The 208,603-nt window shown below is 55.8% G+C and overlaps 2 protein-coding genes across 14 annotated transcripts; one reads left to right on the forward strand and one right to left on the reverse strand.

Annotated features, from left to right (window-relative positions):
• Positions 1-942: 942 nt before the first annotated feature.
• SREBF1 (sterol regulatory element binding transcription factor 1) lies at positions 943-23,994 on the forward strand. Of its 4 annotated transcripts, XM_025428140.3 has the most exons (20): positions 945-1,172; positions 14,420-14,518; positions 15,963-16,394; positions 16,788-16,975; positions 17,061-17,198; positions 17,279-17,500; positions 18,143-18,257; positions 18,476-18,696; positions 18,929-19,130; positions 19,238-19,416; positions 19,678-19,939; positions 20,022-20,188; positions 20,397-20,565; positions 21,024-21,132; positions 21,419-21,528; positions 21,652-21,784; positions 21,940-22,105; positions 22,560-22,760; positions 22,867-22,975; positions 23,261-23,994. In XM_025428140.3, exons 1-20 carry the CDS (start codon positions 1,082-1,084, stop codon positions 23,488-23,490), a joined length of 3,543 nt encoding a protein of 1,180 aa, XP_025283925.1. In that variant the 5' UTR covers positions 945-1,081; the 3' UTR covers positions 23,491-23,994. The 4 variants fall into 4 exon arrangements, with proteins under 4 accessions (XP_048966249.1, XP_025283925.1, XP_025283923.1 ...); XM_025428138.3 differs by lacking the exon at positions 14,420-14,518 and having other exon boundaries at positions 947-1,172; XM_025428139.3 differs by lacking the exon at positions 945-1,172 and having other exon boundaries at positions 14,367-14,518.
• Positions 23,995-24,665: 671 nt separating this feature from the next.
• Positions 24,666-146,006, reverse strand: RAI1 (retinoic acid induced 1). Of its 10 annotated transcripts, none has more exons than XR_007410797.1 (7): positions 145,613-146,006; positions 105,260-105,397; positions 35,258-40,805; positions 30,922-31,015; positions 27,107-27,187; positions 26,614-26,663; positions 24,666-26,165 (listed from the first exon to the last, which is right to left on the reverse strand). XR_007410797.1 is itself a non-coding variant. In XM_035716910.2 (6 exons), exons 3-6 carry the CDS (start codon positions 40,787-40,789, stop codon positions 26,151-26,153), a joined length of 5,691 nt encoding a protein of 1,896 aa, XP_035572803.2. In that variant the 5' UTR covers positions 40,790-40,805; positions 105,260-105,397; positions 145,613-146,006; the 3' UTR covers positions 24,666-26,150. The 10 variants fall into 10 exon arrangements, 8 of the variants coding, with proteins under 8 accessions (XP_035572803.2, XP_048966241.1, XP_048966245.1 ...); XR_007410798.1 differs by lacking the exon at positions 24,666-26,165 and adding an exon at positions 26,455-26,469; XM_035716910.2 differs by lacking the exon at positions 27,107-27,187.
• Positions 146,007-208,603: the final 62,597 nt, after the last annotated feature.

The raw sequence follows: 208,603 nt of genomic DNA on the forward strand, positions 1-208,603 counted from the left end.
CGTAAAGCACAGCCCACCTCTTCCTTGTGTCCCCCATCTAGGCTGATCCCAGGGATAAGCGCTGAGTTGGAAGTCAGCCCTGGGGCCCAAGCCTGTGGCTGTCCCTGAGTAGCTGTGTGCAATTAGAACTCTCTAGATCTTCCTGTCTTCTTGGGTACTGAGGCCAGCCTACTTCCGGGGACTGGACTGGGTCCACTGGCTTCCAAACCCCCCCTTGTTACCACAGCTGGATCTGGAAGGAAACGAGATTAAATCAGGAAGGGAGATTCGCCTCTTCCAGGCTCCCTTTGGGCTACCCCCTTATCTAGAGCCCAATCTGATCTTAGGAAACTGGGGCGGGGCGGCTGGCTGATCTCACAGGCCCAGCCCCCCCCCCCCCCCCCCCCCCCCCCCCGCAATCACTAATCTCCCAAGCAGCCTATGGAGAAGCATCACCAAGCTCCAGGTAGAGCTGATGCAATTGAGGACAAGAGTTGGCCCGACAGCCCACAGCAGGTCATCAGAGCTATCACTCCAACAGATCTGTCTTGTTCTAAAGAGCCAAATCTAGGAAGTGAGGTTTGTCCAGGCCCCAGCCCCCTCCAGCTCCTGGACAGGCCCTGTCCCGGAGCTTCACCCAGCCCCCTTGCTTGGTGTTGGGAGAAACTGAGGCCGAGAGAAGGCTCAAGGCCTGCCCGCACGCCCCCGCTGCAGTGGGCCAGACGCGGCTGTGCCAGGGGTCGGATAAAAGGAACGACTGGAGGGCGCACTGGCGGAGGGGCGGGCTGGGGGTAGGTCTGCGAGCCCGACCCCGGAGCCGGGTCCCAGCTCTCTCCAGGTGGGGTGGGGCCCCGTCTACCCCGGGGGCGGGGCCTCTCGGCAGGGCCCCGCCCCCGCCCCGCCCTCCCTGCAGAGCCACAGCGGGGGAACCCAGTTTCCGAGGAACTTTTCGCGGGCGCCGGGCCGCCACCGGGGCCGGGCGGGGACGCGGACGCGCGCAGCGGCGGCAGCGGGCCGGGGCCGGCGGACGCGGCGCTCCCTGCGAAAGTCCGTACGCGGCGGCGGCGGGCCCGGCGGGCGGCCCGGAGGAGGCGACTGCGCCATGGACGAGCCGCCCTTCAGCGACGCGGCCCTGGAGCAGGCGCTGGCCGAGCCGTGCGAGCTGGACGCGGCGCTGCTGACCGACATCGAAGGTACGTCAAGGGCCGGCTGGGCTCCGCGCGAGCGTGGCGCGCCGGCGGCGTGGGGCTTTGTCTCCCGGGGCGCGGGGTCGGGCACCGGTCCCGGCTCTGTGCTGTGTGCGCGGGGCTTCCCCGCGCGCTCCCCCGCGCCTCTGGGCTGCGCGCCGTGGGCCCCGTTGTGCAGACCGCGCCGATCCTCCCCTGCGCCACCCCCCCGGCCTCTCGGGCCGCGCCTCGCCGGGTCTCTTGGAGGCTCCGGGCCGGGCACGTGCGCCTCTGGGCGTCCGGGGCCCCGCGCGGCGCGGCAAGGGAGTCCTCGGTCCAGGGGCGGCCGCCGCGAGCCCGGGAGACCTGGGCGGTTCCGAGGCCCCGCCCCCGCCCCGGCCCTGACGTCAGCGCGGGGTTACTCACGGTCATTCCCTCCGGCCGAGAGTTCAGCTCGGCGCGGAGCTCACGCGCATGCGCGCAGCGCTTCTCCTGGCCCCTCCTCCCGCTCCCTCCCGCTCCCTCCCGCCCCCGGCGAGTGCTCCCAGTCCCGGATGGGCCTCGCTGGCGCAAACGTTTAGTGAGCATCTACTGAATACCAGGCCGTGTACTAGGCATCGGGGGTTCACAGATCGACCTGGGCTCCTCCTTTTCTTGGGAGCACGGAAATTCTCAAGAAAACCCGCAAAAGGATATTTAGTTGCCCGGTGGTGGTGCAGGGGTGGGGGAGACCTCTTTTTTTTTTTTTTTTTAAGATTATATTTATTTATTCATGAGAGACACAGAGAGAGAGAGAGAGAGGCAGACACAGGCAGAGGGAGAGGCAGGCTCCATGGAGGGAGCCTGATGCGGAACTCGATCCCAGGACTCTAGGATCATGCCCTGGGCTGAAGGCAGGCATTAAACCCCTGAGCCACCCAGGGATCCCTGGGGGAGACCTCTTTGAGCAGAGCAGACGTTTGAGCTGAGACTTGAAGGTCGGCGTCAGGACCCACTGGGAAGGATGTTTCCCCAGCCTGCCGAGGGCTCAGCACGGGCCAAGGCCCCGAGTTTGAGGAGTTAAGAGGAAGGCACAGGAGGGGAGGTTGGGACAGTTGGCAAAAAACAGGATCCTCTGCGCCAGAGGGCAGAGCTGTGGTGGAGCTGCTGAGCAGAGCCGGTGCACTCACCCCTTCAAAAGTATCTTGTTTGCTAGACAGAGAAGGGGTTTGAGAATGGTGTGGCAGGTCCCAGTTGGGAGGCTGTTGCCCCATTGTGTAGAGAGGACAAACCACAGCCCCCAGCAAATGGCCCTCCATGGTTGCTCTGCAGTTTCGGCATCACTGGCCAAGTGTCACTTGGTCAATGGGGAACTTGAAGCCAAGAGCACAGGACACAGACCTCCAACTACCTGGACAGTTGTGTCCATGGAGCTTGTGGCCACCTGAGGTTAACAAACAGACACTTCTAACTCACTCACTCCTGCCCTACGGCGGTGCATATGAGCCCAGCTGGCTGCCAGCCTGGGGCCTTATCAGCTTGCCTTCCCCGTGGACCAGGCAAGGGGAGGGTCTGGGAGGAGAGACTTAAATTGTGGGGCTTTCCCAAATCAGCCTTCCTCTTGGCCCTGCCCTGGAGTGATGAACCCCAAACCCCAGGCCCCGGAGAAATCCAAGCCTGACTCAACCAACAGTTCCAAAAGCCCTGGACCCAGTGGGTACAGCCTGAAAGGCACATGACCAGGTGGTGAGTTCCTGGGCTTTGGGGTCGGGACTTGAATCTGGACACTACTCACTTACTTTGCCATCCTGCCCAAGCTCTCTGAATCTCTGAGCCTGTTTCCCACTCGGGATATGAATGCTTCCCTTCCTAGAGGAGTTGGGGCAGTAGAATCAGGGCAGGTGTATCAGGGCCACAGGTCTGGCATAGACTTTTTTCACGGACTCATTTGCAGAAGCATTATGTCCTGAGGCCCAAGGACCAGGCTCCTGCATCTGTTTGGGGTTGGGGGCAATTAAGCACCAGCTCTGAAGAATTTTTTTTTTTTTTTTAATTCATTCATGAGAGACACAGAGTGAGAAGCAGAGACCTAGGCAGAGGGAGAGGCAGAGGCAGGCTCCTTGCAGGGAGCCTGATGTGGAACTCCATCCCAGGATCCTGGAATCACGACCTGAACTGAAGGCAGACGCTCAACCACTGAGCCACCCAGGTGCCCCTAGGCACCAGCTCTAATCTGGGAGAGACGGCAGACAACTGCAGCCTCTTGCTGGGGTGGCCATGAAGTTTGCCTACCACGGCAGGATGTTTCTTGGTTTTTATCCAGACTTTCTTTTTTCCTCCCAATTACACAACAAATCTCTTTGCATTGTAAAAAAGTTAGAAAGTTCAAGTGAGCAAAAAGAGAAAATAAAATCTTCCTTAAACCGGTCATGCAGAGATAAGCTCTGTTAATTATGTGGGGGATTGGATTGTTTCCTGGTGTGTGTGTGTGTGTGTGTGTGTGTGTGTAATGACTATACACTCATGATCTACTTTTTAAAAACAACACCTTCGAGGTATCATTTACCTGCTATAAGATTGATCCAAAAAAAAAAAAAAAAGATTGATCCAGTTTAAGTGTACAGTAAGTTTTTACGTTGACTAAGTTGTGTGACCATCACCAGTTAGTTCTAGAGCATTTTCATCACCACAGTAAGATCCCTCTTGCCTGTTCACAACCACTCTCTGGTCCACACCCAGTCCCAGGCAACCGCTAATCTATACTTTTATAATTTAGAATAGGGTCCATTGGCTCACAACAGATTGTAACCTGCTTTGTTCCATGTCAACAGCCAGACAACAATCAAGTTCCCTGGTTTGCTCACAGATGGACATCCATGTTGTTTTGTTCTTATAAACTGCACTGCAGTAGACACCCCAGGCCAGTCTTTGCTTGGATGGATCCTCTATTAGTTTCATAGGTGGAAGCTCTGGGAGGGGAATTTGATGCTCAGAGGACAGGCCTAATTTTGAGACTTTTACCTTGCCTTTGGAGTGAGGCTGATTCAAGGTCTAGAGAGAAGTGAGTTGGGGGTGGGACGGGCAGGGCCCGAAGGTCTCCAGGTCCCTAAGAGGAAAGACGGTTGTGAGGTGGGCCAGGCAGGCCTCAAACTACTGGAGGGGTAGATGGACTGGGTCCAGAGGCAGTGGGGAGTTTTGAGGGCATGGGGGCAGGGCAGTGCTATGCTTGGTTTATATGTTGGAAGCTCCCCCTGGCAGCTGAGGTAGAGGGTCACAACAGAGGATCACAACTGTATCCTAGGCTTCTAGCTGACCAGTGAGCCCTCCCGACAACCTTAAGTGGGTAGACTTAAGATCTTCATCTTACAGATGAGTTCCTTGAGGCACACAGAGAGGTCAAGTGACTTGCCTGAGGTCACACAGCCAGAACATGGCAGGGCCAAGATTCATACTTAGGCGGTGGACTCCAGAGCCCATGCTCTTATCTGCTCAGCTCCTAAGAGTGGGGTAGGGGTAGAAAGCGATAGAACAGGGAACCCCGGGTATCTGGGTGGCCCAGTCGGCTGAGTGTCTCTTGATTTTGGCTTAGGGTCGTGATCTCAGAGTTGTGAGATGCATTGGGCTCTGTGCTCGCATTGGGCTCTATGCTCAGCAGAGAGTTGGCTTTTCTCCCTCTGCCCCTCCCCTCACTCGGGTGCGCATGTGTGTGTACACTCTCTCTCTCAAGTAAATTTTAAAGTCTTAAAAAAAAAAAAAAAAAAGAACAGAGAACCCAGGAGGCAGCTCCACGTGGGGCTATGCTGGGGGCCTGGGAGTAGGTCACAGAGGTCAGAGGCCAAGCGGCCGCTTCACCCTCCCAGTCCAGAGTGGCCTTTGAGTCATGAGACTGAGACTGTCACCAGGGAGCAGGCTAAGGGCCTTGAGCCCCACCCAACCCTGCTGCCTGCCTTTGCCAAACCCTCTGTCATGTGAACGGGTATTGGGGTGGAGCTGCCAGCACAGCCCTTAGCTCTGTGGGTGAAGGCACTGACCTAGCTCCAGCCCCATGACCTCTGGTATGCCCTGTGCTTTGGGGTCCCTGTGGCTGTGGGTGGAGGGGACCTGAGCGCAGCCCTGTGCCATGTTTGTGATTATTGTTAAGCCCGAGGCAGGCATCCCCTCTTCGCTGATTAATATATCAGATGTCGCACCTGCTTTAAGTGCAGAAGAGGCGAACGGAGATGGGGTTCTGACTGGGCCCTCCCCACCTATGGGGTTGCGGGGGGATGCTGGCCTGGCTGAGGAGTCGCCCTGGGGACTGTGGTTTATCTGAAGCGTTTGGTAGGACGGTCCATCTGTCCTCTGCCTGGATGCCCCCACCTTCACTGTTTGTGTAGCCAGGGTAGCCTTGCCGGGTCTCACTCCTCCCCACCGCAGCTCGGCCCAGGCAGTGCTTTCTGGGGCTCTGCAGCCCTGTGGTCCCTCCCAGGCGCCTAGATAAACCACAGGAGGGCCTGCTCCCAGGGCCCGGCGCGTCTGGCACTTTTCTGGGTCCAGGCCAGTCCTGGTGGAGAGAACCCACTGGGGGCCATTCAGCCAGCCCCTGCCTCTCCCCATGGCATCTCACACCCAGTCCTTTCCCCAGTGGGAAAAGCTTGGGCTCTTCTTAGAAAACACGGCTCAAGGGGCGCCTGATGGCTCAGTCAGTTAAGATTCTGACTCTTGGTTTCAGCTCAGGCCATGATCTCAGGATTGTGAGATCGAGCCCTGACATGGGCTCCATGCTGGGTGTGGAACCTGCTTAAGATTCTCTCTCTCTCCCGCTGCCCGTGCGCCACCCTCCCCCTCCTGCATGCATGCACACTGCCACACACTCTCTAAAAAAAAAAGAAAAGAAAAAGGAAACACAGTTTGTGCTTACTGCTCAGCTCCCAGCTCTGGGCATAGAACTCCTCAGTTCCCAAATGACCGTGGCTCCCCAGTGCCCCCAAGATAATGTTCCCATGTCTCAGCATTGCATTCCAGACCTGCAGGGTTTGCCGGACCTGTCTCTTTGGGGGATGGAGAGAAGCATGCTGGGAGTGGGTTGAGATGTCTGGGAGTTACCTCCTGTCCGATGGTCACCTCTCTGGACACAAACATCCTGAGTGACCTGGTCAGCCCAGGTAGGGTCACCATTAGACAGAAGCCTGGCATCTGGACTTTGCCCTGTCAACAGGTGCAGCTCAGGTGGGAATGGCAGTGCTGGCCAGAGGAAGTATCTCTGGCTTTGTCTCTTGCCAGCACAGGCCCTGTGGATGTGACCTTTGAACCCCAGTCAGGTCTGGGATGGCATACTTCTGAGACCTAAGTCCCATGTGGCTACACGAAGAGGGTTGTGTGAGGGCAGGGGAGAGAGCCTCAGAAATGGGTTTGGGGCTCCTGGAAGGGGGGTTGAGGCTGGGTCCAGTTGTGTGTGGTTCCCCAACTGGGTCTAGGACTTGGAGGGAGGTGGGGCAGGCATGGGGGTCCATCCCACCTGGAAGAGTTGGTGGCCTAGAAAGGCCCATCCTGACCTGGAACACTGCTCAAGCTCACCCTTTCCTCCTAAATGACCCTCCAGTTATCTCCCAGCAAGGCCGCCCCCTCCTAGGGCTCTGGGGTTCCCGTTGGAGCCCAGGGTCTTCAGATTCAACCCCTGTTGCGTGACCATGAACAAGTGGCTTAACCTCTCTGGCCTTCAGGTACTAGGAATAATAGTAGAATCATCTTCTTGGAGTTTTGGGCATCAGATGAGCTCATTTAGGTCAAGGGCTTAAGCAGCACACGGCCAATAGTAGCCCTCAACCAATTTAGATCACTTAACTAGGACCTGGCACCTAATATGTTCAGCTTAACAAATGTTAGCAGACTATCCAAGGAGCCTATGTTGGAAGTCTCTATGGGCTATGGTTTCAAGTCCTGAGTGGCCACCATTTGATTCTGGGTCTCTGCTTGGGAGAGAAGGTGGGGCTGGTCAGGGCTAGTTGGGCGCCCCTCCCCTCTCCCCCTGCCTGACCCCTAGGGAAGCAAGCACCCTGTCCTTAGCTACTGTTAAAGATAAAGAGAGTAGAGCTGGAAGGACACTTCTTCTTCTTTTAAAAGATTTTATTTATTCATTCATGAGAGACATAGGCAGAGAGAGAAGCAGGCTCCATGCAGGGAGCCTGATGTGGGATTCAATCCTGGGACTCCAGGATCATACCCTGGGCTGAAGGCAGATGCTTAACCACTGAGCCACCCAGGCGTCCCTGGAAGGAGACTTCGAGATACCTTGTCACCTCCTCACCCAGCAGTACAAATGAGAAAGAGGTTTTTGTTGTTATTGTTGTTTTTTTATACTTTATTTATTTATTAGAGAGAGAGCACAAGCAGTGGGGAGAGGGAGAGGGAGAGGGAGAAGCAGACTCCCCATTGAGCAGGGAGCCCCACACTGGACTTGATCCCAAGGCCCTGGGAATATGACCTGAGCCGAAGGCAGATGCTCAACCACTGAGCCACCCAGGCATCCTGGATCAGAGATCTTGAAACACCTGACTCACCATAGTTCCCTAGCTGCCCAACCTGTGGCTCAAGCCAGGTGGTAACTTAGGGGTATGAAGGAGTTAGAGACCTGTAGAAGCAGCAGGAAGGCCAGACCCAGCAAGGATTGCTTCCCAGGCAGAAGAATCTGCTGAAGAAGCTTTGTTTCTAGCTGGCAGAGGAGGGTGGGGGCACAGCGGGTGTTTGTGAGCCTCTGGTCATGTGATAGTTTGTTGCACAAAACATCTCAAGGCAGCCTTGGAAATACAAATTAAAGCACCTTTGAGGTTCCAGTCACACAGTTCTCAGGACTAAACAAAGCAACCAAAATTAAGTAAAAATTATAACACCCAGTGCTGGTGATGCAATGAGGAAACACATTGCAGGGGAGGTTCTAAAGGGTGTCTCTCTTTGCCAGGGAGCAGCCCATACTAAGCCCACTTCAGGTTTAAAATGGGCTGCAAGGGAAAAACTCAAAAAGGGGAAATAGATATAATTTATATAAAGAAATGTGCAGCACTACTATTTAGACCGGGAACAGTTGCTCAGCAATAGGACACAACTCCCAGATTGCCACTGTTCAGTCCCATGGGTTGGTTTTCAGCTGCCTGAATGATAAGTATGTGACCTGAGCCCACACCTATGACAAGATGTCCGAATTGGTGCTGACCAGCATCTTGCTCAATGGCCATCTTACAGGTCATGTGCAGGGTCATTTGGTCTGGGTGAAGGGGAGCTAGTGTGTGGGGTGACACAGATGAGGGGAGACTCTGAGAAGGCAACGTCAGAGCAAGTTTTGAAAGAAGAGCAGGAATTTGCTAGGTAGACAAAGGATAATGGGAAGGACATTTCTGGCAGAGGGAGCAGCCTGGGCGAACGCATGGTGGCACTGAATTGCATGATCACAGTGATGGTGAGTCACAGCGAGGGCCTGTGGCTGGAGACCAGCGGGGGGGTGGTGGTGGCTATGTGGACCCCTGACTCTGGTCCCCTCTGTGCTCTGCCTTGTGCTGAGTGCTGCTGGTGTCATGAGCTGGTCGAGCCCCAGCCCTGCCTTGAGGGGTTCCCAGCCAAGGCCTGGCCGCTAACGGTGGTCAGGAAGGCCCAGGAAGGGGCAGTGTCAGAGCTGAGCCTCCACGCACACCTTGTGGCCTGAGATGCACACTGCCAGAAGGCTGGGGCAGAGCCAGGCTGGGGCTGGGGCTGTCTCCTGTCCTGGGCGGGCTGGGGCTGTCTCCTGTCCTGGGCAGGCTGGAGCTGATGAGTGTGGGCTCGGGTCGGTTGACCCGGGTTTGAGTCCTAGATTCTCTACTTGGCAGTGGTGGGCCCTTGGACACGTGGCCTCTCTCTGAGCCTGTTTCCTTGTTCATCTAGAGGGCTCATGCCCAGGTACACCTGGGGCTCCAGCCATGGGCCCATCCCATTCCAGGAAGAGGCACTTGCCCCCCCCAGGAGGCCCTGAGTGCACAAAGGCAGTCTGTCTCTGTTGCATACATGACTAGCTGAGGACATGCAAACCTGCTGACCTGAGTCCTCAGGAGGATCGAGGAGGCATGGGTAGGAGCAGCAGGGATGAGTGGCAGGCAGGGCATAGCCCTGGCTTCCCAGGATGCTGGGTGAACGCCCACCCCTGCTCTGAGCCCATCCCGAAGTGGGCAGAGGCAACGCTCCAGGGGTCCCATAAGCCCTGCCCATGCCCTCTCCTGCGCTGGTGCTGCTTTTATACCGTTCCCTGTTCTTCACACTTGTGCCACCCTTTGTGATTTGCATTGCGCTGGGCAGTTTGCACACCCCTTTCCTGCCCATTTCCTGGAGTATTGGTGTCCTTGGCTCAGGAGACAGACAAACTCCTGTTGGAATCCCAGCTCCTTGGCTGCCTCCCTGACTTCTGTCTCCACCTTTGTTCCTTCTGCTCCAGCCACCCTGGGCTCCTTGCTGTCTCATCAGCCTCATGCCAAGCTTGCTCCCACCTCAGGGCCTTTGCACTTGCTGTCCCTTCTGCCCGAAGCCTTCCTTCCTCCTGGCCCCCTCCCTTGTTTCATTCAGGCATCTACTCAGATGTTGCCTCTTCAGGGAGTCTGGCTGCTGATCTCATCGGTAGTGGCCCCTCACCCTCTCTTCATACTGCCTCAGTTTCTCTGTGGTGCCCATCAGCATCTGCACCCACATTCTTCCAGGTATTTGCTGACTGTTGGTCACTGGAATGTAAGCTTCATGAGGCAAGGTCTCCGTGCAGTGTCCATGTAGCCCCAGTGCCTGGCACAGGCCTAATACACAGTAGACACTTAAGGCAGTAGTGGGGCACCTGGGTGGCCCAGTCAGTTGAGTGTCCATCTCTTGATTTCAGTGCAGGTCATGATCTCAGGGTCGTGAGATGGAGCCCTGGCTCCAGCTCTGTGCTCAGCACAGAGTCTGCTTAGGACTCTCTCTCCCTCTCCCCCTCTCCATCAGCTTTCTCTCTGTGTCTTTCAAATAAATAAATCTTAAAAAAAAAGAAAAAAAGAAGAAGAAAAAGAAAAGACAGTGGATATTGTCAAGAGAGACAAATCTAGGCATCATTGACCAGGCCATGAGAGGGAGGTGGTGAGCTCCCTATCCTGAGAGGCGTGCAAACAGAGCCTGTTTGAGGTTCAAGGCCCATACAGGCTGGATGGGAGGGAGGCTCCTGTGATGATCAGAGCCGGGGTCCTGCCAGTTTGTGGTGCTGGGTCCTCCCAAGATTTGCATCCTGGCCTCACAAAATAAACAGGCCAGAGAATAAAAGCCTGTCCCATATCTGCCTTCCAAAGGTGGTTTGAAGATAGAGCCAAGGAAGAAAGGGGGTCAGGTTTCCTGTTGGGCCCTGATAGAATCAGGGCAGGACTGGAAAGGAGAGCATAAAGGAGGAATCCAGGCTTGGGGAGGAGGTGCGGAAGGTGAGCGATTGGAGGGCTGTGAGGTGGGCCCACTGAGGCTCAGAGTCTATGCCTCTTCTTCCCTGTTCTCTGGGGAGTGCATGCAGGAGCCACACTGAGTCCCTCTCTGCTGGAAGGCCAGGGCTCAGCTCACTGGAGAATCATCCATGAGATGGGAGCCATGGAGCCTTGGGGGCCCTGTCTTGGCTTCCAGGGCTGGCAGGGGTACCTCTCCTGCCTCACTCCAGTCCCAGCCTGATTTTCTCTCCATAAAACAAGCTCCAGGGATCCCTGGGTGGCTCAGCGGTTTGGCGCCTGCCTTTGGCCCAGGGCGCGATCCTGGAGACCCGGGATTGAATCCCACGTCAGGCTCCCGGTGCATGGAGCCTGCTTCTCCCTCTGCCTATGTCTCTGCCTCTCTCTCTCTCTCTATGTGACTATCATAAATAAATAAAATAAAATAAATTAAAAAAAAAAAACAAGCTCCATTGTCTATGGAGTTCCGACTTGAACATTGCAAGTGTTGGGCCACTCACTACCTGCCTTAACATTTCTAGACCATTCCATTTGTTGTACAGGGACTAATCCCCCCCCCCTTTTTCCCCCTTTTAAAAATATTTTATTTATTTATTTGTGAGAGACACATGCAGAGAGAGAGAGGCAGAGACACAGGCAGAGGGAGAACCAGGCTCCCTACGGGGAGCCCAATGTGGCACTCTATCCCAGGATTAGGACCTGAGCCAAAGGCAGATGCTCAACCACTGAGCCACCCAGGCATCCCAAGGGACTGATCTTTATTGAGATCTTGCTGAATGCTGGGTGCTTCATACACTTGCTCTTCTTGGGGGGCAGAGGAGGAAGAGAGTGAGAGTAAGAGCATGAGCTGGGGACAGGGGCAGGAGCAGAGGGCAGAGAGAGAGAGAGAATCTTCAGCAGGTTCCACATCCAGCATGAAGCCCAGTGCTGGGCTTGATCTGACGGCCCTAAGGTCATGACCGAAGCCAAAATCAAGAGTTGGACACTTAACCCACCGAGCCACCCAGGTGCCCTGATATATTTGTTCTTTTTTTTTTTTTTTTAAGATTTTATTTATTTATTCATGAGGGACACAGAGAGGGACAGGCAGAGGGAGAAGCAGGCTCCATGCAGGGAGCCCGATGTGGGACTTGATCCCAGGTCTCCAGGATCATCCCCTGAGCTGAAGGCAGGCGCTTAACTGCTGAGCCACCCAGGCATCCCTACATTTGCTTTTATTATTTTATTTTACTTTCATTTTTTAAAGTTAACATGCAGTGTTATGAGTTTTAGGGGTACAGTATAGTGTTTCAGCAACTCTATACATTACCCAGCACTCACCATGCTAAGGGTACTCTTGATCCCCATCACCTACCTCACCCATCCCCCACCCACTTCCCCTCTGCTCACCACCAGTTTGTTCTCTAGAGTTAAAAGTCTGTTTTTTGGCTTGTCTCTTTTTCCTTTGTTTATTTTTTTTAAAATTCCACATATGCATGAAATCATACGGTATTTGTCTTTCTCTGACTTATTTCACTTAGTATTACACCTTGTAGCCCTGTAGATCTATCCATGGTGTCGCAAATGTCAAGACTTCATTCTTTTTTATGGTTGAGTAATACTCCAGAGTGAGAGTGTGTGTGTGTGTGTGTGTGTGTGTGAGTGTGTGTGTGTCTACACTGTATCTTCTTCATCCGTTCATTGTTGATGGACAACCTAGGCTGCTTGCATAATTTGGCTGTCATAAATAATGCTGCAGTAGACACACTTGTCCTTCTAGAACCTCACCGGTGTCACCTCTGGAGACATGGGGTGGAGGCTCAGAGAAAGGGAGTGATTTGCCTGAGATGACATGGCAAGTGAGGCACAGGGGGCAGGTCTGCCCCCTGGATGGATGGGGGAAGGGGGCTGTGGGGTTTGCTCTCATATTTCCAACCCCAGTCTTAGATCTGGCACCCAGCTTCTGCTGGCAGATTAAGCTCCAGAGGAGAGAGATGGGGGGCTGCTCAGGCCAAGTTCAGGGAAAGGCTGGCCCCTTATATGCCACCAGGTGCCTCATGGCACCCAGGCCCTCTTTCTTGCTGCATCTCAGAAGCCTTCCCTGACTCGGGCTACCCTCAGGGGGACATAGACCAACCATTCTCCCTCCTACCTCAGGATGAAATTGGGGCAAAGCATAAAGATGTGAGGAATGGAAAACAGGCAAGAAAATGTGGTGAAGGGAAGAGAAGGATGAGACAGGAAGGGGGTGGCCCAGGCTTATACCCTCAGGGCTGTCTCTGGCCCTGGTCCACTTGCAGGTCCTGCCACAGTATGGGCTGCACAAGTGGGGACCATGGTAAGAAAAAAACAGAGCTGTGAGGGTCTGCTTTTGAAACTGGTGCCTGGAATTCAGGCCTTGGTGTCTAACCTGTTTTCTGTTACTCTGGTGAGGTCAGAGCCTTTTCAACAGCAGTGCTTTGTTTTTTTTGTGGGGGGGAGTTGAGGGAAAGTGTGAGCACCCACAAGCTGAGGAGAGAGGGAGGTAGAAGTGCTGGAGGAGAAGTTCTTTATCCTTGGCACCCCCTACAAAGGCATGGAAAGTTCTAGAAAGATTGGGAACTGGATGTGTGTGAGGGAGATGAGGCAGTTTCCTTGTTTAGGCTGGTGGACAGGGAGAGAAATTGGGGCTGGAGTCCCTCTTGGCCCATGCTGCTCAGTTGGCATACCTGCCTGCCCAGGCTTCATCCTCCCTCCGAGGCCACAGGAGCCTGGGAGCCAGAGGCTGGGGCAGGACTTGCTAGTGGTCTGTTTGGCCACAAGAGCTCAAGGTGACAACCTGGGCAGCTGGCCATACTTTGTTCATCTGTATGTGTCGAACTTTGACCTTAATCAGAGGTCCTGCCTAGGGGAGGCACTCCTAGGTACCTTCTCAAAAGACCTCCAGAGCCTGTCACCCTAGGGCTGCACCCCTGCCTTCCTTACCCTCCGTCCCAGGGATTAGGCTGTCTCCTGGCCTCCCAGGACCCTACAGGCAATAAGTGAGCCAGGTTTGGCCCTCAGGGACTGCTGGGAGCAAGCTGTGAGACCTCAGGGGCCAGAGCTGACTTTGCAGACCCCCTCCCCCCATCCCAGACCCAGGTCTCTCGGCAAAAGAATATCTGCACAGAGAGACAGGAATCAGGTGCAAGGATTATGGGAATGTGTACTTTGGGAGGAGGGGATCCCTCACGCTGGGCCTCAGTTTCCTGGCAGTGACCTGTTCTTAGGCGTCCATGTGGTGGGGGGGTGCCCCAGGAAGAGGAGGTCCCCACACCCACCACCAGCAGCCCTTGGCGGTAATTCAGCGCTTCGTGGTCCTGAGCGCTGCACCCATGTTCTTTTTCACTTCTCCCATTCGAGGCCAGAGAGATGCGATGATCCCATTGTCTAGAGAAGTAAACTGAGGCCTAGCGGTGGAGACCTGCTCAGAGCGCCAGCGGTCTGTAAAGAGTGTTGGGGCATCCGTGCCGGGGCCTCCCGGCCCCGCGTCCACTCCGCAGCCCTCCTCTGAAGTGCTAACGGAGGTGGTTGGAGCTGGGGGCGTGGCGGGGGCTGTGACCGCCAGTAACCCCGGCGGCTGTCGGCGCCGAGCGGGTTAAGGGCCCTCGCCCGCGAGTAACCCCGGCCCCATTCAGCGCCGCGGGGTGAAACCCGAGCTCGAGCCGCCGTCGGGGGTGGGGCGGGGGCAGGGGCGGGGCCCTAGTGAGGCAGCGGCGCGGCCGCTGATTGGCCGCGCGCGCTCACCCCATGCCCGGCCCGCGGCCCCGAGGGGCGGGGCCTGCGGGGGCGGGGCCTGCGGGGGGCGGGGCGCTCCGCGGGCTTTATAGCGCGGCGGAGCCCTGACAGGTGAAGTCGGCGCCGCGCGGAGACCGGCAGGCCAGCCGCCGGGGCGCCCCGAAGGGGCGGCGGGCGCGGGCCACGGAGCCATGGATTGCACATTCGAAGGTATTTTTTTGGAGGACTCCCCACCCCTTTATCACAGAGCCTCCACCTCCGCGGCGGGGTCACCATCCCCGGTTTCCTTCAGAGGGGGGCGTGTGTGTGCAGGGGCCGTGGACTCCCCGCGGAAAGAGCTGGTTCCCGAGGGGGCGGGGGCGGCTGCCAGCTGCCGGCGCCCACTGGAGTTGGCGGGCCGCCCCCACCCTCAGTAGTTACCCCCACCCCGGCGTCTGGAGTGAGAGAGCGGCTTTCCAACGACTTCGGCCCCGCTCTGAGGCAGCGGGGGCAGAAGCAGGGAGGAGGCCACTTGTCCCCTGTCCCCCCGAACCAAATCTGGGACCCCAGTCCTGGATTGAGTCAGCTTTGCTTTCAGGGCCTCAGTTTCCCCATCTTGTCAGAGGGGCTCATGAGGGTGGGGGTGAGGGATCAGGGCCCCGCCAATGAAAGTGCTATAAGCCTTTAGGCTGGGCTTGGACTCCAAGGGCCCACAAGGTGTTTGCCCTGGAGGGCCCAGGAGGACCGAGCCTGGCACCCCCATCACGGGCTCTGGGAGGCCGGAGGAAGGTCCCCTCCTGCAGAAACTGCCCTGCGTGGCCACCTGTCAGTAGGCAGGAGGCAGGCAACCGTGAGGCCCGCTGCGGGCCAGCTTCCTGCTCTGCCAAGCCTCGCAGCAGCCCTGCCATGAAGGGCTTCATCTTGTTTTGTTGTACAGATGAGGAAACTGAGGCTCAGTGAGAGGAGGCAGTTGGCCCAGGCCAACTGGGGATCTTGTGGAGCACTTTAACCCAGTGGGTGGCTGTCCCTAGTGGGTTAGAGGGCCTCAGGCCAACAGCCAGGCAGCTAGTCGTCACCCGCCAGCTAGGGGAGAGGCTGAAGCAGTCACTGGGAGTGTGTCCCAGTCTGTACGAGGAGGAAGGAGTCGGGACGGCCAGCATTCTGTTTTATAGGGGGGGAAACTGAAGCCTTGAATGGCTTGGTCCCGAGGCTGCTTGGCCACAGACGTGGTCTGGGCTCGTGCCCAGAACATGCAGGGACACACTGGTTGGCACACACGTGGCCGGCAGCTGGGTCAGCCCCAAGCCTCGTTCTGTTCCACGGAGGAATGGGTTGGTGTTGGCAGCTCTCAAGTCAGCCGTCTAGCACCCAGACCCCAATTCTGCCTCAGCATAGGTGTGGGGCAAGGTAATGGGCCTCATGGGGTGCTGACCTCGTCCGGCTGTTGTACGGGCTGTTTGATACATGCGAAGCACCAGGCATTGCTCCAGATGTCACAGGTGCCCAAGAAAGGGCTGCATGTCTGGGAGCATGGGCTCATGTGGGTGGCTTTCTATTTCTGCATCATTGCCCCACATATCCAGCTGTGTGGACAAGAGGCATGCAGTGTGTGATGCCCTATACTGGGGCCAGCCCCCTGCCCCACTGTCACTCACTCAGCCTCTTCTTTCTCCAGACATGCTTCAGCTCATCAACAACCAAGACAGCGACTTCCCGGGCCTGTTCGACCCACCGTATGCCGGGGGTGGGGCAGGGGGCACAGACCCTGCCAGTCCTGATGCCAGCTCCCCAGGCAGCTTGTCCCCATCTCCTGCCACAATGAGCTCTCCACTGGATGGATTCCTTGGGGGACCCAAGGCGACACCTCCACCCTCGTCCCCTCCCCAGCCTGCCCCCACCTCACTGAAGATGTACCCACCTGGGCCTGCTTTCTCCCCTGGGCCTGGCATCAAGGAGGAGCCACTGCCGCTGACTATCCTGCAGCCCCCAACCCCGCAGCCCCTGCCAGGGTCCCTCCTGCCCCAGAGCTTCCCAGCTCCAGCCCCACCACAGTTCAGCTCTGCCCCTGCATTGGGCTATCCCGGCCCCACTGGAGGCTTCTCCACAGGTAAGGGTGTGTGTGAGGGGACAACAGGAGTACAGAGAGGAGGTCTACTGTGGCCTCCATAGAGGAATTTGCAGGTTTTAGAGATCGGGCCTTTGCTCTACTGCCTCAGACGCCCCTGTTACTAGCGGTGCTTGTGTTCTTGCTATTGTTGGGTGAAGCGCTGCCTCCCACTCTGCCGGGGTGTCCACATCAGTGCTGCCCTTCCAGAGACAAGTGCATGGCTGGAATGCTAGCACATTTGCATCAGAGCTCTAGGCAGGGGTTGTCCCCACAGGAAACTGAAGCGTGAGGGGTGATGACTCATCACAGGTCATAGGGTGATAGGGTCCTGAGGGGTGGGTTGAAAGGGGTTAGGGCAGCCTGTGTCCGCAGCCCCAGCCTTTATCTCTGCAGGGACCCCTCCAGGGAGCACCCCGCAGCCGCTGCCTGGCCTGCCACTGGCTTCCCTGCCAGGGGTCCCGCCCGTCTCCTTGCACACCCAGGTCCAGAATGCGGCCCCCCAGCCTCTGTTGACAGCCACAGCCAACCCCACAGCAGCCCCCGGAACAACCACTGTGACCTCGCAGATCCAGCAGGTCCCGGTGAGGAGGTCTGGCCAGGTGTCGGGGAGGTGGCAGCCCCTGGTGCAGACTCACAGCTCTTGGCTAAGACCTCTCCCACTCCCAGGTCCTGCTGCAGCCCCACTTCATCAAGGCTGACTCTTTGCTTCTGACAACCATGAAAACAGACATGGCAACCACTGTGAAGGCAGCGGGTATCAGCTCCCTGGCCCCTGGCACGACTGTACAAACGGGGCCCTTGCAGGTGGGTAACATGGGGAGGGCAGGAAGTCAGGGCTCTGCGCATGAGCATGCCCAGCTGTTAACCTGTGCCTGGCCCTTCAGACCCTGGTGAGCGGAGGAACTATCCTGGCGACGGTACCTCTGGTAGTGGACACTGAGAAGCTGCCCATCAATCGGCTAGCAGCTGGTGGCAAGGCCCTGGGCTCGGCTCAGAACCGTGGTGAGAAGCGCACAGCCCACAACGCCATTGAGAAGCGCTACCGTTCCTCCATCAACGACAAAATCGTGGAGCTCAAGGACCTGGTGGTGGGCACTGAAGCAAAGGTGTGGGCCGAGGCGTTCAGAGACACTCTGGGCTGACCCCGGGGAAGGAGGGGACCGGAAGAACCAGGACTGAGCCTGGGCCATGGGCTTAAGTAACTCTTTGGGCCTGGCCAGTGCCATTGATTCGGCTGAACCTTATGGAGGGTACCCTGTGTCCCAGGGGCTAATCTGGATCCTGGGGATACAGCAGTGAACAGACAGACAAAAATCCTGCTGTTTGGAGACTGATGTTCTAGGGGGGATGTGACAGGGGGGCGGTGGTGTGTGATGATCAACAGGATAAATAAGTAAGCGTTAGAGCTGCTAGATGGGGATAAGTGCTGTGGAGGAAAACAAAGCAGGAAGAGGGGCGGTGAGAGCTGCACATCTGAAGCACCTCAGAAAGGTGATGTTACATAAGCAAAGACCTGGAGGAGGTGAGGGAGTGAGCCAGATGCTGTTGGATGCCTTTGATATATTAATTCTTATGCCTATCCAGGGAGATAGGTTCTACTAGGGGAAGAATATTCCATGTAGAGGGAATAGCAAGTGCAAGCGTCCTGAGGTAGCAGTATTGTGAGGCAGCCCCACCCCCCCTTGCCTCGGTGCCCACTTGCCAGGCCTGACTGGCCCCCTGTTCTCTCTCCCTCCCACCCCCTGCAGCTGAATAAGTCTGCTGTCTTGCGCAAGGCCATCGATTACATCCGCTTCCTACAACAGAGCAACCAGAAGCTCAAGCAGGAGAACCTGAGTCTCCGCGCTGCTGCCCACAAAAGCAGTGAGTCCTGGCGTCACCCTGCCCCTGGCTCTGCACTGCCCCACCCCAACTCTCATGCCTGCCCCTTCAGCTCTGACCCTTTAAGGGCCCCGATGTGGGCCCCAGCTTGGCCCTCAAGAGCTAGACCGACTCCCAGTTCGCCCTCTCCAGGGCCCTAAGCTGTTTCGGGGTGGGGTATCTAGCCTTCACCCCCGGCCCTGTTCCTTTTGGGCCTGCAGAGTCACTGAAGGACCTGGTATCAGTCTGTGGCGGAGGAGGAAATACAGACGTGCCCATGGAGAGCGGGAAGCCTGAGGTGGTGGACACACTTAGCCCGCCACCCTCGGACGCTGGCTCGCCGTCTCAGAGCAGCCCCTTGTCCCTGGGAGGCAAGAGCGGTGGCAGTGCCGGCAGTGGCAGTGACTCGGAGCCTGACAGCCCAGTCTTTGAGGATAGCCAGGTTGGGCCCTGCTGTGTCCCCCCATCTGTCTCCCCCTCAATCTCTGAGCCCCAGGACGGGCGTAGGAAGCAGCCCCTAATGTATCCCACCTCCCATGTGACAGAAAAACCGGCCTGTAGCCACGTGGGGGGCTCCCACTGTGAGGCTTGGTAGGGTGCCCATCCCTCCCTCCTGTTGCATCCTCTCTGGGCGCCTTGTGCCCTGCCCTGGCGAACCTGCCCAACCCTTCCAGGTGAAGCCGGAACAGCTGCTGTCCCCCCACAGCCGGGGTATGCTGGACCGCTCCCGCCTGGCCCTGTGCACCCTTGTCTTCCTCTGCCTCTCCTGCAACCCCCTGGCCTCCTTGCTGGGCAGCTGGGGTTCCCCCAGCCCCTCGGATGCCGGCAGCACCTACCATGGTCCTGGCCGCAATGTGCTGGGCACCGAGGGCAGAGGTAGGATAGGCCCAGTCCAGGTTATCCCTGGGGTAGGGGGAAGGGGTACTCAGGTATCTATCCAAAGCCTATGGAGCCGGGTCCCCAGCCCTTCTGTCTGCCCCTAGATGGCCCTGGCTGGACCCCGTGGCTGCTGCCCCCGCTGATCTGGCTAACCAATGGGCTGCTGGTGCTCGCCTCCTTGGCGCTTCTCTTCATTTATGGAGAGCCGGTCACACGGCCCCACTCTGGCCCTGCTGTGCACTTCTGGAGGCATCGCAAACAGGCTGACCTGGACCTGGCCCGGGTAAGGGGCTGGATCCAGGGACTGGGGGTTGGGAGATTGGGTGGGACCGGGACCTGGGGTGGCACTTGGGCAGGGGCTGGGTGGCATTCCTCTTCCCTGCCCCATACTCCCTGCTCTTGTCTACCCTGCAGACTCCTGCTGACTGGGGGACACCAGGGTCATGGTGGGGAGCCCAAGGTGGGAGGATCTTCAGAGCAGGAGGGGTATGGTGTGCTCAGATGCTCTGACCCTCCATTGCTCACCTGGAAAACCCCATCCCAGGGAGACTTTCCTCAAGCTGCACAGCAGCTGTGGCTGGCCCTGCGGGCCCTGGGCCGGCCACTCCCCACCTCCCACCTGGACCTGGCCTGTAGCCTACTCTGGAACCTCATCCGCCACCTGCTGCAGCGTCTCTGGGTGGGCCGATGGCTGGCAGGCCGGGCAGGAGGCCTGCACAGGGACTGTGCCCTGCAGGCGGACGCTCGCACCAGCGCCCGGGACGCGGCACTCGTCTACCACAAGCTGCACCAGCTGCATACCATGGGTATGAAGGGTGGGGGCTGGGTTGGAGGGGCTCCCGCTGCCCTGACACCATGCCCCTGCCTTATGGCCTGCCCATCTTTCAGGGAAGTACACAGGTGGGCACCTCACTGCCGCCAATCTGGCACTGAGTGCCCTCAACCTGGCGGAATGCGCAGGGGATGCCGTGTCCGTGGCCACGCTGGCTGAGATCTATGTGGCCGCTGCACTGAGGGTCAAGACCAGTCTCCCGAGGGCCTTGCATTTTCTGACAGTGAGTGGGTGGTGGGCTGGTGGGGGCAGGGCTGGGGACTTGTCTTTGCAGCTCTTTCCAGTGGCTCCCTGGGCAAGGGGCTGCCCGAGAGGAGGCAGTGGGTTCCAGATGGTCTCCAGGCCCAGCTGGGCTCTCAGCCCTCGGTCTGGTCTGGGTTTGGAGTCCCTGTCTGGGTCCCTTGTGACAGCCCAGCTCCCTTCCCTCACAGCGCTTCTTCCTGAGTAGTGCCCGCCAGGCCTGCCTGGCACAGAGCGGCTCGGTGCCTCTTGCCATGCAGTGGCTATGCCACCCTGTGGGCCACCGTTTCTTCGTGGATGGGGACTGGGCCGTGTGCAGTGCCCCAAGGGAGAGCCTGTACAGCTTGGCCGGCAACCCAGGTGCTCTCCCATCCCCATGCCCATCCCCTGACCCCCTCCCTCCTTTGTGCCCCTTTCCCCTTCCTCATCCTCATTCCTGTCCTGTCCCTTATCCCTGCGTCTCTGATGTCCCCTTCCCATCTGTTGTTACTGTGGAGGCTTCAGGAGCAGGAAGGCTGGGTCTGTCTCAGTTGGGGCTCTTCAGAAGCAAAGAGGGAGACAGGAATTTGGAGGCAGGTGGTTGATTGGAGAGGTGATCCCAGGCAAGACCATTGTATAGTAAAGAGATCAGATGGAAAGAACAGAGCTGCTAAAGGCGTTTTATTAAGTAGATTATACTGTCCAGGGTTGGTTATCCTATCCAAGGGCAGGCCGGGAGGATTTATCTGTCCCACCCACGTGCCCAGGAAAGAGCCCTTGGTGTGGAGAGGAGGGGTAGGGCCCTTCCTGCCAGCCTGCTCACCCACTCCTTCCCACAGTGGACCCCTTGGCCCAGGTGACCCAGCTGTTCCGCGAACATCTCTTGGAGAGGGCATTGAATTGTGTGGCTCAGCCCAGTCCCAGCCCTGGATCAGCTGACGGGGACAGGTGAGTGTCCCTGTGCTCCCCTACCAGGCAAGCGCCCTCCACGGGAGAGTCTGAGAGTGGCTATGTACCGGGCCGCGTGTGGGTGGTGGGAGCTGGGCTATTGTCCACACGCTGTGTGGCCTCAGGCGCATCTCACTCCCCCCTGGGGTCTGTTTTCCCACCAGCTTGCCAAGAAGAGACACAGAGCTGGGAGGTCAGGCTGTGCTCTGGTGGGGGGTGAGGAGGGCTGAGGCTTTCCCAGGAAAGGCTTACCTGTCCTGATAGCCAGGCCTCTCTTCTGACACAGGGAGTTCTCTGACGCCCTTGGGTACCTACAGCTGCTGAACAGCTGTTCTGATGCTGCCGGGGCTCCTGCTTGCAGCTTCTCCATCAGCTCCAGCATGGCCACCACCACTGGTGAGCCCCCAGACCCCTGCCCTGGGGACCCCCGGCTCGGCCCCAGCTCTACACCAGTTCAGCCTGGTGCAGGGTGGCTGAGTTCCTGGGAGCCTCCCCACCTACACCCCTTGCTCCCTGCAGGCACAGACCCCATGGCCAAGTGGTGGGCCTCACTGACCACCATGGTGATCCACTGGCTGCGGCGCGATGAGGAGGCGGCCGAGCGGCTATACCCGCTGGTGGAGCACCTGCCCCGTGCCCTGCAGGAGTCTGAGTGAGTACAGGCCAGATTCTCTCGGACTCTCCAGCCTTCTGTGCAGTCAGGGTCACCACCCTTTCTTCCCCATGAAGCCAGAACCAGGGCAGTGGGGAGTGTAGTGAGGGCCTGGGCCATGTCTGACCATCAGTCCTCTGCCCTGGCCCCAACAGGAGACCCCTGCCCCGGGCGGCTCTGCACTCCTTCAAGGCTGCCCGGGCCCTGCTGGGCCGCGGGAAGGCAGAGTCTGGCCCAGCCAGCCTGGCCATCTGTGAGAAGGCTAGTGGGTACCTGCAGGACAGCCTGGCGACCACACCAGCTGGGAGCTCCATTGACAAGGTGAGGGGTGGTGCCGGGGGCCTGGCAGGTCTGGGGTGGGGGTCCCCACCTTGCCATCCCCTGGATGTTCTCCCTTGGGCTGCAGAAGATGCTGGGGTCAGCCTGACAGTAGGGGTTGGGGCCCTGGCCAGCCTTGTCTCTCTGGCTAAGGCTTGGGTCCCGGTGGAAGAGCGGCTGCCCCCCTCGGGTCCCAGTCTCCCCCCACAGGAGGACGGGTGGGGTGAGGGGTCTGGCAGAGGCCTCTTCCGAGGCCACTTCTGAGCGGGCGCAGGCGTGGGGGCCTGAAGAGGCGGGCGGCCCCGCGGTGCATTGCTGTTGCATTGCACGTGAGTGACGCGGGTGCAGTGCCTCGGCAGTGCAGCCCGGAGCCGGCCCCTGGCACCGCGGGCCCCCACTCGTCCCCTCCTACAGCCGGAGCCCACCCCCGTGACCCCTTCCCTGCCCCCCACCCCAGGCCATGCAGCTGCTCCTGTGTGACTTGCTCCTGGTGGCACGAACTAGCCTGTGGCGGCGGCAGCAGCCACCCGCACCCACCCAGGCCTCACAGGGCCCGGGCGCCGGGGCCCAGGCTTCTGCCCTCGAACTGCGTGGCTTCCAGCGGGACCTGAGCGGCCTGAGGCGTCTGGCACAGAGCTTCCGGCCCGCCATGCGGAGGGTGAGTGCCCATGGGGCCCCTCGGCTCCCAGTGGGGATGTGAGGCAGCAGGGGAGGGAGGGATGGCCCGGCGCGAACCCCAACTCTCCTGGCCCCCTCCTACCCAGGTGTTCCTGCACGAGGCCACGGCCCGGCTGATGGCAGGGGCCAGCCCCACGCGGACGCACCAGCTCCTGGACCGCAGCCTGCGGAGGAGGGCCGGCCCCTGCGGCAAAGGTGCGCGGGGCCAGGGTGGCGCTGCTCCGGGGCTGGGGGTGGGGAAAGCCCGAACAAAGTGTGATGGATGCCCAGCGCTACTGTGTCTGCGGCAGAGACCCAGGGACTTGGTGGTGGTTGCCTGATGGCGATATCCTACCCGAGAAAGTCCACGGGGTCCACCGTCACCCGTGGGATGGGCGACTATGCGCGAGTCCCGTGGACGCGACAGGCCCCGCCTGTGCGCCGGAGGTGGGCGGAGCCAGGCCCCCTGGCCCCGCCCCTGACATCCTGCGGTTTGCGCAGGCGCAGTGGCCGAGCTGGAGCCACGGCCCACGCGGCGGGAGCACGCCGAGGCCCTGCTGCTGGCCTCCTGCTACTTGCCTCCCGGCTTCCTGTCGGCGCCCGGGCAGCGCGTGGGCATGCTGGCCGAGGCGGCGCGCACGCTCGAGAAGCTTGGCGATCGCCGCCTGCTGCACGACTGCCAGCAAATGCTCATGCGCCTGGGCGGCGGGACCACCGTCACCTCCAGCTAGATCCCCGTCCGCGGCCCCGCCGGGCCGGAGCCTCGACGGCCAGAGGCAGCGCTGGAGACCCCGAGTGTCCACGGTGCAGCTACGTACCGCACTGTCTGCGGGGGGGGGGGGGGTGGGAGGCACATAGGGGCTTTTGCTGCCTCTTGACCTGGTTGGCCGGAGGGGGCGCGACCCCAGCCCCCCCACTGCACCCCAACGCGACGAGCGGCGGCCAGCGTGGTGCTGACCTCTGGTGGCCGATCGGGGGATTGCAGGGGCTCCTTGCCCTGCAGGCACCGAGTGGCTTTTCCCTCTCCCGCGTCAGGGAGGGGTACATCTCACTGAGCTGAGGGGGGCCTACTCCAAGGCGCCTCTCTCCCTTCTGGAGAGACTTGTACATAGTGTAGATCAGGGTGCACCAGCCTCCTGACCTCTAAGGCTCAAGTGTTACGTTGCCTTTTGCAAACTTTATTTTCATAGGTTGAGAAGTTTTGTACAGAGAATAAAAAATGAAATTATTTATAATCTGGGTTTTGTTTCTTGGGGGAGGAGGGTGTGTGTTTTAGCTGATAGACCAGGGGACCAGAGGGTCCTTTGGGCCTCCCCCTCCTGGCTCCCCCCCAGCACCAAGACAGAGGTTTCCACTGCCATCAGTCCTAATGGCCAGAAACTTCCCCTTCCATGTGGGAGTCCTGTCCCTTTAGGACCTCCAGGTGACCGGGATTCCGCCCATTTCTGGGCCACAGGGTTGGGCTGTATCAACCCTTAATCCTTAAGGGCTATTGTGGTCTCAGCTGCCCCTTCCCACCTCCCTGCTTGTACTCCCATCAGTGCCCAGGCTGGCAGGCGGGGATGACATGGTGGCCTTAGGGATCTATTGTGATAGGAGCTATAGTCTGGTATCCCCGTGTCTGGGTCATTTGCCTCACCTCCTCCATCCCACCCGTCCTGGGTTCTTGGGGAAGTCTTCCCCGCCCCCATCACAACCTGAGACCCTGAGGCCACAGGGAGTGTGGTGGATCGGTGTCCACACAGCAGGGGCTTGTCTTCTGTACCTGCAGTGACAACCAGAATCCATGACTGCCCACGTGTGCCCTGATGAACCTTCCTCTCCAGCCCCCCAGCCCCCACCCCCCCCACCTAAGGCCTGGCCCCTTCTCCCAGCGGAATCTGGTTAGAATCCACGGGCTGCAAACTTCCAAAACAATCGTTGTATCTTTATTGACTTTTTTTTTTTCTGAATGCAATGACTGTTTTTTACTCTTAAGGAAAATAAACATCTTTTAGAAACAGCTCGATACACACAATCTTCAGTGTGAAGCAATATACTAATAAGAACACTAGTCGTCTTAACATTTACAGTCTTCATATATATTATATATATGTATATGTATACATATATATACACTATATAACGAGGCCAGATATAATACACACGTTTACCATTTTACAGTCATATGTACAGGAAGTTGCTAGGGCAGCCCCGGTCTGGGGGCTGCGTCAGGCCTATCGAAGCGTGGACAGAGCTGAGGACACGGACGGACAGGCGGACGGACTGGCGGGGGCTGGCTTGGGCCCGCGGTGGCTGCATGGGGAAGGCGGGCATCGCCGCGGCCCCCTTCCCGGCAAGGGCCCCGTGCTGAGGGACGCACGACGCGTGGCGGCGGCGACACACGGGAGAAGCGAGCATGTTCCCAACATATATACATTCTATGTAACATATATATAGAGGGGTACACAGGTTTGTACACGAATCTAGCGCTGTCTCTGCTCCCGTGCCGAGTGGGCGCTGCGGTCCCCGGAGGCGGGTGGTCCTGCAGAGGGATGGCCACGCGTCCACCGGAGGCGCGCTCTGCTCGCCACTCCTTTCCTTCGTGTTCCCGGGGGCGCTCCAGGGGTGGCGCGGAGGACTGGAAAGGGGACGACACAAGCCAAGGGGGTGCCCCAGCCCCGCCCACCCCCGGGGAGCCCGCACCCCCTGAGCATGGGTCCGGGACTTCCCCGGCTCTGCCCAAACCGCGCGAAGTGGTGGCCGAGGCTGGGCGGGTGGGAAAGGGCGCTGGCACGCGATTGGAAAGGCTCCTTCCCAAGCCCCCGGCCTCCTACCCTACGCGGCCGGCCTAGTCCTCTCCAGAAAGGCTGGGGCTCCTTCCCCACCCCCACCCCTCGCCTCGGAGCCTGGAGCCGCCCTCCGCCACTTCCGGGGCCCTTCGGACCCCCACCCCCACCCCCAGGCGCTCAGCTGCAGGCCACTCCGGCTGCGGCGGCGGCAGCACCCACGTGGAATGTGTGCCACGTCGTCTTGGAACCGCCAGGGGAGAAGCGTGTCCCCAGGCTAAAGGCGTCTCCAATCCCCGCCGGAGCCTGGGTGCCCCAAGGAGTCTGGCCGCTCCGCGGGCTCCCCCTCTCCAAGCCTGGCCCGGGGTGTGGGCGGGAACGCCCTGTGTCGTCCTGTTCCGGGAGCAGGCGGCTCCGGAACGTGTTTTCTAACCAACCCGGGACCGCAAGTTTCAGCCCTAGGCGGCCAGATCCAAGATCCGGAATCCGGATCAAGGATCGGCTCTGGACCCGCGCTGGGAGCAGCTCAAAGGCCCGGGGGCTGCGCAGGCGGCTCCTCTCCTCGGCGGCGGCGGGCGGGCGGGCAGGCGGGCTTCGGCGGCTTCTCCGGCCGTTGGGGTCGATTACAACGGCAGCCTCTGCGGGAGGAGAGACGCCCGAGCGCGGGTTATCCCGGGCGGCGGACACGTGCTCGGGGCTAATTCCTCCCAGCCCCGCCCCCGGCGTGGCTCTGGCCCCGGGCGCGAGTCTCCCTGGGAGGCCCCAGGCCTCTGGTCAAGCCCAATGTTTCTCTACCCCACCCTGCCTCCGTCGCCTCCGTGCCCATCGTCCCGTGCCCCTGCCTGCCCCTCCTGTCCCTCACCCGGGGTGGCTCCCTCCTTCAGGACCTGTTTCGTTATAAGGCGGTCTTTATGATCAGCGTGTGCCAACCTGCCCCAAAGGCTGCAGATAAACCGCGAATAATAAGGTTTTGGGGTGGACAGGTAGGGGCTGGGTCCTGCTGCGGGTCCGCAGGGCAGGGTGGGGAGAGGGGAGGGGCTCCCCTCCAGCCAGGACCCCCTCCAGGGAAGGCTTGAGGTCACCTACCTTATGTTTGGGACACTTCAAAGAAAAGTTCTCTTCCATGAATATGCAACCTGCCACCGAAAAGAAGTTTGGGTGGTTAGGGCTGCTGCTGGTGTCTGGTCAGGGGGCCAGGCGGGGAGGGGACCCAGTGCCCATGATACCCTGGGCTATAGAGCTTCTTTGCAAAAAGTAAAGCAGACTGGCTTGAACTTCTCCAAGGTCTAAACTCCCATCACGGCTAAACTGGCCTCCACCTGCCTCCTGCCCCACCGGCCGGTGGGTGCTTGCTCTCCTCTCACTGGAAGGTCACTTGGGAGGACAGCCCTGACTCCCTGGCTACAGAAGACCCCCCCACACCCATCTCTCTCCCGCCCCTGCCCCACCATCCTCGCTTGGCTGCACTTGTCACTTCCTCCTAGAGGTCTCTGGCCCACAGGAAGGCAAGCTTCGTGCCTTTGTGCCAGCTCTGCCTTTTGCCCCGGATGCATGCCCAGCGCCTAGAAGGCCTTGATACCCAGTGGGTTGATGGACGGGGCGGAGCAGTCACCGGTCTGGATTCAAGTGTCAGCTACTTCTTTGAGCTTGGTCTCCACATCTGTAAAATGAGCCCGATGCCACCTGTGTCTCTAGCATGGGGACTGAGGAGGGCAACGTATATAAGCCACCTGTACGTGTGTGACTCAGGGTGTGCACTCAGGTCGTGGGTTTGTCCCTGGCAGGGAGGGGGCGAGAAGGGGAGGCAGACCTGAGTCTGGGGCAGGGGGAAGACTGGGGACTTGGGTCTGAGTGAATCCCAGCTGGCCCTGGTCAGCCCAGGGGAACAGAGGATGGCTGAGCATGGCCAGTTCCTGCCGCCCACTTTGGCCCAGGGGTGTGCTGTTATCCCAGCAAGTCCCCACTCCACTGCTTGCTGCCATCTCGGGAGGCCCTGGCTTCTGCCCCAGGAGGCCCCGTCTGCCAGTTGCCTTCTGGGCTCACCCCCCTCCTTCCCATGCCCTGCTGGCTGGCCATTGTTCTGAACAAACCCCAAACCCATAAATAGCCAGAGGCCTGAGCTGGCCAAGCAGGTCCTCCCCTTCCAGCACATTCCTCCTGCTCAGGCTGTGGCTCTGTGCCGGGCATCAGGACAGCCTGGTGGCTGGTGAGCAGGGCGGGGAGGCAAGGGCAGATTCACGGGCCGAGGGCAGGGCTGGGAAGGCTCCAGGCCTGCGGCTGTCTCCCCTTTTTTCCAACCAACCCCTGCCAGAAGCTGGGGAGCCTCAGACTGGAAACTGCCTGTGAGTTTCTGCACTTTAGGGCGAGCGGCTGGAGGTAGATCATGAGTTTTTCCTCTTCCCTGTGCTCGGGCAAACCCAAAGCGGTTGTGAACTCACAGCCGCCGCAGAGCACTGAGCTATAAAACCCGGCCTGCTGCACACGTGGTGTCCCTGCCCCCCACCCCACTGCAGGCCCTACCTCAAGGGCTGGGGTATCCGCAAGGGGAGGGCAGGAGGTCACCGCTTCCAAAGCCGGCCTGCTGGGCAACCCCCAACACCCACCCTGGACATGCTGAGGGGAGCCGGAGGGAAGGGCCAGGTCATCCATTCCTGGTGCCTGTCCTGGTGTCTGCACCTGGGGAGCCTGGGGCCCTGCTGCCCAAGTGGCCCCAGGCCCCGAGTGTGGAAAGGCTGAGACAGGCCGCGTGGCATGTGGGCTTCTGCCCACGGTTCTGAGTCACTGAGCCCCAGAGAGGTGCTCCTCAATGGGGTTGAATGGACTGGGTTTGCGGGGGGTGGGGGGGTGGGCAGGGGAGGGTAGAGGGGGGCAGCCCCGGTGCCCTGAGGTCTAAGAGCCTGACACCTGGAGAGCCCCACAGACCTCTGCTTGGCAGATCTGGGGCTTGGGTAGGTGCACGGGTCTGATGAAGGCCTGGGGCTCCCGCCTGCCAGACGCTGGATGGCTTGCCCAGGCCCTCAGATCCTCTGCTCTCCCGCCCCTCCTGCTCGGCCATGGGCGCCCTGGCCAGCCTTCCCTGCCACCCTGGAGCACCCGGTCACCTCGCCTTCCGGCTGCCTGGCTCACTTTCTCCCAGCTTGTCTGGCTGGTGCCCCCGCCCTGAATCCCTGGCCTCTGCAAAGCGGCTCGGGAGCTCCTCTGGGGCAGAGTGGAGTCTCCAGGGCATCTGGGCAGGGCGCTGAGTTGTGTGGTGTGCAGCCTAGCCCACGGGGCATGAGTGCCCACAGGGAGCTGGAGGGGCAGAGCGCACAGCCCAGTGTGCCAGGGACCGCCGTGTCACCAGGGACGGGCCCTTAGGCTGGCCAGCGGGGCCGGAGCCCAGGAGCTCATATAGCCTCAGCACAGCCCGGTCCTGCCTCATAGCCGCCCCCCAGCATGCAGAGGTCAGGCGTCTGGCCCCACACCTCCCTCTGTCTCCCCCAGCCTCAGGCCAGAGCATTCAGTGCCCCTGAAGTCTCCACAGCAGTGAGCCTCTTCCCCACCGGGGTGGCTGCTGTATGCCATCAGCTGTGATCGATCGAGTCAGTGTCTCACGTGGCCAGCTTCCAGGCCCCCTTCCTGAACCAACCCCTGGGGCTCTATGGACATCCCTATTATATGGGGGGATCCTTCGAAGATGTCATTTCAAACAGCCTGGTATGTACGTTCCACCACTAACCAGCTGCTGTGTACCTCCTCTGACCTGGCCGGGCCTGGCACCAATGTCACCTCCTCCTCCAAGAAGCCCTCCTAGATTCCCTCCCAGCTCAGACAGGATGTCTCTCTCCCATGGCACATGCACACTCCACCCTGTCTGGTCTCCAGAACTGTGGGCAAGGATCATGAGTTTCCTGTCCTTCCCAATCACACGTGAGACCCCAAGGGGCTGGACAGTATTGGGCTGAGAGAGAGGGCACGGCCTGGTCTGTCCGTGCTGCTCAGTGCGGCCACGGGTAATGCGGCCTGTCTGTAAAGAGGCAACAGGGATCGTGCAGGGGCCTGGCACGGACTGGGGGCTACATTAATCATGGCAGAGGGAGGGATGCGACTTGCGGGAGCTGTCACTGGGGTAAGGGCACGTGTCTGGGGAGGTGGCCGAGTCCAGTTAAGATCTGGTCCATCTGGTCCATGCTGCTCAGAGCGGCAGGGCAGCCAATGAGGAGCCCCACATCCTGCTCTAGCCAGCCCCTCACCGCTCGGAGCTAGCAGCTCACCCCGGCCAAAGAACTGTCACCGCTTGGTCCTGATGTGCTCCTGTGGATGGCTTAGTTGGGGCCACTGCTGGCCCCGGACCAAGCGGGCAGGTGGGGTGGCACAGGGAGGGGTTCCTTTGGCCCGGGGCACAGCCAGCAGGCACTCAGGTGCGGAGGAGGGGTCCCCAGGCTGTGGGAGGGCCTGCTGGAAGCGGTCTCTGCTCTGCCATCCATGAGGCGGGGGCAGGGGGGCAGGGGGAGGCGGCCAGAGTTGGGGGGGGGCTGGCCCCAACAAGACTGGGGCTGCACAGCCTGGGCGGTGTTGGCTGTACTGCTCCCTGCTCCCAAGAGCCCCAGCAAGAAGAGATGAACGAGCTGGGGAGCCGAGTGCACAGGCATCATGAACCCACCCAAACCCACGGTAAGAATGGCCTGGGCCTTGAATCCCGGCCAGAGCGGCCTCGCACGCCACCCAAGACAGGCCCTCGTCAGGACCACGATTCTGCAGATGTAGTCTGTTTTTTGAATGAAGTAAGGACTGTGTGTGAGCTTGGGTTTTCCTGTGTGGCCGATGAGGCTTGGGGCTCCCGGATCTCTCTGGCCCGTGCAATCTGCTATTCCGTGCGCCTGGTGATAGCAGGTGCTCGGTGAAGGCTGTGCTACAGGTGAGAGTGAGTGGGAGGAGAGGACGAGGGGGAGAGGGTGTGGGGAGGCCTGGTCCGGCCTCCAGACCCCATGGCCGGGTCAACCCCTGCAACTAATATTGCCTGTAGCCAACCGGACTGAACCTCCTCTCCTCCTACCTCATTTGGTTTTTGTTGAAGTCTATTTTTACCCAGTGAACTATTCAGTCTTCAAAGGCCCAGCCCCAGTACCCCTTCCTCTCTGAGGCCTGAGAGCCTCCCCAGCCCCTGGCACTCCTAAGCACTCCTAAGCTCCTGGCTCTTGGGCTACCCTCCAGCCTGCACTGGGTGCCTTTGGGTGTTCCTAGAGCGGGTGGCTTGAGACTGATGAATCTCCTGCAGTATAGGTCGCAGTCGAGAGAGGTCCCAAAGAATTGGGGCAGGAGAGGAGGGAAGCCGAGGGGGTCAGATGGAGAGTTCAGGGGGCAGTGCCCAGGGTCCCCTCTAGGGCCTTCCTGGCCCCGGGGGCCGGCTCTTACCCGCATCGCTGGCACACGGGTAATGGTAGGTGTGGGTGCATCCTTTGTGGCAGCACCCGATGGTGGCCCCGGCTTCTTGGCAGCTGGAACAGGTCTGGGGAGGAGAGAGGGAAGATGGGGTGAGTCTGTGGCTGAGGAGACTGTCAGGCCCCTCATGGACCCCCACCTCCTTTCCCTGAGAGGGTCCCTGGGGATCCATACCAGGCACAAGTGCCCCGGGGGCTGATTCTGTGGCAGCCCCAGGCTAGCACCTTGGATGAGGGGACCCTGTTGGTGCGGGGAATGTCAAACCTCGCCAATAAACGTCTAACCTCATGGGTTCAAAACCCAGCTCTGCCATTCTGCGTTGCGTGACCTCAGCCGGTCAGTCAAACTCTCCATCCCACCTGTGCAGGGGGACCCGCCTCCCCCGGCAGGACATCGCGAAGAGCAAGAGGCAGACGCCACGTGCCCAGCAGATGAGGCGAAGCTGGCTGTGGCTACAGCGGGCGCTGAGGGGGGTTCTGTGTGCAGGGCACCGGCGTGTCCCTCCCACCGGCTCCGCCCCGCAGCCCTCGAGGTGGTAGGAGTCAGGAACCGCACTCTAGACAGTGAAACTGAGGCTTCCACTCCAGGCGAGCGTGGACGCAATCATCATCATCTTCTACCCTTTCTGGCACCACATGAGCACTGAGCCCAGAATGGAGCTGTCCCACCTGCCGAGAGGCCACCCCCTCCCCAGGTCCATGGAGGAGAGGACACAGTCTCCCGAGAGGCCGAGCTGACGTGCCCCAGGCCCAGCCCAGCTGTCTGAGAGGGACGCAGCCGGGACAGCTGGGCAAGGCCAAGGTGGGCCCCTGAAGAGTGAGACAAAATCTGTGGCCTGGAGAGGGACAGGCAGGGCCCCAAATCACACAGACTCCAGAACTGCAGCCTCGCTGTACGGGCTGGGGAGTAGATACAGCGGGGAGCAGGGCAGTGGCAGGCCCAGGCCCTGGAGCTAAGCCACTGGGACAGGTAGTTCAGGATGTGCCCCGCGTGCCTGGAAGCAGCCTCCTCATAACCAGATGATGTTGATACTATCATAATTCCACCCAGGTTACCAATGAGAGCTCAGAGAGGCTGAGCAACCTGCCTGAGGGCACACAGCTCACGTAAGTGGCTGAGCTGGGCTTTGAGCTGGCAACCACCACCTCGTACTGCTCCAGGAGGGGGTGGGCTCCATCGCTGGGGGAGTGGGGAGGTGCAGGGAGTTGGGGGGGTTGGTATATTCTGGAACATCAGATTTTCATACAATGCCTTTAGATGGGCTGCTTCCTTCTGGTCAAGGCTGAGACCTCCTGGGGCAATTATTCCCTCAATTTCTGGCCCACAAAGGGGCAATAAAGCAGGAGTGGGGGCCCAGACCAGGGCCAAGCCCTCAGGTGGTTTGTTGGGGAACAGCCAGAGGAGCAGCTTTATGCCACCTCACTTGCACTGAGGCCCTCCCACAACCCATGAGCGGCATTCCAGACACAAAGAAATCGAGGTACAGAGGCAGAGGTCTTGCACCCTTCCGACCCCAGCACCCGGGCTCTGAGCCCCTGCTCCCCCTCAGGGCTTGTGGACCTGCCGTAGATCCCAGGCTGGTGGAGGGGTGTTGCTACCCACTTCCTAATAACACCCAGTGAGAGGTATATGCCTGCATCGCTGGCATCCATGGGCAGGCCTCACCCGGAGAGGAGATGGGGTGCACAGTAGTTCTGGGTGAGGGGCAGGAGGTTTGTGGGGGTTCTCAGGAGTGGATAGAGAAGAAAGAGGGCTGTCCCCGCAGAGAGCAAAAGTGAGGCCAAGGTACTAACAAGCATGCCAGGACTGGGCCCCTCCTGTGCACTGGGGAGTGGCCCTGCGGCCTTTCTGATGGGGTGTGGCCATCCAAGGCCCCCAGAGTGCAGTGACTTGCTGGAGTCACAGAACACACCCTCAGCAGAGCTGAGATTTGAACCCAGGTCTGTGTGTCTCCAAGGGAGCATGCAGCCACTGAGCTGTCAAGGCAGGGAGCAGCCATGAGGAGGCCGAGGCTGCAGGAGGGGAGGGCACAGAGTCGTGACCCTCAGGAATCCCAGAGCCAGCCCACCTCTCCAGGGTGTTCTGGGGCCATGGTCTGCTCCTCTGGGTGGGGAGACGCTGCTTTAATGTGCCCCTCTGAGGCTTACACCCTGGCCCCAGCCCTAGCCCAGGACCATCTCTGGAGGGCAGCCTGTTAGATTCCATTTGAGCTGCCTCGGGCGAGGTAGGAAGATGCAGGGGGTGAGCTGGGAGGCCTGCTGGGGTGTGTCTTCCCTCTACCCCCCCACCACCGACCTTCCCGGGGGATGCCCCCAGGGGCGGGAGGCCACTAGGCCACTTCTGACATAGGACGCAGCAGGCAGAGGTGGGCCACCTGGGCGGAGTTCCAGCTCCAGCAAGCAACGGCTGTGTGACACCTGGAAAGCACGGTGCCACTCTGACCCTTGGCTCTCTCATCAGTCCAGCAGAATGTGAGTGCAGGTCGCTGAGGTGAGACCAGAGCACCCAGAACAGGCTGGGGCAGGTGAGCAGCTTATTAGCCCATCACGATGGGTACAGGTGACTTGGAAAAGACTGGATGGAGCCCCGGCTCAGAGAAGCATAGAAAAGCAACTCAGCCTGGCCCAGAGCCCTGGAGGCAGGGAAGGTCCTGGATGTGGGGCCTGGTGGGGCACCTGTCGGAGGAGGGAACTGGTGATCTGAGGGTATCACTTTTTAATGATGGAGGAGACTTGAGCCTATTTCAGGATGGCTGGGAAGGAGCCAAGAGTCAGTGACAGAGAGGGAGAGAGACAGAGAGACAGAGAGAGAGAGAAACAGGGGTGGGGGGAGGAGAAGCATGAAAGTAGCAAGTGTCCGTTGGAACTGGGGTTTCTTCTGTCAGGCTAGGGGCCGCTGGGCAGGACATCTGGGCAGGGAGAAGTCAGTGGAAGGTCGGTGCAGGAAACCAGGGGAGGCCGAGGCCCTCAGGTACAGGAGCTGGTCCCAAGGGGAGGGGGATGCATGAAGTGGGATGGGCGGAGTGGGTGGGGGCAGGGGCCCCCAGAGATGAGATGGCAGAAGAGGCGCTGCAGAGCCAGGGAACGTCACATCACAGGAGTGGCCGTCACATCACAGGAGTGGCCGTCAGTGTGTGTGTGTGTGTGGGGCAAGAGCACAGGCCCAGGGAGAGGATGCTGAGCCCCCATCCGGTCCCAGCTGCCTGTGCCCTCCGGCCATCTGCACCCCTAAGGGAGTGTAAGGAGCAAGGTGGTGCCCCGGCATCTGGAATGGCTAGCGTGCCGCAGCTTGGCCACTGTTACGGGTTCTAGCAGGGGACTGTTGCTGAGCGCTCAGGCAGGCCAGCTTCCCAAGGGCAGGACCTCACTGAGCCCCGACAGCCCCTATGCACCGGGAGGCACCGTGCCCACCAGAGATGAGGATGTGCAGGTTCAGAGTGGTGAGCCCGCGCCCAGAGGCGCACGGTGGGTGATGGGCAGTGCGGGGATCTGAGCCAGAGGCTGCCTGAGGTCTTGCTCATGGACCTCCATGACTGGAGGGCCTTCCTGAGCATTCTGTGACTGTTGGTGAGAGGTCCCCAGACCACCCTGCCCAAGGGGCCGCAATCTGACCACGTGCTGTGAGGCTCTCTCTCTAAGCCCAAGCTCCACCTCAGTGGCCAAGCAGACAGGTGAGCACTGGAAATGGGGTGCCCGGGCAGCCTGGGTGGCTCAGCGGTTTAGCGCCGCCTTCAGCCCAGGGTGAGTTCCTGGAGACCCAGGATCGAGTCCCAGGTCAGGCTCCCAGTATGGAGCCTGCTTCTCCTTCTGCCTGTGTCTCTGCCTCTCTCTCTCTCTCTCTCTCTCTCTCTCTCTGTGTCCCTCATGAATGAATAAATAAAATCTTAAAAAAAAAAAAGAAATGGGGTGTCCTACCATTTAAGGCCCTCCTGACGTTCGATTTTGGGAGGCCGCCTGTTCTTTGGGGCCTTGGCATGTCAGCTGGTGGCACAGGGCAGAGTCAGGTGGGCGGTGGGTGGGGGGCACTGGAGCAGGAAGATGCAGGGTGTGTGTGTGTGCTGGGTGCCAGGCCAGGCAGGCCAAGGGGCTGAAGAGGGAAGTTGGGCCCAGGGGTGGGCAGGCCTCAGGTGTCCTGCCTCAGCCTCAACTCCACCCCAAAACTCCCCAGACAGGAATGTGTGATCGTAGGTGTGTCTGGCCCAGACCATGGCTCTGGAAAGATGAGGGGGCTTCCCAATGGTCCACCTGCCTGCCCGCCTGCCCGTCACGTGGACCCCGAGCTCCCCACCCCAGCTGGGCTGGACTCTTACCATGTCCACGGCCACCTTCATGGCCTCCTGCAGCCCAAAGAGCTTCCCAGCTACCAGGTAGACCCCGCCCGTCCACACGGCGCAGGCCTCGTGCACCCAGTGCTCCTGGGTGTCCCCGCCGGGCTCAGCCGGTGGCTCCTTGCTGCATTCGTGCTTGCGGCTCTTGTCGGCCGGGGCTGCCTCCTCGCCACCGTCCCCCCGAGCGTCACAGCAGTAGCAGCTCTGCAGCCGCCGCGACAGGCCCCGGGCGCTGGTGCGCAGCGAGCCCTGCTTGGCGGGGTCGGCCGGGCCCTCGGGCCTCGGGGGTTTGCCAGCGGCAGTGGCGCCGGTGGCGGCCACACACTCGAGGTCTTTGAGTGTTCTCTCGAGGGGCGGCGAGGCCTCCTCGCAGGTGCCCTCTGGCCGCACCTTCTCCTTGAGTTTTGGCTTCTTTTTGGGGAGGCAGTGTTCGGGGTAGTAGGGCCCACAGAGGTCCCCGAGGTCCTTGAAGTTGGCCGGGTTTTGGCAGAGGCAGCAAACAAGGCAAGAGGTACTCAAGGCCTTGGAGACCACGGGCCCCAGATGCATGGTGGAAGAGAGGGGCAGGGAGGGCCGTGGCTGCAGGACGGAGCCTCCAGGGAGCGTGGCCAAGGAGGCCCCGGTTGCATCCAAGGAGAACGAGCATGAGGATGAGGAAGAGGAGGCGGAGGAGGAAGGCTTCCTGTGGGGCTTGGGCTCCTCCCCTGGGGAATTGACAACAGTGCATATGGTGGTGAATGCGTCTCGCTTCTCCACCCGCACAAAGGGTGAGAAGGCTGGGGTGCGGCTGTCCGCTCGAAGCCGCTTGCAGGAGGAAATGTACTTGAGGCGGATTTCAGGCTCTGCGGGATCCAGGGGCAGCACCTGCTGCTGCCGCCGCCGCTTGGCACGGCCCTTACAGGGTGAGGAGGTGGTGTTCTTAGCCCGGCCCCGGGTGAGTCGCTTTCGCTTGGAATAGCTGCTGTAGTTGGCATGGCCTGGCTGCTTCTGTGCCCTTGTCTGGGGCTGACAGGGCCGGCCCTCAGGGGACTGGGAGGCCAGGCCCAGCTCCTCCGTCTTTGGCTTCTTGCCTCCTCCACCAGAGCTGTCCTCCCCACCCCCCTGAGCGCCATTGGCCCTGTCTCGGGGGGTCAGGAGCAGAGCCGGGCCTAGATGGGGCCGCTTCTCCAGGGGACCTTTGGGGAGTCCAAGGGCTCCAGCCCTGCCTTTCCGGCTTCTCTTCTTAGGCGCCAGGGCAGTCCCCCCGGGCAACAGGGCCTCCGGGGACGTGAAGGCCTCAGTTTTGAAACAGTCAGTCGAGGACAGTTTCTTACTGTTTAGGAGTTTGCCTTTTAAGGATCTGTTGGTTGGATTTCTGCATAACGGGTCGGCCCCAGGGGCTGCTGGGAGCTTCTGCCCAGCGCCCACATTTAAGAGACCTTCTCCTGCCCCAACTGGGCTGCCCCCGGCACTCTTGAGCCCACGGTCCTTCTCAGGGAGAGCTGGGCTCACAGGGTTACCGGGAGGGGCCCCCGGCGCTTTGCACGCAAACTTCTTCAGGCTGGGCGAGGTGATCTTCTGCACGATGGCCTCCAGCTTCAGGCCGCGGCCCTTCCGGGGCGGAAGCACCTTGGTCTTCATCGCCCCCTGGAAGGCCGCCCTTGAGGCCAGCTTCAGGCAGGCGTCGGGGGCCTCTGGGGGTGGGGGCTTCACGGCGGGCTCACTGTTACCCTTGGGGGGCTTAGTCTTCTTGGGAGAAGACATCCTCTTGAAGAGGCTGGAGGGGTCCTCGGCCCCCTCCTCCTTCACGTCCCCCCCACTGCCGCTCCGTAAGACCAGGTTCCGCTTCTTGGTGGGGACAGGCGCCAGGAAGGACGACTTCCTTTTGAGCGCATGGAGGGGCCGATCGGAGAGCTTGCTGCCCGTGCCTGGCTTGGGGACCCTTGCCCGCTGGCCGGCCCTGCCCTCCTTCTGGGGGCTGCCCGAGACCTTGAACGTGGCCGGCAGGTGGTTGTTGGCCAGGAGCTTCTTGGTGGCTCGGCAGTTGGGGAGCCGGCTCTCTGAGGGCCGCCGCCTCTTGGAGTGGAACACCTCCTGGGTTTTGGTGCGGGACCGCAGGATCATAGAGCGCTGGTCCTTGCCCGGGGTGCCGGGAGAGTCTGTCTCCTTGGTCTTGGAGCCCATGGGGCTGCTATCCGAGGCCACCGGCAGGGCGGCCGGGTTACTGGGGCTGGACGCCGCCTTGGGTGACGGCTTGCCCACCCGCTTGCCAGACTTGAAGGCGGCTCGCTGCTTGCCTCCCAGTTTGTCCGGGGGGGCGGGTGTGGTGGTCAGGCCTGGGGGCCCGGGTGTGCGGGGCTCGCTCAGGGCGGTGAAGGAGCGCGTGCACATCCTGGGGAGCCCTTCTGAGGCCCCCCGTCCTGGGGCTCCTGCTCCCTCCATCTGCCCCTGCGGGGGCCCTGTGCAGGATTCAGGGAGCAAGAGGTCTTTGGGCAGCACTGGAGCCCTGCATGGGGAGTCCTCGGCCTCGGGCAGACCCCGATGTACCCGCCGGCTCCGTAAGCTTTTGCCGCGTGGCACAGGCTCTTTCTTAGCAATGGGTGCCTCGGGCACAGCGGGCTTGTTCGGCTTCTGGGCCAGGGAGGCATCCGGGGCCAGGGTGGCTGAGTCCCCCGGAGCTAGCACACTGTCAGGGCCTTCTTCGCCCGGCTTCATGTGGGACAGGGAGGACTCAAACCAGCTCTGGACCTTTGACTCGGCACCCACAGTCGGGCCCAGCAAGATGACAGAGTCCCCAGAGAGGTGGCACGGGGGGCCCCAGCCGGTCTTGCTGTCCAGCACCTCCTCTGCTTCCTCCTTGGTGCACATCAGTGGGGCCTTGGGCGACAGCGGGTCCTGCAGGCCAGGCCTCTGCTCAGGGCTGCCCAGGAGCTCACACAGGGAGGAGTACTCCTCCTCCGCCTCCAGGTCCTCTTTCTGACCGGTGGGAGGCAGTAGGGGCAGGTCCCCAAAATCGGTGGCAGAGCAGCAGTGGCGGCTGTCGTCCAGCCACCGGTCAGCCTTGGCCACCTCAGGGCACTGCAGCAGCCCACCCACCTCCTCCTTCACCCCGCCCGCCTCCTCCTGCTCCGAGTCCCGAGGTACAGTGGCCTTCTCCCCCGGGGGCTCCTCCTCCTGGAAGCCTGGGCAGGCCGAAGCCTCATGGGCACTCTCCTTGCCCACGCCATCCGTGGCCTTCCCACCCTGCTCTAGGCCCTTGGTGAGCTCACTGGGGTGCAGGCCCCACCGGGGACACGCGTCCCCCAGGTTCTCCTCGGGCCAGGCAAAGGGGTTGGCGCTGTCCGCCGAGCTGGCGGTGGTCGTGTCCGGGAAGCAGTCAAAAGCGGCTGCGGCGGGGTCTGCCGTGGCTGCCCCGAGGGTGGACTTGGTGCCGAAAGAGAGGGCCCCAGTTGTCTTCTTGGGGTCAGGGGCGGCGAAGCCCACAGAAGGGTCTTCAAACAGCCCTGGGCTGAAGTCCTTGGCGCTGCCACCCTTGTCTAGCTGCAAGGACTCAGGCAGGGCCTCTGGCTCCCCTGGCCGCGGCCACGCATTCTTGGCCACTGAGTCCAGGCAGGCGCTGTGGTTCTCCAGCGAGAAGGGAGGCTTGCTGGCGTCCTTGGCCAGGCTGGGCGCCTCGGCCCAGGCCTTATCAGCCTTCTCGCCAATGGCCTCCTGCAGCCCGAGGATCTCAGAGGCCAGGTCCTCCTGGGCCAGGGCGCTGAGCAGCAGCCGCGGGCAGTCCCGCTCACCTGCCACAAACTTGGAAAAGCTGTCGAGCGGCAGGGTGCTGTGCAGGCTCTGGAAGGAGTCATCGGATTTGGTGGACATGTCGTCAGGTGAGGTCACGGAGCAGGTGGACACTGACTCGGGCTTGGCCTTGGAGTTACTGTTGACCCTGGCGGGGCTGCTACGGGCCTGGTTGCAGTAGAGGAAGCTGCGCTCCAGCGGGTCCTCAGAGCCGCTCAGGTAGTCGGTCTCGGGCGGCTCGGCATGGGTGGACTGCGGCGTGCTGCTCAGCGGTTCGGACAGTGGCGTGCCGGCTGGCTCGGCCGAGTAGCCGCTGCCCTCAGGGCTGCAGTGCTGGCTTTTGTGCTGTTCCGGGGTCCTGGACACCAGGTTCTTGACGCTCTTTTTCTGTGGCGCCGCGGCCTTGGAGAGCAGCAGCTGCTGGACGGTGTTGGATATGTTCTCCACCTGGGATGTCAGAGCTGTGAGGCTCTGCAGGCTGAGGTCCGAGAGCAGGTTCTCGGGGAGCTTGTCCTTCTGCAGCGGCTTGCAGTTGCCAGCCTGGGTGTCCACCGAGCTAGCAGCGTCGGTCGGGGACGGGTTGAGCAGGGGCATGAAGTGGCTGTGGTCCGTGATGCCCGCGGGGAAGGCCCCAGTGCTGAGCGGCTGCTGGTTGTAGGGAAAGTTCTCCAGGTTGGGCATCAGCGGTGACGGGGTGGAGCTGTAGGAGGGCGAGCGGCCCACAGAGCGTGCGGGTGAGTGGCTGGAGCTGGGGCTGAAGGTCTGGTAGTACTGCTCTGGAGTCCTGACGGCCGCGTCCGGCTGACAGTAACCCGGGCCCTGCTGCCCGTAGTGTTGGTACTTGGCGAGGTTTTGGTAATGGAGGGTTTCCTGGGCATGGTGCCGGCTCTGGAGGGCCTGCTGCTGCTGCTGCTGCTGCTGTTGCTTCTGCTGATCGTAGCTCAGGCGGCCAGACTGGTAGGCGTGAAGGTTCTGGACCCGCTGCCCAGGGGCCAGGCTGGCGTTGGGGGCCAGTGGCCTGTCGTGGGGCTGAGTGGACGGTGCGGTGCAGCTCTTGTAGGAGTGGGCGCCCTGCCCGCTGCCCTGGCCCCCCTGGCCACTGGATGAGTAGGTGGAGGAAGCAGGGAAAGACTGTGAGTGCTGGGGGAAGTGGCCACCCTGGGGGAAGGGCAGAGGCGAGGCCATGTCGTTCTGCAGTTTTTGCCTCTGGAGTTTGGGGTACGCCAGGGGCTGCTGGGGCTGCGGCAGCTGCTGCTGGACATGCAGGGAGTGAGTCCGAAAGGGCAGCTGGGTGCCCTGCTCTGGGTACTGCCTGCCAGGGGGCACTGCGGCCTTTTTCATCAAGTTGTCATCATATTTGCCCACGCCCCCTGGCAGGGGCTGTGGCTGGGGGGGCGGCGGCTGGGGGGCCCCCCAGGCCTGCAGGCTCTCCTCGCCCGAGTAGCGGCCAGGGTACGGGCTGCTGTCCTGCACGCTGTAGCCAGAGAAGGCCGGCCTGCCCTGCAGGGACTGCTGGGACGGCAGGCCCTTGCTGCCCCGCGCGGGGCCGGCGGGTGTGCCGGCGCCGCCCTCGAAGCCGGGGTACGGCTGCGGGTTATAATAGTCCTTGGCCAGCAGCCGCTGCCGATCGCAGCTCAGCCCGGCCTGGCTCGGCTGTCTGTAATTCTCCAGGCGAGATGTCTCCTGTGAGGTCTGCTGGTAGTTCTGTTGTTTGCCATGGAAACCACACCTTTCTCGAAAAGACTGCATGACTCGGGCTGGTTATCTGTGAAAAGAGAAAGGGAGAGAGGGAGGGGGAGGGGAGGGGGAGGGGGCGGGGGCGGGGAGGAGGAGGGAGAGGGGGAGCGATTCAGACGGGCCATTTCCCTTCCGCTCGGAGAGCTTGCCTCCCACCCCTCTCCCCGCAGCTCTAAACGGTCTCCCCTTTGCTGAGCCTCCCCACCAGCTGTGCACATATTGACAACTTCTGTGTCAGGGAGGTGTGCGCTGTAATTCCCGCTCCGACATCGCCCCGCTGCCAGCTGAGCCCGGCCAAGGGTGGCCGCGGGAGGCGCCCAAACCCACTGCCCCGTGCCCGGTCGCCCCCCGGGAGCTGCCACCCCACCCTGCTCCAGGCCAGCTCCTCCCCTGCACCCCACCCACCACTCCCAGCGCTTCCCTGCCAGCAGAAGCATTTAGCTGAGCGATTCCTGCTCCCCTGTCCCCTGGGGCCAGCTGGGTCCTGCAATGGAGTCCCAGTGCGGCGGTGTTCAAGCGTGACCCCGCCAAGCCAGGACCGAGGAAGGTTCGTCCCTGCCCCGAGAAGCCACTCACCAAAGCCTGTGGAGAGTGCGCGTACGTACACACACACACACACACACACACACACACAGGCACACGCACAAGCACACACAGGCATACAAGCAAGCCTGCGCACAGGCGCGTGCCCTTGTGCGCGCGCGCGCACACACACACACACACACACACACACACACACCTCCTCTATCACTGCCATGCCATCTGGAATCTGTCTGTTCCTTCTAGCAGACGTCGATTAGGGGCTGTGGAGCCATTGTAGGCATAAAACGTCCCCTTCTCTGACTCCCAGTAACGCAGGACAGCGGCACCTGCCTCCTGTTTTGATATCATAGGTGCGTAAACAGATTACGTGGCCCAGAGTGAGGGAGTGCATGCTAATGGGGGACCAAGCCGCAGTCCCTTGGCCACAGAGGAGAGCTCCACAGTTGGGTGGGAAGCAGCCCTAGCCCTCCTGGGCAGCCCCTCCCGTCTCCATCTCCACGGGGTCAGGACCAGGGCACACCAGGCCAAGAGCCCATCTGTTTATGATTTTAGGGGCTCGGGGCCCCTGGCGAGGTCTAACCAGCCCCAAAGCAGGATCTTGGATCAGGAAATGACCCCGGCGAAGGGGAGGGCCCTTTGGGGCAGAGCAACTGGATTCACAAAACAGGCTGGCCTACAGTGTCCAGGCTAAGAGGTTCCCCTAACTGACTGACTGGCCAAGTCACCCTAGAAGGCCCTCAAAGGAGGTGGGGGGGGGGGACAAGGAACGTTTCAGGCTCATGAGAAATCACATCGAAGAGTTTGGCAGTCAGCCAGAGAGGCCCAGGGAGATCAGGATTTACCCACAATCATGCTGCTGGTGGGTGAGCCAAGGGGCAGAAAGCAAGGCCCAGGCCCCCAGGTGGGTACCTGGGACTTTCCAGTTCCCAGCTGTTCCCAACACCAAAAGGGGAAGGGGTGGCCTGCCTCCCACAACATTCTGGGGCTATAGGAGGGACAAGAAAGGAATGAAGAGAAACAGAAGAGAGACATACACAGATATGAGAAAGAGGAGAGAAGTGGGGTGGGGGTGGGGGTGGGGGGCTCCCCCAAGAGGTCCAGCTCACTCTTCTTTCCTTTCTCAGCATTGGGGCTGACCAGGGAGGGACAGGGGAGGGGTTCCATCTAGCTGAGCGGGGCAAGTCCAGGGCTGCCAGAAGCCCCCAGGAGCCCTGTTAGCACAGCCCGGGCCCACCTTCCCTGACCTCGGCAGTCAGCTGACCCGGACTCAGGCACAGAAACACCGGGGTTGCTGCAAGAGGGGACCGGGGACCCACAAGGCCAGCCCCTGCCCACCAAGCTCGTCAAAGCCAGCAGGCCCCACGACAAGCACAGCCTGGCGGCCTTCCCGCCCGCCTCTCCCGGGTTTTATCACAGGCATCCCCAACAAGGAGAAATGTGCCCGCCCTTCTGACCCACTTCAGTCCCATCCCTGGCGGCTTGGATCAAACATTACAGGAGGCGCCTGCTGCGACACGCCAGCCCAGAGGAGCTGGAGGCGGCGCTGGGCTCTGGCCTGGTGGCTCCCAGCCAGGTAGGCAGCCCCGTGCCTCCCAACCTCCGACCTCTGCAGAGGAGGGTGCAGGCCAGACTGCCCCGGGCCGCTCGGGAGGGTGGGCGGCCCCCTTCCACCCTGGGGCAGAGGAAATGAGCAGGCGTACAACCTGGCTGGCAGTGGAAGTCACTTTTATTAGGGTGTCACTGGCTGGCGGGCAGGGTCAGCAGCAGCCCCTGGCAGGGAGGGCCTGCTCCAGAGGACGCAGCGTCGCGCTCCGCCTCCCGGCCCGTGTTTATGAGCCCAGAATGCGCAAACCCAGGCCCGCTCTGGAGGCGCAGCCTCGTATATCTGCACAAATTACATTTCGGCTTTTATGAGTCCCAGGTCGCTCCCATTTCCTGCTGAGTGTCCTGTGGATATCATTAACATTTCTACAGCTTTTTCTTTTATTTTTTATTTTTCTTCACATTCTCCAAAATGCATTACCAAAAACATCACTTAAAAAGAGAGAGTGCTATGACCAGTGTCCTCTCCCCGCCCCCCTTAATCAGTCCAGCTGCTGCGTCTTTCAATTTAGCGGAGCTGTATTAAAGGCGGGTTTCCCAATACACACGAGCAGCTGGATGCGGTGAAAGCATCTATCTCTAAGAAAAGACAGTTCAATTAAAATACGAAGAGCCCAGTGCCTGATGGAGAACGCAGGCAAAAATGCTCACCCCAACATCACCCTCCAACCCCAGGCGGCGGGAGGGGGGTTAGGGAGGGTTGTAGGAACAAAGGCATGGCATCAAAGCCAGGCTCTCCGCCCAGCTCTGGCTCTGGGAGCCAACAGGGTCCGACAGCTCTGCCAGGAGAAAATGGGGCTCTGCCTCTTTAAGAGCTGCCTCAGGCCTGCCACAGGCTCTGTTGTTATTAATTATTATGATTATGATTACTTTTCAAGAGCACTAGGACAGGATAAAGAGTGGGGAGATAGGCAGGCAGCAGGCAGGGGTGGGCAGCAGCAGGAGAGGGGCCCCTAAGAGGCCCCTTTAGCAGAGATGGTGACCTTTGAACCTGGGGAGGAGGCAGAGGGGACAGACTGGGAGTTTGGCCTCAGTGGGTTCAGCTGGAGGGAGACGTTAGGGGCACCCCCAAACGCACCCTCACGGGGCTCCTTCTGGTCCAGTCTAGCCTCCCCATCCTTGCTTACCCCACCTGCCCTTGTGGACACTTGGGCAAGGGCTGAGCCCCCGAGTTCTTGAGGGGAGGGGGGGTAAGTCAGCCTGGAGTGTCCCCTAGATAGCAGGTGAAATGCTTAGGACAGAAGTCCCTTAGGACAACTCCTGGAAGATAAGTCTTGCCAGGCACCCAGCTCGGAGGGAGCAGAGCAGGCTCAGACAGACAGGCTCTCAGGGCCGCACACAGCAAAGAGCAGGTTCAGGGCCCCAGGACTTCCTTCAGCACCGCAACGGGGCTCACTGCTGCTCCCCCTCCATCTCATCAGCCAGGAAATGGGGGTGGGGAGCCAGGGTGATGAGCCTAGCCCTCTGCCCTCCCGTCAAAGGCACTGGGGCGGGGGCACCCTTGGCTGGGAGTGCTTACTGGGTACAGCTTTGCTCAGTTTAGCACTTTGACTATTCTGGCCTTCTGGAGGAAAAGGTGAGGTTTGGAGGGCAAGAGACCTACCTTCAAGGCCACCCACAGAGCAGTTCCTCTCTCTAGGTGACCAGACCCAGAGAGTGTACCTCCCCTCCCCTGGACCCCACACCAAGAACTCCCACCCAGAGGAAGGCACTGGAGGAAGACAGCAAGAAGGTGCTCGAAGGGGAGGGCAGAGGTCTCTGCAGCCTCTGAGGCCCTGAAGGCCAGGCCACCCCCTTTTATTTGGGACCAGGGAGGACCCAGTCAGGGAGGTCCACTCATGAGCAGCAGTGGTCACTGGCCACTTACTGTCACCCCTTAACTGCTGTCCCTGGGCCCACAGTCCCTCCAGTGCCCCGGGTCAGGGAAATGGGAGTGGGGGCCGGGGGCAGAGCTGCCGCAGCTCCCACAGGTCACCGGTGGAGCCCAGCTAGGGCTGGAGGTTTTCCTGAGAGAGGGGCAGGGTAGGAGACAAAGAAGAAGATAGAAGGAGGAAGGAAAAGAGTGGACTGGGAGAAGGAAGGTTTCTGTCCCCCAGCAGTGGCTGTGAGGCCACTGGTTCCATCCCTTCCACTTACCCAAGGTTGTTTTATGACCCAGTTTCCTGATTTGTAGCTGTAGGGGAAAATGTAAAAACCCAACCCACTCCAGGCCTGCAAACTACAGGGAAAGAGAAAGTTGCCTGGGTCAGGAGGCTAGGGATGGGGCCCGGGGGTGTCCAGGGAGGAGTGAAGGAGGCAGGATCACCCGGAGCCTCCCCTATCAGTGTGAGTGATGAATACCAAGTAGGAAACCTCGAATAAAATAATAAATCACTAGCCAGCTTTCCTGCTGTCCTGTGGGGTCTCCATTGAATCCTAAGGGCCTGGCTCGAAGATGGGAAGGGATGAGCTTCCAGAGTCCACAAAACAGACAGCCAGGCCCTGCAGGTCCCAGGGACAGGTTAGGGTCTTTGGCCCTAGGGGCTGATGGGGAGGTGAGCCAGTGGGAAGAGCCCTGCTTGGGGCAGAGGGGGACCATCCTGGAGCATAAAGACTCCCAGAGAGCAAGACAGTCCCCATCTCAAAGGAAGGCCTCTCAGGACCACCGCATACAGGCAACAGCCCCAACACACTCAACATGCAGCCCTCCTCACTTGTGGGCCCCCATGCGTGCCCCACGGGAGAACTCCATGGGAGTCCAGCAAGGCCATGTAGTCCACCTCTACAGGGCCTTGGAGAGGGACCTGGGGGCTGGAGGTCCTGAACACTCAGGGGCAGGCTAAGGGGTGAGAAGTGCAAGAAGCCAGAAGATGGCCTCAGCACTCTCTCCAGATGTGGGGCAGGCCCCAGGCCAGGCTCTGGGGCTGAGGCTAGGAACCCCAGGTGAGGCAGGATCTCAGAGCTCTTTAGAGGAAGTCTGAATGAGGAGCAGAGGCTTCTGGGCTCTCCAGATGTTTGGAAAGCCTTCCTTGGAAGCCTACCAACGCTATCTCCTCCAAGGTTCCAACTGCAAAGGCCTCAGAGACCCTCCTAAGGTTGGTGAAGGTCCTGTTCTCAGGGTTCTAACCCACCAGGAGGATGCCTCACCCCTGGGGCATCCACAGGGTGTACGAGCACGAGTGCGCTGGTTTCTGGAAGTGCCAGGCCCAGTTCGGAAGCCACAACACCATTTCCAGGAGTAACCTGCGGGAGTCCCACAGCCCAAAGACTGGGCAACAGCACCCACATCTCAACTTGGGTACCTGCCTTCTAAAGTTGAGCCCATTCTGCAGCCACACCCCACTGCCGAGCTGTGTGGGTTCTGGGATGTGGTGGTCAATGGGCCCCCAGACCTGGGCCTTCGGAGCCAGAGGGGCCCCGCGGTCCAGGTGGCCAGCCAGGCATCCCCCTGTTGGGAGTTGTGGGGTAGCAAGAGGGAACTCAGCAGCAGCCACACTGTTGCAATTCCAGAGCCCCCCTGGGGGCCGGGGAGACTCACCTATTATCCCCTCCATACTCACCAATCTCTTACAGACAGTAATTGGTTTTAGATAATTTTATTCACCATTCCAGAAATAAGCAATCACCTCTCCCCATTGCTGTCAAAATGCAGACAAGGCGGTGGGGACAAGGCGGTCCTGAGTGCTGAGAAGTCATAAGCTAGGAGGCCTGCGGTTTGATGGCCTACATATTTGGGACCCCAGGTCAGCAAACCAACAGGCTGGCTCAGAGGCTGCCATGGGCATCTGAGGGGATCCACCAGGGGCCTCCCGAGATGTTCCTGGCCTTGTAGGCAGCTGCACAATGAGGATAGGACAAGATCTGTGTGTCCGCTGCCTGAGGGGAGGCAAAGGTGAGAGAGCCCAACCTCTCACCCCAGCTGTCCCTGTGTGCTACCCCATGGGCCCCGAGGGACCATGACTGCTCTGCCAAAATGGCTTCATAAGCTAGTGGCCTGTCTGGCTGCCTCCTCTGCTGGGAACAGTATTCTGGTATTTCCACAGCTTGCTTCTTCAGCTCGAAGGCTTTGCTCATGTCACCTCCTCAGGTACCCCTCCCCAGCCACAGTGTTTGGAAGAGCACCCCCTGTACTGCTCCTCCCCTATTTCTATCAAGTGCTCACTTCCCTGTAATAAGCCATGTGGCTGGCTGGCTTTATGACTGGCCTCTCCTCTTTAGAACTACAGTGCCATGGGAGCAGGCATTTTGGCCGGTTTTGTTCACAGCTATATCCCCATATCCCAGAACAATAAATATTTATTGAATGAATAATGCGTAAATGTCATATTAACCCTATGAAAATATCCAGAACAAGCTGTCGATGGCAGTAAAGAGAACGGGTGGGTGGGCATGGGGGCTTATTGCCACAACTCCTCACCCATTTGACAAAACCATCTCCTTTGGGCCTGGCTGGTGAGGCACCCAAGTGAAGCGAGCAGGTGGGGATGGAGGCAAAGCGAGGGCCCCAGGTCCCAAGTGAAGTGAGGGGGAGCCCCACGGAACTCCAGCAGGCTGCCGCCTCATGGGAATGCGAGTGCCAGAGCCTCTGAGGGCATTTTGTTTTTTGATTTTTTCTTAAAAAAAAAAAAAAATAAGTCTCTCATCTTAATGCTACTGACCAAATAAAAAGTTTAACACCCTAGGGTTGAAGAGAACCCGTCTGTGGGCTGCAGCTCATCACAAGCTCCCAGGTGTCAAACGCTGATGTAACTGGTGCACAGCGATCTTTGCAAGGGCAGAGCCAGGGCCTTGTCAGGAGAATCTGAGCACCTAGCAGGTTGTCAGTGACCCAGAACCTTCCCTGAGCCCTGGAAGGAGTCCCGAGACCAGCAGGAACCAGTGAAGCCATGGAATGGAGCAGCACGGTGAACGCCTGTGGCCCTGGGGGAAGGTAAAGCTCAGAGGTGCCCAGAGGTGGAGGAGCCACAAGGCAGGGAGGCAGGAGACCGGAGGGCCCCAGGGGTGGTAAGAACCTTGGGAATATTCCACCCCAGGCACCAGATGAGGGCCTGCCCTCACCTCCCCACCCCCACCCCTGGGCACTTTGCTGGGTCCCTGCAGGGCTCCTTGGTGCCACTTATCACAGTGGTAATTACATAATTAATGGTATAATGAGCTGTTTTAAAAGTGCCTCCCTCACCAGAATGTAGCCTGATGAGGGCAGGGACTTCTTCATCTGTTTGGTCCTAAGCTCCAAGTGCAGAAACTGTCTCGAGTAGGGGCCAGTTAAACGTTGCCTGGACATCTGGGCAGATGGGATGGGTGAGGGGCTCAGCTCTGGTCTGGGTGCACTGTTTAACCTCACCACAGCTCCAAGGGCAGCCGCTCAAAGAGAAGTGTGATGATGACAGTCCTGAAGGCCAGCCAGGACACGTACAGTAGCCAATCAGGAAGAAAAGTCCAAGCTTCTGCTGTCCTCCACACCCCCTGGGTCACAATTCCTCCCTCCCTCCCTCGTCAAGCCCATTTCTGTTCAGCTTACAGTTGGGTGGGGTGGGGTGGGGTGCTGAGGATCTAGAGGAAAAAATGGCACAGCCCCTGCCCTCCCGGAGCAGGCAGGCAGACAGAAGCCTAAGAGGCTGCGGGGTGAGAGTGGAGGTGGTCCAGGGAGGCTGGCAGGAGGGGGCATAATGATCTGAGGAAGGGTGAGGGCCCACCAGGTGGAAGGAACAGCCTGAAGCTGGACGCAGGACACAGCAAGTGGGGGCACCTGCACTTATCTTCAGTCCACCACCTCAGGTGACCCGGATGCCAATGGTCAGATGCCCTCTACTCTCATGGCACCAACCCCCGGGCAATCCTGCAAAGTCACCTCGATTTGTTAGCTGCCTGTATGGCTGCTGGGGAGCCGGTACTCTCCCATGTGCCTCTGGGGCCCACCCCATCTGCGGCCCAAGCTGGAGAGGGGTCTCTGACCTGGTGCTGCCCACATCTCCCTCTGCCTCTCGCCCACGAGTCCAGCTGCTTAGCAGCAGTGAGCCACCAGAAAGCACTTTCTATAGAGCATATTCTAGGTCAGACTGCCCCCTCGTTTTGCAGAGGGATTCACAGAAGCCCAGAGAGGGTCAGTGACTTGTCCAGGAGGTCCAGCAGGGCTGAGGTCCCTCTACAGCTCTGCACCCCTTGGTCAACCAGAAAATGAACTCAAGAGCTGGAAGCCAAAAGGCAGAGGGGTCAAGGTCCTCCTGTTGGACACCCCAGATCTCCGGAGGAGCCAGGCAGTGCTCCCCCCTTCCCTAGCCTGGGTGGGAACAACCCCTCCCTTCCCGGCTTTTCGACACCCCCGACACCCCTTTGCGCAGCACCCTGACAGTTGGGGAGGCGCAGCCCGCCAGCCCCTCCCGGCCCGTTCCACCTGGGGGAGCCAGGGAATTGGCGCCCCCTCCCCCCAGCCCCCAGGGGAGGAAGCCGCCTGTCAGGCCGCCACGGCGTGTCAAATCCTCTTGCTGCCTAATTGTGAGACGGCGGCGTTTAAAGAAACGCTTTTCTGGCCGCCTGCCACACCGCAAACTGCTTGGTATAATTTTATTATTAAGGAGAGAGAAAAAGAGGGAGGGGGGTTGGGAGAGAGAGAGGGAGGGAGAGAGAGAGAGAGAAAGGGAGAGAGGAGGAAATTGCTTAGTCCAAGTCAGCTGGTGGAGTATTCTGCTCAATGTGAAGCGGGGACGGCTTTCCAGTTGGCAAGCTGACTTCGTTAATTGCGCATTCAGTCTCTACTTAGGGTAATTGAAACGAAGCGGGGCCCAGGTCTGACAATTAGGGTCTGCGACTAGGCCATTAACCCTTTCCGCCGCCGCCTCCGCCGCCCCCCGCCCCCGGTGGGCTGCACGCAGCCCTGCGAGCGCGGGGAGGGCTGCCGGGCACCCCCGAGACGCGGGGCCGGGGCGGGGGCCGGGGCGGGGGCCGGGGCGGGGCGGGACCCCGCGCGGGGGTGCGCACTGCGGCAGGGGCTGCGGGCGGGCGCCCAGCGCGGGCAGGGTTAACGCGGTGCCGCCGCGTCCGGGAGCCCGGCGGGGGCCGAGCTGGGGCTGGGGGCGCCGCGCGGGGTGTGTGGGGGTTGTTTGCGGCCTCGCCGCCCCTCTGCAACAGATGTTTCAGCCGTGTAAGACAAAGGCAGAGCGCCTGCTGCTGCCGGGAGAAAATCCGCAGGACTCCCTCAGGGGCAGGTAAAATTTCACCTTCTATTTGTGTTCCCCCCTCACACCCCCGCCCGCCCCCGCCCGCTCCCCGGGTCTCTGCGCCAATCCGGAAAGCGCCACCAAAGACGCCGCGCCGCCTCCTCCGCAGCCCAGCCCGCTGACCCCAGCAAGGTCACGGCGACCTCGGGCTCCGCCGGCAGCGCGCCCGCCGGTCCTCCGCTGGCGAGGGGTGCCTCTCCGCGCCCGGCCCCCTCCCGGGGCGCCCCCCGTCCGAGACGCGCGACGATCGGAGGCGCAGGGAGAGGCAGGAAGGGGGCGCTGCGCTCGCCACGAGGCGGAGGCGGCGCCGGACGCCGCGCGCCTCCCTCCTGCCTGCGCCGGGACCCCGGGGGGCTCTGCCCCCCCAGCCCCCATCATTCATCTCCCTGATTCCCGCTGTATCCGCCCTCGGAAGTCAGCCGAGTGAAGCAGCTGTTCCTTGCACACTCCACTTGACCAGAGATGATGATAAATGAGGCCCGGGCTGCGTCGGGGACGCGGCGGCGGCCGCGAGGGGCGCGCAGGGCGGGGCGTGCGGCCCGCAGCCCCCTCCCCGCGCCCCGGAGAGGCCGAGGACGCGGAGGACAGAGGCCGAGGGGCACGACCCGAGGGCCGCACTTCCCTCGCGGCGCCCGGCGCGGCCCCCGCACCCCGCTGCCAGCGGCGGAGGGGCGCGCGGCACGCGGGGGCCGACGCGGGGCCCTGTCCTCCCCGCCGCCCGCGCCGCAGCCCCGCCCCGCCCTGCCCCCGCCCTCCCCCACCCCTTCCCCGAAGGCCGCGGTCCCCACGGCGCCCTCGCCCCCTCCACCCCGTGCCTCAAACCTATTAACGCTCGTAAATAATGAATAATGGAGCGCTTCCCTCCAGCCGCGCGGGGCTGCGGGCGGGGGCCGCTGCCAGCTGCGCCCGGACCTGGGGAGGGGGCGCCCCCCGGCCGGGTGCAGGGGGCCCGGGCGCGCGGCCCCGCACACGTGCAGCCGCGGCGCGCAGGCGGGCACCCCGCCCCGCGGAGGAGGGGGAATCCCGCGCTGCCCTCCCCAACGCCACCTCCCCTGGAGTCCTCTGGCACCGAGCGAGGCGAGAGAGCGCGCGCGAGCTTCCCAGCCGGAGAGGGTTATTTTTAACCTGCCCCCCTTTCTATATCTGCCTCTCGGGTTTGCGCGCCCGCCCGCCCGCTCCACCAGCCGAGGACGCGGGCTCCTCACCTCGCGCGGCGGCTCCGGCCTCTGAGCGCCTCCCCCGGCCCGCGGCCCCCGCCCCTGCGCGGGCATCGCGCGGCTAAATCTCAGCCTGGAAAGGACCGATTAGGAGCCGCGTGCCTTTCTGCGAAATATTGGAACCGGGTGGGGTGGGGGCGGGGAGCCCGGCGCTCTCGTCCCCTCGCTCCCTCCCCGCTCGCCGTGACTGCGAGAGGCGGCTCCGGCGCTCCCTCCGCAAAACAGGGGGCGGCCAGGCCGGGGCGCCGAGCCCCCCTCTGCTGTTCGCCCTTCACTCCTCAACGCCCACCCTTCAGTCATCGACAAAGCTGGAGCTTCTAACGCACCGACCCTCCGGCGGCGGCGGCGCCAAGTGGGGCGCTGCCTCCCCCATCTCGGCCTCCTCCCCGAGCCACTCCAAACAAACACACCATTTAAACGGCAGCGGGCTTGCACACCAACTTCAAGGCGGACCCCGCCCGCGCCCGTGCCCAAGGCACACCGGGGGGCCCCCTTCCCCGGCCTGCTCTCCCTCCCCTCGGCCTTGGCCTCCTTAGGGGCCCCCCTCGCCCCTCCCTCCCATCCCCTTCGCGCCCAGCAGCCCAGACCCCCGCCCCACCCCTCTTCCTCAGGGGAGCGAGGCGGCAGGAAGTTCATGTCCATTCCCATTACCTTGCTCTCCGAAAGGCCACCCACCCAAACCCCAGCCTGTCCTTACCCCCAAAGGAGGGGGCAGCAGAGGAGCTGGCTGGGCTCAGAAACCCCCTCCAGGCTTTGACTGGATCAGTCACTTGACATTTTCCAGACTCTGCTCACGCCCAATCCTGGAGACCCACAGGCACAGGGCCCCCTTAGGAACCCCCCCTCCTGAATGAGGTGGGGTGAAAGACATAGGCTGCAAAATACAGGGGAAAACTGTGGAGGGAGTGGTGGGCTGAGGAGGAAGGGCGTTCCAGCGGCAAGGAGCTGCCTGGCTTAGTGGCAGGAAAGAACACAGAGTATTTGGGAATCTGAGCCGGATTTCTCTCCCCAGCTTAGCTGGAGGGTGGGGGAGGGCCCGGCCCCCACCCCAAGGGAGCCACCCCTGGCGGGGATTATGGTAAGAAGCCTGGCAGGCTGGGAGGGAGGGGATGGGGAGGAGGGTGTGAAGATGCCTGTGGATTACAGATGTGAGGATAGCAGGTGCCACCGGGTTTATCTGATGACACCTTTGGGCCAGTGGCTGAAGCTGGGGGGCCCAGCCTGCCCTGGAGGTGAGGCAGGTCCAGGGGGCAGGAGAGAGAGGGCCCCTTAGCACATGCAGGCTCTGGCAGGGCAGAGTGGGGGTTCTCAAGGAGCTTCACCCCTCCCATCCTAGCCAGCCTAGATACTGAGCCTGGGGCCATCCTCAGATCTAGAAAGTTCTTGGTAACCTCAGACTATCTGATTGGGTATAATAGCAGCTGCAGCAGACAGCATGCTGTCTGGCCCCCTCCTATGGCCAAGGTGCCTTGATAGATTTTACTTCTAACCCTCAAATTGCCTTTCTAGGGGATGACGTCACCTCTCATTTCACAGCCCTGGAAACTGAGCTCTAGAGCGTGGAAGGGGCCATCCTGGGGGCCTTTCCCAGTCCCCCTGTGGGCAGGGCCTTGACCTGGTTTGCTCTGCTTCCCGGCAGCTGGGCATCAAGGAGGTGCCTAGGGGCTTTAGGGTGCAAGATCATGAGGTCCTGGTTTGCCCCCTGGGAAATTTCAGGAAACTGGTTTTCTTGGGAGAAAGAAAGGACAGGGAGTTGGTGTGGTGGGGAGCTGGAGAGAGGAGTCACAGTGCCCACCACCACCAACTCCCACCCCGCCAACTCCTCGGGGCAGATCTGGTTACCCAAGGCGCCAGGCTCCCTGGTGAGGGTCCCCAGGTGGGGGTTTGGCTCCTGGGGCTGCAGGGTTATTGTCAGTGAGGCCTGGAGTCCGCATGGCGTCGTGTATTCATCTGTAGCCCAAACACAAATCTCACACGCTGTACCACTGCTCTTCCAATGAGTACAGCTGTTGTGATGGATAGGTCGCAAATTCACTGAGGGCCTAGCAGCTCTGGGTGGTTATACCCCCCTGACCCCATCAATACACTAACAGCTCCTATTTTGATAGGACAGGCATCTCCAGCCCGCCACTGGGTGCAGAGTAGGGGACCTCTACGGATGAACAGCTGGAATGACGGGGCCACCCCATCCTCCTGGCTACCACTAACCTCCCCTCCACTGCCCTGGCCGCCCCCATTGCCAGGAAGGGAGCTTCTACTTCTGGAAGTAGAAGTAGAAGTTTGGATGGATGGCCTGCTGCCCCCTCCCCCCCACCGCAGGGGGGCGGGGAGACCTGGCCGGCCCCTCAGACATGTAGCCTGGTGACCAGAAGCACTGACCTTTGGGGAAAGTGAACCACCAGTCACTGCCCCAGAGGCTGGGCTGGCGGCAGCCTGGGCCTGCTTGCCTCAGGATGGAAAGTATTTGCCTTTGGTTTTCAGCCGCCGCCTCCCTCTGCCTGATTTCTCTCTATTCCACACAATCATGAAATGTGAAGGTACTTAAGGGTAAAAATGAAGAGGGGCAGCTGTCGGAGGCCAGTGGCCGGCCGTTTTGAGCAGCACTATTTTTCTCCCAAGGTGGACCGAAGACTCTCTGCCGCCAGCCTGGGCGCCGAGCTCCTGCACCGGGAGTCCCCGGCGTTGGCCCAGCCCCCTGGGGCCTCCCCTCCAGCCGCACCAGGCCCTGCCGGAACTGCCCCCCCTGCTGGCCCCCAGTCCCTCGGCATCTGGGGGAGAGAGCTGCTTCCAGCTGTACACCAACTCTGCCTGACCCCAGCGCTGTCTTGTTCTGGAAAGTTGCAGGAGAATCCTCCCCGGCTTGTTCTGTGGTAGTGGTGACCGCGTGGGGAGCGGCAGGCCTCTCTTGCTCCCCAGGGATGTCAGATTCTCAAGGGCCAGGCCAGCCAACTGTGGGTGCTCACAGGCAGCTGGCCGTGTGGCTCTGGGATGCAGGGAGGCACATCTTCCCTCAGCTCCACCCCGACTGTAAATGCCTCTGCCCTGATGCCACACAGCTCTGGGTTCAAATCCCACTTCTGCACGAGATCTGCTGGCTGGCCCTGGGCGATTCACTTAACTGCTCTGCGTGTTCCTCAGCTGAAACCTTACTAACACCACACTTACAGGGTTAACACGAAGACAGGACCATATGCTGTGCTTGGCACCTGGTAGCTGCCCAAGGACGGGCAGTAACTTGCAGCACCTCTGGCACCGTCCATGGGGGCAAGGGCCAAGTGTACTCTGTCTCCCGGGGAGCTGTGTGTGTCTGAGACAGAGCAGGTCTTCTGGCAGGTAGGGCTTTATGGGGAATAATGATTACCGCTCCCCTCAAGCTGGGAGGCTTCTGGGAATTGATAATTAAGGTTTGTCCCCAGACTGTGTCATGTCCCCCATGGTGGGTTATCTTCCCAGCTGGAGTTCCGGTGTTTCTCATATACTATAGCACACATCTCCACACATCTTACTAAGAGGCAGATTTTATTGCAGTGGGCCAGGGGTGGGGCTGGGGTCCTGCAATCAAACAGGGTCCTGGGCCACTCTAGCTAGAATGAGATCCCAGTCCTCGGACGCTCTTGGTCCCACTGAGTCCTGGAGGCTGGACTCTGTGAGGGCTATAGGTCCTGTCCTGTCCTCCTGAGGACCCAGGACCAGGTTCTGGTTCCGCAGCTCTGAGCCCCACGTCTCAGAGCTGAGTCCCTGCAGGGGCGAGAGCAGCCCCCAGGACTCTGCATTTGGCATCACTTCCCAGCAGCAATGCACTGATAAAAGGCAGCTTCATGTTGCTAAGCTCAAGACCGCTTCGAGGCCAGGCTTCCTGGGCCCCAGAGTTCCCATCGGCGCGGTGGGAAGCACAGATAAAGTGATTCTACACTTCCCATCGATGGTTCCCCATGCCCTCTTCAGTTCCCTGACCCCTTCCAAAGGTACAAGTCTCAACCCTAGCACCAACCCCAGGGGCAGACCCTAGGGTTGGCAGTCCTGGGGATACAGAGGTCACCCAGCCTGACGATGAACAGCACCCAGTTCTTGCTGGCTGCCCTTTTGTGCCAGGCACTATCCCAATATGCACTTTGCATCTACACATCTCATCCTCATGACAGCCTGGTGGGGGCTGAAGGGGAAGTACCATTATCACCCTTGTTTTATGGATGACACTGGGGCTCAGATTGCTGAAACCCACCTCATGAGGTCCCACCACTGGTCAGGGGTTCAGGGCCTGCAATGACTGGACTCCCATCCTTTCCAGCCTGCCCCTGCCACCCTCCAAACATACATAGCCTTTGAGGATTTCCTTATGGGGAAGAGCAAATTAGATTTTCTAGGCCTGGAGCAGGTGTGGATGGGGTACACTGCATCTACCCGGCCAGTTTGGGTGTGGGGAACAAGGCAGTACAGTCTCTCCGGAGAGTTTTGTTAGCAATACAGACCCAAATGAAAACTGCATGTGCTCTCTGCCTTGCAGTCTTGCTTGCAGCCTGGCCCAGAGAGTTCTGCACAGGGCGGCAGTGAAAGCCTGGAGATCCCCTAAAGTGTCCATATGAGGAGGATGAGGGACGTGCACTTGGGGAATTCCACACGGTGCAGTCTAGAGAGTAAGGAAGGGCTCCGTGTGCTGATGGGGCGCAGTCTGCAAGTTGGGGAGAAAAGCCCAGGATTGAAAGTTGTGAGATGCTACACTGTATAAAAGGGAGGAGTGTATTTGACTTTGCTTCCCATGAGCATGTCATCCTCACAAAATGATTTTAACACTTTTATGGATAAATCTCCACCCCCTGGGCTCTGCGAGGTGGCTGAAGGAGCCTGGTTTGGGGCTCTGGTCTGGCATGGCTCTGTGCCAGCTGTTGGGTGCTCGTCCAGAGGGTCATGTGACCTCCACTTCCTCATCAGGAGGATGGCATGAGGCCCAGCTGCCAAGAGGAGTCAGCACCCCATGTCTTGCACTGGGCACTGGGCACGATGGGGATCATTCCCCCACTTCACAGGTGGGGTACCTGAGGCTCCAAGTGGTGGGGTACCTGAGGCTCCAAGTGGTGGGGGAACAAACCTAAATCCCCTGTAGTTGGTGTTATTTCTGGGTGTGTGGCCTTGGGGGGCACACAGGCCAGGACTGGCTCTGGCCTGAGCCATGACAGTGGCCGCTGCCACCAGGGCTGCTGATCAACCCCCAGCACACTACCACTCCTGGTGCTACGTGTCCCTGAATGTTCCAGTCCATTTCCACCCACAGCGTGCAACCTTTAATCGCCAGAACGAAGGCAACACACATAAAACTTAGAAGCAAAGGCCAATCTTTCACGGCCCGAAGACTCGGCCACAAGGGCCTGGCCGAGAGGGGAGCAGCCTGGGAGAGTGTGGGGCTGAATTCTGGCCTAGATACCATTGAGCTGTGGGCCCCGGCAGGCGACTCTAACACTGTGCCTCAGTTTCCTCAGGAGGAAGCAGGAGGAAAAGTAAGTGCCCCAAAGGGTGGGTAAGAATTAAATGAGAAAGTCGACAGTTGTTCAAGCCATGCCTGGCAAAGGAGGGCCCAACAAGTGAGCTGTTATTTCTAAAGAGTAAATATTTATATAATTTTTTATAACAGAGGGAAAGTTCAGGAAAATCCCTGACTGGTCCTAGTTGGCTTGCAGGTGGGGCCAGAGGGGGGCAGGAGCTCCTGGGAGTGACCAGAACCTAGCTCTGGCGCCCCGGCCCCAGGAGCAGCTGGTCCCTGCGCGGGCGGGCGGACACAGTGTCCTAGCACAGGCAGGCAGTGGCCAGAGCGGGGCCAGCCGTCTGTGTTCCCTCGCTGGCAGGTCGGGTGGAACAGACTTGGCCAGAGGCCCCTACAGCCCCGGGCCCGTGGAGCGAGGGCTCAGAAAGGGCCCTGTGTTCCACCCTGCTCTGGGGCTGGCTTTTTCCAGACCAGAGCCTCATGAGTCTCTGGGAAGAACATCCAGTCCTGGGGGCCCTGCACTGACTTTTCTGTGTGACCCCAGGTGAGTCACCGCACCTCTCTGGGCCTTTGTTTCTTTACTGGTTAAATGTGGATAGTGATAGCACCCTCCTCATGGGGCCCAAGAGGAAAATGGACATGAAAGTGCTCTGTCATCACCATCCTCACGATTAATCTGCACAGGGTGCTTATGTGTGCAGGGCCCTGTTTTAAGAAGCAGTCTATGGGGGCAGCCCGAGTGGCTCAGCGGTTTAGCGCCGCCTTCGGCCCAGGGCGTGATCCTGGAGACCTGGGATCGGGTCCCACATCGGGCTCCCTGCATGGAGCCTGCTTCTCCCTCTGCCTGTCTCTCTGTGTTCTCGTGAATAAATGAATGAAATCTTTAAAAAAAAAAAAAAAGAGGCAGTCTATGGGGGCGCCTGGGTGGCTCAGCCTGTTAAGCCCCTGCCTTTAGGTCAGGTCATGATCCTAGGGTCCTGGGATAGAGCCCTGCATTGGGCTCCCTGCTCAGCATGGAGCCTGCTTCTCACTCTCCCTCTGCCCGCCACTCTGCTACTCTACTTGTGCTCTCTTCCTATCAAATAAATAAAATCCTTAAAAAAAGTTTTTATAAAGAAGCAGTCTACATATTTTAACTCGTCTTACAGATGAGACAACAGAAGCACAGAGAGGTTAGATTACTTGTCCAAAGTCACACAGCTTATAAGGAGCCAGAAGTACTACAGTAGGTCAATAAGGGGAAGTCAAACACTATTATTATAATCCATGGCTGTGAGGGTCTAGGATCTGGAAGCTTTGAGCTCAGTGTCTGGAGGCAGCTTTGGCCAGGGAAGGAGGGCCCAGGAAGGAGCCCTGTGTTGTGGTTGGCTGTGATGTTCATGCCAGGCACTGGGGCAGAAGGTGCTGTCCCAGGCAATGGGATTTTAATTCTCATATTTCCTGGGTGCCCTCCATAAGCTGGGCATTGACAGAAGTGCCCTGCCTGCCACATCATTTTAATTCCAAGAGTAATTGCAAGCAACACGTGGGCACCCCCATTTTGCTGACTGGCACAATTAAGGCCTGGAAGCAAAGGGAATTTCTTGGTGAGCAGCAACATTTGGACTTAAACTCAGCTCATCTGCATCTAAGCCTGCTATGCAGGGCAAGGATCCTGGTCAAAAGCAAGAGCAGTGGGCACCAGACACTCCCCTGAAGAAGGGAGACTTTTGGAACCTGCAGGGGCTCCCACAAAACTTGTTCCATCCCACGCACTGACCTTGGAGCATCTGATCTGCTGCGCCTGGGCCGATGCCTTCACTTCTGCTCACCCTGAGCCTCCTGACTAGCCACAGGTACTGTAGAGTGACCTACAGGGTCCACAGGGTGGACCCTTTTACAAGCAGGGAAACTGAGGCCCACTGAGGGGTGAGGATTTGCTCCATGGCTCAGAACTACTTTCTGGTACCTATGGGCTCCCCTCACGGACCACAAGATCCCTTCATTCACCCTCACGCCCATCCATCCAAGTAGTCACTGAGAGCCCCCAGCATGCCACAGAAGTGCTAGGGGCAGAGACAGCTGTGGGTTTCAGAAGCAGTAAGTGCCAAAGCCCAGGAAGGGCCTCTAGATCATACCAGAGTGGGAATAGGGGATTAGAAAAGACTTCACAAAGGAAGAGAGGGATGGTGAAGGTAATAAAAATGTGACCATGGCTTTTGTAAGTTGAACGTAGGTGAGGGGTGAGGGATGAGAAACGGGCAGGGTCCATGTGCCATAGCCCTTGTGGGCCATCTGAAGATCTCGGGCCTTGTGCCCAGGACAATGGGGAGCCATGGGGGGCTAGCAAAGGAGTGAGTGACACAATCGGACACATGCGCTGTAAGTTCCCAGCACTACAGTGATGGATGATGGACTGGTGAAGGTGGGGAGACGGGGACAGGAGGCTAGGGGAGGGGAGCCAGCCAGAGCAGCAGGTATTCCAAATGCTGCTGGGGGAGAAGAGGTGACAACCCTGGGGTTTGTCCAGAGCCCATTCTCCCACTAAGCAATGGTGGCCTCCTGCACCAGGAGGCACGGCCTTTCCCGCTCACCCGGCCGGCCCCACAGAAGCTCTGCGGTGCGCACGGCCAGCCCGAGCCTGGCGCACGGCGACTGGCGAGTCAGAGCTGGTCAGACCTGAGGGGGCAGAGCATGTGGCTGAGTCCCAACAACGGCAAGGCGGCCAGGCAGCGCAGCGGCTCCAGGCCCACGTGGCCAGCCTCTTCCCTGCACTCTCATCAGGGACAGCGCAGCATCCGAGGCTGCCCTGGCGCTGCTGTCTGGTGCCGCGGGCCCAGCTCATGGCATGGTGCTGGAAGGCCAGTGCTGGCGACTTGGGAGGGATTGTGGTTCCCGTGGGACAGGGGTGGCTCTGGGCCCTAGCCCCCTACAGGCCAGCTTTCCTGGCAGGTAAGTGCCAGCCAGCTCCTCGGGCACCTGCCCCTCATTGGGAAACAGGCAGCGGGCAGTGGCCGTGTGCTAACACGAGCAGGGAAGGCCCCAAGCAGCCTTCCTTGCCCTTCTTCTGCGCAGGCACTATCTTTACTCCTGTCCTTCCTTTTCAGGCCAACACGCTCCTCTCCAGGGTTGGATGGGCCATGAGATCCATGCAACATGCCCCCATCCCCTGAGCTCCTTTGTCACTTTCCCAGCCACCCTCAGAGCCACCGCTGGAAAGATTTCATCTTCTCGAACAAACTGAGTTTACAGATCACCCACTTGTTCTCTCTTATGGGGCTCCAACAGCTAATTGGGGCCTTTGATGGATGTGAGCAAGCCAGGGATTCACGGGCCGCAGGTCTGTTGAATGAACAAGGGAGTGGGTGGATGGATGGATGGGTGGGTGGGTGGGTGTTGGTTTGGTGGGTGGATGGATGGGTGGGTGGGTGTTGATTGGTGGGTGGATGGATGAGTCGGTGGGTGGGTGGGAGGTGGGTGGAATGGAATGCCAGCCCCTACGTAAAGCCATTGCTATTTTTGTTAGCTTGAGCAAAATACGATTTCACTAAGGCTTGTGCTACCTTTCATGATCCCTGGGGCTGGGAAACAGAGAGGGGAGCAGCCCTGCCAGGCCACACAGGGAGGGGCCGCTGGACGCCCTGGCTCCTTCCTCCCCACGTTGTGTTATCCCACCTCCTCCAAAGTCCCATTTTCTTGCGCCCTGCCCGCCTTGAGGTTCCCACAGACCCCTGGGAATTCCCCTGACCTGTACATGTCCCCAGGCCCGGGGTCCCAGGGGGCCCCTCCTTGGGGACCAGAAGGGCGGGTGAGGAAGGAGGGGAAGCTGCCTGCCACAGCCCGCCCAGCAGCTTTGCAGAGCCGGGGAGAGCAGGGCGTTTGTCATCTGCTGAGGACGGTGGGGATGGTTTAAGGTGAAATTTAAGCCCATTAGTGCTTGGCTAATGACATCAGCAGAAAGGCGAAAATGAAGGCAGGGTGTGTGAGCGCCCATAAATTGTCAGAGCTGGCGCCGCCTCCGTCCTTGGGCCTGGCTCCCCGGCCCCTCCGCCCGCCTGGGCCGAGTCCCCACACCCCCCACCCCAGCCGGTCCCTGTGTCCCCGGCGGGCCCTGCCCCGGCCAGGCCAGGCCAGGCCATGCAGGCCGGTGCCCCGGGGTCAACGTGCGGCTGGGGCCTCTGCCGGGGCGTGAGAAAGGAATCGGCCAGGGAGCCCAAGCGTGGAGGCAGCATCTTCTTAATCTCCCTCCTTTTATAACTTCTGTCTTTTTTATGCACACGCAAGGATCCCGGCTCAGCCTCTGGCATCTCTTCCCCAGGCTAATCCCTGACAGCTCTGTTTATGTCTCCCATAATTCTCCAGTTTTATGGGTTTTTTTCGGGGCCATTAAGCTCCCAGCCACAAGCTCCTTCCCCTGCCCCCGCCTGTCTTTGTCCTTGAGGCCTGGCAGCCCCACCGCCCTTTGGGAGACAGGCTGTCCTCCCCCAGCAGGTAGACAAGGACCTCGGCCAGAGGCCTCGCTCAGGATGGCCCTGGAGATGCAGACTTCTGGTCCACAGGCCCTCCTGACACTGACTCCCCTGTCCCTCCCATCACAATCTTGTCCCTTCTGACCACACCAGGGTCCCAGAGGGTCAAGCAAAGGGCTCTGGCCCTGGGCCACACCCACCTCCCCAGGGTCACTGTTCCTCAATCCCATCCCTTGCTTTCTGCCCCATGTCCTTCTGTGGGCTGTCTCTGAGGCTTCAGAGTCCTCAGAGCAGGGGTGGGGGTTGGGGTTGGGTGTACCCTGCCCCAGGGTTCCTCATCAGATCCCCCCTTCCCATCCTCATAGCCATAGCCTAGAATCTGGCCTCATCACCTCCTGCAAGGAAGTCCGTGACCATCTCCAAGCTGGGTTACCAGGTTCCCAGCCTCAGCCCCGTGTGGTCTGTCACAAGCTCTGCTCAGGGCACTCCCCTATGATACAGCCTTCAGTGGCTCCTCAGTACTTTCACCTGCCTGAGTTCCCATTCTCAGTGTGGTGCTCAGGCCTCTCCATCCCCAGCGCCCTGCAGACAGTCAGCTCCTGCTGCCCTGCACTGCAGTCTGAGATCAGACCTCAGCTGTCCCCAATAGTCACTGTCCCAGCATCAAGCCAGTTCACGCCTCCTGGCTGCCCTTTCCAACCCTGCAGGTCCATATGCAAGGCAGCAGAGGTCCCTGAGAGCCTTCCTTGCCCCTGGATCCACACAGCCCCTTTCTATAACTCCTACATCTTGTGGGTGCCTTGTACCCTCAGATTGGACACCTGGCTTCCTGCGTCAGCGTCACCCCACAAAGGCCGACAGGAGATGTTTAAAGGCAGAGCCTTTCCTCGACTCCCTCTGATTGCTGGGTACACCTCCTGCCGATCTCACTTTGGGGCCAGCACCCTCAGCAGGGAGACTGCAGGCACTCTGATACCCTGGCTCATTCCCCTCATGAAGGCACAGGAAGTACTCCCTCCCTCTCTGTTCTTCCTCTGCTCCCTCTTTTCCCTTCTGCTGAGCTGCCTTTACAGCCAGAGGCCCCTGGCCCTACTGTTGCACCTGTGGTGTCCCAGATGTCCCTTCCCTGTGCAGGCAGGTGGCCCAAGTCCCACCTGTGCTGGGGCTGCTGCCCTGCCCCTACCCCGAGCCCCTGGCCTCCTGCACAGCACATGGCCTGGACCCCCCTCTTCTCCTCTCTCCCTGCACGGATGGGTGCTGTGGAGGACCCATGGGGGGAGACCCTCTCCTGCTCACATGTGCTCGGGTGGCCCGAGTGCTTGGCTCACTTTCAATCGATTCCAACCTGAGTCGTCTTGTGTCTCCCCAGTGTGTCTGGCCGCAGCTCGGCAGGCCCCCTGCTCTGCCCCTGCCTGCCCTGGCTGGCGTTCCACCCAGACGACTTCCTGTCCTTGGCAGCCTTTCACGCTGCACTAGCAGCCCCCGGTTTGACAGTCGGGGCCCTCCTCGGCGCCTGGCTCCGTGTGTGCCCCGGGCACAGCCCCAGACCTCACAGGGCGGCGTGCTCCTCTGAACAGGGGTCGGGAGGGGGCGTCCTGGCCCTGACTGTACCTCACAAAGAGGCCTGAGCACAGACAAACCGTGGGGTGCCAAGCCAGGCAAGCCCATGGGCTAGTGTGAAGAAGCCCATGAAGAACAGGGCACGCTTACGAGCAAGGCATCTGCTCCAAAAGAGCGCATCTCAAGACAGTGACTGCAGAGCATCAGAGTGAGCCTGGGGCATTTCTGAGTGCAGGCCCACGAAGCCAGGCCTGGTGAGCAGACTGTCACTGCACCAGCAACCACCCCCTGGCCACGTCCCCCAGGCCCCAACACTGCAGGAAAGTTATGATTTAATCCACAAGTCACACCCAAGAGGTCACAGATACCCTGACTCATAATAGTAACAACAGTTCCCGTTTACTGAGCACTTACTATGTGCTAAGTGCTTGGCGCTATTAAGCCAACAAACTGTCACAGCTACCCCGTTCTATAGCTTGTGAGATCTTTGCCCAAGATCATGCAGTGGGAAAGGCTGGAAGCAGCAGTGAGCCCAAGCTGCCTCGACTCCAGGGGCCGGCTCCCAACAGCACTGCACGCCAGGCAGGAGCACCAGTCCCGTGCCCACTCTGCCACAAACATCACTGGGCTCTCCTGGGGCACGAGCCCGGAGCAGACAGGCTACCGTGGCAGGTAAAACACCTACACTCCTGATATGGGCTCTGAGTGCAGCCCAACCCACTGCCCTCAATCGCTCCTTGTGGAGATGCAGAAGCAGGCTCAGGCAGGGTGACCCACTCTCGAAAGGTCATGTGGCACAGCAGCACCCCCAAGTCCCAGCCCCCAGCAGCCCTGCTTCCAAAGACCCTTCTCCACCCCTCAGGCAAATGCTCACGATCTGATGCATAATGAAAAAGGCAGGATGCAAAAGCGGATGTTCAACATGATCCTAATTTTGTTCAACAAACTGGGTGGAAATGCATAAAAATGCTTCACACCAGCGTCTCCTCCTCAGAGGGGCTGGAGGGGACTTCTGTTTCCTTCTCATTCGCTCTGTGGTATTTTCTGTATTTTCTCCAGTGAGATAAGATTTTTTTTTTTTTTTTTTTTTTTTAAAGACCAACAGCTCTGAGTTTTTTAGAATGAACAGGGAATAGGAGTCTGTGGAACCAAGTTCTGGTTAATAGAGAGTTGCCATAGATACCAAGCAGGGATTTACATACTCCCCAAGAACCAGAGCACAGCAGGCTAGTTTTGGGGCCCGAGCTGGTCTGGGTGTCTCTTTGCTTCACTGTGGAAGGCTCAGAAGGTTCTGCAGGCCTGGGAGGCCTGGGATTATTCCTGGGCTGTCCCTGCCTGGTTCCCCAGGGAAGCCTGAGTGTTCTGGGTGGTGTGGGCTCCAGGAGCTGGGAGTCTTGTTGGCTATGATGCGTGTCCCAGTGTGTACCTGGTCTGCAACTCTGGCCCTCACTATCCCCACCTCATTCTGTCCTCCTATCCTGGAGGCCTCCCTCAACCTCGAATCCCACCCACATCACAGTCTATCAGACCCCCATGACCCCGAGATCCACAAGACCAGCCTCCTGCTCACTCCCCAACAGCTGACCCTCCTTGCTACCCTTTCCGGCCTCAAGCCAATGCCCCTAGTGTTGTCTGGGCCTCAGAGATCACGGCTCCTTCCCTGTCTCCACAGCTTTGCACCTTCCCTGTCTGAACACCTTCCCTCGAACCTGCTCGGCCCAGAGCAGGTGGCCGTGTCAATCCTTCTAGGTCCCCAGCCCCCCGGGGCCTAGTGCAGTGCTCCAAGAATCCATCAACAGTCCCCTGTGCCCTTCGGAGGTGGGGCCCCCAGCAACCCTCTGCTGACGCTGGGCCTTCTGCAGACAGCTCCGAGCCACCTCCTGCCCAGAGAGCCCCCTGGGTCTCCGGCCTGAGAAGAGCTGACAGCTCCTTAATAAAAGCGGGCCACAGACGCGCCTGAGTGACATCGCGCCAGGCCGAGAGGCGGCGGCTTGCATCAAAGCCTCATTTTTCTCCTTCCTGTTAGGCACTGAAACAATTTACATAAAGAGCCCCACATGTGTCGGTGACAAAGATTCATTTCTTCTCATGACTGGCCAATGTCCCCCTCTCCGTCCACTGCTTCCCCAGGCACCCCCCTTGGGCGCCTGGCCCACTTCCCCAGGAATGGGGGGTGTCCAGGACCACCTCTGGGTCACCCAGACGCCAGGCCAGGGGAGGCCACCCAAGAGAGTGACCGTGCCATATCTTTATTAGAACAGACACCCACCAACCCTTCAGGGCTTAGGGGTGGGGCCGTCTGGCCAACCAGACGGGTCTCAGGATCTCAGCAGTGCCTTGTTCTGATCTCAGAGGAATAACGGTTCTGGCAGGACGAGGGTTGGCCACACACAGCAGCTTCACATGCACCTGTGTACGTTCATGTGTGACACAGCCCCAACGAGCAAGTCACCCACCCAGCATTGCACACCAGGTCTAGAACCAGGTCTTCCCAGCACTGAGGCCTGAGCTCTCAGCCTCCAGCTGTAGGTCCCCACCTCTGCTCAGCTCTTGTGAATGAGGGCTGGCCAGGCAGAGAGACCTGGGTGGGTGGACTCCAGACCTGGGTGGGTAAGCTCCCAAACGGTCCTGTCTCCCAGTGGCTGAAGCCTAAAACCCCCCTTCTCCTGGCTTCATTTTGGGCAAAGAATTGCCCTCTCTTGACTTCTCTGTTAAGAAGTGCAACCCCAAGAAGTAACACGGCAGGTCTCAGCATCCTGTGAGCCTGTGACCCCGGACCCTTGGTCCTGTGCAGCCAGGAGCAGGGAGCAGGGGGAGGCTCAATGAGCTGGGCTCCCCTGGGAGTTCCCTCTGCTGACTCACTGGATGGCCTCAGGCTTCTTGCATGTCAGGTGGGCGAGGAGGCATCAGGTGGGCAAGGAGAAACAACTGGATGACTGGGGGGCGGGGGTGCTCCTCACACATGCGCCTGGCAGATGTGAGTGCCATGCGCTAAAATATGATACGATTATTCTTGCCTGCATACTAGAACGTGCTATGTCACTGCATGACTCACATGGCTAAGGCCTGCAGGCTATCGTCTGGGGCTGAGCACGTGGCCCCATGGCATGGGGGAGGCCTTTTTTTTACGGGATTTTAGGGGGTACCAACAATACAGGATTTTCACCTTACATTCACAATATAGACGGCCCAGTCCGGCAGACGATGAGGCTGCACTGGGGACGTTTCCGGATTCTGAGGTTCAGGGGGCTGAGGGCCTGGCCCACCCTTTGTACCTCTATTCATTCCTGGCCTGGCTCACTCTCTTGGGGTCCCCCTGCTGCCCACAGGAGCCACCATGAATACGAGACCACTACAATTCCATTTCCAGGCAAACGGCTGGTGTGAATGCTATGCAGGGGCACATCCCCCCTCCCCCCCCGCCACACAGAATGTTCTAGAATGTTCATGGCAGGTTTACTCATAAGATCTTTAAACTGTAAACTACCCAAATGGTCCCCAAAGGTGAAGGCATGAACACCCTGGCACTTGTGCACAACGGGATACTATACAGCAATGGCAAAGACGAGGGCTGTACGCAACATGGGCAAGACCGCTTGCCGAGTGGAAGAACATGGGCAGATGAGATTGCCTAGGGATGAAATCTGCAAGCTGACGAACGGATCCTGGGCAGGCCATGTCTGGTGGGGGTTCTGGGGGCTTTTCGGGAGCTGGTACTGCTCTTTCTCTTGCCGTGAGTGCCGGTGATATACAAGCTGTGTTCAGGTTGTAGCATTTCGTTGCCTGTTCATTTGTGCCCTTCTCTAAGCCAGTCAATAAAAAGTTCAACATTAAAACAGAGGAGACCTCAGCCTCCTTTCCTCAGTGCCTCCTGAGGCTCCTCACGTGGCGTGGGGTGAAGCACGGGATCCGTTTTGGCCTGTGTGGTCAATGTCCGCACACCAGCAAATATCTATCTCCTGGTCCTCTGGGCCACGGGTGACATGTGCACCTGCCCCCCATAAGTCAGGGTGGGTGCAGCCCGCTCTGGTCAGTGGAATTCAAGTGACAGGGACAAGTGCTGCTCTAGGGAAGAGCTGCCCAAGTCCATATGGCTCTGTCTCTCCCTCAGTGACGTGCCAGTGTTCCAGAAGGCTGCTGCTCCGTCTGCTTGGATCCCTCGGTGACAGCAGTGAGTAGTCCCTCTGCTGCCTGGTCACAGACAATGCGCTCGTGAGGAATAAGCCCCATTTTAAGGTGCTAATCTTTCGGGGGATGTTCGTTATGCGGCACAACTAGCCCATCCTGCCTGGTATACCAGGCGTTCAAGGCTCTTTGTAGCCTGTCCCAACAACCTCTCTGGCTTTGTGGTTTAGAAACATTCTGGCTGTGAGCATGCTGGGACATCATTGTACAAATGCACCCTGTTTTTTCATGTCCTATGCCCTTGGCACTCCATGGCATCCCTCCCCTGTCCTGCCTCCCGGGCTGACTGCCACTTGTGGCAGCTCCCCCTTCTGGATCCCGCGGCCCCAGCTGAATCACCCCCTCTTGCTGCTGTCAGCGGCTCCTTGAAGGCAGGTGTCGAGTCAGTGAGCAATCATTATTTCCCACAAAAACAAGCAAGGAGGGGAGTAAAGACACACAGGCTTGACCTCCAGCTCCTCAGGAGGACGCGAAAGGCGGCTCCCTCGTGAGGGATCACAAAGCCAGGTGCAGCCGGGAGGGAGCCGGAGCCGGGTGCATCTCTAGGCCCCCTCCAGCAGTGTCCAAGCTCCTCCGCCAACTCCTGCCGCTTGGGGCGGCTTGTCTTACACCCCTCCCCGCTACTCACCTTTCTACAGGCCTCCTCCACCCCTGCCTGCCTGAGGGCCTCCTGCTGGTTGGGGGAAGTTTGGGGTACAAGGAAGGAAACAGTGCTGCTGATTAACCTATTTTACATGATACAGATTGGAACCCCAGGGAAAGAACATCCCCCCCCAGGCCTCCATTTGAGGCCACGTGACAAGCGATCCCAGCTCAGCGACAAGCGATCCCAGCTCAGCACCGCCTCGGATTCCCAGCTACAAATGCTGCCAGGGAACCTCCCAGAGCAGCAGGGTTTCGGAGTGGCCAATCACTGGGTAGCCCTAGGGGAACCTCAGCTGTATCTTGCTCCAGCCGGTGACAGCAGAGGGCTGAACGGGAGCCACACAGGGCAGGAGTCTGGGGGTGCATCAGGGAGCCAGTCGGCCACAGAAGCAAGGGCCTCCTGGACCCTGTGTCCCTAGGGCTCTGGATCCACTGAGTTGTCTCCACCTGCTCTCCTCCCCACAGTCCCAAACGCCCAGCCAGTCACAGCAGGGAGGGCTCCAAGCAGGCACCTGTCTTTCTTTGTGTTACCACAGGGGAGCTTGGAAGCCCAGAGAGGGTGGGCCACTTGCTCTAAATCACACAGGAAAGCTACTACAGTGGGCTGGCTCTCCCGCCTTGGCAGAGGGCTCCCTGGCTTCCGGGGGCGTAGAACTTGCCCTCAGACCAGACTGAACCCCATGGCTTAGCCTGCGGTGTTCTGGGAAGCCACCCCTCTCCAGCTTCATCTCCCACTCTGTCCCACGTGTTCTCAGCCACTGGCTCCCATTGGCTCCTCGTGCACATCAGGCCCCTATCTCCAGGCCTTTGCATACACCCTTCCCTCTGCCCAGGTCCCTAAATCTTTCTCTGCTCAAAAGCTGCCTCTTCCCGGAAGCCCTCCTTGAGCCCGCCTGAGGGAGCCCTCTACCCCCATAGTTCTTACCACTCTCTGAAATCACCTCCCTTGGGTATTTGTTGGCCCTCACTTTTTTTAAAGATTTTATTTATTTATTCATAGAGACACACACACACACACACACAGAGAGAGAGAGAGAGAGAGAGAGAGAGAGAGAGAGAGAGAGAGGCAGAGGGAGAAGCAGGCTCCATGTAGGGAGCTGGATGTGGGACTCGATCCTGGGTCTCCAGGATCACACGCTGGGCTGCAGGCGGCGCCAAACCGCTGCACCAGCCACCCGGGCTGCCCTCCCTTGGGTATTTGTTGAATCACTTTTTGTCTGTCTGCCCCAAGGATGGTAAGCTCCACGAGGCAGGGTCCTCGATACCGTGAGGAGCTACCTGCACCTACGGGCTCTTTCATGCCCCCCAACCCTCGAACATAGTGGCTGCGATCCTGGGGTGTGCCTCCCTGCTCTTGGCTGCCCGGCAAAATGCTAGCAGGCCTCCTCACCTCAGCTCAAGATCAGCGGCTTTCAACTCTCGCTGTGACTTTGCAACAGACACCTTCCTGGCTTCCCTCCCAGCCCCCTGCCACTGCCCACCGTCGCGCTGGTCACTCGCCTGTCAGGATCTGCAGCTGTCTGCCTCCAGCGAGCTGCAGCTTCCAGTTCCCTCACTATGCCCCAGTGCTCGGCGCACAGTAGGTGCTCAGAGAAAGCCAAGGACGTGGGCGGGTGGCTGGACTGGTGCCATGTGATTCCAAGGGCCGATGCTGGTAGCTGGACATGTGCCAGGGACCTATGGGACAGCTTTTGCGAGCTTGCTAGGCACCAGGCACTGTGCTCAGGCTGTTCACATATGGATCCCCTCTCTCAACACTCAAGACAACACGGGTGTTGTCACCACCCTCAATGCAGAGATAAGGACGCTGAGCACGGAGAGGACGAGGCATCAGCCCAAGGTTACACAGCCAGGAAGTGGGGAAGCCCTAACTTGAACCCAGGTCTGTTTGACTCCAAAACATGTGCTCTAGAATGCCGTGGGCCACTGCCATCCAAGCACGTAGTTCTAGGACACTCCAGGGGCTCTGGGCACAGGACTCCTCCTGAACTCCTATTGCCATCTGCCTACAGACATACCTTGTTGCTAAACCGCTCCTCCCAGAAGTCAATCCCCAAATTCTGGGAGGTGAGGGCTTCTTCCTGGAGCCTTTCTCAGTATGGCCCTGGGCAGCTGCCACACAGGGTGGGCAGAGCCATCATTTGGCACCTTAGGAAACCAAGGCTCAGAGAGGTTAAGGGATCTGCCTCTGGACACACAGCTGGATCCCAACTCTGGCTCTGAGAAGTCATATGGCTTCTGGGTGGGGGTGGGGGCTCTGGAAGTGGGCACTGGGCTGCATGGGCCCCTCTCCAGTGACAGAGCTGCCGTCAACCCTCAGCATCTAGAAGCTCCCAAAAGGCCAAGGGGTACTGGACTGAGCCAAACTTTTGGGTATAGTCTGAGTGGTTTTGGCCTTGATGCCAAGCCTCCTCTGGGTCTCTGGTTTCTAGAGCCTTTCTCAGGTTTGCTGGGCTGTCACTGTCTACCCTTTCTTTCTTTCTCTTTCTTTCTTTTTCTTTTTCTCTCTTTCTCTCTTTTTCTTTCTTTCTTTTCTTTCTTTCTTTCTTTCTTTCTTTCTTTCTTTCTTTCTTTCTTTCTCTTTCTTTCTTTCTTTCTTTCTTTCTTTCTTTCTTTCTTTCTTCTTTCTCTTTCTTTTTTTTTTGTAAGATTTTACTTATTTATTCATGAGAGACAGAGAGAGAGAGAGAGAGAGAAGCAGAGACATAGGCAGAGGGAAAAGCAGGCTCCATACAGGGAGCCCGATGTGGGACTGGATCCCAGGTCTCCAGGATCACACCCTGGGCTGAAGGCGGCGCTAAATCGCTGAGCCACCCAGGCTGCCCACCTACCTTTTGATCATTGTAGTGTTGAACACATACCCACATGTCCTGAGCACTTGTCCGTGTCTCCCCCAAGCATGGCAGCACTGTGGGGCAGAACCCTATCAAGATCTCCAGGGCTGCCTACACAGGGTTCTGACCAGGTGGGATCCCTTAGCAAATGTCTGTTAGATAAGTGAACGGACCGTTATGCATTTACTTCCCTTCTGTAATGTTGCACAGGCTGCCTCCTCCAGGAAGCCCTCCTTATTTTTTAAAAAAGATTTTATTTATTTATTCATGAGAGACAGAGAGAGAGAGAGAGAGAGAGAGAGAGAGAGAGGCGCAGAGACATAGAGGGAGAAGCAGGCTCCATGCAGGGAGTCCAATGTGGGACTCAATCCCAGGACTCCAGGATCATGCCCTGGGCCGAAGGCAGACTCAGCTAAACTGCTGAGCCACCCAGGCATTCCTTAGGAAGCCCTCCTTGAACACCCTACCCCCTCCACCCTAACCAGTGGGAGCCCTTAGTAAGCACAGATCTCACCTCAAGTCTCAATTTAACCCCAGAGAGCTAAATCACAGCATCCCTGTGGGCTCCACCCAACTTCGGCTCACTCACCTTTGGGGATGGAGTACTCACTTCTTTCTCTAATTCTTCATTCAGCGCCTACTGGGTGCTAGCCTCTGTGCGGGGTGCTGGGTGCAGCAGCAGGACAGCCATGGCTTTTGCCCCAGAACAAGCACCAACATTCTAGGTCAGCTGGGTCCCCTCCGGGTGGCTCAGCTCTTGGCAAACTTCACCCCTGGATATGTGAGGACACGGGGAACTATTCCCAATGCATTAAGTGAGAAAAGCAGGTCACCACAGGGATGCAGAAGGAATATGGTGCCACTTCTGTCTTAAAAAATGTATAACTGCCTGGTTCTGGAGCAACTAGGCCCAAAATGTGACCCGGCCATTGGTAGGTGGTAAGATCCCAGGGGAGCCTTATTTTCTTGCAACTCTTGTCTATCTGCTGAATTTTCCACAATGAACGTATATTATTCGTCACTAGGGGGGACTTCTGCCAATCGACGCCTCCTCTTGGCTGGGCTGAAGTCTGCGTCCCGGTTTGTGTCCTGCTTTCTGGAGCAGCACAGAGTAAGTGAGAGAACTTGTAGGAAGGGGTCTGCAGGCTCCCTGCCTGGGGGTCTGTCCTTCACCCGACCCTCACCGGGGCCCTCACCGGCCCCAAGAGCAGAGGCCTCACATCCTGCCAGTGCTTTGCTTCCCACGTGGAGCCTGTACTCATCTGGCCCCCCACTGTGACCACAAGTTCCCCAGGGCAGAGACCACAGGCCCAACATGGGGCTGGGCATACAGTAAGTGCGTAATAACAGCTTGCACAGAGTGGCCTCTGCTTCATGACTGGTGAGTGGTCTCACCTCTCCGGGACAATGAGTGTGCTAACGACAGCATCTGCAAACGGTAGCGATTTGCCCACCCCAACATCCCTAAACTGGAACCAGAGAGATGACATCTATGGCTCTTCTGCAAGCCCAAATCTGTCTTTGTTCCTCCCCAGTCTAAATCTCCCATAGCTCCCCAATGTCCTGAAATAAACCCCCCTGCCCCAAATTTGCAACTAAAGTCTTATACCCTCTGGCTCCTGGTCCCTCCCTGGGTCCTCTCCTCCACCAAAACAGGTCAGCCTATAATGCACCTGCCAAAGGGTCTGCTTCATGCCCCTGGGCCTTTGCATATGCTAGTCTCTCTATCCGGAAGAACCAGACCCACCCCTACTCATCCTTCAAAACCCTGCTCAGGTGGCGGCTCCTGTGAAGAGTCCTTCCTGATCCCTTACCCTGCCCCAGATCTGGTGAATCGCCCCTCCTGCTCCTGCTCTTCAAACACACATTGATTATCGCACTCAATGCAATTAGGGGTTGACAAGTCTGTCTCCTACCAAACCGGACGCGACGGGGACTGGGCCTTTTTGTCTTTGTTTTAAATCCCCGGTGCCCAGATACCGCCTGCAGACAAATAGGCACTCAGGAGTGTCTCACTGACAGGTGGGTGAGTCGGTAAACAACATCTGCACGGCCCTTTGCAGTTTACGAAGCCTTTTCCCGTCCTCCCATCTCACTGGGCTCCTCTCGCCAGGGCGGTGGGGAGGGAGGCTCCTGCTGCATTAAAGGGCCTTGGGGGCCCCTCTCATGGCCAGGGCAGAAGTTGAGGTTTGCCGGGCACCTCCCGCAGGGCTCACCGAGAGCGGCCCGGACCCCCTTTCAGCAGGAAGCTGTTTCCCCAGTGGGGGGGAGGGGGCTGCCACCCACCCCCAGGGAGCCGCCGGCAGGTGCCCAGGTGGGGCCAGGTCAGGGAGAGGCTGGGGTGAGGCCGCCAGCCTGCCCGGAGCTGTGGGATGCGGAGGGCTGGAGCAGCTCCACCAGTGAGTCTTGGTAACAGTTGCTATGTAAAACGCTCGGAGGGGGAATTTACTGTCAGCGTTAATAATAGATGAAGGTTTCAGAATTTTTGATGCCTTACGTTCTAAGCCGTTTGATTTATAATGTCTCTGGAAAGGGAGAGCTGAGGGTGGGGGCGACGGAGGAGGCCCAGAGGCGTGAGCCGGGAGCTCATGTCCCCGCCACCTTCGCCAGGCCGGGAGGGAAGCCGAGGCCCACGGGGAGGAGCCCCGGGATCCAGATGCCCGACGCTGCCCCGGTCCACGGGAGGAGAAACTAAGTCTCAGCCCCTCCCGCCCTGCGCCTGGGGTTGTTTTGGTGGATTACTGCTTCTCCTTTTAGCGCGAGCAGGTGTATCTCAAGTAGTCTCCGGAAGCGGCACTGATGGGCGCCTGTGGCGGGGGCTGTGTGGGGCTGATTACAGGCGCTAGGAAGGCAAAATGCAAGTCCCAACTTCCCTTCTGCTTAGCTGCAAGTGGCGGCTGTTGTTGAGTCGGGGGAAAAATATCCTCCCTCAGAGAGCAGGCGGCACGGCTGGGCAGGAAGCAGGGCCCGTTTGCTGGGCTCCTCAGAGCCTGGCGGGGGGGTGGAGAGGGGAGCCAGGAGGGGGGCAAGGGCATGCGGGGCTGTTCCTGATGCACGAGGCCAGGCCCCTCTGTGGCCACTGGGTCTGCCATTCAGTCCCCCAGACATACACCCGCACACGCACTTGAGCGTGGGCTCAGGCCACCCCCACCTGTGGCGAGGCCGCTCCCCTGCTGGGGTGACCCTAAACTGAACTGGTTTTAGAGAGGGTGCCTTCCCCTTGGGCTTTCCCACCAAGCCTTTGCCCACGCTGGTCTTTTCATCTAGACTTCTCTCATGCCTGTCCTAACCCTCTTTGACCTCTCACCCTAGGCTAGGAAATCTTTCCTGATTCGGCAGCCAGATGGGCTCTCTCCTCCCTGGATCTCCAAGCCCCCGATCTGAGGGCCAGAGAAACTGAGCCTGGGCACCCCAACACCCTCTCACCTTGACAGCTCTGCCCTCAAAAGTCATGTCATCTTCCACCTAGAAATATAGGTGTGTCTGGGCTCATTCCTCAGGCCCTGAACACTTCCGGGAGCCCACCCTGACCACCATTGCAAGCAGGTGGGAGAAGCCTGCCCCTCTCTGGCCTCTGTTTCCCCTTGCAGGGGTCTGGTGCCCTGTGTTCACCACAGGCCTGGTGCGGACCCACAGGCAGCCATGGGGCCGGTAGCAGAGTGACACCCTCTCCCCCACAGACATCCTCTTGGGGCAACACGTGAGGACCCAAAACCTCTGAGGAGCTGTGGGCATGCTGTTAAGAATCATAACTGTGACCAGAAAACCATCCTTACTGGCTAAGCCCCTCACCCCACAGAGAGAGGCCTGCTCCAACCACATCAACAGCAGCCCCCATCCTGCCTCCCTGCTTCATCACTGATTGGCTCACCTGCTTTTGTCAGTGCCTCTCATTCAAACATGAGCTTCACAAACAAGGGTTTTTGTCTGTATTGGCCACCACTGTGCCCTCAACACCTGGGATAGCCTGGCATACAGCAGGTGCTCACCAGGCGCTGAGCTGAATGCATAAAGAAAGGAAGAAAGGAATGAACACTGCCTGAGCCCTCACATAAACCAGGGCCGGCCTGAGGGCATGGGGCTCAGCAGCAGGGTGCAAGGGCCTGGGTACATGGGCTTGCCCCTTACCCCCAGCACTTTTTCATCCTGCATGCATGCACCCACGCTGCACCCAGGCGTCCCTGGACACCCCCTACGCCAGTGCCTGCACTGGGCTCTCAAGTGTCCCAGGCTCCAGAGTGCCCTCAAGTGGGGACACTGGAACTGCCATCCCAAGGGGAGCCAGGGCACACAGATCCACCCACAGGCTCTGAAATAATCACCTCTGCTGCAAATGGAGGCCGCCCTGGCCCTCCTGACCCTCCAGAGCTGCTGGGACTCCTGCAAGGACTGGGGGCATGGAGGTCTCCCCAGGTTGGCAGCGCTGCTGGGCACCGTGCCTGGGGGCAGAGGCTTCTCCTGGGAGGTAGGTCTCCTGCCTGCCTGGGAGAGAAGCTCTGTCTGGCTGGACCCCGCCCTACCCCCATGTCACATTCCTCCAGGAAGTCAGCCCCTGCAGAAACTATGGGTATCACTCACTCACCAAATACTGTAAGGCCCTCCTCTGAGCCAGGCCCTGTGGGAACCAGACACAGCCTCCAGCTGGAGGGCACCCCAAGAGACACACTGGTTATCTGTGTGAGAGGGTGTGGGGCAGGTCTGCGGTATGCCAGGTGCAGGGTAGGAGCTGGGCTTTGTTTGGAGAACCACAAGGTGACTCAGTCATATCTGCAGGTGAAGGGCTTGGGGGACAGCATGGCTAGGCTCAGGCTAAAAGGGATGAGCAGAAAAGGAGATGGGAGAGGGGATGATGCCCCTTTCCTGGCTCAGGAAAGCACCCCCTGAGAGTGCTGCTTGGGGAGGGGGCTTTAAGCGATCAGGGACCCCAGACATCTTCAGGGTCCTTTGTCCTCAGAGGGCAGGGGTCCCTGAGGAGGCTGTGTGTGGCCCATTAGGTGGGGAGGGTCTGAGGGTCTCCAGGAGAGGGGACCCCGGTGTGGAGAGCTCTGTTTCAGTGTCTGGCAGCCTCTGACCTCCCAGAGCTTCATGGTCTGGGCTCTGTGGCCCTTTGGCAGGCTGAGCTGGGATGGCAGGTCACCGAGGGTGGCCGCAGGGACCTTGGCAAACAGGAAATGCCAACTCACCCTTCGAGTCGGCTCCAGGGGCCGATGCTCCCCTTGGCCTGTCTGTCTAACCCCAGGCCTACGCCTCTCCTTCCTGCTCCAGCTCCTCCCACCCCCAGGCCTCCCAGTCTTGCTGCTCTCACCCACCCCACTCCTATGGTGGTCTAGAAGTAGAGCCGCTAGGAGCCTAGAGCCCACTTCATCAGCCACTCATCACGTGTCCCTTCATTCAACAAAGCTGCATTTTACGCTGCCAGGCGCTGCATCTAGGGCTCTCAGTTCAGCACTGGGGTGCTGCCAGGCTGTTGGGGAGACAGTGCATCCTCAGGCCTGCCAGACTAGGGTGGCAGCACTGTGACAGGAAAGCCCAGGCTCTGTGAGCCGAGAGGAGGCCTCTAACCAGTCCAAAGGTCAGGGAAGGCTTCCAGGAGGCCAGCTGCACGGTGTGAGGTAGTGTCGGGTATGGCTTGAGCGATTGCGTCTCACCCTCCTTGGCCTCCTTTCTGTCCCAATCGAGCTTCTGTTCATCAAGTCGGCCTGATAGGTAGATCTCGACTCCCAGTACCAGCTGCCTCAGAGCCTCTGTTTTCCCGGCATATAGAATGGACCCAATGAGTCACTCAGGTCAACTGGGTAAATATTTACATAGTAGGTGCTCCCCTACCTACTATTCTTCTCCCCTACTCTGTGCTGAGACACAGGCCCAGGTGCCTTGACCACTTTCCTATCCCAACTGAAGCCTGTAGGCAACCCCCAACACCTGGTAAAAGCCCAGGATTCTAGAAGGACCAAAAGCCAAGCCTCAGTGGGTGAGGGCTGCTGGGTCATTCGTTGTGGCTTTAACTAATGAGGTTTATGGAAGGTTTTCTAGTCAGCAATAACGTGCATAATTTTTGTGACTTCATTAGTGCTACTAACTTGAGTTGTCATGGGAGGCAGGAGGGCAAGTGAAGATGGGGGTTAGTGTGTGCCACATGATGCTTTTGTACAAAATAGGAAAAGACATCCCAGGTACCAGGCTGCACAGCTTAGCTAGTGGAGTATAGGCTGGATTTCTGCCAGGAACCCTTGTGCAATGTACAACCCATACAATTGTGCCCTTTGGCCCTAGGTTCAGGTGTCAACATGGAGGCTTTTCCCCAAACAGGTCTGTCCTGCTTTTCAGACCACTCAAACCAGGTGTGAGAAATCAGAGCTTCCTGAAATCAGATGCAAAGTTTGTGTGTATGTGGGTGCACAAGCACATTTTTTTCTGAAGACGATGCAGAACTGTTTCCTAATTCTCAAAGGGTTCAGAGTCCCTAGAGTCTCCACTCCTAGACTTGAATCTGGGTCCAGGATCTGGGATACAGAGTCATAGAGGAGTCTTGCTAGAGCCTGGGAAGGAATTTGAATGTGTTCAGGGAGACAAATGTTTGTCATTCTGTTTCTCAAAAACTGACTTAAGGTTTTTTTAAGGATTTCATCTTTTTTTTTTTTTTTTTTTTAAGGAGTGGAGGGGCAGAGGGAGAAGGAGAGAGAGAATCTTTTTTTTTCTTTTTTAAGATTTTATTTATTTATTCATAGAGACAGAGAGACAGGCAGAGACACAGGCAGAGGGAGAAGCAGGCATCATATAGAGAGCCTGACGTGGGACTCGATCCAGGGTCTCCAGGATCACGCCCTGGGCTGTGGCGGCGCTAAACTGCTGCGCCACCGGGGCTGCCCGAGAGAGAGAATCATAAGCAGGTTCCATGCCGCTCTGCCCAGAGTCCAACCCTGGAGATCATGACCTGAGAGGAAATCAAGAGTCAGATGCTGGACAGCCCCGGTGCAGCCCCATGCAGAGTCCTGCTTCTAACCTCTGCCTCTCTGTGTGTGTCTCTCACGAATAAATAAATAAAATCTTAAAAAAAAAAAAAGTCAGATGCTTAACTGACTGAGCCACCCTGGACTTAAGAAAGATTCTGAGCATCAAAACCACAGTCTTGGAAAAGGGATGATTCCTGGGCCCCACCCCTTAAGATATGTGATTTGGGGTGGCCCGACCCCAGGAATTTGCCCCTGATGCGAACTCCAAAGCTGCTGAGGCTCTGATTTAATACCAGCTTGTTGGCTCTGCTGTAAGTTGTTATTTTTTCTTCTGGTATTGGTAGGGAACAACATATACACCCTGAAGTCCATTAAAACCCCACAAAGGATATCCACGGATAACTGTAACTCAATCCGTGACTTCAACTCCCTCTTCATTGCCGGAGTGGGGTAGAAGCTTCGGAGGTTTTGTCACTCCCACCCCCTCAAGCCAGGGAAGGGCATGGTGAGAGTTCCACAAAGGAGAAGTCAGATGGCTGGGCCTCCCAGGAGTTTCTGGCCCCAAGGAGTGCTGCACAGCCCTCACCAGCTCATGTCTGTTTCATGCCTGCCTCCCAGGGCCAGCCCCAGGGCTCCCCATCTGGCCAACACAGTGGGCCATTCACCAGGGGCACACACCAACCCAGGCTCCTCCGGCCTGGGGTCCAGGCCAGACACTCACCCCATGGCCTGGCCTTGGACACAAGCTCTTCTGTGTCTGGGAGTGAAGGAGCATCTGTCTCCCTGTCTCCCAAGTCCCAGCATCCAGCACTGGGCCTGCCAAGGAGGCCTTTGGGCCGGGCCGATGAATGAATTCATTCAACAATACAAATTGAGCACCTACTGTGTGCCAGGCCGCAGGCAGCCCCCGCGCCCCCCCACCCCACGCCCTGTGTCCCGTGTGGGAGGAGGAGGTGCAGACAGAGGTACAAGTGCGAGGGAGAGGAGAGGAGAGGAGCTGTTAAACACGGCTGGGCTGGGCGAGTGGTGTACCTGGGAAGCTCCCTGCGGAGGGAGGAATGAGCCGGGGAAAGGGAAGTAGGGAGTCGAGGGGCAGAGAACGGGGTGCGGGCCGGCGTTAAGGACGGTGGTCAGCCCCTGGGCCCGGGCAGGTCTGCAGGCCTGGACCACCACGTGCAGGCCCCGTCGGGCCGCTCACGCTCAGCCCCGGGGGGACCACAGGGAACTACAGCCGCAGGCACGAGGCGCCCTTTGTCGGGGGCCGCCATCATGGCGCACTCACCCCCAAACCCAGCTCCCGGGGCTGCGGTTCCGGAAGCCCCGCCCTTCTCCAGCCGCGCGCGCCCGCGCCCGCGCCGGCCTGTTAATCACGGGCCGCGCGCGCCCGAGGAGCGACACGCCTCGCCCGGGCGCCCCGCCCACGCGAGTTGGCCCCGCCCACTTCCGGAGCCGGGCGGGGCTCCCGGCGGCCCCGCCCCTCCGCAGCGTGACGGCTAATCAGGGACGGCGGCCCGGGTTGGGGGCTGGGGCTCGTGCGAACACAAAAGGCAGGAAATACAAGGCGTCTCTGGCGCTGTAACCATGACTACCTGCGCCCTCGCGCCGCCCCGCGCCCCGTCGTGGGACCGGCCCTCCGACAGTGAGTGCAGGGTGCTAGAGATTGGCACAGAGCCTCCCGCACTCCGCTGGGCCGCCCCCCACCACGTGGCCGCGGGACCCGGGGCCTCCGGGTCACAGTCTGCCCAGGGCTGAATTCACTCAACACTTACTGAGTACCAACTGTATGGATCTAGAGATCCACCAGAGATCCCTACACAGGACAGCTTAAGACAAAAAGTCTGGGGCACCTGGCTGGCTCCGCTGGTAGATCTCGTGACTCTTGATCTTGGGGTGGGATTATACTGTGGGAGGGGCGGGAGGGAAGGAGGCAGCCAATAAGCAAAAATATATATAGGTAAAGTGTACAGGACATTAGGAGGTGACTAAGTGCTTTGGTGGAAACAGATTGGAGTAAGAAGAGTGGGAATGTGACGGAGACGGTTTGTAGTTTTAAAAAGGGTGATCTGGTAAGTCTTATCGAGGTGACACTTGAGGGTAGGCTAAAGGGGAGAGCGAATCAGCTGCACGACTACCTGCCGTGAGAGCACTGGAATCAGAGCCAGAGCAAACAGCCAGTACGAAGGCCCTGAGGCATCAGTGTGTATGATGGAGAACAAGGAGGCTACGGTGTCCACAGCTGAGTGAACAACGGGAAAGGAGGAGACGAGGCCTGAGGTGACAGCAAAAAGATCCAGGCCCCTTCAGGGCCTCAGCAGGTGCTAAGACTAGTCAATATTTGCTCCTTTTCCCTTCTCACCTTCTTCCTTTTATGTCCTTTCCTCCTCCTTCCTCTTCTTCTCTTCCCATGCCTCCTCTCCTCTTCCACAGACTAGGAGACATTCCCTCTTCAGCATAGGTTGGAAGGACCTGGGTCACTGGTCTGGGCAACAAACCTGGCTCTAGGGGCAAAGGCAGAGACAGGAGCAAAGAAGCCAGACTTCCTCAGCCTTTCACAAGCTGTTACCCCTGCCTGGAATGCCCTTCCCATCTCTCAATCTGAAAAACTAGCACCTTAGCCTTCTAGGGACAATCAAATGTCACCTCCGGGAAGCCTGGGCTACCTGGCTTGGGAAGATGCCACTCCCCAGAGCTATCCTCCATACAGACTAGATCGCAGGACTGACCAACATCCCCCTGCAACTTTCCCATTAGGGGCATTTGTCCTCTCTCCGCATGATGTGAGAAGCAGGGGGCTGCTAAGTGGCAGAAAGGCCAGCAGGAGAGCACCTGCCAATTGTAAGGGGTTGAGAGACAAAACCAGAGTGGACAGCCAATAGTTGGTAGCCACGTGTGTGTCTTCCCAGTGTGTGGGAGGGCCAGTCCTGCCTTACCCCAGTAGCCATAGATGGGGCCTGGCAGAGGTCCAGAGCTGGGAAGGGGGTGAGGAACAGAAGCCCTCCAAAAAATGGACAGCTAAAGTGATGGAAGAGTGCTGAGCCCTCAGAGGGATGGACCCCTCCACCTCCCCGGGCAAGGGCAAAACCTTCACAGACCAGGACAAAGGGAAGCCAGCAACTGCTACTCAGCTTGCAGGCAGTTTATTTCTTCTGGACACTGGCCTGCTCACTTAAATACCTGTGCAGAGGCTTCGGAGTGAGACACCGGTGGTGTGTTTCTAGGACCTACTTCGGACAGTACTTCGGACTTCCTTGAGTCCGCTCTAGCCCTTTACGGGTCATCTGAGACCCAGCCCCCTCATTTGTGAACAGGAACAATGATAATACTCGCCTGGCATGGTTGTTATGCAAACTAAATGTGCCAGTGTGAGACCACCGTAACGACTCAGTAAAGGCTGGCTCTGGTGGTTAGAGACCAATATAGTAACCCGAACGTCAAGCTTTGGAGTCATCAAAACCGGGATCCACAGTTGGACTACATTTCCCAGCCTCCCTTGCAACTGGGCATTGTCACGTGACTTCAGTTCTAGCCAATGGAATGTGAGCAGGAGTGACGCACCTATTCCAGGCTTGAGAACCACGGTGAGGTCACAGGGGAAGGCTAAGACCTGTCACCCCAGGGGCTAACCGTCCACCAACCAGAAACTCTCGCTACCCTCACGCATGGCGAATAAACTTCTAGAAATGTTAAGGTTTGTCTGTTACTGCAACCAGCCTTATTCTAAGTAGGACAGGGGTTCACTTACCCATTTACTCATTTAATAAGTATTTTTGAAGGCCTGTATGTCACATATTAGGTGCTAGGGATGCAGGGGGTGGTGAGTCCTGCCGTTGTGGAGCTTACTTAGTGTGCAGAGGAAGGCTGTCCTCAGTAAATACTAAGGGCAGGGATACTGGGACAGGGAGGCTTTCCTTAGATGAGATCTAAAAGAGAGAAGAGAGGGGAGGGTAGAGCTCAAGGTAGAGAAAGTAGCAGTGGTGAAGGTCCTGCGGGTGTAAGGGAACACAGGCCACTTCCTGGAACAGAGAGGAGGAAAGATCGACTCCCTTCTGAGTCTCAGTATTCTCATCTTTAAAATGGAAGCCACACTAGTAACAGTCTCTCACAGGGCATCTCTGGATCTCAGAGGAGAAAGCACCACAGGCAAGGTTCTGCTGGGTGCTTGTTCATTCTGGATATTACTGACAGTGGGCAGAAAGGCCTCTGCCTGATATCTGGGGGCGGGAGGGAGGCTGAGCAGGGCTGTCTCTGGGGCTCAGGAGGCAGAAGCAGGGAGGGAGAGTTGCTGATATTAAAGCTCCTGCTACTCGGGCTAAATATCAAGGATGTCTCCAGCCGGGAGAGCCATTAGGCAGCAGTGAAAGTGCTGGCTCTCTGGGGAGGCGGGCAGGATTGTCCCGGGAGGGAGGCAGCTCAGTGAGCTGGTGCTAAGAGCGGGAACTCTGTTGACGGGCAGATGCTGGCTGCCATTCAACCTCTTTATGGACAGGGACACTGAGATGTGCATTGCAGGATTTGTGGAGAGGTCCAGGAGGCCCCCGGGGCCTGATGTGTTGGGCATTTCCCCGATGCTTGATGCCGGCCTGACTGCTGTCTCCCAGGGTCAGGAGCAAGAAAACACATACCAGATCTTGGAAATATGCCTGTTGCCAGGTACCTAGAGACAAGCAGTTGGGGGTGGAAGGTGAGGGGAGTGTGGGCAGGGGAGCTGAGCCCCCAGTGAGACCACTGGAGCCCCTTGCAGTGGGACATCAGCCCACCTCACATACCTGCTGTGGCTCCCTAGCTTTCTGCTGCCAGCATTCAAGGCTCTCCATGACTCAGGCCCACCTCTGCTTACCCTAGCATTACAGACCTTCATGCCCCAGCTGCTCCCACTGCCATGCTTTTGCATTTGCTGTTTCTGCCAGGCATGCCAGACTCGCCTCCCATCCTCTAACATCTTTTCTGTCATCTTTTAAGAACCACTTGGAGTTCTAATCCTGGCTGAGTGAGTTGGCCAAGCAGCCTCCCCTCTGATACTTAGCTTACTCATCGAGAACATGCGGAAGCTATTTCCTACCTCACAGAGTTGTTGGTGCAAATTAAACACGACAACGTATGTGAAAAGCACCTAATGGCATGTGGCACAAAGCAGTTATTTAAAAAGCAGATAAAAAAAAAATTTAACCAGTGGCACTTAGCAATAGCACCTCTTTCAGGAAGGCTTCCCTGACCACACACCCTGGTTTGGGTTAGGTGCCTTCTTGTTGGTCCCTACCTTCCCGGGCAACCCGTGGCTTGACACCACACAGTACAGCAGCGACTTATTTGGGCATCTGCCTGTGTCCCAGATGCCCAAATAGACTGCAAACACCTTCAGATCAGGGGCATCCCTGGTGGATGCCAGGCCACAAGGTCAGTGTTGGATGAGTGGGTAAAGAAGGGGTAGATGGCACTGGCCCAACCTCAGGCTCCTCATGTATCCCAAGAACTAAAAACAAGCCTAGATTGCCCCTGGGAGGTGAGAGGATAAGCATCTCAAATGCCCCGGAACCCCAAGATTGCCAGCATCTGTGCCTAGGACCAGCTTGCCAGGACATTGCTCTGTCAAGCTGCCCTCCAGCTCTGCCCAGAGCAGTTCTGACCTCACCCCAGGCTCCCATCTCCCACCCGGGTTGCCACTAATGGCAGCTTCCAGGGATGGGGACAAGCCTACTCCTTCTCCCTCATCCTCTGCCAAGCCGCCGGTCAGCCAGTGGCCAAGTGCCAAGCAGCCAGCCTGAGCTCAGGGCTGGCTGGAGAGGGGGTGATAAAACATCCCAGGTGGCCCCAGGGGCTTGGAGAGGCGATATGTGTGGGGTCCATGAGCTGTCTCTATTTCTTCTAGAAACCTCAGGGGTACTGTGCATTTACCCAAATGAGGCCACAGTGACACAAATCTAGCAGCGCCCCTGCTCTGGGCCAGAAGGCTGTCAGCTCGAGGCCCTGCTGGCTATCTTCCCCACCCAAAGCTCGGATAGGCAGTTATGGATGTCTTTGATTAATAAGAAATGGGGGCAATGAATTAATCATTATATAATAAATGCAGTTTGTTTGGCAGCGGTATCTTTCAAAAACATGGCTTGTGTGTATAAGAAATAATGAAGGGGTCCCTCGATAAACACATATGTCACTCTGGGGGAGGCTACAGTTTTTGCCCTTAGGAGCCCGAGTACTTGAGGGGGGGGGGGCGGTGACAGCCACAGGCATCTAGGGGGTGACCAGAAGTCCATAGAGAGACAGAGGCAGGCCGGCCGGCCAGGCGGCAGCAGGTGGGTGGGCATCGGGCAGAGAACGGTGGTGTAGGACAGGGGTCCTGGGCTCAGCCACGTGCTCCACCCTCTTGCCCAGCGCCAGGGACAAAACCAGCGGCTTCCCTCGTCCTGGGTCGGCCGCCTGCCTCTCTCTGAAAGGAGAGGCATGAACAGATGTTTCCTTGAATCAGGAAAATAACGTTGGCTCCCAGATGGGCCGCGTCGCGGAAGCGCGTCCTCTCCCTCCCTCCCTTTGTGACAAAGTCTTTCTTTCTGGGGAGCAGCTGAGCGTCAGAGGGTGGTGGGTGGCGGCAGTGGCACCAGCGGGGCATCTGCCGGCTCGGTCATCACCCGCGTCCCCGGAGGAGGACTTGGAAAGCACAAAGGCCTCCGCTCGCTGCCGTGTGCAGCGCCGGTCGCCAGGCGCTGGCGGAGGGCGCGCTGCCCGGAGAGGGGGAACGCGGGCCTGCGGCGCCGGCGCTCGGCGAGCCGAGAGCCCGCGGGGCCGGGAGGCTAGAGGCGCGGGCCCCGCCCCCCCGCGCGGCCGCCCACGTCAGGAGCCGCGCACGGTCCATCCCGGGGGCGCGCCCCGGGCCCCGCCCTCCCCGCCCGCGTCCAATCGCCGCCGGCGCAGCCGCCCCCGCCCCCGCCCCCGCCGCCGGGCCCGCCCTCCCCTCCGGCCACGTCCCGGCCCCCGGCGCCCCGCGGCGCCCCGACCTCCGCGCGAGTCTCCGGGGGCGGGGGGAGGCTGTGGGGGCTCCCTGCCCCCTCCCGCTCCCCCTGCTGCAAGGTCTCCTGGGCGGCGGCCGCGGCCAACCACCCACACCGGGCCGGGTCACTTCTAGGCCTCAAGCCCGCGGTGGCTCCCATTACAGAAGCAAGTAGACTCCGGCCCAGGCGTCCAGCCCCCCCGCCCCCCGCCCCCCGCGCACACACGCTGCGCGCCGCCGCCCAGCTCTCACGGGTGGCTTCGATCTCGCAGTCCTGCCGGGATCCCCAAGCGCCTGTTGTTCCCCAACGACCCCCCCTCCTCGAGTGCATTTCCTGCTCCCCTTCTTTTCTCTCCCTAACACTTACAAGCGTTCGTACAGGCCCAGTTCAAACCCCACGGCCCTGTCGAGCCCCTCCTGACTCCCGACCCTGGCAATTAACTCACTCCTTTGTGCACCCCCTCTCACCTCATCAAAGGGTAATTTATCAGGTTCCCAGCAGAACCCAGAGCGCCCCCTAAAGGCAGAGCCGAGGCCTGAGTCGTCTCTAAATGCTAGGAGTTCTGCACACAGTAGGTGCTCTATGAAGATTTACGAGTTTGTGTGTGTGTGCGCACAAATGCTCCGGCACGAGCACACAGAATTCAAAGGCCCACGTTACACGAGGAAAAGTATTGGCCTCCAAGGAAACCTCAGTGCAGACGGACTCTGACCTATTCGTGTACCTCCCACATTTCTTCCTTTTCTATTTACAACCATCATGTCTCTCCTTTTGTCATCAATTTTAAGATTTTTATTTATTTATTCATGAGAGACACATAGAGAGAGGTAGAGACACAGGCAGAGGGAAAAGCAGGTTCCCTGTGGGGAACCCCATGCACGACTCAATACCAGGACTCACACCCTGAGTCCAAGGCAGATGCTCAACCACTGAGCTACCCAGGTGTCCCTCTCCAAAATGATCTGGAATGAGAACCACACCAAGCCCACTCTGGGGACATGAGCTGGTATGGACCTGTTCTCTGTAGGGGCTTGCCTTCCTGGCTGCTAACACGCCTGGCCACCCTGGGTGTGCCAAGATGATCTGGCCCAGGTTACAGGGCAGCCAACAGAGGCTCAGGGCAGGGAAGGTCATCCAGGGCAGAGGAGCTGGCATTTGAACCATGGGGAACCTAAAACCCATGATACCCCAGACTGCAGCTGGGTCTACCCCAGACAAGTTGGCTGTCAATGAGAAAGTGGGGCTGATCCTGGCAGGCCCACAGGGACCCCAAAGTCAGCACGGGCACAAGTGCCACCATCCATAAAGTCATTCATGTCTCAAAGGTGACCTATCTCACTGCTCAATCGAGAATCTTAGTAACCAACCTCTCCTGCTGATCCCCTCACCCGTTCCCACTCCCTTACCCACCCCAAGCCCATCAGCTCTCCGACTGCGCAGCTGCAGAAAGGACCAGCCCCCCAGCCAGCCTAAAGAACGTCCCTGATATTGCTAAGCCTGGTAATGGTTCCCAGTCCTGGATGGCATACAGTGGTACCCGAGGGGCTTGTTATAGTTCCAAATCCTGACCACCCCCAGGGACTGTGTGATTCAGGCAGGCCCAAGGGCGATATGCTGGGCATTTCTGTGTGTCTCTTCCCAAGTGCCCAACTGGATGAGCCCCAAGCTGCTCCCACATCTGCTGGCTGAAGTGCAGAGGCACAGTGCCTGGGAGTTGGACATGGGGCAGGGGCGGGAGGGGTGGGGAGCTGCCTCCATGCCTCCACACTGGGGTCAGCCCCAGAAAGCATGCTGTGTGTGAGATCTGCTATCCTACATGCCCTGACATTTCCAGTGGCATAAATCAGTCTGACAGTGCCCAGGTGCCAGCAGTGACAAATTGCTGGGGGGCAGGGCAGCTGTGCCCCTGCATGTATTTGCTTGGGGGCCTCCTCACCCCCGAGCAACACTGGAACTGTGGGGGTCCCTGGCACACAGAAGGGGAACAAGGGATGTTTGGGGGCATGGAACCAAGTATAGAGTCCTTCCAAATCATAAAGGCTACCATTTATCACATGCCCACCTATGGTGAGTATTCTGCCTACATGAGCTTGCTTAAAAACTGGGACTGGAGAGAAGGTATTTGTAACAGCAAAAAATGCTGTGCCCATGTCCACCCTACAGAGACAGGGCACTTATGTAAGGCCCTACTGCGTGCTTCCGTGGCCCAGGTAGGACAGCAGGCAGGGGGGATGACTCAGGAGCCCCACAGTGCTATAGGGCAGTGTGTGTGGAAGGGTCCCCCCTGGACTAAAGCCCGAAGTGGACCTATGGCACAAAATTCCCAGTGACAAGAGGAAGGGCTAAAGAATGCCCCCTCCCCCGCCCCCCTGACTCTGGGGACTCAGGCGTGGAGCTGTGGGGACAGAAACTCCCAATTTTACACACTTCTGTTCTGTCTTGCTTTAAAAAACAACAACAAACACATATTTTAAAAAGAGATGGATTCAAAAAAAAAAAAAAAAAAAAAAAAGAGATGGATTCTTGGCCAAGCTTCCAGTGAAACCAGTGCCAGGGGTGGTTGGTGGTGGTGGGGGGACAGGGAGCAGGACGGGGTTTGTAAATCCTTCCAGATAGGTGACTTCAGACTCTGGAGAGCATGGATTCATGCATGCAGTCATGCGTTCATTCAGTCGACAAAGATCCAACCCTCTGAGCATGCTGCCAGCTACCCCAGGCCTGAGCACTAAGAATTCATGCTTTCATTCATGCCACAAATATTTATTAAGTGTCTGCTATGAGTCTTGGGGCCTCAGTAGTGAGCCTGGAACCACCCCCAGCCCAGGGCAGGGTGGGCAGGGCAGGCAGGGCAAAGCCACGTGGCACTGCCTGCGGTCTGCCCCAAAGTCCCTGCCCAGCAGCATCACCTGTGGCCACAGGAGCCCCTCCCCCCCCATTCCCAAGCCGGCAGGCACCCAAGATGGGAATTATGGTCTCTACAAGAGACACTGACACGAAGCTGGTTACTGCCTTTTCAGCAAACGTAATTCCTTTTTATTAGAAAATTAAAGGGTAGGACCAGCTTGCCAAAAGCCAAAAGAGCTGAAATGTGCTTTCCTAAGATATGCAGCGTCTGATAAAACGGATTTGCTTGTCTCTCTCCTTTTCCACCGTCATCTCCCCTTGGCCAGCCTCGCCTCCATTCACTCCTCTTCTACTGGCACCGAAGCAATGGCAGTGAGCTTGGGGGAGGCCAGGAGGTCCAGCACCCGGGGGAAGGGATGTGGGGAGCGTGCCTTTGTTTCCCAGGCACAGGACAGGAACCAGGTGCTCTGTGCTGAGCCCCACTACCTGGGATTAAGCCTTTCTAGAATCACCTTGGGGATTCTTGAGCTTTCCTGAGATGCAAAGGCTGCCTGTGGCCTCTTCTAAGCTCACGGTGTCAGGAGAGAAAGGCAGGAACAATAAAGGACAAGGCTCCTGAGAAACAAGCTCATCCATCTGGAGACCTGGGAGCAGGCGGCTCCAGACGGAGCAGCGGAGGGAGGCGGGCAGGGCAGGGCGCGGTGGAGAGGACCCGTCCCTCCCTGCCACACAAAAAGCAACTATTCAAAACCACCCAGGGAGTTCTCTCTTATTGAAAAGTCCTTGATTCTTCCTTTTCTGCTGCAGAACTCAGGAACAAGGGGCCCCGTCTTATTAATGGGGTGATGGAGGGGCCCAGGAGGGAGGGTCCTCTTGCGCAGGAAAGTGGCCGAACCCGCCCCACGAGTCATTAGAGCTGGTAACTAAGGTAACTCCAGAATCGGATTTTCTTCCCCCTAATCTCTTTTTCTCCTTTTCCCTTTCTTCTCCTTTATTCCTCTGCTTCCTGGCTTGGAGGGGACCTCAGAGGGTGGTGGGGAAGATGCAAGTGCGCGAGTGCGTCTGAGTGTGTGTATGTGTGTGTGTACGTGTCTGTGCGCCTGCACGCGCCGAATACTAAAATGACCACCACTGTCTTGGCTCTTGATGCTCTCGGGGTAGGGACCTCAAGGTCTCATCTCAGGTGCGGCTGCTCCTGCCCTATCTTTGAGCACATGCCCCCCACCCTCAGCCCCACCCCCCAGCCCATTCCGCTTCCTCTCTTGGCTGTGGCCAAGGGCAGATCCATCCTCTGCGCTCCCACCTTGAGTAACAAAAGGCCGACATGGAGTTCCCTTTCACCTGATCTGAGTGAAGTCTTTGCTTTGGCCTGTCTAGTAGTGGCCACTTTGTTCTGGGGAAAACCCAGAGAGGGTCTGCCTTGAGGCTTGTCAAAGTGGGCAAAGGGGTAGGAGGTCAGAAATAATTGCAAAAAAATAGCATTGTCTCAGAGGTCTGTGCTGCCTGGACCTCTCTGCCTGGGAGCTGTTGTCTGAGGGGGCCAGTCCGCATCCCAGCCTGGCCACTGATGGCCATGTGCCTAGTGCAAATTCTTTTACTCTCTGGCCAGGCTTTCCTGCTTTACGTGCAGAGAGGTAGGAAGCCCCTGACGCAGTATCAGGTCTCTCCCCAGGCTGGCCATCTCCAGGGCTGAGAGGGGACATTCCACTTTTCCAACAGAGTGGATGTGAAGCATGGTGTGTGTGTGGGGGGGACCATGACCCCAATTCTCCAGGGGCAGTCATGATAGGGCTCAGAGCCTCTGGAAGGTGTTTCAGAGGAAGAGAGCTCAGCACTGGCCCCCGGGACCCAGGGTTTCTCCAGGATGAGGAGGAGCTGGGAGCCCCTGGCCCCAGGACTGCAAAAGTCTGCATGTTTCTGTACACCCCCTTTCCTCCTAAACACAGAGGTCCCAAAGGGTCTCCCAAGGCTGTAGGTGGACACCAGGGCAGCACGGGGTCTGACCCACGTAGGTGAGCAATGCCCAGTGGCTGAGGGCTGCAGCACCAGGAGGTTTCCTGTTTCCCCCCAGTGGCGAAAGGGAGTTGTCTGCACAGTAAGGTGAGTCATGTCAGCTTTGCTGGCTCTGTGCATGTGGGGGTGGGGCTGCCCTCCCTCTGGACCCGAGGTGACAAGGTCAGCTCAGCAGCCGACTGACAGGGGCTGGACTGGCGCCTGGGACCCACTCAGGTGGCCTCTGGGGTGCCCTCGCTGCTGCTCCAGGCCCCTCCAACCCCCACTGCCCAGAGAACCAAGCCCAGCAACTGGCAGGTGGTGGCCAAAGGCCTCAAAATCCCCAAGCAGTGGGGCAAGGAGGGCCATTGTGGCAGCGAGAGGTCAGGGGAAGGGGCAGGTATTGGAGTATGTCTGGAGCTGAGCCAGAACAGAGCTCCCTAAGTGTTGTAGGCGGAGGGGGCCTCGGCCCAGGCAAGCGGCTGACATTCTCAATGGGGTCAAGCTCAGGCCCCAAGGCCCCCCAATTCTGGCTGCGAGATCATCTCTGGCATCCTCATCCCTCCCCGTGTCTGTCCTCCTCCCCTCCCTCCAGTCACAGGACTACAAATGCACTGGTGCCTTCCTCTCTTCCCCAGCTCCTGGAGCTGACCTGTCCCTTCCATGAATCTATCTCTGTCCCTCTTCTCCTTGGAGGGCACCCGCAGCCCACCCTTCCCTCCAAAGATGGGCATGAGCTTCGAGATCCAGGGGTCTGGCGAGCTGCAGTGACATGGCCTCGTTGAGCATGGCTCTCACCTCAATGGGTTTTCCAGAGAGCTCTTAATGGATGTGTGATGCTCAGTGTGTGTGCGTGGGAGCCGCATGTGTGGAGGAGGCAGCCACCTCTGGATCCCTCTCCCCACCCTGTGTTTACTCCAGAAGGCCTTAGTCTACCTTGTCACAAAACCTGGCCACCCAGGGGTGGAGAAGGCCCCAGGCAGGGAGCTCCCCTGACAGACAGTTCTGGATGCTGGGAAAGCACCGTCTCAGTCACAACACTGACATCACTGCCATTCCCTGAGCTCCTACTGCGTGCAGGGTGCTGGCCTGGGCCTGCTCAGGTTTCAGCACACTTATTCATAACCACAGCGACAGGGACAGCCTGGGCCTGCAGCCTTGAGCACCTGGCAGCTTATTTCAGCCCTGAAAACTCCCATCAAGCTGACCACAAATCCCATTTCTCATTTGGGGAAGACTGAGACCCTGAGGGCAAGCACCAGGGCCTGGGAGCAGCAGGGGTGGGGGTGAAGGGACAGAATGAACACAGTTGCTCCTGTGTGATGGGACCTGAGTTGGCCTGAGTCTGGACGGAAGCCTGTACATTTAGTCCGAGCACCTCAGAGCTGCCACTCAGAAGCTCACGGAGGGCTGGACCCTTGGCCTGTCTGGAGCCCATGGCTTTTCCCAGCTTCCTACTGGCCCCTGGAGTCTTCTGCTTCCACCAGCAGACAGGCCTCAGGCCCTGTGGGGTGGCAGGGACCACCCAGGTGTAGAGAGAGAGAGAGAGAGAGAGAGAGACAGAGGGAGAAGAAGGGGGGAGAGGTAGTGTGTGTGTGTTGTGTGTGTGTGTGTGTGTGTGTGTGTGTGGTGACCCAGCGCCCAGCCCGGATGCTCCGCCCAGCCTGACCGCAGCTGGGAAAACAGCCTCCTCAGCTGCCCCCACCAGCCACAGCCCACCCCACCCCACCAGGCCAGCTGCCTCACCCAGCCCTGAACCAGGAACTGGGCCTGCCGCCATTGTGGCCTGCTCTGCCTGAGTCACGGCCCCCCAGGCCACCTCCTCGGATCCCCGCCAGATGTGGGAGGAGGCAGTGGCTCCCCTGGCTGCCCACTCCCTCATGCTACCCTGGCTCACAATCCCCCAGCACAGGCTGCCCCCAATGGTACACCTGCCTCGAGCCATCTTCTTCCTCTCCACCTCCTCTCAGACCGTCAGGTGAAAGGTTCAGCTTTTTAACTGCAGTTTGCCAGAACTGACCCAAACCACAGCCCACCCTTGCCCCTCATCTCTTTGAGAGGCGGCCCTCCACCCTGTGCCCACCACCAGAGTTTGGTGCCTGTAGGCTGGCACTGCCTCCGGCCTTCTAGGGGCCAGGGAGGGGGCTCCCCTCCCTCTCCCACCCTACCAGGCTCCCTCCCCCACCTCACACTTCTAAGGCAGGATCACTGAGGCTGAAATTTCAATTAAGGAAGAGAAATAATTACTCTGGGGCTCCAGGCCGGCTCAAGTGGCGACAGGCCTCTATAGCCGCTTCCTTGGAGTTGGGGGGAGGTGCCCTGGCACCCCCCACCACCCCCGAGGTCAGCTGGGGCCTGAGCAGGGACCTGGGCCTTCACCACGTGCAGCCTTGGAACCCCCTTCCCTTCTGTTAAAGCAAGGCCAACCTCAGGGCTGCTCCAAGGTGGGAGGTGGTGGTGGGGGCAGATACTGGCTTGAGAGAGGGTGGAGGAGGCTCCTGGCAGAGGGGGCTGGGGAGCAAGCCTCAGATGGCTCCAAAGAAATTGAATTAAATTAAATTTAACCATTCAGTCACTGCCTGTTCCTGCAGTGAGCCTGGAGGCTGCCAGGCCCCCACACGGATGGGGGCAGGGACCCCAAGAACAGGACTCACAGGCCCTGTCCTCCCCTGGGGAGGATTCCGAAAGAGGCCCAGAAGGGGTGGCTCTGGAAGGTCCCCAGAAGGCCTGCTCTGCCCCTTACAGGAGGAGTGGGCCTGGGCAGGAGAGTCCCCTCTGGACCTCAGACCCATCTCCTATAAGACAAGGGTCACAGGTAGGGGGGTGTTCCTGGCCCACCATGAGACCCTCCCCCACCTACTACTCAAGAGGCTAACAGCCAGCTTTATTTAGCAATGGCAACCTCATCTCCCAGAAAACACCATCTCCAGAAATATCCCATCTTCAATCCTTTCCTGAGAATGACACGTTTCTCTCCAGAAATGCTTGGTTTGAATCCAGAAATTCTCAGCTCCAGAACGTTCCATCTCCAGAAATGTCCCATCTTATCTACAGAAATCCTCTCTCATCTTCAAATACAATCCATCTCCACAAATGCCAGTGCTCTCTATAAAGGCTCCATCTTAGTTCCAAGAATGTTCCACTTCCAGAAATATCACATCCCATCTCTAGAGATGTTCCATTTCAGCTCCAAAAATACCTCAAATCCAGAAATGCCCTATTTTATTCCCAGAAATACTCCTGCATCATCTTAAAAAACACTACACTTCCAGAGGTACTACAGTTTACCTCTAGAAATAGCCTATTTCCAGAAATGTTTCATCTCTAGCAATGTTTGGAATCCAGAAAGGCCTCATCGTTACTCCAGAAAATGCCCTCCCCCCCTCCAGAAATGTTCATACTTCATCTCCCAAAATGCCATTTCATCTTCAAAACTGTTCCTCCTCCAGAAATGCTTTCCATCTCCTCTCTAGAAATGTCCTAATCCTGTCCCCAGCCGTGCTGTGTTTCATGTTCTAAAGACATTCCATCTCTAGAAATGTCCCTGCTTGTATCTGGAAATGCCCGTGGCAGCTCCAGAAAGGTCTCCCTGTCTGGCCTAGATGCTGTAGAAACTTAGAAACCCACTTCGTGCAGGATGTTCTGGGGAGGGGCTGTGCAGTGACCAGGAGGCCTCCTCTTGCTCTCCCTCCTCTATCCCTATGGTCCCCTGGGGATCTCTCAGCCACATGCTGGGCCTGCTTTTGTGCCGGGAGCAAGGATGAGGTCAAGACCTGGACTGGTAGGGGTCAAGTTCCTGTAAGTGGGGGTGTTGGTGGTCAGGGTTTGGGGCAACTGGGAGCCCCTGAGGTCTGGCCTGGGGCAAAGGTGGTGATGGGGGTCTGGGGTGGGGAGAAATAGACCAGGAAGGAGTTGGTGGGGGTCTTGGCACAGCCCCCCAACAGATATACCCTGGCCAGAAACACATTCACCAACCCAAGTGCACTCATTCACATTTGTTTTTTTGTTTGGTTTTTATTTTTAAGATTTTATTTATTTATTCATGAGACACACACAGAGAGAGGCAGAGACACAGGCAGAGGGAGAAGCAGGCTCTATGCCGGGAGCCTGATGTGAGATTCGATCTCAGGACCCTGGGATCATGCCCTGAGCCAGAGGCAGATGCTCAACCACTGAGCCACTCAGACATCCCACTCATGCACATTTGATGGCCAATCCCCACACAGTGCACACACGCATACTCCCAGCCTGCCTCCTGCCACTCTGAGCCACACATATTACACACTCTCAACATGCATACCACGCTCAGCACTTGCAGCCCTGCCCATACAAGAACACAGAACATCTACAAGTGCATACACACAATGCAGACACACAGATGAGTCCACCATCACACCACATACACTGTGACACACTACCATCCTCATCCCCACTCCCTGGGGCTCTCTGAATGATGTTCCGGGGACACCAAGGTGCAGAAGCCCGCTGTCAGTCCCTCTGGCCTGTCTAGATTGGCAAGATGGAGAAGCCTCAGTGATTGCTGCATGTCAACTGGGGTGTGTGTGTGTGTGTGTGTGTGTGTGTGTGTGTGACTCCCAGGGCTAAGACTTGGGCTTAGAAGGAACTGCAAAAGATAGGAAAGTACACATTTGGCCTCTACTAAAAAGCTGTTAAGATGGGACACTCCTTGCCCCTTGGAACAGCTACTCTAAATGACAGAAGTTCCTCTTTGGATAGGACCAAAATCTTGCACTGTCACCTCTGTCCCCACAGCATTGTGTTCTGGAGTCACAAAGTCCATGCCCTGCTGACGCCACCTGGGAGACTCTTCTTTCTGCCCCTTGACAGGCAGGGAGGTAAGGGGACCTGGAGATGGCTGAGTGGAGGGTGACTCAGTACCAGCATGCGTGTACACACACACACACACACACACACACACACACACACACACTACACCTCCATGCCCTGAACGCACACACAGGAAGGGAGGAGGTGGCCCCTGGTCCCTACCAGGTCTGTCCCTGACACCTCTGTGGGTGGAAGTTCTCAGAGCCTCTAGGTATGTGGGAGGGAAAAGGGGCCCTGAATCCATGATCTGTGTTCCCAGCAGCGTTGGTAGCTCTGGTCTGCTCCCACAGGACAGTAATTACCATTTATTAAGCCTCCCGATTTAGAATCAGCCTCAATTAACTGAAGCCTCCCGAGCCCCCTTTTGGGATCCTTTGGGCCCAAGGGCAAATGCTGAATAGAGCTTGAAGGTGCCCTTCGATGTGCCCTCAGCACGGGTCCCTTTGTCTACCATCTCGTCAACTGGCCAGCTCTTGCCTACCAATGGGGCTCCCATGTCTGTCCCATCCTGCTTGCAGTCCCTCTAGGTCCTGGACACTGTTCCTCTCTCTCCCTAGACCTCCTCCTCTAGGAACTGAGATTTTCACTCAAAAACGTGAGGGAATAAAAAAAGCCAAATAGTCCAGCATGATCCAAATGAACACTTGGTCCCAGGGCCCAGGATGGGAAAGAGCTTGCAGGCCTGGCCTCAGCATGGTGAGGTGAGGCGAGCCCCCCCTCCCCCGCCCTGCCCCTGCCAGGTATCCCAGCTCCCAGGAGCAGCGGGCCTTCTGGAGAGGTCTGCATTGGTATTCTCCGTCCCTCACAGCCCAAATTACACCAGCTCTCCTGGGACCCTTTTATAGCACGTTGTCGCTTCAGCAAAAGGTTATGTACGAGAACATCGAAATCCCTCCCGCATATTAACTAAAAGAGCATTTTTTTAAAAATGCACAGGAAAAGGCAGCTCACCTAAGAGCCATTTTTTATGGTATTTTAGATCAGAATGTGCACTGGACCTGTGGTCAAGAATCGGATCCTTGTCAGAATCCCGGCCTTGCTGGGACCCAGGGCATGTCACCTCACCTCTCTGCCCTCCGCTTTTCTCCGTCCACTAGCGTGAGAAGAAAAGCCCCCACAATGGTGCTCTAGTCAGGGATGCTCTGAGGGGCATATGAACGATTGGAATGAAGGAATCTTGTTATGGAACCAGCAGAGTCCAACTGGTGTCATCGCTCAGGCTTCAGCCTGCTCATAGGTAGCAGGCAAGGAGACCTCCGTATTTCTCAAGTACTCTGTGTCCTCCTTGCACCTCCCTGTTTTTCCCCAGGCAGTTCCTACACCTGGGGCACCCTTTCCTTTTTTTTTTTTTTTTTTTCCTGCCTAGAGAATTTCTGGAAAACATCTTCAAAACACAGTTTGGAATCAGTTCCCTGGTTCTGATATTTCACAGATGAAGTCCAAACCTGTAATGTGCCCAAGATTGGTGGGCAGGGGTGCCAGGATGAGAACCGAGGGCTATGCAGGGGGCGGGGCAGACTTGATGGCATGGGGACTGCACAGAAATGGGCAGAAGGTGGCAGCCCATCTCAGCTCTGCCTGCAGCCCCCTGTGGGCATGTGGATTTCTAGTTTGAGAGATGCGAAGAGTAGGATTTTTATGTGAAATCTCAAGTTATATTTAAAACCCTGGGGCGCCTGGGTGGCGCAGCTGGTTGAGCATCTGACTCTTGGTTTCGGCTCAGGTCATGATCTCAGGGTCATGGGATCAAGCCCCGCATGGGGCTCAGGGCAGAGTCGGCCTGGGATTCTCTCTCCCTCTCCTTCTCCCCTACCCCGCATGCGCGCTCTCTCTCTCATAAATAAATAAATATTTAAAACCATGTGCTGGTCAAACTGTGCCCATTTGAGGGAGGCATCAGCCAACAGTCTCTGGTTTGGGGTCTCAAGCCCTGGTCTCTCCACCTCTTCCTGGAGGAAGGGAGGTGAGCATATGGAAGAGGTAGTGAAATGGGGAGTAGAGGAGTTAGGGCAGGGGTGAATGCTGGGCAGTGACCTCTTTGGGCCTCTGTGTGCTCTTGTGTCACACAAAGATGATACCAGAGCCCTTCCTCTAGCATGTGAAAGCTGAAGCCCCCCCAACATGACAAAGTGCTCACAAGGTACTTCTAGGATGAATGAGGGAGGGCGAGGGAATTCTCAAGGGTTACTTACCTCCACTGTCAGGATTTGTCCTACTGCCCAACCCGACTGTTGGGGCTACAAGGAACCCTAACATAATCTGAGCCCTTTACAGATGAGGAGATGCCCTGAGAAGAGCAGCTCTTGACTGGCATCACCAACCAGGTAAGTGAACGACAGCGTCAGTCTGGGATGACCAGACTTCCACTCCCCAAGGCAGTGGGATCCACTATCTTCCTGCTCCTCCCACAAACAGAAGACCCCAAACATGAGGAATGTCAAGAGGGGTGCAGGAAGGTCTGCCCTGCTGGGCCTTCCACCACAAACATCCAGCAAGGAGGGCTATACTCAAACACAGCCCTGGGTTCATCCCCGCCCACCTTTTTAGAGCCCAGAGGGCCTGGAGCCAGAGGTAATTGACTTCTTCAAGCCTTGATTTCTTCATCTTGAAATGGGAGATGGCGGGATCTTCCCCCAGCAGGAAAGGGTTGAAGATTGGAAATAATAAAGTGCTCAGGGCCCAGCATGGGGGTGGGGGTCAGGCCTCACTGAAAGTTCGCTTTGAATACCAGGATTCCAGATGTTATTCATGTCACCCCGGACTCCAGGCTGCCCTTGTCCCCAGTGGTCCTCTTCCTGTCTTCTGTGGGGCTCTGGGTACCACTCCTCCCTCTGTGCTGAGCCTTCTTTCAGGGAATTACAATCTGTTGGGCTTTAATTACTGGTCCCCAAGGAATTCCACCTCTTCCCCCATCGAGAGGTAATAATCCCTCCCAGGGTTCAGACACTGCAGGCCTGGGGAGCTGCAGCCCAGGCAGGAGTTGGGGAGCAGGACCAGGCCCCAGCTTCCCGGGAGCAGGTCCCACAACGGCTCTGAGCAAGGAGGGAGGATGCTCTTGTCCTGTCTGGGCCCCAGCATTTAGAATCAGAGGCCCCAGTTCTGAGAGAGGACACTGGGCCTTTGAGATGCTCACCGAAGGCCAAAGGTCATGCAGCCCCACCTGGGGTCTTTTCTGATTCTCTCCAGCTTTTCCCCTCATTGGCTCATTTTCCACCTCCAGCCTGGGCTCCAGCTGTGTCCCCTGCCTTCAGGATAAAACGTTTCCCACTTCTCCCTTCCTGGCAGTCAAGGCTTCAGACTCCTTTTCAGCCTCCACTCCTGCCTCTGCCTCCCCAGTTTCTAACCTCTGACTTTCTAGAGCTCTCCTGGCTCTCTCATGCCTCCAGGCCTCCTGGCATGCTGTGTAGCACTGCAGTCCTTCCTGGGGTCAAATGCTTCCCCTTCCAGAGCCAGGGCCCATGTTCTCTCCATCAGGAGGCCCACCCTGACTCTCCCTGGGCCTGGCCTCAATGTGCCTCCCCTGGGCTGTCAGCGAACATCTGCTGAGTGCTGCATGAAGGACTGAAGTAATGAAACTCGACTTATAAACCAGGTGCCCGTCAGATGCCCGCTGCTCCCCCTCCCCACAGAGCCCCAGCAACAGCAGCAGCTGTGGGAATTCAGCCATGCGTGTAGAAGACGGGTCAGGCCACGGTGAGCCACACAGCCAGGGTCAGGCTGACCTGTTCCAGTCGAGTCCCCGCACCCCTGTGCGTGAGTCCTCTGCTCTCATACTCTCACTTCTAAGACCACTAGCCAGGGCCAGGGTGAGGCTGGCACCGCGCACAGTTCTCAGGGCCCTGCAGGCTGAGGTTCAAGGACAGGTGTAGTGGCTCCTGGGTAACAGCTATTCAGCTGAGAGGCTCCAAACTAATGGCTGGAGTGTGTGTGTGTGTGTGTGAATTTGGCCACAGGTGGGTCACTAGATTCGGCGACAAGAGGAACAAACCAGGAAATGTGATGTAAACATCTGAATCCTGGGCACCCTGGGCTGCATCTCCATCTGCCGCCCTGGTGGAGCTGAGCTGCTGTACCCCACGAAGGCCAGCCAGGCCCCCACACCCTCATTAGTTTTGCCCACTGGCCCCCGCGGGACTGAGAGGTTGCCGGGCCCCTGCATTATGCAAACATGAGTACAGCTTCTGATCACTACTGCGAGGTAATAGGCTTGCATTTTAAGCAAGGCTTTCAGTGCTTTGACCCTTGGCTGTGACCAAAGAAGTCATTTCAGGCCTTGGGAAAGGATTTTTGGGAAAGCAGATATCCTATGGGTCAAGGTGCCCCTGGGAGGTGGCACCTTGCAGGGATGACCTGGGGTCTCTGTCTGTTTCAGCTCAAGGGGCTTTTTGTGGGATGAGCAACATCTGCCTGCCTCTCTTCAGATTCTGACCTTGGGAACAGATGGATGCTGACTTTTTGGGTCCCACCTGCCTCTCTAATTCCTCATGACATCATTTCTGGTCCCAGAACCTTCCGCTTGGTCAAGGTCCCCCTAAGAATGTGGAACTTGCTCCAGGAGGAACATCCCCTCCCTCTTCCCAGACACTCTACCTTTGATCATGCTTCAGGGGGTTGTCCTATGAAATTCTTAGCTCCTTGGAGGTTTCTACTGAAATGACAGTCACCTCAACCCCAGAATGTCTCCCAGAAAGCATGGGAAGAGTACAGCATGTCTCCCTCCCTAGAAGCCAGCAAACCCCAGGCCCCTGCCGTGTCAACACACAGGTGCCTTAAACAGACAGGGCGCACGGATGAACACTTAATGAGCCCCTCTGTGTGTCCCGAAGCTGCTAGACACTTGAACAAACTTGACCTGGTTTTCCTTACTCCTCTGACAGTCCTGTTAGGAAAGAACCACGATCCCCATTACCCAAAGGGGATCTTTTCAGGCAATGAAGACAAAGACAAAGACCTTGCTTGTGGCCAGCATTCTTGTGTGCTTTTGGGTGTGGCTAACCTGAAGTGGGGTCTCCTCTCTGAGAAGCCTGGCCTGGGAAACAGCAGTGTCGAACAGGAAGGGAGAGGGCAGTGAGCCATGCTTTTGGACAGCTGAGTCCCCACACATGCTGAGCTAAGCCAGTTCACCCACGCACCTATCACTTATGAACCATGACAACACTTGATTCTGGGCTGTAAGTTGAGGGCCACCTGGTTTATTATTTTTATGGCTATGTTCTACTACTGCAGTCTTTGCGAGGCTGACTGGGGGCGAGATAACCAGAGAAGGCAGAGTGTGACCAGGCCCAGATTCTTTTTCCAGAAAGTTCTTGGTGGCATATACCCAGGAGTATGAGTACACAGTGGCCAGCAGGGACTAAGGGGCACCTGTGGCTGGTCTGCTATGGAACTGCCTGCCACTTCATGGGGGACAGTGGGACGGAGAGGGAGGAGGCCCTGCCTAGGATGGCAAAGGTGACAAGCATCAGACCAGAGCTGCCCAGGGGCAGCGAGTCATCCAGTTCCCCACACACATGGACACCACGGCCTTATGCCCTGTGTGGCTTGGACCTCAAAAAGGAATAATCTCAGGGGTGCCATGGAGGATGAGAAGACCTGTCCTGAGCTGACATCTCAGCTCCCCAGGGGCCTGCAGAGGGAGGACCCCTCATCATGGGAGTCAGGGGCAGCTGGGAGCTAGGGAGGGGGGCTCTCAGGCTTAGAGTCAGAGATGGGTCCAGCCTGGGGTGCCTAACTTCTGGCTCCATGATCTCATGCAGGTCACTCGTCTTTTTGTTTTTTTTTTTTTTATTTTTTTTAAAATTTTATTTATGATAGTCACAGAGAGAGAGAGAGAGGCAGAGACATAGGCAGAAGGAGAAGCAGGCTCCATGCACCGGGAGCCTGATGTGGGATTCGATCCCGGGTCTCCAGGATCGTGCCCTGGGCCAAAGGCAGGCGCCAAACCGCTGCGCCACCCAGGGATCCCAGGTCACTCGTCTTTAACACCAGAACCACAAACGCTGACTTTCAGGACCTGGTAAACAACAGGACCAGTGCCTAGCACGCAAGTAGGTATCCATGGAACCTGGTGGCTGCCAACCAGCTCCCAGGACCTCACAGAGCACCACCTGGGGGCTGGGGGAGGCAGGGTGGTAGTAGTGGCAGCCTTTAAAATTCAAAGAAGCAACTCAAATCTGCCTTGGGCATATACCCCCAACACCTGGTCCCTCAGCACCCCTCCCTCCCCAGGTGCGCTCCCCTCCAGGGGCTGTGCCCTGCAGCCAGACCCTGTCCCATTCTCCATCCTCTGGTCTCAGTCTCAGCCTTCCCAGCCGGGGGATGTGAGCAGGAATGGCTCAATCAGGATATAATCGTTTTTAATTAACGTGCGGATCATTTCACAGGCTGATCTCCTTGGAGACCAGAGGGAAGACGGTCTTTTAAGATTTTCTTTTGCCTCCCCCCCACCCCGCTTCCCAGTAGAAGGCCGCCCCCCCTCTTCACCCACCCAGCCGCAACCTTGAAAGCAGCACAAAAGCCTGCTGCCTGGATACCTCTTGGGGCCATTAGGAGGAAAGTGTGTGCTCACACACAGACAAACATCCACGTGCCCAAGCTCCAGGGCACGCTCTCCCCCCACCGGAAATGCACAAATGGGAGCAGAGACTCACAGACATATGCACACACCCACAGACATAGCACATGCAGGGATACACACAGATTCACGCGTGCACACACAAACACATGCATGCATGCATGCATGCACACGTGCCCAGGCTGGAAGACACACAGACCCTTTAAGGAATATATAAACAGGGTCCAAGGCATACAGACATGGGCACACACACACACCCGGGCTGGCAGCAAACTGACCCCCACACAAACAGGATCAGACACACAGACATAGGCACACACAGGCACACATGGATGTGTACACATGCACAGCGATGCATCCAAGCACAGACACACACGGACATACACCACAGAAATGCCCAGACAACCCATGCTCATGGGAGGTCTGTGCTTAACTACGACAGCCAGCCAGTGTGCCAGCAGTGGGGAAGAGGTCCCTCTCCTTGGATGGAAAGTCTTACCTCCCTGCCACCCACCTGGTCTGGATCCTTCTGATCCCAGAGCCCCTCAAACAGCTGCTTCACTCAGCCCTCAGAGCTCACCCAGGACATCCAGCCTTTCCTGGCCACCCAGCACAGGCTAGCTTGACAGGTGCACTGGTAGGGCTGTCCCCCCACCCTCTGGGGCACCTCTGGGTACTGAGTGAGGCTGGGGGGGGAGGGTACTTGCTCTCTTCTTTCTTCATTTTTGCATTTTCTTCCCTTCTGACCTCCCCTCCCACTTTTCTAATCCCCCCCATCTCCCCTTCTGTTCCTCTCTCTCTACCCTTTCCCTGTCTCCCCTTCCTCCCCAGGGGCCTTCCTGAGGTCAATCTAAGATCAGAAAAAGTTTAAGAAGACACAGGTCCTTCCCCACTCCTCCATGGTAGCTGTCTGTGCCAACACCTGCTCCTCGCTCCTGAACAGACCCTGAACTAGGAAAAGTAAACTGAGGCACAGGCATAAGGGGACAACCACTGGGATCTGCAGTCCCATCCCTCTTACTGCACCTACTTTGGATCCTCTATTCTCCTTCTGGAGAATGGGATGGCAAAGAGGAAGGAGTTGTTTTGAGGAGGTACAACAGGAAGCCCACGGCTGGCCAACCATAGTCTAGTGATTTTGGTGGCCCCAGAATCCATGGACAGGGCCAGTGTGCATGACACAAAGTATGAGACAGGCTTAGGAGCCTATCTGGTGCTGTACTTGGTGATGCCATGGGCAGGCTGGGTGCTTCTCCTCTCTTGGGGTCCTTTCATCTGTGTAATAGATCAGGTCAGCCTAAAAGATCCCTAGGAGCTCTTCCCACAAGTAGAAATCAAAATGGCAGATTAGTAGCTGGCTCTTGGCTGCTGCAAGGCCCAGCAACTGCTGTGTGACCTTGGGACTCACTTCCCCTCTCTGGGCCCTGGTTTCCTCCTCTGTCAAAGGAGGAGGCTCACACAGGTGATTCATTGCCAAAGCTCTTTTTCAGTTCTGACAGAAGGTTCTAGATTGGGAGGGAGGAAGGAGAATAGTTTCCCACTTCTGGAAAAATGAGAAGCCCATTTCTTCCACTGCAGGCATGCCGGAGTCTTCAGGATCAGCAACGTCATTTTGAGGAAATCATCTTAAACATCAGAAAAAAAAGTGCTCTGTGCAAAATATAATCGCTACCTCGTTCATCAGGAGAATCCAGAATGTTGAACAAAAGGGGAATATTGAGTAAATGATGGCACATCCCCCCCAGTTGGAAAAGCCTGAAGATATTAACCAGAGTGTTTATGAAGAGTTGGTTACAAAACAGGAAAAGGCTCCTGTTAGCGCCAAGGAAGAAAGCAGGATATACATCTGAATACAGAGAATGGCTACAATGTCTTTAAAAAACAAACCAACCAGGGACTGTGAACAACATCAAAATATTAACATTGTCATAGCCTGCTGTCAAGTAACCTTGTTTCTCTTTCTCTCTGTTTCAGATTTTCTCTGAACCTCATTTTAAAATGTGTATGTCGGAGAGGTTTCTTTCTTTTTTTTTAATGGCTAAATGCCTCCAATTGAGAAACTTTCCCCTTTTTTCATTCATTCATTTATTCATTCATTCATCACTGATTCATTCACTCCTGCGTTTGTCCTGCCAAAGCTGAGTGCCCGGGCATGTGCCAGGCCCCAGAGCTCTCGGATCTGCAGGGAACGCTTCTCACCTGCAGGAAACAAATGAGTGTGTGGTGGGGGTTGGAGGGAGGGAGGCAGCCCCACAAATAACTAGACACCAAGGCACTTGTCCGGTCATGGGGCCCTCTGAGGGGACACAAATCAATTCTGCCGGTTTCAGCCCTGCCTCCTCCCTGGCCTCGGTCAGACCTGCCCTCAACTGCTAGGGTCTCAGAGTCTAGGCTGTGGGTTAGAAACGCACCCTTAACGCCGACCCTCCAGCTGTGGGTGGGAAGAGTTGAGGTGGGGAGCCGGGCAAAGTGTGAACCACCCTCCCCAGACCCCAGGGTGATTCCACTTCAAGTTCCCTAACCCTGGGCCCTAACTCCTTTCCCCTCAGGGCCACAGGGCGGCTACCTGGCTGTTGTACCCTCCCTGGCTCTGATTTCTCCTTCCCCCGAGGCCCCTGACCGAGGCACCACCCAGCCAGGTCCTGTCCCGCTGCCTGCGGCTGCTGAGAAGGGAAGCACAGAGTATGGAATCTGCTAGCTCCTGTCAGCCAGTGTCACGCTGTTAGCACGTCAAAGGGTCCGACAGTGTGTCCCTGCTGTGTGGGGGCTGACAGATTTCTGGGGAGGGTTAACTCTTTATATTCCTGGACCGAGCCACAGAACAGCCTGTAAGCAGCCCGCCACCGCCCCCCTCCCCAAGGTGCATCCCCTCTCCACCAGGAATCCCCTTTTTAAGTCGGGAGAAGGATTTCCTTCTCCTGCCTGGGTTGCCAGCTTGGGGTCCCTGGAAGAGAAAGAGGAGGAGCCCCCTTTGGCTCCCTCCGATGCTCGCCTGGGAATCCAATTAAGGCAGATTTCCATCGACTCTTCTCGGTCCCCACTCCTGTTCCAACCAGCCCCTTCACCCGCTCCACAACCCCCCTCCCACGAAAGGAGCAAAAGGATCTAGGCGCTTTGAGTGCCGAGAAGCTTCTGACCCGGCGACCCCTACTTTGCGTTGTGCGCCCCCCCCTCCAGGACTGCGGTCCCCAGAAAATCTCTGGGCTAGCATTCCCCTCCCAGGGCCCCAGTGGGAAAAGAAGTTCCCACCACTCCCCTCCCCCTTTCTTTCCCTCCCCGCCCCCACCGCGGAGGGAGGGGGCGAGGCGTCCGGATCTCCGGGTCACCGGAGCAGCGTCTGCTGTGGATCGCAGGAGACAAACACTCCGTCACACACACACACATCACCCTCGGGATCACCTCTGAAGCCCGCATTGTACAGAAGGGGAGGAGGCCGAGTTGCGGGGAGGAGGCTGAGGTTAGGGGGGGCCCTCCGACGTGCCTCAAGTCACCAGCCAATCAGCAAGCCCAAGAGGGGCTAGAATCCACGACCCCCGGCCCAGAACCCCACCTTGCCCCCGCCCCCTCCCCCGCACAGCGCCATCCGACGTCAACGTCTCTAACCCAAACAAGCCCCTCCCCCAAGAAGTCTTCCCTCCCCCTCCCCTCCCCCCGCCCTGGGTCAGCAGCCCCCAGAGAGACCCAGCTACGACCCCCACCCCCGACAGCAAGGCGCGAGATTTCATTGTCAGCCTGGCCACTCAGGCGCGCGTGAGGCGGGGGTGCAGGGCAGGGGGGCTGTGTGGCAGGCTACGGCGCGGGGAGTGGGGAGGGGTCTCCAGGGGAAGTGTTTGAAGCTGCTCCTCCAGTTCTGTCCAGATCCGGAAGCCGCCGGGGGAGGGAGGAAGGCGGGGGTGGGGAGAGCGCGACCTTAAGCGCTCGCAGGCGGCAAGGAGGGGCCGCGGCGGCCGGAGGAAGCGCCGGGAGGCGTCGGGGGCGCCAAGTCCCCGGGGAGGCAGCGCTCGCGGGAAGTTTCCCACCGGTTGCCTGGAGCAGGACAGGGTGCGCAGACGGCCCTCCCCGGCCTGACCGGCTCCAGCGCGCAGATTGCGAACTTGAGCAAAACTCCTTCCGTCTCCGGCGTCCCTCACCTTCCCATCGGCGGCCACCAGCCCCGCCATCTCAGCCCCCTGCCTTCCACCATGCCACAGTCGCCAAGACACCTCTCACCAGTGTATTGTGGAGGCAAGGGGAGGGGGAAGTCCCCAACACAACCAAACTGCGGCCACCAAAAAAAAAAAAAAAAAGAGAGAGGGAGAGGGAAAAAAAGAGAAAAGAAACAAAAAAAAAAAAAAGGGAAGAAAGAAATTCCTTCTCTCGAGACCGATTCCTTCAACTGGCGTGGAAAACCCCCAAATAGGCAAATCTGCAACTCCAGCCAGGATCGCGGCGCGGCGGGAGGGGTGCCCGCGGCCGGCGGCCACCACCGCGGGCGGCCCCGGGTTCGGGGCAGGTTCGAGCGCGGCGGCAGCCCGGGGGCTCCGGGAGCCCTCGCGCCCCGGCACGGCCCCCAGAAGACACAAAGCTCTGCCGCCAACAATACCTGCGGGCTCCTCCTGGATCTCCCGGGCGCCGGCGCTGCGCGTCTCGCCGTCTCCCTTTCCCCGCGCCGTCTCTCTCTCCTCCTCTCGCGCGCGCTCTCCCCCTCGCCTCTTCCAGAACGCGGCGGCCAGATGAGATCCTTGGGAGAAAAAAATGTGAGCGCTCGCACGATTCCTTTCTCTCCGCCCGCCGCTCGCGGCGGCACCGGGCTCGCTCCTTTCTCCCTCGCGCTCCCGCGCGCGCCGCGCCTCTCGCGCCCCGCGTTTCCTTCTCAGCAGCCCCTGCGAGCGCCCTCAGTAGCCATTATTCACGGGCCACCGGGGGACAGGAGGTAATTAGAGACCGCCCCGTGGCCGCATCCACTCGGCAAGCGCGATGCGGGCGCGGGGTGCGCGCGGGGAGGGGCGCGCGACGAGGGGGCTTGGCTGCGCGCAGCCCGCGCCCCAGACGCGGGGGAGGGGAGGAGGAGGAGGGGACAGGGAGGGAGGAGGCGAGGGGAGGAGTGGTGAGCTCGGGTAGGGAGCGGGAGGAGGGGGCGCCGGGGAGACGCTCCCGCGGCTCTCACCGCGGGGGCTCGGGGTCACCGGCTAGGAGGCTCCAAGGCGCTTTGGGGGTGGGGGTGAGTGTCCCCGTGTGTGTGTGTCTGTGTATACGCGAGCGCGCGTGCGCGTGTCAGAGACAGAAGAAGAGGGAGGGAAACGCTTTAATATTTTTCCAGTGACTTACGAGCCCGTGGGTGAGCTCTTGGCTGCGCGATTAGGTCCGTGCGTGCATCGGTGTGGCTGTGTATATCTAGTCTGCCCTACGTGTGAATGTCATGGGGTTTGGGGGCCTGGCTACGAGCTTGTGAGTGTGTTGCTGGGTCTCGGAGGAACTGAGTGATGCGGTGCCTGCGTGGAGTTGTGTTTGTGCGCGATCGTTTTATGGGGGATTGTGTGACTGCGTGGGTGGCACTGCGTCCATGTAGGGTGCGTGTGTCCGAGGGGCTGTGTGCCTGTGTAAGGTGCTGTGTACAGGATTGTGTCTCGAGGCTATTGTGGATCTGTGTGCGCTTGTTTGTGAGTGGGATTGCGGTTGTTGGGGTTGTGGAGCTGGCGTGTAGGGGGCAGTACGCCTGTGCAGGGCTGTGGGTCGCCGGGAGGCTGTGGTGTGTGTCTGTCTGCAGGCGGTCTGGTGTGTGGCTGCGTAGGGCTGTGTTCTGCGTGCCGGTATGAGGCCTGGCGGGCGCGGGGGGCGGGAGAGGGGCTCCGCGTGGTGTCGGGGATGGCACCGCCGCAGAAGAGCCGCTTAAGGCGCGAACGGGCTGCGCTGGGGTCGGGGCGCAGCGCGACGAGTAGTGGCGGAGGAGGGGCGGGGAGAGAAGGCGGAGACCGGGGGGCCTTCATCCCGCGCCCCCCCCCGCCCGGCCCCCGCCCCCGCCCCGCACCGGAGACGCAGCTTGGAGATCCTGGTACTTGCCGGCTTCGCGGTCCTAGAGGCGCTGGGTTTAGGGGACCCTGCTGGGCGGGGGAGACGCCTAGGGCCTGGGGGCAGTGGAACGGAGACTCGGAGATCCGGAGCAGCCCAGAAGTGCGCGGCGAGGGCCGCCTGAAGAGGCGGGGAGCGGTCTGGAGACAGCAGAGGACTGGGCCAAGACAAAGAGCGGGGCCGGGGCCTCGAGGCGGGACCGCACCTCCAGGCTCCCCCCGCGGCGGAGGGACAGCCCAGCCTGAGCGCTAACGGCCGTGGCGCGGAGCCCCGCGTTGGTGGCACAGCCCTTCTGCGCCCTAGTCCGGGAGCCGCCACAGGGAGCAGCTCCAGAGCCCCCGGGGCATGGAATTACGCGCCCCGGGAGGGGCCGCGGTCGGCGGAGGGTGGGGGGTGTGGGAGGTGTTCAGAGCGTAGCAGGCGGGCGCCGCGCCCCCGGGCTGTGATTGAGCGCTCCACTGGCCCGCCCCTCGCCAGGCGGCTCACCGCCCACGCAGCCATTCATTCATTCATCTCTGCGTCTCTCCATCTACCCACCCTTCTATCCATACACGTGTCCGACCTATCGTCCGCTCACCCAATTATCGCGCCAGGGATCACAGAGACGTGTCAGCCCTGGCTCCCTCCACTTTCTCCTGCTTGCCAGTCTTGTTTGTCTCACTCTCCTTGTCCCCCCCCCCCATGCTCCCCACTCAGGCCCCTCTCCGCTCTGCCAAGGGGAGGAGCGCACCCACGACCTCTATCACACTTAGGTTTCGCTGTTCAGTGATTGCCGGACTTCCTCTATTAACCCCCCACCCTGCCGCTGCTAACCTCTCCATACATCCCACACTCCACTCCTGCAGCAATTAGGAGCCAACTGGGTGTGGGGAGCCTTCTCCCCGCCCTGCCTGGCCCTTCCTGAGGCCTGGTGGTTCCTTAGAGCCGTGGCAGGCAACACATCTCTCCTCACTGCCTCCTCCAGGCTGGGGTGCGGGGAAGAGGGGAGAGGGGAGTGGGGAGTAGAAGTAGAAGGAGTTTCATAGTTTGCTGTGCCTCAAGGTCTTGGCTAAGGGCTCAGGGGAGGGTGGCACAGGGGAACACCAGTGGCTTGAATAGTCACTCCCAATCCTACCTACCGTTTGTAGTATCAGATGGGAAACTAAAAAGCACAGATTCCTGAGCTCTGGCACAGACCTAACCAATTCAAGTGCCCAGAACCTTTGCACATGCTGTTCCCTCTGCCTAGGAATCAACAGCTTACAGCCAGGCTGGGCAATCACTGGCCTGCAGCATCTTACAGCCTACCCAGACTCCTGAGTGTGGCTGTGCAGGGGCACAGGGCAGGCCTCTCTTCCAGAAATGGACCCTAATGTGCCCTCTGGGCTGACCGCTAGCTCACCAGGTAAGGATGCAGCAAAAACAAGCAACAGTGGGCACCTACTCCCAGCCAGCCAGCCCTGGGCAGCCCAGCTCCTCTGTGGGCTCTAGTCTCCCCGTCTTTAGAATGGAGGCTATTTGGTGCCTGTCTTCAATGATCTGGCCTAGGAACCAGGGTCAATCAGTCCTGAGGCTGAGGAGAGGCCCAACATGTGCACCAGTAGACAAAAAAAGCCCATATCCCTGCTGGGGACCACCAACCCAGTCACAGACTGGACTGCAATCCCCATCATAGTGCTGCCTGAAAACCCTCAGCCTCAAATTGTCCCTGTCACATCCTGACTCAGCAGCCTCCTCCACACAGCCAGCTGCAAGGTCAAGATCAGCAGGTAGGGGTATGAGGATGGTACCATGTGCCCCCTTCACCAGCGGGGCAGGGACAGGCTCCCCTCCCCAGTTTCAGAGTGATCACATAATCAGGCCCCTCCCTTACTCACCACTTGGGTCTTCTAGATGTTCCTTGAATTCACCAGACACAGGATTTTTGCCCTTGCATGTCCCTCTGCCTGGAATGCTCACCCCCACCTTCTAACGTATCATATAATGTATTTATTTAGGTATTTTGTGCTTAGTTTTGTCTGTGTGCTCAATGGTGCACCTGTCTACCTGGATTGTGCCTAACACACGTTCAGTAAGTGCTTGTTGAATGAATAAATGAGTAAATGAATGAATGAAGCTGACCCAGCCCAGGGCTTTCTCCTCTTTGAACCACTAGCCCTTTGGAGAGGAATGGGGGGAGGGGATAGAGAGCATCTGGGCAAGGACAGGCCATGTGGCTGACTCATCTGTGGTCACTCTGGGAGCACCCTTCATGGATTCTGGATTCTGGGCACATGTCCTAGGGGTTTGGAGGAATGACTCGGTGGTGGGATGGCTTGTCCCAAAGGAGAGCCGAGCCCTTCATCTGTTCCAGGGACCTCTCTGTCATTCTGGGGGCAATGTGGCAGAGGGGTCCAGATTCACACCTGCCAAAGGGGGATAGAAACCCCTACCTAGCCAGGGCCTATCCACAAGTGTTATCGTGGATGGTCATCAAGATACCCCTGCCCAGGGGGAATCTGCTCATCTCTCTCCAGGCTGAGAGAACACAAAGGACTCAGCAAGAGTACACAGGCAGACAATCTGATCCCCACCTAAGTTTCTAGAGCAGTCTCGCTCACCTCTGCCTGGCACAGAGCAGGTGCTCAAGATGCATTTAGAAAATGAATGAATAAAGAAGACACAGTGTCGGGATCCCTGGGTGGCGCAGCGGTTTGGCGCCTGCCTTTGGCCCAGGGCGTGATCCTGGAGACCCGGGATTGAATCCCACGTCGGGCTCCCGGTGCATGGAGCCTGCTTCTCCCTCTGCCTGTGTCTCTGCCTCTCTCTCTCTCTCTCTCTCTCTCTCTGTGTGTGTGTGACTATCATAAATAAATAAAATTAAAAAAAAAAAAAGAAGACACAGTGTCAAAATTCAAACTTAGGTCTATATGGCCTCTGAACCCCTTGCTTGTTCCATTAGACCCTCCTGGCAGGATTCCAGGGATCATGGTGGCAGCACCCAGCACCAGGCAGGTACTCCATAGATGCTGAAGGAATGACTGGCAGGCGAGGCTGCCTGTTTGGCAGGCTCCCTGCTCCTGCCAGGGGTTTGACTCCACTGCTCACCACGTGAGTCCTGCCCCAGGCTCAGTGTCAAGAGGGGATCCCCCAAGGCTTGGCTGGCGGGAGAGTTTTATGGGCCAGCATGGTACTCATAGGTTTCAAAGGGCCAGATGCTTCCTGGGGAGGTGCGGCTGTGTTCAGGAGAGCCTGGCCTGGACAGGTCACCCGGTTGTTCACCTAGCACAATCTGAATAGCTGCTTTCCTGCAAAGTGTGTGTCCAAATACCATTCTAGTGTTGAATAATAAACAGGGGCCAGTGAGGAGACTCTAGGCAGGGGCCTGGGGAGTGCAGGCAATGGGGGTCAGTGGAGCTGCTAGACATTAGGCTCCCTGACAGACCACCAAGGACAGGGCTTAGTCAGGGGCCACCCAGGTAGACACAAGAGGCAGAAAAGAGGGGTCTGGACTTCACCTACCAGCAAGGCAGGTGCCATTAAGACAAAGTCACATTCAAGCTCAGCCCTGGTCTGGGAACCCCCAGACCCTCCTGGCTTTGAGATGTCATGGCTCTCCAAGGAGAGGACAGACCGCCTGGCACTTGACCTGCAAGTCTGCAAGCCACAGGTCAGAGGTGGTCCAGGCAGTTTTCAACATCTATTTTACACATATTTACAGAGTAGTCAGCCAGCGATTTCAAAACTCTTCTCTTTCCCTCACATCAGTCACACACTACCCCCATTTCAAAGACTGGGTCACTGAGATCCAACCAATTGACTTGCCTAAGATCACAGAACTTGTGTGTAACAGAAGTATTTGCCTGGCGAATATTTATTGAGCACCTACTATATTCTAGGCACTGTTCTGTGTGTTAAGTATTCAGAGCAATGAGCAAGACAAAGCCTCTGTTCTTTGTGGTCATGAGTCAGACAAGAAACAGAATGAATGGGCAAATTATATAGTAATGTTACATTTAGGTGAAAAAATAAATAAAGCCAGGGAAGGGGACTGGGAGCATCTGGGGAAGGGCTGGGTTTTCACATTGGGTGGTCAGAGAACTTGCACTTGAAAACATTTGAGAACACACTTGAAAGGCTAAGGTGGTAGGGTATGCAGCTGTGTGGGGGGAACACTGCAGGCAGACGGAACAACAGGTACAAAGGTCCTGTGACAGAAGCAGGGTGAGTTTTCATGGAATAGCAGAGGCTCCTGTGGCTGGAGCAGAGTAAGCAAGAGAGCAAGTGGGAAGAGATGGAGACAGAGAGGTGCCTGGAACTACACCATAGGACCCTGTACACCTTAGAAAGAACTTTGGCTTTTATCCGGGAGTAGGATGAGGTATCTCTGCAGTGTTCTGAACAGAAGAGGGACATGATCTCCCTGTGGTCCTCACAATATCTCCAGCTGCTGTTGAAGAGCATGGTCATGGGGCTAGGGCAGGAGCAGGGAGGCCAGTGAGGCGGCCCCTGCACTAGTCCAGGTGGAAGAGGAGAGGGCCTGGCCCGGGTGGGGGGTGTGAAGAGCCGAGGAGGTGCAGGATTCCGTATTTTATTTCGAGACAGGGCTGACAGGACCAGCTGGCGCATTTGGCCCGGCCAACCAGAAGGATGGAGCAGCCAGTCTCGCTAGGTGAATGGTCTGGGGCAGGTTCCCCAGGATGAGGGGGAGGCAAGCCCTTAGGAAGGGACAAACCTGTCCCATCTGATGGGTTAACAAATATCATACCAATACGTTAGCTTAGACAGCTGCTGAAGAAGCCCCATTTTATCGGGTGTACCAGAAGCAGTGCCCTGCCAAGTTAGTTCCCCACACCAAGCCTCAGTTTCCCCTTTTAACGAGCATGTCGGTCCAGGGCAGCAGCTGAGGGCCGTATTTGCCTTCCCTCCCTCGTGGCTGCTGTACTCCCCAACTGCCTGAGTGAACCCACTCTACAAATCTCTGCTCTGGGCTGCATATCTAGGGGTTCCCACCAAGTGCCGGGCATTGTTGGGGGGCACAAGGGAGATAGCAGGGAGCAAAACAGCTGGCCCCCCCTGCCCTTGTGGGCCGGTTGTGGTCACTAAGCAATTCTAGTACTGTTACTTTCTCTCCCACACCAAAACCCTCTACCGCGGAGCACTTCCTAAGAGCCAGGCCACCATGTGAGACCAAGAGCAAAACACTTGAGAAAATGTTTTTCTTTGTAAGCAAAGAACTTGATGTTTCAGCTGGGGGTGGGGGGTGGGGGGTGGATCAACATTATAAATATCCAAGTTCCCTTAAAGTTTCGAAACTTTTTCTTTTCTTTCTTTCTTTTTTTTTTTTTCGAAACTTTTTCAAACAGGAGGTGTGTCCCCCACCCCTGATCCCAGGGAAGGCAGTGGAGGTCAGAGGGAGATCTGGGGTCTCCTTCTATAGGTTCCAGCCAGAGCCAGGGCAGGAGAAAGGCCTGGGGACAGGGGGCACTCTTCCCTTTTCGATCTGCCTTGGGCTGGCCCTGTGGCCCTACAGGGGCTAGGGAGGTATGGGGGTGTCTGCCCATCAGGGTCCTCAGAGACCAAACCAGATCCTGCCTTTGATCTGCATGACCTTTCATCTCTGCTCTCTGTGGCTTTCTCTGCCATCTGTCTGTCCATCCATCCTTCTTTACTAGGCTGTGGGAGGCCACCAAATGAGGTCACATAGCTTCAGGCTCAGGCAGGGTACACCACACTCCCCATTACAGGATCCCCTTCACTGGCTGTGAGCTTCAGGGAAACATCGTAGCCCCTCAGCCTCCATCTCCAGGGTGCTCTGAGCCTAGGCAGCCTCAGCACCCCCTGCCTGGCCCCCATGGGCAGTCACCTCCTTGTCTCAGCATCTGAATGCCCTAGAAGGTGCTGAGCTTGGGTCCCTGAGCTCAGAGGAGGTAAGGTCCTGCATTCAGAATGTGGCAGCTGAAGGAAGGGGTGGGGGGCTGGGAATAAGTGGGGAGAAGAGAAGGGTCGGGGAGCAGGAAAGACAGAGCAGGGACAGCAGGAAGGAAGAAGGGAAGGGACGGAGGAGTAGGAGAGGAGTGGAGGCTACCAGAGCAAGTACAGGGGAGAGGGAGGAAGGGATGACAGAGCACCAGGGATGAGGGGAGGACAGGGCACCAGGACTGCCAGGCAGCATCTGCTCAGCCTGTGGGGCTGCCCCTGCTCTGCATTCTCCTCTGCAGTCCTGGGTCCAGAGGACACCCCTTGGTTCCAGCTGTGATCCATGCTGCCAACTCCCAGCACATGTGGCCTAGCTGGGATCCTGTCATGGCCATGGAAGCCACCCACGGCAGTCAGGGGACCTCTCAAGTAGCTACAACCCAGGGTTCAAACCCATCTTCTTGGCCGAGGAGCCACCAAGGGGCTGGAGGTCTGCCCAGCCCTCTGCCTCAATACAGATGGCCCCCTGACCCTAGCCCCTGATTAACCCTTAGCCACAGCCCCAGAGTGAGCCCCCTGCCCTGACCCCAGTCCTAGACTGACCCCTGCCCTCTGCTGTGAATGGACTTCTGGCCCCAGCCATGGTCCCTAGCCACAGACCAACATCTGGCCCTTGCTCTAGACTGGCCTGTGACTCCAGCCCCAGCCTAAGCCTGAACCCTGATCCTGGCAGAGGCACTCTGTCACTCTGGTGACGATCTCCTGGACACATTCCACCAGGCCACTGGGGACCACGTGGGAAGGAGAAGGGGCCCAGCTCAGAACCATCCAGCCCCCGAGGTAAGGAGCACCATCAACCCCATACATGGTCCACGCTGAGGCCTTAGGGTCACGGGGTGACCAAGGAGGGCCCGAGGCCACTGACACTTTCCCCACGCAGAGTTCACTGGCGCTGAGCAGAAGGCCTGCCGGGGCCAGAGCAAGCAGGCCAGACAAACACACAGACACACTCAGAGCCTGACAGACCTACACACACAGTCAGACCCGCCAGCCCAGCCCCTGAGATCCTCATACACAAAAACACACATGCAAAGACACACACAGCCTGAGATGCACAGGCATCAGCACACAGACGCAAACCAAAGACACACAACCAGACAGGCACAGGCACACACAGACTGTCCCCACCCCCTGCACAGCACCTCCAGCCCAGGCTCCGTGGCTCCCTAGGTGCCCAAGAGTGGGAATGACAACAGCTCCTTCCAAGAGGATGTGGAACCTACTCTGAGTCCCAGTGGCTTCCTCTGCCTGCCTGGAAGAGAACTGGGCAAGAGGGCAAGTTCAGTCCCTCCCCCAAACTCAGGGTGGTTGCTGCTGCCACTTTTTTTGCAGAGAGGGCCTGGCCCCATGCCGCATAGGAGATGGATAGGGAGTAGGATAGGATAGATGCATAGGGAGGGAGGTCAGGACCTGCATAAACACACAGGCTCCGAGCACCTGGCTGGGTCAGTGGTTGAGTGCCTGCCTTGGGCTTGGTCATAATTGTGGGGTCCTGGGATAGAGTCCCACATCAGGCTCCCTGCATGGAGCCTGCTTCTTCCTCTGCCTCTGTCTCTCTGTCTGTCATGAATAAATACATAAATAATCTTTAAAAAAACAAACACAGGCTCCCCTCGGGGGAGATACACGGGCACACACATCTATGTATACGCACACTCACAAAATCAGAGACTCACTTGTGTCTCTATATGCATGCAAGGAAATGTATGCAGGGATATACACAAATGTGCTCGCATAAAAGTGACACAGTGCACACGTCAGGAGACACAGAGACTCCTCTATGGCACACTTGCATACACCTCTGGGTAGCAGCCATCTGCCTCCATACATCATTTGTTCTCTGAGCCCAGGCAGTCCCCAGGGCCCCTAGGTATCTCTGGGTGGCTCAACCACTCCTCAGGTAACCCCTCTAGGCCCTTTCCAGCTCAACTCAGAGCTCTGTGGGCCTCTGCCCTCCCTCTACCTGGTGGCCCAGGGATGGGATGCTGTCCCCAGGGCTTCTCTTGGCTTCCAGCTCCCAACCCCACCCAGGTGAGGACCCCTGAAGTCCACCTTCCATCATCCAGTCTGATGGCTGCAGCTCCCACTCAGACCTGGGTTGGCCATGGCATGCCCTTTGTCTTCAGCACAAGTAGGCCAACTCCCTCCCTGCTAAGGGACAAACCAGTCCTGTCAGCTGCAGTGGCCTGTCAGCTGCAGACTGGGTCAAGAGACCCAGGCCCAGCTTAGTGCCTCCCAGGGCAGGGGAGTCCCAAGTAACATTCAAATGGAAAGCCCTTTTCAGGGGTGCCTGAATCTGCAGAGATCACTGCTGGAAGGAGAGAGAAGAAAGTGCTGATCAAGAAGGAAAGGAGGGATGCTAATTGTGCTGTGTGAATTTTTCATCACCTGAGTGTGTGAGAAGGAGAAGGGGAGCTGGGAGGAGGGGAAGGAGGGCGGAGAGGGAGGAGGAGGGGATTATTGTTATGCTTTTCCTCCCAGTTTGGCTTCATCCCCAAATTCCCCAGTGGAACCCAGGTGACTGTGCCACAGGGCAGGGGTGGTATGTGGAGAGGGTGCTAACTCTGCTAAGCACCCCCATGGAAAGCACCCACAGAATCCTCTGTGGGAGGTGCCCCCCCTTTTTTTAAGATTTTATTTATTTATTTGAGGGAGAGGGAGAAAGAGAGAGAGCACGATAGTGAATGAGTGAGCAGGAGTGGGGGAGGAGCAGACAGAGAGGGAGAAGCCGACTCCCCTCTGGGCAGGGAGCCTGAAGACTATGTGGGGGCTCAATCCCAAGACCCCAGGATCATGAACTGAGCTGAAGGTAAATGCTTAACCAACTGAGCCACCCAGGTGGCCCGAGGGAGGTGTTTTTAGCCCATTTTAGAGATGTACAAACAGCCTCAAAGAGTAGAGGCTAGAGCACAGGTCTGAGTGGCTTTGGGGGAGCCTGAACTACTGCCTTGTCTCAGGAGCTATTCTCATTCATCTGTTAAGACCCTGAGGCCCAGCTCAGAGCAGTCTAGCCTGGGCACACATTTGGAGGAAGGAAGTTGAACCCCTGGCTTCAGAAGCCTGCCTCGGCTCTGACCTCCAGGAGAGTTACTGGGTGATGAAGTCATGACTACCATCCTCCCTACACATCCTAAACCAGGCACTGCCTCTGCCCTCCCTCACGGCAAGTCCAGCCCTGCCCTTGGCTGTGTGTGTCTAGGAGGCTCTGCACCCTCTCTGAGAGGAGAGGTGATGCTTCTGATCCTGCTTCCCTCACAGGGTCAGGGTAGGGGGCAGTGATATGGGCTGGAAAGCAGCCTTCTGAGCTGTAATCATTCTCCCTAAATAGCACCAAGTTCACAGTGTGACACCAGGAGAATCCTCCCAAGCCCAGCCCCCCAATGAGGTAGCTACAAAGGACCTTCACTCGACCAACTGACAGGACCAAGAGCCAAGTCCAACCAACCCCAAATAGTCCTTCCAGGTCTATTTGCATACATTTCTATGGTGGCGAGGACTGCAGTCAACTTTCTTAGATGATCCATACCACTCCTAAAGTGTGAGGATCCATACAACTCCCAAAATGTGTGACAGGAGACTCACAGCCAGCCACTTCACATCATATTTCTGAGCCTCAGATTCCATCACCTTTAGGATGGTGGAGTGGCAGGGCCTGGGCTGTGTTAAGGATTAATGGAAATGTGTATGTGAAAGTCACTACGGGGTCGTCTGCTGCGTCATGCGCCCCTGACAAATGTTAGGTCTGATGGTTATTATTCCCTCCTGCTCTTCAGAGAGATGTGAGTTTTCGATCGCTGGGATGAGTACCAAGTTCCAATTTCATGGTGGTGGTCTGAGCATTTAATTCAGAAATCCTGCGGGTTGTGCTGCTGGGGCAAAGGCCCGCCCGTGTTTTGTCCCTGGTACTCAATGACCACTAACATGTGCTCTGGGCTACTGTCCCCAGATCCCTTTACAACCTCCCAACAGCCAAGTAAGGGGCCTGGGAGCCCTGTGCTGCAGACCCAGAAACCGGGGCTCAGAGAGGGAGCTTAGGAGGAGTAGAAGCAACAGGAAGACAGATTTCACCTCCATATAAGGAAGAGCTTGCTAACAGGCAGAGCTGCCCAGAAATGGAATGAGTGAGCTGCCTTGGGAGGTGGTGAGCAACCCGTGGCTAAAGGCGTGCAAGCAGAGAAAGGGGGTCTCTGGGTGGCAAGGGCACACAGGCAGCTCAAACACTAGACGGGGGAGGACCACTGGGATCTCCGGTCCTGTGACTTGACCAAGGCCATGTGAGGAGGAATGGAATTCCAGAAGGTCAAAGCTGGGGGCCAGAGCAAGCGCTCTCCTGCTCCAAACCTGCCACGTGAAAGCCCAGCAGACAGAGCTCAGTGGGGTGGAGCGAGAGGCCTAGCCCTCTGAACCAATTCCCTGCCTGCCCCCCAGATCACATAGCATTGATTTCTCAGAAAGAAAGGCCTACTTTTTAATTTAAAAGTTGGAAATAGACACAAGTAGAAAGGAAAGAAATCCCAAGTCCCCCTGACCCTGTGACAATTATCACTAATATTCCCTTCCAGTTGTCTCTGTGGGCATCCATTTTGGTTAGAAGTCCCGGCACGATCTAAGAAAGATGTTTCCTTACTGAGATACAATCCGCATATTATACAATTCACCCTGTAAACGTGGTTCTCGGTACATTCAGAGAGTCGTACAGCTGTCACCACTATCTAATTTCAGAATGTTTTCTTGCCCCCCCAAACCCATACCCATTACCAGTCACTCCCCACCCCTCTGCCACACCGCAGCCCCTGTCAACCACTATCTACTCTTGTTTTTATGGGCAAGTGTAGTGGCCCCTTCTCAGCCTCCCTGCTCCCACTTCTGCCCCCCTCAGACCTTATGGCAGCCAGAGGAAGCCTGCCGAAACCCAAGTCAGATCCATCCTCCTCTCACTTGGAACCCTCCATGCCTCCCACCTCACACAAGACTTAAAACCAAACTTGCACCACAGCCTGCAATCACCTACCCAATCAGACCTCTACTACCTTGACCGCCCCTCCCATTCTCCGCCCCCCCCCTTTCCTGCTCCAGCCACACCAGCAGCTCCTCAAACACCTCAAGCATGGTCCGGCCTCAAGGCCTTTGCACTGGCTGTTCCTTCTACCTAGAACATGCTTCTCTTAGATGTCTGCTCAGCTCTTCCGACCACTAGTCCTGCTTTTTCTTCATAACACTTATCATCTGACAGGTCTGTCTTTCTGTCCTCTGTCTTCTCCTCCACTAAGATGGCAGCACCATCGCCTGGTGTCTTGTTTGCACCTAGCATGGAGTTGCAGTTCAGTGAATATTTGCACTGTCTCCAATAAAGTAAGCAACATAAAAGGAATAAATGCAAAAAACCAAGCGCCCCACAGAGCAGACGTTATGAACGAGGCCCTCTGCCTGTGGACATGTGCGGTTTAAACCACACTGTGCCTTTTGTTAATTGAGCCAGGAGAGTTCACATAAAAATCCAAATTCCGGTTTCTCTTGAAAACACCGATCTGGTCATCTAGGGCCGCACAGCCGTGTGACAACTGTCAGCAGGCACTGAGAGGTGGAGCCCAGGGGTGCTGGGGTCCTGGCTCTGGGGTCTGGGGCCAGGCCTGGGGCTGTCTCTGCCAGGTGGCCCTCCCCAGGTCAGAGGCTGGGAGGTCCTGGGAGGCGAATGCTTTGTGGTTCCTCAGGGATGCCCAGCTGTGCTGCCTGGAGGGTGGCCTCCCTCTGTGAGAGACTCGAGTCCTCTGCTGTGGCTGCTCCCCAGCATCTGGGGCCCTGACTCATTCCCTGACACCAGCCTCATTTCCCACCCACCTTTTACATGCCAAACAGGTCAACCAGCGACACGTACCCGGGCTCGCCAAGCTCCGTCACTGCTCGCAGCCAGTGTGCCTCGTGCCTGCCCTCAGCTTCATCCTTATGTCTGTCTTGGGGCCTCACCTGCCCCCAGAGGCCCATTGAGGCCCCCCTCTACACACCTCCCCCTCTGACTCTGAGACAGGGCAGCAGGGGGGTGGCACCTGCTCATCCCAGCCTCCCCAGCCCTGGGCATTGCCAGGGCACAGTAGGCCCTCGGGAAGCTTGGCTAGAGGACTAGATGAGTGGCACCTGCCCCTGTGGGCTGGGAAATTAAGGGATAACATGTACACCTAGAAGGGTCCGACTTGGGTCCCGCTCCAAGCCATCGTGTGCTTGTCAATCACCTACTGTGATTCCAACAAAGGCGGAAAAGCTTGGGAAGGCCTGCAGTGGGGAGGCTGGTCCAGGGAGAAGGCGGCTCGGCTGGAGCTGAGTGTGCTGCTGCAGTTGTGCGTGTGTGCGTGCGTGTGTGAGTGCGTGTGCGAGCGTGTGCCTGTTCATGCTGATGAAGGAGGGCTCTACAGCAGGCAGTGTCCAACGTTCTCCCTGGGCCTCAGTCTCCCCACCTGCATGCAGGGCTCCCCTGATCACCAGCCCCTCTGGCCCCACGGTTCAGGCCTGCCTCCCCACCCTGGGGAGGTTTCAGGGTACTGCAGCCCTGCCTCCCCATCCATCAGGATTTTGCTGCATTCCTGTGAGTCATTCTCCAAACAAACCCCTGCGTGCAAAGGAGAGAAGGGAGCAGGGGAGGGGGAGAGGGGAGGCTGGATGCAAACCCAGCCCCGCCTCCTCCCTCTCGCCTGCTCCCCCTCCATGCCCCCTCCCATGCACACTTGAAGCCCAGCCCCTGGTCCCAGGAGAGCTCTGGAATAAGAGTCTGGTCAGCTTGTACCATGGACTTGCTGTGTGACCTTGGGCAAGACCCTGCCCTCTCTGGGTCTCAGGAGAGGATGACCCTGAAGGTCTCTACCTACAGGATGCCTAGGCTTCCAAGGCATATTCTGTCTCAAATAAAGCAGGGTGTGGGGTGACGGTATGCATGGGTGTCCTCAAACCAGCCTCTGCATACTGCTTTGTCTCAGTTTCCCCATCTATGAAGTGAGGAGAAGGCAAGTCCCTGGTGGCACAGGTGCAGCAAGGCAGGGGTCCTCAACATGGGCCAGCAGCTGGTGCCCACCAATCACAGGACCCAGGCCAGCCTCCAGCCCCGAAGCAGGGTGGGGGAAGGGGAGGGGGCTCCCACCGGAAGTCCCAGTCTCCTGCACTGGGGCCTCACAGTGCAGGCATTTCCCTGGGGGAGGCGGGGTGTGGGAGGTGTGGGGGGGTGTAGAGGGCATCTCTGAGTCACAGAGCCAGGGGCCAGGCCAGGAGGAATGTCTTTATGGGCGGACCCCAGCTCTGGGAGTGGGGGATGAAACACTGCTGGAAATAAAGGAGGAAAATTCCCCACACCAGCAGTGAGAAGTAAAATGGCTGTGGCCGTATGCCCGTGTGTGTGCATGTGGGTGCATGGGTGTGCATGCATGTGTGCTCCACAGGATGGGGAGGCAGGTCCCACAGGTGTCTGGTCATGCAGCTCAGGTGCTAGGGCCTGGTAGTCCAAATCATTAAGGACTGTGCAAACATCTGTGTGCCAGTACATGTCTGCCTGCATGGCACATGAGGGAAGGGCAGAGAGTGCAGGGGGTCTCCCCAAAATGCTTTCTCTTGGGGCTAAAGTGTCCTTTGGGCTCTGTTTCTTTGGGAAAATCCAGCTTCCTAGTCAGCCTCCCTGCAGCCATCATCTTTGCCAGGTGGGTGTATGCACCAGCCTGTGTGCCCCTCATACATGTGTCTGTGTGTGCTTGTGTGCCCTCAGAGCTCCAAAGTGCTGTGAGTGGTCATGCGGCTGCAGGCTGGCTGGCAGGGGACAGTGTGTGTGTGTGTGTGTGTGTGTGTGTGTGTGTGTGTGTGTGTGTGTGTGACAGATTTTGGAGAGTGTGAGAAGGGGGTGTGAGTGTCCATGAATGTGACCACAAGTGGCAGGGGTGCGTGGGTGTGTCTGAGTGTGGGTGTGTATCGGTAGTGCCACAGAAGGCTGGCATCTAGGGATGAGCGTGCGTGCAAGAGGATTTCCGCCTGAAATACCAACTCCTGGAACGGCCCCAGCCAGTCCCCAGCTCCGCCTCTGCCCAGGCTGAGCCGCCTCCTTAGCACTCTCATTCTCTCTGGCTCCATGAAAAGCAGGTTTCCAGAGCCCCAGGAGCTATACCCACGCGTGAGCACACCCCCGCCGCAGGGCTCTCATCTGTGGGGCCCCTAAGACTCAGAGCAGAGCTCCAGCCCTCAGCCCACACAAGTGCCCTGACACACTTCACTATGGATCTGGTATTGGGGTTCAGGGAGCCCAGGCAGGGGTTCCACCTTGACCAAGGCCCATTGGGCATGGAGGCCACACAGGAGGGAGAGGAAGGCCAGAGTGAGGTCAGGGGCCTGGATGGGCTGCCTAATGGGCATCTCACCACAGCGCGCCCAGTGGGGCTGTGGCCACCTGGGGGCAGGAGAGGAGCCCGCCCGCCCGGAACAGCCCACAGGACACCACGGCGGGCGGGCGGGCGGGCCAACCTGGCTGCGGTGAGCTCAGAGCCTGGGCCGCCTCCCAGCTCTGCCTTCAGCAGCCTGAGCCACCTGCTCAGCCTCAGCCGCCCCCTCCACTGAACACGGACCTTGTCTTCCTGACGAGGCGCAGCAGGGGGCTGGCACGCTGCAGGCCCAGAAGCTGTCACTCTTGTTATGGCAATGGTCCCCTGGCTGCTGTGAGAACAGGTGGGAAGAACACCAGGCTGTGGGTTCCTCTCATGCACTGAGTAGACTTGGTCTAAGTCCTTTCTGCTCACTGAGACTCAGTCTTTCTACCTGTAAAGTGGGGTGATGGGGTAACGCACCCCATAGCACCTGAGGGTAGGAAAGACCCATGGAAGAGGACGCTAGGACAGACTGCTCCCTCTGTGTCCAGAGTGAGGCCAGCAAGGGTCCCCAGCACAGGGTTCAACCTGGCAGTTGCAGAGCTGGTCAGCTCTGGGTGTTTCCATGGGGGGTAAGCATTTGCACACCGAGACGATGGGCTCTTGTTAGCAGACGCCTGGCTTGAGACAGGGATGTGGTCTTCAGTCTCTGGGCCACTGCTCTGTGCCCTCACCATGCATGGAATCCCTCAGTTGTCAGAAGGGGTAGACAGGTAAGAGAGGGCCATTGCTGAGGGATGGGCACATGGGGCATCCCAGTCTCAAACGACAAGTGACAAGCTGCCTGGGGACATCACAGGAGGCATGCAAGGAGGTGCCAGTGTGGGGAAGCCCAGGTGGCTCAGCGGTTTAGTGCCACCTTTGGCCCAGGGCCTGATCCTGGAGACCTGGGACTGAGTCCGGCATCAGGCTCCCTGCATGGAGCCTGCTTCTCCCTCTGCCTGTGTCTGTGCCTCTCTTTCTCTCTGTGTGTCTCTCATGAATAAATAAATAAAATCTTAAAAAAAAGAAATGAGGTGCTGACGATAGTGATCCGCTCACCCACAGAGTCCAGGCCCAACCCAGGGAACTCTGGGATTTCAAGATTCCATAATGAGGGAATCTTTCTACATGGCCTCCCAGCCTCGCTGATGAGAACAGCCCAGAGGGAAGGCCACCAGAGCCAATTCCTTTCTCCTTCTATCTAGGCTCATGAGCCCTTGTGTTGCTGGAGCAAACAAGGGGCTTGCTAAGCACCCAGCTTCTCGGAATTCATCAAAGGGTCTCCTCCTGGGGAGGGGGCTGGCCCCCACCTCTACTGCCACCTCCAGGTCTGTCAACACTTGGGAGAGGACCCAGAGAGAGCCAGGGGCTGAGGAGTCATTACAGGGAAGCAGGTGGGTAGCAGAGCGAGCGGAGGAGGGTATGTGGCAGGGACAAGGATGGCAGGGGTGGCACCTGAGAGGCTGGGAGATGGCATGGGGTGGGGGATAGGGGTGCAGCCTAGCCCATATGATGGCAGCCTGAGGTTCCTTCTCCTACCCTCCATACTGTGTGTGCCTGGGCCCCTCAAGTGCTCAGGGAGCCTGAAAGCTCCTGAACCACTCAGGACTCGCCTCCGCTCGCCCCTCTATTGGCTCCCAATGGGCTCATAATGAAAGCTGAAGTCCTGGTCTGGCCTGCAGGTTGGGCAGGGGCCCTTACCCCTCCCCTTCACTGTTTCTGGGACACTCAGGCTTCGGCAGGGCCCTTCCCCCAGACAGCCACGAGGTTCACTTGCCTCCCTCACACATCACCTGTTCAGGAGGCCTTCCCCGATTCTCTAATTTAAAACTGCAAACATCTCCCAATTCCCGAGCCTCTTCTCTGCTCTGCTGTTCCCTCGGCGCATTTGCTGCCTTCTAGCACACTCTGTAGTACTGTCTCCCAGTGGAACCCAAGTTCCGCCAGGGCAGGGATCTCTGCTTTGTTCCCTGACGTCAAACCTAGAACCATGCCAGGCACATAGTAGGGGATCAATAACTGTGTGTGGAATGAAGAGCACACCTGGTTATTCAAGAAAGAAAAGCCTCCATCTGAGGCCTGAGCTCTTTCAAAGCCTTCCCCTGTGGGAGTTTCAATTCTTTTTTTCTCCTAAGAAAGCACAGAGAGGAAACTTTGCGCCACGGCTTGGCTCAGGCCCCGCCCCCAAATCAATGGTTCCCTCTTGACGACAGGGGTGCTTCTCGTTTCTCTTCAGTGTTCAGTCCAATAAGCAGCCCACTTCCTGGATAGCTCCCCTGGTGTTGCTTGGGCACTGGTTCAGCAGTGAGGATCCCAGACCTCCGCTGTCCCCGAGCTTCCTTTGCAGACCCCTGTGTGGTCCTTGTCTCCGTAGATCTTGGCCTGGCCTCCTCCCCACCTCCTACCGCTGATCCTTCCTTTCACTGGGTTTTGCCCTCTCCCTTATGCTCAGGTATGAGGCCAAAGGGCAGAGTCTCCCTTTAGCCTGGCCAGACTCACCTGCCACCCCTCAGCCTTTTCTCAAGCAGGGGTCCGGAATGCCGGTCCTTCCCTGTGCCCAGCTCTGCAAGTCTGATGCCAACACCTGCCCCTTTTGGCATTCCCCCCTCCCAGCCCCACAGGGGAGGCTGGCCCGGTCCCCCAAGGGCCACCTGAAGCAGCTCTGCAGAACAATGGCTACCTCCCCCTGGGTTTCTGAAACAGGTGCTCAAGAGACTTTTGACAAATGAATGAATGAATGAATGAATGATGCCAACAAATTAGCAAGAAGGTGAATAAATGAGTGAGAGTCTGAGTGGAATGATTCTCGAAGTAGGTCAACAATGAAGTTGTATTTTTTGGGCAGGCCTCCTCTACGCTCATGGTTCTCTTGTGGGGACCCCTGGTGTGGGGGGCATCTGGGTGATAACGATGACGTCGGTAGTCTTATCAGTCAGTCTAGGTGAGGCTATCTTGCTACAACAAAACCGCCAAATCTCAAGAGCTTAAAACAACAAAAATTTATTTCTCGTTCACACCACACATCCTCCCCGGTGGGGAGGCTCCTGCTCACTAAGCGTTCCCACTTCGGGCTGTCAGAGGGAAAGAGTGTCCTGGCATGTCGCCCTCGGCAGTGAAATGCTCGGCCTGGAAGAGCTGTGCAGGTCACTGGGCAGACCTGGTCATGTGACCCGACCCACCGCAAGCCGTCCAGGAAGCATGATCCTACCACGGCCTTGGGAGGTTGAGGAACTGGAAGTTTCGGCCAACAGCTCTAATGACACCTCCAAAGATACCAACAACAGAATGAACAGCAGAGACCACTAATGGAGCCGTCCCTGTGTCCTGGACACTGGGCTTAGGACTTGAAGTGGGGTTTCACTTAGTCTGCATGGAATCATCCTGAGTTCTGAGGCTACTGCTGGGAATATTCTCATTTTCCAGATGAGGTAACTGAAGTCCACACAGTGAAGCGACTCACCAAGGTGACACAGCTTGTAATCAGTGATGCAGAGATCAGAACTCACAGCTGTGGTTCCAGGCCCTCATGGACCCCATTGCCTGGCTCGGGCTCTTAGCTTCCTCCACTGAGGCTGCCCAGGGGGTCAAGGCTGGCCCTCAGACCAGAAGTGCCCCACACAGAGGGCCATGCTGACCAGTCCTACCAGAAACTGCCACATCCCATTCATTCCAAAGATGTCTCCAACACTGGAACCCCTACAGTGGGTGAGGCGAGTCCCAGGTTTTACTGAGAGAGAAAAAGGCTCAGAGGGAGTGATGACCGAACCAAGGTCACTGTGCAGGGCTGAGACAAGACCACAAAATGGGGTTGTGATCACAATTACAGATGACATGGCACATACCTGACACCCAGTACGTGCTCAACAAACACTGTGGCTCTTAGGATTGTAAATGGCATTTATTTTTGCATCCCATGTCCTTCTCCTCCCATTCCAAATCTGAGCCACAGACTATGATTAACCCTTTCTGAGCTACAGTGGGGCCCCAAGACCAGAAAGCCTATGGCTAAAGACTCTTGCTCTGGCTGCCCTAAGAATGCATTTCGGTCCCATAGGCAGTCCCTTGTCCCAAAGATTTTATGCCTAGAAGTTTGACCAGAATGAGCCCCCACCCTGTGCCCAAACCCTGCTTCGCATCCATACCCCAAGCAGTGTCAGCGACTCACAGGGTAGTAGGCCCCAGCAGTCAGCCTCCAAGGGCAGCCATCCTCCTAATGTGGACAGGTCAGAGCCTTCCCAGCCTGCTTTGAGTGCACCCTCCACTAAGAAGCCTGGAGTCTCCAAGTCTCCTTACCCTTTTGTCCCCTGTGCTCAGCTCCTAGAGCCTTCCCACTGCCTGTGAATTCTATGCATAGTTCACTGTCCCAATCATCCAGTCCAAAAGCATTTATTGAGCACTACTCCACACAGAGCATTGCCAACCACCATGAGAGAGGTGGAGTTGAAAGGGCATGGCCCCACCTTCCTGTGAGCCCAGGGTGTAGCAGGAACATATGCATTCATGATGCCCCACAGCCCAGGGGTTGCTAACACAGGTTTTGAAGTTGCACAGAGATGGTTCCAGGCCCAGCCCTGCCACTTCCCAGCTGAGAGACTGTGGAAACTCTCTATCATCTCCACTGACCTTAGTGTCTCTATCTGCAGAATGAGATAGTAACAGAATCTACCTCCTGGGTGGTAACAGTTACTGAGTACCAAGAGCTTTGTGCAGAGCCTGGCACATAGTAGGAGCTCACCTCTACTGTAATCCTTATTCCTCGCCTTGACAGGACAAGGGCAGAGTCCCGAGGCATGCCAAAATAGACCTCCCTCCGGGCTTCCACCACCTCATTAATAAGAAAGGACTGTCCACCAGGCTAGGATGCCACCTGACGCCCCTGGCAGCCTGCCCATTCACCTCCATCTTGTCTGCAAGGACATCTGGGGATGGGGATGGAGCATGCCAAGTTCTGGCTGAAGGCCAGGCATGCAGGGACCCCAGCAAACCAGAAGAGACCCACCCAGCAGGTCCCACTGCCATTGAGCTCACATAAGGTCATTGCAACACACCACACACACACACATACACACTGTATGCACACAGTAGGTCCATAATAAACATCCTACATGGGGCTGAGGCTAAGTGGTGCCCTAAGGTGAGGCAGGTAGTTAAAGTCTGCAGTCCGGGGGGACTGAATTTGATGTCTCAGCAGTAGGGAGCCACTGAAGGTTGCAACTGGCCAGTAGAGGGACTTCTGCCCACCTCCCCAGCCTCAGGTCTCCCCACCCTCTAGGAAGCTGGAGCTTTTATGTGGTGTCCCTTACTTCCCCCACCACCAATATGAGTCAGTGTTCTGCCCCAGGCCTTTGCTTCAAATGTTCTTCCCACCTAGAAAACTGTTCCCAGGCCCTCTGATTAGCTCAGGTGTATCCTCCTTCCAAGCTGGGCTCAGAAGCCTCTCCAGACCTTCCCAGTGTGGGCTCAAAATCTGTTCTCTGCTTCCTGCAAAGTGGTCCTTTTTACATTAGAGCACAAGTATTTCCTTCTCAGGCCACCTCACCCAGACAGGAGTCCTTGGAGAGCAGGGTCCTGATGTGACTACTCTCTGTGCCCCAGCACTGCCTGACACAGGACAGGGCAGGGATCGGTGGCTTCATGATGGACATCACCATAGGCTTCAAAGTTCTGTCTCAGAGATGGCACAATGGAGGATGGAGAAGCCCACTGGGTGAAATGATATCCTTGGTGCACCTGCTCCCTCTCCCCTTTCTCCTTCCTTCTGCAGAGAGGTGAGAGGGGGAGAGGGGCAGGACTAGGAGAGAGACAAGGGGGTGCAGGTCTAGGCCGCAGGCCCCTCCCAGTGGCTCACTGGGTGGGGTGCAGAAGAGCACAGGCAGGTCCCACAGAGAACACCTGAAATCTCCATGTGTCCTGACCTTCCCATCATTCCCTACAGCCCCAAGGGCCCTCACTCTGGCCAGAGGGCTCGGGGCAGCACTGCAGTCCACAACTCATGCCATCCCCAGGCATGCTGGGACAGTCAGACCAGACTGACCTCAAGGAACTGTCCGTCGGGGGAAGCAGGACACACCAGGTCACCCCTCATCCTAGGCAGCCCCTTCCTCCAACAGAGGGAGCAGGAAGACAGAGGCTGCCTTGTTGGAGGGGACAAGGGTGGATTTCGGGGCGGGTGGGAGAGGCAGGAGATGGGCCTTTGTTCCAGGCAGCGGGAACAGCTTCTTGAAAGGCAAGGGAGGTGAGGCAGAAAAAGACAGGCATCTGGGGGGCGGGGGCGGGGGGCTCCTAGAGGTCGCCCTGGACGCCCTCCGGGGCCCTCGGCCCACGCTGAGCGACCACCGTTGTTGTCGGCGCGGGGCGGCGTGGCCGCGGCCGGGCCAGGGGACAGCGGCCGTCCCGAAGGGCCTTGAACGCCAAGCCCAAGGTGGCCCAGCGGGCGGCGGCGGGCGGGCCGAGGGAGCGCCGAGGCCGCCGGCGGAGCAGGTCCCCGAGGCAGGGCGATAAATTAATTAAATGAACCTGCCACGCCAGCCTCTCCCCACCCGCGCCGCACTCCGGGATGAGCGGGGCCGGGCCGCGCCCGCCGAGGCCCCCCGCCCCTCCCTCGGTCCCTTCCCCGCCGGGCGCCGTTTTCCAGGTAATTAAGGCCGTGCGGGCAGGCGCGCAGCTGCTTCCGCGGCCGGCCGCGCCTCCGGCCCGGGCAGGTGCAATTAAAGCCGCGCGTTCGCGGCCATTAAGCATTAATGCAGCTCATTAGCATAAGAACGAGAAGACGCTTTGATGGCGGCAACCCCGCAGGGGCGGCGGGCGAGCGCCGTAGGGGCGGCGGGGGGCGGGCGCGCGAGCCCGGCGGGAGCCCCGGACCCAGCCCGGCCACAGGCCGCCCCGCGTGCGAAGGGACCCGAGCCTCCGTCCCGGCCCCCGCCCCCGCCCGGGTCCCAAGGAGGGCGGGGCAGGAGGCCCACCAGCGAGGGTAGGGGTCTCTTTCCCAAAGGCACCGCAGGGTAAACTGAGGCCCGCAGGTGCCATGTGACTTGCACGGGGGTCCCACTACCAGGGAGCCAGAACCCACCTCTCGGCCTGCAAGAGGTTCCATTATTAACAATAGCAATCCACACTTAAGCCCTGTTTCTGAGCACTTAGAGGAGACTGTCACTTAATCCCACCTCCTCCACCCAGCAACCCCAGGGGCCAGTGGGTACTTAGAATTGTGATCCCCATTTTACAGAGGAGGGAACTGAGGCTTGAGAGAGACTGTAATTCACCGCAGGTCCCATGGATGGTAAAAAGCCAACGGGAGGGGATCCCTGGGTGGCGCAGCAGTTTAGCGCCTGCCTTTGGCCCAGGGCGCGATCCTGGAGACCTGGGATCGAATCCCACGTCAGGCTCCCGGTGCATGGAGCCTGCTTCTCCCTCTGCCTGTGTCTCTGCCTCTCTCTCTCTCTCTCTCTCTCTGTGCGACTATCATAAATAAAAAAAAAAAAAAAAAAAAAAAAAGCCAACGGGAGGATTTGAACCTGGGCAGTCTGGCTTCTGAGGCTGGGCTCAGAACCAGGAAACCACAGCATGATGGTGACACAGGCGGGAGGGGTGGAGGCTGTGGTTAGGTGCAGGCGGTGTCATCCCACCCCAACTGGGTGTCAGACCACGGCCAGTGACATCAATCATAGCCTTGGGAGAAGCAGGTAATAATCCAGAGTAGCAGTAAACCGGGGGTGAAACTGCCCAAGGATTACTCACTGGCAATTTGTTTTGTGTCCCCCACCCAAACACTTGGTGGGCCTTCAAAATGGGTCTGGGCCAGATGTGGCGGGAGGACAACCAGCCTGCCACTTTGGTCTAATACCTGGCATTTAGTAGTTCAAGAAACATTATAGCTGAGCAAATGAAAAGTGAATGCCTGAATACACGCTTCCCTCCACAATGGGATGGGGGTAGGGTGGGGTGGGGTGGGGGATCAGGGACTGATTCTCAGATTTCATCTCTTTCAGGCTTCCTTTGGCCGGGGAGGTGGCTCTGTGAGAGCAAAAGGGCTACGACGAAATGGCAGGTGGGGCCTGAGACAGCCTTGCTGTGCCGTGGGCGTCCCCTGGGGCAGTGCCTCGGGCATTCCAAAGTCAAGGTTGTTGCTGAAAGATGTCTTGAGGGCCCTGGTGAGGAAGGCAAAGAGCACAGGAAGAGGAGACACAGGCTGCCAGAGGTGATGGAACTTGAAGGAAACTTCCAGCCCCTGAACAACTCAGAGAAGGTAGGCAGTTGCCTGGGGCCACACAGCAAACCCTCCCAACTCATTCAGTCCTAGATGTGCCTTTAGCAGGTGTCCAGAGCAGCCTGCAGCTGAGACACGGGACTCCTCGCTCCATGAGAAGCTCATGCAATGCATTCTTCCAGCCTCTGCCTTGGCCTGCGATAAATGTGCATTCCCATACATGAATGTATAAGGACACCAATAATATGATTATTTGATTACTGTCTTTTCCCCCTTGGCCGCACATCCCAGGGGCAGGGATTACGGAACACCCAGATCATGGCTGATTCAGTGCTGGACCGCAGTAGGCTTGCAAACGTATCCGTCCACCAGATTAAATATTATTAGGACAAACAGTCACAATGCCAAAGAAAAACGCATGCCTGAGTGGGGGCTTTCTTGCCTCGCCAAGTCCTCAGATACCCGCTACACACACACATCCGTACACAGCTGGCTTTATGGATCTGGACTGGCCTCGATGCCTCCACAGGCAGGAGAGGGGCTTGGCCCCCCTCTTCCCAACCTGACCCTGAGGCCAGCCCACCCCCTCAGCTGCCAGGCTGGCCTGCAAAGGTATCTGTCCCAGGGGGGCCCTCAGAAGCCTCATTAGGAAAGTAGTGACAGACGCATTAGCTGCTGAGGGTGTGTGTGTGTGGTGGTGGGTGGGGGGAGCACTGAGGGCTGTCACAAGGCTGAGGAAAACCAAATGCCTGCCACTTCCTGGGCCTCTGGGCCCCATCTGTGCCAGGGGAAGGGATGGAGACAATGGCCCAAGGACAGACTTGCCCCCTGGGACTCACCCTGGGTCTCAGAGCCCAAGGCAGAGATGTCCCAGCCATTCCTTGCCATTCTTGCTGTCTGCTTCCTGGCCAGACTCGACTCACTGTGTGATGCTTGACAAAGCCCTGCCTCCTCTGTGCCTGGGTCATTATGGTTCCGATGCTCTGTCTCAGGGAAACTCAGGGACCTGGGAACCCACTCCCATGTAACAGAAGAGGAAACTGAGGCTCAGGGTGCTGCCCCAGAGCACAGTACTAGAGTGGGGGCTAGGCTCTCCTGAAGGTCCTGGCTTGGCCACTAACAGGCTATGTGGCCTCTGGACTTCAGAAATGCAAGCCTGAGCCACAGTGACCCTGGAGTTCCCTCTGACCTCTGAGCCAGCCAAGGTCCAGGAAAGCCCGGTTCTGCTGGAAGAGGGTCAGGGATTATCAGTGTCCCCTCAGCCCCCAAAGCCAGTCCTTCCTGGACCTGAGGTGCAGCCACACACAGAGGTGACCGAACCCTGACTCCCAGGGCACTGAGTTCTGTCCAGCAACCCAGTCAGTGACCATTGTCTCTACCATTGATAAAAAGCAGGTGGGTAAAGTCCTATACCATACTCCAGATGCACACAGTAACAGGCCTCACACCACAGGATATGCACAGAAACAAGAAGACAGATACCCAGCCACACACACAGGTCCTCTGCCCACAAATACAGACATGGAAACCACATACACACAGAGGAGCACAGTCCCCCACATTGTACCACTGCACATACGAGTACCCGAGACGTGCTCAGACAAATCAACCCCTTCATCTCATTTCTCCAACCCAGACACACACACACACACACCACAACCACACATACAACCACAGGTTGGTCCCAGTCACAAAGACACCCACTATACGTACAAATCACATACACAGGTGCATACTTAGCAACCCAACACAGACAGACTCATCCACGTGCCTGGATGCAGCAACCATGGAAGAAGCATCACCCCCTCCACGTACAGAAATACCTCCTCCCCATCCATGGACACAGCCACATGCTGCACGCACAGGTTCCCAAGGCCAGGAACGCACACGGATACACACTCATCTTGCCACTCGGTTAAATTCCACACGGCAGGCGGTGCCCCACCCAGAAGGGAAAATCCAGATAAATAAATCATGTTCAGAGCATCAATCTCGGCCCCAACCTGGCTGCCTCCTTGCTGCAGGTAAAGCGAAACAGGTCTTAAATATTTTATAAATGAATAAACCTGTTAAGAGAATATAATTTACAGGGCCATTGGCTGTAGGCTCACAACATCCCTCCCACATCTTTTCATTTTGGAGAACACGTGGTGGTGGCAGGTGGTGGCCACTGGGGCATGATGTCTGGTGCCCCACCCGCTGCCCTTCTGCCAGGGGTGCTATTCCCAGGGAAAGGGGCATTCTGTGATTTTCCATCCACTAAATCCAGCTGCTGCTCAGAGTCAGGGCCCTGCATTCTCTTGTCTCTTCAGCTCCACCCCCCCGCCCCAAGCCTTGGATGCCTTTTAAATGCCAATCCATCCCTGGCAACTGTGATTTCCCAAGGCCTGTTTCACACAGGGCTTGGATGTGTTAGAACTGAACTGTTCAGGGAAGGGGAAGAAGAGAAGTCCTGGCAGGAGGGATAAGTGGGGAGCAAGGACAGCTTGTAGCTAGGCCTGAGGGGCAGCTGGGCATAGGGAGGCTGTGCCTGGTGCCAGGCCCGCACACACCCAGGGAGAGGCTGAGCAGCTTAGGGCAACGAAGTCTCCTAAGATGTAGACAGGGAACAGAAGGTGGGTCCCAGGACCAACAGAGGGTCTTTGGGTCTGAGCATAGCTCAGGCAACGGAGGCTGGAATGAGGCTGAGGTCTGAGCCTTCGCTGAAGCCTTATGCAGCTGGGGCCAATTAAAGCCCCTTGCTGCTGGGACCTGAGTCTCAGCTGGGGCCTCGAGTCTTCCATGTCCCTGAGCAGGCGAGGTGGCTCCTGGGTCCCCAGCTGGCAGGATCCTCTGGCCCAAGCTGCTTTTATCTGAGGTTAGTGGCAATGAAGAAGGGCTCCTGAGGGTCTTTGAACAAAGTTAGAAAGGGATCGTCTAGTCCAGCTCTTCTGAAGCTCTCACAAGAATGTGGTTCCGGTTCTCTCAAAACTCCCACAGACTCAGGAGAAAGGAGAGTGTTACACAACATTAAATGAAAAGAGCAGGATATCAAATGGTACACACAGGAGGAATGATGGTATGCTTAAACAACAACAAAAAACCCCCACAAACGGGGCAAAGTCAAACGTGGCTGCCTTCGGAGACTTGGAGTATGGGTGAATTGTTTTTCTTTTAACTTGTCATAATTTCCAGAAGTCTATAACAAGCCTGTCCTCCTTTTATAGTGAGAAAAAAAACCCTACCAAGTGCCTTACAAAACCAAATATATAGACTGGTCCTATATTTTACATTTATCTATCATATATTCTTTATGTCTATAAAAAATGTTGACAGTGGTTATGCAGGGGTAGGGGTAGAAACACAGGGGATTTTTACTTATTTCAACATAAGTAGATTTAGATTTTTCTCAGTTCAACATAATAACATGATAAACATCAAAAACAAAATGCATGGGATGCCCGGGTGGCTCAGTGGTTTAGTGTCTGCCTTTGCCCAAGGGCGTGATCCTGGAGACCCACGATAGAGTCCCACATCGGGCTCTCTGTGTGGAGCCTGCTTCTCCCTCTGCCTGTGTCTCTGCCTCTCTGTGTGTGTCTCTCATGAATAAATAAATAAAATCTTTTTAAAAATGCTTAGGACTGGGAAATTATTTTGATATAAAGTCTGAGGAGTCTCTCCCGTTGCATCTGAAAGCCCCTTCTCACTCTCCCTCCCAGTGCGTGTGCAACGGGTGAGGCTTGAGAAAAGCCAAAGGACAGTTGCTCAACAGGCACACAGCTTTCCTTCCAAGACCGAAGGGCTGGCATCACATTTTGCTGCCTGCCCAATCCAGGTAGGAGGGGACAGAGGGTCAGCTGAGTCGGTGCCTCTATAAAGACTGGGGGAGAGAAGGCGGCCCTGGAGTGACCGGTCAGGGACTTAAGGCACTAGGAGGAAGGAGGGGTGGAGGAAGGGCTGGGTTGGCAGCAAAGTTCCGGAAGGGGCTGCCCCCAGGGTAGGCGGGGTGCCCGGGCTCCGGAGGTAGGAATGCGTCTCCAGGCCAGACAGCCCGGATGGCTGCCAACCAGGGGAGGCCCGTGCTCCTGGGCTGGAGGGGGGCCGTCTGGGTGGCGGGGTCCAGGCTAGGTCCCTCCTCTCTCTCGGGCCCACGGGCGGCCCCAGCGAGGTGGCAGTGCTGGAGGGCTCCGGGACAGCGTGGCCTGGAGGCCGGCCCCTGCTTTCAACGCCTTCCCTGCCGCGGGAGGGAGGGGTGCAGCCTCTCTCCCCAGGTCCGGCCCCGGGAGGCGCTGCCTGCTGCCCCTGAGGAGGGGATGCGCGGCTCTGAGAGCAGAGCCCTCCCGAGGCCAACCCGCACAGGATCCCGGCGCACCCGGAGCCTGGAGCCGCAGCCCCCGGTTCCCGGAAAGACTCGGGCTCGGCGGGGGCGGGGCGTCGGCGGCCCCGCCCAGCGGCCCCGCGGAGCACGCCGGGACGGGGCGCTGCCATGGCGACGGGAGCGGGCCGCCCCGCCCCGCCCCGCCCCCCGTGCGGCCTCCGCGCCTCGAGGCTCCGACCCCTCCCGGCGTCGCCGGCCCGCCGGCCGGGGCTTGTCAGGCCGGACGCGGCGGAGGAGGCCCCGGCGCGGCCAAGATGGTGGGCGCCGCGGGAGGGGAGCGGAGGGGAGGGCAGGAAGCGCGGGCGTTTGCCCTCTCGCCGCCCCCTCTCGAGGTTGAGCAGAGGAGAGGAAATGGCCCCGGAGGCGATAATCGAGCTGCCAGTGTGTCTGGCCTGACAGCTCCTACCTAAGCCTCCCCCCGCCCCCTGCCCAGGCCTGCCCTGCCCGCGCCGGGATCATCCAGGACTTGACACCCGCGCCCCCCGCCCCGCCTTCCTGCCCCTCCCCCAGCCCAGTGAGCCTGCACCCCCGCGAAGGGGCATCGTTGGGTTTCCCAGGCCCGGCCCGGACAGGCCGACCTCTGCCACCCACACCCCGGGCATCCGCTCTAGGACAGCGAGAACCTGCTTCCCCTCCGTAGGGCTGCTGAGGCTCTGAGCAGCCCTCCCTGCCCTCCCTGGAGACCCAGCTAAGCTGACAACTTACCCCGAGGGGTGGGGGGGTGGTCCCCTCTTACCTCGTGCTCTCCCAGCAACAAGGGGGCACACGAGTAATGGGAACTCACACTGACTGGGCCAGGCCAGTGGGGCTGGATGACTTATCTTCCCGAGTCCTGCATGTGAGTGACTCTGCCCAGGCTCCGTGGGCAAACAAGCCCAGATCTGTTAAGGAGTGAAGTGGCAGGGCTGGGACGCAGCCAGGCTGTGCCTCCGGACGCCTGTCCATACACAGTGGCACTCCCTGCTCCCTGGCCGCCCAGCCTGGGCTGGTCCAGCCGCCTATCTCTGGCCCAGAGCAGTGGCCTGGCCTCCCAGGCCCTCCTCCTCCCAACGACCACAGGCCTGGCTTCCCTTCTGAGACGCCAATCTGCAGCCACACAAAGCCCTGTTTGTTTGCTTTCTCTGCTGCTCCCCCTGGATCCGATGTCTTTCTCTGCTACCTGCCGGCCTGGCTTCCTCTCCAAGCTGCCCTCCCAGCCAGCTGAAGGGAAGGAGGGGGCAGCTATTCCAGCAAGCCCTGCCTCACAGCCACCCCAACATTCCTCAAATCCACCTCCCCGGTGCCAGGGCACCCAGCTGGGGCAGCCTGACCCACAATGGCTTTGCAGCCCCCTTGCTGCCTCTCAGAATATAAGGTGCCAGCTGGGTGGAACAGGAAAGATGCCTGCAGCCAGGGGCTGGGGCAGGGGGAGGGGAGCCCAAGAGGCCCAGCCAACCTCCCCTCTCCTTTTGTGAGCAAGGCTTGTTTTGTTCGTCAATCAGGAAGGCAGCCCCTGACTTCCCAGCAACCCACGGGCTGCCAGGAGATAAGGAGATGAATGAGGCCAGGAGGGCTGAATTGGAGGAGGCAGAGGGACACCCTGGTTTTATGGCCCTCCCCCACCCCTGTTTTTCTGGGAGTTCTGGGTCTCCCAGGCTCTAGGACAGACAAGGGCTTACAGGCTGTGCTGCGAGCCTTTGGTGCTAGGTGCCCTCTCCGTGCCCACTGTGGGCAGGCACCTGAATAGATCCCTCTGCATGGTGGGCACCCCAGAGTGTGCAGCCTCAGGCACCCTCTGCAGTGTCTGGGGAAGCCTCATCCGCCTGAGCTGAAACAGGGCTTTCACAGGCAAAGAAAAATAAACACCCGCATTCCACACCACCTTCTCTACCTGCAGAGTGGGGGCTGCCCTCTCTTCCCGTTCAAATAAAGAAACCCAATACTGATACTGCACAAGATCCTACAATCTCTCCCAGTTCCCTCTACCCAGGGCTCTTTTATTGTACCCCGCCACACTGGGTGGCCCAGGGCAGGTCCTAACCTCCCAGGGCCTCCCTCTTCCCCTTCCTGTCCCCTCCATGCAGAGTTTAACCCTTACACCAACTTAGGATAAAGGCATGATTGTGCCCACTTGACAAATGGCAGGAGGCTCATGGGACAAAGCCACAGAGACAAACTGCCCCAGAAAGGATTCAAGCTCATTTCTGTCTGACTCGAAGCCCTAAAAACTTCCCACCAGGTTGCAGTATCACTTCACAGCCAGTGATTTTCTGCTGATTGGAGGAGTGACCACCATGAGGAGGTGAGGGAGGAGCAGGTACGGCCGCCAGATGCTGTTTCCAATCTCAGCACTGCCACTTGGGTGCTGTTTGACCTCAAACAGGTCACTTAACCTCTCTGAGCTTCAGTTTCCTTGACAATCTGTATAGGGTGGTTGGTAAGGCTTAGAGAGGACAGACTACCCAATGCCCATTAAAATAGCAGGCACTCATTGAATGATGGCTTTTCTCTATGATCCCTTCCAGCATCCAGAGAGACGGGCATTTATTTCTTAGAGGCAGGCGAGAATTCTACCACTGAACCACCCATGCTATTTATTTCTTAGAGGAACCAGACCTCTTCCACCTCTGCTTTCACCCATCCGGCCCTGCTGCCAGTTGTCCCCCTAGTCACCATCTCCTGCCCTCTGGAACGCTCAGGTTAAGGCTGAGGGCTGCCAAGCTGAGCTCCCCAGGCCCCTGTCCTGCTCAGGAGACCAGGGCCTCTCTGTTTAATCAGCCAGGGCGAGGGCCCCAGGGGACAATGTCACCCTAAGGGAATGAAGCCAGCTCCGTCCACATCCTGCTGGACTCAAGAAAAGAGAACCACTCAATTAAGTCTGATTTGCCAAAACGTCTGTTTTTAGTGCTATTTCGGGCCACGGTGGGGATTTTCTGTGCTTGTCTCAAAGGTATCCTAAACCAGATTCCTTCCTACCTCCCCCACTCCCACTGTGTTTGAAATGAAAATATGTTCTTCCTCTTCTCTCTCTGTTTTTTCCTGCTTCTCTTTCCCACCTATCAGAGGGATGCAAATAAGAGAAAAGGGTGGAGGCTGGGCCCCCACAGGAGGACAGCACCCCCCACTCACTAGGCCTGGGCAGGCCCCCTCAACTCAGTCTCCCAGAGTACAGCACACTGGCAACTATGGTTTCCTCAAAACAGCCTGCATGTGAGAGCATCTTGGGTCTTTATCTTCTCCCAGCCCCTGGAAGCCTCTGAAGCTTGATCATTTTCTGCTGTCTCCCTAGACACACACCAGGCATCTGCCCTTCCCTCCACACACCCTTGTCTTCTGCCTCTGAGCTTTTGCTTGGGCTGAGCACCTCCCCCAAGGTCTCCATGCACTTTACCTTCTTAGCTTGCAACACAATTATAGTTAAATCCACATCTATGCAAACATGTCATTTTTACTTTTTTTTTAAGATTTTATTTATTTATTCATGAAAGACAGAGAGAGAGGTAGAGACACAGGCAGAGGGAGAAGCAGGCTCCCTGCAGGGAACCCTATGTGCGACTGGATTCCCAGGACCCCGGGATCACAAACTGAGCTGAAGGCAGATGTTCAACCACTGAGCCACCCAGGTGCCCCTAATCATGTCTTTTTTTTTTTTTTTAAGATTTTTAAAAAAGATTTTATTTATTTATTCATAGATACACAGAGAGAGAGAGAGGCAGAGACACAGGCAGAGGGAGAAGCAGGCACCATGCAGAGAGCCTGACGTGGGACTCAATCCAGGTTCTCCAGAATCGAACCCTGGGCTGCAGGCGGCGCTAAACCGCTGCGCCACCGGGGCTGCCCTAATCATGTCTTTAATGTCTGCCAATCTACCAGACTATAAGCTTCACGAGGGCAGGGGCAGCATCTGCTTGGCCAGTACTGATCCTCCAGGGCAGGCTGTCAACCTCCCTTGGCACTGCTGACGTTTGGGGCCAGATAACTTGTCGTGGGGGCTATGCCCATGCATCCCAGGATGTGTAGCAGGATCCCAAGCCTCTACCCACCAGATGCCAGCACCTCCCCAGTTGAGACAACCAAAAATGTCTCCACACATGGCCCACATGTCTCCAGAGGGTAGAACTTGCCCCCAGTTGAGAACCACTGCTCTAAAGCCTGGAAAGTGCCTTCCCCAAATGAATGAATGCATGACTCCTCTTCCCTTCCCACCAGAGGGATTCTTATGTCTTTATCTCTCTCTCTTTTTTTAAAGATTTTATTTATTTATTCATGAGAGACAGAGAGACAGAGAGACAGAGAGACAGAGAGAGAGAGAGGCAGAGACACAGGCAGAGGGAGAAGCAGGCTCCATGCAGGGAGCCCGATGTGGGACTCGATCCCTGTCTCCAGGATCATGCCCTGAGCCAAAGGCAGATGCTCAAATGCTGAGCCACCCAGGGATCCCTGTCTTTACGTCTTATCATAATCTTGTGCAAATTTAATTTTCCCTATCAGACCAGAAGCTTCCAGAAGACAGGCCCATGTGACCTTAGGTGTAGATCAATGCTGATTGCCCATAACTATTCGCCGGAAGAATAACTCAAAGCATCAGAGCGCACCAGACGAAGCCTAGTTCTGGTGCCCCCTCGCCAACGCCTTGGATTACTGTGTGACTTTGCTATGCTAGCTAAACTTCTCTGCGTGTCAGGGTCTCTCCAGTCACTGCAACAATTCTTTGTCCTATGGGGCTCATGGAAGCCCCCAATTAGAATCTTTCAGGTGGTTTTCAATTTACATTTTCTGTGAAATTTTACAGAAATTTTTTTTACAGGTAAATCAGTGTCACCTAATTGTAATTAGGTAAGATACTGATTCACCACTTTGCAATGGGCCAGGTATAGCTGAGTGCTTTAGAGGCACTATCTCATTTAATCCTCCTAAAAACAAAACTATGAAATAGGTACTATTATTTTCGTTTCTTGAGAGGGGAGGGTCCTTCACTGGGAAGGCCTCCTTCCCATCAGGCCTCACCTGCTGAGCTCTCCTGGCAGAGTATGAGCTCCCCTCACCAGGGGTCCAACAAGGCCCAGAGGTAGTGACTGCCTATTCAAGAAGTAGGCCTGCCTTAGAGGGGCTTGGAGGGCTACTCTCCACTCCTCTTCCCTTCCCTTCCCGGGTGTTATCCCTCCCAGGAAAGCTCTGGCTGGAACACACTTTCCCCAGCACAGAGCCACTCTGTGAGATTCTTCAGGGCTCGAATCAAAGATAAGGAGGAACCATCTTATAGATACTTCTATGTACCAGGCGCTGTTTTAAGTCTCTAATGTGCATTAACTCATTAACTCTCCCAACAATCCTAGGAAGTAGATGCTATTATTTTCTCTGCCTTACAGGTGAGGCTACTGAGCAAAGAAGATAGGTCACTCGTCCCTGGTTAGTAAGTGGCAGAACTGAGGTCTGAACCAGCGCGGTTGAGCTCCAAATACAAGTGCAGGGCCTCAATGCCATATCAGAGATGCCTCACACATACAGGGCTGTGTTCCCAGCCCCCTGGTATGTGACAGGGCCCGCATGTGTGACTTAGGGATGGGTGAGCATGTGGTTGCACGGCCACATCCACGGCCGGCCAAGTCCTGGGATCCACACCCAGCATTGGGGGAGAGACCCTCTGGACACAGAAGCTCTGACCAGGACACTGATTCTCACCTGCCCTGCTGTGTAACAAACACTCGCTCCATCCATCTTTCCCTGGCTGAAGAAGAAACTTGGGAAGGATTAGAGGCAAACTGGCACAAACCTGTGCAGAGTCCATTAGCACCAAGAGCAATAGCTGCATGTGCTGCATGCCATCAAGCGGGGCTGCTGCTGATGCCCGTTTTAAAGGCAGGGGGATGGAGCCTCGGAGAGGATGGTCAGCACCCGGATTTTACCCCAGTTCGCCTAACCCCAGGTTCTAGAGCACCTTGCTTCTCAGATTGCAAAACACCCCCACACTGGCATCACATTTAATGCTTGCCACCACTCCCATCTTTGACAGGAGGGGGAGGACAGGCCTGGAGCAGCAGCTGGCACTAAACCTTTGCCTGATGCTGAACCCCGGGCCTCCATAGCTCCCCCACCATGCTGCCCTCCCTGTGTGAGGCCTTCAGGAAGGGGTCCTGGGGGAGGGGGGCCATGCTCCTCTCCTGTCTGCAGGTCCCTTGGATCCCCCCCCATGTGCTGAGTGAGGCCCTTGTCCCCGTTCTGACACCTCTCTCCACTCAGCCCTGAGGTGGGGACTCCAGCTGACATGCTGCAGTCTGAAATATACAGCAAAAGGCAGAGGAAGATGTCCCCACAACTCCTGTCCAGTGGCTCCCAAGGCCCCCTCCCTCTGTTTCCCCCTCATAAGATTCACTCCTGCCCTCCATGGCACCCCTGGGCACTGGCTCCCCTGAGCCCAATCACTTCATATGGAGAATGGGTATTCACTGCCCACCTGGCCCTTGGACTTGGGAGGGTCTGGAAGGCCAGACCACATGCTGGTTTGGCTCTAGGGCCCAGGGTGAGCACAAGGCAAGGGCAGCACCCTGAGGGAGTATCTGCTGAGGGAGGGAAGGAAGGAGAAAGGGAAAGGGAAAGGGAAAGGGAAAGGGAAAGGGAAAGGGAAAGGGAAAGGGAAAGGGAAAGGGAAAGGGAAAGGAAAGGAAAGGAAAGGAAAGGAAAGGAAAGGGGCAGGGAGGAAGGAGGGAGAAGGAGGGAGGAGGAGGGAGGAAGGAAAGAGGGGGGAGGGAGGGAGGGAGGGGGAGGGAGGAAGGAAAGAGGGAGGAAGGAAGAAGGAAGGAGGGAGGGAGGGAGGGAGGGAGGGAGGGAGGAAGGAAGGAGGAAGGAAGGAAGGAGGGAGGAGGGAGGGAAGAAAGGAAAGAAGCAAGGAAGGAAGGAAAGCAAGGAAGGAAGAGGGAGGGAGGGAAGAAAGGAAAGAAGGAAGGAAGGAGGAGGGAGTAGGGAGGGAGGGAAGGAAGGAGGGAGGGAAGGAGGGAAGGAAGGATGGAAGGAGAGAGGAAGGAGGGAGAAGGGAGGGAGGAAGGAGGGAGGGAAGAAAGGAAAGGAAGGAGGGAGGGAGGGAGGAAAGGCAGGCAGACAGGCTGGCTCAATGTCAGAACGAGCCCTAGTGCTCCTGGATATTTCCTTTCCTAATTCTGAGCACACTATTTAGCAACAAAAGCATCTCCTTCCCTCCTCCCTCCACAGCTCTCTTTGCCCCCCTTCTCCTGCCTCACCTCCCTTTCTTCCCTCCCTCTATCCTGCCACCACGCGCACGCACGCACTGTTTACTCAGGCTCAAGAACGAGCAGAACGAATTCTCTCCTTTGCCAGCAGAGCCCCAGTCCTTGCCTCCAGCCCTGGCACTCACCCTCCCTGTGTGCACCCCCCCCCCATGTCACATTCCAGTCTCAGATCCCCAGTGACCCACCCAGGCACAGGGCACAGCTCTGCCTCAAACAGTCTCCTCAATCCCTGGGGAAACAGGATGAGCCAGTTTCTCCTCAGCCCCTGGGGGAGCAGCCTGGGGGGTGCTGGGCCCCTCTCCGGCCTCACTTGTCTCTCAGAAGTCTGAACGAACAGAAGCCACTGAGCAGGGCCCTGAGAATCTGCAAAGGTCCGGCAGGCAGCGGCCAGGGATCTCAGGGGCCCACGAAACCTGTCAGGGGCTCCCACCCGGGCCCGCGGCACCTAGCCCTTCCTGCCAGGAAGCACTTCCAAGCGTCTCCCGTGTTCCAGGCCTCGCCCTTGGCACTGGGGCCAGGGGAGGAGGGAGGTGTGCTCTCGGGCCTAGATGCTCCGGCCTTGTGGGGAGGACACTGACAGAATTACCGATAATTCCATGATAAACGCTCTGCCATGGGTATAGACAAAGGGAGATGACTCAGTCTGCCTCACAGGTCAGAGAAGGAGGAGACAGGACATCTGTTTTGGTCTTGGGAGGCAGGGAGGAAGGTGAAGGGCATCCTAGGTGGAAGCAGCAGCCTGGGCAAGTGCGTGGAGGCAGGGATATACGTGGCTGAATCCTGAAGGCTGTGCTGTGGGGAGGGAAGGGAAGGGGGTTCTACAGCACAGCAGGCAGAGGACCCTAAAAGGGCGCTGTCATATGGGAAGGACCACGGACTGGACCTGTATTCTGACAGCAGCAGGAGCCCCTAGAAGTATCTGCTATGGTTGAGAAAGATCACTCTGGTAGTGTGGCCCATGCTGGGAGGGGGCAGGATGGAGGCAGGGAGGCCAGGAGGCCCAGCCTCTTCCGTCACCATTCTTTCTGAGCTAGTTCCTCCTGTCTTGGCCACTGTACATGCCACATCCGTTTCAAGCTCCAAACACTTGCTGGTACGTTCCCTCTGGCAGGAGTGCCCCCTCTTTTTCTTACTTACCCATGCTGGAAGCACCTGCTCCAAGCTCCCTCTTCCGTGAAGCCCCTGCCTCCATAAGGCTCCCAACTCTGGTCAAGACTGAATCCTAAGGCTCAAGTTATCTGTCCCACTCATCTCGGAAATGGATTGTACACTGTCTCCCTCTGCTCTTCTTCACATGGACAAGTCTTACCACAGATGCTGCCCTAGCTCTCTTGATCTTATTATCCCCATAACACCTTCATGAACTGGGGGACTTGTTTTCTGCCTGAAACTTGGCTCAGGCTCCCATGACAATACTAGTTCCCTTGAGTATTACCTGGGTCTCAGTCACCCACCAGACTATAACCCTTTTGGAGGCAGATGCATGAAGCACAGGACTTCAGAAATGGTGGGCCCTTGGAAAATATCTGTTCCCTTGGAGCTAGTGAGCCCAGGTACCTCTCCCACAGAGACAGTGCCCATGGTCCACTGCTCCACCCTGTCCTTCCCTCTGGGGCCACACATTTGAAAGTGTGTGGGGGGGGCATCACGGCCACAGGTGGCTATTTCCTTAAGATTTTATGTAATTATTCATGAGAGAAAGAAAGAGAGAGAGAGAGAGAGGTAGAGACACAGGCAGAGGGAGAAGCAGGCTCCATACAGGGAGCCCGACGCAGGACTCCATCCCTGGTCTCCAAGATCACACCCTGAGCTGAAGGCAGTGCTAAACCGCTGAGCCACCCAGGGCTGCCCCACAGGTGGCTATTAAAAGCAACAAGACGGGGGCGCCTGGGTGGCTCAGTTGGTTGAGTGTCCAACTCTTAATTTTGGCTCAGGTCATGATCAGGGTGGTGGGATGGAGTTCCGGGTCAGGTTCCATGCTCAGCAGGGAATCTGTTTGAGGATTCCCTCTCTTTCTCTCCCTCTGCCCCTTCTGCATGCTCAAATAAATAAATAAATAAATAAATAAATAAATAAAGTGCAACAAGATGCATCCATGCACTGCCACGGGGATAAACCAGTATTAATAATGGTGACAGTGCCAACTGGCATTTACTGGGACAAGTACTATTCTAAGCTTTTACATGTTTACATGGACTACTTCATCAAATCTTCAGGAGAGTCCTATGAGGCCAGTACTCTTATCATTCCCGATGTACAGACAGGACACTGAGATACAGAGAGGTAACTCATTCACTATGCAGTAGAGCTGGGGGTTATCCCAAAGCCTTGCCCTGGAGCGCCTCGCCCTACGGCTTCCCAAAGACAAATGGAAAGGAAAAGAGAAGGTAAAGAGTAAGAATCTGAGATTCTCATTTGGGGTAAAAGAAAACTAAGTATTGGCATATATGATACACGTATACTTCAGCGAGTAGCAAAAACCTCCAGGAGGATACATTCAAACTCTGAACTGGGGTTACCTGTGTGGGGAGGTGCGGAGGACACTTTTACTTTTACCCTATATACTTCTGGGTTATTTGCATTTTTCACAATAAGAATGAATCCAGGTGTTACTTGAGTAATTAAAAAAGAAAGAACTTGTCAGGGCTTCGATTAATGTTTGTGGAATGACTAAAAGGCAGATTCATTTCGTAGGACTGTTTTTTCAAACTCTGGGTATGACCCATTAGTGGATTGTGAAATCAATATAGTGGGTTGCAACCAGCATTTAAAAAAATAAAAAAAAAATCAAATAGGCTAGAACAGAAAGTATCAGCTCAGCAAAGTAGAGAAAAAGAGTTATTTCACTCAACTTCTGTTTCAGTTTTATATAGTGGTGGTGAAGAGACTTGTGACCTAAAATGTATTTCTTACTAGAGGTCTCCTGTAGAGTTTGAAAGCCATCCATCTAGACTTGGAGGTCTAAGAGGAATGGGGAAGAGGGGCTCCTGCAAGGGTGGCTTGGTCCAGTGGAAGAGAGATGGGTTTTTCCAAGTGGGTGCATTCCCTCCATTTAGGAAGAAGCCAGAGGGGCCCCTGGCTCTGGGGAAAAGTCCTATTTATTAGCCCACTCTAGAGTTGGCTTCTGGGGCCTGGGTCATCTCTTGATAACTGCTTTCCTCCAAGGCTCTTTGCCTGGGAGAGCCTTCACCAGGGTTCTGAGATGGAGCCGCCCCCAGCCCAGAAGGTCTACCTGGCTCCTCTGTGTCACCCAAAGCTCCTAAGATCGCTCCTGGGGTGCCCTATGCCCCCTCCGCTGTCGAAGGGGCGGGGTGGGAAACGAGATTCCTTTCCAGCTTCCACATCCCCAGAGCCACATCCCAGGGAAGACTCTGGAAACACAGCTGTGTGGTCAGTCGGGAGGGGGCTCCACGGAGTCTGCAGCGAGAGCTGCCCCCAGCCTGGGTGAGCCTGACCCAGGCGGAGCAAGGTCTGCATGGAGGATGGGATGGAGGGAAGAGCAGCAGATCCCCCAGCCCGGGGCTCCCACGGCGCTGGCGCCTCCACTTAGGCGCTCGCCGAACCCACCCCCGCCTCCCCTCCCAGGGCAGCAGACAACTAAAAAAAGATAAAATAAAAAGAAGTAATTCCCCTGCTCTGACGTCAGCGCGAGGTTTTAACAGCCCGGCAGCGGCCTGAAACCGGATTGCAACCAGATGTAATGCCCTTGAATCCTGCACACACCGCTGCGCTGGGAGAGAAATGAAGCGGGAGCGGGGCGGGGGCGGGGGCGGGGGCGGCGGCGGCGGCGGGGGCGGCCCTCGGGGTGGGAGGGAGCCGTGCGGGGCCCGCGTGGGGCCTCTGCATCAGAGCCTCTGCCGGGAGCACGGGCCAGCGCTGCGGGAGCGGGTGCGGCGAGCGGCGAGCGGCGAGCGCCGAGGCTCCGGGCCCGGGTCCGCCATTCAGGCGCGGCCGCCCCTCCCCCAGCCCCCCAGCAGCGCATTGTTACCCTCGGTTTTGTCCAGTCCCCGCCGCCGCCGCCCGCTCGCGGCTCCCCGGAGGGCACGGCTCCCGTCCGCACTCCGGCCCTTGGCGGGGAGCTGAGGACTACGAGAGCCCGAGAAGGGAAACGGGCGCCCCAGGAAGCTGGGGCCGCGGCGGCCTCGGCCTCCCTCCTGTTTCGCTTCCCCTCCGCCCCTCCTCCGAGGCCCCCGGCGCCACCGGGGCCCGAATGTCACGCCCGCCGCCCGCCGCCCGCCGCCCGGCCCCGCGTCCTCCTCCCGGGAGCGCCTGCCTGCGGGGCGCGGGGCGCGGGGCGCGGGGCGCGGGGCCGGGCGGCGGGCGGCTTGTCGCGGTCGGCGCGCCGGGGCGCTCGGGCTCGCGGGGCCGGTGCCCCCGCCGTGACGTCACCCCCGAAGGGCCCGTGCCCCCGGGGCCTGGCCGCGTCGGGGCTCCGGAGCCTCGGGCCGCTTCCTGCCGGGTCGCGGGGCCTGCGCACAGGCCCGGGCGCCGCTGCCCGCGCGGGGAGCCCCCGAGAGCCCCGCGCCCCGCGCCGCCCCCGCGCCCCCGCGCCCCGCGCCCGGCCTCCCGCGCGCTCCGGGCTCCCCCCGCCGCGGGCGCACTCCCACAGCTCCCTCCCGCCCCGGCGCCCGCCGGGTGCCCCCCGCGCCCCGCGCCCAGGCTCCCCCGGCCGCACCGACAGCGCCGCGGGCCGCCCCCAGACGGCCATCCCGTGACCTCGCGGCCCCCCGCGCCGCCCCGCCCCGGCCCGGCCCGGCCCCCGCGGCGCCCCCGCGCCCCCGCGCCCAGTGCTCACCTCGGCGCCCGCGCTCGCTCGCTCGCTCACTCGGGGGCCCTGGGTCTGGCGCGGCGACTTGGCGGCCCGCAGGCCCGGGCGGCCATGGGGGTCAGGGCGCGGCGCCCGGCCGGCCGGCGGCCCCGCAGGAAGGAGGTGGGCCGCGGCGCCCCCTCCTCGCGCCGGCGCTCGGGCGGCGGGCAGGGCGGCCTGCTCGGCTCGCCTGTCGCCCTCGCCGCCGCCGCCTCGCTCTCCGCCTCGACTCTCGGAGCCCGGCCGCGGCGGGGGCGGCGCCCGGGGGCGCGGGGAGCCGGCGGCGGGGGAGCGGGCCCTGGCCGCGCACCCGGCCGGGCCTGCCTGGTGTCCGCGGCGCCGCGGGGAAATGCGATCCCCTCCGCACAGGAAGAGCGGACGGGCGGGCGGCGCGCGGGGGGAGAAGGAGAGCGAGAGCGGGAGGGAAAAAGTTCCCGGGCGGCCTGGCTGCGCCCGCTCGAGGCCCCGGGCGCCAGGTGGGCCGTGCGCGCCCCGACAGCACCCCCTGGCGGCCCGCGCGCCCCACTGCGCGGCCCCCGCCCGCTCGCCCGCCGGCCCGGGGGGCGGGGGGACGGCGCCAGGAGTGAGGTCCAGGTGGAGCCCTCCGGGATCGCACGCCCCGCCGGGGGCCGCGGGGGGGGGGGGGCGGGGCGGGGGCTGGAACCTCTTGCGGAGCATCTGGACTTGCGTCCTGCCCTCAGATGCCTCCGGTCTCTGGCCTGGTTCCTAGGCGGGCTCCCACCTTCACCCCGCCGTCAGCAGGACCTCCTCTTTACAGTCTGGGAAACATTCTTCTGAACTCACTAAGCCGGACAGAAATTTCTCCACTTACCAGGTTCCCGACATCTTGTTGGGCGCTGGGGAATCAACAGAGACAAATGGTCCCTGCTGTCACGGAGCTGACACCCTGTTAGGGACAGGCAGACAGACCACAAATGCTTACGTACATAAAGAAGATAATTTCAGGGAGTCATGAGTTCTGGGAGGCCAAATAGCAGGTGAAGTGATGGACAGGGGCTATTTAGCTGGAAGTAAGAAAGGGAGGCCTGTCTGAGCAGAGAACTGAACAGAGCAGGAAAGAAACCTGCAGTGAACAGAGCAGGGGAAGAGCATCCCCCCTCCACACACACACACAGAGGGAAGAGCAAGTGCAAAGGCCCTGGGACAGGGGAGAGCTTGGTGCTTAAAAAGCCAGGAGACCAGTTCTCACGACACTGAAGGCAGAACCCCAAGGGGAGGCCTCTGTCTTTAGCACTGCGCAGGGCCTGGTGAGGAATTCCGATGTAAAGTTCTGGTGTTCTTGGGAAGGAAGCCACTGGCAGAGCTTAAGCAGAGGAATACTGAATACATGAGTGAGTGAATAAGCCTAGGAACTTACAGACTCCCTGAGCAATGGCTGCCCCAAGGCTTTGACTCACCAGGGTTCAGGCAGAAATCCACAGCCACCTGCCCTGCGAGCCTCCCTCCACCGCACCCCGCAACAGCCTCAGGAGTCTGGTGGGCCCCTGGAGAGGAGGGGGAAGCATCAGAGCTCCCAGGCGCCCTGTGACTAGTGAGGTCTCCTATCAAACCCCAGCTTCCTCATGGGTAGAGCAGGCTCTGCAGTAGGTACAGTGACTTTACTCTGTATGAGACCCTGTCCCTCTTTCTGTGGGTTAGGTCTCACTGGATCCTGGCAGCCCCTCTGTGAGGCAGGCTCACTCATCACATTTTGTTCACGAGGAAATGGAGGCACGGAGTGGCGAAATCACCTGTCCAGGTCCTCGAGCTAAAGGAACAGAGCCAAGACCCGCACTCAGGGCCCTTCACTGAGCTCTGCTTCCTGTCTCCCACGGAGAATGGGAAGAGCAGAGCAGAGGCTGGATCAATCCACCAAGCGAGCTATCCTGTTTTAAGCTAGCTCTCAGGACTTATTCTTGGGTCGGGGAGGCAGACCTGGTTTCAAAATCTGGCTCCTTTGTGCCAGCTTTGGGCAAACCTCTTGACTTGCGGAGTGTCCGTTGCCTCCTCCATAAAAACTGCTGGGGATACCAGCAGTTACCTACTTCCTGGGATTGTTCAGAGGGTTGAATTAACTAAGGCGTGTGAAGTGTTTAGCCCGGAGCCTGGCACGCTGTGGACGCATTTACTGTTCTAGGTCAAATACTAGCTGAGTGGGAATGGTCTCTTTCATCCATCCAGGGACATTCTACCCCCCACGTCCAGCCTCCTGTCTGCCCTGCCCGCCCTCCTTCTGGAAGAGCCTGACACCAGGAACCCCAGTGGGCTGCTAGAAGAGGAGGCCTCTCTGGAGGAAGGAGATTGTGTGGGGTCCAACTGGTAGCAACTGCCATTGTTGAGCACCTGCGATAACGAATGAACGTGTAACCAAGGACCACAACTGTAGTGGCTTCAAACAGTGCACACTCGTTCTTTACAGTCTACAGGTCAGAAAACCCTTAAATCAGTTCCACAGGGTGGAAGTCAAAGTGTTGGCAGGCCTGGCTCCTTCTGGAGACTCTGGGGGAAGAATCTTCCCAGTGTTTCCTAGCTTCTGGAGATCACCTGCATTTCATGGCTTGCGACGCGTGGTGACCTTCAGAAGCTAGAAGAGACGAGAAGACAATAACTTCTGTTGTCCTACCTTCTACTTCCTCCCTTGACCTTTCTGCCTCCTCTTGTAGGGACCTGTGTGGTGACATGAGGGGCACCTGGATAATCCAGGATAATCTCCCATCTCAAGACCCTTAATTTAATCACACCTGCAAGGAACACCCCCCCCCCTTTTTTTTTTGCCATGGAAGAGAATAGGCACAGGTTCTGGGGATTTACATCTGGATATCTTTGTGAGCCACTCTTCAACCTCACATTCCATACCCTCTCTGAATGTTCCCTCATCATAATGCAGTTTACCGATAAGAAAATTGAGGCTCAGAAGAGATAAAGTCACTTGTCCGAAGGTCATACAGCTGATGAGTTTATTCACCTAGTCCATGGGTATTTACTGAGCGCCCACATCAGATTAAGAATCTGGGTTGCAATGTAAAATAAAGGTTTCCCTGGAAAAGTGTGCTGTGGGGCACAGGTATGAAGTGTAATGACCTAGTCCTGTCGAGGAATTCAGAGAAGGCTTCCTGGAGGAAGTGACCTATGAGCTGGGATCTGAAGAGGGATTTTTTTCCCCCCCAGGGCTGCTTTGTTTATTTATTTATTTTAAAGATTTTATTTATTTGTTCATGAGAGACACACAGAGAGATGCAAGAGACATAGGCAGAGGGAGAAGCATCCTCCTCGCAGGGATCCCAATGTGGGACTCAGTCCCAGGATCCCGGGATCACGTCCTGAGTCGAAGGCTCAACCTCCGCAAAGCCGGCCAGGCGTCCCTCCCCAGGGCTGCTTTAGTCAGGGGAGGACCTGGGGCTTCTCAGAAGAGAACTGGGAACTGATCAGGGGTCAACGTCAGCAAAGCCAGTGCCCAAGAGATTTCTGCTGAGAACTTGCTTGTCATTCTTAGCCGGATGCAGTCAAGAGGGCCAGGAAGGAGGGGGCCCACCGTGCAACAGACCCCTGTTAAAGACAGTGTAGGTACAAAAGTCTTAAACTTGCAGCTTGAATGTGGAATCTGGGGTGCTGGGTTTGTGTTGACTGAAGAACAGAGCAGTGTTTGCAAATTTGGAGTTGAATACCTCTAAGGAATCTAAGTTCTTGTAAAGTTGAAATACATTTAAGGAATGTAAATTCTGCCTATTGTTTTATACCCCCATTTAAATCACCCAGCTGACCCCCCCCTCCCCAAAGCATTTGAGTTTGGAATAGCCTTCCCCTACCCCAGGGGTCTTAAGACCCTGTTTTGCTTCTGTGGCCTTGACCTTGAGCTCCCCCTTAGTTTTCTCATAGGTTGAAAGGAGACAAAAACCTCTATTAGGGAGAGAGAGAGAGAGAGAGAGAGAGAGAGAGAGAGGGAACCTTGAACCTTGTGGGCTGGAGGGCAGGAAAGGGGAAGGGATCTATCTCAGGATAGGATCAAGTTTCCTGAGAATAGGCTCATCAGTGCTCACTCAATAGAATAGGAAGGCAGCATTTCACTAAGCTTCCACCTTGTTGGGTAGACATCCCCATTGCAATCACCCCCTGGTTCACACAAGGAAACTGAGGCCAGGGAGATGAAGTACATAGAGCGGAAAAGCACACAGCGAGATTCAGCTGCATCCAAGAGCCCAGCCAGAGCTGCCCCACTCTGCCAGCCTGCCTCCTCTGGACCAAAGCTCCTGGGGGCTCTGGGCTGTTGTCACACAACACACCTTTGGTAGTCCCTGCAGAGTGCAGGGTATGCAGTAGGACTCTCATTAGCGAGTACATAGCCAGCAGCTATTGAGCACTTACTAGGTGCCAGGCCCAGTGCGTTTTAGTCTTTGAGGTAGAGGCTCACTATCTGCTCACTCCTGCAGATGAGTAAATAGAGGCCTGGAAAGGGGAGGAAATGTTCTCAGAGTTGGTCGGCTCAGTGTTTGTAGCTGTCAGCTAGGCTGACAGTAACCAGGGGAGCAGGACGGAAGGGCAGAGGGGAAGGCCCGTCCCAGCTGTGCCAACAGCGTGAACCCCGGGCGGCTGCCGTGCCCTCCTCGAGCCCATCATATCCCCAGGGGGAGTGCAGCAATGCCCACCTCAAGGGCTTATCGAGAGAAGTTTAAAAAGCCAGATGCTGTGGAGGTCTGCATGGCTGCCAAGGCTTTCCCCTCTCAGCCTCTGTGAAGTGTACCCATCATGCTCCACCACCCCTACGTGGAAGACAAAAGTGAGCAGAGCCATTTCTCACAAAAGTCTTGCCAGTGTTGAGAGTGCTTGAGAGGAAGGCAGGCCAGGAAGGAGAGATGGGGATATCCATTGCGGGGTGGGTGTCAGTAATGGGGGGGCATAGCAGGGAGAGACCACTGGGCTTCCCACAAGGCCTCTGACCTCCTGCCGGAAGACCAGAAGGAGGAAGTACTGGCCCTGTTTCCCTCCAGGTGAGTTTGAGCAAAGTCAGGGGGACCCTGTCCAGTCTAGGATGTCCCTTAAAGGGACTCAGAGCAGCTGGTCCAGGGCTAGATAGGATCCTCTATTCACTCATTCATTCATTCATTCAATACACATTAGTTAAGGGAAGCCCCCTTCTAGATTCCATCTCCAGATTCCCCCTTCCATATGGTGATGCAACCCCCCTCCAGCCCCACCCCAACACGCATGACTGCTGAGTAAGATGGACACTGGACCTGTTCTGAAGGCCTTGTTATCACAAGAGGAAGGCTACTTTGGCCTCATATTCTCTTATATTGGGAACCCACATTTCTTAGTATATTGGAGAAAAAAAAGGTTTACTTTGAATTTTATTTTGAAAAAAATAAAATTAGAGACACCTGGCTGGCTCAGTTGGAAGAGAGTGCGACTCTTGATCTCAGGGTTGTGAGTTCAAGCCCCACACTGGGTATAGAGATTCCTTAAATAAATGAAACTTAAAAAAAAATAAAATGAAATTAAAGCTCAGAAAATACATAGACAATATGTACATGTTATCTTTTCTGCAACAAAGTCTAGCTTAACATGCTCATTCTTAGATTAATGCACTCGTACTTGGAATGCAAAAAAAGTGAATTTGGAGAGGTATATTTCTTCCCATAAAATCACCTGATGGCCTTTACTAGACCCTCTGGGCATGCTTTATCAGGTCCTTGTACTCTTCAGGTCACGGAATTCTATGGCTTTCAACTTCTGTCTTGGGGGCACCTGGGTGGCTCAGTCATTTGAGCATCCAACTCTTGTTCTCAGCTCAGGTCTTGATCTCAGGGTCATGAGATCCTGTCCTGAAACACTTCTTCACCTTTGGGATTTTCATTGTTTAGATGGGGCTGACCCATCCAGTGGAGCCTTGATGTGTCAGCCACTGTACATGGGACCCCAGGAATTCTCCAGCTCACCTCTCACCAACTTTGTGAAATTCTACAGCTTTTGGTTAAGATTTAAAGATTTCCTTCGCCATCAACTTGTGTTAAGTGAGCCTGACAGAAAGGATGCCAACGGAAGAGGTGGGGGAGAGCCAGTGCAACACGGCGGGATGTTTGAGCGAGGACTAAGTTTGTAAGTGGCCAGGGCAGTAGCGAATCTGGTCACGTTGTAACAACCTTTCCTTCCAATGCAGATAACAAATGCTCAGCTGCGGGGGACCTCCATCATCAGGATTAGCCAGATCAGCCGGGGAATGGTTGCATCAAGAATTACGTGAGGGAGGGCTTAAGTCCCATCTTGTCTCAGCCATTGTGGACCTCTTTCCAGAACCTTTGTCCCATCTAATACAACTTGTCTTTTGGTGGTAATAACACATTGATTTTCCTGTGGGGAACGTTCAGCCTAGGCTGACCCTACCTCTGGGATACAGAGATGGTCATATGAGTCAGATTTAGGCAATCAAAATGCCCTATTTGCCTGGACAGTGATTGGTTTAGGAATGGCCACAGGACGCATGGCCTCTGGGGGTTTTGCTGAGGGTGTTGAGCTTTGCTGGCCCCTCCAGGGGTGGGTTGTTAAGCTGGTTGGCTGTGGGCCTGAGAGAATAAAGCCAATATGGAAAAGAGCTGTATGGAGACAAACCTAGAGATACCATCTGGGCACATGAATCCAGCTATACCTGAAGCTTAGAAAATCCTAGACTTTCAGTTACATAACCAATAAATTCACCTGTTTGTGTAAATAAATTAGTTTGTATTGATTTTCTGTCACTTGTTTTGAAGAGCACTGAAGCTGCTTTACGTGAAGAAGGAAAATTAGGAATGTGAGAATAGGAGCATGACCACTATCTCCAAAGATCTGAAGGGCTGCCCTGGCCTTGAATACTAGCATATAGATGGTATGGTTCCAGTGGGTGGGAGGACCTGAAGCAGGATGTTGACTCCAGGAGGAAGAACTTTTCCCACAGTTAGAGCTGTTCAAAGCGGACCATGTACCACCTTGAGAGAGAGTAAGCTTCCTGTCTCTGGGGGTATGCAACAGAAGCAGGATGTGGTGAAGGGATTCAGGCTGGCAACGACAGCAATCCTGTAATTGAATATGACTCTGTACCTCAGACTGGCTGTAGCAGAGAGCTGGAGAATACCAGTCGCCCCTGGTTTTTCTTTGTAAAATATTTAAAATATTCCAGAAGATGAAAGAATAAGGTGATGGCCCCTGAATACATTCTTGTCAGCTCAAGAAGTAAACCTTCACCAATACAGCCGCGTTCTTGATCATAGACTCCCCCCAACCCCCAGCCCTCCACCCACCCCTGTCCCTTTGCTTGTCTTTAAGCTTTTACTACAAAAGCACCATCCCAAGGGCTACTTGGTTCACAGGTCTCTTTTAAACAGAGGGGTTGAAATTGCCATATTTTTGGGCCCTACAGATTTTTTTGTTATTGCCAGTGATGAAAATAAAAGCACTTAGCTATCCATAAAACATGTATTTTCCTTCTTCCTTTTTTTAATAATAGAAAAATATTACAAAAGCAGTCCCCAAACAGTTTTTCATCTTGTTTTTGGAAAAGCGACTCCATGACCTCCCCTCACCACCTCCCCATGCCCCAGCCTCCTCCGCCTCCCCAGGTCGGGTGTTCTGAGCTCCAGCCCCCACTCTGCCCTGTGAGGAGAATCATAGTTTCTGAGCTTGGGGGTTGAGACCAAGATAAAGCATAGCAAGCACTTGCCCATTCCCCGAGCATGCAGTAAGTGCTCAGTTATGGCTGTAGAGTTATGACAGCTCCAGGGATTGACGCAGGGCTCTATCCCAGGACCCTGGGATCATGACCTGAGCCGAAGGCAGAGGCCTCACCAACCGAGGCCCCAAGGTGCCCCGCTGGTCTCATGTGTTCAATTTCAAGCCCCTATACCCACCCTCTGCACAGTGGCCCCAAAGTTGTTCCTTTCCAGTGTGTTACTCCCTGCCTTGTCCCCCGCAACGCACCCCAAGCCTGGCTGGGCCCTTACTGGTCCTTCCTTGCAGAATGACTTGCAGCTCAGGGCACCTGGGTGGCTCAGTGCTTGAGTGTCTGCCTTCAGCTCAGGTCACGACCCCTGGCTCGGCTCTCTGATGGAGTTGCATTGAGCTCCCTGCAGGGAGCCTGCTTTTCCCTCTGCCTATGTCTCTGCCTCCTTCTGTGTGTCTCACGAATGAATGAATGAATGAATGAATAAATAAAATCTTAAAAAAAAAAAGAATGACTTGCAGCTCAGCTCCCCTGAATGCCTCATCCCTTACTCCACTGAGCATCCCCACATGCTATTCTCTCTGCCTGAGGTACCTTTCTCTTTTTCTCTGTCTGGCTGCTCCCTCCACACCCTTAGAGGCTCAATTTAAGACGGGGCTCCTCTGGGGTGCCCTCCCAGAGCTCCTTGTGCAAACCAGGGCTTTGCTCCCTCAACTGTGCACCTGGACCCTACTGTCTGTCCTATGGCATTCTCAGTGATCCCTGTGTTTTATGAGTCTCCCTTGCTCCAAGTAGAGAGTTTCTTGAGGGCAGGAGTGCTGTCCTCTTCAGGGCTTGGCAGATAGTTTTTGCACAGCAATGATTAAAAACAGTACAATTTACTTTTCTAAGCTCTTTGCACCTACCAACTCATTTAAACCTCACAAGAGCCCTGGGAAGGGAAATATTCTATCAGCCCATTTTGCAGATGAGCAGGCGAGGCCTGAGGAGGGTGTGTGAATTGCCTGTGGCTGCCCTAACAAATCACCACTAACTTGGCAGCTGAAAACTACACATTGTTCTCTGACTGTCCTGGAGGTCGGGAGTCCAGAATCAGTAACTCTGGGCAGAGCTGATTCCTTCTGGAGGCTTGAGGAGCAGGGGGGGGGGGGGGGGTGGACTGTGACCTTGTCTTTTCAGATTCTGGGGGCTGCCTGCATTCCTCAGCCTGTGGCCCCTTCCTCACGCCAGGGCTACCTCTTGCTTCTGTTGTCACTTCCCTTGCTCCTCTCTGTCACATCTCCTGCCTCTGTCTTACAGGACACTCATGATGACCTTGGGCCCACCAGATAAGCGAGTCCTCTCCCATCCCAACATCCTCGCCTTAATCACATCTGCAGGGACCCTTTTGCCAGCTAAGGTCACAGGCACAGGTTCTGGGGATTAGGACTGTCTTTGGGGGCCGTTATTCAGCTGATACAGAGGTGCTTCCAAGTGGCAGAGCTGAGATTCAGGCTCCAGAGGTCTGACTCCAAATCTCAGTGCCATGATGCCTCCAGTTTGGAGAGATTCACTGACTGGCTGACTGGCCACATGGGGCAAAGAATTCTAGGCAGAAGGAAGAGGGTGAGTCCTGGCCTGGGGGCCAGCGAGACAGAGGCTGCCTGGGAGGAGAGTTCACACAGCCCTGCGGCAAGGTGGGGAGGGCATACGTTACTCGACCTGAGGAGGCCACTGCCACAAGACCCTCCAAGGGCAGGGAACAGGGGTTCCTCCCACCTCCTCCCCATCTCCACACCCCGGGTGGTCAGAGGCGCCCAGACCAGGGTCCTTCCTGATGATTCGGTGTTTAGAATGTGCCTGGTATTGGATCAAAGTGTTCCCAACTCTCATTTAATGTTTACTGGTTCACTGATTGATTGATTGAGAGAGAGAGAGTGGGGCGGGGGGGGGGGGTAGTGGGCAGAGGGAGAGAGAGAATCTTAAGCAAACTCCACACCCAGTGCAGAGCCCCATGCACAGCTGGATCTCATGACCCTGAGATCATGACTGGAGCCGAAATCAAGAGTCGAACGCTTGCTTACCTGACTGAACCACCCAGGTGCCCCATCTCATTTAGTCTTTACAACCATAATCCCTCAAGCCCATTCTATGGATGTGCACATTGAGGCTTACCAACGATAGCTGGTATTTCTTGAGCATTGACTGTTGACCATGGCCATGGCCATGCTCAACCCTGTGCACTGTACTTCATGGGTTCATGCTCAGCTGGTCCTCACAGCGGTCCTATAAGGGAGGTACTGGGATCCCCATGATCTTACAGAGAGGAAACTGAGCTTAATAGTGCGGTGAGTAGGCATTAGAACAGTGAGGACCTTGGGGGACGAGGCTGAGCTGGGCTCCAGAGCTGTAGTTCAGAGTGGAAATGGAGGGTGGGCAAGGTCTGGTCTGCATAGGCAGCCCCCAGGCCACTCCCTCTCAGGCTTACAGAACAGCCATGCTGCAGCTGAGAGGTGCACGGGGGCTCTGTCCAGCTGCCAGGCAGCGGGGTGGGAGATGATGCTGGTCCTGGGCTGTGGGGTGGAGGCGAGGGGAATGTGGGGATGGGGAGTAGGGAGAGGGTGGAAAGTGGGGAGTGGGGTACAGAAGAATGGGAGGTGGGCAGTGGGGCAGGTGGAGGAGGGGGATGGGGAAGGAGTGGGGAGTGAGGAGATAGAGGGAGTGGGAGGTGGGGGAGGGGAAGGAGGGGGTGGGTGGGAGGGGGAGGTGGGGTGGGTGGGAGAGGAGAGGAGGGATTAGGGAGGGGAAGGGGGGAGGGGCGGGGAGAGGTGGGGAGGGAGGGGAGGGACTCAGGGAGGTCCAGGAGGGTCGCCATAGTAACGGGAGCCTGCGCTGCTCTGAGGCTGAGCTGCCCCTGGGGAAGGAGATAAAATGTTTTCTATCGATCTCTGTCGGGAAAGTCATCAGTGATAAGCTCCTCCAGCCAAGACGGGGCTGGAGGGGCCTGGCTGGTGGGAGCGTGCGTGGCGGCTGCACACCCCTGTACTGTGGTACCCAGGATGACACCCCCGGGACGGGGTCAGAGTGGGAAGTGACAGCACACACCCCCCCCCCCCCCCCCCCCCCCCCCGCGGGCCTGGCCCTTCTGCCTCGCCTCCTTTCCTGCTCAGTGGCGCAGGGACACCTGGGCCGGCTCCCGCTCTCTCAGGGCTGCGAGGAGTCAGCGATGGAGAGGCAGGAGGAGGAGACGGGCTGGGGATCCGCTGGTGTGGAAACTCTTGTGCTCTTCTCTGTGCCTGGAGGTCCAGCTGCAGGGAGCTTGTCCTTTCCCTTCAGGGAACCGGCAAGGTTAGTCAGGTGCCCGCTGGGGGCATCGGCAGCCACGGCTCAGGCAGGACTCAGTGGCCTCGGGGGGGAGGTGGGGGGACAGATACTCCAGCTGCCTCTGCCGCCAGGGCCAGGCCTCACTGGACCTGGAGCAGCCTCGGGTCTCACAGTCCCATGTGTCCCTGCCGGTCTCCACGAGTGTGCACCTGGGTCTGTCTCTGTGGTTCCTTCACCCCGCTGATGTTAGCAACTGCAATGACCTGGGGGCTGGGCTGGGACAAGGGTGACCAATGCAGACACAACTCCTCCTCCTCAGAGTCCGTTTTTTGGGGTGGAAAGTCAGACAAAGAAAATAAAGAAGTATATACGCAGTCTATGGATGAGGATGCGTCGGTGGGGAGGTTAGGAGGCAGCAGGAGCATGGGGAAGTGGCTTCTTGGTTGTATAAGGAAGTCGTGGAGCATGAAAGAAGAGCATGCCTGGCCCGGGGAAATAAGTGCAAAGGCCCTGAGGCAGAGAGTGCTGGGACCGTTAGCCCCTGTGGGGCTGGAGTGGATTCAGGGTCCAGAGAAGGTCAGGAAGGGCTTGAGGGGACATGGTGAGACCTCTGACTCTGACTCTGAGTGAGGAGCATGATCTCCCCGAGGTCCTCACAGCAGCTGAGGGGTGATGTGAAGAGAGCAGACCTGGGCCACGGCAGCAGCAGGCAGCCTGGCGAGGCGGCCACCGCACACGTCCAGATGGGCATCACTGGCCAAGTGTGTGGGCCAGAGGCCCTCAGGCAAGCCAGCCCCTCTCATCCCTGTGGCCGTCAGATGTGGGCCAGGAGGAGGCAGGAGGGAGAGGAAACAGAGGGATGGAGGGGCTATGGCAGGTCTTTGAGAAACATTTATGGGTAAGAATCCATCTACCAAAAAAAAAAAAAAAAGAATCCATCTACCTCCCTGGAGTCCGCCAGTCAGTGGTGTCTGTCCTGGAGGCCCTGAGAGGAGACACCTGCCCAATAGCAGAGACACTGGTCCCCACCCAGCAAGTCTTCTCCTTCTGGAAGCCAGAGAGAATCCCATTGGTCCGTTCAGCTTTGAGAATTCATCTACCTTCCTTCTCCACACCTCTAAATCCTGTCCACCCCCCAAGACTGGATCACACTCTGGCTTCAAGGAGTCTGATGAGATACCTGGAAGGTGGGTACATGAGTCAGCCAGAGGGTACTTTTTTTTTTTTTTAAAGATTTTATTTATTTATTCATAGACACACAGAGAGGCAGAGGGAGAGGGAGAAGCAGGGTCAATGCAGGGAGCCCGAGGTGGGCTCGATCCTGGGTCTCCAGGATCACACCCCAGGCTGCAGACGGTGCCAAACTGCTGTGCCACCAGGGCTGCCCCAGCCAGAGGGTACTTAAGCCTGTCATCTGTTACTGTGTGACCTGGGGCAAGTCACTCTGGCTCTCTGAGCCGACATTCTTCCCTGTGTAACTCAGAGCTGATAGCACCTGTTCCATGGGGTTGTTCAGCCTTTATCTCTGTGAGCCTTAGTTTCCTAATCTGTCAAGGAGGGCTGAGGGAGGATAAAATGGACTCTGTTGGTGGGGGTCCTCACTCTGTGCCTGGGCCATGGTATACCTATCCCCACATTCATTCCTTTCTCCTCTCCCAGAACCTAGCCTCGTCTCCCTGTCTCTCCACTCTGCTTCTCTGGAGCTACCCCCACCCCAGTTCTAGGGAGTGCTCACCAGGCTGTGACCACAGCCCACGATGCCCACGACATCAGTACCAGAAAGGGTCTCCAAAGGTTGTTGCCACACCACATGGCCTTACTTGGTCACCCAACTGGTCAAAGCCAGAGCTGGCTTTTGGAGCCGGCCACTGAGCATTGGGGGCCCCGGCTCAGATCCCATGTGGCTCACTGTGGCAGCCTGAACATGACCCCCAAGTAACCTCTATCCTAAACTCTGGAACTTGTAGCCCCAAAAGGGTCTTTGCACGTCCTCCAAGTTAAAGACCTTGAGATGGGGAAATTGTCCAGGATTATCTGGGTGGACCCTAATTCCATCACAAGTGTCCTTCTAAGAGAGGTAGAGGGAGATGTGACATACCCCGGGGAGGCGGTTTTGGGGACATCACACATGTCATGGGCCCCGAGCCAGGGAGGACCAGAGCCACCAGAAGCTGGCAGGGAGCAGGAATGAATCCTGCCGGCAGAGCCTCTGGAGGGAGCATGCCCTGCTGACACAGAGCCTCTGGAGGGAGCATGCCCTGCATGTCAGCCCACTGATACCGATTTCAGACTTCTGGCCTCCAGAACTGAAAGAATCAATGTCCGTGCTTTAAGCCACCAAATTTATGGTGATTGGTTATGGCAGCCACAGGAAACTTATGCGTGTATGTTTTAGGATGTCTTGACTGCCGCCCTGACCCCCCTGCCTGCCCACTGCTCGCCCAGAGCTGGACGTGAAGAGGTGGGTGTTTGTCACTCCTGCAGGCCAGCAGAGGCCCTGGGGGTGGTGGGGGGCAGGGCAACTGGGGGGGCGGGAGGTGACCGGGCTCCAGGAGTCGGGCCCATGTGGCTGTTCTGTGAGCTGCAGGACCCTTGGCTCCGCCTGGGGCTCCCCAGAGATGCTGGGTGCAGTGGCTGCGCTGGCCTGGCCTGTCGATCTCTGACAGCTCCTTTGTGGGTTGGAGTGGAGCTGAGGCCTTCCCTGGAGAGGCCACGGTTCCCGTCAGCCTCAGACCAGAGGCTCAGACCACTCAGTCCAGTGCCCGTGGACGCAGGCATGCGCAGGGAGCATGGGAGGCAGAAGGCCACAGTGCGGGTGGTGGCCGCCTGTGTGTCCACATACATCAGTATGTGTGTGTGTTTGGGGGGGTTGGTGCATGCACATATGGTGGGCACACTGGTAGGGAGCAAGTATGTGTGCACGCGATATGAACCCAGTTGAAGACCCCAGTGTGCCAGAAACAACTCATTTCTTCGTTTTCTTTAAATCAACTTAAATCCTATTCTAAGCCCCCATTCTGCGGGTGGGGGGAAGTTTGCATCTCAGCCATTACGGGGACTCTTTTTCCCCTCCAGAGTGATGCAAAGGTCCTGGACCACACAGTCTGGCCCCCACCTCTGGCCGGACAGGTAACTGACACTTCCTGGCTGGCAGAGAGACCAGTGAAGCTCCCTTAGAAACAAAATGCCAGGAGCCTGAATTGGAGCCTAGGGTAGGGTGGGGTAAAAATAGAACAAAATCCAAATTAATACTTCATATTCATCTCGAACTCCAGAGTTGCACTGCTGAATATGGGTGTTGTTAGCCACGTGTGGCTATTTGAATTTCAATTAATTAAAATGAAACCAAAAAAATATAATGTAGTTCCTAAGTCATGTGGCTATATATTTCAAATTTACAGTAGCTGCACATGGTTGTGATGGAGGACATAATAGAAAGTTCTACCACTGACATGAATACTACCCTCTTGAATGGAGTAAATTGCCCATCTTACAGATGGGAACGCTAAGGCTAGACGGGCCACAAAAAGTCCTGTCTTTGTTTAGAAGTACAGCCTCCTGAGCTTGGCTTGTCAAGGAGCTGTGTGGCTCTAAGCCCTGTCTCAGGCATGATGCTTCACTCTTTTATGACTCAGTTTCCCCATCCATGAGATGGAGATTATGACAACCTCATAAGGATGCCGTGTAATTTCTGTGAGTTAATATTGGTAAAATGCGGGATGCCTGGGTGGCTCAGCGGTTGAGCGTCTGCCTTTGGCTCAGGGCGTGATCCCGAGGTCCTGGGACAGAGTCCCGCATCGGGCTCCCTGCATGGAGCCTGCTTCATGCAGCCTGTGTCTCTGCCTCTCTGTGTGTCTCAAATGAATAAATAAATAAAATCTTTAAAAATATATTTGTAAAGCACTCAGGACACTGCCAGGTACACGGTATTTGCCAAGTCACAGTATTTGACCACTGGCTGCCTGGGATCCTCTCCCAGGGGCGGAGGCTGGGATTCACTTAGACTTAGCCCCTCAGTCTTGTGCTTCTAGCATTCACTTGACGAACTCTCATTGAACTTGCTTTTGGGGGCTGATAAGCTTGTATAATATAAATCTGGAGCTGTGGGGGCCACCCGGGGCGGGGAGGGAAAACTGATCTGAGAATGAAGTGACCCCAGTGGAAGGTTCCTGTTGATATCTGAGAGCTGGATCCAGCTGGTCCCGAAGCTAGCATCTTTCCAGTTATGTTCGCCAATAATTTTTTCCTGTCATTTGCAACTCAAAGACTGATGTGGGGCCATCTCATCTAATTCCTTGCTCCCTAATGCCTGATCCTTCTCTGTAGCAGCTCTGACAGTTTCTTCTTGAATGCTGCTCACAGTGGGGATTTCACTACTTATCAAGCTCCACAAGGGTAGTACCGATTCTGTCACTAGCAAGGGCTGATAATCGATTGCTCCTGTCTGGAAAGGGTGTGTGAGAAAAGACAAGATACGGGGATGGCCGGGCTGCTCCTGAGGAAGCCCTGCTGGCTCAAATACAGTGCAGGGCAGTGGAAAGAAGACCCTTCATAGTCTGGCAGACCTTGGTTCCGATTTTTGCTCTGCTCGTGGCTTGCTGTGTGACCCTGAGAAAGAGACTTTCCCTCTCTGATCCTCAGTTTCACCACCTGCAAAATGAGTTCCCTGGAAGGATTCCCCTGGCAGGACAGTGTGAGAATCAGGGAGGGAGGAGTGTGTGTGAAGCTGCTGGGCACGGGGCTGCGCCTGGCACACAGCGGGCACGCGGGGGCGAGAGCCACGCCTTCTATGTGGATGACAACAGTGCATGTTCTATGCACACCTGAGGGTGTCTGCTCAGTGCCTGTGACGGGCTGGCACTAGGGGTCTAGAAGAAGCCTAGGCTGCTCTTGCTCCGGGAAGCATCCGCCGCAGTGATGCACACCCTTCCCCTGGCCGCTGCGTGCAGCCCGAGATGCAGGAGCTGTCTGTTGTCATGGTGACAGAGGCCCATTGCTGTCCCGGGCCGTCAGTCACCTAGGCCTGCTGTTGTGGGCACGTGGGCACAAGGGCGTGGGAGGTATTATTCGTGTGCCTGTGTGTGAGTGGAATTCCCGAGTGTGCAAGGCTGTGTGCCTGTGTCTATGAGTGTGTGAAGAGAATTCCTGAGCGTGGAGGCCATGTGCCTGCATGTGGGTGTGTGAACAGAATTCCTGCCTATGTGGGGCTGGGCGCGCCGTCACTGTTGGCAACTCTATGTAGGTGGCATTTGGGTTGCGTGTGGTCTGTGTGTTTGGAGTGTGTATGTCTGTGATGCTGGCCCCGGGGCAGGGTTGGCAGGAGGGTGGCTCGGGGGAGGAGGGGTGTGGGCTCAGGTGTCCTTTGCTCTGACCGTGTGGCCCTCGTGGCTCACTGTGCCTTTCTGAGCCTTGGTTTCTTCCTCTGGAAGCACAGCAGGGTGTGAAGGGCAGTCACACTCCTCGTGAGTCCTGTGCTAGCAAATTTATTTATGCAACATATATTTATTGAGGGCTGACGATGTGCCAGGCCCTGGGGTTGCAGTGTGGTCAAAATTCCTTCAGTCAGGAATCTTCAGCGTGATGGACAATGTACATGGAAGCTAATAGAAGCACAGAGACGTCAAGTATTTGCTGTAAGAGCCAGATGAGGGCACGTAGAGGTGAGGGTGAATTCTGAAGATGATGTGGTCCAGGAGGTGACCTTTGAGCAGAGGCCTGATGAGAGGAGGACAAAGTCATGCAATGGAAGAGCATTGCAAGCAGAGAAAACAAGTGCAAAGGCCCTGAGGCAGGGCCGGAGTTTGGGTGTCTGTCGGACAGTAGATGCGTTCGAACTATGTGGGCTCCATAGTCAGATAATGGGAGGTAGACAGAGGGAGAAGGGAGAGTGGGGCTCTGCACACGGCCTAGGAAGGTCAGGGACTTGGATGCTGGTCCCAAGGATGGGATTTAGGGCCAAGAAATCCTGGACAGCTCTTCACATTGGAAAAGCCCAATAGGTCTGGGGACTGGTGTTGAAGTGCACAAAGGGCCCTGGAGACAGGTGCATTGGTGGCAGCTGACACCCCTCCCCTCCTCTACAGAGTGATTGGGCTCTGGCCTCCCTGCATGCTCTGCCTGGCAAAGCAAATCTAGAATTCTCACCTATTGGTGATAAGACAACAACCCAATCAAAAGGAGCAGAAGATGGGATGCCTGGGTGGCTCAGCAGCTGGGCGTCTGCCTTTGGCTCAGGGCATGATCTTGGAGTCCCGGATCGAGTTCCGCGTCGGGCTCCCTGCATGGAGCCTACTTCTCCCTCTGCCTGCTTCTGCCTCTCTCTGTGTCTCTCAGGAATAAATAAAATCTTAAAAAAAAAAAAAGAGCGAAAGATCTGAATTGACACTTCCCCCAAGGATGTCCCAAGGGTCTGTAAGGATTTGGAAAGTGGTTCAGCACCAGTCAGCACTAGGGAAATCAAGTCAAAACTACCACTGGTTGCCACCATGTCCCCACTAGGCTGGCCAACGTGTAAAAAGTGGATAATACCAAGTACTGGTAAAGATACGGACGATGGGAACTCTCAGACAGGGGTTGTGACAGTGTGAAATAGTACAGTCACTGGGAAACAGCCTGGGAGCTTCTTATGCAGCTAAATATTCACTTGCCATATGATGGAGGCTTTCTGCTCCTAGGTGTTTACCGCAGAGAAATGAAAACAGACGTCCACACATATGCTCATGGCGGTTTTATTCATAATTGCCCCAAACTGAAAACAACCCGAATGTGCATCAGCTGATGAACAGATAAGCAAAATGTCATACAACCATACAATGAAATATTATTTGGTAATTAAAAGGAAATGATTCGCTTCCAACAGTGAGGCTCCCTGTCCCTGACAGGCGAGGAGGGAGTGAGCAAGAGCCTGCCTGGCTTGCTGAGGAGTTTGTGTGTGTGTGCGTGCATGTGTGCGTGTGTGCGCGTGTGAGAGAGGGGAGGGTTTCTGTGGAATATGGTGATTCCGTGGCAGCTAGGAGCACTTTTTCTCCTCCTAGCACCAGGCAAGATAGGATCCCTGCTTACTTTGAAGTTGGGGGTGGTAGGTGACTTGCTCTGGCCAATGGAATGCGAGCAAAAGTGAGGACGTCACCTCTAGGCAGCAGCTTGGAGGGCTGGTGTGCAATTCTTCTTCCCTTTTCCTTTGCTCTGACCGGCTGACCCCCTGTCAAGACAGGGTCTTGGGCAGCCTGGACCGCGGAGAGTCACTCCGAGAGGCTCTCCTGTGTGGTGTCTTCCGGTTCCCCTGGTCAGATATGTGGCATGAGCAAGACAAGTTCACTTTTCCTTCCTTCCTTCCTCCTTGACTTCATTTTTTAGAGCATTAAAAAAAAAAAAAAAAAAAAAGAGAGAGAGAGAGAGAGAGCAGGGGAGAGGCCAAGGGAGAAGGAGAGAGAGAATCTCAAGCAGACTCCTCCGGGAGCATGGGGCCTGACACAGGCAGGGCTTGATCTCAGGACCCTGAGATCATGATCTGAACAAAAACCAAGAGTCAGACGCTTAGCTGACTGCACCATCCAGGCGCTCCTAGAACAGTTTTAGGTTCACAGCAAAATGGAATGGGAAGGAGAGAGATTTCTCGTGTATCCCTCCCCCCAGCCTTCCTCAGCACCCCCATCCCTCACCACCAGGCATGTGCTACAGCTGATGGACATGCATTGACACGTTGTTATCACCCAAAGTCTGTGGTTTACATTAGGGTTCATGCCTGGTGGGGCACATTCTAAGGGTTTTGAGAAATGCAGAGTGGCATGGCTGCCTTATAATAGGACCCCACAGAATGCTTTCACTGCCCCGAAAGTCCTCCTTGCTCTGCCTATCCTCCTAACCCTCCAAGCTCCGGCAACCCCTGATCTTCTTACTGTCTCTATAGTTTTGTCTTTTCCAGAATGCCATACAGTTGGAGTCATAGAGTATGCAGCCCGTTCAGATTGGCTTCTTTCACTTAGTGATCTGCATTTAACTTCTCCCCATGTCTTCTCATGGCTTGCGAGCCCGTTTCCATTTAGCACTGAACCATATTCCATCACGTGGTTGGACCATAGCCTGTTCATCTATTCACCTGCCCAAAGACATCTTACTTGAAATTTATGAATAAAGCCCCTATAGCCATCGTGTGCAGGTCTCTGGGTGGGCATAGGTTTTCTTTTCTTTTTTCTTTTTTGCAATGTAATTTATTTTATTATATTTAAAAATGTTAAAAAATTTTGAATTCAATTTGCCAACATATAGTATAACACCCAGTATTCATCCCATCGAGTGCCCTCCTTAGTGCCTGTCACCCAGTCACCCTGTTCCCCCACCCACCCTTCCTGGGCATAAGTTTTCAAGTTATGTGGATCAATACCAAGGAATGTGATGGCTGGATTGCACAGTAAATTATGTTTTATTTTGTTAAGAAACAGTCTGTCTTAGTCAGCTGGGGCCACCATAACACAATAGCACAGACTGGGTGGCTCGTACAATAGCTATTTCTTTTTCAAAGTTCCAGAGGCACACCTTCTTGGTGTGAATTAATGTGGTAGGGGCGGGAGAGAGAATGAGAGAGAGAGAGAGAGAGATAGAGAGAGAGTGAATAGAGGGAGGGAGAGAGATGGAGGTGGAGGAGAGAGGGAGGGAGAGGGAGAGAGAGAGAGAGAGGACTCTGTAGTGTCTCTTCTTACAAGGATATGAATCTACTGAATCAGGGCCCTTTCCCTGATTACCTCATTTAATCTTAATTATCTCCATAAAGGCTCTATCTCCAAATATAGTCACATTGGGGGTCGGTGCTTCCACGTAGGAATTTTTCAAGGACACAAATATTCAATCTGTAACACCGCTAAACTGCCTTCCCCAAGTGGCTGCGTTCTCACGGACAGAGAACAATAGTTTGCGCGGCTCCATGCCCTTGTCAACATCTGATACCTGATGCCTGTGCTGTGGAATATTTGTCTGTTTATTTGATTATTTAAAAATTTCATTTTTTTAAATTTCGTTTTTAAAAACGATTTTATTTATTTATTTGAGAGAGAGAGAGAGAGGTGGGAGGTGCAGAGAGAGGAGGAGAGAATCTTCAAGCAGATTCTCTGCTGAGCAGGGAGCCCGACACGGGGCTTGAACTCACAACCCTGGGATCATGACCTGAGTGGAAATTAAGACTTGGACACTTAACCGACTGAGCCACCCAGGCACCCCTAAAAATTTCCTTGTTTCAGTGATCTCTACCCGCAGTGCAGGGCTGGGACCTACAACCCCGAAGTGCAAGAGTCATATATGCTCCACCAGTTAAGCCTGCCACCGCCCCCTGTGTTGTGAATTTTAGTATTCTAATGGGTGTGTTGTCTCAACTTGCATTCATCTAATGCTGTATGGTGTGGAATACCTTTCCACATGTTTATTTTCCATCTGTGTGTCTTTGGTGAGGCGTCTGTTCAGATATCCTGACCATTTTTTAAAAAGATTTTATTTATTTATTCATGGAGACACACACACACACACACAGAGAGAGAGAGAGAGAGAGAGAGAGGCAGAGACACAGGCAGAGGGAGAAGCAGGCTCCATGCAGGGGGCCCAACATGGGACTCGATCCTGGGTCTCCAGGATCATGCCCTGGGCTGAAGGCGGCGCTAAACTGCTGAGCCGCCCGGGCTGCCCAACTTGACCTTTTTTTTAATTGTTGAGTTTTAAGAGTTCCGTGTGTGTGTGTGTGTGTGTGTGTGTGTGTGTGTGTATGTCTTTAGAAGAGTTCCTTGTATATTTTTGATAATAGTCCTTTCTCAAATATTTCCGCTGTAAATATCTTCTCCCAGTCTGTCTTCTCATTCCCGTGACAGTGTCTTCTATAGAGCAGAAATGTTAAATTTTCATAGGGTCCAACCTACTGACTCTTCGTTGGATGGATCATGCCTTTGGTGTTGTATGTAAAAAATTGTTGCTCAGTTGTTCTTTAAAGGCTTAAAAACCACTGAGCTGTTGGGAATGCTCACTACCACAGCATAACCTTGACGGGCCTGGCTAACGCAATGATGAATGATAGCATTGTTGCTTGGCTGGCAGAAAAAGGAGGGCTGTTAGCTCTGCTACCATCTGGATGGTGGGGTATCAGGAACTAGCCCTGTGGCCAAGTCAGGGTGCTGCCACCACCAGAGCAACTGCTCAATATTCACAAAGCAGGACCCTGGAGCCTGCGATCGCCTCCCCAGCAGGGAGACACCCTTCTTTCACACCCTCCTTCCTGGTCTTGTGTGAATGGCAGTGCATCAAGAAACAATTTCCTGTACTAGTTGCAAGGGATCCAGGAACATGCTTCCAGCTTTCCAGCCTCACCATCCAGAGAGACATAGGAGAAGGAAATGGGCATGAGTGTTAAGGGCTACTTGACCATGATCAACTAAATGAGGGGTGGGATGGGGGCACCCCTGTGGAATGAGAAGAGGCAGAGAATGAGGTTGGGGGAGAGGAGGTTCAAGGTGGGCAGAGGGGCGAAAAGAAGGGGTGGCCAAGGGGAAGGGCAGGGCTGACATTGGCATTGGAGAGGGAGAGGATTAGGGAAGGAGGAGAGGTGGGCTCTGGTTTGATCTCAGCTATATTGGGTTGCATAGTGTCTCCCAAGATTCACGTCCACTGGGCCTTTCAGAACATGACCTTATTGGGAAGTAAGGTCTTTGCAGATTGGATGAGTTAAGGATCCCAAGGCAAAATCAATCTGGATTTACAGTGGGCCCTAAATCCAGTGACTGGTGCCCTTACAAGACAAGGAGAGGACACAGAGGCCCAGGGGAGGAGGCCATGTGAAGACAGGGACAGAGATCTGAGGGATGTGTCTGCAGGCCTGGGAATAGCAGGAGCCTCCAGGATGAGAGGAGGGGAGGAGGGACCCTCCCCTAGAGCCTCTGGAGGGAGGACAGCCCTGTAGACTCCTGGAGTTCAGACTTCCCGCCTCCAGAATCAGAGAGAAAGCATTTCTGCCTTTGGAGCTCCCCAGTCTAGTTGCTTTGTTACAGCAGTATGGAGAATACAGAGGCTGGATCCCAAGCTTCCTTACCCAGGAGGCTGGGAGGGCAGGCCCAGGGTGGCCTGGGGGAGAAAGAGGGGTGTAGAGGGCACCCCAGGGGAGGTCATGAGCATCCCGCTGGTCCCTGGGGGCAGAGAGCGCTGACTGAGCCAGCGATCGCAGGACCCACCAGGTGACTGGGTTTGAGTGTGGGGCTGGGTCATCTTGTTCCTGGTGGCAGGAGGGCAGGTGGAATGGGAGGTGGAGGCTGTCCCTGGGACTCCAGCTTCATCCCTCCCTGGGAGTCTACTGCCCAGCCCCTGCCAGCCGGTGCAGGGGGGGTGAGTCCAGACACCTATGAGCTGGAGTCTGCGGGCTGTGATGGGCTGGGAGGTATATGTGCAAGACCATTGCTGGGAACTGATGTGTCTGTTCTTAAGGAGTTGGCTTGGCCTGGGCTCCTCCCAACGTGGCTTTTCCTTTTTTTTTTTTTTTTTGTTTGTTTTGTTTTTGTTTTTGTTTTTTATTTATTTATGATAGTCACACACACAGAGAGAGAGAGAGGCAGAGACATAGGCAGAGGGAGAAGCAGGCTCCATGCACCGGGAGCCCGACGTGGGATTCGATCCCGGGTCTCCAGGATCGCGCCCCGGGCCAAAGGCAGGCGCTAAACCGCTGCACCACCCAGGGATCCCCCAACGTGGCTTTTCCTAACTTGCTGTGTGCAGGTGGATGAGTCACAGCCCTATCGGGCCACTGGGAAGACCCAGTGTGATAAGGCTGGACTGGCCTTTAGAAGTCCTGAGGGCGAGGCAGGGCTGAGGGATGTGGTCACTGTTATTCCTGAGGGGAGGATGAGGGAAAATATGCTGCTCGCATGGTGGAATTTGGGGAAACTGAGGAATTCTTCCAGAATCCTGGCTTCCATGGTCTGGGAATTCTTATAAGGAAAGAGAACGCTTCCTTCCTTGGTCCAAATTGAGGGATAAGTAGCGTGACCATTTAATTTGGGGGTCAGCAAACTGTTGGCTACCATCCGAATTCAGCCTGCCACCCATTTTGTGAATAAAGTTTTATCGGTGGGGATCCCTGGGTGGCTCGGTGGTTTAGCACCTGCCTTTGGCCCAGGGTGTGATCCTGGAGTCCCGGGATCGAGTCCCGCGTCCGGCTCCCTGCTTGGAGCCTGCTTCTCCCTCTGCCTGTGTCTCTGCACCCCCCATCATGAATAAATAAATAAAATCTTTTAAAAAATAAAGTTTTATCGGCACCAGCCCCACTCACTCATCTACACACTATACGTGGCCTCATTAGGAGGAAGGGAAGAGGAAAGGGGGCTTACCAGTGTCTGTAGGTCTGAGGGGCAGGGCCTGGGCACAGTGCTGTGGGAGGTCCTGGGGGTTTGGAGTCTGTGATGCCTCCTTCTGCCCCCCACCCCATGCCATGTTCGTCCATAAAGTCCTGCCCGCTTACCTGCAAATGAGGTAGGTCCCTAACCCATCACTGTCCATACCCTGCTGCCATCACCATTCACACCCTCAGGATTGTGGTATTTCTATCTTCCTCCAACAGTCCACACAACAGCCAAAGGGCTTAAAAATTCAAACAGGCCACATCACTCCCCTACTCAAAACCTCATGCTGCCCACCCCATTTCCTATCATCCTTAAAATAAAAGCCCCATCTCCCCTGTGGCCAATAGACCTGGGTGACTCAGCCCCGTCTACTCTCTCACCTCATCACACCCTATAATCCCTCTTTCTTTACTATGTTAGTTTTCGTTGCTGGTTCTGTAAATTGCTATAAATTGCTAAGCTTGCTCCTGCCTCAGGCCATTTGCACAGACTGATCCCTCTGCCTTCCCCTGGGCTGGCTCCTTCTCAGCCTTCATCTCTCAGCTCAGGTGCCATCTCTTCAGAGTGATTTTCCTGACCAACTTTGCTAAAGCTCCTGGATTTTTTTTTTCTTTTTAAGATTTTATTTATTTGAGAGAGAGCACACATGAGCAGGGGGAGGGGCGGAGGGAGAGGGAGAAGCAGGCTCCCCATTGAGCAGGGAGCCTGACTTGGGGCTCAATCCCGGGACCCTGAGATCATGACCTGAGCTGTTCTTGTTTAAGGCAGGCACTTAACTGACTGAGCCACCCAGGTGCCTCTATACTTTAACTTTTTTTTCAAAATTATGCATGCCTGTAGTTCAAGGAGTACAATATTTTTTAAAGGTTTATTAGGAACAAGGGCTGTCTCTCTTCCCTTCCTTCAATTGCCTCTTTCCCTAGAGATAGCCCCTCCCATCACTTCTTAGCAGGTCCTTTTTTCTGTTCATCTCCATGCCTCTAAATAACCTGCTCATGTTGCTGTTTCTTGGCTTCTCACCCTTTTCAGTATTATCTATTGACTTCCTGCCCTTGAGAATGAACATCTGGGGCTCTCCCCTCCTCCCCTTCGACACCCACATGGGCCCTCCTGACCTCTCACCCCCTATCAGAATTAGTCATGACTTGGATCAAAGTGTCAGCCGGGGAGGCAGACCGCTCGCGTTGCCCTTCAAGACAGAGCTTGTTCTGCTACGAGGAGCATGGTCCTGCTGCGGTGCCCCTAGGATTCGGGGCAGCATGTGAGTTGAAGCAATGCTCCTCTGGAAAGCTTGCAGTCACATCCTGAACACAGGGATGGGGGCGGGGGGGGGCACATGCCCTGGAGCCAGTTCTGCCCAACACAGGACTCCCGAAATGGGCAGGCTTTGCTCTGGAGCTCCTGATCAGGTTGGCCAAGACTTTCAGATTTGCCTTGGGGTCAAGTGCCCTCCCTGCCTGGTTCTGCTTCTCTTCCTTTTATCTCTCATAGGCGTTACTCCCCAACAAAATGCTCTCACATCATCTCAGTGGCTGTCCCCCACCCCCCTGGAGAACTTGAGCTGACACAAGCCATACTCGCTGTGGACATTATCACCCCAAGTCAATGGTGCTCCCAGCTGAGCTGTGCAGTCTACCAAGATGAAATGGGCTTTCCCGCACAGCGCTCTGCTCTTCCCCGCAACTAGAATGAAGAGGTTTTGTTTTGTTTTGTGTGTACTTATCATGAACTCAACCCCCAGCCTCCACCATTTGTCTAAATCAACTTTCACTTCTTATATATCATGTGTGCCATCAGTTTTATTTTGAAGAAATGCCTCCAGAGCCTGCTGCCCTGCCCTAATCTGGTCTGGCCACCCTTTCTGCCTGGTGCACGGTGTAGATCACCTTCAAGTCACTTCTTACCTCTCTCCCCAGGTGGATTTCCTGTATCTATGATTTCCTCTTTCTTGTTTATTTTCTCCCCCATCTTATTTTGGCAGAGCACGTCTTCCATCCTTCCTGAGAAAGAGTATGTAGGAAGTACATTTATTGAGAGTTTTTACATCCAAAAGTGCCTTTATTTTTTATTTATTTTTTTAGAGGAGGGAAGGGCAGAGGGAGAAGGAGAGTGAGAAAGAGAAAGAGAATCTTAAGCAGACTCTGTGCTCAGGGCAGAATCTGATGTGGGGCTCAATCTCACAATCCCGAGATCACAATCTGAGCCAAAATCAGGAGTCTGACGTTCAACCGACTGAGCCACTCAGGCTCCCCTGAAAATGCCTTTAACCTACTTGGTTTCTAGTTTAGCTGGGTATGAAATTGCAGGTTGGAAGTAGTTCGTTTCCAAGTTCTAGGGCACTATTTTATCACCCTAGGGTTTCCAGGGCTGCTATTGCGAAGTCTGAAGAGAGTCCGATTTCTGATCCTTTGTATGCGATCACCTATCCCTCTCTCTCCTCTCCCTGGAACTTGTACATCACTCATCTTCACAATTATGCTTTGGTGTGACTCTATTTTCATCCATTGTTTGGGTCCTTGGTGAGCCCTTTCACTCTGCAAAGGATAGAAAAAGTCCTTTCCATCTGAGACATTTTCTTAACTTATATGATTGATGATTTCTTTGCTCTTTTTTCCCCCCTGTTTTTAATCTTTCTTTCTTTTCTTTCTTTCTTTCTTTCTTTCTTTCTTTCTTTCTTTCTTCTTCCTTCCTTCCTTCCTTCCTTCCTTCCTTCCTTCCTTTTCTTTTTTTAAAAGATTTTTATCTATTTATTCACGAGAGACACACAGAGAGAGGCAGAGACACAGGCAGAGGGAGAAGCAGGCTCCCCACAAGGAGCCTGATGTGGGACTTGATCCCAGATCCCAGGATCATGCCCTGAGCCAAAGGCAGATGCTCAACTGCTGAGCCATCCAGGCATCCCTCTGTTTTTACTTTCTGGAACTCCCTGTAATTCAGATGTTCATGCTCCTACATGGATCTGGTACATTTTCTTATCTTTTCTATTTTCCATCTCATTGTCTTATTCCTCTTAGAAATTTCAATTTTGTTTTCTAACTCTTAGATTGATGTTTAAATTTCTGTAAGTATGTATGTGGGTATATATGCACATATATACATATATATATGGTCTATAAGATAACATGTATTACATAATACATTATAAATATATTTTATCAATAATATGATATATAATATGAATATAATATATAGATATAATTTTCATGGACTCCTTTCTGTTCTCTGAAGATTCTTTTTTTGCCACATCCTGTTCTTGTTTTATAATTGTAGTTCTTTTATCTCTTTGAGGATGTTAATGAGGTTGTTACTCATTTAATTAATTAATTAATTAATTAATGATTTTCTTTATTTATTTGAGAGAGAGAGAGAGAACATGAGAGGCAGACTCTCCACTGAGCAGGGAGCCCAAAGTGGGGCTTGACCCCAGGACCCTAGGATCATGACCTGAGCCGAAGGTGGACGCTTAACCAACTGAGCCACCCAGGCACCCCTGTTGTTACTCATTTTTAAAGTTTTCTTCTTCCTGTAGGTCTGTTTCTCTTTTGCTTTCTCATGTTTTTTGATTTGGGTGTCTGTCTTTCTCCTCAGAGGCTCTCCCCAGATTTCTGGTGGTATCTGGAATGTTTACAGGGAGTGCTGAGTCAGCTCCTGACGTGGTTTGCTGGGGCTGCCATAATGATGTAGCACAGGCTTGGGGCTTCAGCAACAGACATTTCTCTCTCACAGTTCTGATCTCGGGCTGGCAGTATGAGATCAAGCTATCAGCAGGGTTGGTCTCTCCTGAGGCCTCCCTCCTTGCCTTGTGCAGAGCCAGCTTCTCCCTGTGTCTTTTCATGGTCTTCCCTCTGTCGTGTTTGTGTTCTCATTCCCTCTCATAAGCACACCAGTCAGATTGGATAGAATGAACTCTAACGGCCTCACTTCACCTTACTCACCTATTTAAAGACTACCCCCAAATGCAGTCACATTCTGAAGGACTGAGGTTTAGGAGTTCAAAATATGGAAGGTGGTGTCACATCTTAAACCATAACATCTCCTGTGCTCCTGAACCCCAGAACTTGGCCCAGTTCCCACCACTTCATGGAAACAGCTTCCCCCAGAGTCGACAACCACCTTCTCATTACCTGTCCACTGGGCAGAGGCTACTCTGTCCCCATCCAGCTGGCCTTTCTGCAACATTTGATTTTTTAAAAAATATTTTATTTATTTGACAGAGCACAAGCAGGGGGAGCAGCAGGCAGAGGTAGAAGGAGAAGCAGGCTTTCTGTGGAGCAGGGAGCCTGGTGTGGGACTCAATCTCAAGACCCTGAGATCATGACCCTAGCTGAAGGCAGATGCCTAACAGACTGAGCCACCCAGGTGCCCCTGCAGCATTTGATTCTATGGCTCACATGCTTCTCCTTGAAATTCCACCCCTCTCACTCATGCTTTGCTTTTCTTCCTTGCCCTTCTTACTTTGGGGATTCTCAGGCCTCTTTCATCCCCCTCTTTTTTTTTCATCTCCCTTTGGCACTGACAGGACTGTGTGGCCCGGTGACCGTCCACCTGCATGGGGATGATGCTGGGTGGGCAGCTAGGATGCTAGTTAAAAAGCCAGAATGGCAGGTCTCATCAGAAGCTATCCAACCTGGACTGTGTGAGCATGGAGTCCAGGAAGCTTCCTCTTTCATCAGCTCCCTAAGTGATCGTCTGGCACGTTGCAGAGGAGCTGAAATTTCCTATGTGATTAGCAGGTGCCCATCTCAGCACTCTGATGTCCATGTTAGCTCACTGAGTCCTCCCAAACCTGTGACGGGAACCGTGACTACAAGCGGGGAAGAAGGCTCAGAGAGATTAAGGCCACACAGCTCATAAACGGCGGTGCTCAGGGTTAAATATATTGGAATTACAAAGAAAATAAAAAGCAATGCTCAGATCTGAGCTCAGGCCATGTGGTTTCAGAGCTCATGGTACAAACCACCCCTGTGGGTTGTCACAAGGTTTCAGAGCTGCTGTCCCAGGTAATCTCCATCTCGTGGTCTTATTCCCTAGAAGGGCTTCCCTGGGCTGTGGTCATCTGCCCAGACCTTCTTGGGTCCAGTCTCAGATGTTTCTTAGGCATCTCTGAGCCAACATATATGGACTTACTCATCTTCCTCCCAGAGTGCTCCTGCCCTGGTGCTCCCCACCTGGGTAGTGTCACACAACCTTGAACTTGCTGGCAGCCTGAGTCCTCTCTGTCTCCCTCACCTTTCACCACAGTGTCCTCCCGGCCCTAGCCTCTGACAGGCCTCACTTCTCCTGTGGTCCTGCTGCTTTCCCCCCAGACTTGGGGTCCCTCACCCTCATAGCCCCTCACCCTCTCCTATCTGCAAGCCCAGCCGCTTCCTTACTTAAGACCCACCATGGCTGCCCACCAGTGCCCGACTCAGCCCTAACCCCCTTCCCTGGCTCTCCGGGTCACACACCGACCTTCTCTCTTGCCATCCACCCTGCACAGTTCAACTTCTAGAAGACAACCTGCAGCTTCAAGTCTCGAGGCCTTTGATTTTACTGTTTCCCCTGCCTGCTAGGCCCTTTCTGCCTTTTTTTTCTTTAAAAAAATTTTATTCAGTGATATTTAGTATATTTGCAATGTATAACTACCACTATCTAGTTCCAGAACATTTCAACACCCTGGAAAAGAAAACCAGTGCCTCCCCATTGCCCTGGCCATCCACACCCTAGGAACCACTAATCTACTTTTGGTATCTATGGATTTGCCTGTTCAGGACCTTTCATATAAATGGAATTATGTGACCTTTTGTGTCTGCTTCTTCTGCTTAGGACAATGTTTTGTGTTTTTATTTTTTATTATTATTTTTTAATTTAATTTTTTTTATTTTAAAAGATTCTATTCATTTATTCATAGACACACACAGAGAGAGGCAGAGACACAGACAGAGGGAGAAGCAGGCTCCGTGCAGGGAGCCCGACATGGGACTCGATCCTGGGTCTCCAGGATCATACCCCAGGCTGCAGGCGGCACCAAACTGCTGCGCCACCGGGGCTGCCCGTGTTTTGTGTTTTTAGCAAAGATTTATTTATTGGGTGCCTGAGTGGCTCAGTCAGTTCAACGGCTGTCTTTGGCTCAGTTTATGATCCTGGAGTCTCAGGCTCAAGCCCTGAATCAGGCTCCCTGCTCAGCAGGGAGTGTGCTTCTTCCTCTGCCCCTCCCCCTGCTCCTGCTCTTTCTCTCACAAATAAATCTAAATAAAAATTGAAGATTTATTTATTTATTTGAGAGAGAGCGAACATGCAGAGGGGAAGGGCAGAGGGAGAAAGAGAGAGAAAGAACCTCAAGCAGACTCCTTGCCAAGTGCCAGAGCCTCATGCAGGACCCAATCCTAGGACCCTGAGATCACAACCTGAGCCAACCAAGAGTTGGATGCCCAACCAACCCAGCCATCCCGGTGTTCTCCACCCCCCAGCCCTGTTGTAGAGTGTGTCAGTACTTGATTCTTTTTTATGACTGCATAATATTCCACTTATGGATGCCACATGTTGCTTATCCATTCATCCACTGAGGGACACTTGGGTTGTTGGGAACAGTGCTGCCAAGAACATTCAGGTATGTTTTTGTATGGACACTGCTTTCAATTCTCTTGAGTATACATTCAGGGGTAGAATTGCTGGATCATGTGGTAACTCTATCACTCAGGCCACTGTGTCCAGGGGGCCATGGGATGGGGGCTTGTTTTAATCCTTTCTTGAGTTCAGAGACTTGAGTCTGTGGCCTGGTTGTAGGCAAACAAGTCATTCCTATCTCCAGGCTTGGGTTTCTCATGTGTTAGTGGGGATCTGCACTCCTGCCTGTGGTGGTTTCTGTAGATGCCTGTGTGAGCTTCTGGGGCCCGCCAAAGCAGACTACCACGGGCTGGGGCTTAAACAACAGAAGCTTCCTGTCTGATGGTTCTGGAGGCCAGAAGTCCCATGAAGGTGCCGGCGGGCTGGTTCCTTCTGAGTGGTGAGGGATGGGCCCGGCCTGTTCCAGGTCTCTCCCCTTGGCTTGCAGGTGGCTATCCTCTCCCTGTCTCTTCATATTGCCTTCCATCTGGGTATGTCTGTCCAAATTTCTTCTTTTTATAAGGACATCAGTCATATTGGAATAGGGCCTGCCATCATGGCCTCATTATGACTGATGAAATTATAACTAATGACTTGATCACCTCTATAAAGAGACCCAGCCTCCAAATAAGGTCTCATTCTGAGGTGCTGGGGTTTAAGATTTCAACATATGAATTTTGGGGGACACCATTTAACCCATAATAACCTCACAAATTAACGGCTGCTCTCAGATCCTTGTCTCAGGGTCTACTTCTGGGGCACCCTGCTGGAGACTTGGGGAGACTCAAGTGAGCAAGTGCAGTGTTTATGGGTCCTCTGCTATCCCCAGGGCCCCAGACTCAGCACCTAACATGGCAGACAAGGCCCTTGACATTGTGAGGTTCATGGCCCAGGATAGTGGTGGAGGGGGGCAGATGGCAAACATGCAATGTAATTGTAGATAGCAAGGAGTCTCTGAAGGATATCAAGCAGGGAATTGACAGAAGCATGACTAGGGAGGCTATTTTAGCCTGGAGAGGTCAGGGAAGGCCTTGATGAGTAGGTGACATCTCAGCTGAGATCTGAATGGGGAAGATTCCAGTCTTGGGAGGTGTTGGGGGAAGAGCATGCCAGTTAGAGGGAACAGCCAGATGGTAGTGGGCCTGCTGCTCACTTCCCACCCCCTAAATACCAGTACTTAACACGAGGAAAGCAATGTTGGGGAGAAGAGCTGGGGTTAGGTCCCAGGAGTAATGATGGAGGACGCTTAGCCTAAGTGGGGATTTTTTTGGACTTCTGAGGGGCTCTTAGAAAGGAGGGGATCAGATGAACGCTTTATGGAGGTAAGAGGAGGAGCAAAGTGTGGATGTTATAGGGACAGAAGAAGATAAACTTTGTAAAGAAGACACACAGAGAGTGAGCGCCCCATCCTGGGAGGTATTTAAGTCCAGGCAGCATGATCTCTTGGCAGGAGACTGTGGGGGAAACTCAAGAGTTGCGCTGGATCCTTGAGCACCTCGAAATCCCAGCTTCACTGTCAGAAGCACCCAGGAGGGACCAGCCCTCTGATTTTCATCTGCGGTAATACACTGGGCCCTCTCTCCTATCCCTTTTATGAACTCAAAGGGAACAACTGCGCTTGACCCTGGGACCGGTCCCCAAGGCGCTCGAAGTGCCTGTAGTGTCTTTGTCTTCCACCAGGTGGCACTGTTCGCCCGGCATTGGGGCCGCACTGACTGCGGCATTTTTTGCAGCGGGGCAACAAACGGGGAGAGGCTGGGGTTTCAGGTCTCCAGGATGGCGGGAGTGTGGGAAATCCTCCGGACACCAGCCGTGCGCTCAGATGTGAGTGGGCCAGAGCAGATCCGAAGGCCGGACTCAGCTCTGCCAGCTTCTAGCTGCGTGATCCTGAGCGAGCCGCCTCTGGGAGTCTGTTCCTCCCCCGTAAGTCAGGAACTGTCTTGCAGTTTTGCTGCGAGGATTGCAATCAGTCCGAGTGCTTGGCCTGGAGCAGGCGGTCCATGAAACATGCCTGAGGTCATACTGGGTAAGGTCCGCTCCCTGGGCGCGCGCTGCAGCCCTCCCAAGTTCACCAGAGTCAACTTCTCAACGTCTAAATGATTCCCAGGAGCCTTCAGTGGCGGCTTCTCTTATCTGAGACCCTCAGTCCTGCGGTGGGACCTTAGATCGCGTAAAATATACAGGTTCTTACATCCCTCCAACCGGACAGCCCCGGTGGCGCAGCGGTTTTGCGCCGCCTGCAGCCCAGGGTGTGATCCCGGAGTCCTGGGATCGAGTCCCACGTCGGGCTCCCTGCATGGAGCCTGCTTCTCCCTCTGCCTGTGTCTCTGTCTCTCTCTGTGTCTCTCATGAATGAATAAATAAAATCTTAAAAAAAAAATCATCCAAGCGCTTACTGTAGAACATGGAGCCTTCCATACCTGGTTAGTTCCATTCGCAGTGACAAGTCCTCTTAGTAAGTTGCTATGGATTCCCTCAGGACTTCCTTTAAAAAGATTTCTGTATTTGTCTCAGTATTTGTTTCAGAGAGAGAGAGAGAAAGAGCGCGCACGAGAGAGAGCACAAGGAGAGGGAGAGACAATCCTCAGGCAGACTCTCCACCGAGTGCAGAGCCCCACGCGGGACTCCATCTCACCACCCTGAGATCATGACCTGAGCCAAAACCAAGAGTCAGATGCTTTAACCGACTGAGCCACCCACACACCCTCTCAGGACTCTTTTTTTTTTTCTAAGCATGCACCTAAGCTCACATTTATATGAAAATTATTATTACATTTAAGAAGCCAAAACATACCTGTTCATCCCCTGAGGCATACAGGCACCTGTCCTGTGCAGGCTGCTGCTCGCCCTGGGGCACAGCAGCAAATGAGGCACTTAGAGTTCTGCCCCGTGGAGCTTCCGTTCTCGTCAGGAATGACAGACACCCGATAAAGAATAATATATGGGGGCGCCTGGGTGGCTCAGCGGTTGAGCATCTGCCTTCGGCTTAAGTCATGATCCCTGGGTCCCTGGATCAAGTCCCTCATTGAGCTCCCTGCGTGGAGCCTGCTTCACCCTCTGCCTGTGTCTCTGCCTCTCTCTGTGTATCTCTCATGAATAAATAAATAATATCTTAAAAAAAAAAGAATAGTATATGATGGTGATTGGTAAAGAAGAATAAGGGGCTAGAGAGTGTGTATGTTCCTGGTATAACAGGAACCATAAGCAGCAGAAATGTATCCTGTGGCAGTTATGGAGGCCAGAACCCCAAATCAGTATTGCCAGGCCAAATGAGGTGTCCACACGGCCGTGCTGCCTCCAGACGCTCTAGGGGAGAATCTGTCCCTCACCTCTTCCAGCTTCTCGTGGCCACCACCTTTGTCTTCTAGCTTCTGGTGGCCACCACCTTCCTCTTCTAGCTTCTGGTGGCCACTACCTTCCTCTTTCAGCTTCTGGTGACCACCACCTTCCAGCCGAGGAAGGTCACATGAACCCCAGTCTTCAAAGCCAGGGTCTTCTCATTCCCCCTGTCTCCCTATTATAATGACACATGTGACTGCATGAGGGTGCACCCCAATATCCAGGACCATCTCTCCACACACCTGCAAAGCCCCCCTTTTTTTTGTCATACAAGGTGACCTTCCCAGGTTGCAAGAATTAGGATGCAGACAACTTCTGGGGGCCACTTTTCAGCCTGTCCAGAGAGTGTCCGAGAGGGTGGAGGTGCTCTTTCAGGAAGGGGAATGTTGAGGCAGAGGCCTGAGGGCAATGACGGGCAGCTGTGCCAGCCTCAGCCTCAGCCTGATACGTGGTGCACACGGCTGATTGGCTCATCATCGTTCAATCACTAGGAAAGTGAAAAACATGACAGATCGTGCTCTGAGAACATAAGTGTGTGCATGGTGAGTGTCGAATACTGGCTCCCATCCCAAACAGCAAGGATTTGCTGCTGCTTCTGTTTTTCTGGCTCAAGCTGCACATCTGACAGCTCGGGGTGGAAGCTGGTGTTTGCCAGTGGCTCCTCTCCCTGGCTGTGGGCGCCCCTGTGTCAACCCTACATGGTTACCAGAACTGAAGGATGACCCCCAGCAGGCATGCGGAGGTCAGGGGAAGCAGAGGGGACATGGTGCTGGCAGGACCTGGCTTCTGTCCTCGCTGCATGGCGCACTGAGGGCCTTTCCCCTCCGGCACTGAGTGCCAACACCCTCCCAGGCTGGGGTCTCAGTGATGCGGAAGCAGCAGAGTCAGGAATGGGGCCAGGCCTGCCTGCATCCAGAGCTATCCTCCTCATGCACCTGGCCCATATGTTCCCTGGGGTTCTCTAAGCCTGTGAGAGGGGCAGGCCCAGAAACCAGGAGCTCTAAGGCGGCGGGGGGAGGGGGTCCCCTCCCAAATAAATCACTGCTCTGGCATCCTCATCTCAGGGTCTGCTTCTGAGGAGACTCAGCCTGAGACACCGCTGAGCCCACAGGGGCCAGACCCGGTGCTGGCTGCTGGTGTACCTGGTGTCATTTACTTCTCCAGCGGTCCGTGAGGCATTCACAGCCCTGTGCCACCATCCAGAACAGGTGTCGACCTGTGCCTGTGTGCTGGAGATTGTCACACAGCTATAAGGCAGCAGGTTGGACCTCAAAAAGCTGCAAGCCTGGCTGTGTGGCTCCTGCTACTGCCCCCCTGCCCCCACCATATCTGTAGTCCTTGGACCAGATACCCCAGAATGTGCTCAGGATGTATGGGCTCAGCAGGACGAGTGCTCTGGGCGAGCTGGGCTGGGCAGTCCAGTGACCGTGGACTCTCCTGAGGGCCAGACGTAGCAGGGCGACGTGCCCCAGGGCACTGAGGGGCGGGGGGAACTCCCCATTGTTCCAGGCCTGAGCCCAAGGCCGCTTCTCTTCCCAGAAGAGGTTCTTGACAGGTGCTGGGAGCCAAGGTCGGCTCAAGCTATTACACCCTAGAGGCCCCTTTTGAGGGCCAGCTGAGACCCACTGTGCCTGTCCCTGCCAGGCAATGCTTCAGCAGAGAGAGCACTAGGCTCTTGGCTCAGCTGGCACAATGCTGGAAACTGCTTTCCTGAGGGCATCTCTCCACCTGCTCAGCCATGCAGCAGCCGGACGGTGAGGCCAGACCCAAGATACCCTTCTGGGGTGCCTCCCATCCCTGTGTTCTTTCCCACTGGGCAGGCCACTCACCTATGTGACCCTGGAGGTCAAAGCTGCTGAGGGATGAGCATGAGGCATGGGATGGGGAGACCCTTGGTTCTTCAGGGTGCTGTGGGGGTGTGAGTTTCATTGATGTAAGGATACCTGCTTGCAGGGTTAGGTGTCTCTTTTTATGTGTATCAGAAAAAAAAATATATCTAGCATCAAATGTGATCATAGGGGTGTCATAGCCAGGCAGGAGGCTCAATTTTAAGAAATGAATCAGATGAAAAAAGTATTATTCTGTGACTCTAAGACCATTTTCTGTGTGCTAGATTGGAAGAGATGAAGAGGTCTGATGATGCCAGGCGTCAGCAAGGATGCTGAGCCATGGGGACTCCCATCCACTCCTGGTGGGGGTGCAGATTGGTGTACCCTCTCTGGAAGACAACTTGGCCTTATTTGGTAGAGTCAAAGCTGTGCATCTCTGCCTCAAGGAATTGGACTTCATCTGTAAAATGAGGATAATAGTGGCTCCTAACCTCGGAATGCCTGAATGGTGACCATGCTCAGCAGGGCCCCCAGTTACCCCCAGCCACCCTGCCCTGCAGTGGGGCCTCCATTTCTCCCCTGGCCAAGTCTAGGGGGGCATGAGATGGCTTGGATAGGTCCTCCAGGCTCCTGGCAACCCTGGTTCTGCATTGGCGCAGCCCCAGTGCCCAGGGGCTCATGGAGATGGCTCACCCTGGAAAGCAGATGTCCCTGAATTTGGGGCTAGGCCCAGGCACAGGCAGGTCAGGGTTCATTGGGGGGCTGACATGACATCTTCACCAGCCTGCCCTCTGCCTGCCACCCTGTTCTGGCCACCTTCTGCCTCTGGCCTCAGTCTGGGGATCAGCCCTGGCCCAGAGAGCCCAGGCCTGGAGCTGTGGCCCTGGGCAGGCCCAGGGTGGTCTGCAGGGAGGGGCCCCAGGCTGGGGTGGGAGGTGTGGCTCCAGGCCAGCTCACTAGGTTCAGCCTTACTAGGGCCTTAATTTCAACATCAGTAAAACAGTCGGTGCTCTAGGGGTCCTTCTTCAGCAGTAAAATTGATCCCCTGGTGTGATTTTTTGGAAGCAAGTTAAGCCTTGGCCCCATGACCAGTCTGGTTGGTTGGGAAAACAGGCCTCATCTGCCTCCCGCACCTGGAGAGTCCATCCTCCCACATTTGGGGCCTCAGATGAGGCCGTGGTGTCTCTGGAGCACCTTGTGTTGACTGAGGCCATCTGTCCCACACTTTGGATGTCTTGCCGTGCAGGAGTCAAGTTCATTATTATTATCGTGGGTCCATTGGAGATCACCACTCATTTCATTTCAGTGTGTGATGTGTTCCCTTGTATCTCCAACCCCCTTGAATCTCCCCCAACCAAGGCTCCCCCGTAAGAAACCTGGTTTTTCATCTGTAGCTGTGTTTCTGTCCTCGTAAAAATATACCATTTGGTTTTCAAGCAGCGCCATGCTACATCTTGTGCTGTTCTTTATCTCTTTAACTGAGCATCATGATCTATGACCGGTACTATGAGGATTCCTAGTTCACTGCTTTTCAGGGCTACGTGGACCACCTGCTCCCCCGGTACATCCATTCCCATGCAAAGTGCTGTTATGGACATCTAGGTGAGATCACAGAGCGGGGAGAAGGATGGTGTGGTTAATGAAGGGGGATGGTTCAGCTTATGGAACAAGGCGGATCCCACTTTACAGAAAAGCAAAGGAAGGGCCCAGTGATTTAAAGATCCAACTCTAGGGCAGCCCCGGTGGTTCAGCAGTTTGTCGCCGCAGATCCTGGAGACCTGGGATCAAGTCCCGTGTCAGGCTCCCTGCATGGAGCCTGCTTCTCCCTCTGCCTGTGTCTCCTCTCTATCTCAAATAAATAAATAAAATCTTTTAAAAAAAAGATCCAACTCTAAAAGGCAAACTGTATATATGGTATTTAAGAGGTGAAGCAAATAGAAGTAAATGTTGGTTGATAGCTTTGTGATCGTGGGATGGGGCAGATGAAGCCCAAATGTCCCAAACATAAAGTGTGTTCCTATGCCTGATTGAGAGAGAGAGAGAGAGAGAGAGAGAGAACACACATCTGTGCAAAGGAGAGAGCAGAGAATCTGACTAGAGGAAAATGAAAGATTTCTGCCTCATGAAGGACAATACACAAAAGCATTAACAAACAAATGACAGACTGGGAGAAAATTTTTTTTAAAGTTTTATTTATTTAAGTAATCTCTACACCCTATGAGGGTCTCAAGCCTACGACCCCGAGATCAAAAGTCGCACACTCTTCTGACTGAGCTAACCAAGTGGTCTGAGAAAATATTTTTGATAATTGGAAACAACAAGGACAAATGTTGAAAGACATGGAGGACGACACAAACAAATGAGAAGGGATCGGGTATTCATAGGTTCGGAGGCTTAGTGTGTCAGGATGACGATCTACAGATGTGATGCAAACCCTATCCAAATCCCAACAGCTTTTTTTGCAGAAATGGAATAGCCAACCCTCAAATTCATAGGGAGATGCAAGTGGCCTCAAATAGCCAAAAATAATCTTGACAAAGAATAAAGTCAAAGGACTCACACTTCTTGATTTTAAAACTGACAACAAAGCTATAGCAATCAACACAGATATACTGGCACAGATAGACATGTAGACCAACAGAATAGAACTGAAAGTCTGTAGCTGATTGATTTTTAAAAATTATTTATTTATTTTAGAAAAGGAGAGAGAGAGAGAGAGAGAGAGAGAGACCGCGGTGGGTGGGGGGAGAGGGAGGGAGAGTCCCAGGCAGTCTTTCCATTGAGCATGGAGGCTGACATTGGGCTGGATCTCTTGACCCTGAGATCATGACCTGAGCTGAAACCAAGAGGTGGACACTCAGTTGACTACACCACCCAGGTGCCTCTAGCTGATTTTTGACAAAGTGCCAGGAACACTCTGTAGTAGAAAGACTAGATTCATCAACAAATGGTGCGGGGGCCACCAGATAGTCACATGTGAAAGAATGAAGATGGGCCCCTACCTCACACCATAGGTAAAATTCAGCTCAAAATGGATCAAAGATCTAAACTTAAAAGCTAAAATGAGAAAACTCTTAGAAGAAAATATAGGAGTGAATCTTCATGACTTCGGACTTGGCAAAGGATTTTTAGATATGACACCAAAAGTTCAAGTAACAAAAGGAAAAATAGACACATTTAATTCCATCAAAATTAAAAAGTTTTGTATATCAAAGAACAGCATCAAGAAAGTGAAAAACCAAAAATAAAATGAAAAGGCAGCCTACATAATGGGAGAAAATATCTTTGAATTCTATTTCTGATAAGAGTCTAGAATCCAGAATGCATACAGAACTCCTACTCCACACGAACAAAAAGACAATCCAATCTAACAATGGATCAATGCCACCAAAGCAGATACACAAATAGACAATAAGTACATGAAAAGATGTTCAGCATCATTATTCATTAGGGAAACACAAAGCAAAACCCTCACTGAAATACCACCTCACACTTCCTGGGATGCCTGTCATTTTAATACAGAGGATATAGTAAGTGTTGGCAAGGATGTGGAGAAACTAGAGCCCTCATACGCAGCTGGTGGGGTTGTTGTAAAATGGTGCAGCCACCGAGGGAAAGGATTGGCCAGTTAGTCAGAAAGTTAAACAGAATTCCTAGAGGAGCCGGCAACTCCACACCTAGATGTATGCCCCGAAGAATTGACAAGTACGCAAACAAATGCCTGGATGTGAATGTTTATGGAGCACTATTCACAATAAACAAAAGATGAAGACAACTCATATGCCCAGCCATGGAATAACGAGTGTGGTATGTACATACAATGAATTTTATTCAACCATATAAAGGTACTGACTCATGCTACAACCTCAAAAAATTGTGCTAAGTGAAAGAAGCCAAGTCATGAAAGGCTATCCTTTCTGTGGTTCCATTTACAGGAAATGTCCAGAAGAGGTGAATCCAGAGGGATAGAAAGCTGGCTGTTGGTTGCCAGGGGCTGGGGGAAGAAGGGAATAAGGATTGAAGTGATCTCTTAATGGGTCTAGGTTTTCTTTTGGAGTGATGAAAATATTTTGGAAGTAAATAGAGGCACTGTGAAGGTACCAGCTGTCACTGAATTGTACACTTTCAAATGGTTCATTTCATTGTATGTGAATTTCCCAACAAACAATTTCAATAAGGAATCTGCATCCAGCATTTTCCAAGAACTTGCAAACCTACAAGAAAAAAAAAAGCTGGAAACCCAATAGAAAAATGGGCAAGACACATGAATGGGCACTTTATAGAAGGGAACCCACGCTGACTGATGAGTGTATGAGAAGGTGCTGGAGCTCATGAGTAACCAGAGAAGTGCAAGCCGAGACAGCAGTGGGGCCCTTCTTTCTCCCACCAGACTGGAGCCACCAGGGGTAGATGACAGCCATGGTGAGTGGGTGTGTGTGGGGGGATGGGAATCATCTTCCACACCAGGCACTCCACTGCTCCTTGCCCCTGAACAGTAGAGAGAGAGAAAGCGAGCAAGGAGGAGTGAGAGAGGAAGGAAGAAAGGGAGTGAGGGATCGAGGGAGGACATTCTGCTCTCAGGAGATTGGCTGTGTGGAGATGGGAAATGGACCCGGGCACAGGAGGGCTCAGAGTTTCCCCCGGGGTGCAGGGCCTGGCCTGGGGTTGGGGGAGGGGGGGGCAGTGGGAGCCCAAGGGCACAACCCCACTGCAGAGACAGCAGAGGCAGAGGCAGCAAGGCAGGGAGTGTAAGGCTTTGCAGAGAACAGTAACCACTCCACCACTGCCAGCTAGCCATGAACTGGCATGGGATGGTCAAGGGGTGTCATTCGGATGTGACAGATCAGGAAATCAAGAAAACCAGGGAGACAGCTCTTCAGCATAGCTATGACAGGGTGAGGCCTGTGGCCCTACTGGCACCTTGAGAGGTCTGGGCTGGACCCTAGGGGCCTGTTTGCTCTGACCTTGCCAGCTCACCTAATTGAGGTGCTACCTTCCAGGGGGCCTCCTGTGGGGTTTGGGGCCTTCCAGAGGAGGGGCCTTTCTCCCCTAGGGGAACAGAGATGAGGGAACTTCATGGCTGCATCCTGCAGCTTTAGCAGAAAGGTGCTCTCCCACTGGTTCCTGGGAGATGAGGGTGGTGGCAGGACCCCCAGTGCCTCAGCTCTATTGCCCTTCCTGAGAAGCAGGAACATGTGATGCTGAGTTCCTGTCCTCCTGTCCTCCTGTCTTTCTGTCTGAGACAGCCATGGGGGCTGCTCCTTCTGCCTCCTGAAACCCACAGACCTTCCATTCCTCACGGAAGTCAGAGGAAGCCCCCAGGGTTCAGGGAAATGAGGAAAAGGTGAGGCAAGAGGGCCTTGCTTCTAGCCAAGCTCATCCCTGCCATCCACAGATGCCTGCCTGGCAAGACCCTGCTGCGCGATGGCAAAGGGTTGCTTATTCCTTCCACTGTTCTGTATTTTAGAGATCTTTCTTGAAAAAGGAAGAATAAAAGAATCGGTGAGAGCTCCTGGCTAAGGATGCGTGTTTAGAGGATTTTGGAACCTGGCTACGATTCTGCGTGTGTAGGTGAGCGTGCGAATGGCTGTATGTTAGTTCTCCCCTTGCCTCCCTGAGAATGAGTACAGAGATCATGACAAAGGTTGTCAGAGCCCAGACCCTAGGATCGGCCAGGGACCCTCTGCACCCTTCCAGCAGCCCCAACATGTCCCCCACTTTGCAGAAGCAGAAACTGAGGCTCAGAGAAGTGAAGTGACTTGCCTAAGGTCGCACAGCCAGCCAGCCAGCCAGGGGCAGAGCTGGGATTTGAGGCCCGGTCTGGGGCTTTCCTGACCTGCACCACAAAGCTGCCGGAGGGCAGGTCCCGTTTACATGGCTACAGGATCCCTGACGTGCAGCCCACACGGCCCAGCATGGCGCAGCGTGGGAGGTTCTGTCTGTCGGTCCCACGACTGAACAAAGTAGGGGTCCTCACTGACCTGAGAGGAGCCAGGTCCTGTGTGTGTGTGACTTGGGGAGCCTCCCACTGCCCCAGAGAACATGGTGACATAGCACAGCTCATCAGTGGCTGGCGTGTGTGAGCCAACTGGGAATACCTCAGAGTTGACATTTCCCTGGCCAAGCTTTTCTTCTTAGTAAGAAAACACAGGATATAGGGCAACTGCAGCAGCTGTGTTTAAATGCCAGAGTTCATTTGACCTTCAGAAGCAGAGAAAACTCATGTTTCTCACAAACATTCCCATCTCTTCTCGGGAAGCCTGGTATTTACAAACACAGCCTTTCCACAATAATCATGACCTCCAGGCAGCACTGTGCAGGTTGCGGACTACCTAGCTCTAGGAACAATACCAGTCTGTGTAAAAGTACCCTTTTGGTGTCACCTAGTGCTCAACCTGTGCAACAGGGCATGGTGGCCTTGAGCCTTCAAAAACATTTCCGCTAGGTGGACAGGTGAATGGGTCCCCTGAAGCTTTGAGAGGGCAAGGGTGCTTACCTTCTTGTTGAGATGCATCCCTTTGAGCAGGAGAAACTGGCCAGTTCCACCCAAGGGACCCGGAGGTGGACGGCTCCCCTCATCGATGAGCATTGTGCATGTCCTCAGCGTAGCATCTCACTCACGTCCCCCTCCTCCCACCCCACGCTGATGTTTACATTCCAGACTTGGCTTGTGTTAAAAGTTTCTGCAGCAACCCTTCTCCTATACCCGACCCTAAAATTCTTGAGGGGGCTTTTGATTTACTCACCCCTGTGTCTTCCTCTCCCAGTCTCTGCCATCCCGCTCTGCCACCATGGTGATCCTCCCTGACTCCTTGGTGTCCCTGCCTGCCATGGCCCAACTACAGGAAGTCCCCGTGGCCTTGCCTCCGAGATGCACTTGGCTCCCCAGTCGCCCTCACCGTCACCCCGAGTGCCCGAGTGGGGCCCCCAGGCTCCAGCACCCCCGGCCCCCAGCTGGCTTCTCCTCTGCATATTCACGGGCTCCTCCTGCAGGCTGTGCGGGGCTCCTCCCTCCCCTCTCCTTCCCCACCTCTGAGCCCGCACCCCTGTCTCCTCCTCAGCCTGGACCACAGACCACCCTTCCCACCCACTTCCCATTCCCGGGCCCTGATCTACCCTAAGCTCTCAACAGTACTTGAAATGATCGTGTTATTTCTAGCTTGACTGGCCGGTTTGCTCTCTCCAGATGAGAGATTCATCCACGGCGGGCAGGGGCTTTGCTTGCATCTCTGCTGCTGACTCCTGAGTGCCTGGCACCAAGTGGTGGCCCTTGCGGGGCCAGATGAAGGGAACATGCCAGCTGAGGGGGCTGCTCCTGCCCGCGGGGCTTCTGGCTGCTGCCTCACGGGCCTCGTCCTCCTGCGGGCCTCCCAGAGTGGAGGCTGAGCGCGGCCTCCCCAGAGGCAGCCCGGCTTCCTCTCTGCCCTTCAGAATCCTCTCTTCTTCGGAAGGTTCATCCCTTTGGTACGAGCAGTGTCGGTTTCTGCCTCACTGCTTTCTGCTTCTGAAAATCCTCTGGGCTCTGGGCCCCTCCCTGCTCATACCTGTGCCCTTGAACTTGTGACTTCTGGCCTCGGGGGGGAGGGGGCTGTCCAGAGCACCGGGCCGGCACCCACACTCTGCACAGCCTCCGCACAGGCCACGGGCTGGACGGTAGACAATGGGGCTCCTCCCACCCAGGCCAGCAGTCGGCCGTGGGTGGGAGGGCAGCGCTGGCGCTTGTTCTGAAATGTCCCTACCTGGAGGTCAGAGACATCCGTACTTCGTCAGCTGCTATGACCACCTCTATATGCCCTCAACACTTTACCCAGAAGTCACCTTCTCAATGAGGGGACCTCCTTACTTAGCATTGCACCCTCGCATCCCCCTCCTGCCTCATTTGTTTTCAGAGCCCTCATCACCATCTGATGCCCTGATCTTCTAACCATTCATCTCTTTAGTACCTGCTTGCCCCACAAACACAGGGATTTCTCTCCCCCGCCCCTCCCACTGCCCTTGTGACAACTAAAAATGTCCCCAGATGTTGCCAAAAATCCCCCAGGAGGCAGAACTTTTCTTGGTCAAGACATTTCCTTTCCTCTTATGGATAATTTCAAGCAGATATGAAACAGGGAGAACAGTGTGAAGAACCCCCTCCCCTCCCCTGGAAGCTGTACAGTTAGCAACCCCTGGTCAATCTTGTTTCATCCCGGTTCCTACCCATCCCTAGCATTTTGTTAATTTGAAGCAAATCTCAGACATCATATTATTTCATTTGTAATTATTTCAACATTTACGTCTAAAAGACCGAGGGCGCCTGGTTGTCTCAGTCGGTAGAGCATATGACTCTTGATCTTGGGGTTGTGGGGTTAAGTCCCATGGTGGATGGGGATTTACTTTAAAAAATAAAAGAAAATAATAAAAGGCAAAGACTGCTGTTATCAAAATAACTATGCACACAGTTGTTGTTGCTTAGTTTGCTTGAATTGGGGTCCAAATAAGGCCCAGTATTGCAATTAATGATATTGGTGTGTCTTTTTTGCAGGGAGTTGCAGAGCGAGAGGGAGAGAGAGAATCTTAAGCAGATTCCATGCTCAGTGCAGAGCCCAATGTGGGGCTCAATCTCACACCCTGAGATCATGACCTGAGCCGAAATCACAAGTTGGACACTTAACTGACCGAGCCACCCAGGTGCCTGTTGGTGTGCCTCTTTGTCTGATCCATCGCAATTGATTTGCTGGAGAAACCAATTACTGGTCCCACAGAGTCTCCACAGTTTGGATTTTTCCTGACTGTTTGATTGTGGTAGCATTTGGAATATTCTGTCTCCAGTCTTTCCTGAAATTTGATGTGTGGGTCTAGTGCTTGTACAGATTCAGGTTGGATTGTTTTCACTGCGAATGGTTCAGAGGCGAAGCTGAGTGCTTCCATCAGGAGATGCGCGGTGTCTAGTTTTCCTGTCTGATGTTAGCAGCTGCCTGCCTGCCTTAATTCCTGGCAGGCTGTGTCTCTGGCTGCCCCGTGCCTGCCTTGACCTGCCCCTGGGTTGTTGCAGGACCATGTTGCTTGCCTGGGAGACATTTCTTGGGCTTCTGGGGTGGGGTGGAGGTGGAGGCAGGTTCTCAAAGGCTGTGCTTGGTCTCCCCGGCCCTGTGGATTCTCCAGCTGGTCTGGCAGGATTCGTCCCTTGAAGGCTGTGCTGTGGGCCTCAAGAGGGCTCTGGCCAGGACTCCATCTCCAGAAGTCAGAGGTGAAGACTTCTCTCTCCACCCTCAAGAAGGAGTAGTGGTGCGACGATGTTGATGAGAGAAGGGGCACCGGGGGCAGGAGAAATGGCTGGGTGAAGGGACAGGGGGAGGGGAGCACAAAGTGCACATCTGGGACCAGAGACTAGTGGATGTGGTGGGTCGAGGAGCAGCCCCATGAAAATTCATCTCCTTGAGGTCAAACCGCAAGCATCGAAGCCACCCTGGAAGTACATTGATTGGAAAAAACAAATCCCTGCCTCCATGGGGTTTATCGTAGTCTGTAGAGTAAGCATCTTAGCTTTATCATCTGACATGTTTTGTCCGTACCTCGGTGGTTATGTTGTGGTGTTTGAAGCCGGCTGCCTTCGAGCGGGCTGGCATGCTCTCCATCATCCAGTGATGCAGGGCTGTGCCCCTCCCTTTGTCACCTAAAAGTGTTTGAGTTTGAGCTCCCTGCCTTGGTGGGAGACTATACATACATAAGGGTGATCTGGGTGCTGTGAGATCAAAGATGAGTGGTTTGGAAGGGTCCAAGGGAAGAGGAAGCCACTGTGGGAGTGGGTAACACCCACAGAGGTGGTGGGAACTAGCAAGTCTGGGCTACTTTACATGGATTATCTTATCCATCCTGTGAGGATGGAAATATTATTGACATTTAACAGATAAACAAAATGAGGCTTAGAGTGATCGGTGATCGACTCTAGTCATGTAAGTGGTAGAGGCGTAATTTAAACCCAGTTCTGGATGATTCTAAAGGTGAAATGTAACTGGCATTTAGTAAGAGATAACTGATTATAGTCCCTTAAGCAAATTAGGGATTGATTTACACATTAAAGATGACTGGAGGTAGGGTCGAGGGCTGGCTTGGCAGCTCTGCAAAATCATCAGAGACCCAGGCTCCATCGTCCTCAGTTCGTGGCTTCCATCTCCAAAGTCACCTCACAGTCTAAGAAGGCTGCTGGAGCTCCAGCCATTTCATCTGTTTTATGGGCAAAAAGAAGAAAGGAGAAGGAGCAAAAAGACATGACTCCTAGTTTAATTGGCTCTTTAAAGAGGGTCTTTCTTAGTCCTACTCAAAGGCTTCCAGATCACTGACCACGCCAACTGCAAAGAAGTTTGGGAAATGTAGCCTTTGAGTTGGCCACATTGCTGAGCTCCATGAGTGAGGAAGAAGAAGAGGAAGATTATGTTACAAATCCCCCCCACCCTTACCACTCCCCCAGAGGAGCCATTTCCCATGCCCTCTAGTCTCTCCAGAGCAGTGTGTTCCAGAATTTATTCCAGGCCCACTGATGAGAACCAGTGTTTTGAACTGCTTTGCTGGGGGACGTAGGCTCAGAGAGGCACATCCAGGGCCGTGTGCCACAAAATGAAGTGTTACGGTCTCACTGCTCACCATGGGCTTTGCTTGTGGTACTAAGGGGGACCCATTGCACTGTCTGATGTGTGTAGAATCTGCTCTCTTGTTAATCACGCCTGTGGCTTGTGCTTGTTGGCGTCAGGCTGCGTTGTTGGTGGTTTAGAGTGTGGGTGCTGGTATCGGAGAGACCTAGCTTTGACCCTTGGCTCTACCTTTTACTGGTCGTATGACTGTGGGGGGAAATGCATAATTGTTCATGAATTTCCGTCCCCATACCTGTAAAATGGGCATCACGATCATGATACTTGCACACATGCATCAAGGGTTTATTTTGTGTCAGCCCTTCTGAATTCTCTACACACACTGGTATATTGAGCTTTTCCAGTGAGGTTGGTACTACTGTCATTCCCATTGTATAGATGACGGAATTGAGCTACAAGGAGTTTAAGTACAGCTGGGGAATGAGCCAGCTGGAAAAGAGACCAGATCTGACCAGAGCTCACATTCCAGGCATTACCCTGTGAGCTTCAGTTTCACTGCTTGTAGAATAAAATAGGCGAGATGATAGTACTTCCTTGGCCTGACTTGAAGACCCAATAAGATACCAACGTCTGTGATGTGTTCCAATTAGCACCTAGTGTATAGCAGGTGCTTGGCATATGCTGGCTAATATTACCCTGTTCCCCATCCTCTGGGCTCCTCCCCTTGATTCCCACATTTGGCTAAATGTTGTCTGCCTGGCTCTTCCAAGTTCCATTCCCTCCCCTGGCTATTTTTATTTCAATTTCCTTGGAATTTGAGACTATACGTGAGACTCAGTGGTTATTTGCAGATTGCATGGGAAGTCTAGGACTTTGGGGAAATGCAACAGCTTCCCAAATGGGAGTAACTACACTGACCCAGTTGCCTTTTCTGGGAGAGTGACCCATGGACTCTCCTTCCATCTCCTGGGGACAGAGTCTAGCTTCTCCAGAGTGACTGAGATAGTGTCTACTGGGAGAGGTCATCTGGACAGGGTGTGGCATCTCTGCTGAAGGTTTCCTGAGAAGAAGCACCGGGACAGAACAGCAGGTGAATATGAGGGAATCGGCGAAGAAGCCAAGAACCCTCCTGCCATTTTATCGTCACAAAGCCTCAGACCTGGAGAAGGCCAGGCATTGTGGCCCTCTTGGTCCTAAGAGAATAGAACTTTCTAATAACAGCCCCAGAAACAGGACCAGGAATTGAGGCAGACAGTGTTAGCCAATTTTCTAAGACCTAGTCTCTTTGTCCTAATAAAACATCAATTGTTTTTTTAATCAATGTTCTAAGCCAGTCGTGACCATCGTGTTACCAAATTTCCCAGCCTCTCATGCTGATCATGTGACCCAGATCCCCAGATCCCACCAGTCAGTCCTAAAGTGGGAGGTCTGCTGGGGGCATTTCTGGGAAAGCTTCTGATGAAGAGACAGGAGAAGCTCAAGATAGGAAAGGCCCTTGACCTTTCCCTCACCTTGCACTTGTCTTGTACCCAAGTGTGAGGACTAGAGTGATGGCAGTCATCTTGTGACTCTGAGGTCAAAACATGAGGATGGAGAGTGAATTATATTAGGGAAGGTGGAACCACGGTCCCTGATGCTAGCAACCATCTGCCTCTAGTTATGTTATGTGAAAAAAAGAACCCTCTATCCATTTGGTTGGATATGGATTATCTAACCATAATTGTTTTAGAGATTATTTATTTATTTGACAAAGAGAGGGAGAGAGAGAGAGAGAGAGAGAAAGAAAGAACAAGCAGGGGGAGCAGCAGGGAGAGAGAGAGAAGCAGATTCTCTGCTGAGCAGGGAGCCCAATGCAGAACTCGATCCCAGGACCCTGGGATCATGACCTGAGTTGAAGGCAGATGCTTAACCGACTAAGCCACCCAGGTGCTCCTGGATTTTGTTTTTGGCAGGTGAATGTGTTCCCAACTCAATACAGACATGAAAGCAGAGCACGGACACCTCTCCCCAATCAGGGACACTGCATGTTCAGAGATGCTTGTTAACTGTTCCTAGGGACTGCTGCATGCTAAAGCCTTTGCCAGGTCTTGGTGACATCCAGCAAATCAGGCCAAGACCCTCCCCTCAAGGGGGTCACAATCCACCAAAAAGGATGACACAGACTTTCCACTGGTACAAACCGTCACATAATTCTCAGGGTGTAAGAAATCCCTTCCCTTTCTGAAGTCAGATGTAACCCCACCTGCCAAGCTTGGTGAAACCTAGACAAGAGTATAATGGGGGCAGGAGGAATTGTTCAGGGTCACTGGAGGACTTGGTAAGCCCTACAATTATTGAAAGGGACCTTTGCCTGCCACTTTTTATATTTCTTCTGAGCCCATCTGATTTTAGGTAAATAAGATAAACTGCTATGACAAGTAAACCCTTAAGTGTCAGGGTTTGTTCTTGTCTGTTGGATGTGGGCTGATGGGAGCCGATGATTGTGTGGGGTCTGCTTCTTGCAGTCACTCAAGGACCTAGGCCCCTTCCATCTTGTGGCTCTGCCTTCTGAGTCCTCTGATTCAGCAGGGAGATGGGGAAAGAGAGATGAGGGTAGCACATAGGAGGGTCTTCGCACCAGGCCTGGGAGCGATGGTGTCACTTCCTCTCACATTCCATTGGCTGGAACTCTGTCATGTTGTCATACCTAACAGCAAAGGGGGCTGGGAAATGGAGTCTCATTGTGTGCCCAGAGGTCCTGTGGACACCTGCTGGCCCGCAGAGGTGGTGGGCTGCAGGCTCCCTTCCTCGTCTGTCCAGTGCCCTATCTACAGCTGTTTCTCCTCGCAGAGCAGCAAGCCAATGCCCTTGAAACACCTAGACCTTCCCAACCTAAAAACCTGAGCATAGGCCATCTCGAGGAAGCCTGCCTGACTCAAGCAGGGCCCTCTTATCCTGAAGCACAAGCACCTAGGTTTAGACCAAGGAAATTCAACCTTGTTACTATTCTATGTTGGGCTAGAGGATTTTTGGTTATGGTGCTGTCCTGCATGTTGAGGGTTGCAGACAGCATCCCTGACCTCTGGGACGTCCATGGCACCTTCCAGCTATGACCGAAAATGTCTCCAGACATCACCCAATGTCCCTGGGTGTGTGTGTGGCAAAATTGCCTCTGTCTGAGAATGCTGTATTAGTAGATGCCAGAACTTTAGATAGGAAAGACCACCTTCTCCTTGGTGGAGGTCTGAGGTGCAAGGAGGAGGAGGCACACGTTGTGTTCTGGTGTGTGTATAGCAGCCAAGAGTAAAACCAAGATGACAACTCATTTACCAGAAAATCATAGTTAGAATAATAACTGGGTGAGACTAACATTGTAATGACATCTCTGCAGGACTATCAGGTCAACTCTGTGTAGGGTCAGGGTGCCTCGTAAAGAAGGGGACACTTCAACCAGGTCACGATGGCTGGAGGAATTTGCCCAAAGTTTGGGCATAGGGGGGTGGCCCTTCATTATGTTTGTAAAGGCAGTCCAGTGCATTCTGGGAATTGGAGGTAATCTGATGTGATGAGCAGGACTGAGTACTGAGGAGCCACATCTTCTAAGAGCCTGCCTTCAAGATGGTTTTAGTCCCTTCCTCTCTGTCCCCATTGCTCACCTACAGGCCCATTGGATTGCTGGTCACCCTGCAATCGTTTGCTCCTCCTCAAAGTCTTGTCTTTTGTTCCACTGTATCCTAGTGCCTCGCACACGTAGTAGGTGCTCAGGCAACTGCATGAGTGAAGCAATAAATACATGAAGGAATTGATTTGGGAAGAGTGTCCTATACCAGGCAGGAGAATTGGATTCTGGTCTGTGCAGAAAGGAACCATTGCAGGGTTTTGAGCAGGAGAGTCCACCGGCTGTTGGGTCGAGGCTGTTCTGGGGACGATGGAGGCAGGGAAGCCAGCCATGGTGACTGTCCAGGTGGGAGCTGGTGAGTTGATGAAGCTTGAGCAGAGCTCTTTCAGAGGAACAATTATGGTTGTTGATGACTGACTGGTTGTGACAGGGAGGGAGAGTGGAGGGAGGGAAGAATCTGGGTGGTGCAGGAAGTGCGGGCCTCAAGTCACGAACTAGGAGTGGAGGGGGCTGGGGTGAGGTGTCTGGAAGACCAACCCCACCCTCACCCCTGTGCCATGGGGAGGAGTTCAGCAGGTGGAAGCAGTCTGGAGCCTGAAAGGGAAGTTTAAATGAGAAATAGAAAATTAGGAGTCATTCATGTGTAGTGCCTGGAAGAAAAACCACATAATTCTGTTTTTCAGAAGCTGGCTGTAGCTATTTCTGCATACATACAAGGCAGCAGCACTGATGTTTAGAGAAAGAGCAGCTTCTGTCTGGAAAAACACTCTAAAGAGCTCTTGATTGGGTGAAAGGTCTTGGGCTTGCCTGGAAGCAATTTCGCAGGGGAAGGAGTGCTCCATTTTCTCCAGAGATGGGGAGTGGGGGTATGTGCAAACAGTGGAGGGCTGGCGCAGGCCCTTAGACAGGGACAGGGCTGACACCCTCGAGAAGCTGAGATGGCCCACATTCCATTTTAAATGTCTCCTCGTGTATAATTACCCTTTATCTTAGAACTCGACAATAGAAAGGTAAATAACCCAAATAAAAATGGGCAAAGGATCTGAAAAGATATTTCTTCAAAGAAGATAAACAGATGGCCAAGAGCACAGGGAAAGATGCTCAACATCATTAGCCGTCGGGAAAATTCAAGTCAAAACCGCAATGAGACACTGCTTCACACCTATGAAGATGGCCAGTATCGAAAAGACAGGAGAGAACAAGTGTTGTTGAGGCTGTGGAGAAGCTGGAGCCCTCATGAACTGCTAGTGGGAGTGTAAAATGGCGCAGCCACTGTGCAAAAACAGTCTGGAAATTTCTCAAAAGCCTAAGTATAGAGTTACCATATGACTCAACAGTTTCACGCTAGAGAACGCCCAAGAGAAATGAAAAGTGAATCCATTAAAAAGCAACAGCAACCTGGGGAGCGCCTGGCTGGCTCCGTCAGTAGAGCATGCGACCCTTGGTTTCAAAGTGGTGAGTTCAAGCCCCACACTGGATGTGGAGCCTATTTAAAAAAATACTAAGTTTGGGACCCCTGGGGTGGCTCAGCAGTTGAGCGTCTGCCTTTGGCTCAGGGTCTGATCCTGGATTCCTGGGATCGAGTCCCACATCGGGCTCCCTGCCTGGAGCCTGCTTCTCCCTCTGCTTGTGTCTCTGCCTCTCTTTCTGTGTCTCTCATGAATAAATAAACAAAATCTTTTAAAAAATACTAAATAAAAAAAAACCCAACCTATACATGAAATGTCTGCAGCATCATTATTCATAACAGCCAAAATATGGAAACAACCCAAGTCTCCATCAACAGACGAACAGACAAACAAAATTTGGTTTGACCATACAATGGAACCTTATTCAGTCATAGAAAGGCACGAAGTACTGATATGCGCTACGACATGGATGGACCTCGAAAACAGGCTGAGTGAAAGAAGCCAGACACAAAAGGTCACACAAACTGTATGATTCTTTCAGAAAACACAAATCCATAGAGGCAGAATGGGTTAGTGGTTGCCAGGGGCTGGGGTGGCAGGGTACAGAGCAACAGCTAATGGGTACAGGGTTTCTCTGTGGGGTGGTGGAGATGTCCTGGAATTAGATCATGATATGGTCATATGACATCATGAATGTGACTAAAAACCACTGAACTATATGCTGTAAAATGGTTAAAATAACTTTTGGGGGAAGACGCAGTGGCAGCTGTAGTGGAAGTAGGGTTCTCTGCTCCTGTTCTTGCCACCCCGCTCTTCCCTCTCCTTGAGGAATGAGGAAAGAGGAAGCTTTTGGGCAGGAGGCCACACCACTGCCGTTGCTTCTTAAGAACCTGAAAGACAGCCATGGGACCAGAGGTGGCGAGGTTCACCGAATCAGAATGACTCTAAGCAGCCACGATGGAAAAACCTTCGATGAGGGTACTCGCTGACCTGATCAGAGGCCAGAGATGAAGAGTCTCAATGTGAAGCAACCAGTTCCGATGCCTACCAACACTGGGAGAATTACTGCAAGAAAAACACCCAGGGCTAAAGGGTCTAAGATTTGGGATCTTTGCCAGATGAAGACCCACAAGCAACTCAGTCATTGGCATCGTCCTTCTGTGGTTGCTCAGTGGTTGACCTCCATCAGTAGTGAGCCAGGGGTCAGGGTTGAAGTCATCATCACTGATGCTTCAAGTGACCTTCTCATACATTGATTACCAATTGTTGAAACATAAAAGAAAATAAGATGGTTAAAATAATGAAATTTATCTTAATATGATTTGTTTTAAGTAGGCTCCATGCCCAAGTGGGGCTCAAGCTCATGATCCTGAGATCAAGAGTTGCATGCTCTACTGACGGAGCCAGCTAGGCGCCCCTCAAAATTTTTTAAGTATACGGGAACTCTCTCTACTCTCTGTTCACTTTCCCTAGAAAGCTACAGTACTTTAAAGTGTATTAATTAAAAAAACAAAACAGAAAACATGAAATGGCCATGAGGAGATGAAATCTGTGACCTTGGGTCCCCTGGTGTCACCTGCAAGCTGCTAGGCCTTGGGAACCCTCCCTGCACCTTCACTATCATCACTGCCAGCCTGCACCTCCCTGGCCTCTCTACAGCTCACCACTTCCTCTTTCTGAATGACTGAACTTCTTATAGGCCAGTAGAGGCCGCCTACAGAGAGCCGGTCAAAGGGCTTGTTGCCTTTGACCCTCGTGACCAGCCCACAAGGAACTGGAGGCTCAAGGAAGCTGGAACATTTGTCCAGGATGACTTAGTGGGTAAGTGGCAGAGCCAGAATGGGACCTCAGGTGTGTCTGCCTCCAGTGTGCGCTGGAAAGGATCACCTCCCAGGCAGTCTCTGGACAACAATGCTCTGAGTCTGGAGATAATGCATTCACAGCCCTGGAAACTCAGACACACACTTATATGGACATATACTCCTCCCTACGCTGGTCACACATACACACACCCACTGGCACCCACACACAAGCAAACACCCATAGACACACATCCCCTCACTCTGAAACAGTCACATTCACACACACACACTGTGAACTAGACACACACACTCACATGGATCTGCACACACATTCTCACACCTGGAAATACACACCCACACCCGCACACACTCAGAAAGAGACCCAAACACTGACATACTCACATGAGGGACTGGGCTGTGTAGCTGGGCTCTGGCCTGTCATTTGAAAGTGCCGGTTATCTAAGTCTTGGGCTGAAGGAGGGGAAAGAGGCTGGCTCTGAGCTTCCCATGGCTCATGGGTCACTTTGACCTGGCTGGGCCTCACCAGCAGGTACTTAGCCATCTGGTCCCCAAGCAGTCCACTCTAGATGCTCACTGGGGGAGGACAGTCCTGGGGACTTCCCTTAACGTAGGGCCAACTCCCTTTCCAATTCATTAACCTCAGACTGTCCAAGTCCTTGAGGATGGAGGTTAGGGCTCCTTACTAGATCCTGATGGTCGCCCCTATGGGTAATAGTAGCCACAGTGACAGTAGTAATGAATAACAAACATTTACTAAATACTTTCTAGGTACCAGGCACCGTGCCAAGAGCATTATCGCCTTTGACCCTCACAATAAGAGTATAAGATCAGTTCCAGTATGGTACCATTATACTGACAAGGACACAAAGGTCTGCAGATGCCTCTAGGACCTGCCCACGCTGGTCCTAGAACCAGATTATATCAGGTAGCTCTCATCATTATAGTGCTGCATAACAAACCACCCCAGACTCAGTGGCTTACAGCTAATGTTTGTGCTCACTTATGGGTCTGCAGGGTGAGGGTAAGTTGCTGGTCTAGTTTGAACTTGGTTGGGCAGCTCCACTTAGGTCTGGGGTCACCTGGGCTGACCTGAATTCAGGTCTCCTCTCTGTGCATTTGTTCTGTGGCTCAGGCTAAAAGGAGAGCAGTCACCCAGGATATGTGCTTTGTATCAAGTCAAAGCAAACCACAGGAGCACATCTGAGGACTCTGCTTACACGATGCCCATTCCCATTCCATTAGCCAAAGCAAGTTACATGGGCCCAAAGTCAATAGCGCAGGGCAGTCTGCTCCACCTACAACCGAAGGGGAGAAAGGGGTGATTGTTTGCCGAGCAACAATTCAATCTCTTGCTCAGGTTTAACACAGAAATCTGAGCTCACAACCAATGTGTGACATTGCCTCTGTCAGTGGACAGCCTTGAACAGGGTGGGGCATTTAGGGTCTGGCCTACTGGGATGGAAGTCCTGGCACCAACACTTCCTGACTATTGCTTAAGCTTTTTGGGCCTGGCTTTTCTCATCTGTAAAATGAATTGTTTGCAAGATCAGTGGGATAGTGTATATCAAGTGCATGGTACAAGGTCAGCACATAGGAAGTCCTCAATACAGGGCACCTGGATGGCTCAGTGGTTGAGCATCTGCCTTTGGCTCAGGTTGTGATCCCGGGGTCCTGGGATAGAGTCCTGCATCAGGCTGCCCACAGGGAGCCTGCTTCTCCCTCTGCCTATGTCTCTGCCTCTCTCTCTGTGTCTCTCATGAACAAATAAAATCTTCAAAGAAAAGGAAGTCCTCAATTCATAGTAGCTAATACGATTAGCTGTCACCTCTAGCAATTCTCAACTGGAGGCCATAACCCCTTTCTCGGAGCCATTTGGACATGTGTATGGGGTGTTTCAGGTTGGGGATATATTTCAAGGTGAGGGCCAGGGACACTCAAGGTTTGCAAGACCAGCCCACACCACAAAAAAATGGTCCCACTCAAATACTAAGTGCCCTCACCAAGAAACCTAACAGGTTCTAACCCTGGCACTTCTTGTTGCAAATAAGAGAGGCTGAGGCCTGAGGAGGGGTGGAGCCTAGACCAGGAGGTGACCCTGGGGTCCTCCAAAAATACAGCTATGATGCCAGGACACAAGGACTCGAGGACCAGGCAGCAGGGCCCGTTGGGCAGGGGCTGGGATGACAGGTTACCCTGCTGGTCACCTGGGCACCGTGGGGAAGCTGGCTGCCCCTGAGCTGCCCTCTTGAGCTGGAGCTATAAAGCCCCAGTTTTATGAAAGCAAGAACAACACACCAGCGGGCAATGACAGACCAGTAATTTAGAAGAAAGAACATAGCTGAACCCCGCACACCTCTGTGGAGGAGAGATCTGATGCTTGCAGTGATCAAAGCTCAGACACCAGGATGGGCAGCTCGATATCACATCTCACATCACACGCTGGAGGACACAGTGGCACTTCGGTGATGTTCCGGCCCCCAGAGGCACAGCCTGTAGGGAATTGTGAGACACTAACCCTGCCAGAGGAGCCCTCTGCAAAATCCCCTGTGCTCTCCCAAAATGTCAGTGCTCTGAAAGACAAAGAGTTAAGTAATGTTGCACATTAAAGCCAGATGCAGGCAACAAGTGATCCTGCATTGGAGTCTGGATCTGATGACAAAACACACCAGAAGGACGTTCTCTGGGCAGTTGGTGAAATGCAAGCCTGCCATATATGTTAGATACGCTCCTGTAGCAACAATAATCTTCCTGATTTGGGTCATTGTTTTGAGGTTTCGGAGGAAAACATCTTTTTTCTTAGGAAATATCCACTGAAGTATTTAGGGTGAAGAGCCTGCAACTTACTTTCAAACAGTTGATATAATAATAATTATATATAAACAGATAAAGCAAATGCTGGGAAATGATCATCAGGAAACCCGAGTGGAGGATATGTGGGTTTGTTGTATAGTTCTTGCAAGTTTTTGGTGGGTTGGAAAATCTTCCAAGTAAAGAAGTTTTTAATCACTTAAAATTGACAGCAGCCTGATTCATTTCATTAAGTAAGTTCAAGAGATGGCTGAGACAGGCTCCTGAGTCTTTTTGGAAGAGGCACCGGAGGTGCATTGGTAAATAGTGCGAATAAAACACTATTCCAGTCAAAACGGAAAGGGCATGGAGAAATGTCCAACATCACAAATAACGAGGGAAAAAAGGCAAATTAAATAAAGTCTAATTATTCAACTATTAAATTGATATAACTATATTTGGAATAATAATACTCTCTGCTAGCAAGTCCGAGAAATGGAAACTTCATCCTTCTGTGGAGGCATAGAGCTTTATTTTTTAATGAAGTATGGCTGGCACACAGTGTTATATTAGTTTTGGGGGTACGACAGAGTGATTGGACAAGTGGGTACATTACACCACTAGCCTGGCTACGGTCAGTCACCACGCTTTAACAATAGAATGGGCTATGTTCCCTATGCTGTGCCTCTGGTCCATCCCTGTGACTTGTTCATTCCAGAGTTGAATTAGTTCTCCCTCGCCCCTTCCCTGCTTTTGCCTCATCGCCCCCCACCTCCCTCTCCCCTCTGACAACCATCAATTTGTTCTGTCTTCATGGATCTGTTTCTGCTTTTTGTTGATTTGTTCATTGTTTCAGTTTTTTTTTTTGTTGTTGTTGTTTTTTTTTGATTACACATACGAGTGCAATCCTATGGTATTTGTCTGTCTCTGCCTGACTCATTTCACTTAGATCAATAGCTTCTAGGTTCATCTGTGTCATTGCACATGGTGCTGAGTGTGACTGGATTCTCTGCTTCGGAGGTCTATCCTAAGGAGATAATCCTATATGAGACTCCACATGTTAAGGTCACCTGTGTGCCACAAGAGGCAGTGTCTTTGCTGGAACCCCTCAATCTCTAGTCTTTTATTTTTTTTTTAAGATTTTATTTATTTATCTGAGAGAGAGTCCGAGAGCATGAGCAGTAGAAGGTGGGCAGAGGGATGCTCAACGGTTAAGCGTCTGCCTTCGGCCCAGGGCATGATCCTGGAGTGCAGGGATCGAGTCCCGCATTGGGCTCCCTGTATGGAGTCTGCTTCTCCCTCTGCCTGTGTCTCTGCCTCTCTCTCTCTCTCTCTCTCTCTCTGTGTGTCTCTCATGAATAGATAAATACAATCTTTTTTTTTTTTTTAAAAGATTGTATTTATTCATTAGAGAGACACACACACACACACACACACACACACACAGAGAGAGAGAGAGAGACAGAGAGAAAGAGAGAGAGAGAGAGAGGCAGAGACACAGGCAGAGGGACAAGCAGACTCCATGCAGGGAGCCTGACGTGGGACTCGATCGCGGGTCTCCAGGATCACGCCCTGGGCTGAAGTCGGCGCTAAACTGCTGGGCCACCGGGGCTCCCAAGATAAATAAAATCTTAAAAAAAAAAAAAGAAAAAAGAATTTATGTTCTGCACTTGTTGGGAGGACTGTTCTGAGGAGATCATGGTATAGGGTTGGTTCATCATATCATTCAAACCTGCAGCCCTATGAGATTTTTCCTACCTTTTCTCTTTCTTTCTTTCTTTCTTTCTTTCTTTCTTTCTTTCTTTCTTTCTTTCTTTCTTTCCTTCTTTCTTTCTTTTTTTTTAGGTTTATTTATTTATTCATTCAGAGAGAGCGAAGAGAGAAAGGCAGAGACAGGCAGAGGGAGAAGCAGGCTCCATGCAGGGAGCCCCATGGGGGACTCAATTCTGGGTCCCCAGGATCACACCCTGGGCTGCAGGCGGCGCCAAACCGCTTCGCCACCGGGGCTGCCCTTTCCTACCTTTTCTGTCAGTTACTGAGATAAACATTTATTTATTTTTTAAAGATTTATTTATTTATTTATTTATTTATTTATTTATTTATTATAGACATAGAGAGAGAGAGAGGCAGAGACACAGGCAGAGGGAGGAGCAGGCTCCATGCCAGGAGCCCGACGCAGGGCTCGATTCCCGGACTCCAGGACCGTGCCCTGGGCCAAAGGCAGGCGCTAAATCGCTGAGCCACCCAGGGATCCCCGGAGATAAACATTTAAACCCCATGAGATATTTTTATTCTTATAAATATCTAAGACTTGTTCAGATTTACCTTTCCCATTGCTCTCATTCCTTCCCTATTCCTGGGCTTCTGACTGGGGCCATTTTCCACCTACCTGCTGGTGATGAATCCTCTTAGCCATTGTTTGTCTGAAAATATTGTTACTTTGTTTCCATTTTTGACAGATAACTGGACCAAAATTCAGTTTTGGCTTTCCTTCACTCATTGATTTGTTTGGTAAACTTGATGAGTGCCTGATTGGTGTTGGGGTGCTAGATGCCAGAGGTGCAGGAGATGCTCCTCTGAGAAGAGAAGGGAAGAGAGTGCCTGACAGGGAATGGGAGCTGCAAAGGCCCTGTGGCTGGAGGCAATTGAGGTTAGTGTGGCTGGAATTCAGGGAGGAGGGCTGGAATGGTGGGCTGCATCTGGGCCATATGGGACCTCGGGGGCCACAGTGAGGAAGAATACTTTGCCTTAGTCCTTATAGGAATAGTCAGGCTCCTCAGAGAAGATGAAGCTTTAACTGGACCTCAAAGGGTAGATGTGATGAAAAGAAGCAGAGAATGTTACAGAAACATGATGTGTGTGTGTGTGTGTGTGTGTGTGTGTGTGTTTAAGATTTTATTTATTTATTTGTGAGAGACACACACAGAGAGAGAGAGGCAGAGACATAGGCAGACAGAGAAGCAGGGCCCATGCAGGGAACTCGATCTGGGGACTCCAGGCTCACTCCCTGAGCCAAAGGCAGACGCTCAACCACTGAGCCACCCAGGCGTCCCAACACGATGTGTTTTGAATGCTGAATATTTGAATAAGTGCTGAGCCTGCACTGGACCATGTGCTGGGCTTTTTATGTCATTTCCTCCACCCTAGGGAGGCAGGATTGCATAGTGGTAAAAGGCCAGGCATGGGTTTAGGCTGGCTGGCTTGAAGCACACTACTTACTCAGCTGTCTGCCTACAGGCCAGTCCCTTCCACAGAGGTCACTTCCCTCATTGGGAAAGCCAGAATAACACTCCCCACTTTGCAGGGCAGTTTGGGGCTTATAAGGAACTGGTGCTGAGAGCTGAGCCTACAGCTTTGCAAGAGCTCAAATAGCTATTTGTTTTGATGGGTAGAATTTTCTCTTCTGCTGTGCAACAGAGAAGGTAAGTCACCTGCCCCAGACCCATGGCCAGCAAGTGTTGGGATGGGGACTTCATGGCTTACTGGTTGCTATGATTTTGTACTCATTGATCCTGTCAACCTCCCCTTTCCGCAGGCAGGGTCATTGAGGCCCAGAGAAGTGCTTTGTCCAAGGATACCCCAAATTTGGGAGTAGTAGGACAATTCATTCATTCATTCATTCATTCATTCATTCATTCATTCATTCATTCCTTATTGAATGCCTGCTTTATGCCAGGCATGATTCAGGTGCCATGGAGTTGTGTATAAAGGGATAAAAGAACCCCGTCCTCCTGAAGCTCACATTGTACTGGGGGAGGCTGACACTACACTGGATAAATAAGTAAACTGAATCAATGTGTTAGATGACAATAAGAGCCGTGGAGGGAAATAAGGTGGGGAAGAGGATGGAGAGTGGAGGGGGCGGTTGACATGTTCCACAGAGCAGAAAGATGACCCCCACACCTAAAGGAGTTGAGGGAGGGAGCTAAGAGGACTTTTCAGGGAAGAGCGTTCCCGGCAGAAGGGGCAGCAACATGTATAAAGGCCCTGAAGGTGAGGGTGTGCCTGGGGTGTTCAGGGGACAGCAAAAGGGGCCAGGGGAAGGCAGAGGTTGGCTGCTCTGTGGAACGAGTGGTCGGGGCGGGGGGGTGCTGGCCAGTACTCATTCCTTGCTGGTGTTGCTAGGATCTTAAATGGCTGGATTCAGGTGAGTCTACCACTGAGCCCTCTTCCCAGCAATAGGAAGTCACTGGGGGAGAGGCTTCTTCCTCAGTCTGGGGAGGATGGGAGGGTTTCCTCATCATCTGCATCACTGCCCTGCTCAGTTCCCTCCCTGGCTCCTGCTGAACCTACTTCTCTCTCCTTCCTGTACCCTGCTTGGGCCAAGGGGGGGCAATGGGCCATGAATATAGGAGGGAGGTGCTGGGCATTGTGGCTGCAACTCTTCATTACCCTCCTGGTTTTATTTCTTTATTTTTACAATTTTATTTAAATTCAACTTGCCAACATACAGTATTTCCTCCTGGTTTTATTTTTTATTTTTATTTAAAAAATATTTTATTTATTACAGACAGACAGACAGACACACACACACACACACACAGAGGCAGAGAGAAAAGCAGGCTCCACGCCGAGAGCCCAACACGGGACTCGATCCCGGGACCCCAGGATCGCACCCCGGGCCAAAGGCAGGCGCCAAACCGCTAAGCCACCTAGGGATCCCCTCCTCCTGGTTTTAAAGAACACCTGATAATGTGGTTTTTGGTGACCTGCAGTGCATGCTGCCCAGCCTTCCCCTGCTCCTTGAACACTGCTGGCTTCCCCTGCCCACCAGGCCATCTGCTCATGCAAGCTTCTCATCCCCTGTCTTCCCAGTAACTCAGTGGGCCCCTGAGCTGGGCTGGCCCTAGACCCCAGCATGCCTGTGAGTGTCATGAGTGTGATCTTAACTGCTGAGTCTGTTCTATACAAGAGAGGAAGAGAAACATTTATGAAGAATCCACTGTGTGCTGGGCACGTTTGTGCATGTTGCTAACTCTAATCCTTATTTCAGCCTTGCTCAAGAAATATTACTATCTCCTTTCATGAACAGTAAATAGATTCAGAGTAGGGAAAGATTTAGGTTTTACCCAAAGCCGCCCAATAAGCAAAAGCTAATTTTCATAATGAAAGCCTATTTTAGTGATTGCTGGGAGCCAGGCAGCCAGATCCAATGCCAGTGGAGGCTGAGGGAGAGGATCTCCTCATACCAAGTGTCAAACTCCTGGCCAAAGAGGGGTCATCAGGAAATGTTTGCTCTGGAGCCACCTGGGAGATATTCTGTGATAAATGGCTTCCCATTATCTGAAGAATAATCAAAGGGGAAGAGAGAGATAACCCTGAGGTTATTTCTACCTGAGGGTAGAAAGAAGCTCTATCTGTTAAAACTCCAAGAAGGGTGGCTTTGGGTCTGTTTCATGAGGAAACACCCTGTTCCTAGAGTGGAGTAGGCTACCTCAAGAGGTGATGAGCTTCCCATCACTTGGGGTATGTAAACAGAAATGACTTTTCTACTTGCTAGGGATGCTGAAAAAGTTATATTCCAACAATTTCTGCAAGCTCTACAGACCTGGGAGTTTTCAAATAGTCCTGCAAAGACTTCTGCCTCAGAGTGTCTTGGGTAGGAAGCTTTTGATCTGAACCACTCCAACTACATTTGAAGCTTCAGTTTGGCTTCTCCTGGCCAGGGTGTTTTCTTTTCATGGAAAATGGCAGGGGGTGGATTAGGGGTGGAGGAATGGATTCCTCTAGTTGCATCAGCTCTGATGTGACCTCTGACGTTTACCTTTGTTCCCAGATAAACCAAACACACACAAACTCAGCTTTTCTGGCTTCAAAAAACAATGGGAGCCGCCAGGTAGGACAGGAGAAACCTGGTGCTTCGAGGAGAGTAGAGATGTGGGGGGTGGTGGGAGTGAATTCCCCTAGGAGCACTCTGCCTTGATGGGTTCCCCAGAATTGACTCTGGGTCCAGGAGGCCCTGCCTGGACACCCTGAGGGGAGCATCCTGACTCTTGTGACAGTGGTCTGTAGGCAAACCAGCTTTGAAGCACCCATTGTGTACTCAGCCCTGCTGTGGCCAGAGGTAGTTACTTCACGGGTGGGTGGGGGTCAGATCATACGCACGGAGTTTTACCATTGCGTATTTCCTTCTTACTTTTGAGGAAACTGGAATTTGCCCCTAGTCACAGACCTGGTACATGCTCCAAAGCCAGCATCCCTCCTGTCCTTCCTGTCTGGTTGGTGGGCCTGCCTCATCCTGAGGATGTTGTAAAGGTTGGGCCTATCTGTAAGTAAAACAGTCAGCACAGGGACAGGCACCCAGTGGCTGCTCAGTAAATGCTCAAGACTGGTAGGTGCTCAGGGCTAAGGGCGAGAGAAGCCAGCCACCTGAATCAGGAAGTAACTGGTACTGCTGGGGATTTACCCCAAAGATGCAGATGCAATGAAATGCTGGGACACCTGCACCCCAATGTTTCTAGCAGCAATGTCCACAATAGCCAAACTGTGGAAGGAGACTTGGTATCCATCAAATGATGAATGGATAAAGATGTGGTTTATGTATACAATGGAATATTACTCAGCCATTAGAAATGACAAATACCCACCATTTGCTTCAACATGGATGGAACTGGAGGGTATTATGCTGAGTGAAATAAGTTAATCGGAGAAGGACAAACATTATATGGTCTCATTCTTTTGGGGAATATAAATAATAGTGGAAGGGAATAGAAGGGAAGGGAGAAGAAATGGGTGGAAATATCAGAAAGGGAGACAGAACATGAAGGCTCCTAACTCTGGGAAACGAACTAGGGGTGGTGGAAGGGGAGGAGGGCGGGGGGTGGGGGTGAATGGGTGACGGGCACTGAGGGGGGCACTTGACGGGATGAGCACTGGGTATTATTCTGTATGTTGGCAAATTGAACACCAATAAAAAATAAATTTATTATTAAAAAAAAAAAAAAAAGGAAGCAGCTGGCCTTGCGAGAGTCCTGCCGGGGCCCGAAGCTTGCTGGGAGACTGTGCAAATCTGAGAATCTGAGTCTCTCTCTCCATATATGTAACACCTGGCTGCAAAAGGGGCTGTCTTGGGCCTGATCATCTAAAATCCCACCTATTGTTCTAAACTCCTTCCCTCCCACTCTGTCTCCTCCACCCCTGCTCCACAAGCCATCAGCCTTTCCTGGATTCCTGAAATGCCCCTAATTCTTTCCTGTTTCCCGCCTTTGTAGCATGGTCTCTCTTCCTAACCTGTCCTGTCCCTACACTTCACACGTCTAACACTCTCTCCTGCGTTTGGGCCTTGGGCAAGGGATCCTAAGGCACTCTGGCTTATCATCTGACTTTACCCCGGGGTTTCTTTCCATCACAGTTATTGTCCAGGTTATAATCCTTTATTCATGTTTTGTCTCTTCCGTTAGGAGACAGTGAGGGCAGGGACCCGTGTTGTTCCCTACGGTACCGCAGCACAGACCAGTTCAGCAAGTACCCGGTGAGCGAACGAGAATAGAATGAATGAACAAAGGAGTGGAGGAGGTGTCTCTGGCAGAGCCCAAAAACAGGGAGGCCACGGGGGCGGGGGCCCAGGGTCCTGAGGAGTAGCCTGGGCAGGAGACTGCAGGGTGTGCTGGGCCTGCACCGCCTCTGGGCAAAAGCAGATCTCAGAAGAGGGCGGGGGACCCCGAGCCCGGGCCAAAGTCCAAGTCC

Source organism: Canis lupus, chromosome 5, assembly GCF_003254725.2.
Source record: "Canis lupus dingo isolate Sandy chromosome 5, ASM325472v2, whole genome shotgun sequence".
NCBI lineage: Eukaryota > Metazoa > Chordata > Mammalia > Carnivora > Canidae > Canis > Canis lupus.

Excerpts from the sequence above, each read along its gene's own strand:
- SREBF1 (XM_049110292.1), top strand. The coding sequence starts at position 1,082 with ATGGACGAGCCGCCCTTCAGCGACGCGGCCCTGGAGCAGGCGCTGGCC. Across the intron at positions 18,697-18,928 it reads CAGTCTTTGAGGATAGCCAG|GTGAAGCCGGAACAGCTGCT; the intron begins GTTGGGCCCTGC and ends CAACCCTTCCAG. Across the intron at positions 21,785-21,939 it reads CGTGCCCTGCAGGAGTCTGA|GAGACCCCTGCCCCGGGCGG; the intron begins GTGAGTACAGGC and ends TGGCCCCAACAG.
- RAI1 (XM_049110284.1), bottom strand. The coding sequence starts at position 40,789 with ATGCAGTCTTTTCGAGAAAGGTGTGGTTTCCATGGCAAACAACAGAAC. Across the intron at positions 31,016-35,257 it reads TGAAGGTGGCCGTGGACATG|ACCTGTTCCAGCTGCCAAGA; the intron begins GTAAGAGTCCAG and ends TCTCCTCCCCAG. Across the intron at positions 26,470-26,613 it reads TGAAGTGTCCCAAACATAAG|CCTTTGGGGCAGGTTGGCAC; the intron begins GTAGGTGACCTC and ends GTTTATCTGCAG.